This window comes from Loxodonta africana, unplaced genomic scaffold (genome assembly GCF_030014295.1).
Source record: "Loxodonta africana isolate mLoxAfr1 unplaced genomic scaffold, mLoxAfr1.hap2 scaffold_35, whole genome shotgun sequence".
Lineage (NCBI taxonomy): Eukaryota > Metazoa > Chordata > Mammalia > Proboscidea > Elephantidae > Loxodonta > Loxodonta africana.
The window spans coordinates 2,413,204-2,701,561 of NW_026975065.1; positions in this window are offsets into that span (position 1 = coordinate 2,413,204).

Genomic DNA, 288,358 nt, shown 5'->3' on the forward strand with positions numbered 1-288,358 from the left:
ATCGAACCCCATTTAAGATTGATCCAAAAGAAAAACACCAAGACATATTATCATCAAACTTGCCAAAACCAAAGACAAACCAAAAATTTTAAAAGCAGCCAGGGAGAAAAGAAAGGTTTCCTTCAAGGGAGAATCAATAAGAATAAGTTCAGACTACTCAGCAGAAACCATGCAGGCAAGAAGGGAATGGGATGACGTATACAGAGCACTGAACGAGAAAAACTGCCAACCAAGGATCATATATCCAGCAAAACTCTCTCTGAAATATGAAGGAGAAATTAAGATATTTACAGATAAACACAAGTGTAGAGAATTTGCAAAAACTAAACTAAGACTGCAAGAAATGCTAAAAGAGATTGTTTGGCCTGATGACCAATAATATCAGGTACCAGCACAATACAAGGTCGCAAAACGGAACGTCCGGATATCAACGCAACTCACATAGGGAAATCACAAAAACAAACAAATTAAGATTAATTCTAAAAAATAAATAGATAAACAAAATAATTCACATAACAGGAAAACATGGAAATGAATAGATAAACGATCACAATAATCAAAAAGAGGGACTAAATATAGGAGGCATTGAACTGCCAGATGGAGAGTGATACAAGGCGATATAGAACTATACAAGTTAGGTTTTTACTTAGAGAATTAGGGGTAAATAATAAGGTAACCACAAAAAGGAATATCAATTTCATAACTTAAGAAAAAAGCCAAGAAAAACGTAACGACTCAACAAACATAAAGTTAAACATTATGAAAACGAGGATCTCACAAGCTACTAAGAAAAACGTCTCAGCACAAAAAGCATGTGGAAAAATGAAATGGCCAACAACACACATGAAAAGGCATCAAAATGACAGCACTAAAAACTTATTTATCTATAATTACGCTGAATGTAAATGGACTAAATGCACCAATAAAGAGACAGAGAGTCTCGGACTGGATAAAGAAACACGATCCATCTATATGCTGCCTCCAAGAGACACACCTTAGACTTAGAGACACAAACAAACTAAAACTCAAAGGATGGAAAAAATATATCAAGCAAATAAGCAAAAAAGAAGAGGAGTAGCAATATTAATTTCTGACAAAATAGACTTTAGACTTAAATCCGCCACAAAGGATAAAGAAGGACACTACATAATGATAAAAGGGACAATTGATCAGGAAGACATAACCATATTAAATATTTACGCACCCAATGACAAGGCGGCAAGATACATAAATCAAATTTTAACAGAATTGAAAAGTGAGATAGACACCTCCACATTTATAGTAGGAGACTTCAACACACCACTTTCGGAGAAGGACAGGACATCCAGTAAGAAGCTCAATAGAGACACGGAAGACCTACTTACTGTAACAATCAACCAACTTGACCTCATTGACTTATACAGAACTCTCCACCCAACTGCTGCAAAATATACTTTTTTTTTTCTAGTGCACATGGAACATTCTCTAGAGTAGACCACATATTAGGTCATAAAACAAATCTTTGCAGAATCCAAAACATCGAAATATTACAAAGCATCTTCTCAGACCACAAGGCAATGAAGCTAGAAATCAATAACAGAAAAACTAGGGAAAAGAAATCAAATACTTGGAAAATGAACAATACCCTCCTGAAAAAAGAATGGGTTATAGAAGACATCAAGGAGGGAATAAGGAAATTCTTAGAAAGCAACGAGAATGAAAATACTTCCTATCAAAACCTCTGGGACACAGCAAAAGCAGTGCTCAGAGGCCAATTTATATCGATAAATGCACACATACAAAAAGAAGAAAGAGCCAAAATCAGAAAACTGTCCTGACAACTTGAACAAATAGAAAGTGAGCAACAAAAGAACCCATCAGGCACCAGAAGAAAACAAATAATAAAAATTAGAGCTGAACTAAATGAATTAGAGAACAGAAAAACAATTGAAAGAATTAACAAAGCCAAAAGCTGGTTCTTTGAAAAAATTAACAAAATTGATAAACCATTGGCTAGACTGACTAAAGAAAAACAGGAAAGGAAACAAATAACCCGAATAAGAAACGAGAAGGACCACATCACAACAGAGCCAAATGAAATTAAAAGAATCATTTCAGATTACTACGTAAAATTGTACTCTAACAAATTTGAAAACCTAGAAGAAATGGACAAATTCTTGGAAAAATACTACCTACCTAAACTAACACATTCAGAAGTAGAACAACTAAATAGACCCATAACAAAAAAAGAGATTGAAACGGTAATCAAAAAACTTCCAACAAAAAAAGTCCTGGCCCAGACGGCTTCACTGCAGAGTTCTACCAAACTTTCAGAGAAGACTTAACACCACTACTACTGAAGGTATTTCAAAGCATAGAAAAAGACGGAATACTATCCAACTCATTCTATGAACCTACCATCTCCCTGATACCAAAACCAGGTAAAGACATTACAAAAAAAGAGCATTTTAGAGCTATATCCCTCATCAACATAGATGCAAAAATCCTCAACAAAATTTTAGCCAATAGAATCCAACAACACATCAAAAAAATAATTCACCCTGATCAAGTGGGATTTATACCAGGTATGCAAGGCTGGTTTAATATCAGAAAAACCATTAATGTAATCCATCACATAAATAAAACAAAAGATAAAAACCACATGATCTTATCAATAGATGCAGAAAAGGCATTTGACAAAGTTCAACACCCATTTATGATAAAAACTCTCACCAAAATAGGAATTGAAGGAAAATTCCTCAACATAATAAAGGGCATCTATGCAAAGCCAACAGCCAATATCACTCTAAATGGAGAGAACCTGAAAGCATTTCCCTTGAGAACGGGAACCAGACAAGGATGCCCTCTATCACCGCTCTTATTCAACATCGTACTTGAAGTCCTAGCCAGGGCAATTAGGCTAGACAAAGAAATAAAGGGCATCCAGATTGGCAAGGAGGAAGTAAAGCTATCACTATTTGCAGATGACATGATCGTATACATGGAAAACCCTAAGGAATCCTCCAGAAAACTACTGAAACTAATAGAAGAGTTTGGAAGAGTCTCAGGTTATAAAATAAACATACAAAAATCACTTGGATTCCTCTACATCAACAAAAAGAACACCGAAGAGGAAATAACCAAATCAATACCATTCACAGTAGCCCCCAAGAAGATAAAATACTTAGGAATAAATCTTACCAAGGATGTAAAAGACCTATACAAAGAAAACTATAAAACTACAAGAAATTCAAAAGGACATACTTAAGTGGAAAAACATACCCTGCTCATGGATAGGAAGACTTAACATAGTAAAAATGTCTATTCTACCAAAAGCCATCTATACATACAACGCACTTCCAATCCAAATACCAATGTCATATTTTAAGGGGATAGAGAAAAAAATCACTAATTTCATATGGAAGGGACAGAACCCCCGGATAAGCAAAGCATTACTGAAAAAGAAGAAAGTGGGAGGCCTCACTCTACCTGATTTCAGAACCTATTATACAGCTACAGTAGTCAAAACAGCCTGGTACTGGTACAACAACAGGCACATAGACCAATGGAACAGAATTGAGAACCCAGATATAAATCCATCCACGTATGAGCAGCTGATATTTGACAAAGGACCAGTGTCAGTCAATTGGGGAAAAGATAGTCTTTTTAACAAATGGTGCTGGCATAACTGGATATCCATTTGCAAAAGAATGAAACAGGGCCCATACCTCACACCATGCACAAAAACTAACTCCAAGTGGATCAAAGACCTAAACATAAAGACTAAAACGATAAAGATCATGGAAGAAAAAATAGGGACAACCCTAGGAGCCCTAATACAGGGCATAAACAGAATACAAAACATTACCAAAAATGACGAAGAGAAACCAGATAACTGGGAGCTCCTAAAAATCAAACACCTATGCTCATCTAAAGACTTCACCGAAAGAGGAAAAAGACCACCTACAGACTGGGAAAGAATTTTCAGCTATGACTTCTCCGACCAGCGCCTGATCTCTAAAATCTACATGATTCTGTCAAAACTCAACCACAAAAAGACAAACAACCCAATCAAGAAGTGGGCAAAGGATATGAACACACATTTCACTAAAGAAGATATTCAGGCAGCCAACAGATACATGAGAAAATGCTCCCGATCATTAGCCATTAGAGAAATGCAAATTAAAACTACGATGAGATTTCATCTCACACCAACTAGGCTGGCATTAATCCAAAAAACACAAAATAATAAATGTTGGAGAGGCTGCGGAGAGAATGGAACTCTCATACACTGCTGGTGGGATTGTAAAATGGTACAACCACTTTGGAAATCCATCTGGCGTTATCTTAAACAGTTAGAAATAGAACCACCATACAACCCAGAAATCCCACTCCTCGGAATATACCCTAGAGATACAAGAGCCTTCACACAAACAGATATATGCACACCCATGTTTATTGCAGCTCTGTTTACAATAGCAAAAAGCTGGAAGCAACCAAGGTGTCCGTCAACGGATGAATGGGTAAATAAATTGTGGTATATTCACACAATGGAGTACTACACATCGATAAAGAACAGTGACGAATCTCTGAAACATTTCATAACATGGAGGAATCTGGAAGGCATTATGCTGAGCGAAATGAGTCAGAGGCAAAAGGACAAATATTGTATAAGACCACTATTATAAGATCTTGAGAAATAGAAAAAATGGAGAAGAACACATACTTGTGTGGTTACAAAGGGGGGAGGGGGAGGGAGGGAGAGGGATTTTTATTGATCAATCAGTAGATAAGAACTGCTTTGGGTGAAGGGAAAGACAACACTCAATACAAGGAAGGTCAGCCTAATTGGACTGGACTAAAAGCAAAGAGGTTTCCGGGATAAAATGAAAGCTTCAAAGGTCCGCGGAGCAGGGGCTGGGGTCTGGGGAACTTGGTTTGAGGGGACTTCTAAGTCAATTGGCAAAATAATTCTATTATGAAAACATTCTGCATCCCACTTTGAATTGTGGCACCTGGGATCCTAAATGCCAACAAGCGGCCATCTAAGATACATCAATTGGTCTCAACCCACCTGGAGCAAAGGCAAAGGAAGAACACCAAGGTCACACGACAACTAAGAACTCAAGAGACAGAAAGGGCCACATGAACCAGAGACCTACATTATCCTGAGACCAAAAGACCTAGTTGGTACCCGGCCACAATTGATGTCTGCCCTCTCAGGGAGCACAACAGACAACTCCTGAGGGAGCAGGAGACCAATGGGATACAGACCCCAAATTCTCATAAAAAGACCATACCTAATGGTCTGACTGCGACTAGAGGAATCCCAGAGACAATGCTCCCCAGAACTTCTGATGGCACAGGACAGGAACTATCCCCGAAGACAACTCATCAGGCATGAAAAGGACTGGTCACTGGGGGGGGAGAGAGATGCTGATGAAGAGTGAGCTAATTAAATCAGGTGGACACTGGAGAGTGTGTAGGCAACTCTTGACTGGAGGGGGATGGGAAGATAGAGAGAGAGAGAAGATGGCAAAATTGGCACGAAACGAGAGACTGAAAGGGCTGACTCAATGGGGGAGAGCAAGTGGGAGAAGGGAGTAAGATGTTTGTAAACCTACATGTGACAGACTGATTGGAATGGTAAATGTTCACTTGAAGGTTAATAAAAATTAGTTAAAAAGAAGACAATGCAAGGAAAGGAATAAAGGCTAAAAAGCAAAGCAAAATGCAAAAAGGCAATGAAAAATGCTAAAAGGAAAAGAGGTAAGGCAAAATTAAAAATGGAAAAAAGTCAACGAAAGAAGGCAAAAAGCAAAAAGACAAGGTAAAAAGGCAAAAAGGCACAACAAAAAGGCAAGGCAAGATAAAATGGCAAAAAAGCAAAAAGTCTAAGAAAAAAGCAGAAAGGAAAAAAGGCAAGGGAAAAAGGAATAAAGGCAAGGCAAAGAGGCAAGACAAAAAGGCAAAGAGGCAAGGCAATATGGTAAAAAGGCAAAAAGGGAAGGCAAACCAGTAAAAAGGCAAAGAGGCAAATCTTAAAGACAAAAAGGCAACGGAAAAGGCAAGAGAAAAAGGGAAAAAGTCAAGGCAAAAGGGCAAGACAAAAGGCAAAAAGGAAAGGGAAAAAGGCAAAGAGACAAGGGAAAAAGGCAAAAAGACCAGGAAAAAGGATAAAAGACAAGGGAAAAAGGCAAGGCAAGATAAAAGGCAAAAAACCAAAAAGCAAAACAAAAAGACAAAAAGGAAAAAAGCAAGGTAAAAAGAAAAAAGACCAAAAGGCAAGGCAATAAGGAATAAAGGCAAGAAAAAATGCAAAAAGGCAAGGGAAAAGGGCAAAAAGATAAGGCAAAAACACAAAGAAGGAAAAAGTCAAAAAGACAAGGCAAAAAGCTAAAACGAAAAGGGAAAAAGAGAAGGCAAAAAGGTAAAGCAAAAAGGCAAGGTAAAAAGGCAAGGCAAAAAGGCAAGGTAAAAGGACAAAAGGCAAAAAGATAAGGCAGACGGAAAAAAGGCAAAGAGGCAAAATGTCAAACGACAAGGCAAAAAGGTAAAATGCAAGGCAAAAAGGAAAAAGACAAAAAGGCAAGACAAGCCAAAAAGGCAAGGCAATACAGTAAAAAGGCAAAAAGGAAAAGCAATCCGGTAAAAAGACAAAAAGGCAAGCCATAAAGGGAAAAAGGCAATGAAAAAGACAAGGTTAAAAGGGAAAAAGTCAAGGTGAAAAGGCAATACAAAAGGCAAAAGGAAAGGGAAAACAGCAAAAACACAAGGGAAAAAGGCCAAAAAAAGAGACAAAAAGTCAAAAGGCAAGTCAAGGCAAAAACACAAGGCCAGACAAGGAAAAAATGCAAAGCAAAGCAAGGCAAGGAAAAAGGCAAAAAGGCAATGGAAGGAAAGGAATAAAGGCTAAAAGACAAAGCCAATGCGAAAAAGCAAAAAAGAAGAGATAAGGCAAAAGTTAAAATGGAAAAAAGCTAGGAAAAAAGCCAAAGAGCCCAGAAGACAAGAGAAAAGGGCAAAAAGGGAAAAAGGCAAGGCAAAAAGGCAAGGAAGGTAAAAAGGCAAAAAGGAAAAAGGCAAGGCAAAAAGGAATAAAGGAAAGGAAAAACGCAAAAAGATAAGACAAAAAAGGAAAAAGGCAAAGAGGGGAAAAAGTCAAAAAGAGAAGGCAAAAAGCTAAAACGGAAAGCAAAAAGGGAAAAAGGCAAGGCAAAAGGCAAAAAGGTAAGGGAAAAAGATAAAAAGGTGAAAAGATAAGGTAGACGGAAAAAAGGCAAAGACGCAAATAGTCAAAAGACAAGGCGAAAGGTACAATGCAAGGCAAAAAGGGGAAAGGCAAAAAGACAAGAGAAAAAGACAAAAAAGCAAGGAAATATGGTAAACAGGCGAAAAATCAAGTCATAAAGACAAAAAGACAATGAAAAAGACAACGTTAAAAGAGAAAAAGTCAAGGCAAAAAGGCAACACAAAAGGCCAAAGGGAAAGGGAAAAAGGCAAAAAGACAACGGAAAAGGACAAAAAAAAAAAAACAAGGAAAAAAGCAAGACAAAAAAGCAAAAATGCAAAGCAAGGTATGTCGGGGGACCGTAGGCGTGTGCCCTTTGCCACGTCTTCTGCGTGGGCATCCCCCCTGTGCGCCGCGGGGTGCCATGGCGCCTTGCATCGGCGCAGCGTGGCGTGCCTGCTGTGCCCGTGGGCGGCGCGGGCACGCTGTGCGTCCACGTCCGTCTTAGCGTGCGACCGTGGCATGGCAACTTCGGGACGTCGCGCGTGCACGTGGCGCGGGAGGCGCCCGTACGTTCGCGTCTTCTGCCCGTGTTTTGGTTGCGCAGTCTGTCCACGTGTGTTGCCGGGTGTGTGTCCGAGTCCGCGTGACGCCTGCCCGTGGGTGCCGCGTGTACGGGGCAGCGTCCGTGTCCGTGTCCCGGAGCGTCCCGTGCAGCACATTTACATGTGGACCGTGCCCGCGTGCTTCGTGTATCGTGTGCGTGGGGGTGACGCGTGTCCAAATTTCCCATGTGTTCCGCCTGCCCGTGTCTACCTCTGAATCTCCTGAGCATTCCATTCGTGCGTCTGCTGTGCACGTGCGTCTCCGTGTTTCCGCGTGCTCCGGGCGTGCGTCCCTGTCTCCAGAGGGTAGTCCTTGCTGCTGCTCCTGCGGCTGCTGCTGCTGCTCCTGCTGCTGCTGTTGCTGCTGCTGCGCGTGCGTACGTGTCCGCGTGGCTGCGCATGTGGACTCTCGGGTGCACGCACGTGCACCCCCGTGCGCCGCGTGTACCTTGCGTGTGGTGGTGCATGCGTGTGTCACGCACCCCGTCTGTCCGAGTGTGGCGCGCCTGCTTCGGAATGCCACACAGGTGCATGGTCGGCCGGCGCGCGAGTCATGCGGTCGAGCATATGTACTTCGTGCGTTTGCCCCATCTCACGTGTGACGCGTGTATCGTGTCGTGCATGTGGGGAGACGTCGTGTCCGAAGTGCTGCGGCGTGGCCGTCTGCCCCATTGCGACCCTCTGTGCAGGCGCACGTCCCGCTTCGGGGGGGGGGGGCGGCAGGCGGGCGTGTGGGGCGGGTCCAAGGGTGTGTGCCTGTGTGGCATATCTTCCCGTGTTTCGGCTGTGCCGTCTGTCCGTGTGAGTCGCTGTGCGTCTGGTACTGCGTGTGCACGCGGACCGTGCCCGTGGGTGCAGTGTGTCCACGTTCCCGCGTGTTCTGCCTGCCTGCACCTACCTCTGTGTCTCCTGAGCATCCCGGGCTTGTGTCTGCTGTGTGTGCACGCGCGCTTGTCCATTTCCAGGTTTCCATGTGCTCCGTGTGTGCATCCGTGTCTTTGGAGGGCACTCTGTGGTGCGTGCGTGTGCGCACGCATGGGCGGACGGGTTTCCATCCTTCCGTCCATCCGTCCGTCCGTCCTCCTCCTCCTCCTCCTCCGCCCCCCACACTCCACCGCCCCCCACCACCCCCACTGCCTCCACCATCTCCAAACCTCTTCCCCACCTGGTGGGTGCCACCTGGTGGCCACATTCGGCTGGATCCAGATATCGCCAGCGTGGGGCCGACAGAATGGGCGCAGGCTGGGTGGGGTTGGGGGTGCGGGTGGGCGGTGGGGGCGGGTGGCGCCAGCGGTCCTCGTTGGAGGCAGGGCTAGAGCCAATGGCACGTGCCCCTCCGGTTTCTGTCGGGACTGCCTCCGTGACATCGAAGAGAGTTTCTGCATCCATCCGAGGGTGCGGGGGTTCGACGGACCGAGGGTGCCGTCGTCCCTCGACGACCGCCTTTGGGTCGCGCGCACACACTCGGAGACGTCCCGTCTCAACTGAGTCAGCAGAGTAGAAACCGCGGCCCTGGAGGCAGCTACCTAACGCTGGTGCGTGCGACGTGGAGCTCTCTACAACCTACGGAAGGAAAACTCCTGTGACCGGAGTTCTCGACTCCTGCCTTTCAGTGCACCCTCTCGTCACCTCGCTCCATTTCCTAAGGCTCTCGTGACTCCTCCCGTTCTATCTCAGCAAGGTAAAGCTGAAGGGCTATTCGCTCTGCCCATCCGTGAATGCCACGCCCCAAGTTCTGAAAGTTGGTGTTTCCCTTCGAAGGTAGCCGGAAAGGAGTGGTGGGGGTGGGCGGCGCGTGAGCCAAAGGATCTTAAAAACATGGCGGCGGCGGCACCGCTTTCAGCTCTGACGGATCCCACGCAGAGGCAGGGGCACTCAGGAGCGCATGCAGGTGCCCATGTGAAGGTGCAGGCTCGTGCACGCGTGGACGCGCGTGCTCTCGGGCATGTACGTACAAGCGCGCACACGCACGTGCACACCCCTACACGTACGCACGCGCACGGAAGCGCCCACGGGGGCGTGTACAGGCGCAGGCGCGCCCGTACCTGCATACACGCCTACGCGCGTGTTCCTGTGCGTGTACGCAGGGCAGGAACACGTGTACGAGTACGCACGTGCGGACGCACACACCCGCACACAGGCGCGTGTACACCCCTGCGTGTCCGTATCTGCAGCCATGGGTGTGCGCACGTACACGCCTACCACCCTTTTCTAGCTATCCCTGTCACCAGGGTGGCTCGGCATTGAGGTACGCCTCTCCCTCTCCCTCTTCCTTTCCCTCTCCCTCTTTCTCTCTTCTTCCTTTTCTGAAACCGGGTTTTCCTCTCCGAGAGCCGTTCCGCTTCTCGGGCGAAACCAACTCACCGAGTACTGGAGAGCAAATGCAAAGACGGAGCCCTGGCGGCGCGGCGGCTAGGAGCTCAGCTGCCAACTGAAAAGTCGGCGGTTCGAATCCACCGGCTGCTCCTCCGGAAGCCCGTGGGGTGGATCAACTCTTTCCTCTAGGGTCGCTCCGAGTCCCGACCCGCTCGATGGCAAGCGATGGCAGCAGCACAGAGAGTTATCTAAACAGAAATGAGAATGATGACGAACGTGAGTCTTCACTGCCACGCCCTACTCCCCACGCGAGCACTGTTCAAACTCCGGTGTTTCTCTCCATGTGGGGTTCACCCACGACTGAGAAAAAATAAACCGCCCCCAAGGACGGCCTGCATTTAGAGCCCCTTCGTAGTAGCGCGTCTTCACGGGACGACGGCACACCCGCCTGTCACCCGCTTTCAGGAAAGATCCCCCCGTAGAGAGTCGCAAACACGGGCGAAGACGGAGGAGTCCGCGTACCCGTCGCCTAAGTTCAGCCATCGTCTGATTTGAAACCGGTTCCTTCCCGGTCCTGTCTTCCCATCGATCAACGCCTCCCGGGGATGGGATGTCTTCCAGCCGAACCAGCCTACCGTACCCTTCCCCTTCTACATATCTCAGGAGGTCCCTCGGACAGGGAGGACAGGGAGGGATCCGTCAGATGTCCAGTTCACCGAGAGCTTTCAACAACGGCGGTAGGTCGTCCCGGAAAACCCCGGTAGGGTCCACGTGCAGCACGAGCTTCACACACCTGCTCCTCCAGCTTCCCAGGAGACGTTCGCGGCACGGTAACGCGAGCAACGCGGGAACGGCGACGCTGCCCTTGGCCTTACCGTTCCCCCCAAGCTGAATATGGCCCTGGCCCTCACCGCGGGCTGAGTTGGGGGAGTGGGGGTCGGGCGGGGGGTGATAGGTGGCAGCCGCCCTCGCCGGCAGGCGGCGCTAGATGCACAGACGCATACGCTCAGACACGCACTCACGCACAGACGCGCACTCGTGCCTGTACAGACGCACACACTCACACGGGCATGCACGCTGACACGCATGCACAAACACGCAGATGCGCACACGCAGGCACACACATGTCCAGACGCGCGTGTGCACATGCACACACACAGACGCGCACACACAGACACGCATACAGACCCGCGCGCGCGCACACACACATGCGGAGCCACGCACACACACAGACGCGTGCGCACACACAGGCACAAGCACACACACAGACGCGAGCACAGACACACACACCCGCGCACACGCGCGCGCACCAGGGCACCCGGAACGTTTGCCAACTCCCCGCCCCCCTCAGCACCCCACCCCCCAGCCCCAACGCACGTGGTCCCCCACCACCCCCACCCTCCGACCCCCCCACCACCCCACACTCGGCCCCCCATCCCCAACCCCTCTCTGGCACTCCACCCCCCATGACTCACGCACGCCCGCCCGCCCGCGCTGGGGAGCCGCCGGAGATCTCTCGAGACGCCGACTCACCCCGCTCCCTCCCCCCCGCCCCGGAGACGCCACCTTCCCGAGTCCGCCCGCCAGCCTGGAGACCACTCACTCAGGCCAAACCGCCTGAGGGCCTCTGGGTGGGCGTTCGCGGCCGTCCTGCCGCGCCTCGCTGGACCTCACTAAGTCCGGCCTCTCTCCAGAGAGCCTCAAGGGCCTCCCTCGGTGAGATGTTCTCCCAGTCCGACCGGGGGGCCCAGAGCCGGTCCGTACCGGCTTTGGAAAGGTGTTCCTGGCCGCACCCCCCCGTTTGCCCTCCCGCGTCGCGGGAGGATGAAAAGCAATGAGGAAGAACGCTCTCGGTGGCGGCCGTGGTTTTCTTTTGCGACGCGGATGCCGGCAAACACACGGCTCCCTCCCTTCCTCCCTCCGGACGCAATTTGCCCGTTCAACCCGCCTCACGCGTACCGTTGGCTCGGCGACAGGGACGACGGCGGAAAACGTCTCCCGGTCTGCCTGCTGCGCCACGCAGGCACTCAAAGAACGAGGAGGAAAACTTCGGGGGCTGGTGGTCTCATTCTGTTCCGTTTGTCGCGTCCGTCCAAATGATACGGATCGGAGAACACCTGCCCGTCCGACACTTGGGACGTGCTCCCTTCTCCCTCCCACCCCTGGTGGACGCTCATCCCCTCGGGAGCCTACCCGTTCTGCCCTTTTGGGGGCGCGCGCGCCCCATGACGCTCACGAGAGATTTCCCCGGCGGCCCAGGGCAGTCTGTCCCCTAGCCCACCCCCAAGCCCCGGCAGGGGCCCAGGTGAACCCTGTTCCGCCCCGCCGCCCTTCTCTCCGGTTGTCAGCCGTCGCCTGGCGGCCGCTTCGATACCGTTCCCCTCCGGAGCTCTGGGGCGCCAACGAAATGGGAAGCGATCCCGACGGGCGCGCGCTGGCCACGACGGCCCGGGGCCTCCCCTCCGTTTCCCCGAGTCCGGCCTGGCTCCCGGGATCCTCCGTCCCAGGGGTCCCCGCCCCCGAGTGGTTTCCAAGTCTGCCCAGGAGGCCCGGAGACGATCCGTACCTGCTTGGGGAGGGCGGGCGTCCCTGGCCGGCTGGCCTCTGTGGGTTTGCCCGCCCGCCAGCCGACGAGATGGGATCCCCATGCGGCCGCGCCGGCTGGCCAGCACCGCTCTCCGGGACGCCGGCGGCGTCGGCGGGATCGTCCCGGCAGACCCGACCCTGTGCTGTGGCGGCCGGCCCCACCATCTTCCTGCCGCCCCGCGCCGAGAAACGTTTTCGGCGGCGATGCCGGGGGGTGGGGAAGGGGCGGGAGGGTGGAGCCGGGATGGAGCCGGGATGGGGCCGGGCGTCCGGCCGCCCGGCGATGCCCCCTCACCGGCCGCCGATCCGGATCCGTCCCGCTGCCCTCCGCGCCGGTTGTCGGCCGCCACTTGGCGGCCGCTTTGATATCGTCTTCCTCCGGAGCTCCGGCGCCGGCGACACGCACGGGAGGCGATGTGGCCGCGCTGGCCGAGGCGACGTTCCCGGACGCCGGCGGCGGCGTCGGCGGGATCGTCCCTGCCGAGGCAGGAAAGGGCCCGGCCCGGTGGATCCCCTTGGCCCAACCGACCCCGCTCCGTGGCGGGCCCCAAGGCCTTCCAGCCGCCCCGCGCCGAGAAACGTGTTTGGCGGCGGCGAGGGGTAAACGCCCCGCGACGCTCCCGAGAGGTTTCCCCGGCGGCCCAGGGAGTCTGTCCCCTCTCCCACCCTCAAGAGCTGACCGGGGCCCAGGTTGACCCGGTTCTGCCCTCCGCCCTTCTCTCCGGTTGTCAGCCATCACCTTGCGGCCGCTTCGATATAGTTCTCCTCCGGAGCTCTGCGGCTCCAACGAGATGGGAAGCGATCCCGGAGGGCGGACGCGCGCTGGCCACGGCGGCCCAGGGCCTCCGCTCCATTTCCCTGAGTCCAGCCTGTCTCCCAGGGTCCTCCCTCCTAGGGCCACCCCGAGTGGTTTGTCCGCCCACCCGTCTGCTCGCCTGCCTGCCTCCCAACGAGAGGGGATCCCTATCCGGACACGCTGGCTGGCCGGCATGGTGTAGACAGGAGCTACCTGGCTAAGGGGTGAAATGGCCTGGCTGGGCGGACCCCCTCCGGTTGGGACTTTGGGAGGTGGAGCCGAGGCGGTGGAATAGACTGACGCTTCTGGCTAGCCCTCTTGACAACAAAGACCTGAAACACACAAGTGAGCGAGTGTATCTGTGACAAGCCGGGAGTCCTGATCCTCAAAGGCGAGCTTAGATTAGACAACGCACTGAGGGGCAGCGAGAGGAAGAGACCTTTCGGAAGCAGAGACGGTTTACCGGACTTGTATCGCGGGGAGCCCTCAGGCACCGTTCCCAGAGCGGCTGCTGCGGTGGGCTGGTACTGTCGTTCCACTGCTGTTCCCTCAGGGGGAACAGCCAGTCACACAGCCTGCTCACACCTCCAGAACCTGAGGAGAATGGAACTCTCAGCAAAAGCTAAGTACTTGTGTGTATTTTACCGCGCCCCTCCACCCGCAAGCCAGCTTCAACGGCTGAATCTCTGGGCCTGATATTGCCCTGTTGAGCAGCTAGAGCCATCCTTCTGGCCTTGGGGAGAGAAAAAATGTGCAATGGGTGAAAAGATAATTTGCTAGTCCGTTAACCAGGGGAGCTCAGGACAGAAGCGGCTGCTATCCAGGCATAAACCGTACGTGGTCCTTGAGCACTTTCCCTTCTGCATGGACCTGTGTGGGCCTATTTCAGGAGAATAGGCCCTTGTTGGCAAACTGCAACCATTTCAGCTGTGCAGTGGAGAGATGGGTGTTTGACATTTGACATTGCTTTGCCTATTAAACAAGGTGTCCTCACCTATTCACAGCAGGTACCTAAGGACTGGTAGTTCCACTCAGGCCACCCAGCCACCCACGACAGGGGTCCAGAGATAACTGGTACCTCCTAGTCCTTACAACCAAAAACTTTGGGTGCCCACGGATCGTCTGCAGAACCCACCCACCAGAATGCTCTAGTTAATATGGACACGTTTTCCTCAGAGTAAATCGGGGGTCAGTGCTCAGCCCCCTGCCTTGTTCAGAGCATGACCCCCTGCTGCAATCAGATACCGGTATATACACCAATCACCCCTGCCCCCGTAAGACTGTAAGACAGAGCCTGTACCACACACTTGATATCAGCTACCTGGAAACCTGAGCTGAATTCATACAAGAAAAGTGAATGGACTCCTAGACTGATATACCTGATAACAGCTCTAGCGAGCTGGGGACAGGACCCCAGAGCTCCAAAGGTGAACATAATCAAGGTAGCTCACTCAAGCAACCCATGGGGTATACCAAAACAAAACAAAGCAAGCAGCTACGACACAGTAAGGAAGCATAAACTAATACAATAACTTATAGATGGCTCAGAGACAACAGCCAATATCAAGTCACATAAAGAAGCAGACCATGATCACCTCAACAGCCTCTCGAAACAAAGAATCCAGGGATCTTCTAGATAAAAGTGCATTCCTGGAATTACCAGAGGCAGAATACAAAATTTAATATACAGAACCCTTCAAGTCATCAGGAAGGAGTCAATACGCAGAACAAGCCAAGGAACACACAGAGAAAGCAATTGAAGAAAATAGAAAGATTATTCAGGAACATAATGAAAAGCTTAATAAGCTGGAAAAATCCATAGACAGGCAGCAATCAGAAATTCAGAAGAGTAACAATAAATTTAAAGAATTAGACAACTCAATAGAAAGTCAGAGGAGCAGAATTGAGCAAGTAGAAGCTAGAATTTCTGAACTTGCAGAAAAATCACTTAGCACTAATATATTTGAAGAAAAAATCAGATGAAAGAATTAAAAGAAATCAAGAAACCTTAAGAATCATGTGGGACTCTATCAAAAGAAATAACCTACAAGTGATTGGAGTAGCAGACAGGAACGGACAACAGAAAATTGTTGAAGGTTTGGCAGAATACTTCCTGGATATTGTGAAATATGAGAAGATATCTATCCAAGATGCTCATCAAACTCCACATAAGCTAGATCTTAAAAGAAAGTCATCAAGATATAATCAAGCTTGCCAAAACCAAAGATAAAGAGACAATTATAAGAGCAACAAGGCATAAAAGAAAAGTCACCTACAAGGGAGAGCCAATAAGAATAAGCTCGGACTACTCGGCAGAAACCACGCAGGCAAAAAAAACAATGGGATGACATATTTAAAAAATTGAAGGAAAAAAATTGCCTGCCAAGAATCATATATCCAGCAAAACTGTCTCTTAATATGAAAGTGAAATTAAGATATTTCCAGAAAAACAGAAGTTCGGGGAATTTGTAAAAACTAAACCAAAACTACAATAAATACTAAAGGGAGTTCTTTGGCTAGAAAATCAATAATATCACCTGTCAACCCAAGACTAGAACACTGGGCAGAGCAACCAGAAGTCAACCCAGACAGGGAAATCCAAAAAAACAAAGTAAGTTTAAAATAAAAGCCCAAAACAGAGTAACAGCGATGTTATTATATAAAAGAAGACAACATTAAAATAATAAAGAGGGACTAAGAAATGTATTTATACAGTTTCCATACGGAGAGGAAGATACGGTGATACAAAGAAATAGTTTAAAATTAAAAAAAATAGGTGTAAATAGTAAGGTAACCACAAAAGACAAACTATCCTTCTCATCAAAATAAAATACAAGGGAAAAATAGAGACTAGGAACAAAATCAACGAATATGAGGAAAGGACAATATATAAAGAAAATCTACTTGGCATGTAAAATTAAGTGGGAGAAAGAAACGTGTTCGGCGGCGGCGGCGGCGGCGGCGGCGGCGGCGGCGCGGGGGCGGGGGCGGGGGCGGGGGCGGGGGCGGGGGCGGGGGGAGCCCAGACGAGACCGGACCTCCGGGCGTCCTGCGGTGCGCCCTCGCCGCCCGCCTATCCGGATCCGTCCCGCTGTCGCCCGCGCCGGTTGTCGGCCGCCACCTGGCGGCCGCTTTGATATCGTTTTCCTTCGGAACTCCAGCGCCGACCACATGGGAGGCGAGGTGGCTGCGCTGGCCGAGGTGACGTTCCAGGACGCCGTGGGCGTCGGCAGGATCGTCCCGGTCACGGTGGGGCGCCGGCGCCAGAGCCACGTCCCGGAATTGGGCCTGCAGCTGTAACTGGCTGGGGTGGCTTTCGCTGCCGTAGCCGCTGCGTTAATGGGTGAGAGGATTTTGGCCGCTCGCCCAGGTCGACCAGTCCATTCCGATTCCCCCACCTCCCTGTGTCCGTGTACATCGAACTGTGCCGGACCGAGATGGTTCAGGCTGAAGAGTAGGAGAAGGCATGCTCCAGGCTTTCACGTGTCTTCCTTCGCGTGGACGTCTCGTCACCGGTCCTTGTGGTGTAGGTATGTTGTGGCCCATGTACGCGCCCCGTGTTCACCTGCGTGGGTCCCGGACCGTCGGAAGAACTAAACCGCCCGAGATTTTTTTTTCAAGTCCTGCTCCGTGGGTCCCCGGGGCAACACCATCTCCCCACTGCTGGCACTGTAGGTTGCTGCTCGCTGCCCGGACCCCCAGCATGTGTCTTCGAGCGTGGCTCGTACGTTTGGAGCGGTCAAACCTTCCAAAGTTTTTCTAATTTTTTTTCTGGAGGTTCCTTCAACCGTTCACTGTTGGTGCATTCTTCCCGTGGTGCGCACAGGCAATCGCTCCAGCTCTTGCCCGGTCCCGGCCGGCTCCATCACACTGTCTCGTGCATAGACTAGAGTACCCCTGGAGCTCCGGGGCTGCGAGAGATGGGGTTGTGTTACCCCGCGATTTATGTGAAGCAGTTCCTTTAGATCGCTGTGACGCGGGTGCGTCTCTTACCCTGAGTCGCTGTTTCTTAAGCTATAAATACACGTTTTGGTTCACCAAGTAGCTTCCTATATGCCCTATTTGTATGGTGATTCCTGTGAAATAAGTTGGGGTCCTGTGTTTTTTGCGTTTATGGGCTACCGATTCCCACATGTTTATCTGCTCCCTACTTGAAATCGTACCTGGTGCATTTGTGCCATCTTTTGTGCTTCTAGGTATTCAATGGTTGTCTTCCCTGGGTTCCTGGGGCCCATGGCGTCGTTGTGCCGGCGTTGTGAATCTTCTAACCGGCGTGCCCCCTCCTGAAGGCAACCTGGGGTTTCCGCGATGTTCATACCATCTTGCGTCATTTTTCTTCCTTGCTCTGTTCCTCTCATGTCAGGTATTCACCAACTGGGGCTTTCCTGACCGCTTTTACACAGCACGTGATTGGATGGCGGGGAAGAACGTGATCCTCCCTCCAACGGTCTTCTCACCCATTCCTAGCCATGCTCATTTTGCGTGATTTTTGCTGCGCCTCTCTTCATCATTGTTGCACGCTGTCCCTGTCGCGTTTGAATCTGCACCCAAAGAGGCACATAACATTGTTTTCACAAAGGGTACAAATGCCCCGTGCCCGCGAAACAGTGTGTTTTCTCGACGCTGGCTCCATGGAGATGAGAAAAAAATGCCTTTTTTGGACCCGATGCTGCTGCAGTGATTTGTCCTTACCCGCAAAAGTGGTGGGTGGAGATGGGCATGTGCTGTTTGTTGACAAAACCTGGTGAGCATGAAACAGCAGTTTCTCTTCCTAGCTGTGAACAATTGAGCTTATTTTCCTTTCTGGTACCGCTATGGCACAGACCTCTGCATTCCTCTGGGCGTCGCTGAGTGCTTTGCATGGTCCGACGTGGTGGCCGATCTGTGGGGAGGATCTCTCTTTAGTAAAGCTTTATGTCTTTGACGGTGTGTTTTACTGGCTCTTCAAGCCATTGCCAATCCCCTTACACATTGTGTTCGTGGCTCATAGGCAGGGCTCCTCTACTTGCCAGGAGAGGTCTGCTGACTCAGTGTTGGTGACGCAGGGCACCCTCTGCCTATTGTTACCACTACACAGTGGTGGAGGGTCTTGCCAGTCACCCAGCTGGCATCATATAGTGGGCATATCAGTGTGCCTGTGTAGTTGTCCCATCACGGCGTTCCAGGCTGAAAGCGGTGGGCCCACCATGGAAACCGCTATAATGACTTCCAGTTTTCTGCCTTCACCCATCTGGTGCCCATCGTGCTGGAGGTGCAAAGGTGCGAGCTGCTTAGTTAGGGTGTACACTTAGTGACGTGACCCTGGGCTAGTTGAATAGATGTGTGAAGCTGCCCCAGAGTGCCTCTTGATGCCGTCGTTCATCTCTTGTCCAGTGGGTAGTGCATGCATGCTTCCCGGCTTGGTAGAAAAAACGCCCTCACCATGTTGGTGTAGTCAAGGGAGACAGGACTTGTCCCCCCGTGATGTACTCCTGGACCTGGCCCGGGCCCATGTGTGATGGGCTGTTTGGGGGTATGTGGCCACTGAATGCACAAGGGTCACTCAAGATGGGATAGAACTGTCTGTGGCCTTCAGTTACTGTGAGTAGTCGTTGGATTCTGGCTCCCCTATGTGCCTCTGCCATTCCTGTGCCTGCACCTCCACCACCCACCGTAGTCTTCTGTCTGGGCCTCTTTGAACACGTCATTGACGAGCAAGGCAATGAGATTTTTTCTCACAGGGGATTCAGAAAATCAGATAGTTCACGTTCAGGTCCCATCTGCCCAAGCAAAGTTTCAGCTTCCACGCATTTTTAAGTCGGCTGTTACGGATCTCTCCTTTGTGTCAAGTTGTATCGTTTGCCTTGTGTCATGTCCTCCGGTGTCACGCCATGTCGGACTGTGCCACGTTGTGGTGTATGGAATATCCATATGATGGAGTACTATTAAGTGGTAAAAGAATGCCATGAAGGGTTAGGGTTTTAGGGTTCAGGGTTTGGGTTAGGGTTAGGGAGGTTGGGGTTACGATCAGGGGAGTAGGGTTTGGGGGTTGGGCTTAGAGTTTGGGGGTTTGGGCATAGGGTTAGAGGGGTTGGGGTTAGGGGTGTTGGGGTTGGGATTAGGTTTGGGTTAGGAGGTTTGGGATTATGGTAAGGTGGTTTGGGGTGGTTAGGATTGGAGGCTTGTGGTGCTGCTTAGGGTTGGGGGTGGGGTGGTTAGAGTTTAGGGTCAGGGTTTAGGGTTAGTTTTAGAAGTTAGGGCTAGGTTTTGAGTTTAGGGTTTAGGGTTAGGACTTAGGGCTAGGACTTGGGTTAGGGCTTGGGGTTAGGTTCCAGGGTTAGGATTAGGATCAGAGTTTAGGGTCCGAGTTTCGGGTCCGGGTTGTGGCCAGGGTCAGGGATCAGTGTCAGTTTTCAGGGTCAGGGTCATGGGTCAGGGGTCTGGGTAAGGTGGGTTAGGGCTTAGGGTTAAGGGTTAGAGTTTTCGGGTCAGGGTTAGGGTTAGGTAATGGGTTGGAGGGAAGATGAGGGTTAGTGTTGAGGTTAGAGGGTTTGGGTTACATAGGGCTAGAGGGTTAAGGGTAGGGTTTGAGGGTTCGGGTTAGAAGGATCAGGTTAGGGTCAGGTTAGAGGGATCGGGTTGGGGTTAGTGTTAGAGTTAGAGGGTTCATGTTCGGGTTAGGGGTAGAGGGTTCGGGTTTGGGTTATAGTTAGGGTTAGAGGGTTAGGGTTAGGTTTAGATGGTTCGGGTTTGGGTTCAGGTTGGTGTTAGGGTTAGAGGGTTTGGGTTCTGGTTAGGGTTAAGTTTAGAGGGTTCACGTTCAGGTGTTAGAGGGTTCGGGTAAGGGTTAGGGTTAGAGAGTCCCGGTTAGGGAAAGTGTTAGAGGATTCGGGTTACGGTTACTGTTAGAGGGCTCGGGATAGGGTTACGGTTAGGGTTAGAGGGTTTGGGTTAGGCTTAGGGTTTCGGTTAGGGTTAGGGATAGAGGGTTCGGTTTCGGGTTAGGGTTAGATGGTGCTGCTTCGCTTTAGAGTTAGGGTTAGAGGGTTCGGGTTAGGGTTTAGTGTTAGGGTTTAGGGTTAGGGTTTCGGGTTGGGGTTGGCATTGGGTTAGGGTTTTATGGTTAGGTTTAGGGTTATGGTTAAGGGTTACGTTTAGGGTCAGGGATCGGGGTCAGGGTTAGGGTTGGGTTCGGTTAGGGTCAGAGTTTAGGGTTAGGGCTTCAGGTCGGGTGAGGGTTATGCTTAAGGGTTAAGGGTTCGGTTTAGATTCAGGGTCAGGGGTCGGTTCAGTGTCGGGTTAGGGTTAGGGATTGGGGTCAAGTTTAGGGTTAGGGTTAGGTTTTCGGGTTGTGTTTGGAGTTGGGTTAGGGTTTTAGAGTTAGGGTTTGGGTTAGGGTCAGGGTTTTATGGTTAGGGTTGGGCTTTATGGTTAGGTTTGGGGTTAGGGGTTTGGGTTTAGGGTTCGGGTTGGGGTTGGCGTTGCGGTTGGGGTTAGGGGTTCATGTTCGGGTTGAGGGTTCTGGTTCGGGATTAGGGTTAGGATAAGGATTAGGGTTAGGGATTAGGGTTAGGGATTAGGGTTAGGGTTTAAGGTTAAAGTTAGGATTAAAATCTCACAATACGGTGGCGTCTCGAAATTTCGTGTCACCCAGTACAGCAACTGAGGGCATCACCCACGCAGTCCACCGCCTCTCATACCGCACCGTACAGAGTATTCAGCGTTGGTTTTTGTCCTGTTAATGTTAAATCGTAATTCCCGCACAACGCTTCTTTCACCTTGAATTACTACTTCATTCTCCAAAAAAATAACTATAAAAAATATACATGCATATCTATAGATACATAGCTGACCCCGGCTCACAAATACTAATTCCCACAATATCGTACCTAAAACAGCAGAAACTTTGACCAAATCAGCGACTACAAAAAGCCCAGCGGCAAAGAAAACATGACACAGACCGCGGAACCACGCGTTTCCAAGCGTCCTTGTAATCGGGTGATCGCCACATCTCTCCCCACAGTGCCTTATCAGGTTGCGAAGGGAGGCTCGCATAGCTTCTTTAACCTTCTAGTTGCATCGACACACGTAAGCACGGCTTGCAAAAAATGTTTCTGTAGTTATGTGTAACTCCAGGGATATCGTTTGAAAAATAACCTACATCTGCTGGAACGCATCGGCGACGTTTCTGGACAGTCGTTCTGGTGTGCCCTTCTGACAGTGTCACCCGGTTGGGTCCGCTTCTCCACGACCCCCATCCTGTGACTTCACTGGGAAAAGCAGGTCAACCCCTTTAGGTAGTCACGTAGGCGCGCAGTCAGCCCGAGATAAATTTGCTCTCCTGGCCCCACTGAATTTGTCGCGGACTCATTCCCGGACTCACCTCCCTGACCCGCCTTCAGCTGCCGCCAAGACTCCGGGCCCGCCTCCTTGCCGCCCGCGGCCGCCAGAGGGCGCAGCCTCCCCTCCAAGCGCCGGGAGCTCCTGGGCTTCCCGCTCCAGCCTAGGGCCTTCGCCATCCGCCCTGACCTGGGGAGCAGGCCTCTGCGGAGGGCCTTGACACCGCGCGGACCTCGTCGCCTCCTCTAGCTCTCCCTGACTCGCTTCTGGACACACTGAACCCCGTCTGAGCTATCCGCCCTCCCCCTCCCCAGACCAGCCCCCCACCCCTCGGAGGGGCTAATTCACACTGAACCCGCCGCTCTCCGCCTGGGGCCTTTGAAGGGCCGCGAGGGCTCAGGGCCTCTGAACTGTGGCGTCATCTCATCTTCAATCCCGGACAGCCCGGGATCGCCAAAGCTCAGGCTCAGGAGGGTTTTGGTTAAGGTTAGGGTTAGGGCTACGGTTCAGGTTAGGGCTGGGGGGGTTAGGGCTAGGGCGAGGGTTAGGGTTAGTGTTAGGATGAGGGTGCGGTGCTAATTCACGCTGAACCCGCCGCTCTCCACCCGGGGCCTTTGAAGTGCCGCAAAGGCTTAGGGAGTCTAAGCTCCGGCGTCATCTCATCTTCATTCCGGACAGCCCAGGGTCGCCAAAGCTCAGGCTCAGGAGCCCGGCGGGACTGAAGCAAATAGTCTTCAGAGTCACACATTCCTTCTTTTCTTCACTTCCCTTCTTGGTTGCTCCTTCCTTTAACCCATTGGTTCCTTTAAGAAACCCTTCTGACCGACGACAATCAAGAGATTCAGTAAGGTGCAAAGGTGGCCACGCTGGGGACAAATCGGCCCCTTCATAAGTGGTCAGCAAGCAATGAGGAGGCACAAAGGGTCAGACAGGCAGTGGCGGGCTGGTGGGACCAAATGCCTAGACGCCAGCAAAGGAGGAAACCGCAGGAGGAAGAAGAGCGGGCAGTATGACCTCATTCCTACTGGGCAAGTGGGGGAGTGCGCAGCCGTCTGGGATAGGGGTAGGAGATTGGGGTCATAGGAATGGGGCAGAGGCCCTGGAGAGGCACTTGTCATTTCCCAATCCTTTGTGCTCTGGAGATTTTTTGTTTCGCATGCATGTTCTCTGTGTTTCAATAGTGGCATTTTCTTACGTTTTTTATGGTTTCAATTATCTACCTGTTCTACCAGTGAACTTCTTCATCCAGCTCGATAATCTCTATCACCTTTCCGAGGCTACCACCTCCAACGACGATGGGAGGAGTCTCAGTTGAGAGATGATAAGAAAGAGGCCTGGTGTTTATGTATAAAAACTTAATGATTAATAAGTTGGGCAAGTGTCTGGATAGATATGACCCGGAATATATATACATTACTCCAAACACGTGCGACAGCAATCGCATCGATACACTTTCTTCGGCGATGGAATGGTGTTGCTCTAAGGCCTTTCAGTCCATCTTCTGTGTGTTGAAAGTGGCCCAAGGGAGACTTCTGTTCACAGGGGTCGGTTGCTCTGGAACGTAAACTGTGCCATCATTCCTTCGGTGATAGCTGTGGAACAAACTGTCTTCCAGTTCCCAATTCCCACTCTCAACACCTAAGGGAAAAGAAACATGTTTAAAAAAAAAAAGAAAGAAAGAAACCGTCCTTTTTACAAAATCCCCTTATGAATAGAGAGGGCATCCCCTCTTTCTCTACACACCTACCCAATAATTTCCAATTTGAGGGCCCATCTTGCCAGAATGGAAAGAAGTTGAGATGTGTACAAGGTAGGCCTATTTCCGTCGCCGGGGTTCGCTTAGGATTCGTGGATTGCACAGATTGCCAAGGAGGCGATGATGGCAGGGAGGAGTTCCGATCAGTCGTGCGAAGGCTTTTGTTCATCTGGCTTTAGCCAATGGGTCCACTGCCTGGTGTCCCTGGTGCCTCCGGGGTCAAGACCGAGGAGCCTCCAAGGAATCAGACACCCCACGACTTGAGGATGCACAGTCAGCGCTGCGTCCATGTGCTAGGTCGAAGTTTCCCAGAGTCTTATCTTTCTTCCCGCGTTCCTTTTGCTCCAGAATACCGCGTCGTGGCTGTCCAGCATCTCTTTCAATCCTACGGATTCGTCCTCAAGGGATAGATGCCTGGATGTGGGTTCAGTCAGTCTTGCAGCGCGTCAAGCAGAGCCCGAAAGTCAATGTCGCCGAGGGAGAGTTTGAGTTGTGGAGGGTCCTCCTCCTGTGGATCCGCGTTCAGAAAGGTTTGGGACTTTCCCTGCAACTCTGGGGCGGAGAGGAGTTCATCTAAAAGGCTCTCGGTTTCCTGGCAGTCTTGGTCTGGTGGATGAGATGACCCTTGAGCCGATTGTGCCGGCTCTGGCCACAGGTGTACTTCGGAGTGTCCGGGGTGCTGGAGTGTGTCTTGGCTGGGTTCCCATCGGACAGTCACACCCTGGGCCACCTCACAGCCCCATTGTGTGAAGGGAGCTGTGACTTGCTGAGTCGGAGCCCGCCCTTGCGTCTTCGAATTGTCAGGCCGAGAAGGGTCTTGGGCGAGCCACCCTGCCGAGACAGCGTGTTGGTCGCGATCCTGGTAATTTCCTGTTATTGGGACTAGAAAGGAGCCTGAGGGTCTGAGAGCCTGTCTCCCACAGTGAGTCCTTTTGGCGATTGGTTCAGGTGTGTCCCCAGGGCATGAGAGGTCTCTGCTGTCTTCACAGTCAGGGCGGGCTGGTCCATCATGGCACCTGGTGCTTGGCCGGCACAGCCCTGGGTGGGTTCCGAGGGAAGAAACAGTGTACGGGACTCAGTGAGAACAGGTAGGATGGCTTGGTTGCTGCTGGAAGGATGGGAGGGTGGGCCGAGAGGGTAGGTGCTCTGTATAGAGGACAGGTCGCTTTGGTCAAGTGGAAGCGTGGCTGCATGAGTCGGGCTCTCTGCCGAGGACTTCGGCGGTGCACTCGCGCTCTGCACCGGCTTCCGAGCTCTTTGGTTCTGAAACCATACGTGAATTCGGGATCGCGGAAGGCCAGTTCATTGAGCCAGTTCTTCCTTGGCCTCGTTACCAGGGTACCGGTTCTTCTTGACGGCCTCGACTAGGAGACTCGTTTGCGATGTGGTGATGCGTGTGCGTTTTCGTCTGGCCGCTTTGGGGAAATTTTCCGGAGACCAAGGCTGAGGCCCTCCCTGTCCCTGGGACGGCTCTTCTTCGCAGGCCTGTCCAGAGGCCGAGCGGCTCTTCCTTAGGTGACCTGCTCTGCGGTTTCCAAACCAAGTCTGAATGCGATTCTCCGCGATGCCAGTTTCTCTGGCGAGTTCTTCTCTGGTAGTTATACCAGGGTAGGGGTTCTGTTCAAACGCTGCTTGCAGGGTCTCTCTTTGACTGGGCTTCAAAACCAACCTCTCTCGTCGGCCTCGTGGATTTTGAGAGCGACTCGAAGCGCCGGTCGGATCCATCGCGGCAAGTCAGCCGGACTGCACGGAGACTCGCGGCCAAGTGAACAGCTCCCAGAAACACAGGACTCAGCCACACCCGGAATGCTTTGCGCAGCAAAGGAAGGCCCCAAGGCCCATGTGGGAAATCACCTGACCCACGGGAGTCCTTCGTTAAGTACCTGAGGCCTTAGAGGAAAGCGTTGAAGGGCAGGATGACTCACTCCTAAGTGGAAGTAGAGATTTTATCAGGGGATTTGGCAACGGTCGTCCTATTAATGTGTTGCGTCAGAGGAATGCATTTCCAATGGAAGGATTTTTCAGCACCTTGTCAGGTCGATGGGGGCTGGGGGACCGGACTGTGATTCCCAGGCACCTTAGTTCGCTGGTGCCGCCCTAACGGAACTAGCACCAGTGCGTGGCTTTGACAGAAATGTATTCTTTCACAGTCGACCAGGCGACGAGTTCCAATTCAGGGCGCCAGCGCCTGGGGAAGGAGTTCCCTGTCTGTCAGCTCTGGGTGAAGGCCCTAGTCATCAGTCATCTTCTGGTCTACGAGCTGCTCAGTGCAGGGACCCGAGGTCCGAAGGACGTGGTCTGCCTCTGCCTCTTCTTCCTTGGCGCCCATTGGTCCCTCTCCTCTCTGCTAGCTTCTCTCTTTTCTGTCTTAAAAGGGACTGCCTGACCATACAACCTAATCCTGTACCTTGCCTCCTCCCTCATTGACATAACCGCCGCCTGTGCTCCTGCCTCATTAACATCATAAAAACCATCCTAGAGGGTAGAATTTACAACCCCTGGGGTAATTAGGACAGATCACAAATTCCAGAAGGACCAGACAAGTCTGGGAATCCTGGATTCCTTGGATTCTCAGGCTGCCAAGGGTCTTGACCCCGCAATCCTGCCAGACAGGGAGTTGATTGTGATCCTATCGATATCCCGCCTATTAAGGCCATTAGGGACTCTGAGTTTCTGATAGCCTCTTTCCCACAGACGGTTCTATTGGCGGCAGATCTGCGCCTCCCCCTAGGTGGTTGCCCCCACCCCGCCCATCGCCTTAGCAGGATGAGCTCCCTGCCCCCCTGGCTGGTGCGCCTACACATCACACCACTACTGGAGCTGGGCTGGGGCTTTGAGGGGAGGGCGGGACCGGCACGTACCCTTGCGAGTGCGGCTCACGCACCTCCATCCCGAGTCCTCTCTCCGTCACCTTCTCTCTCTTCTCCTCGCGGGTTGGCAATGCCTGGATAATTGGACAGAACGCACCATTGTACGGAAGTTTAGTCAGGATTATTTTGACACAATCAATGTCCCATTCCACGGTTTGTTCCAAAGAGAACGCCGGTGGTGTCCTCCTGGGGAAGCGATGCAGACCCACTCTCTTTCGGAAAATCCCTTGGCACCGCCAGGTGCAGCTGGCTGATCTGCTTGCCCGGGAGACGTTCTGCCTTCCGGGCAATAAATAAATGAAGGAATGAATAAGTAAATACGTAACCGGGTTACTCATTTGAAACAAAACAAAAGGAAATGAGATTAAAATCTCAAAATATGCTTGCGTCTCGAGGCTTCGACTTGGCCCTCTGCTGGTCCACAGCTTCCGCTGGCGCACTGCATGTGCATCACTTCTCCGAAGACAAAGCCGAAATCCGGGCATCTATGGCCCCAGCAGTCCACAGTCTACGGATGGCGGCATATGGATCACCTCTTTGCACATACGGGAGGGAAGCCTGGGCCCTAGACTGGCTCCGCTAGAGCTCCACGACCTCAGCTATTTTCCCTGACCTTTGGCCCGTGCCCTCGTGAGTGTGTGATCTCTAGTAACACTTCTCCTCCGACCACTCTGAATCCTCCACCTGTGGGTACCTGAGTGTGGAAATCAACATCTATCAATGGCTGAATTGTCACAGGTGTCTAGGCTCAGGCTGACCTTGGCTGTGTTCTGCCCAGGCAAGAAGCCTAATCTTTCAATGGAAATGAGGACACGTGGTCACTAGCCGACATCCCTTCTTTCATTAACACAACGGTCTCGATGAGGGTAAAGAGACCATTTAGGCCAGGTGAAGCCTGAGTGCGAGGCCTAAGGCTTCTTTCCCAATCATCATGGGGACAGCCACCGGAAGGCTGGGTGGAACTTCTGACAGGTACAGGTCACAAACTTTGAGCCAATAGGAGAGGTCCAGCGTAACCGGCCAGTTCCGCAGAACCCTCCATTTTACCCATGGATACACAACGGCCTCTTCGGTCTTTAGCCACAAAGTCGAGGGCACCTAGGGAATAACTTCACAGTAGGCAACGCCTGATGCGTACAAGTTAGAAACACTGGGTTAGGAGGCAGGTACCTCTTTTCCGCTTATGCTAGGGTATCAGTAGGCAAGGTACCCTTCCTCTGCATCTATGGCCCCTTTGTGTAAGTGTTCATTCATAGAAATCTCTTCGTTCTACCCCTGAGACACATCACAACTATGAGGGGCCTGAGAGAGAGCCTGGAGATGAAACAGGGGAGGCTTCTGCCTCTACAGCTTCCCCGTGGGTAGAGAATAGCAGGTAGTCTCTGTGGAAGGTCTTAGCTTCTGTTGATTGACATGGGCAATACTGTAGGGGCGGACCCCGGCCAGGTAGAACCTGTGGGCAGATGCAACCTCTCCGGAGACTAACAATTCTGCTGCTGCCTTGTACGGTGAAAACCTATAACTGCCAAGTGGGATGGGTAGAGAACATTGTCCCACACCTGTCAGGGGCCTTTCCTGGGACTAAAGATCCCAACCTGGTCTCAACGTTGTCACCCTCTCAGTACATGCCTTTCCTGCACATATAATCCTGCCTTTCTCCGTCAGTGCCTTATCCTACTAGGAAAAAAAGCATGCCGCTCAAAAAGGACAACGCCAGGGAAATCGAGGGGAAACTGCCATTTTCCAAATTTTTCCTATCTACATGTCACCGCATCCAGTGCAAAGCTGCCTATGTGGCCGGGCTCTGAAGGCAAATTTGAAATCCTGGCTGCCTGGGCCCCAGCAGTCCAATGGTTTATGGACGTGGGGACACGGATGACCTGTTTGCCACATACAGGAGGGATCCTTGGCCCCTTCATGGGCTCGCCATTCAGCTCCACCACGTCCACTACTGGCCCTGGCCTTTGCTTTGGCTGCTGCCCCATTGAACATGTGCTCCAGAGCGATGTTTCTCCACCCATCACTGTCATTCTGCCACCAGGTGATATGTGAGTGTGGGAGTCACCATGAGTCACTGACAGCAGTGTCACAAGTCACTAGACTTCCAGGTACTAGCTGACCTAGGCTGCCTTCTGCCCCAGCCAAGGTCCTGAATCCATTATCCCAGATGCTGACACCTGGGCACTGGCGAAAATTAAGTTTTATCAACACAGAGGTCTGAGTGAGGGTCAGAGGGCCAGGTAGGTGAAGTGAAGGCCAGGTGGGCGGGACTAAGGTTTCTTTGCCACCACCATGGAGAAATTCCCCCCACCTGAAGAGTGGGTGGAGCTTATGATGGCCTGGTGACAAGACTGATCCAATGGCAGAGATCCGACCCGCCAGAAAGTTGACACAGGGCCCTCCATTGTGACCTAGGACACCTAGTAGCCACAGGATTTGAGCACACCCTGGGAAATTCTACGCAGGCACAAGGGAGCTCCTGGTGCAGACTGGTTCAGGGCATTGGCAGAGCAGGCCAGGTCCCTCTTTCCCACTTTCCTGGGGATATCAGTATGCAAGGCAACCCCTCTCAGAATCTTGCCTCTCTCTGTCTCTCTCCGGATGTGTTCATTCTCGGAAATCTCTTCCTTCTCCCCCTTGTCACTTCACAGCTTGGAGTGCCTGACAGAGTGCCTAGAGACGAAAGAGCAAAGGGGCAAGGCCTCTGGCTGTACTGCTTGCCCATGGGCAGAGAAGATCTGGTAGTGTATCTGGAAGCTCTAGAGAGTAGTGCTTGATTGGGGAGCTGCATCACAGGTGGACCCTGGCCAAGTGAAGCTTGCTGACATGTGGCATCCTCTCCAGAGACTCCTAATTCCGCTCATAACATTGTATGCCAATATCCGGCTGAGTGCCATGGGCAGAAAAGATTGACACATACCTGCCAGAGGCCTATCCTGGGTCTGAAGAGTCCACCCTGGTCTCCAGCGACTCATCATCTCAGCACACACTTTGCCTGCACACATGGAATCCTCCTCTCTGCACGAACGCCTTCTCCTGCTAGGAAATACGGGATGTGACTCAGCCAAAGGAGAGCACAGGCAGTCAAGTGAAGCCCCCATTTTCAAGATTTTGCCCTCTGCTGGGCCACAGCCTCCGCTAGCACACTACATGTGTGTCACTTCTCCGAAGACACGGCCAAAATCCGGGCATCCAATACCCCAGCTGTCCAGAGGCTGCCGAGGACGGCGTATGGATTACTTTTTTGCCATGTACAGGAGGGAGGCCTGGGCTCTGGACTGGCTCCGCTAGAGCTCCACGACTACAGCTATTTTCCCTGACCTTTGGCCTGTGCCCTTGTGAGTGTGTGATCTCTAGTTACACTTCTCCTGACCACTGTGAATCCACCACCTGTGGATACCTGAGTGTGGAAATCAACATCACTGGCTGCAGTGTCACAGGTCACTAGGTGTCTAAGCTCAGGCTGATCTTGGCTGTCTTCTGCCCAGGCAAGGAGCCTAATCCTTCAAAGGAAATGAGGACATGGGGTCACTGGCCGACATCCTTTCTTTCATCCACACAGCGGTCTGTATGAGGGTAAAGAGGCCAGGTAGGCCAGGTGAAGGCTGAGTGTGGGGCCTAAGGCTTCTTTCCCAATCGCCATGGTGACAGCCACCGGAAGGCTGGGCGGAACTTCTGACCGGGACTTGTCACAAACTCTGAGCTAATAGGAGAGGTCCAGCATAACCGGCCAGTTCCTCAGAGCCCTCCATTTTACCCATGGGCACACAACGGACCCTTCTGTTTTAGGCCACAAAATCGAGGGCATCCAGGGAATAACTTCAGAGTAGGCAAACCCTGATGTGAACAGGTTTGACACACTGGGACAGCAGGCAGGTACCTCTTTTCCACTTAGGCTAGGATATCAGTAGGCAAGGCGCCCTTCTTCAGCATCTGTAGCCCCTCTCTGTATGTGTTCATTCAGAGAAATCTCTTCATTCTCTCCCTGAGACACATCACAAGTATGAGGGGCCTGAGAGAGAGCCTGGAGATGAAACGGGGGAGGCTCCTGGCTCTACCACTTCCCCGTGGGTAGAGAATAGTAGGTAGTCTCTCTGGAATGTCTTAGCTTCTGTTGATTGACATAGGCAATACGGTAGGAGCGGACCCTGGCCAGGTGGAGCTTGTGGGCAGGTGCAACCTCTCCGGCAACGAATAATTCCACTGCTGCTTTGTATGGTGAAAACCTCCCCCCGCCAAGTGGGATGGGTAGAGAACATTGACCCACACCCGCCAGGGGCCTTTCCTGGGACTAAAGATCCCAATCTGGCCTCAACGTCGTCACCCTCTCAGCACACACCTTTCCTGCACACATAATCCTGCCTTCCTCCATCAGTGCCTTATCCTACTAGGAAACAAAGCATGCCGCTCAAAAAGGCAGATGCGAGGGAAATCAAGGAGACACTGCCATTTTCCAAATTTTTGCTGTCTACATATCCCCGCCTGCGGTGGAATGCTGCGTATGTGTCCGGGGCCCGAAGGTAGGGCCAAAATCCTGGCAGCCTGGGCCCCAGCAGTCCAATAGTTCATGGACATGGGGACACGGATGACCTGTTTGCCACATACAGGAGGAATACTTGGCCCTTCACTGGCTCACCATTCAACTCCATGATGTCCACTACCTGCCCTGCTCTTTGCTTTGGCCGGTGCCCCATTGAAAGTGTGCTCTGCAGCAATGTTTCTCCACCCATCACTATCATTCTGCCACCAGGGGATATGTGAGTGTGGGAGTCACCATTTGTCACTGGCAGCAGTGTCACAAGTCACTAGACTTCCAAGTATCCGCTGACCTTGGCTGCCTTCTGCCCCAGGCAAGGTCCCGAATCCTTTATCCCAGATGCTGACACCTACAGACTACAGAACATAGAAGAGAGAACATAGATGTAAATAGAGTATTGACAAATATGGAATATAGGGAATAGGATATACATTATTGAAGAATATAGAATAGAGAAAGTCGAAGAATATAGATAACATAATATAGAAGAATATAGAATGTAGAATAGAGAGTATTAGATTATAGAAAATGGAGATAAGAAGGTAGAATATACAGTAAAAAGTATAGAATACAGAAAAGACAGAATTCAGAAAAATTTAGCATACAAAATGTAGAACATAGAAGAAAATGGAATATAGATTTTAGAACATAGAATATGGAATAGAGAATGAAGAATATTGAAAAATTTAGAATGTAGAATATTGAATATAGAATTTAGAATGTAAAATATAGAATATAGAAGATAGAAGAATATAGATTATAATAGATTATAGAATGTAGAATAAGAATGTAGAAGATTATGAAATGCAGAACATAGAAGAATATAAAATATAAAATGCAGAGTGTAGGATATGTAATATAGAATGTAGAATTCAGAAGAATATAGTATACAAAAAATATAGAATATAGAACATCAAATATTTAATATGGAATACAGAGTATGGAATGCAGAACATAGAAAATTATAGAATAGAGTATGTACAAAGTAGAATACAGAACATAAAATATAGAATAAAGACCATAGAATATAGACGATTATAGAATAGAGAAGATTCTGGAATATAAAATGTAGAATTAAATATAGAATAAAGAAGATGGAATATAAGAGAATATAAAATGTAGAATATAGTATACAGAATATGGAATATAGAACACAGAAAATTATAATAATATAGAATATAGAAAACAACATTGAATATAGAATACAGACAATGGAATATTGAAAAATATAGACTTTGGAATATAGAATGTAGAATACAGAATATAGAATCAAAAATACATAATATAGAGAATATACATTATAGAATAAAGAAGATTATGGAATATAGAATGTAGAATGTAATATACAGAATATACAATATAGAAGAATATATGAGACAGACTGCAGAAGAATAAAGAGTATAAAATGTGGAATATAGACTACAGAAAATTAAACAGGAAAAGAACATTGAATATAGAACACAGATTATGGAATATAAAATATAGAATATATAGTGTACAGAAGAATATAGAACATAGAATATAGAATGTGGAATACAAAATATAGAATATAAAATAAAGTATAAAGAACACAGAACATAGAATATAGAAGAAAATGGAATATAGAATGTAAAATACAGAATATACAATATAGAAGACTATAGAATACAAGATAGAAGAATATAGAAGGAAGAATGTAGAATATGGAATATAGAATACAGAAAAATATAGAATATAGAAGAATATGGAAGAACATAGAATATAGAATGTAGAATATAGAATACAGAACATTGAATATGGAAGAATTTAAAATATAGAATGCAGAATGTAGAATATAGAATATGGAATACGAAATACGCAATATAGAATATAGAAGAATATTGTATGTAGAAAAATATACAATATAGAACATCTAATATAGAATACAGAGTATGGAATATAGAATATACAAAAATATAGACTATAGAAGAACATAGAACATAGATTATAGAATATAGAGAATTTAAAATAAAGAATATAGAATATGGAACATAGAACAATGAAGATAGAAGATATAATACAGAATATAAATGAACTCTGAAAATAGAAGAATATAGTGTATAGAGGATTTGGAATAAGGAAGAATATAGAATATACATTATAGAAGATTATAGCATAAAGAATACAGAATACAGAAGAAAATAGAATATAAATTTAGAATATAGAATACAGGAGAATATAAAATGTAGAACGTAGAATACACAATAGAGAATGCAAAATATAGAATGAAGAATTTAAGAGAATATAGATTGTAGAATATAGAAGATTATAAATTATACAATATAAAATATTATGGAATGTAGAATGTAAAATATAGAATATAGGAGAGTATAGAATATGGAATATAGTAGAATATAGAATTTTGAATACAGTATAAAGCATATGGAATATAGAATACACAAATATATAGCGTGGTAAAAATATAGAAAATAGAAGATTGAATATAGAACATAGAATATAGAAAAATCTAGAATCTAGAATCTAGAATATAGAAGATTTTAGAATATAGAATGTACAATATACAATATGGAGTATAGAATACAGAAGAATATAGTATAGAGAAAAATATAGAATAAAGAACATAGAACATAGAATATAGAATGGAGAGTATGGAATATAGGATATAGGAAAATATAAAATATAGAAGACCATAGAATTTAGAATGTGGAATATAGAATACAGAAGAAAATAGAACATAGAACACATAAAACAGAAGATGGAATACTAAATATAAAAGAACATAGAATATACAAGAATATATAGAGTATAGAAGAATATAGATTATAGAATATACATTACAGAAGAATATAGAATAATATAGAACACAGAATGTAGAAGAATAAAGAATATAAATATAGAATATAGAAGAATATAGAATACAGAATATGGAAAAATAGAGAATATATAAGAATATCAATACAGTATACAGAAGAATGTAGAATACACATTATAGAAGAATATAGACAATAGGAAACTATACAATACAGAATATAGAAGAATATAGCATATAGAAGAACATAGAATATAGAATTTGTTATATAGAATGTAGAATATAAAATATAGAATAAAGACTACAGAATATAGAAGAATACAGATTATGGAATACAGAAGATCATGGAATATAGATTGTAGAATGTAAAATACAGACTAGAGAATGTAGAATATAGCATATAGAATATGGAATATGGAACATAGAATATACCATACAGAAAAATATAGAATATAGAACATAGAACTTTGAATATACGATATAGAATACAGAGAATGAAATATAGAACTTTGAATATGGAAAAATATAGAAATAGAATATAAAGGAATATGTAATATAGAAGAATATAGAATTAAGAATGTAGAATATAGAATATAGAAGAATTCAGAATGTAGAATATGGAATAAGGCGTATAAAATATAATGGCATATAGTATATAGAAGAGCATAGAATATACAATACAGTACAGAATATAAAAGAAAAGAGAAGATAGAATACAGAGTAAAGAAGAATATGGAATATAGGAGAATATAGAATATACATTATGGAGTACAGAATATTGAAGAATATAGAACACAGAATATAGGAGAATATAAAAAATTTTATATAGAAAATAGAATATAGATTATAGAATATTGAAGAATATGGTATACAGAATATAGAAGAATATAGAATGTAGACTATAGAATATGGAATACAGAATATAGAAGTATATAATATATAGTAGAATATAAAATATAGAACATAGAATATCAATATAGAATACAGAGTATGGAATATAGAATATAGAAGAGTATAGAATATAGATGAACATAGGATATAGAATTTAGAATGTAGAATATAGAAGAATTTAGAATATAGAGTGTTGCATGTAGAATATGGAATATGTAATAAATAATATAGAATATAGAAAAAAAAAGAATACGATATATAGAAGAATATACAACGTAGAAGATAGAATACAGAATATAAAAGAATATAGATTATAGGAGAAGGTAGAACATAGAATACAGAAGAATGTATAATATCAAAGAATATAGAATGTAGAACATAGAATATATGCCAGAATATAGAATACACAAGACAGAAGATAGAACATAGAAGAATATAGAATATTGATGAATACAGTATATTGAATATAGAATACAGGATATAAAAAAAACAGGATATAGAACATACAATATAGAAGAATATAGGATATAGAAGGTAGAATATAGATTAAAGAATGTAGAATGTAGAGTGTAGAGCATAGAATATGGAATATAGAATATAGAAGAATATAGAATATACAAGAATACAGAATATAAAGTTTAGAATGTATAGTTCAGAATATAGAATATACAATTCAGAATAGAGAATAGAGAAAAATATAGAGTATAGAAAAATTTAGAATATAGAAAGTAGAATATAGAATAATACAGAATATAGAATGTAGAACACAGAACACAGAATATAAACAAGAGAAGAATAAAGAATATAGAAGAATTTAGAATATAGAATGCAGACTATAGACTATACAATACAGAATACAGAATGTAGTATATGGAATAAAGAATATAAAATAAAGAAGAATATAGTATATAGAAAATATAGACTATTGACAAATATGGAATATAGAATATAATATGTAAAATGTGAAACAGAAGAACATAGAATATAGAATACAGAATATGGAATGTAGAGGTATATAGATTATACAATACAGAACATAGCAGAGAGAATATAGAATTCCAAAGAATATAGATTATAGAATATAGAAGTATATAGAATATACAAAATTTAGAATATAGAATGTAGAGTGAGAATATAGAATATAGAAAACATTAGAATATAGAATGAAGAATGTAGAATATAGCATATAGAAGAATAAAGATTATAGAATATAAAATATAGAATGACAAAGCAGAATATGGAGTACAGAATATAGAAAATAAAATGTAGAATATAGAATATAGAACATAGATGAATATAGAATTAGAACATAGAATTTAAATTTAAATTTAGAATGTAGAACAAAGAATATAGAATATAGAAGAATATAAAATATACAAGAATGCAGAATGTAGAATACAGAATATAGAAGAATGTAGATTATAGAATGTAGAATATAAAATATAGAATATGCAATACAGAATATAGAAGAATACAGAATGTAGAATATAGAATTTGGAAGATACGATATAGATTATAGAAGAATATAGTATAGAGAAGGATATAGAATATGGACGAATAGAGAATAGAGAATAGAGAATGTACATTATAAAAGAATATAGAATACAGAAGAATACAGAATATAGAAGATAATAGAATGTAGAATATAGAATAAAGATGACAGAACATGGAAGATAGATTATAGAAGAATATAGAACAGTGATGAATATGGTATATATAATATAGGATATGGAATACACTATACAGAATAAAGAATATAGAATGTAGAATACAGATTATAGAATACAGAAGAATATAGAAAATAGAATGTAGTATGGAGAATGTAGAACATAGAAGAAAATAGAATATAGAGTTTAGAATGTAGAATATAAAATAAAGAATATAGAATTCAGAATACAGAATATAGAGGAATATAGAATACAGAAAAATTTAGAATATAGAATGTAGAATATGAATATACAATATAGAAGAATACAGAATATAATATGTACAACATAGAAAATAGAATACGGTATTTAGAATATAGAATATGGAATATAGAAGGATATAGATTATAGAACATAGAAGAATATAGAATGTAGAAAGTAGAATATAGAAGAATATAGAATACAGAATATGGATTAAGGAATATAGAATATTGAACAAAGTACATAGAAGAATATAGAATACAGAATATTGATGAATATTGAATATAGAAGAATATAGATTTTAGAACACAGAAGAATATACAGTAGAGAGAACAGAATATAGAATGTAGAATTTAGAACACAGAAGATGGAGTATAGAAGAATATAGAATATTGACAAAAATGGAATATAGACTATGGAATACAGATTGCAGAAGAATGTCTTATATACAAAAATATACAATATCAATAAAAATGGAATATAGATTATAATATGTAAAATGTACAACATAGAAGAATGTAGAATGTTGTATATACTATATACAACACAGAACATAGACTGTAGAAGTACATAGATTATAGCATATAGAAGTATATAGAAAATAGAATTTAGAATGTAGAATATAGAACATAGAATAGAGAATAGAGAAGAATACAGATTTTAGAATATAGAAGAATAAAGAATGTAGAATGTAAAATATAGGATACAGAATATAGATTATAGAAGAATATAGAATATAGAAAAATTTAGAATACAGAATGTAGAGTGGAGAATATAGAATATAGAAGAATCTAAAATATAGAATGTAGAATATAGAAAACAGAAAAATTTAGAATGTAAAATGTAGTATATAGGATATACAATATAAAATAAAGAATACAGAACAGAATGTGGATTATAGAATATAGAGTACAGAACATAGAATACAGATCACAGAAGAAAGAAAACAAAAAATATAGAATATAGAACATTGATGAAAATAGAATATACAATATACAAGAATATAGAACATAGAGTTTAGAAGTATATAGATTATAGAGTATCAAGGAATATAGAATATTGAATGCACAATGAAGAATATAGAAAAATATAGATTATAGAATACAGAAGGATATAGAATGTAGAATATACAATATAGAAGAATATAGAATACAGAATGAAGAATGTAGAATATAGGATATAGAATACAGAGTATGGAACATACAACATAGACTATAGAAGAATATGGAATATAAGATATAAAATATTGAAAATAGAAGAATACAGAATATAGAATGTAGAAGAATATAGCTTCTAGAATATAGAATGTAGAACGTAGAGTATACAATGTAGAATACAGAATATAGAAGAATATAGATCATAGAAGAATATAGAATATACAATTAGAAGATAGAATATAGAAGAACATAGAATATAGAATGTGGAATATAGAACATAGAATATAGAAGAGTATAGATTATAGACTACAGAAGAATATAGAATATAGACGATAATATAGAAGAATAGAGAATATAGTATATAGAATAGAGAAAAATAAAGAAAATAGAAGAATATAGAATGCAGACTGTTGAATATAAAATATAGTATATAGAATATTTAATATAGAATACAGAATCATACAGATTATACAATATAGAATCATGGAATATAGAGAACAGAACATAGAATATAGATTATAGAATATAGAACACAAAAGATAAAAGATAGAATATAGAAGAACATAGAATATTGGATATTCACGAAAATGGAATATACAATATAAGATATAAAATAATCAATATACAAGAATATAAAATATACAATGTAGAAGTAGATTATAAAATATAGAATGTAGAATATAGAACATAGAATATAGAAGAATATAGATTGAGGAATGTAGAATATAGAATAGAGAAGAATATAGATTACAGAATATAGAAGTATATAGAATGTAGAGTATAGAATACAGTTTATGGAATATGAACTATAGAATGTAGAAGAATATAGTATACAGAAGAATACAGAATACGGAATTATGACATATATGGAATACAGAATAACATATATAAAATGTACAATATAGAATACAGAACACAGAATACAGAATGCAGAAGTACATAGATTATAGAATATAGAAGAATTTAGTATATGGAATGTAGAATAGATAATACAGAAGAATACACATTATAGAATATAAGAGAATACGGAATATACAGTATAGAATGTAGAACGTAGAACACAGAATATAGCATATAGAAGAATATAGAATATAGAAAAATTTTGAAAATATAATGTTGAGTGTAGAATATAGAGTATAGAATACAGAATATAGAATGCATAATGTGGAATATACAATATAGAATAATATAGTGTAGAAAAGAGAATATAGAATGTAGAATATAGAATATCAAAGAATATAGAATATACAATGTAGCATATACAAGAATATAGATTAAATAATATCAAAAAATATAGAATGTAAAATATAGAAGAATATAGAATACAGAATATGGGATATAGAATGTTGAAGAATATAGAATATAGAACAGAACACAGAAGATAGAATACAGAATATGAAAGAAAATAAAATATAGAATAATGTAGAAAATGAAATCTAGAATATAGAAGGATATAGAATATAGAGAAATATAGAATACAGAAGAATATAGTGTATATAATATAGAAAAATATAGAATATAGAAGAATACAAAATATAGAATAGAGAAAATAGAAGAATATAAAATATAGAAGAATATGGAATATAGAATATACATTATACAAGATTATAGTATACAGAATATAGAAGAATGTAGAATGTGGAATATAGAACCCAGAAAACAGAAGAATATAGAATGTAGGATCAAGAATCTAGAAACTAGAATATAGAATATAGCATATAGTTGAATATAGAACATAGAATATAGAATATAGAAGAGTATAAAATATAGAATTTACAAAGTAGAATGTGGACTATAGAATACAAAATATAGAAGAAAATACAGAAGAAATTAGAATATAGAATGTACAATATACAAATTAGAGAAATATTAGATTATAGAATATGGAAGAATATAAAATATAGAACACAGATTATAGAAAAATATAGAATACAGAATGTAGAATATAGAATACAGAAAATATATAGAAGAAAATAGAATATAGAATATAAAAGAATATAGATATTGAATATAGAAGAATATAGAATTATATAGAATATGGAATATAGAGTATAGAATGTAGAAGAATATAGAATACTGAATATACAGGAATATACAATATAGAAAATTATAGAATATAAAAGAATATAGAATATACATTATAGAAGAATTTAGAATACAGAAGAATATACAATACAGAATGTAGAAGAATATAGCCTATAAAATATAGAATATAGAATGTGGAATATAGCATATACAGGAATATGGAATACAGACTGCAGAATGTAGAAGATAGAATATGGTATATAGAATATATGATATAGAAGAATATAGATTATAAGATTATTGAAGAATATACAATGTAGATTATAGCCTATAAAAGAATATAGATTATAGAACACAGAATATAGAGTTTACAATGTAGAATATAGATTAAAGAATATAGAATACAGAATGTAGAATATGGAATATAGAAGAACATAGACTAGAATGTAGAATGTGGAACACAGAACATAGAATACAGAATAGAGAAGAATAAAGAATATAGAAGAATTTAGAATATATAATACAGACTGTAGAATATAGATTATAGAATATAAAAGAGCATAGAATATGGAGCACAGAACACACAATATAGAATACAGAACATAGAAGTTAGAAGATAGAATATAAAAGAATATAAGATATTCACGAAAATGGAATATAGAACACAGAATATAAGTCATAAAATATACAATATAGAGGAATATAAAGAATAAAGAATATAGAATGTAGAATATAGAATATACATTATAGAACACAGAACATAGAATTTAAAAGTATATAGATTATAGAATACAGAAGAATGTAGAATATAGAGCATAGAATATAGAAGAATACAGATAATAGAAAAGAGAATATAGAATATTAAATATGGTAGACTATAGAATATGGAATATACAATATAGTATATAGAAGAATATGGAATATTGACAAATATAGAATTTAAGATATAAAATATACAATTTAGAAGAATAAAAAATAAAATACAGAATACAGACTGTAGAAGTATATAGATCACAGAATATAGAAGAGTATAGAGTATACAACGTAGAATGTAGAATAAGGAATATAGAATAAAGAACAGAGAATATAGAATATAGAAGAATATGGAATATAGATTATGGAATACAGAATATACAAGAATATAGTATATAAAAGAATATAGAACACAGGACATAAAACATAGAATATTGATTATAAAGTTTAGAATGTAGAATATAGAAGAATAAAAAATACAGAAGAATATAGAATAGAGTATAGAAGAAAATAGAATATAGAAGGATATACAAAATAGATGTAGAATGTGGAATATAGAAGTACATAGAATATAGTAGAATATGGAATATAGAAGAACATAGAATAGAGGAGAATATAGAATACAATAGAATACAGGACACAAAAGAATATAGAAAACAGAAGAAAATATAATATCAAATATAGAAGAATATAGAAGACAATAGAAGATAATAGATAGAAGACAGAAGATGATACTAGATAGAAGATTGAACAAAGAACACAGCACAAAGAATATCAAATATAGAGTACAGAAGAATATAGACTAGACAGCACAGAATATAGAATATAGAAGAATATTAAATACAGAATTTAGAATGTAGAATATAGAAGAATATAGAGTACAGAATATAGAAGATAGAATATAGAAGAATATAGAATATTGAAGAATATGGAATAAATAATATAGAATGTAGGATACAGAATATAGAAGAATATATAATAATATAGAATATAGAGCGTAGAATACAGAACGTAGAATGTAGAATATGAATAAAGAATACAGTATATAGAATAATATAGAATAAAGGAGAACACAGAACATAAAATATAGAATATAGAAGAATATAGATTATAGCATACAGAAGAATATAGAATGTAGAAAGTGGAATACAGAATATACATACAGAATATAGAATATATAAAATAGAATGTAGAATATAGAACATAGAATGTAGATTTTAGTATATAGAAGAATACAGAATAAAGAATGTAGAATATAGAGAGTATAGAATATAGAAGAATATAGAATACAGAAGAATACAGAATATGGAATAAATAATATGGAATATAGATACAGAAGAATATAATACATAGAAGAATACAGAACGTACAACATAGAATATTGAATATAGAATATGGAATGTGGGATATAGAATATAGAAGAATAAAGAATATAGAGGTATATAGAATATAGAAGAATATAGGATATAGATATAGAAGAATATAGAATATAGGAGGATACAGATTAAACAAGAATACGGAATATAGAATAATATAGGATATACGATATAGAATAAGGCAGATTTATAGAATATAGAAGAAGAATGTAGAATATTGAAGAATATAGAATGTAGAATATAGACTATAGTATTTAGAATGTAGAATATAGAAGAATACAGAATGTGAAATGAAGAATATAGAATGTAGAATATAGAAGAATATAGATTATAGCATATAGAGGAATATAGAATATGGCATGTAGAGTGTGGAATATAGTATACACAATGTGGTAGAAGATAAAATATTAAAAAAATAGAAGTGTATAGAATAGAGAATGTACAATATTGAATATAGAATACAGAATATAGAATATATAAAATAGAACAGTATAGTTTATAAAAAATGGAATATAGAGTACAGAATATAGAATAAAGAATACAGAGAATAGAAGATAGAACACAGAAGAGTACAGAATATAGAATATTGATGAATATAGAATATAAGACATAAAATGTACAATATAGAAGAATATAGAATACAAAATATAGAATATAGAAGTATAAATATTATAGAATATAGATATAGAATGTAGATTATAGAATATAAAATATAGAATGTAGAAAATAGAGTATGGAGTATAGAATACGGAACATAGAAGAACATAGTATTTAGAAGACTATAGAATATTGATGGATATGGCAAAAAGAATATAAGAAATAAAGTATACAATATAGAAGAATATAGAATACACACTGTACAAGTATATAGATTATAGAAAATAGAATATAGAATGCAGAATGTAGAATATAGAATACAGTACATAGAATAGAGAATGTAGCAGAATATAGATTATAGAATATAGAAAGTAAATGTAGAATATAGAATATAGAAGACCATAGAAAATAGAAGAATGCAGAATATAGAATAGAGAAGAATATGGTATACAGAAGAATATGGAATATAGAACAGCAAACATAGAATATTGAATATAGAATATAGAAGAATTAAGAATAGAGAAGAATATAGAATAAAGAATATAGCATGTCGAATGTAGGATATAGAATGTAGAATACAGAGTATAGAATATAAAGGTTAGTATATACAATATAGAAATAGAAGAATATAGAATGTAAAACGTAGAATATAGAATATGGAAAAACATAGAAAAAAGAATATAGAATGTAGAATACAGAATATGGAATACAGAACATAGAACATAGAAGCATACAGTATTTGGAAGAATATAGAATACAGAATATAGGACATAGAATATAGAGTACGAAATATAGAATATAGCATATAGAAGAACATAGAATACAGAATATAGAATGTAGAATATAGAAGAATATAGAGTAGAGAATATAGACTATAGAAGACAAAATATAGAAGATAGAATATAGAATAAGGACTATTGAAGAATATTGAATACAGAATATAGGATTTGGAATATAGAGTATAGAATATAGAAGAATATAGAATCTAGACTAGAGAATATATAAGATAGAATACAGAAGAATAAAGAATATTGACAATTATGGTATATACAATATAGAATAAAGGATATAGGATATACAATATAGAATATCGATTATAGATTATTGAGGAATGTAGAATATAGAATATAGAGTTTACAGTGTAGAATATAGAACAAAGAATATAAAATACAGAATATAGAATAAAGAAAAATTTAGATTATAGAATGTAGAATATAGAGCCATATACAATATAGAACGTAGAATATACAGAATATAGAATAGAGAAGAATAAAGAATATCAAAGTATTTAGAATACAGAATGTAGACAGTAGAATACAGAATACAGAATATGAAATAGAGTATAGAATATAGAATATAGAAGAATATGAAATATAGAGAACAGAATATAGCACATAAAATAAAGAATATAGAACATAGAAGATAGACTGTAGAAGGATATAGAATACAGAATACAGGATATTGACAAAAATGGAAAATATAGAATATAAGATATAAAGTATACAATATAGAAGATTATAGAATGTAGAAATATATAGATTATAGAATATAGAAGATAAAGGATGTGGAATATAATGTATAGAAGAATATAGAATACAGAATAAGAAGAATATAGAATGTAGAATATAGAACATGGAATATAGAATATAGAAGAATATAGAATATTGATGAATATGGAATGTAGACTATGATATATAAAATGTACAATATAGAAGAATATAGAATATACAAAACAGAATATAGAATGTAGAAGAATATAGATTATAGAATATAGAAGAATATTGAATATAGAATTTAGAATGCAGAATATAGAATATGGAACATAGAATAGTGAATATAGATTATAGAATGTAGAATATAGAATATAGAAGAATATGGACTATAGGAAAATTTAGAATATAGAATGTAGAGTGGAGAACATAGGATATAGAATACAGAACATACAAGAAAATAGAATATAGAATGTAGAATATAGAATACAGAATATAAAAGAGAGAAGTTAAAGGATATAGAAATATTTAGAATACAGAATGTAGACTGTAGAATATAGAAGAATATAGATTATAGAATATAGAAGAGTATAGAATATAGAGAAGAGAAGGTAGAATATAGAACATAGAGGATGGAACATAGAATATAGAAGAATATAGAATAGAGGATATTAAGGAAAATGGAATATAGACTATAAGACATAAAATGTACAATACAGAAGAATATAGAATAAAGAACATAGAATGTAGAATATAGATAATACAATACACAACATAGAATAGAGAATATAGAATGTAAAAGTATATAGATTACAGAATATAGAAGAATATAGAATACAGAATGTAGAATATAGATTATAGAACATAGAATATAGAATACAGAAGACTATAGAATATAGAAAGTAGAATACAGAAGTATATAGAACATAGTAGAATATAGAATGCTGAATATAGAATATAAAAGAATATAGTTTATAAAAGAATACAGTATAAAAAAGAATATAGAAAATAGAATATTGATGAATATAGACTATAAGACATAAAATATACAATGTAGAAGAATATAAGACATAAAACATACAATGTAGAAGAATGTAGAAAACAACATAGAAGTATATAGATTATAGAATATAGAAGAATATGGAATATATACTGTACAATGTAGAAGATACAATATAAAACACAGAATATAGAACATAGAATATAGAATATTGAAGAATATAGATTATAGAACATAGAAGAATATAGAATGTAGAAAAATATAGACTGTAGAATATAGATTACAGCATGTAATATAGAATACAGCATGTAGAAGAATACAGAATATAGAACACAGAAGATAGAATACTGAATATAGAAAATAGAATGTAGATTATAAAATATAGAAAAGTATAGAAGATTATAGGATATAGAGTATAGAATGTAGAAGAATATAGAAGAGTATAGAATATGGAAAGTAGAATATAGAATGTAGAATATGGAATACAGAAGAATATAGAATATAGAAGATAATAGAATATAGGACACAAAAGAATATAGAAAATAAAAGAAAATATAATATAGAGCATAGAATATACAATACAGAAGAAAACTGACAATAGAAGATAGATTGAAGATAGTAGATAGAAGAAAGCAGATGATAGAAGATAGAAGATTGAACATAGAACACAGGACATAGAATATCAAACATAGAATATAGAGTATAGAGTACAGAATATAGAATGTAGAATATAGAAGATAGAACACAGAATATAGAACATAGAATATTGGAGAATAAGGAATATAGAATATACAAGAATATAGAATACAAAAGAATATAGAATATAGAAGAATATAGAGTGTAGAATGTAGAATATAGAGTACAGAATATAGAAGATAGAATATAGAAGATAAAATACAGAATATAGAACATAGAATATAGAAGAAAATACAATACAGAAGAATAGAGTGTAGAATGTAGAATATAGAAGAATATGAAATATAGAAAATAGAATTTAGAATATACAATATAGATAAATATAGAAGAATACAGAATAAAAATAATATAGAATATTGTTCTTAGGTGCTGTCGAATCGGTTCCTACTCATAGAGACCCTATGCACAACAGAACAAAACACAGCCCGGCCCCGTGCCATCCTTATAACCGGTGTTGTGCTTGAGCACATTGTTGCAGCCACTGTGTCAATCCACCTCTTTGAGGGTCTTCCTCTTTTCCGCTGACCCTGTACTCTGCCAAGCATGACATCCTTCTCCAGGGACTCATCCCTCCTGACATGTCCAAAGTGTGTAAGACGCAGTCTCACCATCCTTGCCTCTAAGGAGCATTCTGGCTGCACTTCTTCCAAGACAGATGTGTTCGTTCTTTTGGCAGTCCATGGTATATTCAATATTCTTCGCCAACACCACAATTCAAAGGCGTCAACTCTTCTTCTGTCTTCCTTATTCATTGTCCAGCTTTCACATTCACATGATGTGATTGAAAATACCATGGCTTGGGTCAGGCGCACCTTAGTCTTCAGGGTGACATCTTTGCTCTTCAACACTTTGAAGAGGTCCTTTGCAGCAGATTTGCCCAGTGCTATGTGTCTTTTAATTTCTTGACTGCTGCTTCCGTGGCTGTTGATTGTGGATCCAAGTAAAATGAAATCCTTGACAACTTCAATCTTTTCTCCGTTTATCATGACGTTGCTCATTGGTCCAGTTGTGAGGACTTTTGTTTTCTTTATGTTGACATGCAGTCCATACTGAAGGCTGTGGTCTTTGATCTTCAAATATAGATTATAGCATATAGAAGAATATAGAATGTAGAATATAGAATATAGCATATAGAAGGTAGAATATAGAAAACAGATTACAGAATACAGAAGACTATAGAATATAGAAAATAGAAGAATATAGAATATATAATGTAGAATGTAGAATATAAAATATATAATAAAGACTAGAGAATATTGATTATAGAATATAGAAGAATACAGGATGTAGAATTTGAAAAATACAGTATAGAATAAAGATGAATATAGAATATAGAAAATTATTGAATGTAGAATATATAATATGGAATATAGAATTTAAAAAAAAATGAAAGATAGGAAATAGAATATAATATATAGAATATAGAACATAGAATATTGAACATAGAATGTAGAATATAGAAGAATATAGAAGTATATAGAATAAAGAGGAATATAGAACACAGAATATAGAACAGTATAGAATATAGAAGAATATAGAATACAGAAGAACATAGAAAATAGAATATAGTATGTATAATGTAGAATACGGAATAGAGAATACAGAATATAGAAGAATATAGAATATAGAGTACAAAATATAGAAGATAAAAGATAGAATATAGAAGAATATGGAATATAGGATATAGAATATAGAAGAATACAGAAGGATATAGAATATAGAAGGATATAAAATATAGAAGAATATAGGGAGAATGAAGGGAGAAGCAGAGAGAGATTTCATAAAGACACAAGCGGAGATGACAATGTGACCACAGAGGCAGAGATTGGATGATGCAGCCACAGCCATGGAATAGAGACAGCCACCAGAAGCTGGAAGAGGCAATGAACAGATTCTCCCCTGGAGCCTCTGAAGAGTGTGTGGTGTGGTTCTGCCGTGACAGCTTGACTAAGGCTCAGGTATTTTGGCTCTGACTTTGGATTTCTGGCCTCCTGAGCTGTGGAAGAATAAATTTCTGTTGTTTTAAGTCACTCAGTTTGTGGCAATTTGTTATAACAGACACAGAAATTGAATTAACTGACCAATAAAAGATGTGGTAATCTATGCATTATTATAGTATTGTAACCTGATGACGGTGGGTCCTGCCCGGTGCGACCACTTGAGTCAATTGAGAGACACCAGGCCTTTGAAAAAGAGAAAACAGATTTTATTGCAAGCTGGTCAAGCAAGGAGCTCAGAGATTAAGTGTCAAATCAAGCTCCCTGAGGTTGGGGATTCTAGTGCAGTTGCAGGGTTTGTGATAGGGAACTTATGCATAATTCATGAAGTTTCTAAGAACTGGCAGACAATTTCAGGAAATGAACACATACAGGGGTGCAGTAGGGGGTGCAATATGGTGGCTGGGGGCATGTGGTTTTTAGGGTGGTATGAAACATGAAGTTTATCTAAGGACAGCTTTGTGGCTTATTGCTCATGTCCAAATGGAGTGGGGGGAAGGTTGGTGGGTAGCGAAGCAAACTTGAGCAGAGAAACAGTAAGATGGCCTTGAGCTGCTACACAGAATTTCTTATCAAAAGCGTGTGATGTGGCTCAGGTGTGATGGGAGGAAGGGGAACTGTTTAACCCTGTTGTTTATGGTATCAATAATATATTTTTTAAATAATTTTTATCGTGCTTTAAGTGAAAGTTTACAAATCAAGTCAGTCTCTCACATATAAACTTATATACACCTTACTACATACTCCCATTTACTCTCCCCCTAATGAACCAGCCCGCTCCCTCCTTCCAGTCTCTCCTTTCATGACCGTTTTGCCAGTGTCTAACCCTCTCTACCCTTCCATCTCTCCTCTAGACAGGAGATGCCAACACAGTCTCAAGTGTCTACCTGATACAAGTAGCTCACTCCACATCAGCATCTCTCTCCAACCCATTGTCCAGTCCAATCCATGTCTGAGGAGTTGGTTCCTGTCCTGGGCCAACAGAAGGTTTGGGGACCACGACTGCTGGGATTCTTCTAGTCTCAGGCAGACCATTAAGCTTGGTCTTTTTATGAGAATTTGGGGTCTGCATCCCACTGTGCTCCTGCTCCCTCGGGGTTCTCTGTTGTGCTCCCTGTCAGGGCAGTCATCAGTTGTGGCCGGGCACCATCTAGTTAATAATATTTTTAAAAAAATATCCAGACTTAAAAACTTAAGGAAGGAGAAGGGTCTTTCACTTCTTACAATACGGCAGATGCTATGGGTTGAATTGTGTCCACCAAAAATGTGTGTCAACTTGGCTAGACCATGATTCCCAGTATTGTCTGATGGTCCACCATTTTGTCAAGTGATGTGATTTTCCTACACACTGTAAACCCTACCTCTATGGTGTTAGTGAGGTAGGATTAGTGGCAGTTATGTTAATGAGGGAGGACTCAATCTACAAGACTGGGTTGTATCTTAAGTCAATCTCTTTTGAGACAGAAAAGCGAGAAGCAAGCAGAGAGACAGGGGGACATCATACAACCAAGAAACAAGAGCCTGGAGAATAGAGTGTCCTTTTGATTGGGGGTCCCTGTCCTTAGGATCTCTTGACTGGGAAATATTGATGACAAGGACTTTTCCCCAGAGTCAACAGAGGGAGAAGGCCTTCTCCTGGAGCTAGCACCCTGAATTCGGAATTCTAGCCTGCTATGCTGTGAGAGAAAAAATTCTCTATGTTAAAGCCATCCATCCACTTGTGGTACTTCTGTTATAGCAGCACTAGCTAGCTGAGACAGCAGGTATATTGAAAAATATATCTCTGGCACAAAAAGCCTCAAATTGCTGAAAGAAATTAAAAATATACTTGTATTTTTGTATATTTGTGTGTGTGTGTGTGTGTATGAGCTCTGGTGGGTTTATATATATATATACACACCTATATGTGAGCTCTGGTGGCACAGTGGTTAAGTGCTCTGATGCTAATCAAAAGGTAAGCAATTTGAACTCACCAGCCTATTCCACAGGAGAAAGGTGTGGCAGCCAGCTTCCATAAAGATTTAGAGCCTTAGAAACCCTATGGGGCAATTCAACTCAGTTCTATAAGGTCACTATGGGTTGGAATTGACTCGGGGCAACTGGTTTGATCTGGTTTTATATGTATATATATATGGTGTAAGATGAATGATTGAGCTACTGGAAAAGTAAGAGGCATCTGCACTATCTAGAAAGATATTGTGAATGAGTCCTGAAAAAGATCAATACAGGTTACAGACATGAAAAAGGCGTTGATATAGGTATTGGACTTGACTAGGACTCATACAATGGGGAAAGGAAGCCAAATTAAGTCCCATGCACAGTGGTTAGTTATTGCACATGCAGAGATATCAAGCTGGGACCAGGAAAATTATTTTCTTAAAAAACCCAGTAAGAAAAAGCTACATCAAAAATAAATGAGGACCATGACTTCCCTTAACCATAGATGTCTGTGGAAGGGAAATAAAAAAAGCTTTTCTTAAAATTTCTATTCTCATCCCCACACTTAGATATATTTGGAAGTAAATTGCACACCACCATGTAACTTAAATATCACCATCTCAAAATTGAGTTAACATGGAGTCCGAGTGATGAGCAGCCAGAATACACAGTTACTGAGCAACTGTGAAGGACAATTCTCTTAGTATTCAAATACAGACATAGAAAAATTTCTAAACAATATGATCTCAGAATGAAATATCCCATATTATATGTTTAACAGCATTGCTCTGGGCAAATCTGCTACAAAAGACCTCCTTAAAGTGTTAAGAAGCAAAGATGTCACTTTGAAGACCAAGGTGTGCCTGACCGAAGCTATGGTATTTTCGATGACCTCATATGAATGTGAAAGCTGGACAATGAATTAGGTGTTGGTGAAGAATATTGAATATGCCAGTGACTGCCAGAAGAATGAACAAATCTATCTTGGAAGAAGTACAGCCAGAATACTTTTTTGAAGCAAGGGTGCAGAGACTTTCTTTCACGTGCTTTGGATATGTTATCAGGAGGGATCAGTCCTGGTGAAGGACATTATGCTTGATAAAGTAAAGGGTCAGTGAAAAAGAGGAAGACCCTCAAAGACATGGATTGACACAGTGACTACAACAATGAGCTCAAACATGGCAATGATTGTGAGGATGGCACAGGACCGGGCAGCTTCTCGCCCTCTTGTACATGGTGTCACTATTAAAAAACAACAACAACCATTGCCATTGAGACAATTTTGACTCATAGTTACGATGGCAACTAACAACAACATATTTTTTTCTCAAGTATTGGGATGGGAAACAACGAAGGTAACAGAATCTTAATATATTGCCTAATGGAGACAAAAGTTCCTTTTCGAGTTAAACATCTGACCAGTAAAATTACTTAACAGCCCCATGGGAGCTGAGAGTAGATTGCATACCACCACGTAACTTGAATATCGCCATCTCAAAATGTATTTAACATAGGGTTCGAGTTATGAGCAGCCAGTTACTGAGCAACTGTGAAGGACAATTCTCTTATTACAATTGAGATATAGACATAGATAAATTTCTAAACAATTTATGACCCCATAGGAGTGGAATAGCAGAATACTGTTGACATCTTATACAGAGTTTAAATCATTTCTGGTTATCTTTTGGGAGAACGTCCCCTCAGTTTTGTACTTAAAGGAATTGACAATTCTCTCTCTCTTTTTTTTTTGTACATAATTGGTAGACAGGAACACCAGTCTCCACAGGAGATTTTTCTTTTTTCCTTTTATTTCATTTAATCCCCTTGAGTCTTTTATGAGCAAACTTTTTGCTATTGTGAAAAATGCTGCAATGAACATGGGTATGCATTTGTCTATTCATGTGACAGCTCTTATTTCTCCAAGATATATTCCTAGGAGTGGGATTGCTGGATCTTATGGTATTCTCTTTCTAGCTTTCTAAAGAAGTGCCATATCGTTTTCCAAAATGGTCGTACCGTTTTGCATTCCCACCAGTAGTGCATAAGAGTTCCAGACTCCCCACAAATTCTTCAACATGTGTTATTTTTTTTGTTTTTTGTTTTATTTATGCCAGTAATGTTGGGGTGAGATGCTATCTCATTGTACTATCAATTTCCAATTCTCTATTGGCTGGTGATCACGGTCATTTCCTCATGTGTCTGTTAGTCACTTGAGTGCCTTCTTTGGTGAAGTGTCTGTTAATTTCCTTTGTCCATTTTTTAATTGGATTATTTGTCTTTTTGTTGTAGAGGTATTGGATTTTCCTGGAGATTTTAGAGATTAGACTTCTGTTGAATTTGTCGTAGGCAGAGATTTTTCCAAGTCTAAGTTCTTTTTTTACTCTTTTGGTGAAGTCTTTTGATGAGCATGAGTGTTTAATTTTTAGAAGATTCCAGTAATCTAACTTATATTCTAGAGTTTGTGTCTTGTTAGTTATGGTTTGTATCCTGTTAATGACATGTATTAGGGCCTCTAGCATTGATCCTATCTTTTCTCCTATGACCTTTATGGTTTTTGATTTCATATTTAGGTGTTTGATCCATTTTTAATTAGTTTTTGTGTATGGTGTGAGGTATGGGCCCTGTTTCATTTTTTTGCAGAGGGACATCCAGTTTTGCCAGCAGAATTTGTTAAAAAGACTGTCTTTTCCACATTTGATGGACTTTGGGCCCTTTTCCAAGATCAGGTGATTGTAGGTGGATGGATTTACACCTGGGTTCTCAATTCTGTTCCACCGGTCAATGTAGCTGTCATTGTACCAGTACCAGGCTGTTTTGACTACCGTAGCCGTACAGTAGATTCTGAGGCCAGGTAGTGCGAGTCTTCCCAGTGAATTCTTCTTCTTCAATAATACTTTACTTATGTGGGACCTCTTTCATTTCCGTATAACGTTAATGATTAGTTTTTCCATCTCTTTAAAGAATGCTGTTGGTATTTGGATGAGAATTGCTTTGTATTTGTGGATTGCTTTCGGTAGAATTGATATTTTCACAATGTTGAGTCTACCTATCCATAAGCATGTCCCTCACTTTTGTCATTTTGAGATACTCGTTATTTGTTGTTTGTTTCTTTAACAATCTGACACTTTCTCTTCTCCTTCAGGACATTCACATGTGTTCTTCTGTCTGCTAGAGGTGGTTTCTCTGGTACCTCAATTCATTTGTACTTTAATTGTACTCTCTTGGAGAAGTCTTCTTGGATTCTCTCAAACTCTTACATGTTTCCAGAATGTCCTGTGTTTCATCTTTAAAGCAGTAATATTATTTGAATTTGAACTAATAACCAAGTATCAGCCTTGCTCAGGAGTAAGTTACTTTTGCGGTTATTTAAATTTAAATATGAACGAAATAAAATAGCAGTTCAGTTCCTTAGTCACACTAGCCGTATCTGAAATGATCAGTAGCCACATGTGTCTAGTGGCTAATGTATCAGGCAGCACAGATTATAGAACATTTCCATTATTGTAGAAAATTATTTTGGACAAGTGCTGGGAGATCAGTTATTTCTCCTTTTTGTTGTTCTTAAACTAACCCTGTGCAACCCAGAACCTAGGCCCTGTGCAACATTTGTGCTAACATCATCAAATCTTTCATTTACTCCTGTAAACACTAGGCATTTTCAGACGTGCACACATACACACAAATACACACACATATACACCCATACTTTTCTTTAAGGTTTGGTCTAAATTTAATAAAATCCTTGAAATCTACCCTTTGTGTAAAGCCAGGATTAGGTGCTGTCTCTTCTTTGCTCTCCCAAAACTTTGTCCTCTTAGCTTACTCTACTGAAATTATTTGTACATAAACCTGTTTGTATTAAATTACTACCTAACCTGGAAGAGACAGGCCTTGGTTGTTTTATATTTATATCTCTAGTCCCTGGTAAAGATGACATAATTTATACTCAATAAATACATTTTAATCAAAGATTAGAAACTCATACTGTCCTCTCATTAGTGAACGTTTTGGTTTCACAAAAAATATATATATAGTTATTAAGTCAAATATTTATATATATATCTACATCAATATTAACACCTACATCTATATACAGGCAACAGTGGATCTACAATTAGTTTTCATTTACTAGAATTTCATATGAATAAAATCATATAATATGTACTCTCTTTTTTTGTTTGTTTTGTGCCATTTTACTCTTCTTTTTGTTGTTTCCAAAGGTAGAACATTTGTTTATTGATTTCAGACCTGTCTTCCTTTTTAACATAGGCACTTGGAGCTATTAATTTCTCTATAAACGATTCTAAGGTTGCAATCCATATGTTTTAACATGCTGTTTTTCAGTTCCTTTTACCTAAAAATATTATTTTTAAGCTCTCCTTGTGATTTATTCTTTGGCTTATTTGTTATTTAGGAGTGCACTGTTTAATTTACATATATTTGTGATTTTCTTGTATTTTCTTCTATTGTTGATTTCTAATTTAATTGTATTTTGGTCAAAGAACATATTTTGTATTATTTCAATTATTTTGTATTTATTTAGGTTTGTTTTATAGTCTGGTATATGGTCACTCTGGAGAATGTCCCATGTACACTGCCCAGTTTTATATCCATTATTGAAAATGAGTTATTGAAGTCTCTATTATTGTGGAATGTGAGGTGAATATATGTTTATAATTGTTTGTTCTGCCCAATAGATTGACACTTTATAATTATAAAATATTATTTGTATCCTGTAACTTTTTTGTCTTAAAGTCTAATACATCAAATATTATCATAGGCAACCCAGCTCTTTTTTTTTTGGCTAGTGCTCGCGTGGTATGTTAGATTCCTAGTGCTGCCATGACAAAATACTACAAAGTAAATGGCTTTGAAGAACAGAATTTATTGTCTCAGTTCTGAAGACTAGAGGCCCAGATTCATTAATGGGTCTATGAGCTCTCTCTCTGTTTGTTCTACAGAAAGGTCCTTCCTGTCTCAGCTTCTTGCAGTCAAAAAAAAAAAAAAACTGTTGCAGTTGAGTCAATTCCAACTCACAGCAACCCTATGGGATAGAGCGGAACTTTCTCATTGGGTTTTCAAAGAGTGGCTGGTGGATTCCAACTGCTGACATTTCAGTTAGGAGCTGAGCTATTAGCTACTGCACCGTCAGGGCTCCTTGTAGCTTCTTGTAGCCCTTTGCAATTCTTGGCATGCTTATGGATGCTTATAGATGTGTCTGCCTCCACCATCACCTGGCATCTGTCTTACTCTGTGTGTTTCTTTCCAGCTCCCTCTCCGTTATCTCCTTTTAAGGTACCACTCAGAATGGAATAGGGCTTATCCTACTCTGGTATGGCTTTAGTGACAATATCATCAGCTGCTCTTTGGAAACCCTATGGGGTGGTTCTACTCTGTCCTATATGGTCACTATGAGTTATAATCAACAGGATGGTGAAGGTTTTTCTTTTATCTTCAAAGAATAGTGCTATTTTCCCAAACAAGGTCACAACTTCCAGGTACAATTTTTAGCACTTCAACATATATATTTCGGAGACACTTTCAATCCGGAATACATGGCCTATCTTTTAAATCCTATTTTCAATCTATTTGTGTCTTTTAATCTAAAGAGTGCCTATAATAGACAGACATATATTTGGGTTATGTTCTCTTTTTAGACTATGTTTCCAATCTCTGCCTTTCAATTGGGTTGTTTCACTGTTTAAATTTAATTACTGATAAAGTAAGACTTATGTCTTCCTTTTTTTAATATGCTTATGTCTTTTATTAGTCTACTTCTGGGTTGCTGGCTTCTTTTGTGTTAAATTGGTATGTCCTAGTGTACCTTTAAATTTATTTATTGTATCTTTTACAGCATACGTTTCAAGTTATTTTCTTAATGATTTCTTCGGAATTACAATTAGCATCTTAATGTAAAACCAACTAATTCAGATGAATAATGTCTTAATTTCAATAATGTTCAGTGTATCTTGATCCTGCTCATCCTTTCTACACAGCAAAGGCAGTGCTCAGAGGTCAGTAGTGATAGATGCACACATCAAAAATGAAGAAAGGGACAAAATCAAGACACTAGCTATGCAACTTGGACAGACTGAAACAGAAGAGCAGAAGAAGTCCACAGCCATGGAAAGAAAGGAAATAATAAAAATCAGAGAGAAGTGAATGAAATAGAAAATAGAAAGGAGCAACAAAACCAAAAGTTGGTTCTATCAAAGGATCAACAAAATCAACAAACCATTGGTCAAATTGACAAAGGAAAAACAGGTGAAGACAAAAATAACCCAAATAAGACATAAAACGGGCGACACTACAACAGAGTTAACTGAAATAAAAAGGTTCATAACAGAGTACTATGAAATCTATACTCCAACAAATTTGAAAACCTAGAGGAAATGGACGAATTTCTAGAAACACACTATCTTCCTAAACTAACATAAACTGAGGTCTAAAATCTGGACACATCCATAACGAGAAGAGATTAAAAAGGCAATTTTAAAAAACTTCCAATAAAAAACAGCCTTGGCTCAGATGGCTTCACTGGAGAATTCTACCAAACATTCAAAGAAGAATTCACAGTAGTACTACTAAAACTATTTCAGAATATACAAAAAGGAAGGGATACTTCCTAACTGATTCTATGAAGACAGCATAACCCTGATACCAAAATCAGGCAAAGACACCACAAAAAAAGGAAAATTACAGACCAGTATCTCTCATGAATATAGATACAAAAAAATCTCCACAAAATTTTAGCCAATAGAATTCAGCATCATATTAAAAAAAAAAAACACCATGACCAAGTGGAATTCATACCAGGTATGCAACAATGATTCAACATTGGAGAAACAGTCAATGTCATCCACCACATAAATAAAACAGAAGAATCACAATAGACTCAGAAGAGTCATTTGATAAAGTATAACACCCATACCTGATAAAAACTCTCAATAAAATAGGTATAAAAAGGAAATTTCTCGACATAATAAAGGGCATCTAAACAAAACCAACAGCCAATATCATTCTCCACAGACAGTGGCTGAAAACATTCCCCCTGAGAACAGGAACAAAACAAGGATGCCCTTTATCACTACTGCTATTAAACATTGTGCTAGAAGACCTACAGCAATAAGAAAAAGAAATAAAGGACATTCAAATAGGCAAGGAAGAAGTAAAACTATCTCTATTTGAGGATGATACTATACTGTACATAAACATCCTCAAAGATACACAAGAAAACTACTGGAACTAATAGAAAGATTCTGCAGTAGAGCGGGATACAAGATAAACATAGAAAAAACTGTGGGATTCTTATACACCAATAAAAAGAACATGGAAAAGGAAACGAGTAAAGCAATACAATTTAAGATAAGTCCTAAAAAAATAAAATACTTAGGCATAAATCTAACCAGGATGTAAAGGATATATAAAAAAAAAAAAAACTACAAAATCCTACTGCAAGAAATCAAAAGAGACCTACATAAATGGAAAAACATACCATGCACATGGATAGGTAGACTCAACATTGTGAAAATGTCAATTCTACCCAAAGCAATCTGCAAGTACAATGCAATGCCGGCCCAACAGCATTCTATAACAAGATGGAAAAACTAATCATTAAATTTATATGGAAAGGTAGAGGCCACAGATAAGTAAATCACTATTGAAGAAGAAGAATAAAGCAGGAGGCCTCATACTATTTGACCTCAGAAACTGCTCTACAGCTACAATAGTCAAAACAGCCTGGTATTGGTACAATGACAGACACAGTAATCAATGGCATTGAATCAAGTAGGCAGATGTGAATCCACCCACTTATGGTCAACTGATCTTCAACAAAGGCCCAAAGTCCACTAAATGGGGAAAAGACAGTCTTTCTAACAATTGGTGCTGGCAAAACTAGATGTCCATGTGTAAAAAATGAAACAGGACCCATACTTCACACCGTACACAAAAACTAATTCAAAATAAGTCAAAGACCTAAATATGAAATAAAAAACTATAAAGATCATAGAAGAAAAAACAAGGTCAACACAAGAGTCCCTAATACATGGCATAAATGGCATACAAACCATAACCAACAATACACAAACACCAGAAGATAAGCTAGTAACTGGAATCTTCTAAAAATTAAACACTTATGCTCATCAAAAGATTTCACCAACCCAGCAAAATGAGAACCTATAGATTGGGAAAAAAATTTAGCTATGACAAGTCCAACAAAGTTGCAATCTCTAAAATCTGTAGGAAAATCCAGCACCTCTACAACAAAAAGACAAATAAACCAATTAAACTATGGACAAAGTATATGAACAGATACTTCTCTAAAGAAGACATTCACATGGCTAATAGACACATGAGAAAATATTTCCGATCGCTAGCCATTAGAGAAACATAAACGAAAACTACAGTGAGACACCATCTCACCCCAATATTACTGGCACTGATAAAAAAAAAAAACAGAAATTAACAAATATTGGAGAGGTTGTAGGGAGATTAGAACTCTTACGCACTGCTGGTGGGAACGCAAAATGGTACAACCATTTAGGAAAAAGATATGGTGGCTTCCTTAAAAAGCTAGAAATGGAAATACTACATGAGCCAGCTATCCCACTTCTAGGAATATATCCTAGAGAAATAAGAGCCATCATACAAACAGACATATGTGCACCCATGTTCATTGCGACATTATTAACAATAGGAAAAAGATGGACACAACCTAAGTGCCCATCAACAGAAGAATGGATAAAGAAACCATGGTACATACACAAATGAAATACTATGCAATAATAAAGAACAATGATGAATCTGTGAAACATCTTACAACATGGACGAATCCGGAGGACATTATGCTGAGTGAAATTCAATCATGAAAGGACAAATACTGCATGAGATCACTGTTAGAAAAACTCATGGAAAGGTTTACACACAGAAAAAACAATCTGTGATGGTTACGAGGGAGGAGAAAAGTGGGGAGAGAAAATCACTAAACAATAGGTAAGTGGTAAATTTGGTGAAGGGTCAGATACTACACAGTGCTAGGAAAGTCAGCACAACTTGACCAAGGCAAGGTCATGGAAGCTTCATAGACACATTCAAACTCCCAGAGGAACGGAATTACTGGGCTAAGGGCTGGGGACCATAGTCTCAGGGGACATCTAGCTCAATTGGCATAACATGATTTATAAAGAAAATGTTCTACATTCTACTTTGGTGAGCAACCTCTTGGGTCTTAGAAACATGTGAGCGGGTATCTAAGATACTTCTCTGGTCCCACGCCATCTGGAGCAAGAGAGAATGAAGAGAACGAAAGACACAAGGGAAAGATTTGTCCAAAGGACTAATGGACCACAAGTACCACGACCTCCACCAGACTGAGTCCAACACAACTAGATGGTGCTCAGCTACCTCGACCAACTGCTCTGATAGGGATCACAGTAGAGGGTCCTTGGACAGAGCCGGAGAAAAATGTAGAACAAAATTCTAACTCACTAAAAAAGAGCAGACTTACTGGTCTGACAGAGAGGAATGGAAATAGAGAACTCAAGATTGAGAAGTGGACAGTGTTGACATGTCGTGGGGTTGGCAATCAATGTCACAAAACAATATGTGTATTAGTTGTTTAATGAGAAGCTAATTTGCTCTGTAAACCTATAGCACAATAATAAAAAGAACTGTATCTATAATGACAACAGCAACTCAAAAGATTTGATAGGAATCTTAGGGAACAGTGAGTTTATGTTGATGGGGGAGAAAGAACCCAGAAAATGAGGGTGAGAATGGTTGCACAACTTGAAGACTGTAATCAATGTCACTGAATTGTACATGTAGAAACTGTTGAATTGGTGTATGTTTTGCTAGGTATATTCCCAATGACAACAACAACAAAATGATTAAAACAAAAAAGAAGGAAAAAAAAAAGAGCTTGGCTGCTAACGAAAAAGTTGGCAGTTCAAATCCAAAGCAGCTCCTTGGATACCCTATGGGGCAGTTCTACTCTGTCTAGGGTCGCTGTGAGTCAGAATCGACTCAAAGGTAACAGATTTTTTTTTTTTTTTTGGTTTATCACTTCAAAAATTGCCTCTCCTTTTTTTTTGCTTTCTCTTTCTGGAACCCCATTAATCCATCTGGTAGAAGTTCTCACCTTATTCTCTTTGTCTCTTACCCTCTTCTCTAGTTTTCCTTTAGTATTTCTCAAATATTCACTCTTCTGAGTTCTGTTCCAGTACACTAGCTCTTTCTTTGGCTATGTTAATCTGCTCTTAAACTCCTCCATTGAGTTATTAAGGAGAGCTTTAAATATCAGATTTTTTTCCTCAGTAATTCTAAGAACTTGAATCAAAATTACAATTCTTACTGTGATCTTTTGAATATATTAAGCATAGCTAATTTAACATTCGTGCCTTTTGAGTCTATTTTCTATAGCCACTCTTCCTCTGTTTTTATTGTTAGCTTTGTTTGATTTTATTTATATTGCTTTATCTGCTCATGTGCCAGGGTATTGTTTCTGATAGATAGGAGTTGTGTGACAAAGTTATAGAAATATAGTGGTGTTTAGGGCAATGATATCTTCCTACAGAGATTTTATGCTTTTCTTCTAGCAGATGATTAGGGACACTGATATTCAAAGGCATGTTAATCTAAATCCATGAATTGATGTAATTTGAAGCTTTTCTTTAGGGTAAAGGCTATCTTGTCCCCACTCTTATTTCTATGGCTTAACCTTTTAAATAAACTTTGAAAGTATAAAAGTTTTCTAGCTTCACAAACTTGGCAAGTCCTACACTACAGTTTTTGTTCTTTTTTTTTTAACCTGTTAGGAAGATTTCCTGATTTATCTGTTCAGCTACCTCTTCCATTACGGGCAGGGAAAAGTGACCTCCTTTGCTGGGATTATCATTCTGAATTCTTTAATATATTGTATTTTAATCCTAAAATACTTTGCTTTTTTTTTTTACTTTCCAATATCTTCAATAAAATTTATTATTATTTTTGCTTTCCTATTGTTTCTGTGCAAGGATTGTCCTGAACTAACTGAAAGTGAATACACTTGTTATCTATATTTTCAGATCTACCCTGAGCATAAACAACTGAGCCAATGCATCTGAGGCTGAGCGAGTTTAACAAACAGTTCTAGATGTCTTTTAAATTAATCAACGAGATGATATACCATTCTTTTGCCTATGTACTGTCATAAACCATAATTCTCATGAGAAAATTCACTTATGTGTATTTCCTCATTCATCTGAACTTGGAAGCTGGTTCCTCTACTGTATTAATTTACAAAGATATGAAAAATGGAAATAGTGCCAAGCTGTTTTCATGTCTTTGTAAGAGGATGCTAAGAAAATTTTCTTCTGGGTTGGCATTGTGGTTGACTTTCCAAAGCTATAAAAATCAAATGCTTAACCCTCGTGTCTTAATTATCTTGTCCTGCTATAACAGAAATACAATAAGTGGGTGACATTAACAAACACATTTATTTTCTCACATTTTAGGAGACTAGACAGAAGTTTGAATTCAGGGCACCAGCTCCGGAGGAAGGTGTTCTATCTGTGTCTCTTCGAGGGGTAGGTCCTTGTCTCTTTTCAGCTTCTGCTCCTTGGTTCCTTGGTGATCTTCAAGTGGCATGGTATCTACCTTCTCCCAACTATGCTTGCTGTCCCTGGCTTAATCAGCTCTTTTATATCTCAAAAAAGATTGATTTAAGACACATCCTACATTATTGGAAAACTTGGTGGTGCAGAGGTTAAGAGTTCTATTGCTAACCAAAAAGTTGCCAGTTTGAATCCACCAGCCACTCCTTGGAAACCACGTGAAGCAGTTCTACTTTTTCAAATAGGGTTGCTGTGAGTCAGAATAGACTGAATGGCAATGTTTATTTGTTTGTTTTTGCTACATTATTAACACAACGAAAAAACACATTCCCATATGGAATTATAACCACGGGTAGAGGGGTTAGGACTTGCAACAGATATTTTGGGGTAGACACAATTCAATTTATAACGCCCTACAGTCAAGATAATTTTGGGGTCAAGCAACCATTACAGAGCTAAATAACTGGCAGCTGGACAGATACTGCTCCCAGAAACCATTATCTAGAATCTCTCAATTTTTGATATACAGTGAAGTTTGCTAAAAGAGAAAGATTAACAGAACCATGTCATCATCAGCTTAGAAATGATTTTCCCTCCATTTTCTGTGAATGTTGCAACCTGACAATGACTCTCAAGGTCAAGTATAAAAGGTCTTAGAGAACCAGAGACATGAATATGCAGTGCTTCTGAGAATGACAGGCTTCTCTTTACAATGATTTGGTATATCACACTGTATTTGCTGCTCTGCCCTCTCAATGTGTTAGAAGAGAAAGAGAATTTCAGAGAGACATTTGGGCACAGAGAGTGAGCAGAAGTGAAGTAATCATTACAATCATTACTTGTTAAACCAAGAATATACAGGTTTCCCTTAGATCAATTAAACGTCAGAAAAGATAATCACACTTTAGGCATTTTGCAAGAACCCTTTCAAGTTTAGCTGCTTCCAGATTAAGGAACACTAATGCAATTTTCTATGTTGTGTACCTCAGAGTTAAATACTGGTGAGGGATTGGTTGTAGCACCGCAATTTGTGTGAAGTCCATTGAATTTACTCATATGCACCATATAGGAGTATCTGCATTTAGACACCCTCCCACAAAGATCCAATGTTAATCAAAAGAGATTTAAAGGAGCACCAGATAAATAAAAGGTGTTTGTCCTTTTCCATCTGTCTTCTGCCTTTGTCCCAATCACGAACTATCTCTGAGTAGAGAAGAGGCAATGAAAGGAGCCCAAGACTCCATCTAAATTTCAATGCCTGGCCGAAGCTAGTCGAATATGAAGCTGATATTTTTAAATTGACCAGACTAAACTCAATGTGACTAGCAAGTAATGGCTTTATAAGATATGAAATTAAGAACTGGGAAAGAAATTTCACCTGTGCACAATAGATTGGAGTGCCTAAAATATATATATATATATACATATGTGTGTATATATATATATATATATATTTAAATATATATATATATATTATTTCACATATAAACAGGGAAAGTCATAGATTTGGAGCAAAACCTAAGCCCTTCATACTGTTGGATTCTTAAACACTAGTGTTACATTTAAATAAGGTTTCTTACTTTAAAAAAAAAAAATCTATGTATATCTTTTATAGTTTTATCTCATGGTAAGCATAAAATAAAACAAACCCAGAGCTGTCGAGTCAATTCTGACTCATAGAGATTCTGTAGGACCGAGAAGAACTGCTCCCTAGAGTTTCCAAGGAGCACCTGGGGGATTCGAACTGCCAACCCTTTGGTTTGCAGCTGTAGCACTTAAGCACTACGGCACCAGGGTTTCCAAGGTAAGCACATGGCATAAAAACTAAATTATTTTCATCTTTATTTTTAAAAAATGAGGACACTGAAGTTGGAAAAGCTAAGGTGCCTAATTTTCTTATGTTTTTATTGATGGTAAGTTGAAAGTTAGGTATCATAACTCAGTGCTTCAATAACACTCATTATTTATTTAACCAGAAAAAAGTACCTTATTGCTTATAATGTATTAAATAATTAAGAATACAGCAAATTTAATTCAATTTCAGATGGAACCCCAAATCTACATACATGGATAAGTATTTTTCTTTTTGTCTGTAGTTGCAAAGACTGTCGTTTACTTAGTTTGCTCAGAATGACAGCTATTATTCCAGCATGCCAGATGCCAATCAAGTTTAAAAACATAAAGTGTAGTCACGCAGAATGATTACTACATATGTCGTTAAAAAAAAATAAAAAGAACTGTTGCTGTCCAGTCAATGGCAACCTCATGTGCCTAAAAATCGAAATGTGCTTCATAGGGTTTTCAATGGCTTATGTTTTGGAAGTAGATTTCCAAGCCTTTCTTCTGAAGCAGTTTTGGCTGGACTCGAATCTCCAACCTTTTGTTTAGCAGTTGAGTGCAGCATTAACAGTTTGTACCACCCAAGGAACCCACTATGAAAGAGGGGTGTGTAAAAATAATTAAGCTTTTATACTTGGTCGTGTGTGTAATATTTTTAAGTATTAACTAAATGTTAGTTATTAATGGAATGTCTACTTATGCAAGGCTTTGCAATGTAACAAATTTTTCTCTTTATCTGCTGTCTCTATCATGACTGTAATCTTAATATAATACATAAAAGTAACAATGATTCTGCCTTCCTTACTGCTGTAACGTTTTTAACAAATTCTGAATAATGTGGGCAAGCCTCTTATATTTATAACCTTAATATTTTTATGTGCCTGTACAGTGTATTCTTCATAGAGATATTATGGAATTTATATACAATTGGATTATAATCATCAATTTACTTTTTTTCCTTACACTGGATATGAACAAGCACAAAAGCCATTCTTTTCCATCACTGAATCATTTCCTACGTAGATACTGAAATTTGGGAATAAAGAGATGAATAAATACATGAATAAAAGGGATACGTAAAAGATCTCTGAGACTATTTAAATCACAGACAAGTGTAAGGTATCATCAAGACTTTCAGGTTTTAAATTCCTCAGAGAGAAGTCACCATGTTCCTTTCTCATATTGGAACGCATTGTGTTCCAGATCTTAAAAGCATATAGATACATATAAAGACCAAAACTTATTTGAATTATACTAAAAATCTGCATAACAACACTTTTCATGATTTGACAAGTATTTCAAGTTTTTTTAAATTTTCTTATACTTCACTTTGTAAGTAGTCTACAATTTAACAATGAAGTCTGTTAAACAAAATTTTCTAGTCAACATAATTTGGGAGAACAAGAAAAGAAAATTTGAAATTGTAATTCTTCTAAAATATAGCCTTTAATTAATGTTTTATATTTTAAGCCACATGAATCATTGTCACCACACTGTTCATATAACTTGTGGGGTTCATATAATTAAAATAATCATAAAACCAAAACCCACTGGCTTCGATTCCGACTCCTAGCGACCCTGTAGGACAGAGTAGAACTGCCCCATAAAGTTTCCAAGGAGTGCCTGGCAGATTCGAATTGCTGACCTCTCGGTTAGCAGCCTTAGCACTTAACCAGTACCCCACCAGGCTTTCCAAAATAATCATAGTGTAGCCTAAATTTATTTTTGTAGTTTGCAACGCGGAACTTTCATAATTTACAGAAAAATAGAAGTGAAATGTGTTTTAGTTTTAGTGCATTTACTTTGCATGTTTTAGAAAAACTATGAATATCTCCTAAGAAGTCTTGAAAACATGAAAATTTTATAAAAATTACTTAATATCATGATCAATATTTATCCAGAAAATATACATTAAATTTCACAAAGTATAAAGCTCTGTATTCAAAGTGCAACACAATAGTATGTATTGAACTGAATTTAATGAACAATGACACAGAGCGTGGAAATTCTATAAACATTACTGAAAACGCTGTCAATATGCATCTTGAAAATACACAAGAAATTACATACATTAGAAACACTACATTTGAAGTACAAAGCAATAATAACTGTCTTTTAAGAGCTGAGAAAATAAACAGAATTAAAATAACTTTACTCCATCTTAACTACAGTGTGCCTTCAAGGAAAATGTAAGGTTTTCAGAAAATTCAGTAGGAGAAATAAGCTTTAAAAAAATTAAAAAAAAAAAGCTTTACCATATTTTAAAATATCTTAATAGACACTTCACTGGAGAAACTCAGGCACAGAAGTTAAAGTGAGGGATTTGCAAAATATCAGATCAAATGATGTGACAGGTAAAGAGACTCTAAAAGAACAAGCATACCTGTACAAACAACTATGAATTTCAGGTTTATATTTAATTGCTCTTTATACGCCCCCCCCCCAAAAAAAACCGTTAGTGTGGAGTCGATTCCAACTCACGTCAACCACATGTATCTATATTTTTGCTAAAAAAAAAAAACCTCCCAATTTAGAAAACACTATGTTCTGGAGGAACTTTTTGAAGACTTGTTTTACTTCCTGGTTCCTCAGGGAATAAATGAAGGGGTTCTGCACGGGGGCAACAGAGGTGTTGACAATAGCAACTCCTTTGGTCAATGATGCTTTTCTTTTGTACAGGGATTGGCATACATGAAGATGCAGCTTCCATAAGAGGTGGAAATGACAGTCATGTGGGAGGAACAAGTGGAGAAAGTTTTTTTTCTCTTACTGGAAGATCGGATTCTCAGAATAGTCCTGATGACACACATGTAGGACAAAATCATTAATGCCAATGTGAATAGCAAAGTAACCAAAGCCAAGTAAAAACCAATTACTTCTAGGAGCCATGTATTTGAACAAGATAGTTCTAAGAGGGGAAAATAGTCGCATGCAAAGTGATCGATGACTTTGGAAGCACAGTAATCCGGGGGTGGGGAGAAGAAGCATAAGGGGTGGGAATATGGTCAGAAACCCTCTCAGCCACACACATGACACAAGCAGGGAGCAGAGTTTCCTGTTCGTGCTGCGTGTGTAATGCAGCGGCTTGCAGATGGCCACAAAGGAGTCATAGGACATGGCCGTCAGAATGTAAAATTCTGTCACCCTCATGAAAATAAAGAAGAGTTGAGCTGCACAGTTGTTATAGGAAATGGTCTTATCCCTGGTGATAACTGCACCCAGACATCTGGGAATGCATACAGTTGTAAAGGAGATTTCTAGGAAGGAGACGTTGTGGAGGAAGAAATACATAGGTGTCTGTAGATGGGAGTTCACCGAGGTTAGGGTGGTGAGAGTCAGGTTTCCAGTGAAGCTTAATACATATGTGATAAATAGAAAGAGGAAGGTCACAATCTGAAAGTCAGGATCATCAGAAAGGCCTAGGAGGACAAGCTCTGTGACCACTGTGTAGTTGTTCATTTCTCTCTCTCTCTTCAATTTTTCTTCTTTTAATCCCATTTAGACAAAAATAGTATTAAGGGGAAGAGGTGAAACATATAATTCATCATGATCAGCATCATCATCTCCAATATTCTAAAATATCCTGTATAATCCATGCAATTTTTTTTCTTATTTTTAAGGTCTTGTTGGCATTCTTTTAATACACATTTATTAGTTCTTTTATATTAAAATACAGTAGTAGATAGGAAATCTTCACACAACAAAGCACAATTTGGGAGACAATGAGTAAAATAATTGTCATTTTATGTCCTATTTATGCAAACTCTGATTACAATTTTGTTGAAACAGTCATAAGAATTACATAGCCCTTTCTTTTCACTTAGATAATTTATTAGACAATCTATCTCCTAGAAACAGAAATGGGTTACTTTAACTTACCAAAAAGTAAAAGTCAAACTTAGAAGCCTGAAGTAACAACTCATTATTTTTTTTAGGATGTAAGAAATCAGTTGCCTTATTACAAGTAATATATTTAAATTTTTAACCTTAAGATTTATGGGTCTAATTGCCAAGACCATATGAGTACACTAAATACAATTGCTACAAGAGAGAATAAGTAACCCAATTATTTAAAAAATAGGAAAATTTCAATTACTCACTGGTTTGTCTTCTTATTCCATCACGATCTTTAATGTTCCACATTCTGTATGGCTTCCTAAAAATGTACATGTATGTATTTAAATATAAACATTTTTATTATTGAACTGAAAGAGGCATAATGTATTTATTTTTCATTTTGACTGAAGCACAAATTGAAAAGTGACTGCTAGCCTTATATCAACTCTGTCACTGGATTACAGCTCATTGCATTTTCCATGAAATTATCTTCCTGAGTGTCTTAGTCTAATGCTGCTGTAACAGAAATAACACAAGTGGATGGGCTTTAACAAAGAGAAATTTATTTCTTCACAGTGAAGTAGGGTAAAAGTCCAAATTCAGGGCATCAATCTTCCCCCAGATTAGGAGCTTCTCCATGGATGGACCCCAAGTCCAAAGGACTCGCTCTGCTCCTGGTACTGTTATCTTGGTGGTATGAGGTCCCACATTTTCTGCTTGTTTCCCTTCCTTTCATCTCCTGTAAGATAAAAGGTGGTGTAGGCCATACCCCAGGGAAACTCTCTTTACATTGGATCAGGGATGTGACCTGGGTAAGGGTGTTACAATCGTACCCTAATAGTTTTTAACATAAAATTACAATCACCAGATGAAGAACAACCACACAATACTGGGAATCATGGTCTAATCAATTTGACACGTATTATTAGGGTACACAATTCAATCCATGACACTGAGTTATTAAGCTTTTTGGAAAAAAAAATGTTTCATTCCCTTGTAATTCTATCTCACAGTTATCTTCTCCATAAGTCCACTTATCCAAATGGATATCCAGAAAATTTAAGAAAAACTTCTTCCATTTTGCTAAGCTACTCTGTTAGTTCTCACCTATTCAAATGCTATTTTGAATGTAGTAATAGTTTATCAATTCTTAGAATGTACATGTATGTATTTAAATATAAACATTTAAATTTAAATTAAAATCTTGACAGCTATCTCCTTTTGATTTTAGAGAGTAAAATTTCTGTTGTGAAGAATAAAATGTAAAATCATTGCATACCTTCCAACAACTAGCAACATTCACGCTAATCATATTTTATTTTATAATGGCTTAAAGGCAGTTTTTCAGGACATAAAAAGTAGAACGTCAGAAACCTTCAAAAGATGTGGAACTATTTTTAACCTCAGCAAAGACTGTGTACTGATCTCCTGGAAACCAGACAAAGTCAGGCCACATCTCTGCTATATTATAGACCATAAGGGAAATCTGGAAGGGGCCCTTGCATTTCTCAGTAACCTGCTCAATCCTCTCCCTAGCAGATCTCTCTTGAGAAGAGTTATGTTCATCCTTGCATCCCACAGAGGACCTGAGATGGTGACTTCTATGCAATATTTATATCCATTAATAAGTTGCTTAATATTCATCCTTTCTTCATATTTTATGAGTAATAAAAAAAGAAACCCACTCTCTTATCAAAGGTGAAATTTTGATCGAACTTGTAAAGAATCGTCTTCATTAGAAATGTGAAAGTTTTGAACATACGCCTTTCAATTAGCAGCTGAGAGTGTTAACCATTTGCAATAACCAGAGACTCCCATTATTAAAATACACTTCTTTATTTGTCTAAACCTAGTAAATATATACAATTTCAGAACTGTTAAACCATATACCTATAATTTTACCACTGCAAGCTCAGTATTTGTGATCTATTTCTCTTGGTTTTAGAGCATCCAAAAGATTTTGTTCACCCTGGCTGGGCTAAGATGGTAGAATATACAGATACCTCTGGCGAACCCTCTATACAACAAAGACACAAAAAACCAAGTGAAACAAGTATATTTATGACAAGCTAGAAGCCTTGAGCATCGAAGGCAAGCTTAGAAAAAGAACAGAGGGGAAGGGGGAAGAAGAGACAGTACAGGAGCAGAGAGGAGTTACTGGGCCTGAATCTCGGAAAGCCCTCAGGCATCATTCCGGAGTGGCGGTAGTGTGTTGGTACTAGCATTTTGCCACAGTTTCCTTAGGGAGAAGCAGTCAGCCACACAGCCTACTCATACCTTTGGAACAGGAGAAGAGTGGCGCTCTCAGCAAAAGCTAAGTACTTCTGTATATTTTACCACACCCCCCACTCACAAGCCAGCTTCAGCAGCTGAATTCCTTGGGCCTGAGATAGGCACTGTTGAGTGCCTAGAGGCATCCTCCCAGCCATGGAGAAGGAAAAAAATTGCAATTGGAGGGAAAGATAATTTGCCAGCTCCACTAACCAGGGGAGCTCAGCACAGAAGCCGCTCCTGTCCAGACATAAACGGTCCATGGACTTTGAGCACCTTTCCCCTCTGCATGGACCTGTGTGGGCCTATTTCAGGAGACTAGACCCTTGTTGGCAGACTCTAACCATTTCAGCTGTGTGGTGGAGAGGTGGGTGATGTTTGGCATTGCTTTGCCCATTAAACAGGGTCCTCACCTACCCACATGATGGGCCTAAGAACTGATACCTCCACTCAGGTCACCCAGCCACCCACTACAGGGTTCCAAGGATAACTAGTACCTCCCAGTCTTTACAACCAAAAATATTAGGAGTCCATGGTCCGTCTGAAGAACCAACCCACCTGCGCACTCTAGGGAACAGGGATGCACTTTCCTCAGAGACACTCGGGGGTCAGTTCTCAGCCCCATGCCTTGTTCAGAGCGTGACCCCCGCTACAATCAGATATTGGTATATACACCAATCACCACTGCCCCTCTAAGACTGTAGGACAGAGCCTGTACCACACACTTCATGATCAGCTACCTGGACACCTGAGCTGAATTCATACAAGAAAAGTGAATGGACTCCTAGAATCATATAACTGATAACAGCTCTTTCCATCTGGGGACAGGACGTCAGAGTTCCAAAGGTAAAAATAATCAAGCTAGATCACTCAAACAACCCATTTGGGCATATCAAAACAAAACAAAGCAAGAGGCTACGGCACAGTAAGCAGGAATAAACTATTATAATAACTTATAGATGGCTCAGAGACAACAGTCAATATCAAGTCACATAAAGAAACAGACCATGATCAACTCAATAAGCTCTCAAAACGAAGAATCCAGGGATCTTCTAGATAAAAGTGCATTCCTGGAATTACCAGAGGCAAAATAAAAAGATTAATATACAGAACTCTTCAGGACATCAGGAAGGAAATGAGACAATACACAGAACATGCCAAGAAACACACAAATAAAGCAATTGATTAAATTAAAAAGATTATTCAGAAACATAATGAAAAATTTAATAAGCTGGAAAAATCCATAGACAGACAGCAATCAGAAATTCAGAAGATTAACAATAAAATTACAGAATTACATGACTCAACAGAAAATCAGAGAAGCAGAATTGAGCAAGTAGGAGCCATAATTTCTCAACTTGAACATAAATCACTTGGCAGTAACATATTTGAAGAAATATCTGATAAAAGAATTTTAAAAAATGAAGAAACTTCAAGAATCATGTGGGACTCTATCAAGAGAAATAACCTGCGAGGGACTGGAGAACAGGGAGGGATAACAGAAAATACGGAGAGAATTGTTGATTTGTTGGCAGAAAACTTTCCTGATATTATGAAAGATGAGAAGATATCTATCTAAGATGCTTATTGAACTCCACATAAGGTAGATGTTAAAAGATAGTCACCAAGATATATTATAATCAAACCTGCCAAAACCAAAGATAGAGTATTTTAATAAACAAAAAGTCACCTACAAAGGAGAGTCAATAAGAATAAGCTCAGATTTTACTATGCAGAAACCATGCAGGCAAGAAGGCAATGGGATGAGTTATTTTAAAATATTGAAGGAAAAAAATTGCCAACCAAGAATCATATATCCAGCAAAACTGTCTCTTAAATACAAAGGTGAAATTAGGACATATCCAGATAAACAGAAGTTTAGGGAATTCATAAAAACCAACCAAAACTACAAGAAATACTAAAGGAAGTTCTTTTGTTAGAAAATCAATAACATCAGACATCAACCCAAGACTAGAACACTGGGCAGAACGACCAGAAGTCAACCCAGGCAGGGAAAAAAAAAAGCAAGAAAAAAAACTCAACATTTAAACAGTAAGAGGGACTAAGAAATGTAATCATAGATCTTCCATACGGACAGGAAGATATGGCGATAGAAAGAAGTGAAAGTAAGGTTTAAATTTAGAAAACTAGGGGTAAATTTAATCTGTATGCTGAACAAATAATCCGAGAAGCTGGACTATATGAAGAAGAACGGGGCATCAGGATTTGAGGAAGACTCATTAACAACCTGTGTTATGCAGATGATACAACCTTGCTTGCTGAAAGTGAAAAGGACTTGAAGCACTTACTAATGAAGATCAAAGCCCACAGACTTCAGTATGGATTACACCTCAACACAAAGAAAACAAAAATCCTCACAACTGGACCAATGAGCAACATCAAGATAAATGGAGAAAAGATTGAAGTTGTCAAGGATTTCATTTTACTTGCATCCACAATCAACAGCCACGGAAGCAGCAGTCAAGAAATCAAAACACGCATTGTATTGCACAAATCTGCTGCAAAGGACCTCTTCAAAGTGTTGAAGAGCAAAGATGTCACCCTGAAGACTAAGGTGCGCCTGACCCAAGCCATGGTATTTTTAATCGCATCATATGCATGTGAAAGCTGGACAATGAATAAGGAAGACCGAAGAAGAGTTGACGCCTTTGAATTGTGGTGTTGGCGAAGAATATTGAATATACCATGGACTGCCAAAAGAACGAACACATCTGTCTTGGAAGAAGTGCAGCCAGAATGCTCCTTAGAGGCAAGGATGGCGAGACTGCGTCTTACATACTTTGGACATGTTGTCAGGAGGGATGAGTCCCAGGAGAAGGACGTCATGCTTGGCAGAGTACAGGGTCAGCGGAAAAGAGGAAGACCCTCAAAAAGGTGGATTGACACAGTGGCTGCAACAATGAGCTCAAGCATAACAACTACTGTAAGGATGGCGCAGGACCGGGTAGTGTTTTGTTCTGTTGTGCATAGGGTCGCTATGAGTCGGAACTGACTCGACGGCACCTAAAAACAACAACAACAGGGGTAAATAATAAGGTAACCAAAAGGACACAAAGTATTGTACCCATCAAAATAAAATACAAGAAAAAAATACTCAGCAGAAACAAAATCAAAAACAATGAATATGAGGAAAGGACTATATATAATCTACTCAGCACATAAAATTAAGTGGGAAAAAGAAACTGTTGACAACACACACAAAAAGACATCAAAATGATAACACTAAATTCATACTTATCCATAATGACGCTGAATGTAAAAGGACTAAATGTACCAATAAAGAGACAGAGAGTGGCAAAATGGATTAAAAAACACGATCTGTCTATATGCTGCCTACAAGAGACACCTTAGACTTCGAGACACAAACAAACTAAAACTCAAAGGATGGAAAAAGTATATCAAGCAAACAACAATCAAAAAAGAGCAGGAGTTGCAATATTAATTTCTGACAAACAGGCTTTAAAGTTAAGTCCATCATAAAGGATAAGGAACGACACTATCTAATGATTAAAGGAACAGTAATACCAAGAAGATATAACCATATTTAATGTTTATGCACCCAATGATAGGACTAAAAGATACATAAAACAAACTCTATCAGCATTGAAAAGTGAGATAGACAGCTCCACAATAATAGTAGGAGACTTCAACACATCACTTTCAGGAAAGGACAGGACATCCAGAACGAAGATCAATAAAGACGCAGAAGATCTAAATGCCACAATCAACCAACATGACCTCATAGACCTATAACAAACAGGTATACTTTCTTTTCTAGTGCACATGGAACATTCTCTAGAATAGACCACATATTAGGTCATAAAGCAAGCCTTAGCAGAATCCAAAACGTCGAAATATTACAAAGCATCTTCTCTGACCATAACGTTATAAAAGTGGAAATCAATAACAGAAAAAACAGGGAAAAGAAATCAAACTCTTGGAAACTGAACAATACCCTGCTCAAAAAAGATTGGATTATAGAAGACATTAAGGATGAAATAAAGGATTGCATAGAATTCAATGAGAATGAAAACACTTCCTATCAGAACCTTTTGGACACAGTGAAAACAGTGCTCAGAGGTGAATTTATATCAATAAATACACACATACAAAAAAGAAGAAGGGGCCAAAATCTAAGAATTATCCCTACAACTTTAATAAATACAAAGAAAACAACAAAAGAAACCCTCAAGCACCAGAAGAAAACATTTAATAAAAATTAGAGCTGAACTAAATGAAATAGAAAACAGAAAAACAATTGAAAGAATTAACAAGACCAAAAGGTGGTTCTTTGAAAAAATCAAAAAAATTCATAAACCATAGGCCAAACTCACAAAAGAAAAACAGGAGAGGAAACAAATAACCCGAATAAGAATTGAGATGGGTGATATTACAACAGACTCAACTGAAATTAAAAGAATCATATCAGATTACTATGAAAAATTGTACTCTAACGAATTGGAAATCCTGGAAGAAATGGATGAATTCCTAGAAACACACTATCTACCTAAACTAACACAAACACAGGTAGAAGAGCTAAATTGACAGATAACAAAAGAAGAGATTGCAAAGATAATCAAAAAACTCCCCCCAAAAAATCCTGGCTCTGACAGCTTCACTGCACGGTTCTACTAGACTTTCAGAGAAGAGGTAACTCCACTACTAGTAAAGGTATTTCAGATCATAGAAGAGGACGGAATACTCCCAAACTCATTCTATGAAGCCAGCATATCCCTGATACCAAAACGAGCTGAAGACACCACAAAAAAAGAAAATTACAGACCTATGTTCCACATGAACTGATACGCAACAATCCTCAACAAAATTCTAGCCAATAGAATTCAACAACATGTCAAAAAAACAATTCACCATGACCAAGTGGGATTCATACCAGGTATGCAGGGATGGTTCAACATTGGAAAAACAATTAATGTAATCCACTATGTAAATAAATAAAAGAGAAGAATCACATGAATTTATCAACTGATGCAGAAAAGGGATTTGACAAATTCAACATCCATTCAGGATAAAAACTCTCAGCAAAATAGGAATAGAAGGAAAATTCCTCAACATAATAAAGGGCATTTGTACAAAAAAAAAAAAAAATCAACAGCCAACATCATCCTAAATGGAGAGAGCCTGAAAGCATTCCCATTGAGATAGGGAACCAGACAAGGATACCCTTTATCACCACTGTTATTCAACATTTTGCTGGAGGTCCTAGCCAGAGCAATTAGGCTAGATAAAGAAACAAAGGGCATCCAGATTGGCAAGGAAGAAGAAAAATTATATCTATTTGTAGACAACATGATCTTATACACAGAAAACCCTAAGGAATCCTCCAGAAAACTGCTGAAACTAATAGAAGAGTTCGGCAGAGTATTGGGATACAAGATAAACATACAAAAAAACACTCTTTTGTGGTTACGAGAGGGGGGAGGGGGGAGGGGGAGAGAGGGGCATTCACTAATCAGATAGTGTATAAGAACTACTTTAGGTGAAGGGAAAGACAGCACACAATACAGGGGAGGTCAGCACAATTGGACTAAACCAAAAACAAAGAAGTTTCCTGAATAAACTGAATGTTTCGAAGGTCAGCGTAGCAGGGGCAGTGGTTTGGGGACCATGGTTTCAGGGGACATCTAAGCCAATTGGCATAATAAAATCTATTAAGAAAACATTCTGCATCCCACTTTGAAGAGTGGTGTCTGGGGTCTTAAATGCTAGCAAGCAGCCATCTAAGATGCATCAATTGGTCTCAACCCACCTGGATCAAAGGAGAATGAAGAATACCAAGGACACAAGGTAATTATGAGCCCAAGAGACAGAAAGGACCACATGAACCAGAGACTACATCAGCCTGAGATCAGAAGAACTAGATGGTGCCCAGCTACGACTGATGACTGCCCCCTGACAGGGAACACAACAGAGAACCCCTGAGGGAGCAGGAGAACAGTCGGATGCAGACCCCAAATTCTCATAAGATCAGACTTAATGGTCTGACTGAGACTGGAAGGACCGCAGTGGTCATGATCCCCAGACCTTCTTTTGCCCCAGGACAGGAACCATTCCTGAAGCCAGCTCTTCAGACACGGATTGGACTGGACAATGAGTTGGAGAGGGATGCTGGTGAGGAGTAAGCTTCTTGGAACAGGTGGACACTTGAGACCGTGTTAGCATCTCCTGCCTGGAGGGGAGATGAGAGTGTGGAGGGTGTTAGAAGCTGGTGAAAAGCACATGAAAAGAGAGAGTGGAGGGAGAGAGTGGGCTGTCTCATTAGGGGGAGAGTAATTGGGAGTGTGTAGCAAGGTGTATATGGGTTTCTGTGTGAAAGACTGGCTTGATTTGTAAACTTTCACTTAAAGCACAATAAAAATTATTTTCGAAAAAAAGCTAGAAATAGAACTACCATAAGATTCAGCAATCCCACTCCTTGGAATATATCCTAGAGAAATAAGAGCCTTTACATGAACAGATATATGCACACCCATGTTCATTGCAGCACTATTTACAATAGCAAAAAGACGGAAGCAACCAAGTTGCCCACCAATGGATGAAAGGATAAATAAATTATGGTATTCCACACAATGGAATACTACACATCGATACAGAACAGTGATGAATCTGTGAAACCTTTCATAACACGGAGGAATCTGGACAGCATTATGCTGAGTGAAATTAGTCAGTTGCAAAAGGGCAAATATTTTATAAGATCACTATTATAAGAACTCAAGAAATAGTTTAAACACAGAAGAATATATTCTTTGATGGTTTAGAGAGGGGGAGGTAGGGAGGGTGGGAGAGAGGTATTCCCTAATTAGATAGTACAAAAGACCTACTTTAGGTGATGGGAAAGATAACACAATACAGGCAAGGTCAGCACAACTGGACTAAAAGAAAAGCAGAGACGTTTCCAGAATAAACTGAATGCTGTGAAGGTCAGCGTAGCAGGCGCAGGGGTTTGGGGACCATGGTTTCAGGGGACAACTAAGCCAATTGGCATAATAAAATCTACTAAGAAAACATTCTACTTCCCATCTTGGAGAGAGGTGTCTGGGGTCTTAAACGCTAGAAGCGGCCGTCTAAGATGGATCAATTGGTCTCAACCCACCTGGATCAAAGGAGAATGAATAACACCAAGGACACAAGGTAATTACAAGCCCAAGAGACAGAAAGGGCCACTTAAAGCAGAGACTACATCAGCCTGAGACCAGAAGAGCTAGATTGTGCCCAGCTACAATCGATGAGTGTCCTGACAGGGAACACAACAGAGAAGCCCTGAGGGAGCAGGAGAGCAGTGGGATAGAGACCCCAAATTCTCATAAAAAGACCAGACTTAATGTTCTGACTGAGACTAGAAGGACCCTGGTGGTCATGGACCCCAGACCTTCTGTTGGCCCAGGATAGGAACCATTTCCAAAGCCAACTCTTCAAACAGGGATTGGGCTGGACAATGGATTGGAGAGGGATGCTGGCGAGGTGTGAGCTTCTTAGATCAGGTGGACACTTGAGACTATGTTGGCATCTCCTCCCAGGAGGGGAAATGAGAGGGTAGAGGGAGTTAGATGCTTGTGAAATGTACATGAAAAGAGAGAGGGGAAGGAGTGAGCTGGCTGTCCCATTAGGGGGAGAGCAATTGGGAGTATGTAGCAAGGTGAATATAAGTTTTTGTGTGAGAGACTGACTTGATTTGCAAACTTTCACTTAAAGCACAATAAAATTTTTTTTTTTAATTTTGTTTATCAAAACTATTCAGGATAGTGATTTTCTTACTTGCCTTCTCATTTGTTAGAAAAAAAAAACCCAGTGCCATCTCATTTGTTAAATATCTCATTAATTCACAAAAAAATAATTTCAATCTGCACTGCATTTTGAGTTCACCAACATCCTGGTAATTATTTTTAACTCACAGTCTATAAAAATAGTGCTTTGCTGTTATGTGGATGTTGAAAAATGCTTGGAGTCATGCATCCACGTGCATCATCTCACAGTTTTTATGTTATACTTATTTAGTTAACCTTTTTTTCCTGTCACGACTCCTGCCAAACTCTGTTTTGTTATCAATCCCTATATTTTTGTCTCTCTAGAAACCCATACAAATAGGGTCATACAATATAAAGCCTTGAGTCTGGCTTCCTTCACTTAGAAAAACAAACTTGTGTTTCAGCCATGTTGATTTGTGAATCAAGAATTTATTCCTTTATAATTTTGGATTAGTTTTCCATTATATGGATATTTCACAGTTTGTTCATCCATTCACCTACCAAAGCACATTAGAATGGTCTCCAGTTTTTGGTGATTATAAATAAAGATGTTACATGCGCTATCGTAGATATATTTTTGTAAATATAAGTTCTCAGTTCAATTGGGCAAAACACGTAGGAGTGGGATTGCTGAGTTCCATGGTAAGTGTATGTTGAACATAATAAGAAACTGTCAAACTTTTCCAAAAAGTCACGCTGCCATTTTGCATTCCACCAGAAGTGTGTGAGAGTTCCTGTTTCTCCACGTTCTCTGCAACATTTTGAGGTTTTTTTTGACTCTAGTTGTTCTAAGAGGTAAATGAAACTGTCACATTGTGGTTTTAAGCTTTATATTTTCCTTCTGTACAATGGTGCTGAGTGTTTTTTTCTGTGCTTGTTGGTATCAATAAACTGATTTTGATGAGATTTCTCTTTCCATTTTTTTATACATATATTTTTCCTTTATTTTGAGCTTGAGCATTCTTTGTATGTTCTACATATACATCCTTTATCAGAGAAGTGATTTGGGAATGCCCAATTTAATTCTTTGACTTGCTATTTTATTCTCTTAACAGTGTCTTTCACAGAGGAAAGGTTTATAATTTTGATAAAATCCATTATCAATTTTGGTTACCCATCATGTTCTTGATGTTATATCTAAAACTTGTTGCTTAATTCAAAGTTACACAATTTTCTCCTAGTTTCTCTTCTTGAATCATTCTATTTTTACATATCATTTTGCTTGCAAAATCTGGACAACGAATAAGGAAGACCAAAGAGGAATTGATACCTTTGAATTATGATGTTGGCAAGAAAGACAAACAAATCTGTCTTGGAAGAAATATAGACAGAGGGCTCCTTTGAAGTGAGGATGGTGAGACTTGTCACATACTTTGGATGTGTTATCAGGAGTGACCAGTCTCTGGAAAATGACATGATGCTTGCTAAAGGAGAAGGTCAGTGTGCTAGGCCGTGTTCTCTAGAGAAGCAAAACCAGTAAATTGTATAAATAAATATATATAGAGAGAGAGATTTATATCAAAGAAACAGCTCATACAATTGCAGAAGCCAGAATATTCCAAGTCCATGGATCAGAATAGAGGATTCTCCTGATTCACGTAGCTTCAGGGGCTGGCAAACCCGAGATCGGTAGGTTGGAGAGCAGGGCTCTCGTTCACAGGCTGTGAAGATCAATGAATCTCAAGGTCGAAATGTAAGCTGCTAGCTCAAGTCCCGGGAACTGGGAGTCAGAGGAACAGGAGACAGCTGCAGGATTCTGAGCAGGCAAAGGCCAGAACATCCGCTTGTATTCAGATGCAGACCACACACCTAAAGAAACTCCCTTTCAACTGATTGGCTACTCATAGAAGATCCCATCATGGGGTGATCACATATAAACACTGAGAATCATGGCCTAACCAAGTTGACACATAATCTTATCCATCACAGTCAGTAAAAAGAGGAAGACCTTCAGCGAGATAGATTGACAGAGTGGCTACAACAATAGGCTCAAACGTAACAATTGTGAGGATGATGCAGGACGAGTCAGTGATTCGTTCTGTTGTATGTAGGGTCACTGTGAGTTGGAACTGACAGGATAGCACCTAATAACACATATCATTTAGATATGTTTTCCATTTAGAGTAGTTTTACGTATAAAGTGCAAACTGTGAGTTCATATTAATTTTTTCATTCATTCTGATTTCTCCCTTTTTTTCCTATAAGAATGACAAATTGCCTAACATCTTTAACAACAAGAATTGTGAGGATGGCACAGGACTGGGCAGTGTTTCCTTCTGTTCTACGTAGGATCACTATGAGTTGAAACCAACTTGATGGCACCTAGCAACAAAAACATTTTGGGGGGCACAGTCATCATTGTGAATGCAGAGAATATAGGTGTGACAAGAAATAATATCCTTACCTTCATTAATGTTTTACACTGGCAGACATATGATGTTTACATTTTTAAACTCCTGATGCATACAGCATTGTCATTTCATACATTATTTTATTTTAATTTTTATTGTGCTTTAAGTGAAAGTTTACAAATCAAATCAGTCTCTCATACAAAAATTTATATACACCTTCCTAGTTGCTCTCCCCCAAATGAGACAGCACAATCCTTCCCTCTAATCTCTATTTTTCATGTCTCTTTGGCCAGGTTCTGACCCCCTCTGCCATCTCATCTCCTGCCAGACAGGAGCTGCCCACGTAGTCTCATATGTCTATTTGATCCAAGAAGTTCAACCTTTACCAGCATCGTTTTCTATCCCATAGTCCAGTCCAGTACCTGTCTGAAGAGTTAGCTTTGGGAATGGTTCCTGTGTTGGGTTAACAGAAGGTCTGGGGACCTTCTAGTCTCAGTCAGGCCATTAAGTCTGGTCTATTTATGAGAACTTGACATCTGCATCCCACTGCTCTCATGCTGCCTCAGGAGATCTCTGTTGTGTTCCCTGTCAGGGCAGTCATCAGTTGTAGCTGGGGACCATCTAGTTCTTCTGGTCTCAAGCTGGTATAGTCTCTGGTTTATGTGGCCCTGTCTGTCTCTTGGGCTTGTAATTACCTTGTGTCTTTGGAGTTCTTCATCCTCCTTTGATCCAGGTGGGTTGAGACCAATTGATGCATCTTAGATGCTCGCTTGCTAGCGCTTAAGACCCCAGATGCCACTCTCCAAAGTGGGATGCAGAATGTTTTCTTAATAGATTTTATTATGCCAATTGACTTAGATGTCCCCTGAAACCATGGTCCCCATAATCCTGCCCCTGCTACGCTGACCTTCGAAACATTCAGTTTATTCAGGAAACTGCTTTGCTTTTGGTTTATTCCAGTTGGTCTGACCTCTCCTGTGGAGTGTGTTGTCTTTCCCTTCACCTAAAATTGTTCTTATCTACTATCTACTTAGTGAATACAGCTCTTCCTCCCTCCCTCCCCCCTCTCTAAACCATCAAGGAATGTTTTCTCCTCTGTTTAAATTATTTTTAGAGTTCTTATAATAGTGGTCTCATACAATACTTGTCCTTTTGCAACTAATTTCTCTCAGCATAATGCCTTCCTTATTCCTCCATGTTATGAAATGTTTCATGGATTCATCATTGTTCTTTATTGATGCATAGTATTCCATTGTATGAATATACCATAATTTATTTATCCATTCATCTGTTGATGGGCACCTTGGTCGCTTCCATCTTTTTGCTATTGTAAACAGTGCTGCAATAAACATGGGTGTGCCTATATCTGTTCATGTAAAGGCTCTTATTTCTGTAGGATATAGTCCAAGGAGTGGGATTGCTGGATGGTATGGTGTTTCTATTTCTAGTTTTTTAAGTAAGTGCCAAATCGACTTCCAAAGTGGTTGTACCGTTTTACATTTTCACCAGCAGTGTAGAAGTGTTCCAGTCTCTGCACAACCTCTCTAACATTTATTGTTTTGTGTTTTTTGGATTAATGTCAGCCTTGTTGGAATGAAATGGAATCCCAATGTAGTTTGGATTTGCATTTCTCTAATGGCTAATGATCATGAGCATTTCCTCATGTGTCTGTTAGCTATCTGAATGTCTTCTTTAGTGAAGTACCTGCTGATATCTTTTGTCCATTTTTAACTGGGTTATTTGTCTTTTTGTAGTTGAGTTTTGCAGTATCATGTAGATTTTAGAGATCAGACGCTGATCAGATAGATACGTCATAGCTAAAAACTTTTTCCCAGTCTGTAGGTAAACTTTTTACTCTTTTGGTGAAGTCTTTGGATGAGCATAGGTGTTTGATTTTTGGGAACTCGCAGTTATCCAGTTTCTCTTCTACATTGTTAGTAATGTTTACCGTTTATACCATGCATTAGGGCTCGTAGCATTGTCCCTATTTTTTCTCCCATCATCTTTATCATTTTTGACTTGATATTTAGGACTTTGAGGCATTTTGAGTTAGTTTCTGTGGATGGTGTGAGATACGGGTCTTGTTTCTTTCTTTTTTTTGCAGATGGATATCCAGTTATGCCAGCACCATTGTCTAAATGGAGTGTCTTTTCTCCATTTAACTGAGTTTGGGTCTTTGTTAAATATCAGCTGCTCACATGTGGATGTATTTATGTTGGGATTCTCAATTCTGTTCCATTGGTCTATGTATCTGTTTTTGTACAAGTACCAGGCTGTTTTTACTGTCATCAGGTAGAGTGAGGCCTCCCACTTTGTCCTTTCTCCATCTCATTAAAAAATGTTGTTGGAATTTGGATCAGAATTGCATTGTATCTATAGATAGCTTTTGGAGAACAGACATTTTTACAATGTTAAGTCTTCCCATCCATGAGCAAGGTATGTTTTTCCACTTATGAAAGTCTTTTTGGGTTTCTTGCAGTAGTGTCTTGTAGTTTTCTTTGTATAGGTCTTTTACGTCTCTGGTTGGATTTATTCCTAAGTATTTTATCTTGTCGGGGGCTACTGTAAATGGTTTGATTTGGTGATTTCTTCTCTGATGTTCTTTTTGTTGGTGTAGAGGAATTCAATTGATTTTTGTATGTTTACCTTGTATCCCAATACTCTGCTTGACTCTTCTATCAGTTTCAGTAGTTTTCTTGAGTATTTTTTTAGGTTTCTCTGTGTATAAGATCATGTCATTTGCAAATAGAGTTACTTTTACTTCTTCTTTTCCAATCTGGATGCCCTTCATTTTCTTTTTGTAGCCTAATTGCTCTGGCTAGGACTTCCAGCCCAATGTTGAATAAGACTGGTGATAAGGCTCATCCTTGTCTGGTTTCTGTTCTCTAGGGAATTATCCTCAGGCTCACTCCATTTAGGATGATGGTGGCTGTTGACTTTGTATAAATGCCCTTTATTATGTTGAGGAATTTTCCTTCTATTCCTATTTTGCTGAGAGTTTTTATCCTGAATGGGTGTTGAACTTTGTCAAATGCCTTTTATGCATCAATTGATAAAATCATGTGATTCTTGTCTTTTTTTATTTATGTGGTGGATTACATTAAGTGTTTTTCTGATGTTGAACCATCCCTGCATACCTGGAATGAATCCCACTTGGTCATGGTGAATTATTTTTTTGACATGTTGTTGAATTCTATTGGCTAGAATTTTTTGAGAATTATTGCATATCAGTTCATGAGGGATATAGTTCTGTAATTTTCTTTTTTGTGGTGTCTTCAGCTTGTTTTGGTATCAGGGATATGCTGGCTTCATAGATGGAGTTTGGGAGTATTTCGTCCTCTTCTATGGTCTGAAATACCTTTAGTAGTAGTGGAGTTACCTCTTCTCTGAAAGTCTGGTGGAACCGCGCAGTGAAGCTGTCAGAGTCAGGACTTTTTTTGTTGGGAGTTTTTTGATTATCTTTTCAATCTCTTCTTTTCTTATCTGTCAGTTTAGCTGTTCTACCTGTGTTTGTGTTAGTTTAGGTAGACAGTGTGTTTCTAGGAATTCATCCATTTCTTCTAGGTTTTCCAATTTGTTAGAGTACAATTTTTCATAGTAATCTGATATGATTCTTTTAATTTCATCTGGGTCTGTTGTAATATCACCCATCTCATTTCTCATTTGGGTTATTTCCTGTTTTTCTTTTGTCAGTCTAGCCAATGGTTTACCAATTTTGTTAATATTTTCAAATACCCAGCTTTTTGTTTGTTAATTCTTTCAATTGTTTTCTGTTCTCTAATTCATTTAATGCAGCTCTAATTTTTATTATTTGTTTTCTTCTGGTTCCTGAGGGTTTCTTTTTTTACTCTCTTTCTTTGTGTCCAAGTTGTAGGGACAGTTCTTTGATTTTGGCCCTTTCTTCTTTTTGTATGTTTGCATTTATTGACATCAATTGACCCCTGAGCACTGTTTTTGCTGTATCCCAAAGGTTCTGATGGGAAGTGTTTTCATTCTCATTGGATTCTATGAGTTTGTTTATTCCCTCCTTAATGTCTTCTATAATCCAGTCTTTTTGGAGCAAGGTATTGTTCCATTTCCAAGTATTTGATTTCTTTTCCCTGGTTTTTCTGTTTTTGTCTTCTACTTTTATCGCCTTATGGTCTGAGAAGATGCTTTGTAATATTTCGATGTTTCGGATTCTGCTAAGGCTTGCTTTGTGACCTAATATGTGGTCTGTTCTAGAGAATATTTCATGTGCACTAGAAAAGAAAGTATACTTTGCAGCTGTTGGGTGGAGTTTTCTGTATGTCTATGAGGTCAAGTTCGTTGATTGTGGCATTTAGATCTTCTGTGTCTTTACTGAGCTTCTTACTGGATGTCCTATCCTTCACCAAATGTGGTGTGTTGAAGTCTCCTACTATAATTGCAGAGCTGTCTATCTCACTTTTCAATGCGGTTAGAGTTTGTTTTATGTATCTTGCAGCCCTGTCATTGGGTGCATATGTATTTAATATGGTTATATCTGCCTAGTAAATTGTCCCTTTAATCATTAGATAGTGTCTTTCCTTATCCTTTGTGGTGGATTTAACTTTAAAGTCTATTTTGTCAGAAATTAATATTGCCACTCCTGCTCGTTTTTGATTGTTGTTTGCTGGATGTATTTTTTCCATCCTTTGAGTTTTAGTTTGTGTCTCTAAGTCTAAGATGTGTCTCTTGTAGACAGCATATAGCTGGGTTATGTTTTTTTAATCGAATCTGTGACTCTCTGTCTCTTTATTGGTGCGTTTAGTCCATTTACATTCAGTGTAATTATAGATAGGTATGAATGTAGTGTTGTCATTTTGATGCATTTCTCTGTATTGTTGACACTTTCATTTTCCACTTACTTTTTTGTGCTGAGAACTTTCTCTTTGTAAGTTGTGTGTTTGTCTTCTTCGTTGTAGATGAATTTGTTTTTGCTGAGTCTTTATGTTTATCTTGATTTTTTATTTTGAAGTTTGGGATTGTTAGTCTTATTTGTGGTTACCTTAAAAAAATTTTTTTAAATATTTACCCCTGTTTTTCTAAGTATGAACCTACTTTGTATCCCCCTATATTGCTTTGATTTCCTCTCCATGTGGAAGGTTTATACCTGCTGTATTTCATCCCTCTTTATTGATTTTTATCATCTTTTACATAATGATGTCAGTGATTCCATGTTTTGAGCATTTTTTAAGATCTTATTTCATTTTTCTGATTCCCCTATCTTAGTTGATATCAGGATGCTCTGTTCTGTGGCCTTGTGTTGTGTTGATATCAGACATTATTGACCTTCTATCCAGAGAATTCTCTTAAGTATTTCTTGTAGTTTTGGTTTTTGCAAATTCTCTAAGCTTGTGTTTATTTCTAAATGACTTAATTTCCCCTTCTTATTTGAGAAAGGTTTGTTGGATATATGACTCTTGGCTAGCAATTTTTCTCCTTCAGTGCTGTGTGTATGTCATCCCATTGCCTTCTTGCCTGCATGTTTTCTGCCAAGTAGTCGGAACTTATTCGTATTCATTCTGCTTTGTAGGTAACTTTCATTTATCCCTGGCTGCTCTTAAAATTTTCTCTTTATCTTTGGTTTTGCAATTTTGATAATAATATGTCTTGATGATTTTCTTTTGGGATCTGCCTTTTACGTGGTTCGATGAGCATCTTGGATAGATATCCTATCATTTCCCGCCATGTCAGGGAAGTTTTCTGCCAACAAATCTTCAATAATTCTCTCTGTATTTTCTGTTATCCCTTCTTCTTCTGGAATTCTAATCACACACAAGTTGTTCTTGATAGAGTCCTACTTGATTCTTAGTGTTTCTTCATTTTTGTAAATTCTTTTATCTGATTTTTCTTCAACTACATTGGTGCCAAGTGCCTTATCTGCCATCTCCACAATTCTGCATTTCAATTCCTCAATTCTGCTTCTCTGACTTCCTATTGATTTGTCTAATTCTGTCATTTTATTGTTAATCTTTTGGGTTTCTGAATGCTGTCTCTCTATGGATTCTTATGGATTCTTGCAGCTTATTAAATTTTTCATTATGTTCTTGAATAATCTTTTTAATTTCTTCAACTCCTTTATCTGTGTGTTCCTTGGCTTTTTTTGTACATTGCCTGATTTCATTCCTGATGTTGTCCCTGAAGTCTTGAAGTGTTCTGTGTGCTTATCTTCTGTATTCTACATCTGGCAATTCCAGGATACATCTTCCTCTGGGAGAGACCTTGCTTCTCTGTTTTGGGAATTTGTAGAAGCAAACATGGTCTGCTTCTTTATGTGATTTGATATCGACTGCTGTCTCTGAGCCATCTGTAAGTTATTGTAATAATTTATTTTATGTTTGCTCACAGTGTCCTTTTTGTTTCATTTCGGTATACTCAGATAGGCTACTAGAGTACGCTAACTTGGTCTTTGGAGCCCTTGAAGCACTAATATCCTGTTACCAGATGGTTAGAACTGTTACCGGGTATATAAGCCTATGAGTCCATTCACTGTTCTTTAATAGAATCAGCTCAGGTGTCCTGACAGTCAGTCACCTACTGTGTGGTTTAAGCTCTCACCTACTATCTTAGAGGAGTAGTGGTGATGGTTGTATACACTGGTTTCTGGTAGCGGCATGGGGTAGCACCCTGAGGAGGGTAGGGTGCTGGCAGCTTTCCCCCAAGTGTCAGTGAGGATGTAGTGTCTCTGTTCTCTACAGTGCTCTGTTGGGTGGGCTCTGCAGCTGTGCCTTAGGCACCCAATGCTTATATCCTTAAAGACTGGTAGGCACCATTATCCTCAGACCCCTTTCACGTGGTGCTAGGTGGCATGGATTAAGCCTCAGCCCTCCCGTCTGTACTGTGGGTAGGTGAAGGCTCTGTTTAATAGGTAGAGCAGTATCAGACCTCCAAATCCTGCCTCTCCATCACACCTGAAACAATTACAGTCAGACCTCTAACATATTTGCCTTTGCATTATAATAGCCACCTGATAGGGAACATAATTTTGAGGTTAATGAATAGCTTGAACATGATGAATGCATTCTAACAAATATATCTCATCAGTTAAAACTGTATATTGAGGTGTTTATGACATTTTACTTCTTTTGTTGTAGGTTACCCTGAGTCATCAGATTATAAACCACCTGATAAATCCACTAGAATCCTTCCTACCTACTTAAGGTGGTCTAGTGAATCCCGGGTTTCTGATAAATACACTCATTTTAATACAATGAGCTCAGTGTAAAATCATGTGTTTCCTTCCCTGACTTTTGTTGTGAGAATCCATTTCAAAATAATTTTTCATATTTATGATCAAATTAATGAGCAAAATGTTGTAAAACTTTTAATATCTATGCTTTCCTTCTAAGTAAGAATTTTTCATCCCAAGGATAATGGCAGGCCTGATACATGTTATACACTTAAAGACAGTCTAGGAGTGGTAAATACACTCATAAGAAGAATTTTAAAGGCAACTACTTCAGGTGAGGTAATCAGTGGGTTCTAAATAATGCATGACCAATCTCATGAGGTAGAGGAAGAGGGATGCTTCTGTTGGCAAAGGAGTTTGGGTGGAACTTTTAGATTCAGGTACGCAGAGTCATTGAAACTCACAGAGACAGTGTCATCTCAATTCAAAATTCTTCCATCCATTTGTTGATTCATTTAACAAACATTTTACTGACTGAGTGATCTACATCAAGCCATTTGGCAGGCACTTCTGAGCAAAATGTTCTCTTTGCTCACAAAATGCTCATAATTTATCAAAAGAAAAGCTCAAGAGAAAAGATGTTTCAGTACGTTGTAAAAATTGCTATCATATTGATAATCGTACCACTAGGCTTGTCGTTCTACTAGGTTTGTGTCATCCTAAATAACCACTTGTGAAAAAAAAATTAGACAGTGAAAAACTTATGAATAGCAGCTGAACATTGTCTCATATAATGCTGGAAGATTGCAAGCACCTCAGGTTGGAAGGCACTCAGAGTGTGACTGGGGAAAAGCTGCCTCCTCAAGGTACACTCGACCTTAATGACGTAGATGGAGTCAAGCTTTCAGAACCTTCATTTGCTGATATGGCATGACTCAGAATTGGAAGAACCAGCTGCGAACATCCACTAATAATCAGTATGGAATTTATGAAGTATGAATCTGGGGAAACTGAAAGTCAACAAAAATTATATGAAATGTATAACGATCAATATCCTAGGCATTAGATAGCTGAAAAGAACTAGTAGTTGCTGTTTGGGTTAAGGCAATCGTATGGTCTACTATGCCAGGAATGACAAATTAAAGAGGAACAGCATCACATTCATCTTCAAAAAGAATATTTCAAGATCTATCCTGAAGTACAATGCTGTCAGTAATAGAAAAATATCGACGTGCCTACAAGAAAGACCAGCTAATACGACTATTATTTGAAATTAAGAATCAACCACTAAGGCCAAAGATGAGGAAATTGAAGATTTTTACCGATTTCCAAAACTAAAATTGATCAAACATACTGGTAATTACTGGTGATTGAAATGCGAAAGTCGGAAACAAAGAAGAAGGATTGAACAATAGTTGGAATATGTGGCTTTGGTGATAGAAATGACACCAGAGATCCTGTGATAGAGTCTTGCAAGACCAACAACAACTTCACAGCAATTATCTTTTTTTAATAACATAAATTGTAACTATACACATGGATCTCACCAGACAGATTGCACAGGAATCAAATTGACTCCATCTGTAGAAAGAGGCAATGGAAAAGCTCAATATCATCAGTCAGAACAAGGCCAGGGGATGACTTCAGAACAGATCATCAACTGTTCATATATAAGTTCACGTTGAAGCTGAAGAAAATTAGAGCAAATCCACAAGAGCCAAAATACCACCTTGAGTATCTCACCTGAATTTAGACACCATTCCAAGAATAGATTTGATGCACTGAACACTAATGACTGAAGACCAGACAAGTTGTGGAATGACATTAAGGACATCAGACACGAAGAATACAAAAGGTCATTAAAAAGGGAAGACCACTCCAACAAAGCTGGTATTAATCCAAAAAACACAAAATAATAAAGTTGGGGAGGCTGCGGAGAGATTGGAACTCTTATACACTGCTGGTGGGAATGTAAAATGATACAACCACTTTGGAAATCCATCTGGCATTATCTTAAACAGTTAGAAATAGAACTACCATACAACCCAGAAATCCCACTCCTCCGAATATACCCTAGAGAAATAAGAGCCTTCACAGGAACAGATATATGCACACCCATGTTTATTGCAGCTCTGTTTACAATAGCAAAAAGCTGGAAGCAACCAAGGTGTCCATCAAAGGATGAATGGGTAAATGAATTGTGGTATATTCACACAATGGAATACTATGCATCGATAAAGAACAGTGACGTATCTCTGAAACATTTCATAACATTGAGGAACCTGGAAGGCATTATGCTGACCGAAATTAGAGGCAAAAGGACAAATATTGTATAAGGCCACTATTATAAGATCTTGAGAAATAGTATAAACTGAGAAGAACACATACTTTTGTGGTTACGAGAGGCGGGAGGGAGGGAGGGTGGGAGAGGGTTTTTTACCGATTAATTAGTAGATAAGAACTACTTTAGGTGAAGGGAAGGACAATACTCAATACAGGGAAGGTCAGCTCAGCTGGACTGGATCAAAAGCAAAGAAGTTTCCAGGATAAACTGAATGCTTCAAAGGTCAGCAGAGCAAGGGCGGGGGTTTGGGGACCATGGTTTAAGGGGACTTCTAAGTCAATTGGCAAAATAATTCTATTATGAAAACATTCTGCAACCCACTTTGAAATGTGGCATCTGGGGTCTTAAATGCTTACAAGTGGCCATCTAAGATGCATCAATTGGTCTCAACCCACCTGGATCAAAGGAGAATGAAGAACACCAAGATCACACGATGACTAAGAGCCCAAGAGACAGAAAGGGCTACATGAACCAGAGACCTACATCATCCTGAGACCAGAAGAACTAGTTGGTGCCCGGCCACAACCGATGACTGCCCTGACAGGGAGCACAATAGAGAACCCCTGAGGGAGCAGGAGATCAGTGGGATGCAGACCCCAAATTCTCACACAAAGACCATACTTAATGGTCTGACTGAGACTAGAGGAACCCGAACGGTCATGGTCCCCAAACCTTCTGTTGGCCCAGGACAGGAACCATTCCCGAAGACAACTTATCAGACATGAAAGGGACTGGACAATAGGTAAGAGAGAGATGCTGATGAAGAGTGAGCTATTTATATCAGGTGCACACTTGAGACTGTGTTGGCATCTCCTGTCTGGAGGGGGGATGGGAGGATAGAGAGAGTTGGAAGCTGGCAAAATTGTCATGAAAGGAGAGACTGGAAGGGCTGACTCATTAGGGAGAGAGCAAGTGGGAGTACGGCATAAGGTGTATATAAACTTATATGTGACAGTCTGACTTGATTTTTAAACGTTCATTTGAAGCTCAATAAAAGTTCGTAAAAAAAAAAGGAAAGATCAAAATGGATGTCAGAAGAGACTCTGAAACTTGCTCTTGAATTTTGAGTAGCTAAAGCGAATGGAAGGAATGATGAAGTAAAATAGTTGAACAGAAGATTTCAAAGGGTGGCTTGAGAAGACATAGTAAAGTATTATAGGGAAATGTACAAAGACATGGTATTAGAAACCAAATGGAAAGAACACACTCAGCATTTCTCAAGCTGAAAGAACTGAAGAATAAATTCAAGCCTTGAGTTGCAATATTGAAGGATTCTGCTGGGAAAATACTGAACAATGGAGGAAGCATCAAAAGAAGATGGAAGGAATACACAGAGCCACTGTATCAAAAAGAATTGGTCAATGGTCAACCATTTTAGGAGGCAGGATATGGCCAAGAACCAATGGTAGTGAAGGAAGAAGTCCAAGCTGCACTGAAGGCATTAAGAAAAAAAGGGTCCAGGAATTAAGGACTACCAATTGAGTTGTTTCAACAAATGGATGCAGTACTAGAGGTGTTCACCTGTCTATACCAAGAAATTTGGAAGACAGCTACCTGGCCAAACAAAAGTGCCCATTCCAATGAACGGTGATCCCACAGAAAGTGGAAATTATCAAACAATATCATTAATATCACACACAAGTAAAATTTTGCTGAAGATTATTCAAAAGCAGTGGCGACAGTACATTATGGGAACTGCCAGAAATTCAAACTGGACTAAGAAGAGGACATAAAACAAGGGTTATCGTTGCTGTGTAGATCATAACAAATTATGGATAACACTACAAAGAATGGGAATTCCAGAACACTGAATTGTGCTTGTAAGGAAACTGTACGTGGACCAAGAGGCAGTTGTTCAAACAGAACAAGGGGGTTCAGCAACGTTTAAAGTCAGAAAAGTGTATATCAGGGTCATATCCTTTCACCATATTTATTGAATCTGTATGCTGAGCAAATAATCCAAGAAGATGGAGTATATTAAGAATAATGTGACATCTGGATTGGAGGAAGAATCATTAACAACCTGTGATATGCAGAGGACATGACCTTGCTTGCTGAAAGCCAAGAGGACTTCAAGCACTAACTGATGAATATCGAAGACTAGAGCCTTCAGTATGGTTTACACCTCAAAATAAACAACAACAACAACAAAAAAACCAAATCCAAAAATCTTCACAAGTGGACCAATTAGAGTATCGCGATAAATGGAGAAAAGATTGAAGTTGTCAAGGATTTCATTTTACTTAGATTCACAATAATGCCCACAGAAGCAGCAGTCAACAAATCAAAGGATGCATTGCACTGGGAAAATCTGCTGCAAAAGACCTCTTTAAAGTGTCCAAAAGCAAAGATGTTACTTTAGGGACCAAGATGTGTCTGACCCAAGCCATAGTATTTTAACTCACCTCATATGCAGACGAAAGCGGGACGATGAATAAGGAAGGTCAAAGAAGATCTGATGACTTTGAATTATGGTGTTGGCAAAGAATACCACGGACTGACAGAAGAATGAACAAATCCTTCTTGGAAGAAGTTCAGCCAGAATGCCCCTTAGAAGCAAGCATGGTGACACATTATCGCACGTGTTTTGGCCATGTTATCAGGTGGGACCAGTACCTTGAGAAGGACATCATGCTTGGAAAAGTAGAGGGTCAGAGAAAAAGAAGATTCTCAACTAGATGGATTGACACAGCAGCTGCAAAAATGGGCTCAAACATAGTGGTGATTTTGTGAATGGAGAAAGATAGGCTGTGTTTCTTTCTGTTGTACGTGATGTCGCTATGAGTCGCAACCAACTGATGGTAACTAACAAGAACACAAATATTTGTTCTCAAGTACTTGGTTGGGCAACAATCTAGCTAACGGAATCTTAATATATTGCATAACGGAGTCCAGAAAATGTTTCCTGTTTGAGATAAAACCTCTGATAAGAAGAATTATTCATAAAGATTCAGAGTAGTGAAGCATCAGAATCTTGTTGACGTGTCATATAGTGTTTAAATCATTTCTAGTTGTCTGTTGGAGTAATGTCCCCTCAGATTTGTATTTAAAGCAATTTACAATTTTTAGCTTATTATTATTATATGTAATTGGTAGGTCCTCAACACCAGTCTCCATAAGAGATTACTTTTTCTTCCTTCCTTTTATTTTAATTAACTCCCTTGAATCTCTTATGAACAAACTGATAAAACTGTAGCAAGTGTGCAATTTTGTGCACAATTGCAAACATAGTCATTCTTTGTTATGAAAAGTGGGTTCCTTTAATCTGAGAGCGTTCCTAAAATATCCTTCTCTTAGAAAAGCATATTTTCGTTTCAGTTTAAATAATTAAGGGAAAAAAATCCAGAAAAATTCTATCTGGCAATTAGAAAGCATATTCTAATTGAGTTATCGATAGTATCCTGGTCCTGTGATTTTTGTAGAGTATGTGAAATTGGGAAATATTAACAGATGGGTATACTTTCCCAATTGCCCCTTTGATTTAAATCCTTCTCAAGAAAAACACTGGAATTAAAGTTCTTATTCAAATAATTGAATGTTTTCTAATATTATAAAAGGAATAATATCCATCATTTATTGTTTGACTTTTGTTTATGCCATATGCCCTTAGGGGAAAAAGAGTATCAACACTCCCTGCATACGGCAAGTCACTTGTAATTTGGAATAAATGTGTAGATAATAAAATTAGACAACTCTACACATACAATGGTAATTACCATTGACATCTCAGGCATCACATATTTTCTATATGTAGATGCAGTACTCAAAGCTGCCTGAATATGCAGGGATACATATAAACTGTAGCATGATAGATTTTTTAAAAATAATTTTTATTGTGCTTTAAGTGAAAGTTTACAAATCAAGTCAGTCACATATAAGCTTACATACACCTTACTACATACTCCCATTTACTCTCCCCCTAATGAGCCAGCCCGCTCCCTCCTGCCAGTCTCTCCTTTCCTGACCATTTTTCCAGTTTCTAACCCTCTCGACCCTCCCATCTCCACTCCAGACAGGAGATGCCAACACACTCTCGCTTTCACCTGATACAAGTAGCTCACTCTTCATCAGCATCTCTCTCCAACCCATTGTCCAGTCCCTTCCATGTCTGATGAGCTGTCTTCGGGAATGGTTCCTGCCCTGGGGCAAGAGAAGGTTTGGGGACCAAGACCACCGGGATTCTTCTAGTCTCAGTCAGACCATTAAGTCTGGTCTTTTTATGAGAATTTGGGGTCTGCATCCCACTGTTCTCCTGCTCCCTCAGGGGTTCTCTGTTGTGCTCCCTGTCAGGGCAGTCATCGGTTGTGGCCAGGCACCATCTAGTTCTTCTGGTCTCAGGATGATGTAAGTCTCTAGTTCATGTAGCCATTTCTGTCTCTTGGGCTCATAGTTATCGTGTGACCTTGGTGTTCTTCATTCTCCTTTGATCCAGGAGAGTTGAGATCAATTGATGCATCTTAGATGGCCACTTGTTAGCATTTAAGACCCCAGATGCCACACTTCAAAGTGGGATGCAGAATGTTTTCATAATAGAATTTATTTTGCCAATTGATTTAGAAGTCCCCTTAAGCAATAGTCCCCAAATCCCCGTCCTTGCTCTGCTGACCTTTGAAGCATTCAGTTTATCCCGGAAACTTCTTTGCTGTTGGTCCAGTCCAGTTGAGCTGAACTTCCCTGTATTGAGTATTGTCCTTCCCTTCACCTAAAGTAGTTCTTATCTACTAATTAATCAGTAAAAAACCCTCTCCCACCCTCCCTCCCTCCCCTCTCTCGTAACCACAAAAGTATGTGTTCTTCTCAGTTTATACTATTTCTCAAGATCTTATAATAGTGGTGTTATACAATATTTGTCCTTTTGCATCTAAGTTCACTCAGTGTAATGCCTTCCAGGTTCCTCCATGTTCTAAAATGTTTCACAGATTCTTCACTGTTCTTTATCGATGCATAGTATTCCATTGTGTGAATATACCATAATTTATTTAACCACTTGGTTGCTTCCAGCTTTTTGCTATTGCAAACAGAGCTGCAATAAACATGGGTGTGCATGTATCTCTTCGTGTGAAGGTTCTTATTTCTCTAGGGTATATTCCGAGGAGTGGGATTTCTGGGTTGTATATGGTTTTTATGGTAGTTCTCTTTCTAACTTTTTAAGAAAATGCCAGATAGATTTCCAAAGTGCTTGTACCACTTTACATTTCCACCAGCAGTGTATAAGAGTTCTAATCTCTCTGCAGCCTCTCCAACATTTATTATTTTGTGTTTTTTGGATTAATGCCAGCCTTGTTGGAGTGAGATGGAATCTCTTCATAGTTTTAATTTGCATTTCTCTAATGGCTAATGATCGAGAGCATTTTCTCATGTACCTCTTAGCTGCCTAAATACCTCCTTTAGTGAAGTGCACGTTCATATCCTTTGCCCACTTTTTGACTGGGTTGTTTGTCTTTTTGTGGTTGAGCTTTAACAGAATCATATAGATTTTAGAGATCAGGCGCTGGTCAGAGATGTCTTAGCTGGAAATTTTTTCCCAATCTGTAGGTGGTCTTTTTCCTCTTTTGGTGAAGTCTTTAGATGAGCATAGGTGTTTGATTTTTAGGAGCTCCCAGTTATCTGGTTTCTCTTCGTCATTTTTGGTAATGTTTTGTATTCTGTTTATGCCTTGTATCAGGGCTTCTAACGTTGTCCCTATTTTTTCTTCCATGATCTTTATCGTTTTAGACTTCAGGTTTAGTTTTTTGATCCATTTGGAGTTAGTTTTTGTGCATGGTGTGAGGTATGGGTTCTGTTTCATTTTTTTGCAAATGGATATCCAGTTATGCCAGCACCGTTTGTTAAAAAGACTATCTTTTCCCCAATTAACTGACACTGGGCCTTTGTCAAATATCAGCTGCTCCTACGTGGATGGATTTCTATCTGGATTCTCAATTCTGTTCCATTGGTCTATGTGTCTGTTGTTGTATCAGTACCAGGCTGTTTTGACTACTGTGGCTGTATAATATGTTCTAAAGTCAGGTAGAGTGAGGTCTCCCACTTTCTTCTTCTTTTTCAGTCATGCTTTACTTATCTGGGGCTTCTTCCCCTTCCATATGAAGTTGGTGATTTGTTTCTCCACCACCTTAAGAAATGTCATTGGAATTTGGATCGGAAGTGCATTGTATGTATAGATGGCTTTTGGTAGAATAGACATTTTTACTCTGTTAAGTCTTCCTATCCCTGAGCAAGGTATGTTTTTCCACTTATGTAGGTCCCTTTTAGTTTCTTGCAGTAGTACCTTGTAGTTTTCTTTGTATAGGTCTTTTACATCTTTGGTAAGATTTATTCCTAAGTATTTTATCTTCTTGGGGGCTACTGTAAATGGCATTGATTTGGTGATTTCCTCTTTGATGTACTTTTTGTTGGTATAAAGAAATCCAGCTGATTTTTGTATGTTTATCTTGTATCCCGATACTCTGCTGAATGCTTCTATTAGTTTCAGTAGTTTTCTGGAGGATTCCTTAGGGTTTTCTGTGTATAAGGTCATGTCATCTGCAAATAGAGATAATTTTACTTCTTCCTTGCCAATCCAGATGCCCTTTATTTCTTTGTCTAGCCTAATTGCTCTGGCTAGAACCTCTAGCACAATGTTGAATAAGAGCGGTGATAAAGGGCATCCTTGTCTGGTTCCCGTTCTCAAGGGAAATGCCTTCAGGCTCTCTCCATTTTGAATGATGTTGGCTGTTGGCTTTGTATAGATGCCCTTTATTATGTTGAGGAATTTTCCTTCAATTCCTATTTTGCTGAGAGTTTTTATCATGAATGGGTGTTGGACTTTGTCAAATGCCTTTTCTGCATCAATTGATAAGATCATGTGGTTTTTTTGCTTTTGTTTTATTTATATGGTGGATTACATTAACGGTTTTTCTAATATTAAACCAGCCTTGCATACCTGGTATAAATCCCACTTGGTCGTGGTGGATTATTTTTTTGATATGTTTTTGAATTCTATTGGCTAGAATTTTGTTGAGGAGTTTTGCATTTGTGTTCATGAGGGATATAGGTCTGTAATTTTCTTTTTTTGTCATGTCTGTACTTGGTTTTGGTATCAGGGATATGGTGGCTTCATAGAATGAGTTAGGTAGTATTCCAATATTTTCTATGCTTTGAAATGCCTTTAGTAGTAGTGGTGTTAACTCTTCTCTGAAAGTTTTGTGGAACTCTGCAGTGAAGCCGTCCGGGCCAGGGCTTTTTTTTTGTTGGGAGTTTTTTGATTACCTTTTCAATCTCTTTTTTTGTTATGGGTCTATTTAGTTGTTCTAATTCTGATTGTGTTAGTTTAGGTAGGTAGTGTTTTTCTAGGAATTCATCCATTTCTTGTAGGTTTGCAAATTTGTTAGAGTACAATTTTTCATAATAATCTCATACGATTCTTTTAATTTCAGTTGGGTCTGTTTTGATATGGCCCATCTCGCTTCTTATTCCGGTTATTTGTTTCCTTTCCTGTATTTCTTTACTCAGTCTGGTCAACGGTTTATCAATTTTGTTAATTTTTTCAAAGAACCAGCTTTTGACTTTGTTAATTCTTTCAATTGTTTTTCCGTTCTCTATTAATTCATTTAGTTCAGCTCTAATTTTTATTATTTGTCTTCTTCTGGTGCCTGATGGATGCTTGTGTTGTTCGCTTTCTATTTGTTCAAGTTGTAGGGACAGTTCTCTGATTTTGGCTCTTTCTTCTTTATGTATGTTTGCATTTATCGATATAAATTGACCTCTGAGCACTGCTTTCGCTTTGTCCCAGAGGTTTTGATACGAAGTGTTTTCATTCTCGTTGCGTTCTATGAATTTCTTTATTCCCTCCTTAATGTCTTCTATAACCCAGTCTTTTTTGAGCAGGGTATTGTTCAGTTTCCAAGTATTTCATTTCTTTTCCCTTATTTTTCTGTTATTGATTTCCACCTTTATGGCCTTATGGTCTGAGAAGGTGCTTTGTAATATTTCTGTGTTTTGGATTCTGCAAAGGTTTGTTTTATGACCTAATATGTGATCTATTCTAGAGAATGTTCCATGGGCATTAGAAAAAAAAGTATACATTGCAGCTCTTGTGTGGAGTGTTCTGTATAAGTCTATGAGGTCAAGTTGGTTGATTGTAGCAATTAGGTGTTCCGTGTCTCTATTGAGGGAAGTCCTATCCTTCTCCAAAAGTGGTGTGTTGAAGTCTCCTGCTATAATTGTGGAGGTGTCTATCTCACTTTTCAGTTCTGTTAAAGTTTGTTTTATGTATTTTGCAGGCCCGTCTTTGGGTGCATAAATATTTAATATGGTTATATCTTCCTGGTCAGTTGTCCCTTTTATCATTATGTAGTGTCCTTCTTTATCCTTTGTGGTGGATTTAACTTTAAAGTCTATTTTGTCAGAAATTAATATTGCTACTCCTTCTCTTTTTTGCTTATTGTTTTCTTGGTATATATTTTTTCCATCCTTTGAGTTTTTGTTTGTTTGTGTCTCTAAGTCTAAGGTGTGTCTCTTGTAGGCAGCATATAGACGGATCTTGTTTCTTTATCCAGTCTGAAACTCTCTGTCTCTTTATTGGTGCATTTAATACATTTACATTCAGCATAATTATAGATAAGTATGTGTTTAGTGCTGTCATTTTGATGCCTTTTTGTGTGTGTTGACAATTTCCTTTTTCCACTTGCTTTTTTGTGCTGAGACGTTGTTCTTTGTAAATTGTGTGTTCCTCATTTTCCTAGTAGTCGAATTTATGTTTGCTGAGTCGTTATGTTTTTCTTGGTTTTTATTTTGAGTTATGGAATTGTTATACCTCTTTGTGGTTACCTTAAAATTTACCCCTATTTTTCTAAGTAAAAACCTAACTTGTATTCTCCTATATCGCCTTGTTTCCCTCACCATATGTCAGCTCTGTGCTTCCTGTATTTAGTCCCTCTTTTTGAGTATTGTGATCTTTTGCATAATGACTTCAATGATTCCCCGTTTTGAGCATTTTCTTCTTTTCAAAATTAATCTTAATTTGTTTTTGTGATTTCCCTATTTGAGTTGATATGAGGATGTTCTGTTCTGTGACCTTGTGTTGTGCTGGTATCGGACATTATTGATTTTCTGACCAAACTATTTCCTTTAGTATTTCTTGTAGCTTTGGTTTGGTTTTTGCAAATTCTCTAAGCTTGTGTTTATCTGTAAATCTTTTAATCTCACCTTCTTATTTGAGAGAGAGTTTTGCGGATATATGATCCTTGGCTGGTATTTTTCTCCTTCAGTGCTCTATATATGTCATCCCAATGCCTTCTTGACTGCATGGTTTCTGCTGAGTAGTCTGAACTTACTCTTATTGATTCTCTTTTGTAGGAGACCTTTCTTTTATCCCTGGCTGCTTTTAAAATTTTCTCCTTATCTTTGGTTTTGGCAAGTATGATGATAATATATCTTGGTGATTTTCTTTTTGGATCAATCTTCTATGGGGTTCGATGAGCATCTTGGATAGATATCCTTTCATGATGTCATCATGGTATCTTTTATGATGTCAGGGAAGTTTTCTGCCAACAGATCTTCAACTATTCTCTCTGTATTTTATGTTATTCCTCCCCGTTCTGGAACTCCAATCGCACGCAAGTTATTCTTCCTGATAGAGTCCCACATGATTCTTAGAGTTTCTTCCTTTTTTTTTTTTTGATTCTTTTTTCAGATTTTTCTTCAACTATATTGGTGTCAATTGCCTTATCCACCAACTCCCCCACTCTGCATTCCAATTGCTCGATTCTGCTCCTCTGACTTCCTATTGAGTTGTCTAATTCTGTAATTTTACTGTTAATCTTTTGCGTTTCTGAATGCTGTCTCTCTATGGATTCTTTCAGCTTATTAATTTTTCCACTATGTTCTTGAATAATCTTTTTGATTTCTTCAACTGCTTTATCAGTGTGTTCCTTGGCCTTTTGTGTAGATTGCCTTATTTCATTTATGAGGTCATCCCTGATGTCTTGAAGCATTCTGTATATTAGTTTTTTTTATATTCTGCATCTGGCAATTCCAGGATTGTATCTTCATTTGGGAAAGATTTTCATTCTTTAATTTGGGGAGTTGTAGAAGAATCATGATCTGCTTCTTTATGTGGTTTGATATCGACTACTGTCTCCGAGCCATCTATAAGACATTGTAATGATTTATTGTATATTTGCTCACTGAGTCTTATCTTGTTTTGTTTTCTTTCAATATATGCAGATGGGCTACTAGATTGTGCTGTCTTGATTGTTGTAGCCTTTGAATCACTTATGTCCTATTACCAGGTGGTTTGGGCTGTTACCAGATATATAAGCCTAAGAGTCCATTTACCATTCTTGAGTAGAATCTGATTTGGGGTCACCAAGTGTGTGGGGTAGACTGTCACCTATTAACTGAGAGGAGTAGTGGTGATAGTTGTGTGAACCAGATTCTAGTAGCAGCAGGGGGTCACACTCCAGGGGGACAGGATGCTGACAGGCTTCCCCCAAGTGCCCGTGAAGTAGATGTGTCTCTATTCCTAAAGCACTTTGGTGGGTGGACATATAGGACATAGTAGAACTGCCTTATAGGATTTCCAAGGAGTGACTTGTGGATTCACCATAGCCCTTAATCACTGTGCCACCAGGGCAATTTGAATCTGTATACCTGCCTATCATCTATCTATGTATCTGTCTGTCTGTCTTTCTGTCTGTCGGTCTGTCTGTTGGTTGGTCAGTCTGTCTATCAATCATCTATCTATCATCTATTAATCTATCATCTATCTATCTATCTGTCTATCTAATCATCTATCATCTCTCTATCATCTAACCTATTTTTCAAAGCCAAAAAGAAACTCAAATATAAATATAAAATATTGGGGAAAAATACTTGAAAATAGGGACATGGTAGATTATTATTGCTATAAATTGCTATAAAACCATTGTCGTTGAGTTGGTTCCAACTCACAGCGACCCTATAGGACAAAGTAGAGCTGCCCCATAGGGTTTCCAAGGAGTGTCTGGTGGATTCGAACTGCTGACCTTTTTGGTTAAGAGCCATAGCTCTTAAACAGCATGCCACCAGTGTTTCCTATAGCACCTCAGATTGTCAATAGCTGTCATTCAAAACCAAAACAAAAATTTTATAAGAAAATACACATTTTTGCTACATTAAGTAGAGTGAGAAAAAATGAAATTAGGGAAAACACATCCTTCTATGCAAGGGTCAAACATTTTTATTCAAGTGAGATGCATATATTAATAACCTAGTGGAATGATTTTTAAAATGAATAAGGTAATTGATTTAGAGATAGAAAAATACCCAATTTAAATACCCAATGGGACCTGTATATTAACTCTGAAATTAAAGACATGAATGTTCAGATAGCACTTCAACATCTTCATTAAAATAAAGAGAAAATATCTCTTTTCCACCATGGATATACATACAAGACAGTAGTCTACTGAACATAAAGTATACGATTAACTATGTAGCAAACAACGGGCCTATTCATCTATAGAGAAATTTTTTACTTATGTATTTAAAAAAAGTGAAGTTGATGTCAGAAATAATATAATTAGGATCACAAGTGACTACTGACTCTCACTTCTATACTAGTCCTAGACTAACAAAAAGATTTAAAGAAACTCCTTATTCCTAGTAATTAATATTACCCTCATCATTAGACTAAGAAGACAAAATTATTTACTGTAGTCTGCACAAACAGGAAAAAAGTAATATTTAAGACTTTATAGATTGAATCCAAGACAAAGATAAAGAAAATAATTGATTGTGCTTGTTTTTCCTACAGCTACATTTCTTTCCTTACTTTATTTAGACTTTTGAAATTACTAACTGTATCTTGAAGATATTTCAAAATGATGAGTTCAAATGCAACAGATTATGAGAAGACTGATGATTTGGAATCAGAAAAAATAATCATTGAAGAAAATAAGTCAAAGGAACAATGGAGCAGTACTGCATCAAAGCTAAAATTAATGGCGTATACTGGAGAATTTTGATCATACGGAAAATATATTACTCCTAATAATTCTATATGTTTGATAAATTTAAAGTCTTTTCATAAAGTAAAAGATGTTGAACATGCGTAGTAAATTGACACTGGCAAAGTTGGCAAAATTTTATAAAAACTTATTGCAATAATTTATTAAACGTACACAGAAAACACATCTGAAATAATATTTATCCTCTCTCTATTTAGAACATTTAAGCAGAATTCAGATTATTTGGAAATGATTAGCCAATATTTAAATCACTTTTCAAGTCCAAAGGAGAAAGAGAAGAAAGAACTTCGTATTGTAATAAGTAAAACTTTAATGTATACGGTACAGTGAATTAGAAGATGTTTAGGCTGATCTGTACTATAATTTTAGGGATCACCTGCCTTGTCAAACTGTGACAAATATTTACACTTGTTTACATTTCTGGTTATCAAGTTTTTTCTGATAGCAGCTTTAAAAAAGATCCTGTTATTTCTGCTTTTGTGTTTTTTTTCCCAATGTCGATTTAATAGGATTCATAAGTGAAATGAAGAACCAGTCAAAGGAGATAGAGTTCATTCTCTTGGGACTGACAGATGACCCAGAGTTGCAAATTGTGATTTTTATATTTCTCTTTCTCAATTACATTTTGAGTGTGATGGGGAACTTAGCTATCATCCCCCTCACGCTGTTGGATCTTCGCCTCAAGACGCCAATGTATTTTTTTTCTCTGAAATTTCTCCCACTTGGAAATCTTATTGACAACAATATCTATTCCTAGATTTCTGACAAGCATTGTGACTAAAAACAAAATCATTTCCTGCAATGGTTGTGCATCTCAATTGTTCTTTTTCCTCTTAATATGTGTTACAGAGTTTCACCTTCTGCCTGTCATGCCTTATGACTCTTATGCAGCCATCTGCAAATAGTTGCATTATCCCATCATTATGAGAAGCCAAGTGTGCTACCAACTGGTACTCAGTTCATGGACAGCTGGCTTTCTGATTACCTTTCCACCGTTGGTCATAGGGCTGAAACTAGAACTCTGTGCTTCCAAAGTAATGGATCATTTCATGTGTGACACTTCTATTTTACAGATGTCTTGCATAGACACTCACTTCCTAGAATTAATTTCATTTGTTTTTATCAGCTATAATACTTGTGGTCACATTGCTGTTAGTGATTTTTTCCTATACATATATAATCAAGACCATTCTAAAAATCCTTCCTGCTCAGAAAAGAACGCTTTTTCCACTTGTTCTTCCCACATGATTGTAGTTTCCCTTACTTATGGTAGCTGTATCTTCATTTACATGAAGCCATCAGCAAAAGAAAGGGTGACTTTATCCAAAGGTATAGCTGTTATCTATGCTTCATTTGCTCCTTTATTAAATCTCTTCATTTATAGTCTAAGGAACCAGCAAGTGAAACAAGTTTTCAAGGATACTTTCAAAAAGATTGTCACTGTTTTCAAAAAATGAGGAAAAATTTTTAAAATTTTGATGTAAACATTAAATAAAGATTATTGCTCCTATGTTCCTGTTTACTTAATCTGTTCTTTCAATTAATTGACTTTCTTATAGCATTTTAAACAAATTCAGTGTGATTCACTCTTCCCTACTTCTCTTTATGATTAATATTTCCTGCAGTGTTATAGAATTCTCCCTTTTAGATTTCACCACAAATTTATTATTATTATTACCTCCCAAGATATGGAACTCTTTTTCCCTTAAAAAAAAACTGAGAAAAAATCCAATTATAATTATTTATTAATATACCGTGTACAGAAGTCCTGATGGTGTAGATGTTAATTGCTATGGCTGCTAACCAAAAGGTTGGCAGTTCAAATCCACCAGGTCCTCTGTGGAAACCCTATGGGGCAATTCTATTCTATCCTATAGGGTCGCCAGGAATCAGAATCAACTCACCGTCATCGGGTTTGGTTTTTCATTTTATACCCTGTACAAATGGTTGGATGAGTATAATTGATTAACATCCATTTAGTATAGTACGCTTATCCTAGGTTCTACACTCGTCAAAATTTTGGTCCTTATTAGGATGAAAAAGCTTACTGTGGAGGAAACAAAGAAACCAACAAATATCATAGATAGTAATTTCTCTTATAATGGAGCAATATACAGAATTATGTGTTCATAGTAATGAATGCTTACTTATTTTAGTGAATCAGGAATGCAGTTCGAAAAGAGGTGATTCTTGTGACACTTGCAATATACATGAAAGAAAGTGTAAAGGAATGTTATAGACGTGTGTAAGAGCATGCACACTATTTGGGGGGCACAGTAGTTTAAATATTGCTAGCTAGTATCACTAACCCGAAAATGAGTAGCATAGTGTTTTGTGTCAGCTAGCCAGGTTGTAACTCCAGATTTACATGTCAGCCTGGTTAAGTTTCCAAACTCTCTATTGATAAGTTTCCCCATTCATGAAATATAAATTACTATTGTTCTTACTTGAAAAGGTTATTTTCAGAATGAAATGAAGTATGTATAAAACAATTCACGGTCAGCACGTGGCCTACAATGAGCTCTCAATAAGTGTTAGCTGCCCTTTGGGAGGAAAAATTGTGTCAGTTGGGGTAGATTGTAACAATGCAAGAAAAAGAGGAAGGCTTTAAATCATAAAAATTTGTTATTTTTGTTGTTAAACAATGCAGTCAAATCAGTTTGACTCATAGCGACCCCATGTACAAAGGACAGAAACATTGGTGCTGCGCCATCCTCACAATTATTGCTATGTTTGAGCCCATTGTGGTAGGCACTGTGTCAATTCATCTTGTTGAGGACCCTCCCAATTTTTGCAGATCTTCTGCTTTAGCAAGCATGATATCCCTCTCAAGGTACTTGTCTCTTATAATAACATACCTAAAGTACTTGATGTCTCACGATCCTCATTTCTAAGGAGCACTCAGAAAAAAGTACTTCTGTACTTTTTTGAAGACAGATTTTTTCACCCTCCTGGCAGTCCATGGTATAGTCAATACCCTTTGCCAATGCCATAATTCAAATGCAAAAATTTTTCTTCAGTAATTTTTATTCCTTGTCCTGCTTTTGCATGCATATGTGGCAATTAAAAATATCATGGCTTGGGTGGGGTGCACCTTAGTCCTAAAAGTGAGGTCTTTGTTTTTAACACTTTAAAGAGGTCTTTTGCAACAGATTTGTCCAATGCAATGTGTTGTATGATTTCTTTTTTCATTTGACCTTTTTCTTTTTTTGTATTGTCATTTAGATGAAGGTTTACAGAGCAGATTTGTTGCTCATTAAACAATTAATACACATATTGTTTCGTGACATTGGTTACCAACCCCATAACATATCACCGCTCTGCCTTCTCAACCTTGGGTTCCCTATTACCAGATTTCCTGTCCCCTCCTTCCATCTCATCCTTGCCCCTGGGTTTTTGTGACCATTTACTCTCATTTTGTTTTATGAGCCTGTCTGATCTTTGGCTGAAGGGTGAACCTCAGGAATGACTTCAGTACTGAATTTAAAGTGTGTCCAGGGGGCATACTCTGGGTGTTTCTCCAGGCTCTGTCAGACCAGTAAGTCTAGTCTTTTTTTGTGAGTTAGAATTTTGTTGTACATTTTTCTCTAGCTCTGTCCAGGACCCTGTATTGTGATCCCTGTCAGAGCAGTACGTGGTGGTAGCCAGGCAACACGTAGTTGTGCTAGACTCAGTCTGGTGGAGGCTGTGGTAGTTGTGGTCCATTAGTCCTTTGGACTAATCTTTCCCTTGTGTCTTTGGTTTTCTTCATTTTCCCTTGCTCCAGATGGGGTGGGACCAGTGGAGTATCTTAGATGGCCACTCACAAGCTTTTAAAATGCCAGAAGCTACTCACCAAAGTAGGATGTAGAACATTTTCTTTATAAACTATGTTATGTCGATTGAGATAGATGTCCCCCGAGGCTGTGGTCGCCAGCCCACAGCCCAGTAATTCAGTCCCTCAGAGAGTTTGGATCTGTCTATGAAGCTTCCATGTCCTTGCCTTGGTCAAGTTGTGCTGCATTCCCCAGAATTGTGTATTGTCTTACTGTTCACCAAATTTACCACTTATCTATTGTCTAGTTGGCATTTTTCCTTCCCCAACCCTCCCCTTCCTAGGATTGTTTCTTGCTGTGTGTAAGCCTTTTTATGAGTTTTTATAATAGTGGTCTCATGCAGTATTTGTCCTTTTGTGATTAATTTATTACACTCAGCGTAATGCCCTCCAGATTCATCCATGTTGTGAGATGTTTTACAGATTCATCATTGTTCTTTGTTGTTGCATAGTATTCCATTGTGTGTTTGTACTATAGTGGTTTATCCATTCAACTGTTGATGGCACTTAAGTTTTTTCCATCTTTTTGCTATTGTGAATAATGCTGCAATGAACATAGGTGTGCATATGTCTGTTTGTGGGATGGCTCTGATTTCTCTAGGATATATTCCTAGGAGTAGGATAGCTGTGTCATACGGTATTTCTATTTCTAGATTTTTAAGGAAGCTGCAGTATCGTTTTCCAAAATGGTTGCACTATTTTACTTTCCCACCAGCAGTGCATAAGAGATCCAGTCTCTCTGCGGCCTCTCCAACATTTGTTATTTTCAGTTTTTTGGATTTGTGCCAGTAATGTCACGGTGAGACGGTATCTCATTGTAGTTTTGATTTGCGTTTTTCTAATGGTTAGTCATCTCGAGCATTTCCTCATATGTCTGTTAGCTGCCGGAATGTCTTCGTTAGTAAAGTGTCAATTTATATCCTTTGCCCATTTTTTTAAATTGGATTGTTTTTTTGTTGTAGAGGTGTTGGGTTTTCCTATAGATTTTAGAGATTAGACCTTTGTCAGATTTGCTATAGACAGTTTTTTTCCCAGTGTGTAGGTTGTCTTTTTACCCTTTTGGTGAAGTCTTTTGATGAGCATAAGTGTTTAATTTTTAGAAGATCCCAGTTATCTAGCTTATCTTCTGTTGTTTTTGTATTGTTAGTTATGGTTTGTATACTATTTATGCCATGTATTTGGGCCTCTAGTGTTGACCCTGGTTTTTCTTCTATGATCTTTATAGTTTGGGGTTTTATATTCAGGTCTTTGATCCATTTGAATTAATTTTTGTGTATGGTGTGACATTTGGGTCTTATTTCATTTTTTTACAGGTGGACATCCAGTTTTGCAGGCACCACTTATTAAAAAGACTGTCTTTTCTCCATTTAACAGGGTTTGGACCTTTGTCAAAGATATAGTGACCAGATGGGTGGACTTCCGTCTGGGCTCTCAGTTCTGTTCCACTGGTCAAAGTGTCTGCTGTTGTACCAGTACCAGTTTTTGTTGACTACCATAGCTGTATAGTAGGCTCTGAGGTCAAGTAGTAGGAGTCCTCCTACTTTGTTCTTTTACTTCAATAGTGCTTTACTTATCTGGGGCCTCTTTCCTTTCCACATAAACTTAATGATTACTTTTTCCATCTCTGAAGAATGCTATTGGTATTTGGATCAGGATTGCATTGCATTCGTAGATTGCCTTGGGTAGAATTAACATTTTCACAATGTTGAGTCTACCTATCCATGAGCATGGTAGGTTCTCCACTTATGTAGGTCTATTTGGTCTCTCGACGTAGTGTTTTGAATTTTTCTTTGTATAGGTCCTTTATGTCCCTGGTTAGATTTATTCCTAAGTATCTTGTTTTGTTTGTTTGTTTGTCTTCAGTTGCTATGATAAATGGTGTTGCTTTCCTGATTTCCTTTTTGTTTTTCTCTTTATGATGTATAGGAATCTGACTGATTTTTCTATGTTTATCTTTTATCGACTCGAAGGCAGTGGTTGGTGGGTGGATCTTTTATCCTACTACTCTGCTGAATCTTTCTGTTACTTCCAGCAGTTTTCTTGTGTAGGCATTTGGGTTCTTCATGTATAGTAATTTTACTTCTTCCTTACCAATTTGGATGTCCTTTATTTCTTTTTCTTGCCTTATTGCTCTAGCTAAGACTTCCAGCACAATGTTAAATAAGATTGGTCTTCTTGTTTTTGGGGGGGATGTTTTCCTCCTCCCTCTGTTAAGAATGATGTTGGCTGTTGGATTTGTATGAATGCCCTTTATTACATCAAGGAATGTCCCTCTATTCCTGTTTTGCTTGGTTGGTATCTGGCGGAGGCTGTCTTAAGTGCTAGATTCAGGTTGTTGTCCAATATTGTTTGTTTTCTAACTGAAGGACTCCCTTTAATAATTCTTGTAAGTTTGGTCTGGTTTTTCCATATTCCTTTCATTGCTGTTTATCTGGAAATATCCTAATTTTGCCATCACAGTTGAGTGAGAGTTTTGCAGGATACATTATTCTTGGTTTGGAGTTTTTTGCATCACTTGATTTCCTGACTGCTGTTTTCATGGGTGTTGGTTGTGAATCCAATTAAAATGAAATCATCGGCAACTTTAACATTTTCTCCTTTTATCATGATATTGCTTGATTGTCCAGTTTTAGGATTTTTGTTTTCTCTATGTTGAGGTTCAAGCCACAAAAAAGTTTATATGCACTGAAAATGCACTGGCACCTGGTCTGGTAGGTCTGAACCAAAACCAAACTCACTGCCGTCTAGTCGATTCCGACTCATAGCGACCCTCCAGGGCAGAGTAGAATTGCCCGATAGAGTTTCCAAGGAGCACTTGGCAGATTCGAACTGCCGACCTCTTGATTACCAGCCATAGTACTTAACCACAAAAATTTAGTGTGATTAGATTATTGAGGTAAAAATTCTATGTGTGTCATACCTAAAATAACTTTTCAAATCACATTGAATAGTTTAGAAACACAAACTATAGGTGATTCTGAGGCAGATGTTTCATATAGGATTTTCTTTTTTTAGTATAAGAATTTATGTGATCAGATATTTACTTCATAAAGATTTCTCTGCCAAATGTCCTGAGGTTAGATTTTGAGATGTTCGTGTTTAGAAAGACAAGTTGGAGGGCCAATGCTTTAAGCTCAATGAGGTATTGCAAATGTTTAAAACACAATAGTGGCAGTGAATCGAAATCTCAGGGAGTGAACTCAAGAGATGTTTAGGAGAACAAACTGAGGGAAACTATTGAACATTTGCATATCTGGAATAAGTGAAAGAAAGTTATAAAATGTTTGTTCTTGGGCCTAACCTACTTTCTCCTTCTGCACATAAACACTCAAGTATTTAATGTCTTTTAAAAGAGACAGTTTTATTAATATACTGTCAGATTTTTAAAAAATCACCTGCAAAACATATGAGGTTCCAAACTGGATATAATTTGGCATAACAGACACATAAGTGAAGAATTCACTAGACGTTTGATGGTGCAACTATTATATATATGGACCTGAATGGATATCATTTAAGTTCAGATTTGTGTTGAAATTTGTTTTACAAACTTTCAAAGGAAGCATTGTGGGTCATCTACTTTTCCTTGGCAGAGAGAAGAGTGTGAGGTTATGTGATTATATTCAAGGCCCTGAGAACCTCCATGCACACTGAGTTTGTTTCCTCAATTAGTTCCTTAAAAAAACAGACCTTTTAACTTCTTGCACAAAAATCTTTCCAATAAGCAGAGAAAAGAAAATCCTTGCTTTTAACATATAAAGAAATAATTTGTGTGACAATATTTTTACAAAGAATAAGTGGGACAGAGACTTATTAAATATTATTGAAAGTAAGGTATTGTTAATTTGAATTTGTTCTAAGATGCTAAGTATAATCTTCACAGACTTTTTGAGAAAATAATATAAAATATATATTGGAAAATATACAACAGGAAATTTTAAAATTACACTAGAAATTATTGATTTAACACAATAGAGGCCTGGAATCAAGAAACAGACCAACTAAAAATGACATAAGACCTATAGAAAATAAATTGCAAGAAGGAAAACAGAAGTCATCTATTTAAATTAAATTTAAATAGTGAAACAACTCAATTGAAAGGCAGAAGTTGGAAAAATGCATGAAAAAGGAAACATGATACAAATATACACCAGTCTACAACAGATACACTTAAGATTTGAAGACACAAATCGGGTGAAAATAAAGAACGGTAAAACATAAGCCATTTGTTAAGACTTGAAAGTGTCACTGCAAGTGATGAAGTCTTATCCCTTATGCCTGTCAGTGTAACCTTGTTTGGGGAAATAGGGTTATTCTTTTAAGATAATATCAGAGTAAGGTAGGTTCTGATCCTAATAACTTCTGACGGAAGTGTTATAAAAGGAGAGAACAGACAGGGAAATGTAGAGAGTCACATAGGCAACAGAGACACCATGTGAAGATAGAGGCCAATGAGCCTACATGTATCCAAGGACTGTCAAAAAAAGCCAGGGGCTACAAGAAGCCAGAAGAGAGAGGAGGATATTCCCCCAGAACAAAAAGAGAAAGATAATAGCCCTGCCAGTACCCTAAATTTGGACCTCTAACCTCCAAAATTGTGAGAGAATATATTAATGTGTTATGGAAGCCCTAGGAAACTAAGACACCAAGCGAGCAGTATCAAAATAAAGCTGAATTAGCTATACTAATATCTGACATATTAGACTTTGAGTAAAAAAAGTTACCAGACAAGAAGAACATTTAAAAATTATAAAAGTGTTAATCCATTGGGAAGATCAAGTAATTAGGAAAATATACATTGGAGTGGAAGCCAAGATGGAAGACTAGTCAGATGCACATCAATCCTGGATCCCTGAACCTTAAATGAAGGGTTAAAGTATTAGATGGAAGTTACTGAGAACAAGAAACTGATATAAAACGGAGCAGGAATAGAGATACAGAGTGGAGATTCTCTTGCCAAACGGCATGACTCAGCGTGGCCATCTTGGAATAAAACCAACAACCCCGCATACAGAAAGGCACCTCCACAGGATTCCCAATAAGAGATAGAGGCACAACACAGGCATACCCAGGGCTAAGTAAGATCACATTGCTGCCTGCAACTCAAGGAGGAGACCAAAATCTTTCCAGTGGAAACTACAGGGGAACAATCCTACACTCCCCGCCCCTCTGGGGAACAGCAGCTATAACCACCCCATCCTGGCAACCCCAAATGCCAGGAACCACAGTACCAACCCACCCTGTTGCCCTCCTCCATTTGGCATCCTCTGCCCCTGCCTTTGCCCCCCACCTCTTCCACCTTCTGGCTGTGGCCCCAGTGGGACCTGGCCCAAACCCTGGCCCTTTCCTGTAGGCTCCAGATGACTCCTGCCACCCACTGTGGCCCCAAGGGGACTAGACATGAACCTCAGGCCCTTCCCTGACAGCTCCAGACATCTACTGCCGCCTCCAGACATCTACTGCCACCAGCCTCACCCCAGAGGGTACACAAGCAGGATTCCAGACTCTTCCTCATTGGCTCTGGGCCCCTTGTGCTGTCCACCACGGCCCCAAGGAGACCCGGTTAGGAGCCCAGGCCCCTCCCTGCCTGCAACAGAAACCACAACACCACCCATCTGGTGAAAGAGATCAAGGAAAATGCAGACAAAACTAACCAATATATAGCCAAAGTCAAAGAAAACACAGACAAATCAATAAGAGAGTTCAGAAAAAATAATACAGAATAAAATTTCAAAATTAATAATTAGAAATCTTACAAAAACAGCAATTACAAATCAAAATGATAATCAACAAGATTTCAGAAATGACAGTATCATAAAAGGTTTGAGGAGCAGGTTTGAAACAATGGAAGACAGGATCAGAGAAACTGAAAACAAATCTTTGGATGCCAATTTGAGAAAAGTCAGAGAAAAGAATGAAGAAAAATGAAGAAACCATGAGAACGATGTGGGATACAATCAAGAGCAAAATTTTGTGAGTGATTGGAATTCCAGAATAGGGGGAGAAAATGGAAAACACAGAAGATCATTCAAGATTTGCTGACTGAAAACTTTCTTAGTATGAAAGATGAAATCTAACTATCTGAGAAGTTCAACAAACCCCATATAGGATTGTTGTTGTTTGGTGCTGATGAGTCAGTTCTGACTCATAGTGAGCCTATGTACCACAGAAAAAAAACACTGCCTAGTCCTGTACCATCCTTATAATCATTGTTATGCTTGAGGCCCTTGTTGCAGCCACTGTGGCAATAGATCTCATTAAGAGTCTTCCTCTTTTCCACTGACCCTGTACTTTACCAAGCATGATGTCCTCCAGGGACTGATCCCTCCTGACATGTCCAAAGTATGTAAAATGCAGTCTTGACATCGTTGCTTCTAAGGAGCATTCTGGTTGTACTTCTTCCAAGACAAATTTGTTCATTGTTTTGACAGTCCATGGTATATTCAATATTCTTTGCCAACACAATTCAAAGGCATCAATTCTGTTTCACTCTTCTAATTCGCTGTCCAGCTTTCAAACACATAAGAAGTGGCTGAAAATACCATGGCTTAGGTCAGGTGCACCTTAGTCTTCAAGGTGACATCTTTGCTTTTCAACACTTTAAAGAGGTCATTTGCAGCAGATCTGCCCAATGCAATGCAGCTTTTGATTCTTTGACTACTGTTTCCATGGGTGTTGATTGTGTATCCAAGTAAAATGAAATCCTTGACAACTTCAACCCTTTCTTCATATTTCAGAGTGTGGTTTATTGGTCCAGTTGCAAGGATTTTCTGTCTCCTTTATTTTGAGGTGTAATCCATCTTGAAGGTCTTTGATCTTCATCAGTAAGTTCTTCAGTTCCTCTTTACTTTCAGCAAGCAAGGTTGTGTCATCTGCGTAATTCAGGGTGTTAAGGAGTCATCTTCTAATCGTGATGCCCCGTTCTTCTTCATATAGTCCAGCTTCTCAGCATACAGATTGAAAAGGTATGGTGAAAGGATGCAAACCTGACGCACACCTTCCTGACTTTAAACCATTCAGTATCCCCTTGTTCTGTCCAAACAACTGTCTCTTGGTCTATGTACAGGTTCCTCATGAGCACGCTTAAGTGTTCTGGAATTCCTATTCTTCATGATGTTATCCATAATTTGTTATGATCCACACAGTTGAATGCCTTCTCATAGTCCATAAAACACAGGTAAACGTCTTTCTGATATTCTTTGGTTTCAGCCAGGATCCATCTGACATCAGCAATGATATCCCTGGTTCCACGTCCTCTTCTGAATCTGGCCTGAATTTCTGGCAGTTCTGTGTCAATATATTGCTTCAGCCACTTTTGAATGATCTTCAGCACAATTTTGCTTACATGTGATATTAATGGTATTGTTTGATAATTTCCTCATTAGGTTGGATCCCCTTTCTTGGGAATAGGCATAAATATGGATCTCTTCCAGTCAGTTGGCCAGGAAACTCTCTTCCAAATTTCTTGGCATAGATGAGTGAGCACTTCCAGTGCTGCATCCATTTGCTGAAACATCTCAATTGATAGTCCGTCTATTCCTGAAGCCTTGTTTTTCCTCAGTGACTTCAGTACAGCTTGGATATCTTCCTTCAGTACTATCGGTTCCCGATCATTTGCTACCTCTTGAAATGGTTGCCCCCCGACTAATTCTTTTTGGTGTAATGACTCTGTGTATTCCTTCCATCTTCTTTTGATGCTTCCTGCATTGCTTAATATTTTCCCCATAGAATCCTTCACTACTGCAACACGAAGCTTGACTTTTTTCTTCAGTTCTTTCAGCTGGAGTAATGCTGAGCGTGTCCATCCCTTTTAGCTTTCTATCTCCAGCTCTTTCTACAAGCCGCCCTTTGAAGTCTTCTGTTCAGTTCTTTTACTTTGTCATTTCTTCCTTTTGCTTTAGCTGCTCGATGTTTGAGCGCAAGTTTCAGAGTCTCCTCTGACATCCATCTTGGTCTTTTCTTTCTTGCCTGTCTTTTCAATGACCTCTTGCTTTCTTCACATATGATATCCTTCATGTGATTCCACAACTCATCTGTCCTTTGGTCGTTAGTGTTCATCGCATCAAATCTATTCTTCAGGTGGTCTGTAAATTCGGGTGGGATATACTCAAGGTCATATTTTGGCTCTTGTGGATTTGCTCTGATTTTCTTCAGTTTCAACTTGAACTTGCTTAAGAGCAATTGATGGTCCGTTCCAGACTCAGCCCCTGGCCTTGTTCTGACTGATGATATCAAGCTTTTTCATCATCTTTTTCCACAGATGTAGTCAATTTGATTCCTGTGTATTCCATCTGGTGAAGTCCATGTGTATAGTCACTGTTCATGTTGGTAAATATCCTCTTTGTTTACTATCCTTTTTGTTAGGCAGAGATAAATCTACTGTGGTGTATTCAAGAGAGAATCAGAAAATCTGTTTAAAAAATACTGTTATTGATTCTGTGTAAATAGCTTAATTACTAGGCTGTTAGGATGAACACATTTGAAGAGACGTCAGAAAAATATCTCTGTAAAAGCCCCCTGTGTGCTGATTAGAAAGAGAAAGAGATCCAACAAGGCTTACATTTGTTATTAAATGTTCCTGGATTTTAATGTGAGCAAGGTCTCCAATGACATTGAGAAAGCAAAGAAAAATTATGGGTTTGGAAGATACAAGTATTTTATTGCAAAATTCATTCCTATTACCTTTTAGGTTAATGATACAGAAGAAACAATTCACAATGTGTCTGTAAACAAAACTCTTGTGGAATTCATAGACAGTAATTATTTTTAGTATTCTATTGTTTTGTGTACAAAGAATTAGTACAGAATCCATTACATCATGAGTGCTAGACCATAGTATTAAACCAATTAAATTCAGAATTACAGCAAAAGAAAATGTTCATGTGGGTCATGATAAAGTTTCAATGAACATATCTGAAAGAGCATTTGCATTTGTCTAATAGAATGGCTCCGTGAACAAAAATTAACAATAATTTTCATTAAAAATTCCACTGGCACACATTTATGCATTAATAAAGGCTTGGGTACATTATTGGTGCCCTGATGGCACAGTGGTTAAGAGCTCAGCTGCTAACCAAAAGGTCAGTGGTTCAAATCCACCAACTGCTCCTAGGAAGCCACATGAGGCAGTTCTACTGACACGATTCGGCTCAATTTGGTTTGATTTGGGTCTATTCGGCTCGGTTTGGCTGTATTTGGTCCTATTTGGCGCTATTCAGCTCTATTCAACTCTTTTCTACTCTGTTCATCTCTGTTCGACTCCATTCGACTCGATTCCACACCATTCTACTCCATTCTACACTATACTATCCTGCAGAACCCTACCCCACCCTTCCCTATCCTAATCTAGTCTGTTCTTTTCTATTCTGTTCTATTCTATTCTCGTTTTCTATTTTCTCTATTCCATCCTATGCTAGTCTACCATACCCTACACTAAACTGACCTATGCTGTTCTATTCTATTTTCTTCTATTTCCTCTGTTCCACCGTATGCTACCCTACCCTATGCTACCCCACTGTACCGTACCCTACTACTTAGGGGTACTCAATAAGGGTACTAATTAGGGTACTAGCTTGGACGAGGGGACTACTTAAGGCAAGGGTACTAGTTCAGGCTACTAGTTAAGTTAAGACCAGGGTACTACTTAAGAGTACTAGTTATGTAAGTGTATTATTTAAGGGTACTAGTTAAGGCCAGGATACTACTTCAGGGTACTAGTTCAGGCATGGGTACTTGTTGAGGGTACTGGTTAAGGCAGGGGTACTAGTTGACATTACTAGTTAAGAGTACTAGTTAATGCTAGGGAACTAGTTAAGGCAAGGGTACTAGTTAAGACTACTAGTTAAGGCAAGGGTACTAATTCATTCTACTAGTTAAGGTAAGGGTACTAGTTTGGATTACTGATTTAGGGTACTTGTCAAAGCAATGGTACTACTCAAGGCTAGTTGTCTAGGCTACTGATTTATGCCACTAGTCTAGCTGACTGGCCCAGCTTACTAGTCTAGGCTACTACTCTAGCCTTGTGTACTCTACTGTAGTCTACTTTCGTCTACCCTATCATAAACTACCCTACCCTAACCTATTCTATTCCAATTGATTCGATTCAAAGCATTTTGATGTGATTGGTCGTGATTATGTTTGAATCGGCTCGATTCAGCAACATCAGCTCGATTCAGCTTGATTTGGTTCGAATTGCTTCGATTCTGCTCGTTTCAACTCGATTTGGCTCGGTTCAGCCTTATTCAGCCCCATTTGGCTCGATTCGACTCTTTTCTACTCTATTTGTCTCTTTTTGACTCCATTCTACACTATTCTACTCTATTCTGTTCTACCCTACTCTAATCTAATCTATGCTAATCGATTCGATTGGACACGATTCAAAGCAATTCGACGCGATTCATCTCGTTTTGTTTCCATTTGGCTCGATTCGGCTAGAATTGGCTCTATTCGGCTATATCCTGCACTATTTGACTCTCTTCTTCTCAATTCTACTCTACTCTTCTCTACTTTGCTCTTTTTACCCTACTGTACTATATTCTATTCTTTCAATTCTGTACTGTTCTGTTCTATTCTAGTCTACCCTCCCTGCCCCTAGCCTACCCTTCTCTAGTCTATTTGATTAGATTCGATTTGACGCATTTCCACGCGATTCAACGCGATTAGGCTTGAATCAGCTCGATTCGGTTCGAATCGGCTCCATTCGGCTCGATTTGGCTTGAATTGCATCGATTCTACTGGATTCTGCTCGATAAGGCCAAATTTGACACTATTTGGCCCTATTCTGCTCTATTCGACTCTTTTCTACTCTATTCATCTCCATCTGTCTCTACTGGACTCCATTCAACTCCATTCCACACCATTCTACACTATTCTCTATTCTATTCTACCCTTCCCTATCCTAATCTATTCTAATCCATTCGATTTGATTTGAGCCAGTTAGAAGCGATTCGATGCAATTCGTCTTCTTTTGTCTCCATTCGGCTCAATTTGGCTATATTCTGCACTATTTGACTCTTTTCTACTCTATTCTATTCTGTTGTATTCTTCTATTCTGTCTCTCCTATGCTGTTGTACTCTCTTCTATTCTACCCTACCCAAACCTACTGCACCCCACCCAAATCTACCCTGCTTTAATCTATTTGATTCAATTCGATTCAATTCGACGTGATTTGAGAGGATTCGACTCGATTCGATGAGATCCGAAGGCATTTGAAGGGATTTGAACAGATTTGACGAGATTCCATGCGATTCAATGTGATTCAGTAGGATTCTATGAGATTTGATGCAATTCGAAGTTATTCGACCTGATAAAATGGGATTCAACACGAAATGAAGCAATCTGACCTTGTTTGATGCAAAACTATGTGACTTGACTCGATTTGATGTGATTCGATGTGATTAGACACTATTCGGTGACAGTCAGTGCGATTCTGCTTGATTCAGCTCAGTTAGGTGCGATTCAGCACTATATGGCTCTTTTTGGCTGTATTCTGATCCCTTCAGCTCTATTCGTCTCTATTCGGCCTATTCAGCTCTATTCGACTCTACTCTTTTCCCCTCTATTCTATTCCTTCTGTTCTAATCTCTTCTATCTTACTCTACTCTGTTCTATTCTACCCTCCCAACACCTACTCTAATCTATACTTTTCGATTGGACTTGACCTATTTAACGCGATTCGACGTGATTAAGCTTGAATCGGCTCGATTCGCATGGATTTGGCTCTATTCGGCTCATTTAGGATCCATTCACCTCGTTTTGGCTTGAATCGCCTTGATTCTGCTCGATTCGGCCTTATTCAGCCCTATTCTGCTCTATTCGATTCTTTTCTACTCTATTCATCTCTATTCGACTCCATTCTATTCCATTCCACACCATTCTACACTATTCTCCTCTATTCTATTCTACCCATCCCTATCCCAATCTATTCTAATTGATTCAATTTCATTTGACCCGATTTGAAGGGATTCAATGCGATTCGTCTTGTTTTGTCTCCATTCGGCTCAATTCGGCTAGGTTCTGCACTATTTGACTCTTTTCTACTCTATTCTATTCTGTTGTATTCTTTCTTTCTGTTCTGTTCAGTTCTCTCCTATTCTGTTGTACTCTATTCTATTCAACCCTACCCAACCCTACTTCACCCCACCCAAACCTACCCTACTTTATTTGATTCAATTCGATTCAGTTCGACGCGATTTGAGAGGATTCGACGGGATTTGACGAGGTCCGAAGCATTCCACGGGATTCAAAAAGATTTGACGAGATTCCATATGATTCGACGTGATTCAGCAGAATTCTATGAGATTTGATGCAATTCGAATTTATGTCACATGATACAACGCGATTTGCAGTGATTCGATGACATTCGATGCAATTCGACACAATATGAAATGATTCGACACGGTTTGACACAAAATGATGTGATTTGACGCTATTCCGTGAGTCGGTGCGATTCTGCTTGATTCAGCTCAATTAGGTGCGATTCGGCACTATACGGCTCTTTTCAGCTGTATTCAGCTCCATTCAGCTCTATTTTCTCTATTTGTCTCTATTCGGCCTATTCGGCTCTATTCAACTCTATTCGAGTCTATTCAACCCTACTCTTTTCCACTCTTTCTATTCTGTTCTAATCTCTTCTCTTCTACTCTACTCTATTCTATTCTACCCTCCCCTTCCCTCCCCTTCTCTAATCTATACGTTTCGATTGGATTCGACGTGATTAAGCTTGAATCAGCTCGATTCAAATCGATTTGGCTCTATTCGGCTCAATTAGGCTCCATTCGGCTCAGTTAGGCTCCTTTCAGCTCGTTTTGGCTTAAATTGCTTCAATTCTGCTCGATTTGGCCTTTTTCGGCCCTATTCTGCTTTATTCGACTCTTTTCTACTCTATTCGTGTCTATTTGACTCCATTCTACTCCATTCTATTCATTCTACACCATTCTACACTATTCTGCTCTACCCTACCCTACACCACTCTAATTTAATCGAGTCAACGTGATTCCTCTCATTTCTTCTCCATTCGGCTCTGTTCGACTCTATTATACTCTAGTCTACTCTATTGTACTCTAGTCTACTCTTTATTCTATTGTAATATTTCTATTCTGTTCTGTTCTATTCTACTCTATTCTACCCTACCCTATTCTACACAACTCTAATCTATTCTAATCCATTTGATTGGAGTTGAATCAACCCATTCCGTAGCGATTCTGCTCGATTTTGCTCTAATCAAATCTCTTCTACTCTATTCCCCTCTACTCTACTCTAGCCTACTCTTTGCTGTATTCATTCTGTATTCTATTCTGCTCTGTTCTATTCTATTCTACTCTATTGTACCCTACCGTACCCTACCCTATTCGAACCTCCCCTACTCTAATCTATTCAATTCAATTCGATAAATTTTGACGTGATTTGGGTCGAATCAGTTCCTTTCATGTCCATTCGGCTCCATTTCTCTCGAACAGTGTCGATTCGGCTTGATTAGGCTCGATTCGGCTCCATTAGGCTCGATTCGCTGGATTCGGCTCGATTTGGCTCAATTCAGCTCGATTGGGCCCTCCTCGGCCCTATTCAGCACTATTCAGCTCTATTCAGCTCTTTTCTACTCTATTTGACTCCATTCGCTTCCATTGCTCATGATTCTACTCCATTCTACTCTACCCTACTCTAATTTACTGTAATTGATTCGATGGGATTCAACATGATTTGTCTCGTTTCATCTCCATTTGGCTGAATTCGACTGTATTCAACTCTGTTCTACTCTACACTATTCTGCTCTGCTCTACCCTTTTCTACTCTATTCTATTGCACTCTTTGTATTCTCTTCTACTGTGTTCAATTTTATTTTACTCTATTCTATCCTACCCTACTCTAATCTATTCTACTGGATTCGATTCCATGCATTTCGATGCGATTCGGCTCAAATCGGCTCCATTGCACTCCATTCATCCCCCTTCAGCTCAAACCGGTCCGATTCAGCTCTAATCGGCTCCATTCGGCTCTAATAGGCTCTATTCAACTCTATTCGGCTCTATTAGATTCTACTGAACTCTATTATCTCTTTTCGACTGCAATACACCATTCTGCTCCATCCTTCTCTATTCAATTGTATTGTACTCTAATCTACTCTAGCCTATTCTAATCGATTGGATGTGATTTGACTTGAATCGATGGAGTTCAATGTAATTCGATGGGATCTGACGCGATATGGCACGATTTCGTAGGCTTCGGTGTGATTCATCTTGATTTCTATCATTTCGGCTCTTTTTGGCTCTGTTTAGCTGTATTTGGCTCTATTCGGCAATATTCAACTCTATTCTACTCTACTCTTCTATACTCTACAGCACTTGACCCTATTGTATTCTTTCAGTTCTGTTCTGTTCTGCTGAATTCTATTCTACCCTACCGTACACTAACCTTACCTGCCCTACACTAATCTGTTTGATTCGATTCGACACACTTTAATGTGATTCGACAAGATTTGTCTCGATTTAATTCGAATTTGGTCAATTCGGCTGCATTCAGCTCTGTTTGGCTCTATTCAACTCTATTTGACTCTTCTCTACTGTACTTGTCTCTACTTAATTCTATTCTATTCTTTCTATTGTGTTGTGTTCTGTTCTGTTCTATTCTAACCCCTCCTACCCTACACTCCTGTACTCTAATCTATTTGATTCGATTCAATGCATTTCACCCCGATTCCATGTGATTAGGCTTGAATCAGCTCTATTTTTCTTGAATCAGGTCAATTCGGCTCGATTCTGCTCAGTTCAGCATAATTATTCTCAATCCAAACTTATTCGGCCCTGTTCAGCTCTATTCAACTCTTTTCTACTTTATTCATCTCTATTTGGCTCCATTCAACTCCATTCCACACCATTCTACTCTGTTCGACTCCATTCTACACTATTCTACTCTATTCTATTCTGTTCTACCCTACCCTACTCTAATCTATTCTAATCCATTCGATTCATCACGATTTGCCTCTTTCCCTCTCCATTCGACTCAATTCAGCTCGAATTGGATCTATTCATCTATATTCTGCACTACTCAACTCTGACTATTCTACTCAACTCTACTCCATTCTACTCTTTGTATTCTCTTCTATTCTACTCTTTTCTATGCTTCTGTGCACTACCCTACCGAATCCCAGCCTAACCTACACTACTTTTATCTGTTCAATTTATTCAATTCCATTCAATTCGACCCCATTTGACACAATTTGACGGAATTTGGTGAGATTCCATGAGATTCGACGGGTTTTGGTGGGATTGGATGGAATTCAATGAGATTCGATGCAATAGGATGCGATTAGGTGCAATTTGGCTTGATTTAGCTCGGCTCATTTTGTTTGTCTCTATTTGGCTTGTTCCAGCTCCATTCGCCTACATTCAGCTCAAATCTGGTCGATTTGACTCCATTTGGCCCGATTCGGTCCTATTTGGCCGTATTCGGCGCTATTCGGCTCTCCAGTTCTTTTCTACTCTATTCATCTCTGTTCCCCTCCATATGAATCCATTCCACACCATTCTATCCTATTCTATTCTACAGAACTCTAAACCACCCTACTCTATACTAATCTAGTCTGTTCTTTTCTATTCTGTTGTATTCTATTCTCGTTTTCTATTTTCTCTATTCCATCCTATGCTACTCTACCATACCCTACACTAAACTAACCTATGCTGAACCTAATGCTGTTCTATTCTATTTTATTCTATTATCTCTGTTCCACCATATGCTACCCTACCCTATGCTCCCCCACCGCACCATACCCTACTACATAGGGGTACTCAATTAGGGTACTAATTAATGATACTAGGTTGGGCAAGGGTACTAGTTCAGGCTATTGTACTAGATAAGATTACTAGTTAAGGCAAGTGTACTAGTTAAGACTACTAGTTAAGGAAAGGGTACTAGTTAAGGCTACTAGTTAAGGCAAGTATACTAGTTAAAGGTACTAGTAAGGCAAGGGTACTGGTTAACACAACTAGTTAAGGAAGGGTACTAGTTAAGGTCAGGGTACTACTTGAGGCTACTGGTTAAGGCAAGGCTACCAGTTAAGGGTACTAGTTCATGCAATGCTACTAGTTAAGGGTACTAGTTAAGGCAAGGGTACTAGTTCAGATTACTTATTTAGGGTACTTGTCAAGGCAAGGGTACTGATCAAGGCTAGTTGTCTAGGCTACTGATCTATGCCACTACTCTAGCTGACTAGTCCAGCTGACTAGTCTAGGCTACTACTATAGCCTTCTCTTGTCTACTCTGCTGCAGTCTACTTTTGTCTACCCTAGTCTACCCTATCATAAACTACCCTACCCTAACCTGTTCTAATCTATTCGATTTGATTCATTGCAAAGCATTTCGATGCGATTGGACTCGATTATGCTAGAATCGGCTCGATATGGCTCGATTCGGCACCATAAGCTCGATTCAGCTCGATTTGGCTCAAATCGCTTCGATTCAGCTCTTTTTGACTGGATTTGACTCGGTTCAGCCTTATTCGGCCCTATTTGGCTCGATTCTACTCTTTTCTACTCTATTTGTCTCTATGCGACTCCATTTTACTCCAGTCTACGCTATTCTGTTCTACCCTACCCAACCCTACTCTAATCTATTCTAATGGATTCGATTCGATGTGATTCGAAGCAATTAGACGCGATTCATCTCGTTTTGTTTCCATTTGGCTCGATTCGGCTAGAATTACCTCTATTCAGCTATATCCTGTACTATTTGACTCTATTCGATTCTATTCTACTCTGTTCTCTCCTTTGCTCTACCCTACTGTCCTATATTCTGTTCTTTCTAGTCTGTATTGTTCTATTCTATTCTACCCTCCCCGCCCCTCCCCTCCCCTTCTCTAATCTATTTGATTTGATTTGATTCGACGCATTTCCATGAGATTCGACGCCATTAGGCTTAAATCAGATTGATTCGCTTCAAATCGGCTCGATTTGGCTCCATTTCACTCCATTCAGCTTAATTTGGCTCGAATCACATTGATTCTCCTGGATTCTGCTCGATTAGGCCTTCTTTGGCCCTTTTCGGCCCTATTCTGATCTATTCGACTCTTTTCTACTCTATTCACCTCTATCCGTTTCTATTTGACTGCATTCTAATCCATTTCACACCATTCTACACTATTCTCCTCTATTCTATTCTGTATTGTTCTGTTCTATTCTACCCCTCCTTAACCTAATCTATTCTAATTGAGTTGATTTGATTTGACCCGATTCGAGGCGATTCAAAGCGATTCGTCTTGTTTTGTCTCCATTCGGCTCAATTCGGCTAGGTTCTGCACTATTTGACTCTTTTCTACTCTATTCTATTCTGTTGTATTCTTTCTATTCTGTTCTGTTCTCTCCTATTCTGTCGTACTCTATTCTATTCTACCCTACCCAACCCTACTACACCCCACCCAAACCTACGCTACTTTAATCTATTTGATTCAATTCGATTCAGTTCAACGCGATTTGACAGGATTCGAAGGGATTTGACGAGGTCTGAAGGCATTCGACAGGATTCAAAGAGATTTGATGAGATTCCATGCGATTTGACGTGATTCAGCAGAATTCTATGAGATTTCACGCAGTTCGAAGTTATTCCACGTGATACGAAGCGATTCGCCGTGATTCGATGACATTCGATGCAATTCAACTCTGTATGAAGCGATTCGACATGGTTTGACACAAAACGATGTGATTCGACATTATTCAGGGACGGTCGGTGCGATTCTGCTTGATTCAGCTCGATTAGGTGTGATTCAGCACTATACGGCTCTTTTCGGCTCTATTCAGCTACATTCAGCTCTATTTCCTCTATTCGTCTCTATTCAGCCTATTCAGCTCTATTTGACTCTATTCGAGTCTATTCGACCCTAATCTTTTCCACTCTATTCTATTTTATTCCTTCTATTCTGTTCTAATCTCTTCTATTCTACTCTATTCTATTCTAACCTTCCCTCCCCTTCTCTAATCTATACGTTTCAATTGGATTTGATGCATTGAATGCGATTCGACGTGATTAAGCTCAAATCGGCTCAATTCAAATCGATTTGGTTCTATTCAGCTCAGTTAGGCTCCATTCAGCTCAATTAGGCTCCACTTGGCTCGTTTTGGCTTGAATTGCTTTGATTCTGCTCGATTCAGCCTTTTTCGGCCCTATTCTGCTCTAATCGACTCTTTTCTACTCTATTCGTCTCTATTTGACTCCATTCAATTCATTCCACACCATTCTACACTATTCTGCTCTACCCTACCGTAACCACTCTAATTTACTCTAATCTATTCGACGCGATTCCTCTCATTTCGTCTGCATTCGGCTGTATTCAACTCTACTCTATTATACTCCAGTCTACTCTAGTCTACTCTTCTCTATTCTATTGTGTTGTTTCTATTCTGTTCTGTTCTATTCTACTCTATTCTACCCTACCCTATGCTACACAACTCTAATCTATTCTAATCCATTTGATTGGATTTGATTCAACACATTTCAACATGATTTGGCTCAATTTGGCTCTGTTCAAATCTCTTCTACTCTATTCCCCTCTACTCTACTCTAGCCTACTCTCTTCTGTATTTGTTCTGTATTGTTCTATTCTGTTCTGTTCTATTCTATTCTGTTTTATTCTATTCTACTCTACTCTATTCTACCCTACTCTACCCTACCATACCCGAACCTCCCCTACTCTCATCTATTCAATTCGATTCGACGAATTTTGACACGATTCGGTTCAAATCAGTTCCATTCGTGTCCATTCAGCTCCGTATGGCTCAAAGAGTGTCGATTTGGCTTGATTAGGCTCGATTCGGCTCCATTAGGCTCAATTCACTGAATTCGGCTCCATTTGGCTCAACTCAGGTCGATTCGGCCCTCCTCGGCCCTATTCAGCACTATTCGGCTCTATTCAGCTCTTTTCTACTCTATTCAACTCCATTCGCTTCCATTGCACATGATTCTACTCCATTCTACTCTACCCTACTCTAATTTACTGTAATTGATTCGATGGGCTTCAACATGGTTTGTCTCATTTTGTCTCCATTTGGCTCGGTTTGACTCTGTTCTACTCTACACTATTCTGCTCTGCTCTACCCTTTTCTACTCTATTCTATTGTATTCTTTCAATTCTCTTCTACTGTGTTCAATTCTATTTTACTCTTTTCTATCCTACCCTACTCTAATCTATTCTACTGGATTCGATTCCATGCATTTCGATGCGATTCGGCTCAAATCGGCTCCATTGCACTCCATTCATCCCCCTTCAGCTCAAACCGGTCCGATTCAGCTCTAATCGGCTCCATTCGGCTCTAGTCAGCTCTATTCAGCTCTAATAGGCTCTATTCAGCTGTATTAGACTCTACTTAACTCTATTACCTCTTTTCAACTCCATTAGACTCCATTAACTCCATTCTATACCATTCTATTCCATCCTTCTCTATTCTATTGTATTGTACTCTAATCTACTCTAGTCTATTCCAATCGATTGGATGTGATTTGACTTGAATCGATGGGATTCAATGTAATTCAATGGGATCCGACGTGATACGGCACGATTCCGCAGGATTCGGCGCGATTCGTCTTGATTTCTATCACTTCGGCTCTTTTTGGCTTTATTTGGCTGTATTTGGCTCTATTCGGCACTATTCAACTCTATGCTACTCTACTCTTCTGTACTCTACAGTACTTGACCCTATTCTATTCTTTCAGTCCTGTTCTGTTCTATCCTGTTCTGTTCTACTGCATTCTATTCTACCCTACCCTACCCTAACTTACCCTGCTGTAATCTGTTCTATTCTATTCGACACACTTGAACGGGATTCTACCTGACTCGGGTCCTATCGGCTCGATTCAGCTCCTTTCTGCACCATTAAACTTGATTCGGTTCTACTCGGCTCTTTTCCGCTCTATTCGGCTTTTTGGCAGTATTTGACTCTATTTGACTCTACTCTATTCTTTCTATTCTGTTCTATTCTACTCTATTTTATTCTACCCTACTGTACCCTAACCTTACCTGCCCTACACTAAACTATTTGATTCTATTCGACTCATTTCAACGAGACTCGACATGATTCGTCTTGATTCACCTCGAATTTGGTGGATTCAGCTGCATTCAGCTCTGTTAGGCTCTATTCAACTCTATTTGACTCTATTCTACTGTATTTGCCTCTACTTAATTCTACCCCATTCTATCCGTTGTGTTCTGTTCTGTTCTGTCCTATTCTAACCCCTCCTACCCTACCCTCCTCTACTCTAATCTATTTGATTTGATTCAATGCATTTCAAAGTGATTCCATGTGATTAAGCTTGAATCGGCTTGACTTAGCTCTATTTGGCTTGAATCAGGTCAATTCGGCTCGATTCTGCTCAATTCAGCATAATTAGGCTCGATCGAACCTTATTCGGCCCTGTTGGGCTCTATTCAACTCTTTTCTACTTTATTCGTCTCTATTTGGCTCCATTCAACTCCATTCCACACCATTCTACTCTGTTCTACTCCATTCTACACTATTCTACTCTGTTCTACCCTACCCTACTCTAATCTATTCTAATCCATTTGATTCATCACGATTTGCCTCTTTTCCTCTCCATTCGACTCAATTCAGCTCGAATTGGATCTATTCATCTATATTCAGCACTATTCGACTCTCACTATTGTACTCAACTCTACTCCATTCTACTTTTTGTATTCTCTTCTGTTCTACTCTATGCTACTCTATTCTATTCTTCTGTGCCCTACCCTACCGAATCCCAGCCTATCCTACACTACTCTAATCTGTTCAGTTTAATTTGATTCCATTCAATTCGCCCTCATTTGACACAATTGGACTGGATTCAGTGAGATTCCACTAGATTCGACAGGTTTTGGTGGGGTTTGATGGAATTTGACAAGATTCGATGTGGTAGGATGCATTTAGGTGCGATTTGGCTCGATTTAGCTCGGGTCATTTTGTTTGTCTCTATTTGACTCTTTTTAGCTCCATTTGGCTCCATTGAGCTCGAATCTGGTCGATTCGACTCGATTCGGCTCGATTTGGCTTGATTCAGCTCTATTCGGCCCTATTTGACCCTATTCAGTGCTATTCGGCTCTATTCAACTCTTTTCTACTTTATTCATCTCTATTCAACTCCATTAGACTCCATTCCATTCCATTCTATTCTACAGGGGTACTCAATAAGGGTGCTAATTAAGGGTAGTAGTTCGGGTAAGGGTACTACTTAAGGCAAGGGTACTAGTTCAGGCTACCAGTTAAGCCCACTGTAGTAGTTATGGTACTAGTTAAGGCAAGGGTACTAGTTAAGTGTGCTAGTTAAGGCAAGGGCAGTATTTAAGGTTACTTGTTCAGGCAACAGTACTAGTTAAGGCTACTAGTTAATTCAAGGGTACTAGTGAAGACTACTGGTTAAGGTAAGGGTACTAGTTAAGGTCAGGTTGGTAGGTAAGGCTACTAGTTAAGGGTACCAGTAAGGCAACGGTACTAGTTAAGGCTACTAGTTAAGGCTACTAGTTAAGGCAAGGGTACTAGTTCAGGGTACTAGTAGGCAAGGGTACTAGTTAAGACTACTTGTTTAGGCAAGGGTACCTGTTCATATGACTAATTTAGGGTACTTGTCAAGGCAAGGATACTATTCAAGGCTAGTTGTCTAGGCTACTGATCTATGCCACTAGTCTAGCTGACTAGTCCAGCTGACTAGTCTAGGATACTACTCTAGCCTTCTCTTGTCTACTCTACAGTAGTCTACTTTCGTCTACCCTAGTCTACCGTATCATAATCTACCCTATCCTAACCTATTCTAATCGATTTGATTCAATTCAAAGCATTTCGATGAGATTAGACGCGATTATTCTTGAATTGGCTCGATTCGGCACCATCAGCTCGATTCAGCTCAAATCGCTTCGCTTCAGCTCGTTTCGACTCGATTTGGCTCAATTCAGCCTTATTAGGCCCTATTCGGCTTAACTCGACTCTTTTCTATTTGTCTCTATTTGGCTCCATTTGAATCCATTCTACTCTATTCTGTTCTACCCTACCCTGCTCTAATCTATTCTAATGGATTTGACTCGGCACGATTCAAAGCATTTCGACGCGATTCATCTCGTTTTGTTTCCATTTGGCTCGATTCGGCTAGAATTGGCTCTATTCAGCTATGTCCTGCACTATTTGACTCTATTCGACTCAATCCTACTCTACTCTTCTCTACTTTACTCCTCTACTCTACCTTACTGTACTATATTCTATTCTTTCTGTTCTGTACTGTTCTGTTCTATTCTATTCTACCCTCCCTGTCCCTACCCTACCCTTATCTCATCTATGATTCGATTCGACGCATTTCCACGCGATTCGACGCCATTAGGCTTGAATCAGCTCGCTTCAGTTCGAATCGGCTCGATTTGGCTCCATTTCACTCCATTTGGCTTGATTTGGCTTGAATTGCATCGATTCTGCTGGAATCTGCTTGATTAGGCCTTCTTTGGCCCTATTCGGCCCTATTCTGCTCTATTCGACTCTTTTCTACTCCATTCGTCTCTATCCATCTCTATTTGACTCCATTCTATTCCATTCTACATCATTCTACACTATTCTCCTCTATTTTATTCTACCCTTCCCTACCCTAATCTATTCTAATTGATTCGATATGATTTGAAACGAATCAAAGCGATTCAATGCGTTTTGTCTCCATTAGGCTCAATTCAGCTATGTTCTGCAATATTTGACTCTTTCTATATTCTGCTGTATTCTTTCTATTCTGTTCTGTTCTCTCCTATTCTGTTGTACTCTATTCTATTCTACCCTACCCAACCCTACTGCACCCCACCCAAACCTACCCTACTTTAATCTATTTGATTCAATTTGATTCAGTTCGACGAGATTTGACAGGATTCGATGGTATTTGATGAGATCCGAAGGCATTCGATGGGATTCAAAGAGTTTTAATGAGATTCCATGCGTTTCAACTAGATTCAGCAGAATTCTATGAGATTTGACGCCATTCGAAGTTATTCGACGTGATGCAACGCGATTCGCCTTGATTCGATGACATTCGATGCAATTTGACGCAATATGAAGCGATTCGACCCGGTTTGATGCAAAATGATATCATTGGATGTGACTCAACATGATTTGATGCGATTCGACGCTATTCGGCGACAGTCGGTGCGATTCTGCTTGATTCAGATCGATTAGGTGCGATTCGGCACTATACGGCTCTTTTTCGGCTGTATTCAGCTCCATTCACCTCTATTCGTCTCTATTCGGCCTGTTAAGCTCTATTCGAACCTACTCTTTTCCAATCTATTCTATTCCTTCTAATCTGTTCTAATCTCTTCTATTCTATTCTACCCTCCCCTCCCCTACTCTAATCCATACGTTTCGATTGGATTTGACACATTTAATGTGATTCAACACGATTAAGCTTGAATCTGCTCAATTCAGACCTATTTGGATCTATTGGCTCAATTAGGCTTCATTTGGCTCGTTTTGGCCTCAATTGCTTCGATTCTGCTCGATTTGGCCTTATTTGGCCCTATTCTGCTCTATTCGACTCTTCTACTCTATTCGTCTCTATTTGACTCCATTCTACTCCATTCCTTTCATTCCCCACAATTCTACACTATTCTGCTCTACCCTACCCTACCCCTCTCTAATGTACTCTAATGGATTTGATGCGATTCCTCTCATTTCATCTCCATTCGGCTCTATATTTTTTTTCTATTATACTCTATTCTACTCCTCTCTATTCTATTGTTTCTATTCTGTTCTGTTCTATTCTACTCTATTCTACCCTACCCTATACTACCCAACTCTAATCTATTCTAATCCATTTGATTGGATTTGACTCAACCCATTTTGACATGATTCGGCTTGATTCGGCTCTATTTGGCTCTGTTCAAATCTATTCTACTCTACTCTATTCCCCTCTACTCTACTCTAGCCTACTCTTTTCTGTATTCGTTCTGTATTGTTCTGTTCTATTCTATTCTATTCTGTTTTATTCTATGCTACTCTAGCCTATTCCACCCTACCCTATCATACCTGAACCTCCCCTACTCTAATCTACTCAATTCGATTCAACAAATTGTGACGCGATTTGGGTCAAATAGGTTCGATTCGTGTCCATTCAGTTCCATTTCGCTCGAATAGTGTCGATTCAGCTTGATTAGGCTCGACTCGGCTCCATTAGGATCGATTTGCTGGATTCGGCTCGATTTGGCTCAATTCAGCTCAATTCAGCTCTCTTTGGCCCTATTCGTCTCTATTCGGCTCTTTCCTACTCTATTTGACCCCATTCAATTCCATTGCACACCATTCTACTCCATTCTTCACTATTCTACTCCACCCTACTCTACTGTAATTTATTTGATGGGATTCGACGCTATTTGTCTCATTTCGTCTCCGTTTGGCTCAATTCGACTCTATTTGACTCTGTTCTACTCTACTCTACACTATTCTGCTCTGCTCTACCTTTTTCTACTCTATTCTGTTGTATTCTTTCTATTCTCTTCCTCTATGTTCAATTCTATTCTACTCTTTTTTATCCTACCTTACTCTAATCTATTCTACTGGTTTTGACTCCACGTACTTTGATGGGATTCGGCTCAAATTGGCTCCATTGCACTCCATGCATCCCCCTTCAGCTCAAATCAGTTCGATTCATCTCTAGTCGGCTCCATTCGGCTCTAGTCAGCTCTATTCAGCTCTAATATGCTCTGTTCAGCTCTATTCGGCTCTATTAGACTACTCAACTCTATTATCTCTTTTCGGCTCCATTACACACCATGCTTCTCCATCCGACCCTATTCTTCTGTATTCTATTGTCTTGTACTCTACCCTTTTCTAGTCTATTCTAATCGATTGGATTTGATTTGACTTGAGTCGATAGGATTCAATGCAATTCGACGGGATTTGATGCGATATGGCACGATTCCACAGGATTCAGTGCGATTCTTCTTGATTTCTATCGCTTTTGCTTTTTTTGGTTCTATTTGGCTGTATTTGGCTCTATTAGGCAATAGTCAACTCTATTCTATACTCTACACTACTTGACCCTATTCTATTCTTTGTTCTGTTCTATTCTATCCTGTTCTGTTCTACTGCATTCTATTCTACCCTACCCTACCCTAAGTTACCCTACTGTAATCTGTTCTATTCTATTCAACACACTTGAATGGGATTCAACCTGATTCAGGTCATATCAGCTCGATTCAGCTCCTTTTTGTGCCATTAAACTCGATTCGGTTCTATTTGGCCCTTTTCCTCTCTATTCGGCTCTTTTCAGCAGTATTCGACTCTATTTGACTCTAGTCTAGTCTATTCTTCTCTATTCTTTCTGTTCTGTTCTATTCTACTCTATTCTATTCTACCCTACCCTACCCTAACCTTACCTGTCCTACACTCATATATTTGATTCGATTCGACACAATTCAATGCAATTTGACACGATTCGTCTCGATTCACCTCGAATTTGGTTGATTCAGCTGCATTCAGCTCTGTACGCCTTTTTCTGGTTCTATTCAATTCTATTTGACTCTATCTTATTATGCTCGACTCTATTTAATTCTATTCTATTCTATCTATTGTGCTTTGTTTTGTTCTATTCTAACCTCTCCTACCCTACCCTCCTCTACTCTATTCAATTAGATTCAATGCATTTTGACCAGGCCAGGGTAGTAGTTAAGGATACTAGTAAAGGCAAGGTTACTAGTTAAAGGTACTAGTAAGGCAAGGCTACTAGTTAAGCCTACTAGTCAAGGCAAGGCTACTAGTTAGTTCAAGGGTACTAGTTAAGTCAGCTAGTTAAGGCAGGAGTACTAGTTAAGGCTATTAGTTAAGGCGAGGGTACTCGTTAAGGCAAGTGTACTAGTTAAGTCTACTGGTTAAGGCAAGAGTACTAGTTAAGGCTAGTTGTTAAGGCAAGGCTACTACTTAAGGGTACTAGTTAAGACAAGGGTACTAGTTCATGCTACTTGTAAAGGCCACTAGTTAAGGGTACTAGTAATGTAAGGGTACTAGTTAAGATTACTGGTTAAGGCAAGGGTACTAGTTCAGGTTACTAATTTAGGGTACCTTTCAAGGCAAGGGTACTATTCAAGGCTAGTTGTCTAGGCTACTGATCTATGCCACTAGTCTAGCTGACTAGTCCAGGTTACTAGTCTAGGCTATTACTTCAGCCTTCTCTTGTCTACTCTACTGCAGTCTACTTTTGTCTACCCTAGTCTACCCTATCATAAACTACCCTTCCCTAACCTCTTCTATTCTAATCGATTTGATTCTATTCAAAGCATTTCTATACGATTAGACGCAATTATACTTGAATCGGCTCGATTCAGCGTCATCAGCTCGATTCAGCTCGATTTGGCTAGAATCGCTTTGATTCAGCTCGTTTCGAATCGATTTGGCTCTGTTCATCCTTATTTGGCCCTATTCGGCTCGATTTGACTCTTTTCTAATCTATTTGTCTCTATTCGACTCCATTTGACTCCATTCTGCTCTATTCTGTTCTACCCTACCCTACTCTAATCTATTCTAGTGGATTCGATTCGACACAATTCGAAGCAATTTGACACGATTCGTCTCGTTTTGTTTTCATATGGCTCAATTCAGGTAGAACTGGCTCTATTCAGCTATGTCCTGCAGTATTTCACTCTATTCGACTCTATTCGACTTAATCCTATTCTACTCTTCTCTACTCCTCTGCTCTACCCTACTGTACTATACTTATTCTTTCTATTCTGTACTGTTTTATTAGATTCTATTCTACCCTCCCCGCCCCTCCCCTACCCTTATCTCATCTATTTGATTCAATTCAATTTGATGCATCTCCACAAGATTCGACGCGATTAAGCCTGAATCAGCTCGATTTGGTTCAATTCGGCTAGATTTGGCTCCATTTCACTCCATTCGGCTTGATTTGGCTTGAATTGCATCGATTCTGCTGGATTCTGCTCGATTAGGCCTTCTTTGGCCCTATTCTGTTCTATTCGGCTCTTTTCTACTCTATTCGTCTCTATCCGTCTCTATTTGACTCCATTCTATTCCATTCCACACCATTCTACACTATTCTCCTCTATTCTATTCTACCCTTCCCTACCCTAATCTATTCTAATTGATTTGATTTGATTTGAAACGAATCAAAGCAATTCAATGCGTTTTGTCTCCATTCAGCTCAATTCAGCTATGTTCTGCACCATTTGACTCTTTTCTACTGTATTCTATTTTGTTGTATTCTTTCTATTCTGTTCTGTTCTCTCCTATTCTGTTGTACTCTATTCCATTCTACCCTACCCAATCCTACTGCACCCCACCCAAACCTACCCTACTTTAATCTATTTGATTCAATTTGATTCAGTTCCACACGATTTGACGGGAATCGACGGGATTCAACGAGATTGGAAGGTATTTGATGGGATTCGAGGAGTTTTAATGAGATTCCATGCGATTTGACGTGATTCAGCAGAATTTTATGAGATTTGACACAATTCGAAGTTATTCGACGTGATACGATGCGATTTGCCGTGATTCGATGACATTCGTTGCAATTCGACACAATATGATGCAATTCGACCAGGTTTGACTCAAAATGATATGACTGTACGTGATTCGATGTGATTCGACGCTATTCAGTGACAATCGGTGCGATTCTCCTTGATTCAGATCGATTAGGTGCGATTCGGCACAATACGGCTTTTTTCGGCTGTATTCAGCTCCATTCAGCTGTATTCGTCTCTATTCGACTCTATTTGACGTCTACTCTTTTCCACTCTATTCTATTCTATTCCTTCTATTCTGTTCTAATCTCTTCTATTCTACTCTATTCTATTCTACCCTCCCCTTCTCTAATCTATACGTTTCGATTGGATTTGACGCATTTAACGCGATTCAACGTGATTAAGCTTGAATCGGCTCGATTCGGATAGATTTGGCTCTATTCGGCTCAATTATGCTCCATTTGGCTCGTGTTGGCTTCAATTGCTTCGATTCTGCTCAATTCGGCCTTATTTGGCCCTATTCTGCTCTATTCGACTCTTTTCTACTCTATTCGCCTCTATATGACTCCATTCTACTCCATTGTATTCATTCCACACCATAATACACTATTCGACTCTATTCTGCTCTACCCAACCCTACACCACTCTAAGTTAGTATAATCGATTTGACACGATCCCTGTCATTTCATCTCGATTTGGCTCTATTCAGCTCTGTTCAACTCTACTCTATTATACTCTAGTCTACTCTTCGCTATTCTATTGTACTGTTTCTATTCTGTTGTGTTCTACTCTACTCTACCCTACCCTACCTGAATCTCCCCTACTCTAATCTATTCAATTCGATTCAACGAATTTTGATGAGATTCGGGTCGAATCCATTTGATTCGTGTCCATTCAGCTCCATTTGGCTCGAGTAGTGTCGATTCAGCTTGATTAGGCTTGATTTGGCTGCATTAGGCTTGATTCACTGGATTCGGCTGCTTTTGGCTCATTTCAGCTCGATTCGACCTTCCTCGGCCCTGTTCGGCTCTATTCAGCTCTTTTCTATGCTATTCGACTCCATTCGATTCCATTGCACACCATTCTACACTATTCTAATCTACCCTACTCTAATTTACTGTAATCGATTCGATGGGATTCGATGTCATTTGTCTCATTTCCTCTCCATTTGGCTCAATTCGACTCTGTTCTACTCTACTCTACACTATTCTGCTCTGCTCTACCCTTTTCTACTCTATTTTATTGTATTCTTTCTATTCTCTTCTACTGTGTTCAATTTTATTCTACTCTATTCTACTGGATTCGATTCCATGCATTTCAATGGGATTCGGCTCAAATCGGCTCCATTGCATTCTAGTCGGCTCTGTTCATCTCTAATAGGCTCTATTCAGCTCTATTTGGCTCTATTAGACTCTACTCAAATCTATTATCTCTTATCGACTCTGTTCAACTCCATTCTACACCATTCTAATCCATCCTACTCTATGCTTCTCTATTCTATTTTATTGTACTTTACCCTACTCTAAAAAAAAATCTAGTCTATTCTAATTGATTGGATTTGATTTGACTTGAATCGATGTGATTCAATGCAATTCAACGGGATTTGACGCGATATGGCATGATTCCGTGGGATTCGGCCTGATTCATCTTGATTTCTATTGCTTCAGCTCTTTTTGGCTCTATTTGGCTGTATTCGGCAATATTCGAACTGTTCTACTCTACTCTTCTATATTCTACTCGACCATATTCTATTCTTTCTGTTCTGTTCTATCCTGTTCTGTTCTACTGCATTCTATTCTACCCTACCCTAACTTACCCTACTGTAATCTATTCTTTTCTATTCAAAACAATCAAACGGGATTTGACCTGATTCGTGCCGTATCTGCTCGATTCAGATCCTTTTTGGCCATTAAACTCGATTCGGTTCTACTCAGCCCTTTTCCACTCTATTCGGCTCTTTTCGGCAGTATTCAACTCTATTTGACTGTAGTCTACCCTACTCTATTCTTTCTGTTCTGTTCTAGTCTCCTCTATTCTATTCTACCCTACCCTACCCTAACCTTACCTGCCCTACACTAATCTCTTTGATACGATTCGACACAATTATATGCGATTTGTCATAATTCGTCTCGATTCACCTCGAATTTGCTCGATTCGGCTGTATTCAGCTCTGTTCAGCTCTTTTCAGCTCTATTCATCTTGATTTGACTCTATTCTACTGTACTTGGCTCTACTTAATTCTATTCTATTTCTATTGTGTTCTGTTTTGTTGTGTTCTGACCTCTCCTACCCTACCCTCCTCTTCTCTAATCTATTCAATTTGATTCAAGGCATTTTGACGCGATTCCATGTGATTAGGCATGAATCGGCTTGATTTAGCTCTATGTGGCTTCAATCAGGTCAATTCAGCTCGATTCAGCATAATTAGGCTTGATTCAACCTTATTCGGCTCTGTTCAGCTCTATTCAACTCTTCTACTTTATTCATCTCTATTTGGCTCCATTCGACTCCATTCCACACCATTCTACTCTGTTTGACTCCATTCTACACTATTCTATTGTATCCTATTCTGTTCTACCCTACCCTACTCTAATCTATTCTAAACGACTCGCTTCAATGTGATTTGTCTCGTTTCCTCTCCATTCGACTCGATTCAGCTCGAATTGGATCTATTCATCTCTATTCTGCACTACTCGGCTCTGACTATTCTTCTCTACTCAACTCTACTCCATTCTACTCTTTGTATTCTCTTCTCTTCTACTCTATGCTACTCTATTCTATTCTTCTGTGCACTACCCTACCAAATCCCAGCCTAACCTACACTATTCTAATGGGTTCAATTTAATTCGATTCCATTCAATTTCGACCTGATTTGACACAATTCGACGGGATTTGGTGAGATTCGACGGGTTTTGGTGGGATTTGATGGAATTCGACAAGATTCGATGCTATAGGATGCGATTAGGTGAGACTTGGCTCGATTTATTTCTGTTCATTTTGTTTGTCTCTATTTGGCTCGTCCCAGCTCCCTTCGGCTACATTCAGCTCGAATGTGGTCAATTCGACTCGATTCGGCTCGATTCGGGTCTATTTGGCTCTATGCAACTCTTTTCTAATCTATTCATCTCTGTTCGACTCCATTAGACTCCATTCCACACCATTCTACTCCATTCTACACTAGTCTATTCTATAGAACCCTACTCCACCCTTCCCTATCCTAATCTGTTCTTTTCTACTGTTGTATTCTATTCTCGCTTTCTATTTCCTCTATTCCATCCTATGCTACTCTACCATACCCTACACTAAACTAACCTACCCTGGCCAATGCTGTTCTAGTCTATTTTCTCTGTTCCAGCGTATACTACCCTACCCTACGTGACCCCACCACACCATACCCTACTACTTAGGGGTACTCAATAAGGACACTAATTAAGGGTACTAGTTGGGGCAAGGGTACTACTTAAGGCAAGGTTGGTAGTTTGGGCTACTAGTTAAGGCTAGGGTACTAGTTAAGGTTACTAGTAAAATCAATTGTACTAGTTAAGACATCTAGTTAAGGCAAGGCTATTAGTTAAGGTAAGAGGACTAGTTATGGCTACTAGTTAAGGCAAGGGCAGTAGTCAAGGCTACTAATTAAGGCAAGGGTACTAATTAAGGAAGGGTACTAGTTAAGACTGCTAGTTAAGGTAAGGTTACTAGTTGAGGCCAGGTTACTAGTTGAGAATATTAGTTAAGGGAAGGCTATTAGCTAAAGGTACTAGTAAGGCAAGGGTACTAGTTAAGACTACTAGCGAAGGCAAGAGTACTAGTTAATACAAGGGTACTAATTAAGGCTACTAGTTAAGCAACGGTAGTAGTACAGATTACTAACTTAGGGTACTTGTCAAGCCAAGGGTAGTATTCAAGGCTAGTAATCTAGGCTACTGGTCTTTGCCACTAGTCTAGCTGACTAGTCCAGCTTACTACTCTATGCTACTTCTCTAGCCTTCTCTTGCTGACTCTACTGTAGTCTACTTTCATCTACTCTTGCCTACCCTATCATAAACTACCCTACCCTAAGCTCTATTGTAATATATTCGATTCAATTTGATTCAAAGTATTTCAATGACATTGGACGCAATTATGCTTGAATCAGCCCTATTCGGCTCGATTCAACTCTTTTCTACTCTATTTGTCTCTATTCGACTGCATTTGACTCCATTCTACCCTATTCTATTCTACCGTACCCTACACTACTCTAATCTATTCTAATGGATTCGATTCGACGAAATTCGAAGCAATTCGACACGATTCGTCTCGTTTTGTTTCCATTTGGCTCGATTCGGCTAGAATTGGCTCTATTCAGCTATATCCTGCACTATTTAACCCTATTCAACTCTATTTGACTCAACTCTGCTCTACTCTTCTCTGCTCTACCTTACTGTACTATATTCTATACTTTCTATTCTGTCCTGTTCTATTCTATTCTACCCTCCTCTCCCCTCCTCTCACCTATTTGATTCGATTTCATTCTACGCATTTCCACGCGATTCGAGGCGATTAGGCTTGAGTCAGCTCGATTTGCTTTGAGTCGGCTCGATTTGGCTCCATTTCACTCCATTCGGCTCGATTTGGCTCTAATTGGGTCGATTCTGCTGGATTCTGCTCGATTAGGCCTTCTTTGGCCCTATTCGGCCCTATTCTGCTCTATTCGACTCTTTTCTACTCTATTCATCTCTATCCGTCTCTATTCTGCTCCATTCTATTCCATTCCACACCATTCTACACTATTCTCTATTCTATTCTACCCTTTCCTACTCTATTCTAATTGATTTTATTTGATTTGACCTGATTCAACACAATTCGTCTCGTTTTGTCTCCATTCGGCTCAATTCGGCTCTGTTCTGCACTATTTGACTCTATCCTTCTCTACTCTATTCTATCCTGTTGTATTCTTTCTATTCTGTTCCGTTCTGTTCTCTCCTATTCTGTTGTACTCTATTCTATTCTACCCTACCCAACCCTACTGCACCCCACCCAAACCTACCCTACTCTAATCTATTTGATTCAATTCAATTCAGTTCGACGCGATTTGACAGGATTTGACGGGATTCGACGAGTTCCGAAGGCATTCGACGGGATTCGAAGAGATTTGACCAGATTCTATGCTTGATTCAGCTCGATTAGGTGCGTTTTGGCACTATAGTGCTCTTTTCGGCTGTATTCAGGTCTATTCGTCTCTATTCGGCCTATTCGGCTCTATTCGACCCTACTCTTTTCCACTCTATTCTATTCCTTCTATTCTGTTCTAATCTCTTCTATTCTACTCTATCCTCGTCTACCCGTCTCTAATCTATATGTTTCGATTGGATTTGATGCATTTAACACGATTCGATGCGATTAAGCTTGAATCGGCTCGAATCGGATCGACTTGGCTCTATTTGGCTCAATTAGGCTCCATTCAGCTCGTTTTGGCTTGAATCGCTTCGATTCTGCTCGATTCGGCCTTATTCGGTCCTATTCTGCTCTATTTGACTCTTTGCTACTCTATTCACCTCTATTTGACTCCATTCTATTCATTTTACACCATTCTACACTATTCTACTCTATTCTGCTCTACCTTACCCTACACGACTCTAATTTAATCAATTTGACATGATCCCTCTCATTTCATCTCGATTCAGCTCTATTCAGCTGTATTCGACTCTATTATACTCTAGTCTACTCTTCTCTATTCTGTTGTTTCTATTATGTTCTGTTCTATTCTACTCCATTCTACCCTACCCTATAATAGCTACCCAACTCTAATCTATTCAAATCCATTTGATTGGATTTGATTGAACCCATTTTGACGCGATTCGGCTCGATTTGGCTCTATTGGAATCTATTCTATTCTACTCTAGTCCCCACTGCTCTACTCTAGCCTACTCTTTCCTGTATTCGTTCTGTATTGTTCTGTTCTACTCTATTCTGTTTTATTCTATTCTACTTGACCCTATTCTACCCTACCCTACCATACCCGAAACTCCCCTGCTCTAATCTATTTGATTCAATTCCACGAATTTTGACCCGATTCAGGTCGAATCGGTTCGATTCGTGTCCATTTGGCTCCATTTGGCTCGAATGGTGTCGATTCAGCTTGATTAGGCTCGATTCAGCTCCATTAGCCTCGATTCACTGGATTCGGCTCGATTTGGCTCAATTGAGCTCAATTCGGCCCTCTTCGGCACTATTCGACTCTATTCGGCTCCATTTGATTCCATTGCACAGTATTCTACTCCATTCTACACTATTTTACTCTACCCTACTCTAATTTGCTGTAATTGATTCGATGGGATTCTACACAATTTGTCTCGTTTCATCTCCATTTGGCTTGATTCAACTCTTTTTGACTCTGTTCTATTCTACTGTACGCTATTCTGTTCTGCTCTACCCTTTTCTACTCTATTCTATTGTATTCTTTCTATTCTCTTCTACTGTGTTCAATTCTATTCTACTCTATTCTATCCTACCCTACTCCAATCCATTCTACTGGATTCGATTCCACGCATTTCAATGGGATCCAGCTCAAAATGGCTCCATTGCACTCCATTCATCCCCCTTCAGCTCAAATCGGTTCGATTCAGCTCTAATCAGCTCCATTCCACTCTAGTCGGCTCTATTCGGCTCTAATACACTCTATTCAGCTCTTTTTGGCTGTATTAGACTCTTCAACTCTATTATCTCTTTTTGACTGGATTCAACTCCACTCAAGTCCGTTCTACACCATTCTACTCCATCCTACTCTATTCTTCTCTATTCTATTGTATTGTACTCTACCCTACTCTAGTCTATTCTAATCGATTGGGTTTGATTTGACTTGAATCAATGGGATTCAATGCAATTCTATGGGATTTGATGCAATATGGCAGGATTCCACGGGATTCAGAGTGATTCGTCTGGATTTCTATTGCTTTGGCTGATTTGGGCTCTATTTGGCTGTATTTGGCAATACTTGAGTCTATTGTACTCTACTCTTCTATACTCTACTCAACCTTATTCTGTTCTTTCAGTTCAGTTCTATGCTGTTCTGTTCTACTGCATTCTATTCTACCCTAACCTACCTTAACTTACCCTACTGTAATCTGTTCAATTCTACTGGACACACTTGAACGCGATTCGACCTGATTCCGGCCATAACAGCTCGATTCAGCTCCTTTCTGCTCCATTAGACTCAATTCGGCTCTACTCAGCTCTTTTCCGCTCTATTCGGCAGTATTCAACTCTATTTGACTGTAGTCTACTCTACTTTGTTCTTTCTATTCTGTTCTATTCTACTCTATTCTATTCTACCTTACCCTACCCTAACCTAGTTTGCCCTACACTAATCTATTTGGTTCGATTCGACACATTTCAACGCAATTCGAAATGATTCTTCAGCGTTCACCTCGAATTTGATCGATTTGGCTGTACTCAGCTCTGTTCGGCTCTTTTCAGCTCTATTCAACTCTATTTGACTCTATTCTACTGTATTCGACTCTACTTAATTCTATTCTATTCTTTCTGTTGTGTTCTGTTGTATTCTAACCTCTCCTACCCTACCCTCATCTACTCTAATCTATTCGATTCGATTCAATACGTTTTGAACCGATTCCATGTGATTAGGCTTCAATCAGCTTGATTTAGCTCTATTTGGCTTGAATCAGGTCAATTCGGCTCGATTCTGCTCGATTCAGCATAATTAGACTCGATTCCACCTTATTCGGCCCTGTTCGGCTCTATTCAACTCTTTTCTACTTTATTCTTCTCTATTTGGCTCCATTTGACTCCATTCCATACCACTCTACTCTGTTCTACTCCATTCTACACTATTCTACTCTATCCTTTTCTGTTTTACCCTACCGTAATCTAATATATTCTAATCGATTCAATGCATCGCGATTTGTCTCGTTTCCACTCCATTAGCCTTGATTCAGCTCAAATTGGATCTATTCACCTATATTCTGCACTACTTGACTCTGACTATTCTACTGTATTCAACTTTACTCTATTCTACTCTGTATTCTCTTCTGTTCTACCCTATGCTCCTCTATTCTATTCTTCTGTGCACTACGCTACCGAATCCCAGCCTAACCTAACCTACACTACTCTAATCTGTTCAATTTAATTCAATTCTATTTAATTCGACCCAATTTGACACAATTCGATAGGATTTGGTGAGATTCTATGAGATTCAACGGGTTTTGGTGGGATTTGATGGAATTCGTCGAGATTCGATGCAATAGGATGCAATTAAGTGCGATTTGGCTCGATTTAACTCGGCTCATTTTGTTTGTCTCTATTTGGCTCGTTTCAGCTCCAGTAAGCTACATTCAGCTCGAATCTGGTTGATTCGACTTGATTCGGCTCGGTTTGTCTCCATTCGGCTCGATTCAGCTTGATTCTGCCCTATTTGGCCCTATTCTGTGCTATTTGGCTCTATTCAACTCTTTTCTACTCTATTCATATCTGTTTGACTTCATTAGACTCCATTCCACACCATTCTACTCCATTCTACACTATTCTATTCTACAGAACCCTACCCCATCCTACCCTATCCTAATCTAGTCTGTTCTTTTCTATTCTGTTGTATTCTATTCTCCTTTTTTATTTTCTCTATTCCATCCTATGCTACTCTACCATACCCTACACTAAACTAACCTACCCTGACCTATGCTATTCTACTCTATTTTATTCTATTTTCTCTGTTCCACCATATGCTACCCTACACTACGCTACCCCACCGTACCATACTCTACTCCTTAAAAAAAAAAAAAAACTTAGGGGTACTCAATAAAGGTACTAATTAAGGGTACTCAATAAAGGTACTAATTAAGGGTACTCGTTTGGGCTAGGGTACTACTTAAGGCAGGGGTACTAGTTCAGACTACTAGTTAAGGCAGGGGTACTAGTTAAGGCTACTAGTTAAGGCAAGATTACTAGTTAAGGCTACTATTTAAGGCAATGGTACTAGTTAAGGCCAGGGTGCTGATTAAGGCTACCAGTTAAGGCAAGGCTACTAGTTAAGGCTACGAGTTAAGGGTACTAGTTAAGGTGAGGGTACTAGTTAAAAGTACTAGTAAGGCAAGGGTACTAGGTAAGGCAAGAGTACTAGTTCAGAATACTAATTTAGGGTACTTGTCAAGGCAAGGGTTGTATTCAAGGCTAGTTGTCTAGGCTACTGTTCTATGCCACTAGTCTAGCTGACTAATCCACCTTACTAGTCTAGGCTACTACTCTAGCCTTCTCTGGGCTACTCTACTGTAGTCTACTTTCGTCTACCCTTGTCTAGCCTATGTTAAACTATCCTACCCTAACCTCTTCTGATCTATTCGATTTGATTCGATTCAAAGCATTTCAATGCGATTGGACGCGATTATGCTTCAATCAGCCCTATTAGGCTCGACTCGACTGTTTTCTACTCTGTCTCTATTCGACTCCATTCTACTCCATTCTGTTCTACCCTACCCTACTCTAATGGATTCGATTCGACGTGATTTCAAGCAATTCGACGCGATTCATCTCGTTTTGTTTCCATTGGGCTCGATTTGGCTAGAATTGGCTCTATTCTGATATATCCTGCACTATTTGACTCTATTTCAGCTCAATCCCACTCTACTCTCCTCTGCTCTACCTACTGTACTATATTCTATCCCTTCTATTCTGTCCTGTTCTATTCTAGTCTACCCTCCCCACCCCTTCTCTAATCTATTTGATTCGATTCAATTCGATGCATTTCCACGCGATTCGACGCGATTAGGCTTAAATCAACTCGATTCGGTTCGATTTGGCTCCATTTCACTCCATTCGGCTGTAGTTCGGTTGAATTGCATCAATTCTGCTGGATTCTCCTCGATTAGGCCTTCTTTGGCCCTATTCAGCCCTATTCTGCTCTGTTCAACTCTTTTCTACTCTATTCATCTCTATCCGTCTTTATTCGACTCCATTCTATTCCATTCCACACCATTCTACACTATTCGCCTCTATTCTATTCTACCCTTCCCTACCCTAATCTATTCTAATTGATTCGATTTGATTTCACCCGATTCGAAGTGATTCAACGTGATTCGTCTTGGTTTGTCTCCATCGGCTCTGTTCTGCACTATTTGAATCTATTCTATTCTGTTGTATTCTTTCTATTCTGTTCTGTTCTCTCCTATTCTGTTCTACTCTATTCTATTCTACCCTACCCAACCCTATTGCACCCCACCCAAACCTACCCTACTTTAATCCATTTGATTCAATTCGATTCAGTTTGTGGTGATTTGACAGTATTCAATGAGATCCAAAGGCATTTGACGAGATTTGAAGAGATTCCATGCAATTCGACGTGATTCAGTAGAATTCTATAAGATTTGATGCAATTCGAAGTTATTCAATGTGATATGACGCTATTCAGTGACGGTGCGATTCTGCTTGATTCAGCTCGATTAGGTGAGTTTCGGCACTGTACGGCTATTTTCGGCTCTATTCAGCTCCATTCAACTCTATTTGTCTCTATTCAGCCTATTTGGCTCTATTCGACCCCACTCTTTTTCACTCTATTCCTTCTATTCTGTTCTAACCTCTTCTTCTCTACTCTATTCTATTCTACCCTACCCTTCTCTAATTTTATGTTTCAATTGAATTTGATGTATTTAACGTGATTCGATGCAATTAAGCTTGAATCGGCTCGATTCGGATCAATTTGGCTCAGTTAGGCTCCATTCGGCTCGTTCTGGCTTGATTGCTTCAATTCTGCTCGATTCGGCCTTATTTGGCCCTATTCTGCTCTATTCGACTCTTTTCTACTCTATTCGTCTCTATTTGACTCCATTCTATTCATTCCACACCATTCCAGTCTACACTCTTCTGCTCTACCCTACCCTACACTACTCTAATTTACTCTAATCGATTAGACGCAATTCCTCCCATTTCGTCTCCATTTGGCTCTATTCAGCTCTATTATACTCCAGTCTACTCTATTGTACTCTTCTCTATGCTATTGTATTGTTTCTATTCTGTTCTGTTCTCTTCTACTCTATTCTACCCTACCCTATGCTACCCAACTCTATTCTAACCCATTTAATTGGATTTGATTCAACCCATTTTGAAACACTTCGGCTTCATTTGGCTCTGTTCGAATCTATTCTACTCTACTCTATTCCCCTCTACTCTACTCTAGCCTACTCTTTTCTGTATTTGATCTGTATTGTTCTGTTCTCTTCTATTCCATGCTATTCTATTCTACTCTATTCTACCCTACCCTACCCTACCTGAACCTCCCCTACTCTAATCTATTCAATTCGATTGGACGAATTTTGACGCGATTCGGGTAGAATCAGTTCCATTCGTGTCCATTCGGCTTCATTTGGCTCGAATAGTGTTGATTCAGCTTGATTAGGCTCGATTCGGCTCCATTAGTCTTGATTCACTGGATTCAGCTCGATTTGGCTCAATTCAGCTCGATTCGGCCCTCTTCGGCCCTATTTGACTCTCTTCGGCTCTTTTCTACTCTATTTGACTCCATTCGATTCCATTGCACACCATTGTACTCCATTCTACACTATTCTAATCTACCCTACTCAAATTTACTGTAATTGATTTGATGGGATTTGACGCAATTTGTCTCGTTTTGTCTCCATTTTGGCTCAATTCAACTCTATTCGACTCTGTTCTACTCTAGTCTACACTATTCTGCTCTGCTCTACCCTTTTGTACTCTATTCTTTCTATTCTCTTGTGCTGTGTTCAATTCTATTCTACGCTATCGTATCCTACCCTACTCTAATCTATTCTACTGGATTTGATTCCTCACATTTCGATGCAATTCGGCTCAAATCGGCTCCATTGCACTCCATTCATTCCCCTTTGGCTCAGATCAGTTCGATTCAGCCTCTATCAGCTACATTCAGCTCTAGTCGGTTCTATTCGGCTCTAATAGGCTCTGTTCAGCTCTGTTCAGTTCTATTAGACTCTAGTCAACTCTATTATCTGTTTTGACTCCATTCGACTCCATTCAACTCCATTCTACACCATTCTACTCCATCCTACTCTATTCTTCTCTATTGTATTGTACTCTAGTCTATTCTAATTTATTGGATTTGATTTGACTTGCAACGATGGGATTCAATGCAATTCGACATGATTTGGCACGATTCCACGGTATTCAGAGCCATTCGTCTTGATTTCTATCACTTCAGCTCTTTTTGGCTCTATTCGGCAATATTCAACTCTATTCTACTCTACTCTATTCTATTCTTTCAGTTCTGTTTTGTTCTATCCTGTTCTGTTCTACTGCATTCTATCCTACCCTACCCTAACTGACCCTACTGTAATCTGTTCGATTCTATTGGACACGCTTGAACACGATCCGAACTGATTCGGGTCGTATCGGCTCAACTCAGCTCCTTTCTGCTCCATTAGACTCGATTCGGTTCTACTCGGCCCTTTTCCACTCTATTCAGCTCTTTTGAGCAGTATTTGATTCTAGTCTACTCTACTCTTTCTGTTCTATTCTACTCTATTCTATTCTACCCTACCCTACCCTAACCTTACCTGCCCTACACTAATCTATTTGATTCAATTCGACACAATTCAACTCGATTCAACATGATTCACCTCGAATTTGGCCAATTCGGCTGTATTCAGCTGTTTGGCTCTATTCAACTCGATTTGACTCTGTTCTACTGTACTCGACTCTACTTAATTCTATTCTATTCTTTCTATTGTGTTCTGTTCTGTTGTGTTCTAGTCTAACCTCTCCTACCCTACCCTCCTCTACTCTAATCTATTTGATTCGATTCAATGCATTTTGACGCGATTCCATGTGATTAGGCTTGAATCGGTTTGACTTAGCTCTATTTGGCTTGAATCGTGTCAATTCGGCTCTATTCTGCTCCATTCAGCATAATTAGGCTTGATCCAAACTTATTCGGCCCTGTTCGGCTCTATTCAACTCTTTTCTACTTTATTCGTCTCTGTTTGGCTCCATTCCACTCTGTTCGACTCCATTCTACACTATTCTATTATGTTCTACCCTACCCTACTCTAATTTATTCAATCGTATTCTTCTGTGCCCTACCCTACCGAATCCCAGCAAAACCTTCACTACTCTAATCTGTTCAATTTAATTTGATTCCATTCAATTCGACCCGATTTGACACAACTCGATGGGATTCGGTGAGAAAAACACAAGATCCGACGGGTTTCGGTGGGATTTGATGGAATTCGACGTGATTCAATCCAATAGGATGCGAGTAGGTGCGATTTGGCTCGATTTAGCTAGGCTCATTTTGTTTGTCTCTATTTGGCTCGTTTCAGCTCCATTCAGCTAGAATCTGGTCGATTTGACTCGATTTGGCTCGATTCGGCTCTATTCAGCTCGATTCAGCCCTATTTGGCCCTAACCGGCACTATTCGCCTCTGTTCAACTCTTCTAATCTATTCATCTCTGTTCAACTCCATTAGACTTCATTCCACACCATTCTACTCCATTCTATTCTATAGAACCCAACCCCACCCTACCCTATCCTAATCTAGTCTGTTCTTTTCTATTCTGTTGTATTCTATTCTCATTTTCTATTTTCTCAATTCCATCCTATGCTACTCTACCATACCTCACACTAAACTAACCTACCCTGACCTATGCTGTTCTATTCTATATTCTCTGTTCTACCGTATGCTACCCTACCCTATGCTACCCCACTATACCGTACCCTACTACTTAGGGGTACTCAATAAGGGTACCAATTAAGGTTACTAGTTCAAGTAAGGGTACTACTTAAGGCAAGAGTATTAATTCATGTTACTAGTTCAGGCCAGGGTACTAGATAAGGGTACTAGTTAAGGCAAGGAAACTAGTTAAGGCTACTAGTTAAGGCAAGGGTAGTAGTTGAGACTACTAGTTAATGCAAGGGTACTAGATAAGACCAGGGTACTAGTTAAGGATACTAGGTAAGGCAAGGGTAATAATTAAGTGCACTAGTAAGGCAAGGTCACTTGTTAAGACTACTAGTTAAGGCAAGGGTACTAGTTAAGTGTGCTAGTAACTCAAGGGTACTACTTAAGACTACTAGTTAAGGCAAGGGTACTAATTAAGTCTACTAGTTAAGGCAAGATACTAGCTCAGGGTACTAGTCAAGGCAAGGGTACTAGTTAAAGCAAGGGTACTAGCTAAGACTACTAGTTAAGGCAAGGGTTCTAGTTCAGATTACTAATTTAAGGTACTTGTCAAGGTTAGTTGTCTAGGCTACTGATCCATGCCACTGGTCTAGCTGACTAGTCCAGCTTACTAGTCTAGGCTACTACTCTAGCCTTCTCTTGTCTACTCTAGTCTAGTTTCGTCTACTCTAGTCTACCCTATCATAAACTACCCTACCCTAACCTGTTCTAATCTATTCGCTTTGATTCTATTCAAAGCATTTCGATGCGATTGGACGCGATTATGCTTGAATCGGCTCGATTCGGCTCGATTCGGCACCATCAGCTCGATTCAGCTTGATTTGGATCGAATATCTTCGATTCAGCTTGTTTCGACTCGATTCGGCTCAATTCAGCCTTATTAGGCCCTATTGGCTCGATTCGACTCTTTTCTACTCTATTTTTCTCTATTCAACTCCATTTGACTCCATTCTACTGCATTTTACTCTATTCTGTTCTACCCTACCCAACTCTAATCGATGCTAATGGATTTGATTCGACGCGATTCAAAGCAATTCGACTCGATTCGTCTTGTTTCGTTTCTATTTGGCTCTATTTGGCTAGAATTGGCTCTATTCAGCTATATCCTGCACTGTTTGACTCTATTCGACTCATTTCTACTTTACCGCTCTCTGCTCTACCCTACTGTACTATATTCTATTCCTTCTATTCTGTCCTGTTCTATTCTAGTCTACCCTCCCCGCCCAACCCCTACCCTTCTCTAATCTATTTGATTCGATTCGATTCGACGCATTTCCACGCGATTCGACGCGATTAGGCTTGAATCAGCTCGATTCGCTTCGAATCAGCTCGATTTGGCTCCATTTCACTCCATTCGGCTCGATTTGGCTCGAATTGCATCGATTCTGCTGGGTTAGGCCTTCTTTGGCCCTATTCGGCCCTATTCTGCTCTATTTGACGCTTTTCTACTCTATTCATCTCTATCCGTCTCTTTTCGACTCCATTCTATTCCTTTCCACACCATTCTACACTATTCTCCTCTATTTTATTCTACCCTTCCCTACCCTAATCTATTCTAATTGATTCGATTGGATTTGACCTGATTCGAAGTAATTCAAAGCAATTCGTCTCATTTTGTCTCCATTCGCCTATGTTCTGCACTATTTAACTCTATTCTACTCTACACTATTCTGTTGTATTCTTTCTATTCTGTTCTGTTCTCTCCTATTCTGTTGTACTCTATTCTATTCTACCTTACCCAACCCTACTGCACCCCACCCAAGCCTACCCTACTTTAACCTATTTGATTCAATTCGATTCAGTTCAACGAGATTTGACAGGATTCGACGAGGTCTGAAGGCATTCGAAGGGATTCAAAGAGATTTGACGAGATTCCATGTGATTCAACGTGATTTAGCAGAATTCTATGAGATTTGATGTAATTTGAACTTATTCGACGTGATATGATGCAATTCGCCATGATTCGACGACGTTCAACACATTTTGACGCGATACGAAGCGATTCGACCTGGTTTGATGCAAAACAAGGTGATTCGGTGCGATTCGACATGATTCGACTCTATTTGGGGATGGTCAGTGAGAGTCTCCTTGATTCAGCTTGATTAGGTGCGATTTTTCGACTGTACGCTGCTCCATTCAGCTCTATTCATCTCTATTTTCTCTATTCTGCTCTATTCGACTCTATTTGACCCTACTTTTTTCCACTCTATTCTGTTCTAATCTCTTGTATTCTACTCTACTCAATTCTACCCTCCTCTAATCTATACGTTTGGATTGGATTTGACACATTTAATGCGATTCGATGTGATTAAGCTTGAGTCGGCTCGATTCTGATCAATTTGACTCTATTCGGTTCAATTAGGCTCCATTCGGCTCGTTTTGGCTTGAATCACTTCAGTTCTACTCGATTCCACCTTATTCGGCCCTGTTCTGCTCTATTCGACTCTTTTCTACCCTTTTCATCTCTATTTGACTCCATTCTATTCATTCCACACCATTCTATTCTACTCTCTTCTGCTCTACCCTACCCTACACCACTCTAATTTACTCTAATCGATTTGACGCGATTCCTCTCATTTCGTCTCCATTCGGCTCTCATTTCGTCTCCATTCGGCTCTATTCAGCTCTATTCGACTCTATTATACTCCAGTCTACTCTATTGTACTCTAGTCTACTCTTCTCTATGCTATTGTATTTTTTCTATTCTGTTCTGTTCTATTCTACCCTACCCTATGCTACCCAACTCTAATCAATTCTAATCCACTTGATAGGATTTGATTGAACCCATTTCGACGCGATTTGGCTCGATTTTGCTCTATTTGACTCTGTTCGAATCTATTCTACTCTATTCTCCTCCACTTTACTCTAGCTTATGCTTTTCTGTATTCTTTCTGTATTGTTCTTTACTATTCTATTCTGTTCTACGCTATTCTACTCTACTCTATTCTACCCTACCCTACCATACCTGAACCTCCACTACTCTAATCTATTCAATTCAATTCAACGAATTTTGGTTCGATTCAGGTCGAATCGGTACGATTCGTGTCCATTCGACTCCATTTGCCTTGAATAGTGTCAATTCGGTTCCTTAGGCTCGATTCGGCTCCATTAAGCTCAATTCACTGGATTCGGCTCGATTTGGTTCAATTCAGCTAGATTTGGTCCTCCTCGGGCTTTTAGGCACTCTTCGGCTCTATTCTACTCTTTTCTACTCTATTTGACTCCATTCGATTCCATTGCACACCATTCTACTCAATTCTACACTATTCTACTCTACCCTACTCTAATTTACTGTAATTGATTCAATGGGATTCGACGCGATTTGTCTCGTTTCGTCTCCATTTGGCTCGATTCAACTCTGTTCTACTCTATTCTACTCTACACTATTCTGCTCTGCTCTACCATTTTCTACTCTATTCTATTGTATTCTTTCTATTCTCGTCTACTGTGATCAATTCTATTCTACTCTATTCTATCCTACCCTACTCTAAGCTATTCTGTTGGATTCCATTCCATGCATTTCGATGCGATTTAGTTCATATCAGCTCCATTGCACTCCATTCACTCCCCTTTGGCTCAAAAAGTTTCGATTCATCTCTAATCGGCTCCATTCGACTCTAGTCAGTTCTATTCGGCTCTAATAGGCTCTATTCAGTTCTATTAGACTCTACTCAACTCTATTATCTCTTTTCGACTCCATTCAACTCCATTCTACTCCATGCTACTCTACTGTTCCCTATTGTATTGTATTGTACTCTACCCTATTCTAGTCTATTCCAATCGATTGGATTTGATCTGAGTTGCATCGATGGGATTCGACGCGATACGGCACGATTCCACGGTACTCGGTGCCATTCGTCTTGATTTCTATCGCTTCGGCTCTTTTTGTCTCTATTTGGCTGTATTTGTCTCTATTCGGCAATATTCGACTCTATTCTACTCTACTCGTCTATACTCTACTTGACCGTGTTCTATTCTTTCGGTTCTGTTCTGTTCTATCCTGTTCTCTTCTACTGCATTCTATTCTACCCTACCCCTACCCTAACTTACTCTAATCTGTTCGATTCTATTGGACACACTTGAACACGATTTGGCCTGATTCAGGTCATATCGGCTCGATTCAGCTCCTTCCCACTCCATTAGCCTCGATTCGGTTCTACTCAGCTCTTTTCCTCTCTATTCGGCTCTTTTCGGCAGTATTTGACTCTATTTCACTCTAGTATACTTTATTCTTTCTGTTCTGTTCTAGTCTACTCTATTCTATTCTACCCTACCCTACCCTAACCTTACCTGCCCTACACTAATCTATTTGATTCTATTCGACACATTTCCTCGCGATTCGACATGATTCGTCTCGATTCACCTCGAATTTGGTCAATTCGGCTGTATTCAGCTCTTTTCAGCTCTATTCAACTCGATTTGAGTCTAATCTACTGTACTCGACTCTACTTAATTCTATTCTTTCTATTGTGTTCTGTTCTATTCTAACCTCTCCTACCCTACCCTCCTCTACTCTATTCGATTCGATTCAATGCATTTCGACACGATTCCATGTGATTAGGCTTGAATCGGCTTGATTTAGCTCTATTTGGCTTGAATCGGGTCAATTCGGCTCGATTCTGCTCCATTTAGCGTAATTAGGCTCGATCGAACCTTATTCAACCCTCTTTGGCTCTATTCAACTCTTTTCTACTTTATTCGTTTCTATTTGGCTCCATTCAACTCCATTTCACACCATTCTACTCTGTTCGACTCCATTCTACACTATTCTATTGTATCCTATTCTGTTCTACCCTACCCTAATCTGTTCTAATTGATTCGATTCATTGTGATTTGTCCCGTTTCCTCTCCATTCAACTCGATTCAGCTCAAATTGCATCTATTCATCTATATTCTGCACTACTCGACTCTGACTATTCTACTCTACTCAACTCTACTCCATTCTACTCCTTGTATTCTCTTCTCTTCTACTCTATTCTATTCTTCTGTGCCTTACCCTACCGAATCCCAGCCTAACCTACACTATTCTAATGGGTTCAATTTAATTCGATTCCATTCAATTCGACCTGATTTGACACAGTTCGACGGGATTCGGTGAGATTCCACGAGATTCGACGGGTTTTGGTAGAATTTTATGGAATTCGAAGAGATTTGATGCAGTAGGATGCGATTAGGTGTGATTTGGCTCGATTTAGCTCAGCTCATTTTGTTTGTCTCTATTTGGCTCGTTTCAGCTCCATTCAGCTCGAATGGGGTCGAATCGACTTGATTCGGCCCAATTCGTCTCCATTCGGCTTGATTTGGCCCTATTTGGCCCTATTCGGCGCTATTCAGCTCTATTCAACTCTTTTCTACTCTATTCATCTCTGTTCGACTCCATTAGACTCCATTCCACACCACTCTACACTATTCTATTCTACAGAACCCTACCCAACCCTACCCTGTCATATTGAGTCTGTTCTTTTCTATTCTGTTGTATTCTATTCTCGTTTTCTATTTTCTCTATTCCACCCTATGCTGCTCTACCTTTTCTATTCTGTTGTATTCTATTCTCGTTTTCTATTTTCTCTATTCCACCCTATGCTACTCTACCATACCCTACATCAAATTAACCTCCCCTGACCTATACCATTCTATTCTATTTTATTCTTTTTTGTCTGTTCCACCGTATGCTGCCCTACACTATGCTACCTCACCGTATCATACCCTACTATTTAGGGGTACTAAATAAGGGTACTAATTAAGGGTACTAGTTCGGCCAAGGGTACAACTTAAGGCAAGGGTACTAGTTCAGGCTACTAGTTAAGGTCAGGGTACTAGTTAAGGCAAATTTCTAGTTGACTACTAGTTAAGGCAAGGGTACTAGTTAAGGCAAGAGTACTAGTTAAGACTACTAGTTAAGGCGAGGCTATTAGTTAAGATTCAGCTTGATTTGGCTCAAATCGCTTTAATTCAGCTCTTTTTGACTCGATTCAGCTCAGTTCAGCCTCAGTCAGCCCCATTCGGCTTGATTCGGCTCTTTTCTACTCTATATTTCTCTATTCGACTGCATTTGACTCCATTTTACTCCTTTCTACTCTATTCTGTTCTACCCTATCCTACTGTAATCGATGCTAATGGATTCGATTCGACGCGATTCGAAGCAATTCAATGCGATTCATCTCGTTTTGTTTCCATTAGGCTCAATTCAGCTAGAATTGGCTCTATTCAGCTATATCCTGCACTATTTGACTCTATTCGACTCAATTCTACTCTACTCTTCTCTGCTCTACCCTACTGTACTATATTCTATTTTTCTATTCTGTACTGTTCTATTCTATTCTACCCTCCCTGCCCCCCACCCTTCTCTAATCTATTTGATTCATTCGATGAGACGCATTTCCACGCGATTCGACGCGATTAGACTTGAATCAGCTCGATTCGCTTCAAATCGGCTCTATTTGGCTCCATTTCACTCCATTCGGCTATATTTGGCTCGAACTGCATCGATTCTGCTGGATTCTGCTCTATTAGGCCTTATTTGGCCCTATTCTGCCTATTCAACTCTTTCCTACTCTATTCATCTCTATCCGTTTCTATTCGACTGCATTCTATTCCATTCCACACTATTCTCCTCTATTCTATCCTACCCTTCCCTATCATAATCTATTCTAATTGATTCCATTTGATTTGGCCCGATTCGAAGCGATTCAATGTGATTCATCTCGTTTTGTCTCCATTCGGCTCAATTCGGCTATGTTCTGCACTATTTGACTCTATTCTACTCTACTGTATCCTATTCTGTTGTATTCTTTCTATTCTGTTCTGTTCTCTCCTTTTCTGTTGTACTCTATTCTATTCTACCCTATCCAACCCTACTGCACCTCACCCAAACCTACCCTACTTTCATCTATTTGACTCAATTCGATTCAGTTCAATGTGATTTGACAGAATTTGACGGGATTCCGAGAGATCCGAAGGCATTCGAAGGGATTCGAAGAGATTTGACCAGATTCTATGCAATTCGATATGATTCAGCAAAATTCTATGAGACTTGACGCAATTCAAAGTTATTTGACATGATACGATGCGATTCGCTGTGATTCAACAACATTCGATGCGATATGAAGCGATTCGGCCTGGTTTGATGCAAAACGATGTGATTCGATGGTATTCGGCGACTGTGCGATTCTGCTTGATTCAGCTCGATTAGTTGCGATTCAGCACTATGCGGCTCTTTTCAGCTGTATTCAGCTCTATTCGTCTCTATTCGGCTTATTTGGCTTTATTCGACTGTATTCGACCCTACTCTTTTCCACTCTATTCTATTCTATTCCTTCTATTCTGTTCTAATCTCTTTTATTCTACTCTATTCTACCCTCCCCTCCCCTTCTCTAATCTATACATTTCTACTGGATTTGATGCTTTTAAAGCGATTCGACGCAATTAAGCTTGAATCGGCTCGATTTGGATCGGTTTGGCTCTATTCGGCTCAATTAGGCTCCATTCAGCTCGTTTTGGCTTGAATCGCTTCGATTCTGCTCGATTCGGCCTTATTTGGGCCTATTCTGCTCTATTCAACTCTTTTCTACTCTATTCGTCTCTACTTGACTCCATTCTACTCCATTCTATTCATTCCACACCATTGTATGCTATGCTACTCTATTCTGCTCTACCTTAACCTACACCACTCTAATTTACTCTAATCGATTCGACGCAATTCCTCTCATTTCGGCTCTATTATACTCTAGTCTACTCTATTGTACTGTAGTCTACTCTTCTCTATTCTATTGCATGATTTCTATTCTGTTCTATTTCTATTCTGCCTTGCCGTGCTGTGCTGTTCCCTGCCATGCCGTGCCCTGCCGTCCCGTCCCCTCCGCTCCCCTCCCCTGCTCTGCCCTGCCCTGATTTTCAGCGCGAATTGGCATGAATCAATGCAATTTTACCCAATTTGATGCCATTTGGCGCGATTCGACTTGATTCAACTAGATTCTATTCTATTTTTCTAATCTCTCTGTTCCACCGTTTGCTACCCTACCCTACCCTGCCCTAGTCTTTTCTTTTCTATTCTATTCTCTGTATTCCACCCTATGCTACCCCACCATATGCTACCCTAGCATGTGCTACACCTACCCTACCCTATCCTACCCTACCATACCCTACCCAATGAGTCAAGTCAAGTCTACTAGTCAGGGCTAATTTCACTCAGCATAATGTTTTCCAGATTTGTCCATGTTATGAAATGTTTCACAGATTCATCACTGTTCATTATCAATGCATAATGTCCCATTGCATGACTATGCCATAATTTATTCATCCCTTCATCTGTTGATGGGTACCTTAGTTGCTTCCATCTGTTTGCTATTGTAAACAGAGTTTCAGTGAACATGGGTATGCATATATCTGTTCGCGTAAAGGCTCTTATTTCTCTAGGATATATTCCAAGAAGTGGGATTGCTGGATCATATGGTATTTCTATTTCTAGCGTTTTTAAGGAAGTGCCAAATCAATTTCCAAAGTGGTTGTACCATTTTACTTTCCCACCAGAAGTGTATAAGTGTTCCAATATCTCCACAGCCTCTCCAACATTTACTGTTTTGTGTCTTTTGGATTAAACCACTATTGTTGGAGTGAGATGAAATCTCATTGTAGTTTTGATTTGCATTTCTCTAGTGACTAATGATCTTGAGCATTTCCTCATGTATCTGTTAGTTACCCTTCTTTAGTGAAGTTTCTGTTCATATCTTTTACCCATTTTTTAAATTAGGTTATTTGTCTTTTTGTAGTTGAGTTTCTGCAGTATCACGTAGATTTTAGAGATCAGGCACTGATCAGAAATTTCATAGCTAAAAACTTTTTCCCAGTCTGTAGGTAATCTTTTTACTCTTTTGATGACGTCTTTGAATGAGCATAGGTGTTTGATTTTTAGGAGCTCCCAGTTATCTAGTTTTTCATCTGCATTTTTAGTAATGTTTTGTATACTGTTTATGCCATGTATTAGGGGTCTTAACGTTGTCCTTTTTTTTCTTCCAGTGGGATGCAGACCCCAAATTCTCATAAGAAGATCAGATGTAACAGTCTGACTGAGACTAAAAGGACTCCAGTGGTCATGGCCCCCAGATCTTCTCTTGGCCCAGGACAGGAACCATTCCCAAAGCCAACTCTTCAGACAGGGATTGCACTGGACAATGGGATGGAGAGGGATGCTGGAGAGGAGTGAGCTTCTTGGATCTGGTGGACATCGGAGACTATGTTGGCATCTCCTGCCTGGAGGGGAGATGAGAGGGTGGAGAGGGTTAGAAGCTGGAGAAATAGACACAAAAAGAGAGAGTGGATGGAGGGAACACGCTGTCTCATTAGCAGGAGACAAATTGGCAGTAGGTAGCAAGGTGTATATAAGTTTTTGTATGAGAGACTGACTTGATTTGTAAACTTTCACTTAAAGAACAATAAAAATTAAAAAAAAAGATTGAAAAAAAGTCTGTGAGTCATCATCAAGATACTCCATTCATCTCACCCTTTCAGGAGCAAGGAAGAATGAAGAAAACTAAAAATACAAGGGAAAGATTAGTCCAAAGAACTAATGGACCACATCTACCATGGCCTCCACCAGACTTAGTGCAGTAAAAATACTTGGTGCCTGGCTACCACCACTGGCTGCTCTGATAGGGATCACAATAGAGAGTTTTGGACACTCCTGAAGAAAAATGTAGAAAAATATTCTAACTCACAAAAAATACCAGACTTACTGGCCTGGCAGATTGCAGAAACCCCGAGTGTATGGCCCCCAGGCACCCATTTAGCTCAGTAAAGAAGTCACTCCTGAGGTTCACCCTTCACCCAAAGATTAGACAGACCCACGAAACAAAATGAGACTAAAGGGGCACAACAGCCAAGGGGCAAGGACTGGAAGGCAGGAGGCTGCAGGAAAGGCAGCAATAGGGATGAGATGGGACAGTGTTGACATGTTGTGGTGTTGGTAACCAATGTCATAAAACAATATATGTATTAGCTGTTTAATGAGAAGCTAGATTGTTCTGTAAGCCTTCATCTAAAGTACAATAAAAAACAAAGGTGGAAACAATCCAAGTGTCTATCAAAAGATATTGAATATGCAATATGTGACATAAAGATACGTGTGATATGTTGCAGCCATAAAGAGCGACGATGTTCTATTATTTGTAATAAATTGATGGACCTTGAATAGATTCTTCTGAGTGAAATAACTGAAATCCCAAGAACAATTACTGCATGATCCCACTTATATGAAAATCTACAGTAAGCAAAATACACTGTAGATTAAAGGCTAGGACGGTTGGAGGCAAAAAAGCATGGGGAGTAATTGTTAAAAACAAAATAACAGCAACAAAATGAATACTCCTAACCAAATGAAAAGGAACCTACGAAATATTGTATTTAAACTAGGTGATATTTTACTATACAAAGGCAAGCCAACCACCATTCTGCCAACAAAAGAGCACATAAAAACTATAAAACGGAGTCGTCATGTTGGAAATAACATACACAGCAGGCTGGTTAGGCTACAAGTAATCCATCTGTACTACAGAGAAGCAGTCACTGGATCATTCCAGAAAGAGGTGGCAGTATATTTTTGGGCAGTAGAATCCACTAAAAGGAAGGAGACTCAACATAAGGTGCAGCAATCCTTGGGTGGGTACAAGTGAGGTAGGAGGCCTGTGTGGAGTCAACTGGGGTCCATAATGGTCACCTGATACCCTATGGTGTGTTTGTAGCTGCACATTAAAAAAATAATCATGGGGGAAAATAAAGAAGGTCAGGTCACCCTATCAGAAAAACAGAACGCTAACATGAGCTTCCCAGTGCCAGCAGCATCCTAATGGCTTCAGAAAAGAAAGGAGTCAGGAAAGTAAGAGTCATTTCTATTCACGGGTGGGCTTCCCCATGCTCTCTAGATCCACCCTCCCCACCCTCTCTCGGGGCCAGTGCTTCCCCCTGCCCTCCCTTGTCACTTATCTGACCCTAACCCTTGCTTTACTTCTTCCACTCCCACTGAACTGGCACCAAGCCTACCAGAGAAAGTGGAGATCAGCACCAAGAGATGAGACACACCACAGAAAGTGAATACATTCTCTCCTTGGGGTACTAAGGCCTCCTGTGACAGAAGAGACAAGGGGTGTGGCTGGGAAGCCCTACTACAAGAGGGATCTGGCATATTCTTCCAGATTGTTCAAGGAACACACACCCAGTTCCTCATGTCCCTTACCTGTCAGTTCCCCTGAGCCACCAGAGTGAGGCCCAGCCCCACATACCTGCTCAGATTTCACTGAGACCTTCACCTGGATCTCAGGTCTCCCAGCACAGGAGCACATCAGAAGGTTCACACTGCCCACAGCCACGGTTGGAGAAATTCTGGCTGTGAAGGTCTGTATCTGGCTGTTTTTCAGCCAACTGAGGTCCCCTCAACTCAGGGTTCTTGGGGCCCTCTCTTCCCAGGCCCAGGTACTAACATTACATTTTCCTACCTCCTGGTTACTGGTGCTCTCTGACTCTAGAAAGGCTCCCCAGCTCTGAGGGGCAGCCTTTTGGTGGGACTCCCAAGCCAGGCTTGCCACAGGTGCACCTTTCTTACCAAAGTGACCTCTTTCATTTTTACAACTTTAAGGGGGTCTTTTGCAGCAGATCTGCCCAACACAACACGTCCTTTGATGTCCTGATTGCTGCTTCCTTGGTTACTGAATGTTGATTAAAGGGTCACGAAATCCTTGACAACTTCAAATATGTCTCTATTTCCTTTGTTAGTCCAGCGTGACAATTTTCATTTTCTTTATGTACAGGCGTGATTCACATTGAAGCTGTGATCTTTGAACTTCATCAGGTAGTTCTTAAAGTTTTCTTCATTTTCAGCATGCGAGTTTGTGTCGTCTTCATATCCCAGGTTGTAAATGACACTCCTGCAATCCTGATATCCCATTCTTCTTCATATACTCTGGTTTGTCAGATTATTTGTTAAACATAGAGATTGAAAAATTACGATGAAAGGAAACAATATTGCTACACCTTTTTTCCAGGAACACATGGAAGGGCCTACATCTCCCAAATGCCCCACTCACAATCTCTGATAAAGTACCCCAATGATGTCTAAGTGTTCTTGCATTCTAATGACACACAGGCACATACACAGATACACACACACTGACAAGTGTTGTAAATATTTATCAATTCACTCTCCACTGGGAATGCTGCAAGCCTTGATTTGTAAAGGATGGCAATTTACCTGATACAAATAATCCCACCACGGCCCATTTCAAGGTGCCAGCCTGATGTCATTTGTCCACAATTGGGCACATATATGTTCCATCTACTATCCCAAGTTAACAGGAACTGATTCCAGCATAACTGATCCACTTTCTTATGAGTATGTACACACTCCACCTGCACCATGAGAAGAACCCTTAACTCCCGCCCCTAATATGTAAACCAAATATCGCTATATACTTTCAGAACACACAACTCACAACTCCTGAACAAACACATACAAATACTACCCATACCCTGAATATATATATATAAAAAAATACATACCACCTTTTACTGCCTAGAGTTTTACTGAAAATCTATGGTGGATATTCACAGCCATTCCTACAACTATATATGTGCTCTCCACACTTGCTGAACAGGCACATGTACAACCGAGAGTACCCATATATACTCAGTGACCACTGTACACACAGTCAAACTATCTATCACCACCAAGGTCAAAATGCCACCCTAATACAGACCGACACAAAATTCCACATCTCTAAAACACGTATAATACACAATTCCCAAAATGCATGCACAATTTATATAAACCCTCTCAGTTTCCAAATATACATACTTAACCTCCTACATCCTCCAGAATAAACACCCTAGAAAACCAATGAAACCAAATACAAACACAGCCACATACAATCTATATTATAAAAAAAAAAAACTAGTAATAAATATATATAAATACACCACACAAACACAGAAAATGCACATACAAACGGTACCACCAAATTCTGCAAGAATTAGACCAGAATAGGCACAAAGAGGAACTCTGACTGCTTTCATACAGACAAAACCCACATACACTCACCCAAAACTCAACCATGGGTGTACGCCCCACACATTCAGAGAGGCAGATAAAACTCTAAAACACCACCAATCCTAGCACTCTAGCTATTATACACACACAACCTACACCCCTACATGCCCAGGTGTGTACAAATACCAGATGCCACACATATGCACACACACAGACACAAATATCCCTAATTCCTCAAAGTACACATGACCCAAAACACTATAGCACATCTCTAGAACATAGCCTCACCTTCCCAACATCCACATATGCCCAAACACACATAGACATACCCTAACATTCTCCAAAGAAATACAGGTAGAATACTCCAAGAATAATTCACGCATCCACTCATGACTTACACACACCAGTATATACTCCCCACGCACAATGAAATAGCTCTTACATATCCTATAGAAATACACTAAAACCCCATTCCAGGTCCCATATCCCACGTTTCTCAAAATCTCACACATAACCATATCAACATGCCTCTAGTATATGTAAATACAATTCCCCACTCTCTGTGCAAATACAGAACCCCATCTTTTCGTCATATACACCCATCCTCGTTTCCCAGAAAATACCATACTCCCTACTGAAAAATATTACACATAGCCCTAGAAAATAGTCATCTAAACTGCCATGTCCCTTCATGAAACACACAAACTCATTACATATACAGCTGTCCTCATACCCCAATTATAGCCTAAAGTATCCAGGATACTAAACCTATGCTAAAATATGACCCTGTATCTTCCAGTACTAATGTAACCTCACAATGCCTGCCTATACATAATCCAACAATTCAAAATACTCAAACAGAAATCAATCCCCAATTTTCCAGAATACAGAATCATAGAAACCCCAGAATAAACATGGAAGGATGCATGTGCAACTCCAGAAATGCACCCAAAGCAACACAACCATACGACATGCCCTGAGTACACACCAGTGACTCTCCCTCATTCCCCAAATATAGAAAAAGAACTGGTCCTACACCCAAACTAATATACACAGGTACACTCCCTCAAATGCCCCAAAGGAAAGCAGAGAAACCCATTCCAAACCTGCCATTATGTACACACAAAGACCCAAAATTCATGGCAGAAGAGCCAGACCTAAAGGGTTCCCCTGAGCCACAATTTGTAAACAGCTCACCTCCAAGTCTTCGAGTGCACATGCTTATATCTCATGTCTTGCACACACCCACAAAAACACACTCATATTGAACCCCAAATATTCATGTAGACACCACCAATCCACACACTTAATACAAATACAAACTTCCCGAGAACCCATTCAACATATACACAACCTCCAAACTGTGAATTCATATAAACACATTTCTAACAGCCCGTATATGGGAGTAAAGCATAGTAGCAAAATTACTAAGGATGAGTTTGAGTAGCCTTTACCTTTGTTTGTAAGAGAATTGACAGGAGAAAGTGGAAGAGCAGTACGCTGTTGTCTGCAGGGTCTGAGGTCTTGCCCTCGACAGCCCAGACCAGCCACTAGACCTACCCTTAGGGACCCTGCCATTTCCTGCTCATGCCTGCGTGTCTCCCTGAAGAGGACCTTCCGCAACTGTTGCCTGAGGCCTTTAGAGTGCAGAAGTTCCTGTCCCAGGAGAGGATGCGCAAGTGTGACCTCCTAAAGCAAGGCGGGAATGGGATCACCTGAGTCCTGCTGGTGCATTAGCTAAGTGCTAGGGCTGCTAACCAAAAGGTCACCAGTTTGAATCCACCAGCCATTACTTGGAAACCCTGTGGGGTCGTTCTACCCTGTCCTATAGGGTCGCTATGAGTTGCTATCGACTGTAAGGCAATTGGTTTATGGAGAGCAGTGCAGGAGCAGAATACAGAGCATCTGGGGCTCATTCTGAGGCTTCTTGGAAAGCAGGCTACACCTCCTCACCCGGAAGCTCCACGTTAGCCCTTCCGCCAAAGGAGGATGTTTGAAGCCACCACTCATGCTTTGTAAAAATTGTGGTCATTGCTGTTTTGTGCCATGGAGTCGATCCCCCCTCACAGAGACCCTATAGGGCAGAGTAGAACTGCCGATTGGGGTTTCCTAGGCTGTAATCTTTATGGGAGCAGATTCCCTGCTCTTTCTTCTCTAAAGCCAGAGCCTCAGTTGCTGGGTATTTGGTTAGCAGCCCAGCGCTTAACCTTGCACCATCAGGGCTCCTTACCTAAAGCATACCCTTTGCCATGTAGTCCATTCCGAGTTACAGCAATCCTATAGGACAGAGTAGAACTGACCCATAGGGTTTCCAAGGAGTGGACAATGGATTTGAACTGCCAAATTTGGGTTAGTAGTCAGGCTCTTAATCACTTGGCACTGCTTAAAATACAGTATCCTCGAATTGGGAATAGTGCTCTTACACATTTAGATACACTTTGGACCACATTTGTCTCTTCTTCTGAATGGACTTTCAAAAAATACTGTTTCTTTTTCCTATTCACTTTGAAAGTTCTTTTACACAACGGCACGGCCAAAGAATTTTAGACCTGGGAAACACTGTAAGATATGCTTTCTTCTGACTCCATTCTTAGGTTTTTCGTACTGTATTTATTGTCACACAGTATTTTTCATGCTGCATTTATTTAATACATAGACATTTCACAATAAATATTGATGTACCAAGGTTTTGTCTGAAATGTACTTGTTACCTTGACTAAGACAGTTGAGGGGCAGGTCCCAGAAAGTAGCCCCTGGCCTCGCCTAGGTCCTTGCTCCTCACAAGCTGAATGGCTTAAGATGCATCCCTAGCATATACAAGTCGGATAATAAAATTTATGGAACTTCTATTCTAAAATAAATATTTATGGAGTGAAAACAACTCCATTTACAATAGCATCTAAGAGAATAAAATATATAGGAATAAACGTACCCCGAGATGTAAAAGGCTTCTACAGTGAAATTATAAAATACAGCTGAAAGATACTAAAAAGGCCTAAATAGATGGAAAGACATTCTGTGCTCATGGATTGGAAGACTTAATATAATCAAGATGTCAGTACTACACGAAGTGATCTACAGAGAGAACAAAACCCTAATCAAAATTCCTACACCATTCGTTACAGAAATGGAAAAAAAATCCTCATTTTTCTATTTAAAGACAGGAGACCCCGGATGGTGAAAGCAATTTTGAAAAAGAATGAAGTAGCAGACCTCACATTTCCTGACTTCCAAACATATTACAAAACTACAGTGGATCAAAGCAGCCTGGTACTGGTTAAATGACAGACACACAGACCAAGGCAACAGAATTGAAAACCCAGAAATAAATCCAAACCTCTATGGTCAACTGATTTTCAGCAAGTGAGCCAAATCCATTTAAAGGAAAAAGAGTAGTCTCTTCAACAAATGGTGCTGGCTAAACTGGATTTCCCCAAGCAGATAAATAAAACAAGAACCATACCTCACACCATACACAAAAATTAAATCAATATGGATCAAAGACCTCGATTTAAGCCTAAAACCATACAGTTCTTGGAAGAAAATATAGGAGTAAACCTTTTTGGACCAAACTAATTTTCAATGATAGATTAGCAAACACAATAATGAATGCACAAGCATCAGATAATATGTAAGTGGGACCTCATAAAAAGTTAAATACTTATGCTCATCAAAAGACAATAAAAATAGAGAAGAGACAGCCTACAGGCTGGGAAAAATTATTTGGGAAGGATATAAGTGACTGGAGTCTAATATCTAAAATATATAGCAAACTTCTACAACTTAATAACAAAAAGACAAATAACCATATAAAAACTGGCCGAAGAACATGAAAAGACATTTCACCAAAGGGAATATTCAAATGGCCAACAGACACATGAGAAGATGCTCAACTTCATTAGCCATCAGGGAAATGCAAATCAAAACCACAATGAGATACCATTTCACTCCCACTAGGATGACTAAGATAAAAAATAATAATAATAAAAAAAATGGAAGATAACAAGTGTTGGAGGTGTCATGGGGAAATCTGAACCCCTCGTCCATTGCTGGTGAAAATGCAAAATGATACAGCCATTTTGCAAAACAGCCTACTGGTTCCTCAAAAAACTGGAAGTGGAGCTGCTATATGACCTAGCAATTCCACTGCAGGTATATGCCCTAGGAATCTGGTAGAAGTGACACAGACAGACATAAGGATACCTTTTTCATCGCAGCACTATTCACAGTAGCAAAACGATGGAAGAACCTAAGTGCCCATCGATCGATTAATGGATAAGTAAACTGTCATACATTCGTACAAGGAAATACTACTCAGTAATCCAGGAGTTCCCGAAACACCTTGGAACATGAAGGAACGTGGAGGACATTACCTTGAGTGAAATAAGTCAGTCACAAAAAACAAATATTGTATGTTATTACTTTTTTGAAATGATATGAACAAATAAAAATATATAGAAAATAATGTTCATTAGTGTTACCAGAGATGGGGTGGGGGAAAATGAAAATTCACTCACTAGATAGTAAACACTTGTTATTTCTGGTGATGGAAAAAGTAACACCAAATGAGAGTGAAATGTATACAGCTTGATGAAGGCAAACCATGTCAGTAAAATGTACACAAGGAAAAAGAACTTGTTGGTGATAGCATGTAACACACAATTTTGAAAGATAAGCAAAAACAACCAAAAAATATATATGTGAGTATATATATATGCACATAGGCATATATGTGTATAAGTATATATAAGTATACATAAGTGTGTATATAGGTGTAAACATGCACGCATATTAATATATATAATAAATCACATAGAGGAAATAGTAATAAATATTTCTTAGATATAATCAAACACCTCACGGAATTGTTTTTCTGGATTTGAAGTGTTAGGACCAGGGTCTTGCGAAACATCTTCGTCCACTGGCATGACATAGTTCGTAAAGTTATATTTTACCTCTTAGTTTGCTGAATAGTGTCTGGGATTTCAAAAGCTTGATAGCGGCCTTCTAAGTTACAACTATTGGTCTCTACTACTTGTCTGCAGCAAAACAGAATGTAGGAAGCCAAAGACTTAAAGAAACTTGTCTACAAGACAAATAGTCTACAGAAACCACGGCCTCATCTGCCCTGAGACCAGAAAAACTAGCTAGTGCCCAGCTATCACTACCATTCCTTGTGATTAGGGCCACAATAGATGGATTATGACAGAATGGGAGAAAAATGTGAAACAAAATCTCAAATTCATTAAAAAAAAAAAAAAAACAAGTTTACTGGACTGGTTCAGATTTGAGGACTCCCCAAAATCACTGCCCCGAAATACTCTTCAAATTTTGAACTGAATCAAACCCCTGAGGTCACCTTGTACCTGAATAACAGACTGGCTTCCAAAATAATGAACATCACCTGTAAACACTGTGCTCCTTAAAAATCACCTATATGGGACCAGACGGTCAACAATTTAAACAAAGATGAGAATGTCAGAGTCAGGGAAACGAGATTATAGGAAACAGAAAAACCAGAATGTAAATAAGGACAATGTTCAAGAATTGCAAAGAATGTAACCAATGTCACCGAACAAATTGTGGAGAAATTGTTGAATGGGAACCTAAAACACAGTAAAATATTATTTTTTAAAAAGTAACACGCGAGGCGGAGCCAAGATGGCGGACTAGGCAGACGCTACCTGGGATCCCTCTTACAACAAAGACACGGAAAAACAAGTGAATCGATCACATACATAACAATCTACGAACCCTGAACAACAAACACAGATTTAGAGACGGAGAACGAACTAATACAGGAAAGCAGCGATTGTTTCCAGAGCCTGGAGCCAGCGTACCAGTCAGGTACGGCACAAGCACAGAGAGCGGCTCCACCCCCCTGAACTAACCCCGGGAGGGGGACCAGCCGGTTCCACGGGCGGCGTGGGACGCAGCCGGTAGGAGAAGTCCCCGGGAGGCAGTGACTGGTGTTGGAGCAGAAAGAGCAGCGTCCGAGCCGGGGAACCGTCCCGCAGGGATTTGGACTGGGTGCAAGTATGGCATAAACACGGAGAGTTGCTCCACCCCCCTGAACTAACCCCGGGAAGGGGACCAGCCGGGTCGCGCGGGCGGCGTGGAACGCAGCCGGAAGGAGAAGTCCCTGGGAGGCAGCAACTGGTATTGGAGCGGGGAGAACAGCGTCCCAGCCGGAACACTCGGTCACGGCACAAGCACGGGGACCTGCTCCACCCATCTGAACTAACCCCGGGAGGAGGCCCAACTGGTTCTCGGAGGTGGCACGACCACGTGGCTGGAGGGACGAGAAGTCCCCGGGAGGCAGCGACTGATTTTGGAGTCGAGAGTGCACCGTCCCAGTAGGGGAGCCTTGACGCTGGGCGTGGGGCTGGAAGCGGAGGATCTGACCGTGACTCCAGCGGGCCAGACCCCCCCCCGGGCAATCTCCACACAGCCAGCACACATAGGCGACGTGCCCCGCGGGAGTCTCAGATATAATAGTCATTCCAAGCAAGACAAGCAACTCTGGCTATATTCTGAGGTGCTACTCTCCTATCTCTCTGTTCCCTCCCCCACCCTCCCCAGGCGGCTTCATTAACATCTGAATAGCCTGAGCCAGAGGGAGAACTCTGATAGGGATCTGACTGCATTTTTTTTTTAGCGGATTTTCTGGAAAAACTAGTTTCCCAGTGATGGCTCGGAGACAACAATCCATATCAAACCACTTAAAGAAGCAGACCATGACAGCTTCTCCAACCCCCCAAACAAAAGAATCAAAATCTTTCCCAAATGAAGACACAATCTTGGAATTATCAGATACAGAATATAAAAAACTAATTTACAGAATGCTTAATGATATCACAAATGAAATTAGGATAACTGCAGAAAAAGCCAAGGAACACACTGATAAAACTATTGAAGAACTCAAAAAGATTATTCAAGAACATAGTGGAAAAATTAATAAGTTGCAAGAATCCATAGAGAGACAACATGTAGAAATCCAAAAGATTAACAATAAAATAACAGAATTAGACAACGCACTAGGAACTCAGAGGAGCAGACTCGAGCAATTAGAATGCAGACTGGGACATCTGGAGGACCAGGGAATCGACACCAACATAGCTGAAAAAAAATCAGATAAAAGAATTAAAAAAAATGAAGAAACCCTAAGAATTATGTGGGACTCTATCAAGAAGGATAACCTGCGGGTGATTGGAGTCCCAGAACAGGGAGGGGGGACAGAAAACACAGAGAAAATAGTTGAAGAACTCCTGACAGAAAACTTCCCTGACATTATGAAAGACGAAAGGATATCTATCCAAGATGCTCATCGAACCCCATTTAAGATTGATCCAAAAAGAAAAACACCAAGACATATTATCATCAAACTCACCAAAACCAAAGATAAACAGAAAATTTTAAAAGCAGCCAGGGAGAAAAGAAAGGTTTCCTTCAAGGGAGAATCAGTAAGAATATGTTCTGACTACTCAGCAGAAACCATGCAGGCAAGAAGGGAATGGGACCACATATACAGAACACTGAAGGAGAAAAACTGCCAGCCAAGGATCATATATCCAGCAAAACTCTCTCTGAAATATGAAGGCGAAATTAAGATATTTACAGAAAAACACAAGTTTAGAGAATTTGCAAAAACCAAACCAAAGCTACAAGAAATACTAAAGGATATTGTTTGGTCAGAGAACCAATAATATCAGATATCAGCACAATGCAAGGTCACAAAACAGAACGTCCTGATATCAACTCAAATAGGGAAATCACAAAAACAAATTAAGATTAATTAAAAAAAATACACATAACAGGGAATCATGGAAGTCAATAAGTAAAAGATCACAATAATCAAAAAGAGGGACTAAATACAGGAGGCATTGAACTGCCATATGGAGAGTGATACAAGGCGATATAGAACAATACAAGTTAGGTTTTTACTTAGAAAAATAGGGGTAAATAATAAGGTAACCACAAAAAGGTATAACAACTGTATAACTTAAGATAAAAACCAAGAAAAACGTAACGACTCAACATAAAGTCAAGCACTATGAAAATGAGGATCTCACAATTTACTAAGAAAAACGCCTCAGCACAAAAAAGTATGTGGAAAAATGAAATTGTCAACAACACACATAAAAAGGCATCAAAATGACAGCACTAAAAACTTATTTATCTATAATTACCCTGAATGTAAATGGACTAAATGCACCAATAAAGAGACAGAGAGTCACAGACTGGATAAAGAAACACGATCCATCTATATGCTGCCTACAAGAGACACACCTTAGACTTAGAGACACAAACAAACTAAAACTCATAGGATGGAAAAAAGTATATTAAGCAAACAATAAGCAAAAAAGAAGAGGAGTAGCAATATGAATTTCTGACAAAATAGACTTTAGACTTAAATCCACCACAAAGGATAAAGAAGGACACTATATAATGATAAAAGGGACAATTAATCAGGAAGACATAACCATATTAAATATTTATGCACCCAATGACAGGGCTGCAAGATACATAAATCAAATTTTAACAGAATTGAAAAGCGAGATAGATACCTCCACAATTATAGTAGGAGACTTCAACACACCACTTTCAGAGAAGGACAGGACATCCAGTAAGAAGCTCAACAGAGACACGGAAGATCTAATTACAACAATCAACCAACTTGACCTCATTGACTTATACAGAACTCTCCACCCAACTGCTGCAAAATATACTTTTTTTTCTAGCGCACATGGAACATTCTCTAGAATAGACCACATATTAGGTCATAAAACAAACCTTTGCAGAGTCCAAAACATCGAAATATTACAAAGCATCTTCTCAGACCACAAGGCAATAAAACTAGAGATCAATAACAGAAAAACTAGGGAAAACAAATCAAATACTTGGAAAATGAACAACACCCTTCTGAAAAAAGACTGGGTTATAGAAGACATTAAGGAGGGAATAAGGAAATTCATAGAAAGCAACGAGAATGAAAATACTTCCTATCAAAACCTCTGGGACACAGCAAAAGCAGTGCTCAGAGGCCAATTTATATCAATAAATGCACACATACAAAAAGAAGAAAGAGCCAAAATCAGAGAACTGTCCCTACAACTTGAACAAATAGAAAGTGAGCAACAAAAGAATCCATCAGGCACCAGAAGAAAACAACTAATAAAAATTAGAGCTGAACTAAATGAATTAGAGAACAGAAAAACAATTGAAAGAATTAACAAAGCCAAAAGATGGTTCTTTGAAAAAATTAACAAAATTGATAAACCATTGGCTAGACTGACTAAAGAAATACAGGAAAGGAAACAAATAACCCGAATAAGAAATGAGAAGGACCACATCACAACAGAACCAAATGAAATTAAAAGAATCATTTCAGATTATTATGAAAAATTGTACTCTAACAAATTTGAAAACCTAGAAGAAATGGATGAATTCCTGGAAAAACACTACCTACCTAAACTAACACATTCACAAGTAGAACAACTAAATAGACCCATAACAAAAAAAGAGATTGAAACGGTAATCAAAAAACTCCCAACAAAAAAAAAGCCCTGGCCCGGACGGCTTCACTGCAGAGTTCTACCAAACTTTCAGAGAAGAGTTAACACCACTACTACTAAAGATATTCCAAAGCATAGAAAATGACGGAGTACTACCCAACTCATTCTATGAAGCCACCATCTCCCTGATACCAAAACCAGGTAAAGACATTACAAAAAAAGAAAATTATAGACCTATATCCCTCATGAACATTGATGCAAAAATCCTCAACAAAATTCTAGCCAATAGAATCCAACAACACATCAAAAAAATAATTCACCCTGATCAAGTGGGATTTATACCAGGTATTGCAAGGCTGGTTTAATATCAGAAAAACCATTAATGTAATCCATCACATAAATAAAACAAAAGACAAAAACCACATGATCTTATCAATTGATGCAGAAAAGGCATTTGACAAAGTCCAACACCCATTTATGATAAAAACTCTTACCAAAATAGGAATTGAAGGAAAATTCCTCAACATAATAAAGGGCATCTATGCAAAGCCAACAGCCAATATCACTCTAAATGGAGAGAACCTGAAAGCATTTCCCTTGAGAACGGGAACCAGACAAGGATGCCCTTTATCACCGCTCTTATTCAACATCGTGCTAGAAGTCCTAGCCAGGGCAATTAGGCTAGACAAAGAAATAAAAGGTATCCGGATTGGCAAGGAAGAAGTAAAGTTATCACTATTTGCAGATGACATGATTATATACACAGAAAACCCTAAGGAATCCTCCAGAAAACTACTGAAACTAATAGAAGAGTTTGGCAGAGTCTCAGGTTATAAAATAAACATACAAAAATCACTTGGATTCCTCTACATCAACAAAAAGAACACCGAAGAGGAAATAACCAAATCAATACCATTCACAGTAGCCCCCAAGAAGATAAGATACTTAGGAATAAATCTTACCAAGGATGTAAAAGACCTATATAAAGAAAACTACAAAGCTCTACTACAAGAAATTCAAAAGGACATACTTAAGTGGAAAAACATACCCTGCTCATGGATAGGAAGACTTAACATAGTAAAAATGTCTATTCTACCAAAAGCCATCTATACATTTAACGCACTTCCTATCCAAATTCCAATGTCATATTTTAAGGGGATAGAGAAACAAATCACCAATTTCATATGGAAGGGAAAGAAGCCTCGGATAAACAAAGCACTACTGAAAAATAAGAAGAAAGTGGGAGGCCTCACCTTACCTGACTTCAGAACCTATTATACAGCCACAGTAGTCAAAACAGCCTGGTATTGGTACAACAACAGACACATAGACCAATGGAACAGAATTGAGAACCCAGACATAGATCCATCCACGTATGAGCAGCTGATATTTGACAAAGGACCAGTGTCAATTAACTGGGGAAAAGATAGCCTTTTTAACAAATGGTGCTGGCATAACTGGATATCCCTTTGCAAAAAAATGAAACAGGACCCATACCTCACACCATGTACAAAAACTAACTCCAAGTGGATCAAAGAACTAAACATAAAGACTAAAACGATAAAGATCATGGAAGAAAAAATTGGGACAACCCTAGGAGCCCTAATACAAGGTATAAACAGAATACAAAACATTACCAAAAATGATGAAGAGAAACCCGATAACTGGGAGCTCCTAAAAATCAAACACCTATGCTCATCTAAAGACTTCTCCAAAAGAGTAAAAAGACCACCTACAGACTGGGAAAGAATTTTCAGCTATGACATCTCCGACCAGCGCCTGATCTCTAAAATCTACATGATTCTGTCAAAACTCAACCACAAAAAGACAAACAACCCAATCAAGAAGTGGGCAAAGGATATGAACACACATTTCACTAAAGAAGATATTCAGGCAGCCAACAGATACATGAGAAAATGCTCTCGATCATTAGCCATTAGAGAAATGCAAATTAAAACTACGATGAGATTCCATCTCACACCAGCAAGGCTGGCATTAATCCAAAAAACACAAAATAATAAATGTTGGAGAGGCTGCGGAGAGATTGGAACTCTCATATACTGCTGGTGGGAATGTGAAATGGTACAACCACTTTGGAAATCTATCTGGCGTTATCTTAAACAGTTAGAAATAGAACTACCATACAACCCAGAAATCCCACTCCTAGGAATATACCCTAGAGATACAAGAGCCTTCATACAAACAGATACATGCACACCCATGTTTATTGCAGCTCTGTTTACAATAGCAAAAAGTTGGAAGCAACCAAGGTGTCCATCAACGGATGAATGGGTAAATAAATTGTGGTATATTCACACAATGGAATACTACGCATCGATAAAGAACAGTGACGAATCTGTGAAACATTTCATAACATGGAGGAACCTGGAAGGCATTATGCTGAGCGAAATGAGTCAGAGGCAAAAGGACAAATATTGTATAAGACCACTATTATAAGATCTTGAGAAACAGTAAACCTGAGAAGAACACATACTTTTGTGGTTACGAGGGGGGGAGGGAGGGAGGGTGGGAGAGGGTTTTTTATTGATTAATCAGTAGATAAGAACTGCTTTAGGTGAAGGGAAAGACAATACTCAATACATGGAAGGTCAGCTCAATTGGACTGGACCAAAAGCAAAGAAGTTTCCGGGATAAAATGAATGCTTCAAAGGTCAGCGGAGCAAGCGCGGGGGTCTGGGGAACATGGTTTGAGGGGACTTCTAAGTCAATTGGCAAAATAATTCTATTATGAAATCATTCTGCATCCCACTTTGAAATGTGGCGTCTGGGGTCTTAAATGCTAACAAGCGGCCATCTAAGATGCAGCAATTGGTCTCAACCCACCTGGAGCAAAGGAAAATGAAGAACACCAAGGCCACACGACAACTAAGAGCCCAAGAGACAGAAAGGGCCACATGAACCAGAGACCTACATCATCCTGAGACCAGAAGAACTAGTTGGTGCCCGGCCACAATCGATTACTTCCCTGACAGGGAGCACAGCAGAGGACCCCTGAGGGAGCAGGAGATCAGTGGGATACAGACCCCAAATTCTCATAAAAAGACCAAACTTAATGGTCTGACTGAGACTGGAGGAATCCCGGCGGCCATGCTCCCCAGACCTTCAGTTGACACAGGACAGGAACCATCCCCGAAGACAACTCATCAGAAATGAAAGGGACTGGTCAGCGGGTGGGAGAGAGACGCTGATGAAGAGTGAGCTAATTATATCAGGTGGACACTTGAGATTGTGTTGGCAACTCTTGTCTGGAGGGCGGATGGGAGGATAGAGAGAGAGGGAAGCCGGCAAAATTGTCAAGAAAGGAGAGACTGAAAGGACTGACTCAAGAGGGGGAGAGCAAGTGGGAGTAGGGAGTGAGATGTATGTAAACTTATATGTGACAGACTGATTGGATTTGTAAACGTTCACTTGAAGCTTAATAAAAGTTATTTAAAAAAAAAAAGTAACACGCTTAGAACAGACGGCGGTGGTGCTTGCACAACATGATGAACACAGTGTCACTGAATTGTGCATGTGAAGAAGGTGGGAATCACACGTGTGTTGTTACATATATATTGACCACAATAAAAAGAAAATTTAAAATATTTATGGAATCAAATAAAGCTCCAGGATTCGTTATACTTTCTGATATATAAGACCTAAGCAAATACACTCCCATTTAAGAAATGCACGTAGTCCAAATCCAAAGATTGCTGCTTAAGAGGCCGTTCCTAAAATGAGAAATAAACTCGATTGACATGTGAACCCTCTCAAGCTTGCTCTTTGTAAAACCCCTGATTCCAGACTTAACCTCCCAGCCTTCCTACCAGACAGGGCAGACAGCTGTGCTGCCTCTAAAAAGGAAGAAATCCGTCACCCAAGGGTCAGTTTTGCCTCAGGCAGCCCTGCTGTTCATTCAAACATCCCAGGCTGCCTTGCAATAAGAAATGTTTGATTTTCACATCACCTGCCTTTGGCACTTCCTACTACATTGTATTTGCATTTTTACATGCACTATATCATTCTCTCAGTGTCCCCTGGCTCTACAAATCTTCTAGGAATGAATGTAAGAGATCTCCTAAGGAAAAGGTCCTCAATATATGTACTTCAGTTTACTTTTTCTTCTGTGTTGTGATTAGGAATACATGGCAGCCCGTGTTATTTCCTTAATGCCTACACACTAGGTAATGTGAAAACAACATTTGGTTGCCAAGACAAAGGTGCCGGGAGAAGAGCTGTCACTGAAGAAGCTATTTGGAACTGTCTGACTTTTGAAATAATTATGTACAATTATTGAATTACATTCATTGTCAGAAATACAAACTTAAACACAAATATAAAATAAAATAACCTGAGAAGCAACAAGAACCTACTTTTGGTCATGGAACTAGAGGCTGCTGGCCTTCCTTTGAGGCCGTGGAGCTTATCCGGAAAGAGGATCATGAGTAAGGCTGGTCATGCTGGAGCTCCCAGAGCTTTCAGTAGTGGACAGGAATTTTGGGACACAAGGACTGCTTCCTAAACAATGATGCATACTGTTGTAGGTGAAAACATCACAAAGTTTAGTGAGAGCAAAAAGAAAGTTTTTTTTTCGGCATACATTCAAAGAGGCAAAAGTTGAAAAGCAGCCAAGCATGCTGGCAGAGCCATGTCTGCCCAAGTCCAAGGAAATACTACAGAATAAGCAAGAATGGGAAAATGGACAAGCATGCTGCCACAGCCATGCCTATCTGAGTCCAAAGAACATTACGAAGTCGTCTGTATATATTAACACTACCACATGGGCAAAACCATTGAAAGCTTCACCTGTTCACAGGTTGGCTAGAAATTGTGATCCTACATTGCGAACTGTCCCTCTCAACAATCATTGGCACAGGTTTCAGTATTGACAGTCAGGCAGGTCTTCAATGGTCCAACAAATTTCTATCCACTAAATGTTAATAGAAAAAGATAAGAGTGGAAAGTCTTTTCTGTTCTGGCTTTTCCAAAAGGCTCCCTAAAAGATATTTTCCAAGATTATCTTAGCTAATGTCTTCATGCCTCGGGGCACAGTTGATGTGTCCCTGCGAGTCCTTGCAAGCCCTTGTGAGCCCAGCTTCAGCTGGGTCACCTTTTCTGTACTCAAGGAGAGGGAATAATGACTCCAATATTATTTCCTAAATCAATACATGCACTGTGTGCATACACACTCGAAACACAATGGAACTTCTGAGACAATCCTAATTTCAAACACTGAGTTTCCTTGTTGTCATATGTACCCCAGCCTTCATTAGACAACGTTTCCCAAATTTTGTTCATGAAGTATTGGTGCCCTTGTAATAATGCAAGAACCTACCACCTTGAGTAAGGAGCAGGGTGAGTTTAGGGGCACAAAAGTAGATACGTTGATAAGAAGTCTAGAGTACAGCCTTTGTGCTGTCGATAAGAGAAAGAACCCACAAATGGCCCTAAGAGGTTCATACCAGTTGTGTTGGCAATGTAATTTGAAGGAAACAGACGGTAGTGTTTTGTTTTGTTTTGTTTTGTTTTGTTTTTTGTAGCATTTTGCCTGTCAGGTCCCCTTCAGGAATGTCTCCTCATCCCAACATGCCCTCCGCCCCTCCCCCACCGTAGAATGTCTTGAGTCCTACATTCTACTCCTGTCTAGATTGAAACTTCTCCCTCCTTTCCTTGGATCTCTGAACATCTGTTGGAGCCAGATCATACTGAGTCCAGGACGTGGCGACTTCACATGCTGAAGCTTGCCAGACAGCTGTGGTCAGTGACCAAGCCTGTGGAGATGACTTCAGCAGGAGGTAAGTTGGTGGGGAGGTGGTGTGTTGTGTTATCAGACCCCTGCCACCCCCTCAACCTCTGGAAATTCAAATTTGAAACTTCCCTTGGGGACAAGCTCTCTGAGCAGAAGTAAGGAGTAAACTCTTGATATCACCAAGGACATCCCACCAGGGGAGAATGAAGAGGCAGATGGGAAAAATGAAACAGGATGTTGGCAAAAAAGGAAAGGGGTTTTATACCGTGCATCATGAAAAGAAACACTAGGTAGCAGATGGGGAAACCACTCTTTTGAAGGCTCAGTCCTTCAAGAAAGTCTGGAGGATGTCTTTCACTTTAGAAGGTCCGTTCCCTGCTATTGAGCTTGCTGGGGGCATTTCAGACAGAGTGGATGTCAACCCTGTTCCATGTGTTGGAAAGAGCATATGAGGATGGCAGGGTGTCTGTCAGGAATTCCTGAGACAGGCTCTGAGAGTCAGTGACACCTTGGGTCTCTTACTTCTGGGTACTCAGAGGCCTGGGGGTCTGGTTGAACTGCTCACAAGTTCTCTACTGGGAAACTTCTCAACTGGAGGGAAGGAACATAAAATTCACTGCAGGGACTTTTCCAATATTTACCATTTCCTCGTTCCATACTGCCACTCATCACTTGAGATTCATTGCGCTGATTCCCAGTGACCAGGCAGGGAATTCGGATGACCTAACACCTGGTTGCCTTTCCTCCACCTCCATTTGCACTTTTCCTTTGTCACAACAGCAACTCCAGTGCTGGAACCGAATATGACCATGAATCCTGGTGCCTCCACGTCTCCTTTCACTGCACTGCCCTTTCCCCAGCCCACTCTTGCACCCCCACACCAAACACCCTGGGAGCAGGACCCACTAACCATTACGACTTTATCATGCTCTCACCCTGCACTGCATGTCACTGTTCCAGTGTTCCTATTCCCTGTTGACTGTGCTTTTCTAAAGGCAGAAAGAGTGGCCTTGTCTTCACTTGGACTAGGACATTAACACAAAACAACAATAATATTTGTATCTGCTATCATTTGCTGAATATTTCATGCGAGATTTTTCTCAGTGATTGTTAAAGATACAGTTAAATGTCAAAATTATCTCATGATTTAGAGACCATTCCCGTTGTACATATGGGGAACAACTCATCCAAGGTCACGAGTCAGTAAGAGGAACCCAGGTTGGTTCCAAAAGAAAAAAAAGCCAGTGTTGTTAGGTTAATTCTGACTCATGGTGATCCCAAGCATTTCACAACAGTGTTCCATGGGGTATTTAGTGATTGAGTTTCTTAAGGAGATCACCAGGCATTTGTTTCAGGAAGCCTCTGTGTAGGCTCAAACTACCAACCTTTCAATCACTAGCCGGATCCTTATTCCTTTGTGCCGGGGACTTCCCATGGTTTCAAATTGTATAGTCTTTTACTGTTACAAATAAGGCATTGATGCAGTTAAAAAAAAAAAAAGAATTCTTTCCGTTACAATTAATCTCCTCTGAAGTGTAATTTGCATGCAATGGAACTTGCCCATTTCAATTTATAATTTAAATACCATCGTGTAACCATCATCCAACCAACATTTAGAGCATGGATTCTGCATCACCTCACTGTTGTCTTTCAGGTACTTAGTGAGGAATAGCTTTAGGCTCTGCTGATTTTGGCAGTCACCATTCGGAGGCCACAAGGTAGAGCTGGTGAGAAGCCCCTGAGGACTTCTTATATTTTTGAACAGGAAGAGGATTGTCATCTGTCTCTGTGATGAGACCTCTTTACCCATGGTCTCATTAAATGGCTGTGTGGGGAGTTCTTATTATAAAAAGACACTTCCACACTATTGATGAGCACTGTGATGTTGGGAAAGTAGCTTCATTCAGAGAACATGCTGGCCCTGCCCATCTCCCAAAACTGTGATGCTATGGACTCTGCTACCTTGACCCTCCTTGTGCCCTTGATGGCAGCCAGGGCACAGCCAAGCATGCTTCACTTTTCTCCATCATAGGAGGACTTGATTCTTCAGGGTACATTCTCTCTCCAACCCATGACATAGATCTCACAAAAATGAGCCCCAGATCTCCCAGCTGTGTTCATCACCAGCCCTTCTGGCAATCTCCTTTATGCAATCCTGATGTGGAATTTTCAGTCCTGGGTCAAGATGCTGAGAATCTCCTATTACTCTCTCCTAATTCCCAGAATTCATGTCTTACCACTTACAAATTCAGTAAAACAGAGAAAAACAAACACGCAAGAACTCAAGAATATCTACCAAGTCTGTATAACATAAATATTGCAAACACACAGGGCTCTGAATATACAAAACAATTTTAGAAAAGAAGAAGAAAGTATGGGGCTCACACTTCAAGATTTAAAGTATCACTACAAACACACAGTAAACAAAACAGTTTTGTACTGGCATTAGGATAGACATAGAGACTAAAGGAATAGGGTGCCCAGAAATGAATTCATACATCTTTGCCGAATTTGTTTCAACAATGATGCAAGCCCATTCCATGGGAAAAGAATAGTCCCTTCAACAAATGATGCTGGGACAACTGGATCTCCACATGGAAAAGTATGAAGTTGGACACATACTCTACATCAAATACAAAAATTAGCTCTAAAAGGATCAATGACCTGAATATGAGAGCTAAAACCATAAAACCCTTAGAAGTATAACCCAGGGTTATATTTTAGGATTTTTTTCCCACATCTTCGTAGATATGACACAGGAAACAATAGATAAATTTCTCTTGGTGAATATTTAAATCTTTTGTGCATCAATGAGCATTATCGAGAAAGTGGAAAGTGAAGACAACTACTGATTGTGAGAATGTACTCGGAATCTCTACTCTGCTTAAGGGTTTCATATCCTGATATATAGACTGCCTAGAGCTAAATACAAAAACACCAACAACCCATCTTAAAAAATGGACAAAAGACTTTAAGGCATTATTCCAAAGAAAATATACAAATCGTCAGTAAGCACATGAAAAGATGTTCAATATTATCAGTCAGTGGGGAAATGCAAATCAAAATGACAGAGAGGTATCATTCCTTATCACATCGATGGATGTTGCCAGAATAAAAACGAACAAACAAGGAAAAAAAAAAAAAGACTTGGTGAGGATGTGGACAAACGGGGAGTGCATTGCTACTGGGGATATGATGTGCTGCAGCCACTGTAAAATACACTTTGGTGGCTCCTCAAATAATTTAACACAGAATTACCGTATGCCTTGTAATTCCACTCCTAGGCATGTACACAAATGAACTGAAAGTAAGAAAACAGGTACTTGGACACTCACGTTCATTGTAGCACTATTCACTGAATGAAAAAGGTGGAAACAACCCAAGTGTCCATCAAAAGATGATTGGATAAGCAAAACATGACAAATACATACATGCAATATTATGCAGCCACAAGAGCAGTGGAGTTCTGTTACTTGCAATAAATGGATGAACCTTGAAAACATTGTTATGCATGAAGTAACTGAAATCCCAAGAACAATTATTGCGTGATCCTACTTACATGAAAATCTACAACACGCAAAGATAGAGAGCAGATTAATGGTTAGGAGAACTGAAGGCACAAAGCATAGGGAGTCATTGCTGAAAACAAAGCAACAAGAAAAAGAATATTCAAAACCAAAGGAAAAGAAACCTATGAAACCTAGCATGAATTATTAAATATTGTATTTAATATAAAATTTGTTTCAACAATGATGCAAGCCCATTCCATGGGCAAAGAATAGTCCCTTCAACAAATGATGCTGGGACAACTGGATCTCCACATTTTATATTGTAAAATATGTGGTATTTTACAATATAAAAGAAGGCCGACCACCACTCTGCCAAAAAAAGAGTACATAATTACTACAAAGTACGGTCATCATGTTGGGAATAATGCTACACTGAACATATAAAGCAGACTGGCCAGGCTACAAGGGATCCATTTGTAGTACAGAGAAGAAGTTACTTGATCATTCCAGAAAGAGGTGTCAGTACACTTTTACGCAGTAGAATCCACCAAAAGGAAAGAGAGTCGCCATAAGGTGCAGAAGTCCTTGAGTGGGTACAAGTGAGGTAGGAGGCCTATGTGCAGTCAACTGGGGTCCATCATGTTCACATGACACCCTCTGGTGTTGTTTGATGTTGCACACGACATGGGGGAAAATAAAGAAGGTCAGATCACCCTATCAGAGGAGGAGGACGCTGAGATGAAACCTGCAGGATTGGTTTTCTGGATTTTAAGTTATTAGGACCAGAGTCTCATAGAACATCTTGGCATGATATAGTTCATACAGTTATGTTTTATATCCTCATTTGCTGAGTAGTGTTTGTGGTTTTAAAAGCTTGTGAGTGGCCTTCCATGATACAACTGTTGTTCTCTATTCATCTGCAGCAAAAGGCAATGTAGAAAACCAAAGACTCAAAGGAGAAACTTGCCTACAAGACAAAGTCTAAACAAACCTCGAGCTAATCTACCCTGAGGCCAGAAGAACTAGATGGTGCCAGATACCACTACCATCCCTTGTGATCAGGGCCACAATAGATGGATTCTGACAGCATGGGAGATAAATGTGGCACAGAATTTCAACTCATTTAAAAAAATTGGCGGGGTACCAAGATGGCTGACTGCGCGGAAGCTCCAGCTGACCCCTCTTGCAACAAAGATTCAGAAAAACAAGTGAAGCAATTACATACATGGCAATCTAGGAACGCTGACCATCAAACTGAGAACTAGGGAATTGACCTGAGTAATAGGGAAGTGAGAATCCGCGTACCGAAGGAGGGTGCAGTCCCGGAGTCAGGTGAGCTGCTCCCCAGCCCCGAGGCCTCAGGGGAATGAGAAACCGCTCGCTGAAGAAGCGACCAGTTCCAGAGCCAGGCAAGCCACGTCCCAGACCTGAACCCTTGCGGAGTCTTGGAAGCAGAGCTATGGAGATGATCGTGGCTTCCTGAGACAAGGCAAACAGGGATGCAGTGCTAACCCCCTGGGCAATCTCCACAGGGACCTAGCCCATGCACACGGGCTACACACTCCTCCGGAATCTCAGATAAAACAGTCCTCACCAAACAAGAGAAGTGAGTTTATCTAATTTACTACCTCCGATCTATCTGATCCCTCCCCTCCCTGCCCCAGCCGGCTTCATTAACATTGGAATTCCCTGGGCCAGAGATTGAAGTGCTTTGCAGGTTTTTTTTTTTCTTTTCTAACCCATTCTCCTGGCCTGGAAAAGCAGCAACTAACAATCAGATGAAAAATCCTTTCCTAATTTCTCTAAACTGGAATTGCATTACAGAACAAGCGCCATTCAGGCATAAGAGATCCACAGTCTTTGGCTTTCACCCCTACCTGGAACCAGGTGGCTATTTTAATGCAAAGGCAATTCTTTTAGAGATCAGCTGTAATTGTTGTAGCTGAGCAGTGGGAAGGCAAGTTTTGGACCACTCTACCTATTAAACAGAGACCTCACTGATCTGTAGCATGGAACTGAGGGCTGAGGCTCCATCCACACCACCTAACCACCTGCTAAAGGGGTCAGAGGATAGCAATGCCTACCAATTTTTAGAGGTACAAGCATTGGGTGCCTAAGGTACAGCTGCAGAGCCCACCCACCAGACCACTCTAGAGAACATAGATGCTCTTTCCTCACTGGCACTTGGGGGAAGGCTGTCCACACCCTGCCCTTCTCAGAGTGTGACCCCCTGCTGTTACAAGAAACCAGTACATACACCCATGACCACTACTCCTCTAAGTTAGTAGCAGAGAGCCTACACCACACACTAGCTGACCCACTATCAGAACACCTGAGCTGATTCTATTCAAGCATAGTGAATGGACACATCGGCTCATATACTGGGTAACAGCTCAAACCAGCTGGTAACAGGAATAAGCAATTCAAAAGCTCCAACAATTAAGTTAGCTCATTCTAGTAGTCCATCTGGGTGTATTGAAACAAAACAAAAGAAAACAAGAAGATAAGACTCAGCAAGCAAATATAAAATAAATCATTACAATAACTCATAGATGGCTTGGAGACAGCAGTCGATATCAAATCACATAAAGAAGCAGACCATGATTGCTTCTACAAACCCCCAAATCAAAGAATCAAAATCTTTCCCAAATGAAGATACATTCCTGGAGTTGCCAGATATAGAATATAAGAAACGAATGTACAGAATGCTTCAAGACATCAGGGATGACCTCAGAAATGAAATAAGGCAATCTACAGAAAAAGTCAAGGAACACACAGATAAAGCAGTTGAAGAAATTGAAAAGATTATTCAAGAACATAGTGAAAAATTAATAAGCTGCAAGAATACACAGAGAGACAGCATTCAGAAATCCCAAAGATTAACAATAAAATTACAGAATTGGACAACTCAATAGGAAGTCAGAGGAGAAGAATCAAGGAATTAGAATGGAGAGTGGGAGAGTTGGAGCATAAGTCAATTGACACCAATGTAATTGAAGAAAAATCAGATAAAAGAATTTAAAAAATGAAGAACCCCTAAGAATCATGTGGGACTCTATCAAGAAGAATAACTTGCATGTGACTGGAGTTCCAGAAAAGGGAGGAATAACAGAAAATACAGAGAGAATAGTTGAAGATCTGTTGGCAGAAAACTTCCCTGGCATTGTGAAAGATGAAAGGATATATATCCAAATGTTCATCGAACCCCACACAAGACAGATCCCAAAAGGAAATCACCAAAATACATTATCAAATGTGCCAAAACCAAAGATAAAGAGAAAATTTTAAAAGTAGCCAGGGATAAACAAAAAGTCACCTACAAAGGGGAATCAATAAGAATAAGTTCAGACTACTCGGCAGAAACCATGCAGGCAAGAAGGCAATGGGATGACATATATAGAGCTCTGAAGGAGAAAAACTGCCAGCCAAGAATCATATACCCAGCAAAACTCTCTCTCAAATGGAAAGGTGAAATTAAGACATTTACAGATAAACACAAGCTTAGAGAAGTTGCAAAAACCAAACCAAAGCTATAAGAATTACTAAAGAAAATTATTTGGTCAGAAAATCAATAATATCAGATACCAACACAACACAAGGTCACAAAACAGAACATCCTGATATCAACTCAGATAGGGAAATCACAAAAACAAAATAAGATTAATTAAAAAAAAATGATCAAAACAGGGAATCATTGATGTCTTTATGTAAAAGATGACAATAATCAAAAAAGAGGGACTAAATACAGGAGGCATAGATCTTCCATACAGAGAGGAAACCAAGGCAATATAGGATGATACAAGTTAGGTTTTTACTTAGAGACATAGGGATAAATATTAAGGTAATCACAAAGAGGTCTAACAATTCCATACTTCAAAAAAAAAAAAAAAACCCAAGATAAACATAACGACTCAGCAAAAACAAATTCAACTACTATGAAAATGAGGAACACACAATTTACAAAGAAAAACTTCTCAGCACAAAAAAAGGAAAGGGAAAAATGAAATTGTCAACAACACACAGAAAAAGGCATCAAAATGACAGCACTAAACTCACACTTATCTATAATTACGCTGAATGTAAATGGTTTAAGTGCACCAATAAAGAGACAGAGTGCCACAGACTGGATAAAACAACATGATGCGTCTATATGCTGCCTACGAGAGACATGCCTTAGACTTAGAGACACAAATAAACTAAAACTCAAAGGATGGAAAAAATATATCAAGCAAACAACAATCAAAAAAGAGCAGGAGTGGCAATATCAATTCCTGACCAAATAGACTTTAAAGTTAAATCCACCACAAACGATAAAAAAGGACACTACATAATGATTAAAGGGACAACTTACCAGGAAGATATAACCATATTAAATATTTACGTACCCAATGACAAGGCTGCAAGATATATAAAACAAACTCTAACAGAATTGACAAGTGAGATTAGACAACTCCACAATTATAGTAGGAGACTTCAAAACACCACATTCAGTGAAGGACAGGACATCCAGTAAGAAGCTGAACAAAAACACCGAAGACCTAATTGCTACAGTCAACCAACTTGACCTCATAGACTTATACAGAACACTCCACCCAACAGCTGCAAAGTATATTTTTTTTCTAGTGCACATGGAACATTCTCTATAATAGACCACATATTAGGTCATAAAGCAAACCTGTACAGAATCCAGAACATTGAAATATTACAAAGCATCTTCTCAGACCATAAGGCCATAAAAGTAGAAATCAATAACAGAAAAACTAGGGAAAACAAATCAAATACTTGGAAACTGAACAATACCCTGCTCAGAAAAGACTGGGTTATACAATACATTAAGGAGGGACTAAAGAAATTCATAGGATGCAATGCGACTTAAAACACTTCCTATCAAAACCTTTTGGACACAGCTAAAGCAGTGCTCATAGGTCAATTTATATCAATTAATGCACACATATAAAGAGAAGAAAGAGCCAAATCAAAGAACTGTCCCTACAACTTGAACAAATAGAAAGAGAGCAACAAAAGAAACCTTCAGGGACCAGAAGAAAACAAATAATAAAAATTAGAGCATAATTGAAAAACAATTGAAAGAGTTAACAAGCCCAAAAGCTGCTTCTTTGAAAAAATCAACAAAATTGATAAACCATTGGCCAGGCTGACTAAAGAAATACAGGAAAGGAAATAAATACATAGAGAGATAGTATTGGTGGGCCATATCACAACAGACACAACTGAAATTAAAAGAATCCTATCAGATTACTATGAAAAATTGTACTCTAACAAATTTGAAAATCTAGAAGAAATGGATGAATTCCTAGAAACAGACTACCTACCTAAACTAACACAAACAGAAGTAGAACAACTAAATAGATGCATAACAAAAAAGAGTTGGCTTCACTGCAGAGTTCTACCAAACTTTCAGAGAAGACTTAACTCCACTACTACTAAAGGTATTTCAAAGCATAGAAAAGGATGGAATACTCCCTAACTTATTCTATGAAGCCAGCATATCCCTGATACCAAAACCAGCTAAAGACAAAACAAAAAAGAAAATTACAGACCTATATCCTTCATGAACATAGATGCAAAATCCTCAACAAAATTCTAGCCAATAGAATTCAACAACATATCTAAAAAATAATCCACCTCAACCAAGTGGGATTTATACCAGGTAAATAAGGATGGTTCAATATTAGAAAAACAATTAGTGTAATCCACCATATAAATAAAACAAAATACAAGAACCACTTGATTTTATGAATTGATGCAGAAAAGGCATTTGTCAAAGTCCAGCACCCATTCTTGATACAAACTTTCAACAAAATAGAAATAGAAGGAAAACTCCTCAACATAATAAAGGGCATTTACACAAAACCAACAGCTAACATCATCCTTAATGGAGACATTCTAAAAACATCCCCCTTAAGAACGGGAACCAGACAAGGATGCCCCTTATCACCACTCTTATTCAACATTGTGCTGGAGGTCCTAGCCAGAGCAATTAGGCTGGATAAAGAAATGAAGGGCATCCAGATTGATAAGGAAGAAGTAAAAATATCTGTTTGCAGGTGACATGATCTTATACACAGAAAACCCTAAAGAATCCTCAAGAAAACTACTGAAACTAATAGTTCAGCAAAGTATCAGGTTACAAGATAAACATAAAAAAATTATTTGGATTCCTCTACACCAACGGAAAGAAGATTGAAGAGGAAATCATCAAATCAATTCCATTCACAGTAGTCCCAAAGAAGATAAAATACTTAGGAATAAATCTAACCAGAAACGTAAAAGACCTATACAAAGAAAACTATGAGGTACTACTACAAGAAACCAAAAGGGACATACCTAAGTGGAAAAACATACCTTGCTCATGGATAGGAAGGCTTAACATTGTAAAAATGTCTATTCTACTAAAACCCATCTATATATGCAATGCAATTCTGATCCAAATTCCAGCAGCATTTTTGAATGAGATGGAGAAACAAATCACCAACTTCATATGGAAAGGAAAAAAACCCCGGATAAGTAAAGCATTGCTGGAAAAGAAGAACAAAGTGAGAGGCCTCACTCTTCCTGATTTTAGAACCTATTATATTACCACAGTAGATAAAAAAGACTGGTACAACAACAGACACATAGACCAATGGAACAGAATTGAGAATCCAGATATAAATCCATCCACATATGAGCAGCTGATATTTGACAAAGGCCCAGTGTCAGTTAATTGGGGAAAAGACAGTCTTTTAACAAATGATGCTGGCATAACTGGATATCAATGTGCAAAGAAATGAAACAGGACCTGTACCTCACATCATGCACAAAAACTAACTCCAAATGGATCAAAGACCTAAACATAAAGTCTAAAACGGTAAAGATCATGGAAGAAAAAATAGAGACAACGTTAGGAGCCCTAATACATGGCATAAACTGAATACAAAACATTACTAAAAATGCTGAAGAGAAACCAGATAACTGGGAGCTAATAATAATCAAACACCTATGCTCATCTAAAGACTTCAACAAAAGAGTAAAAAGACCACCTAGAGATTGGGAAAAAATTTTCAGCTATGACATCTCCGACCAGAACGTGATCTCTAAAGTCTACATGATTCTGCTAAGACTCAACCACAAAAAGACAAACAACGCAATTAAAAATGGGAAAACAATATGAACAGACACTTCACTAAAGACGACATTCAGGCAGCTAACAGATACATGAGGAAGTGCTCTCGATCATTAGCCATTAGAGAAATGCAAATCAAAACTACAATAAGATTCCATCTCACTCCAACAAGGCTGGCATTAATCCAAAAACACAAAATAATAAATGTTGGAGAGGCTGTGGAGAGATTTCAACACTTATACACTGATGGTGGGAATGTGAAATGGTACAACCACTTTGGAAATCTATTTGGCGCTTCCTCAAAAAGCTAGAAATAGAACTATCATAGGACCCAGGGATCCCACTCCTCGGAATATATCCTAGAGAAATAAGAGCCTTTACACTAACAGGTATATGCACACCCATGTTTATTGGAGCACTATTTACAATAGCAAAAAGATGGAAGCAACCAAGGTACCCATCAAAGGATGAATGGATAAATAAATTATGGTATATTCACACAATGGAATAGTACACATCGGTAAAGAACAGTGATGAATCTGTGAAACATTTCATAACATGGAGGAACCTGGAAGACATTATGCTGAGTGAAATTAGTCAGTTGCAAAAGGACAAATATTGTATAAGACCACTATTATAAGATTTTGAGAAATAGTTTAAACTGAGAAGAATGCATTGTTCTGTGGTTATGAGAGGGGGGAGGGAGGGAGGGTAGGAGAGGGATATTTACTAATTAGATAGTAGATAAGAACTACTTTAGGTGAAGGGAAGGACAACAGTCAATACAGCAGAGGTCAGCACAACTGGACTAAACCAAAAGCAGTTTCCTGAATAAACTGAGTGCTTCAAAGGTTAGCGAAGCAGGGGCAGGGGTTATGGGACCATGGTTTCAGGGGACATCTAAGTCCATTGGCATAATAAAATCCATTAAGAAAACATTCTGCATCTCACTTTGAAGAGTGGCGTCTGGGATCTTAAATGCTAGCAAGCAGCCATCTAAGATACATCAATGAGTCTCAACCCACCTGGATCAAAGGAGAATGAAGAACACAAGGACACAAGGTAATTACAAGCCCAAGAGACAGAAAGGGCTACATGAACCAGAGACTACATTGTCCTGAGACCAGAAGATCTAGATGGTGCCTGGGCACAACCGATGACTGCCCTGACAGGGAACACAGTGGATGACCCCTGAGGGAGAGGGGAACAGTGGGATGCAGACCCCAAATTCTCATAAAAAGACCAGACTTTATGGTCTGACTGAGACTAGAAGGACCTGGTGGTCATGGTCCCCAGACCTTCTGTTGGCCCAGGACAGGAACCATTCCTGCAGCCAGCTCGTCGGACATGCATTGGACTGGACAATGGGTAGTAGAGGGATGCTGGTGAGGAGTGAGCTACTTGGATCAGGTGGACACTTGAGACTATGTTGGCACCTCCTGACTGGAGGGGAGATGGGAGGGTAGAGGGGCTTAGAAGCTTGCGAAATGGACACGGAAAAAGAGAGTGGAAGGAGGGAGCAGACTGTCTCATTAGGGGGGAGAGTAATTGTGGGTATGTAGTAAGGTTTTTTTTAGCAAGGTGTATAGGAAACCCTGGTGGAGTAGTGGTTAAGTGCTACAGCTGCTAACCAAAAGGTCAGTGGGTTGAATCCACCTAGGTGCTCCTTGGAAGCTCTACGGAATCAACTCAACGGCAGTGGGTTTGGTTTTGGTAGCAAGGTGTATATAAGTTTTTATGAGAGAGACTGGCTTGATTTGTAAACTTTCACTTAAAGCAAAATAAAAAATATATATTTCTCATCAAATACAGAAAAAGAGGGGGGCTTACTGGACTGGTTCACACTTGAGGACTCCCTGAAATCACTGCTTTGAGATACTCTTCAAACTTTGAACTGAAACTAATCCCAGTAGCGAAATAACAGATTGGCTCACAAAATAATGAATACCTCTCATAAGTAACGTGCCGCTTTAAAAAAATCATCTATATGAGAGCAAATGGTAAACAATTACTTTAAAACAAAGATGAGGAATGTAAGAGTCAGGGGAAGTAGATTATTGGAACGTTGCAATTGCCTATCTAGGATAAAACTATTGGTCTCTACTCCTCCAGAATAAAAGAAAGAAAGAAACCAAAGGCTCAAAGAAGAAACTAGTCTACAGGACAAATAGTCTACATGAGCCATGACCTCTTCTACCTTGAAACCAAAAAAAAAAAAACTAGATGGTGCCCGGCTACCACCTCCGACCATTCTTATCAGGGCCACAGTAGATGGACCCTGATAGTATGGGAGAAAAATGTGGAATAGAACCTCAAATTCATAAAAAACTAAACAAAAACCAGACTGGTTGAGACTGGAGGACTACTGTCCTGAGATACTCTTTAAACCTTGAACTGAAACTAGACCTGAGGTTATCTTTTAGCTAAATAATAGATAGGCTCCTAAAATAAAGAATACCACCCATGACGACTGTGATCCTATAAAAAATCATCTTTATGGGACCAAATAGTCAACAATTACTTTAAAACCAAGGTAAGAATGCAAGGAGGCAGGGCAACTAGATTAATGAAAGTGGAACAACCATAACAGAAATATTGAGAATGTTCACGAATCATGAAGAATGTACCCAATGTCACTGAACAATCTGTGCAGAAATTGTTGAATGAGAACCTAAACTGCTATATAAGCCTTCACTAGAAACATATTATTATACTAAAAAGAGTATTTTCTAATTTCCTTTGTGATTTCTTCTTTGAACCAAGAATTATTTAGAAGTACACTGTTTAATTTTCTACTATTTGGAAAATTTATGGATATTTTATTGTTATTGGTTTCTAATTTCATAGCATTGTGGTCAGGTAACATACTCTATGACGCCGATCCTCCTGAATGTATTGAAAGCTGTTTTAGGGCAGTGGCATAGTGGTTAAGGGATGTGGCTGCTAACCAAAAGGTCAGCAGTTTGAATTCACCAGTGGCTCCATGGAAACTTCATGGAGCAGTTCTACTGTCTGATGGAGTCACTATGAATCAGAATCGACTCAACAGCATAAGGTACTTAAGATCCCCTGGTGGTACAATGGTTAAGCACTCGGCCGCTCACCGAAGGCTTAGAGGTTCAAATGCACCAGCCACTTTGTAGGAGAAAGATGTGGCAGCCTTCTTCCATAAGACTACAGCCTTGGAAACCCTATGAGGCACTTATAGCCAGTACTAGGGTCGCTATGAGTCAAAACTGACTCAATAGCAATGGGTATCTAAAGTCCTCAGGTGGCACAAGTGGTTTGCTTTTGTCTATTAACCTAAAGGTTGGTGGTTCAAACCTACTCAGTGGCACCACAGAAGAAAGGCCTGGCAATCTGCTTCCATAAAGATTAGGGCCAAGAAAACCCTATGAAACAGTTCTACCATAACACATGGGGTCACCACGAGTTAGAATTTGGGTTATACGGTCTAGTTTGATGAATGCTGCATGTATACTTGCAAAGAATTAGACTCTGCAATGGTTAAGTGTATTATTTCTGTAAATGGCAATTAGGTTAATCTGGTTGATAATGCTATTCAAATCTTTTATATCCTTACTGATTTGTCTATGTGTTCTAACAATTAATAAGGAAGAGGTGTTACTATCTCTTTTTGTTTGACTTTCTGCAATTTGAATATGATATGCCTGGGTGCAGATTTTTTCGTATATATCTTGCTTTGTCGCTATGAGTAGGAATCGGTCCGACAGCAACGGGGTTTGGTTTTGAATTTATCTTGCTTAGTGTTTTCTGGGTCTACTGGATTTGTAGTTTGGTGTCTGTCAACAATTTTGGAAAATTCTCAGTCCTTGCTGCTTCAAGTCTTTCTTCTGTTCCTTTCTCTCTTCTCCTCTTAGTATTCCCGTTATGCGTATGTTACATGTTTTGTGATTGCCCCACAGTTCTTGGATAGTCCTTTTTTTTTTCCTCCAATCTTTTTTTCTCTTTGACTTCCAGTTTGAGAAGTTGCTACTGAAATATCTTCAAGCTCACTGATTCTTCCCTCAGCTATTTCCAACCTACTAGTAGGGGCATCAAATGCCTTATTCATTTCTGCTGCAAATTTTGATTTCTCACATTTCCTTATTGTTCACAATTTTTTTGGTTAGACTACTCATCTATTCTTGCCTGTTGTCCACTTTTTCCATCAGAGCCCTTAACATATTAATCATAGTCATTTGAAATCCCCAGTCTGATAATTCTAACACCTCTGGCATTATCTGAGTCTGCTTGTGATACCTAGCCTTTCTCTTCAGATTGTTTTTTGCTTTATAGTATGCCTTGTAATTTTCTGTTGAAAGCCAACATGATGTATAGGTAAAAGGAACTTATTCTTTTGGATTTAAAGTTTTGTAATGTTCATGCAGAGGTAAAGTGTGGGGAAAGGGAATGCTTGTATGGAACATAAGTCATATTATGTCACTCTTCTACTTAAACTTTGCCTTTTCTCTCAAAGGAAAAGTCAAAGTCCTCTAAGTGGCTAACAAGTCCTACATGATCTGGCTTCCATTACTACTTTGGTCTCACCTCCTACTGCATTCCCCCCTTGCTCCATTACAGCCTTTCTGGTTTCCTTACTGTTTCTCTAACACATCAGGCATGCTCTTGCCTCAGGACCTTTGTACTTGTGTCCTCTCCTGAAATGGTCTTTCTTTAGCCATTCCCACGGCTTGTGCTCGACTCAAATGTCACCTTATCATAGACACCTTCCTTTCTACCCTACATTAAAAGCAATCCTCCTTCCCGCATCTACCTTCTCACCCTCTCCTAGAATTCCCTTTCCTCTTATGCAGCTTCATGCTTTTCTCCAAAGCACATTTCACCATCTTATTTGTCTGTTTATTTATTATCTATCTTCCTGACTATAGGATGTATGTTCCATGAGGGCAGAGTCTTGCCATTTTTCATTCACTGCTGGATACCCCCTGCCTAGAACAGTGCCCAGTACATAGCAGCACTCAATAAACATTTGTTGGATAGAATACTAAAGAATAGACTAATCAATGGAAAGATGCAATTATTGGGCAGCACTGAGAACTGGAAAACCTGCTTTAAAGCCTTGATTCTGACTCCATAAAAAGTTTCCCAATGACTTCCCCTTTCTGCTTCCCTAGACCTCCTTGCTCCAGCCCCATCTCTTTCATAGCCTTTCCAGCTTTCCACCCAATGCTGGAAGCGGCAGTGCCTGAAGCAGACGGTCCACCGGGCACGGGTAGGACACAAAGTGATGGTGCAAGGGCAGGGAAGGCAGCTGTGATAGCTTATCCATATCCATACCTTAGCTTTGGTTGCCTGTGCTGAAAAAGATCCACGTAAATCCTGTAGGATGCCACTAGACAACATAATAGAGAATTTGTCGTAAAATAAGGAAGAGTTCACTGACTCAGCTGATAAGACATTGAGACTCTTCATCTTGGAGTTGTCCACTCATCCAGGCTCTGGGCACAATCTTTAGTTCACAAAGAAGCCATGGTATAAAAGATCTAACTGTGAAAACAGATTGTTTGGGCTCAGATCCTGACTCTGTCACTTACCAACTATGGTATCTTGGAAAATTTGTGTCATTAAACTGGGTCAGTTAAAAGGATATAATAATATCAATCACATACAGATTTTGGAAGGATTAAATAAGTGTGAAGTGGTAACTACAGAAACGGGCACAAAGGGAGGGCTCTATGAGAGGTATTGTTACAATTATTAAATATTACCATCACCACCCCAGTACATACAAAATGAACTTCAGTATTTTCAAGGGTGGGAAAATTAATATACAGAAAAAAAAATTATTTTTAATGCTCTTTTAACACAGATATCATCTAAGCCTTCGTAATTACACCATGTGATGCAAAAAGACCAAAACCGTCTATAAACATTTGATGAAGAAAATCATCGTAATTTCAAAAAGAATGAAATATCTTACTGTAAAGTTTTCACCCATCTTGTTCTTCCCAACACCTATGAGAAGTCCTAATAGCACACAAAGATAAAAGAGCAAAATAGGATGAAAATCCCAATGAATTAATGTCGGAAAATTGTATGATGTTCTTTAACATTAAAAATAAATAAATCTGACTTTAAACTAAAGTATTACACACTACTAAAAACTTGATCATGACATGTAATAGAGAGTTTAACGTACATTTTCACCCATATGAATTAAAAAATTTTTTTAAATAATTTTTATTGAGCTTTAAGTGAACATTTACAAATCAAGTCAGTCCGTCACATATAAGCCTATATACACCTTACTCCATACTCCCACTTACTCTCCCACTAATGAGTCAGCCCTTCCAGTCTCTCCTTTCGTGGCAATTTTGCCAGTTTCTAACCCTCTCTACCCTCCCATCTCCCCTCCAGACAGGAGATGCCAACACACTCTCGCGTTCACCTGATACAAGTAGCTCACTCTTCATCAGCATCTCTCTCCTACCCATTGTCCAGTCCCTTCCATGGCTGATGAGTTGTCTTCGGGAATGGTTCCTGTCCTGGGCCAACAGAAGGTTTGGGGACCATGAACGCCAGGATTCCTCTAGTCTCAGTCAGATCATTAAGTCTGGTTTTTTATGAGAATTTGGGGTCTGAATCCCACTGATCTCCAGCTCCCTCAGGGGTTCTCTGTTGTGCTCCCTGTCAGGGCAGTCATCGGTTGTGGCCGGGCACCAACTAGTTCTTCTGGTCTCAGGATGATGTAAGTCTCTGGTTCATGTGGCCCTTTATATCTCTTGAGCTCATAGTTGTCGTGTGACCTTGGTGTTCTTCATTCTCCTTTGCTCCAGGTGGGTTGAGACCAATTGATGCATCTTAGATGGCTGCTTGTTAGCATTTAAGACCCCAGACGCTACATTTCAAAGTGGGATGCAGAATGTCTTCATAATAGTATTATTTTGCCAATTGACTTAGAAGTCCCCTCAAACCATGTTCCCCAGACCCCCGCCCCTGCTCCGCTGACCTTTGAAGCATTCATTTTATCCCGGAAACTTCTTTGCTTTTGGTCCAGTCCAGTTGAGCTGACCTTCCGTGTATTGAGTGTTGTCCTTCTCTTCACCTAAAGTAGTTCTTATCTACTAACTAATCAGTAAACAACCCTCTTCCACCCTCCCTCCCTCCCCCCCTCGTAACCACAAAAGTATGTGTTCTTCTCAGTTTATACTATTTCTCAAATCTTATAATAGTGATCTTATACAATATTTGTCCTTTTGCCTCTAATTTCACTCAGCATAATGCCTTCCAGGTTCCTCCATGTTATGAAATATTTCACAGATTCGTCACTGTTCTTTATCGATGCGTAGTATTCCATTGTGTGAATACACCACAATTTATTTAACCATTCATCCGTTGATGGACACCTTGGTTGCTTCCAGCTTTTTGCTATTGTAAACAGAGCTGCAATAAACATGGATGTGCATGTATCTGTTTCTGTGAAGGCTCTTATTTCTCTAGGGTATATTCCGAGGAGTGGGATTTCTGGGTTGTATGGTAGTTCTATTTCTAACTGTTTAAGATAACGCCAGATAGATTTCCAAAGCGGTTGTACCATTTTACTTTCCCACCAGCAGTGTATAAGAGTTCCAATCTCTCTCCGCAGCCTCTCCAACATTTATTATTTTGTGTTTTTTGGATTAATGCCAGCCTTGTTGGAGTGAGATGGAATCTCATCGTAGTTTGAATTTGCATTTCTCTAATGGCTAATGATCAAGAGCATTTTCTCATGTATCTGTTAGTTACCTGAATATCTTCTTTGGTGAAGTGCGTGTTCATATCCTTTGCCCACTTCTTGATTGGGTTGTTTGTCTTTTTGTGGTTGAGTTTTAACAGAATCATATAGATTTTAGAGATCAGGCGCTGGTCGGAGATGTCATAGCTGAAAATTCTTTCCCACTCTATAGGAGGTCTTTTTACTCTTTTGGTGAAGTCTTTAGATGAGCATAGGTGTTTGATTTTTAGGAGCTCCCAGTTATCTGGTTTCTCTTCGTCATTTTTGGTAATGTTTTGTATTCTGTTTATGCCTTGTATCAGGGCTCCTAAGGTTGTCCCTATTTTTTCCTCCATGATCTTTATCATTTTAGTCTTTATGTTTAGGTCTTTGATCCACTTGGAGTTAGTTTTTGTGCATGGTGTGAGGTATGGGTCCTGTTTCATTTTCTTGCAAATGGATATCCAGTTATGCAGCACCATTTGTTAAAAAGACTATCTTTTCCCCACTTAACTGACACTGGGCCTTTGTCAAGTATCAGCTGCTCATATGTGGATGGATTTATATCTGGGTTCTCAATTCTGTTCCATTGGTCTATGTGTCTGTTGTTGTACCAGTACCAGGCTGTTTTGACTACTGTGGCTGTATAATAGGTTCTGAAATCAGGTAGAGTGAGGCCTCCCACTTTCTTCTTTTTCAGTAATGCTTTGCTTATCCGAGGCTTCTTTCCCTTCCATATGAAGTTGGTGATTTGTTTCTCTATCACATTAAAAAATGACATTGGAATTTGGATCGGAAGTGCATTGTATGTATAGATGGCTTTTGGTAGAATAGACATTTTTACTATGTTAATTCTTCCTATCCATGAGCAAGGTATGTTTTTCCACTTAAGTAGGTCCTTTTTAGTTTCTTGTAGTAGTACTTTGTAGTTTTCTTTGTATAGGTCTTTTACATCTTTGGTAAGATTTATTCCTAAATATTTTATCTTCTTGGTGGCTACTGTGAATGGTATTGATTTGGTATTTCCTCTTCGATGTTCTTTTTGTTAATGTAGAGGAATCCAAGTGATTTTTGTATGTTTATCTTATAACCTGAGACTCTGCCAAACTCTTCTATTAGTTTCAGTAGTTTTCTGGAGGATTCCTTAGGGTTTTCTGTGTATAAGATCATGTCATCTGCAAACAGAGATAACTTTACTTCCTCCTTGCAATGCCGATGCCCTTTATTTCTTTGTCTAGCCTAATTGCTCTGGCTAGGACCTCTAGCACAATGTTGAATAAGAGCGGTGATAAAGGGCATCCCTGTCTGGTTCCCGTTCTCAAGGGAAATGCTTTCAGGCTCTCTCCATTTAGAGTGATGTTGGCTGTTGGCTTTGTATAGATGCCCTTCATTATGTCGAGGAATTTTCCTTCAATTCCTATTTTGCTGAGAGTTTTTATCATAAATGGTTTTTGGACTTTGTCAAATGCCTTTTCTGCATCAATTGATAAGATCATGTGGTTTTTGTCTTTTGTTTTATTTATATGGTGGGTTACATTAATGGTTTTTCTAATATTAAACCAGCCTTGCATACCTGGTATAAATCCCACTTGGTCACGATGGATTAATTTTTTGATATGTTTTTGAATTCTATTGGCTAGAATTTTGTTGAGGTTTTTGCATCTATGTTTTTGTGATGTCTTTATCTGGTTTTGGTATCAGGGAGATGGTGGCTTCATGGAATGAGTTAGGTAGTATTCCGTCATTTTCTATGCTTTGAAATACCTTTAATAGTAGCGGTGTTAACTCTTCTCTGAAAGTTTGGTAGAACTCTGCAGTAAAGCCATCCAGGCCAGGGCTTTTTTTTTTGTTGGGAGTTTTTTGATTACCGTTTCAATCTCTTTTTTTGTTATGGGTCTATTTAGTTGTTCTACTTCTGATTGTGTTAGGTAGGTAGTGTTTTTCCAGGAATTCATCCATTTCTTCTAGGTTTGCAAATTCGTTAGAGTACAATTTTTCGTAATAATCTGATACGATTCTTTTAATTTCTGTTGGGTCTGTTGTGATGTGGCCCATCTCGTTTCTTATTCAGGTTATTTGTTTCCTTTCCTGTATTTCTTTACTCAGTCTGGCCAATGGTTTATCAATTTCTTTAATTTTTTCAAAGAACCAGCTTTTGGCTTTGTTAATTCTTTCAATTGTTTTCCTGTTCTGTAATTCATTTAGTTCAGCTCTAATTTTCATTATTTGTTTTCTTCTGGTGCTGATGGATTCTTTTGTTGCTCACTTTCTATTTGTTCAAGTTGTAGGGACAGTTCTCTGCTTTTGGCTCTTTCTTCTTTTTGTATTTGTGCATTTATCGATATAAATTGACCTCTGAGCACTGCTTTTGCTGTGTCCCAGAGGTTTTGATAGGAAGTGTTTTCGTTGCGTTCTATGAATTTCTTTATTCCCTCCTTAATGTCTTCTATAACCCAGTGTTTTTTCAGGAGGGTATTGTTCAGTTTCCAAGTATCTGATTTCTTTTCCCTAATTTTTCTGTTATTGATTTCCACTTTTATGGCCTTATGGTCTGAGAAGATGCTTTGTAATATTTCGATGTTTTGGATTCTGCAAAAGTTTTTGTTATGACCTAATATGTGGTCTATTCTGGAGAATGTTCCATGTGCGCTAGAAAAAAAGTATACTTTGCAGCAGTTGGGTGGAGTGTTCTGTATAAGTCAATGAGGTCAAGTTGGTTGACTGTAGCAATTAGATGTTCCGTGTGTCTGTTGAGCTTCTTACTGGATGTCCTGTCCTTCTCCGAAAGTGGTGTGTTGAAGTCTCCTACTATAATTGTGGAGATGTCTATCTCATTTTTCAGTTCTGTTAAAGTTTGTTTTATGTATCTTGCAGCCCTGTCATTGGGTGCATAAATATTTAATATGGTTATATCTTCCTGGTCAATTGTCCCTTTAATCATTATGTAGTGTCCTTCTTTATCCTTTGTGGTGGATTTAACTTTAAAGTCTATTTTGTCAGAAATTAATATTGCTACTCCTGCTCTTTTTTGCTTATTGTTTGCTTCATATATTTTTTTCCATCCTTTGAGTTTTAGTTCGTTTGTGTCTCTAAGTCTAAGGTGTGTCTCTTGTAGGCAGCATATAGACAGATCATGTTTCTTTATCCAGTCTGAGACTCCCTGTCTCTTTATTGGTGCATTTAGTCCATTTACATTCAGCGTAATTATAGATAAATTTTTTTTTATGTGTTTAGCGCTGTCATTTTGATGCTGTTTTATGTGTGTTGTTGACAATTTCATTTTTCCACTTACTTTTTTGTGCTGAGACGGTTTTCTTTGTAGATTGTGTGTTCCTCATTTTCATAGCATTTGACTTTGTGTTTGCTGAGTCGTTATGTTTTTCTTGGTTTTTATTTTGAGTTATGGAGTTGTTATACCTCTTGGTAGTTACCTTAATATTTACCCCTATTTTTCTAAGTAAAAACCTAACTTGTATTGTCCTATATCGCCTTGTATCTCTCTCCATATGGCAGTTCTATGCCACCTGTATTTAGTCCCTCTTTTTGATTATTGTGATCTTTTACATATTGACTTCAACGATTCCCTGTTTTGAGCATTTTTTTTTTAATTAATCTTAATTTGTTTTTGTGATTTCCCTATTTGAGTTGATATCAGGATGTTTTGTGACCTTGTGTTGTTTTGGTATCTGATATTATTGGTTTTCTGACCAAACGATTTCCTTTAGTATTTCTTGTAGCTTTGGTTTGGTTGTTGCAAATTCTCTAAGCTTGTGTTTATCTGTAAATATCTTAATTTCACCTTCATATTTCAGAGAGAGTTTTTCTGGGTATATGATCCTTGGCTGGCAGTTTTTCTCCTTCAGTGCTCTGTATATGTCATCCCACTGCCTTCTTGCCTGCATGGTTTCTGCTGAGTAAAAGTCTGAACTTATTCTTATTGATTCTCCCTCGTAGGAGACCTTTCATTTATCCCTGGCTGCTTTTAAAATTTTATCTTTGGTTTTGGCAAGTTTGATGATAATATGTCTTGGTGATTTTCTTTTTGGATCAATCTTAAATGGGGTTCGATGAGCATCTTGGATAGATATCCTTTTGTCTTTCATGATGTCAGGGAAGTTTTCTGTCAGCAGATCTTCAATTATTCTCTCTGTGTTTTCCTTCCTCCCTCCCTGTTCTGGGACTCCAATCACACGCAAGTTATCCTTCTTGATAGAGTCCCACATGAGTCTTAGGGTTTCTTCATTTTTTAAAATTCTTTTATCTGATTGTTTTTTCAGCTATGTTGGTGTTAATTCCCTGGTCCTCCAGATCTCCGACTCTGCATTCTAATTGCTCGAGTCTGCTCCTCTGACTTCATATTGCGTTGTCTAATTCTGTAATTTTATTGTTAATCTTTTGGATTTCTGAATGCTGTCTCTCTATGGATTCGTGCAACTTATTAATTTTTCCACTATGTTCTTGAATAATCTTTTTGAGTTCTTCAACTGTTTTATCAGTGTATTCCTTGGCTTTTTCTGCAGATTGCCTTATTTCATTTCTGAGGTCATCCCTGATGTCTTGAAGCATTCTGTAAATTAGTTTTTTATATTCTGTATCTGATAATTCCAAGATTGTATCTTCATTTGGGAAAGATTTTGATTCATTTGGGGGGTTGTAGAAGCAGTCATGGTCTGCTTCTTTATGTGCTTTGATATCGACTGCTGTCTCCGAGCCAACACTAAGATATTGTAGTGATTTATTCTATATTTGCTCACTGAGTCTTATCTTGTTTTGTTTTCTTTCAATATACATGGATGGGCTACTAGATTGTGCTGTCTTGATTGTTGTAGCCCTTGACTTACTTATGACCTATTACCAGCTGGTTTGGGTTGTTACCAGATATATATGCCTGAGTCCATTCACTATTCTTGAGTAGAGTCTGATTTTGGGTCAAGTGTGTGATGCAGCCTATCACCTATCCACCTTGAGAAGTAGTGGGGATAGCTGTGTGCCCCAGATTCTAGTAGCAGCTGAGGTTCACACTCTGGGGGGGGGGCAGGATGCTGACAGGCTTCCCCCATATGTCAGTGAGGTAGGTGTGTCTCTATTCCCAAAGCACTTTGGTGGGTGGGCTCTGCAGCTGTACCTTAGGCCCCCAATGCAAGTACCTCTACAGATTGGTAGGTGTCACCCTCCTTAGACCCCTAAAGCAGGAGGCTAGGTGGTGTGGGGGGAGCTTCAGCCCTCAGTTCCGTGTTGTGGGTCAGTGAGGGCTCTGTTCAGTACGCAGAGATAGCAGACCTGGGAAACTTGTCTTTCCAGTAAATCCGCTAAAAAAATGCAGTCAGATCCCTATCAGAAATGCCTTTGCATTATAATAGCCACCTTGTTCCCTGTAGGGATGAAAGCTGGAGACTGGATCACATATGCTTGGCTGGAGCTGGTTCTGTGTTTTTAGTCCAATTAGGGAAGGATTTTTGGTTCCTGGGTTTTTTGTGGTTGCTTTTCTCAGGCCGGAAGAATGGGTTAGAAAAAGACCAAAAAAAAAAAAGGGGGGGAGGGGAAGAAAAACTGTGGAGCAGTTCTCCCTCTGGCTCAGGAAATTCCAATGTTAATGAAGCCGCCTGGGAAGGGGAGGAGAGGGTTCATAAAAACAGGAGAGAGTAGCACCTCGGAATATAGACAAAGTTACTTATCTTGCTTGGGATGACTTTTATCTGAGATTCCCGAGGGGCGTGTTGCCTATGTGCGCTGGCTGGGTAAAGATTGCCCCCAAGGGTCTGGCCCGCAGACCCCGCGGTGAGTTCCTCCACTGCCACTCCAAAGCCCAGCATCAAGGTTCCCTGGCTGAGACGCTGCACTCCCAGCTCCAAAACCAGACGCTGCCTCCCAGGGACTTCTCCTCCCATCAGCCGCATCACTGCGCCGCCCGCGCTGACTGGCTGGCCCCCCTCCCGAGGTCAGTTCAGGGGGGTAGGGCTGCGCTCCGTGTTTGCACCTTCACAGGATGTCCTGCTCAGCTCCCCTGCACCCAGTCCAAAGCCCTGAGTCAAGGTTCCTCGGCTGGGACGCTGCACTCCCGGCTCCAATACCAGTCGCTGCCTCCCGGGGACTTCTCCCGCCAGCCGCATCCCCGCGCCGCCCGCGCAGACCAGCTGGGCCCCCTCCCAGTGTCAGTTCAGGGGGGTAGGGCTGTGCCCCGTGTTTGCACCATCACAGGATGTTGTGTTCAGCTCCCCTGCATCCATTCCTAAGCCCGGCGCCAAGGTTACCTGACTGAGATGGTGGCTCCAGGCTCCGAAAACAGTCCCTACTTCCCCGTAGTTGTTCATTCTCCGTCTCTGTCACTCAGATCAACTCTTTAAATCTGTGTTTGTTGCTCAGGGTTTGTAGATTGTCATGTATGTGATCGATTCACTTGTTTTTCTGAGTCTTTGTTGCAAGAGGGATCCGAGGTAGCGTCTACCTAGTCAGCCATCTTGGCTGGAAGCCCTTGTTGGGAGTTTTTGATTAACTTTTCAATCGCTTCTTTTGTTATGGGTCTATTTAGTTGTTCTACTTCTGATCGTGTTAGTTTAGGTAGGTAGTATGTTTCTAGGAATTCATCCGTTTCTTCTAAGTTTTCAATTTGTTAGAGTACAATTTTTGTAGTAATCTGATATGATTCTTTTAATTTCTGTTGGGTCTGTTGTGATATGGCCCATCTCATTTCTCATCTGGGTTATTTGTTTCCTTTCCTGTATTTCTTTAGTCAGTCTGGCCAATGGTTTATCAATTTTTTATATTTTTTCAAAGAACCCTCTTCTGGCTTTGTTAATTCCTTCAGTTGTTTTTCTGTCCTCTAATTCATTTAATTCTGCTGTTATTTTTATTATTTTTCTTCTGGTGCCTGATGGATTCTTTTGTTGCTCGCTTTCTATTTGTTCAAGTTGTAGGGACAGTTCTCTAATTTTAGCTCTTTCTTCTTTATGTATGTGCGCATTTATCAATATAAATTGACCTCTGAGCACTGTTTTCGCTGTGTCCCAGAGGTTTGATAGGAAGTGTTTCAGTCTCGTTGCACTCTATGAATTTCTTTATTCCCTCCTTAATGTCTTCTATAACCCAGTCTTTTTTGAGCAGGGTATAGTTCAGTTTCGAAGTATTTGATTTCTTTTCCCTGATTTTTCTGTTATTGATTTCTACTTTTATGGCCTTATGGTCTGAGAAGATGCTTTGTAATATTTCAACGTTTTGGATTCTGCAAAGGATTGTTTTATGACCTAATATGTGATCTATTTTAGAGAATGTTCCATGTGCACTAGAAAAAAAGTATACTTTGCAGCAGTTGGGTGGAGTGTTCTGTATAAGTCTATGAGGTCAAGTTGGTTGACTGTAGCAATTAGATGTTCCGTGTGTCTGTTGAGCTTCTTACTGGATGTCCTGTCCTTCTCCGAAAGTGGTGTGTTGAAGTCTCCTACTATAATTGTGGAGGCGTCTATCTCACTTCAATTCTGTTAAAGTTTGTTTTATGTATTGTACAACCCTGTCATTGGGTGCATAAATATTTAATATGGTTATATCTTCCTGGTCAATTGTCCCTTTAATCATTATGTAGTGTCCTTCTTTATCCTTTGTGGTGGATTTAACTTCAGAGTCTATTTTGTCAGAAATTAATATTGCCACTCCTGCTGTTTTTTGATTGTTGTTTGCATGATGTATTTTTTCCATCCTTTGAATTTTAGTGTGTGTCTCTAAGTCTAAGGTGTGTCTCTTGTAGGCAGCATATAGAAACATCGTGTTTTTTTATCCAGTCTGCAACTCTCTATTGGTGCATTTAGTCCATTTACATTTAGCGTAATAATAGATAAGTATGAATTTAGTGCTGCCATTTTGATGCCTTTTTCTGTGTGTTGTTGACAATGTCATTTTTCCACTTACTTTTTTTGTGCTGAGAAGTTTTTCTATGTAAATTGTGTGCTCCTCATTTTCATAGTAGTTGAATTTATTTTTGCTGAGTCGTTATGTTTATCTTGGTTTTCATTTTGAAGTACAGACTTGTTAGACCTCTTTTTGTTACCTTAATATTTACTCCTATTTTTCTAAGTAAAAGCCTAATTTGTATCATCCTTTTTTTTTGTATCTCCATGTTTTCCTCTCCATATGGAAGATCTATGCCTCCTGTATTTAGTCCCTCTTTTTTGATTATTGTAATCTTTTACATAATGACTTCAACTATCCCCTGTTTTGAGCATTTTTTCTTTTTTAAATAAATCATATTTTTGTGTGTGATTTCCCTATTTGAGTTTATATCAGGATGTTTTGTTCCGTGACCTTGTTTTGTATTTGTATCTGATATTATTGATTTTCTGACCAAAGAATTTCCTTTAGTAATTCTTGTAGCTTTGGTTTGGTTTTTGCAAATTATCTAAGCTTGCGTTTATCTGTAAATGTCTTAATTTCACCTTCATTTTTGAGAGAGAGTTTTGCTGGATATATGATCCTTGGCTGGCAGTTTTTCTCCTTCAGTGCTCTACATATGTCATCCCATTGCCTTCTTGACTGCATAGTTTCTGCCGAGTAGTCAGAACTTATTCTTATTGATTCTCTTTGTAGGTGACTTTTCGTTTATCCCTGGCTGCTTTTCAGATTTTCTCTTTATCTTTGGTTTTGGCCAGTTTGATGATAATATGCTTTGGTGATTTTCTTTTGGGATCTATCTTGTATGGTGTTCGATGAGCATCTTGTATAGATATCCTTTCATCTTTCACAATGCCAGGGTAGTTTTCTGCCAACAGATCTTCAACTATTCTCTCTGTATTTTCTGTTTTCCCTCCCTGTTCTGGAACTCCAAACACATGCAAGTTATTCTTCTTGATAAGAGTCCCACATGATTTTTGGGTTTCTTCCTTTTTTTAAATTCTTTTATCTGATTTTTCTTTTTTTTTATATTGGTGTCAATTGCCTTATCCTCTAACTCCCTCACTCTGCATTCCAGTTCCTCAATTCTGCTCCTCTGACTTCCTGTGGAGTTGTCTAATTCTATAATTTTATTATTAATCCTTTGGATTTCTGAATGCTGTCTCTCTATGGATTCTTGCAGCTCATTAATTTTTTCACTATGTTCTTGAATAATCTTTTTGGTTTCTTCAACTGCTTTATCAGTGTGTTCCTTGGCTTTTTCTGCAGATTTCCTTATTTCATTTCTGAGATCATCTCTGACGTCTTGAAGCGTTCTGTGTATTGGTTTTTTATATTCTACATCTGGCAATTCCAGGAATGTATCTTCGTTTGGTAAAGATTTTGATTCTTTAATTTGGGGATTTGTAGAAGCAATCATGGTCTGCTTCTTTATGTGATTTGATATCGACTGCTGTCTTCGAGCCATCTATAATATATTGTAATGATTTATTTTATATTTGCTCACTGAGGTTTATCTTCTTGTTTTGGTTTGTTTCAATATACCCACATGGGCTACTAGATTGTGCTATCTTGATTACTGTAGTCTTTGAATCAGTTATGTCCTATTACCAGCTGGTTTGAGCTGTTACCAAATATATGAGCCTATGAGTCCATTCACTATTCTTGAACAGAATCAGCTTAGGTGTGCTGATTATGGGTCACCTAGTGTGTGGTGTAGGCTGTCACCTCTTTACTTAGAGGAGTAGTGGTTGTATGCACCAGATTCTAGTTGCAGCATGGGGTCACACTCCGAGGAGGGCAGGATGCTGACAGCCTTCCCCCATGTGCCAGTGAGGTAGGAGTTTCTCTATTCCTAGAGCACTTTGGTGGGTGTGCTCTGCTTCTGTACCTTAGGCACCCAATGCTTGTACCTCTAAAGAGTGGTAGGCCTCACTATCCTCAGACCCCTTTAGCAGATGGTTAGGTGGTGTGGGTGGAGCTTTAGCCCTCAGTTCCCTGCTGTGGATCAGCGAGGGCTCTGTTTAATAGGTAGAGAGGTATCAGACCTCCAAAACTTGTCTTTCCACTGCTTTGCTAAAACTATTACAGTCAGATCTCTATTAGAATTGCCTTTGCATTATAATAGCCACCTGGTTCCCTGTACGGATGAAAGCCAGAGTCTGTGGATCTCTTTTGCTTGGCTGGAGCTGGTTCTGTATGATTCCAGTTAAGGAAAGTCAGTGAAGGATTTTTCTCTCCCAGATTGTTAATTGCTGCTTCTCTCAGGCCAGGAGAATGGGTTAGAAAAAAAAAAAAAAAACCCGCAGAGCACTTCACTCCCTGGCCCAGGAAATTCCAATGTTAATGAAGCCATCTGGGGCAGGGAGGGGAGGGATCAGATAGATAGGAAAGAGTAGCACAATATAGACAAAGTTACTTATCTTGTTTGGTGAAGACTTTTATCTGAGATTCCAGAAAGGCGTGTAGCCTGTGTGTGCTGGCTGGGTTGAGATTGCCCCCGAGGGTCAGGCCTGCATCCTGTGCTTGCGCTGTCTCAGGAAGCCGTGATCAGCTCCTTCGCTCCTAGTCCAAAGCCCATTGCCAAGGTTTTCTGGCTGGGAAGCTGCACTCCAGGCACCAAAGCCAGTTGCTCCTTCCCCGTGATTTCTCCTACTTCTGTTAGCTGCGTCAGCATGTAGCCTGCATGCGCTGGCTGGGTTTCCCACTGAGGTTTCTCCAAGGGGTTAGGGCTTTTTCCCGTGCTTTTGCCACCTCAGAAAGCTGTGATCTGCTCCTCTGTACTTAGACCAAAGGCCAGGGCCAATGTTTTCTGACTGGGACACTGGCTCCAGGTTCTGAAAACAGTCTCTGCTTCCCCGTGGGTTCTCGTTCTCCTGTCAGCCGCGTCAGTGTGCAGCCTGCTTGCACTGGCTGAGTCTCTGCCGAGGTTACTCCAGGGGGTTAGGGGTTAGGGGTTAGGGCTACGTCCTGTGTTTGCCCCATCTCAGTAAGCTGTGATCAGCCCAACCACTCTGGCACCAGGGAAGTGCAAGGGCTCAAGGGCTGTGGCGGAGGACGCCAGTTCCAGAAGCAGTCGTTGCTTCACCATGCGGCTTTTCTCTCCCTTGTCACTCAGGTCAACTCCTTAGTTCCGTGTTTGATGGCCAGGTTCATAGATTGTCATGTATGTGATCGATTCACTTGTTTTTCAGAGTCTTTTTTGCAAAAGGGATCTGTGGTAGCTTCTACCTAGTCAGCCATCTTGGCCCTGCCTCCAGCAAATGGAGTTTCTTAAAAGGAAGTGTAACTATAATTCTCCACCAGAAAAGGAAGAAGAAGGGAGGAAAGGAGGCATTCCTAACAAAACAAGAAAACGTGTGCTCTGCTGCTGTTGTCTTTCTTTTTATCCAATGATATTTCTGCCTACAATTTTCTCTGACCAACATCAAGTCAAATAAGCACAAAATATTGATCCCTATCTGCCATTCTGCTTAAGCAGTGATAATGGGATGAACTTGAAAACCTGGATTACACAGATATTTCTTTAAGAGGAATGAAAATTGGTGCAACAGTACATGTAATTCAAAAGTTAATAGGACTCCTATTTATTCTACTTGCCTTCTTTAAAATTAGCTTAATTTTCATATCTCAGTGTCAATCAAGCAAAAAAAAAAATACTACCATAAAGAATTAATAGTGGACTGACTGGTATTAGTTTTGTTTTTTTTTTCCTCTCTTCCAGAATGTTCTGAAATCAGATGGTGGTGATGGTTGCACAATACAGTGAATAGAGTAAAAGCAACAGAATTGGACACTCCAAAATATTGAATTTTATGTTATATGAAGTATATCTAAACTTAAGTAAAGAATTAACAGCAGTCTTTATCGGCAATAAGACATTCATCCTTGATCAGAAGCAAAGAGCCCTTTACGTGGTATTAAGGACAAAAAACAGTGAAAATTCTAAGACAGTATCTGGAGTTCTTTTTTCTCTTGGTTTTCCCCTTTCCCCAAACCATCACTATTCTTTTTGCCCTGTCTTCTTCTAGTTTTACCCAACATTGCTAAATAGGGAAGACATTTTATATCATTACAAAGCATCCTAAATCAGCCAAGGGTTTTTCTCCTTCACCAAGCTTGGACTAACTGGAAACCTCTCATGGGTGTGAAAGCTCCTGGCCTTGAAGCTTTCTTCTTTCAGTTCCCCCAAATCAAGGGGGTTTTGTTTCAAAATCAAAATACAGCTGAATGAGCTTTTCAAAATGGACTTGACGGCAGGGCTCTGACCACACTAATTTAAGGAAAGTATTAAAAGCTGAGTACAGTTTCAAACAACAAAAGTGGGTCGACTCTCAGAGATTCTGCAGTAATCTAGCCCCTATCTCTTTCTCCAGCCTCATGTGGCACGACATCCTTGCCTTATACCCTTGGCTCCAGAGACTCTATCTGATATCCTGTTTCCCATTTTCCCTGCCATGCACAGGGCCTTTACACGTGCTATTCCCTCTACCCAGGGCACACTCTCCTCCCGTCTTTGCCTAGTTTATTCCCACTCATCTTTCAGATCTTTCTGAACCAAGTCAAAATATTGGAAGGAGTCTTCCAAACACTGGCCTTGCCTTCTGAAGACACATTTCTTAGATGTTGAGAAATGAAGGATGGTGGAAAATTAAATCTCTGCAGAATAGGTTTGAGGGCACCCTAGAGGCAACTTTATCTTAAAGAATTTTCGTGCAGATCTTGGGAAAGCTAGTGGAGGGACTGAAGGCTGACCACAGGCTCCCTCCGGATTCACCTGGTGCTAAAGGGAAGGTTCAGCGGCACAGAGAGAGTGCCGGAACCAGGGCAAGAGGAGACTTGAAGGGTCCGGATAGGGATGCTGGGTCACAGGAGGACTGTTTGCTTCATTCCCTCCCAGGCTCTCTGCTTGCCCATTCCTTCTGAAGGAACAGCCTCAGTGAGCTTCCCCTTCCCCACTGGGACCCCAGGCACCACCCCAGGCCCTGCACCTCCCAGCCACTCACCATCCACTGGCACTGAGGGACACGGCAGACCAAGCTGGAGCAGCGCTGCTGCCCAGCGTCCTGGTAGGCAGCTGGGCAGTGGGCCACGGGGGGCTGGCTCGCTCTTCAGCCATGCCATGGTCTGGGCATTCACGGGGTGACACACTCTGGTGTGGGCTCTTCGGTAGGTGGCTTAGTTACCTAGTGCTGCTATAACAGAAATACCACAAGTAGATGGCTTAACAAAGGCAAATTTATTCTCTTACAGTCTAGGAGGCTAGAAGTCTGAATTCAAGGTGCCAGTTACAGGGGAAGGCTTTCTCTCTCTGTTGGCTCTAGAGGAAGGTCCTTGTCATCAATTCTGCCCTGGTCTAGGGGCTTCTCAGCACAGGGACCCTGCATCCCAAGGATACATTCTGCTCCTGGCACTACTTTCTTGGTGGTATGAGGTCCCCCTGTCTCTCTGTTCTTTTTTCTCTTTTATACCTCAAAAGAGATTGACTTAATACAAAACCTAATCTTATAGATTGAGTCCTGTCTCATTAACATACCTGCCGATAATCCCACCTCATTGACATCATAGAGGTAGGGTTTACAGTGCATAGGAAAATCACATCAGATCACAAAATCTTGGACAGCACACAATACTGCGAATCATTGCATAGCCAGGGTGATACACAATTTTAGGGGTAGGATTCAATCCATGACAGTAGGAAATAGTAATGTCTTAGAGAAAGTATAGCCAGAATTCTCATTTGAAGTGAGGATGGTGAGATTTTGTCTCACATCTTTGGACATGTTATCAGGAGGGACCAGTCTCTGGAAAAGGACATCTTGCTTAGTAAATTAGGGGGTCAGCAAAAAAGAAAAAAAAAAATTCCCTCAACTAGATAAATTAACACAGTGGCTACAACAATAGATTCAAATATAGAAATGATTGTGAGGATGGTGGGTGCAGGACCAAGCAGTGTTTTATTCTGTTGTACCTACAGCTGCTATGAGTTGGAATGAACTCAACCGTGTCTCACAACAAAAACAACAGTAATAGCAATATGTAATAATATGGAGGCATTCTCATTTCCATCTTTTGGGTTTTAGACCATTGCATACTGTCTATAAGGGAAATGACACCGTACATTTGTTGCTGGTATAAGACACATACTGTATGCTGAAGGAGTGCCCAACCTCACAGGGTATTGTCTCCCAGATGGTGTCCTGTGACTTCACATTTCAATCAAGCCACCTGCTTCTGGGTGATGGGGCATATAGTAAAACTCATGGCATAAGCCCATAGCCCCAGTGCCTTTTCTGTAAGACCATCTTCTTGGTTATAGATGGTGTTATGTGTGATTCTGTGGTATAGATGAGGCATTTATGAGTCCACATATGGTGGTGCTACTAGAAGCAAAAATCAAACGACCGTGCGTTGCGAAAATCTGCTGCAAAGGACCTCTTTAAAGTGTTATAAAGCAAAGATGTCATTTTAAGGAATAAGGTGCGCCTGACCCTAGCCATGGTGTTTTCATTCACTTCATATGCATGTGAAAGCTGGACAATGAAGGAAGACCAAAAAAGAATTGACAGCTTTCTGTTACAGTGTTGGCAAAGAATGTTGAGTGTACCACAGACTGCCAAAAGAATGAACATATCTGCCTTGGAAGAAGTACAGCCAGAATGCTCCTTAGAAATGAGGATGGTGAGACTTCATTTCACATACTTTGGACATGTTATCAGGAGGGACCAGTCACTGGGGAAGGACACCAGGCTTGGTAAAGTCGAGGGTCAGTGAAAAAGAGGAAGACCAAAAATGAGGTGAATTGACACAGTGGCTGCAACAATGGACTCAAGCATAACAATGATCATGAGAGCAGTGTAGGACTGGGCAGTGTTTCATTCTGTTGTACATAGTGTTACCATGAGCTGGAGCTGACTAGATGGCACCTAACAATAACAAAGTAGAAGCAAGGCTAGCAAGGAAAGAAAAATCGTATGTAGAATAAGGATCTATTCCAATGTTGGTAAGTAACTGTAACTTCCATGATAAAAGGGCTCCAATGTACGCAATCTGTCCCCATAGCCAACATCAGGGGCCAACTTGGGAATGATGCTTATGGAGGTTCTTATTCTGCTTTTGTCAAGTTGAACACTCAGCAGTGATGATAACCAGATCGATAGCCCCTCGTAAGCATTAATCTGTCTCTATGCATTTTGCCTAATTTCAGTATTTCATAGAAATGAAATCATACAATATTGGTCCCTTTGTGTCTAGCTTATTTCACTTAGCATAATGTTTTCAATGTTCGTACATGTTGTAGCATAAATCAGAAATTCATTTCTCTTTATGGCTGAATAATATTTGTATGGATATATGACATTTTGTTTATCCAATAGTTCATTGATAGACATTGGGTTGTTTCTACCTTTTGGCTATTGTTCATAATTCTGCTATGAGTTGTCACGTACAAATTTCTGTCTGGACATATGTTTTCATTTCTCTTGGGTGTATATCTACTAGGATGGAATTGCTGGGTCATACGGTAACACCGTGTTTAATCGTTTGAGAGCTGCCAGACTGATTTCCAGCTGCACAATTTTACATCTCTACCAGCAGTGTATCAGCGTTCCTAATTCTCCACATCCTCGTCAGCACTTGATGTTATCTGACTTTTTGATTCTAGTCATCTTAATGGGTGTGGAGTGTTATCTCATTGTGGTTTTTATTTACATGTCTTGGCATGAAAAGATGCCAAATATCTTCTCATGTGCTTATTAGCTGTATGTATACATACTTTGGAGAAACATGTATTCAGGTCCTTTGCATATTTTTTAGTTGGATTGTTTGTCTCTTTATTCTTGGGTTGTGAGAGTTCCTTATTCTAGATATAAGTACCTTACCAGATACATGATTTGCAAAAAATTTCCCATATTTTGTGGGTCGTCTTTTCATTTCCTTGTTTCTTGAAATGCTGATTTATGGTTCCAATTACCTCTTTTCTGATAGAGGCAGCTAAGGTCTCATACTCACATGGTGTCTTGCGATCAAGAGGTCAGTATTTACCACTGCCCAATACTTAGGTACTACTAGACTACCAGTTCCATTGACTTGACTCTGACTCATGGGCACCCTATGCATGTCAGAGTAGAACTGTGCTCCATAGGGTTTTCAATGGCAGGTTTTTCAGAAGTAGATTTGCAGGCCTTTTTTCCGACATGCCTCTGGGAGGGCTTAAACCGTCAAACTTCCAGTTATCATTCAAGAATATAAACTATTTATACCACCCAGGGAAAATAGCCAGGTAGGAACTGCCTATCAAATGGAGAATAGTTGACAGTACTCTAAAAACGCTAAGGGTCTCAACTGCAATTCTACTCTTTGATTTTTCCAAGGCTTTATAAGGCATCCCTATGGAGAACCTGGTGGTGTAGTGGTTAAGAGTTTGGCTGCCAATCAAAAGGTCAGCAGTTCGAATCCACCAGGCAGTCCCTGGAAACCCTATGGGGCAGTTCTACTCGGTACTACAGGGTTTCTGTGAGTTAGAATCTACTCAAAGGCAAGGGGATCTACCATAGAAAAAAGAAAGAATACCCATTGCTGTCGAGTTGCTTTTGACTCAGTGACCCTGCAGGACAGAGTAGAACTGCCTTATAGGGTTTCCAAGGATGTAATCTTTACGAAAGCAGACTCCCATATCTTTCCCCCACAGAGCACCTGGTGGGTTCGAACTGCCAACCTTTCAGTTAGCAGCTAAGTGCTTTAATTACTGCACCACCAGGGCTCCTTTTCTATCTGCCATAGACATTTAAATTAGCATTGCATTTCTTGTGGCATGAGGCCAAAGTGGTAAGACAGCTTGCACTGCAGTCTGGATCTGCTCCAGAGCGCTCTCTTGCTGTGAACTGCCTTTAGAGCTGTAAGCCTTATGGGTTACCACATAGTAAGTGGTCCCAAAAACACTGTGTCCTTTATTCATGGTGGTAGTACATGAAAGTTCCCTGGGTTCTAAATATAGTCATAGATCAATCGTCTGTAGACATAGTCCTGAGAAAGTGTGCTGCTGTCCTTGCCAGGTGAAGGCAAACTGCTTCTGATTATTTTTGCTGATAGAATACAACTTAAACCATTTACTGAATCAAAAGCTACATAAGAGTTTCCAGTAGTGACAATGGATCTGGAACACAGCTGCAATTGGCATCAACAATTAAGTTGAGGATTAACCACCAATATTCTCCAACTCGTCTGGTTTTTGCTCTGGCAAATCAGACAAGTAACACTGAATGATTAAATATCCTGATTTAACTGTCTTGTTTACACCTCTTGTCTTACCACCCCATGCAATTTAATATTTGACCAAGGTTTTTCATTTTTTAAAGAAATGTCATTAGTAGAACTAACATAAGCTGAAAGTAGAGACCTCAGTTTTGCACTTCCATCTCTTGCATGTTCCCATCTAGTACCGTAATATGTGAGATACACATGCAGCTCTCAGCTGAAAATGTTATTAAACATGGACAATAACCAGTGTCCCAACTCTTTTTTCCTGATCCTGTCCTGGTGCAATATAACTAACTTCTATCATCCAAGGACAGTATACAGAATGATCAATAATAAAAATCATGCATCTCTAGATAATTCATTATGGCCTCTGGTCCTGGTAGGAGAAGTATTAAAGCTTCTGCCAGCTACTTCATTTAGCAGGTAGTTTTTCAGTGGCTTGTGCTATGGCCTGTAAGATGCATAAAGTCACCAGGCTGCCAGTCAGATGGTCAGTGAATGTGGGACATTATATATTAGGTTTATGTGAAATATAGGCAAAACATAGGGACTGAGAGAAATCCTGTCATAGAGCACTTAGCGTGTAGTTTGAATGCTCTTGCTTCATAGAACGAGCATTTTTGTCTGGTGTAAATCTACAATGATTTAGTTATTTTTTGTTTAGTAACACTTTTTATTTTGCAAAAAATACTTTTAGTAGCAATTGGTTTAAGAACTGAAGTGCATGTCTAGTAAAATATTAAGTACTATATTTTCATGTCTCAGGATAGTTGATGATGAACATGTAAGTTCCCAAAATGTCTGTTGACATTTTCCGTCCATCATGGAGCTCAGGGATATCACTGACAATCTGAAAATCTAAATGCACATATCTGCTGAAGAAACATCAGCAACCACTTCAAAAGTTCCTGGTTATTTTAAGAACATTGCTCAAAGACAGTATTTTTTAAAGACATTTTGACATATACAGCACAGGTCTATTACATATCACTCTATGAAACATGACTTTTCAATTAGATCAAATGGCTGGCCTTCTAAATTAATTTTGTTCATTTTTTCAAGTTTTCTTGTGCACATATGTTGGTTCTATTAATGGGTAAATGATGCCAGTTCTATAGTGGTACCAACAGATACTTTAAATAGAAAATCAGTTAACCCCATTCATGGTTCAATTTTTTTTTTTTTTTTGTCTAATACATGACATCCAAATAATTGTTTTCAAAACTCCTTCTGTTAAAGAAAAACATTTGACACTATATAAAGGCTGTTGTAAATTTAATCCCCCCCCCAGTGATTATATAAATTCGGTTGGTAAAATAATACAATTAATAAACTTCTCGATGTTTCTTGAATAAATTTTGATGCCGTAATTCATAATTCCAGGAAGCTATGATATTCTTTAGTTACTGAAAAATTTTTGAAGTATTTGATGTTTTCTTCCCCCACTGAAACTCCTTCTTCTCTCTCTCCCCCCACCCCCCCATTTGATTCCCTATTTTTAACAAGTTGGATCGCCTAGTTTTCTAATTTTCTACCTTTTTGCCTTTCTGCTATACCTTCTGAGAGATTTTTTTCAACTTTATCTTCTAATCCAGCTATTGAGTTGTCACTTTTGATACATCTTAATTTCCCAGAACTATATATATTTTTGTACACTGAATAGTCCCCCCCCCTTTTTTTGTTTTTATAACACCCTGTTCTACATTCCTGATAAAGAATAATGACAAATCTGTGAAGCATCTCCTAACAGGGATGAATCTGGAGGACATTATGCTGAGTGAAATGTCAGTTACAAAAGGACAAACATTGAGTGAGACCACTACTGTAAACACTCACGAAAAGGTTTAAGTACAAAAAGGAACAATCTTTGATAGTTATGAGGGCACGGAGAGGGGTGGGGATGGAAAAAGATTTAATAGACAATAGATAAGTAGAAGCTTTGATGAAGGATAAGATAGTACACAATACCGAGAAAGCCAGCACAACCTGAATGAGACATGGTCATGGTAGCTCCATAGACACACCCAGACTCCCTGAGGGCCTGAATTGCTGGGCTGAGAGCTGTGGGGAACATGATCTCAGGGAATATCTAGCTCGATTGGCATAACATAGTTTATAAAGAATATGTTCTACATTCTACTTTGGTGAGTAGCATCTGGGGACTTAAAAGCCCATGAGCAGCCATCTAGGATACTCCACTGGTCTCAGCCCTTCGGGAGCAAGGAATAATGAAGAAAACTGAAGATACAAGGGAGAGATTAGTCCAAAGGACTAATGGACCATGTCTACCATTGCCTCTACCAGACTGAGTCCGGAACAACAACATGGTGCCTGGCTACCAATATTGACTCCTGTGACATGGATCACAATTTAGGGTCCCAGACAGAGCTGTAGAAAAATGTAGAACAAAATTCCAACTCAAAAAGAAAGATCAGGCTTGCTGGCCTGACAGAGATTGGAGAAACCCTGAGAGTATGGCCCCCAGGCAAACTTTCAGGTTGCTCCTGAGGTTCACCCTTTAGCCAAAAATTGAACAGGTCCATGGAACAAAGCAAGACTGAAGGGGAACACCAGCCCTGGGGCAGGGACTGGAAGGTAGGGGGTAACAGGAAATCTGGTAATGGGGAAACCAGGGTTGAGAGTGGAGAGTGTTGACATGTCATGGGGTTGTTAACCAATGTCATAAAACAATGTGTGTACTGACTCTCTGATGAGAAACTAGTTTGTTCTGTAAACCTTCATCTAAAGTACAATAAAATGAAAAATAAAAAAGGAGAAAAAAATGGGCAAAGGAAATTAACAGATACTTCACCAAAGAAAATATTCAAGAGACCAACAGACACATGCAGAAATGCTCACAATTCACTAGCTATTCCCCACCAGAGAAATGTAATTCAAATCACAATGAGCTACCATCTCACCCCAACATTACCGGCCCAAATCACTAAAACAGGAAATAGCAAATGTTGGAGAGGCTGCAGAGAGATCGGAACCCTTATGCATTGCTGGTGGGAATGCAAAATGATACAACCATTTTGGAAAACAATATGGCACTTCCTTAGGAAGCTAGAAATAGAAATACCATATGATCCAGCAATCCCACTCCTAGGAATATATCCTAGAGAAATAGGAGTCATCACAGGAATAGACATAAGAACACCCATGTTCATTACAGTATCGTTCACAATAGCAAAAAGATGGAAACAACCTAGATGCTCATTAACGGATGAATGGATAAGCAAACTGTGGTACATACACACAATGGAGTATTAAACAATGATAAAGAACAACGATGAATCCGTGAAGCGTATCATAACGTGGATGAACCTGAATCTGGAGTGCATTATGCTGAGTGAAATAAGTTAATCACAAAAGGACAAATATTGTATGAGACCACTATTGTACTGAAGAGGTTTATACAGAAAAAGAAACAATCTTTGATGGTTACAAGGCAAGGGAGGGGGACTGGAGAAACACTAAATAGACAATTCATAAGTGGTATCTTTGGTGAAGGGTAAGGCAGTAAACAATATTGGGGAAGCCAGCACAATTTGTAGAAGGCAAGGCCAGGGAAGCTCCACTGACATATCCAAACTCCCTGAGGGACCAAATTACTGGGCTGAGGGCTGTGGGGACCATGGTCTCGGGTAATGTCTAGCTCAATTGGCATCACATAGTTTATAAAGAAAATGTTCTACATTCTACTTTGGGGAGTAGCGTCTGGAGTCGTAAAGTCTGTAAGTGGCCATCTAGGATACTCCACTGGTATCACCCCTTCAGGAGCAAGGAAGAATGAAGAAAACTAAAGACATAAGAGAAAGATTATTCCAAAGGAGTAATGGACCACATCTATGATGGCCTCCACCAGTTTGAGTCCAGTACAACTAGATGGTGCCTGGCTACCACCACTGCGTGCTCTGACAGGGATCACAATAGAGAGTCATGGACAGAGCTGGAGAAAAACGAAGAACAAAATTCTAACTTAAAAAGGAAGACAGGAGAGGCGGGGCCAAGACGGCTGACTAGGTAGAAGCTACCTCGGATCCCTCTTGTGACAAAGACTCAGAAAAACAAGTGAATCGATCACATACATGACAATCTACGAACGCTGACCATCAAACACAGATCTAAAGAGTTGACCTGAGAGACTGAGAACAAACAACCACGGGGAAGCAGCGACTATTTTCAGAGCCTGGAGCCTGCGTCCCAGTCAGGAAACCTTGGTGCCAGGCTTTGGACTGGGCGCAGGGGATCTGAGCATGGCATCCTGAGAGGGCACAAATATGGGGCGCAGCCCTAGCCCCCTGAACTGACCTGAGGGGAAGCCCAGCCAGTGCATGCAGGCAGCACAGTGACACGGCTGACAGGAGGAGAAGTCACTGGGAGGCAGCGACTGGTTTTGGAGCCAGAAGTGCGGCATCCCAGCCGGGGAACCTTGGCACTGGGCTGTGGACTGGGAGCGGAGGAACTAACTGTGGCTTCTGAGACAGCACAAGCACGGGTCACGGGCCTGACCCTCGGGGGCAATCTCTACCCAGCCAGCACACATAGGAGAGACGCCCCTCGGGAATCTCAGATAAAATAGTCATCCCAAGCAAGATAAGTAACTTTTGTCTATATTTTGGGGTGTTACTCTCTCCTGTTTTTCTGAACCCTCCCCTCCCCTTCCCAGGCGGCTTCATTAACTTTGGAATTTCCTGAGCCAGAGGGAGAACTGCTCACGGTTTTTCTTTCCCCTTTTTTTTTTTTGGTCTTTTCCTAACCCATTCTTCTGGCCTGAGAGAAGCAACCACAAAAAACCCAGGGACCAAAAATCCTTCCCTAATTGGACTGAAAGCACAGAACCAGCTCTAGCCAAGCATATGTGATCCACAGTCTGGAGCTTTCATCCCTACAGGGAACAAGGTGGCTATTATAATGCAAAGGCATTTCTGATAGGGATCTGACTGCATTTTTTTTTTAGCGGATTTACTGGAAAGACAAGTTTCCCAGGTCTGATACCTCTGCATATTCAACAGAGCCCTCACTGACCCACCACAGGGAACTGAGGGCTGAAGCTCCCCCCAGACCACCTAGCCTCCTGCCTAGGGGCCTAAGGGGGGTGACACCTACCAATCTGTAGAGGTACTTGCATTGGGTGCCTAAGGTACAGCTGCAGAGCCCACCCACCAAAGTGCTTTAGGAATAGAGAAGCGCCTACCTCACTGGCACTTGGCAGAAGCCTATCAGCATCCTGCCCCCCCGGAGTGTGAACCCTTGCTGCTACTAGAATCTGGTGCACACAACTATCACCACTACTTCTCTAGGTGGATAGGTGAAAGTCTACACCACACACTTGATGACCCAAAATCAGATTCTACTCAAGAATAGTGAATGGACTCTTAGGCTTATATATCTGGTAACAGCCCAGACCAGCTGGTAATAGGACATAACTGACTCAAGGGCTACAACAATCAAGACAGCGCAATCTAGTAGCCCATCTACGTATATTGAAAGAAAACAAAACAAGATAAGACTCAGTGAGCAAATATAAAACAAATCACTACAATATCTTAGTGATGGCTCGAAGACAGCAGTCAGTATCAAACCACATAAAGAAGCAGACCATAATTGCTTCTACAACTCCCCAAACTAAAGTATCAAAATCTTTCCCAAATGAAGATACAATCCTGGAATTGCCAGATGCAGAATATAAAAAAACTAATTTACAGAATGCTTCAAGACGTCAGGGATGACTTCAGAAATGAAATAAGGCAATCTACAGAAAAAGCCAAGGAACACACAAATAAAGCAGTTGAAGAACTCAAAAAGATTATTCAAGAACATAGTGGAAAAATTAGTAAGTTGCAAGAATCCACAGAGAGACAGCATTCAGAAACCCAAAAGATTAACAATAAAATTACACAATTAGACAATGCAATAGAAAGTCAGAGGAGCAGACTCGAGCAATTGGAATGCAGAGTGGGAAATCTGGAGGACCAGGGAATTAACACCAATATAGCTGGAAAAAAATCAGATAAAACAATTTTTGAAAATGAAGAAACCCTAAGAATCATGTGGGACTCTATCAAGAAGAATAACTTGCGTGTGATTGGAGTCCCAGAACAGGGAGAGATAACAGAAAACACAGAGAGAATAGTTGAAGATCTGTTGGCAGAAAACTTCCCTGACATCATGAAAAACAAAAGGATATCCATCCAAGATGCTCATCGAACCCTATTTAAGATTGATCCAGAAACAAAATCACCAAGACATATAATCATCAAACTTGCCAAAACCAAAGATAAAGAGAAAATTTTAAAAGCAGCCAGGGATAAAAGAAAGGTCTCCTACAAAGGAGAATCAATAAGAATAAGTTCAGACTACTCAGCAGAAACCATGCAGTCAAGAAGGGAATGGGATGACATATATAGAGCACTGAAGGAGAAAAACTGCCAACCAAGGATCATATTTCCAGTAAAACTCTCTCGAAAATATGAAGGCGAAATTAAAACCTTTACAGATAGACACAAGCTTAGAGAATTTGCAAAAACCAAACCAAAGCTACAAGAAATACTAAAGGAAATTCATCAGAAAACCAATAATATCAGACACAAGCACAACACAAGGTCACAGAACAGAACATCCTGATACCAACTCAAATAGGGAAATCACAAAAACAAATTAAGATTAATTTTAAAAAGAAAAAAATGCTCAAAACGGAATCATTGAAGTCAAAATGTAAAATCTCACAATAATCAAAAAGAGGGACTAAATACAGGTGGCATAGAACTGCCATATGGAGAGAGATACAAGGCGATATAGGACAATACAAGTTAGGTTTTTACTTAGAAAAATAGGGGTAAATATTAAGGTAACTACCAAGAGGTATAACAACTCCATAACTCAAAATAAAAACCAAGAAAAACATAACGACTCAGCAAACACAAAGTCAAATGCTATGAAAATGAGGAACACACAATCTACAAAGAAAACCGTCTCAGCACAAAAAAGTAAGTGGAAAAATGAAATTGTCAACAACACACATAAAAAAGCATCAAAATGACACCACTAAACACATACTTATCTATAATTACACTGAATGTAAATGGACTAAATGCACCAATATAGAGACAGAGAGTCTCAGACTGGATAAAGAAACACGATCCGTCTATATGCTGCCTACAAGAGACACACCTTAGACTTAGAGACACAAACAAACTAAAACTCAAAGGATGGAAAAAAAATATCAAGCAAACAATAAGCAAAACAGAGCAGGAGTAGCAATATTAATTTCTGACAAAATAGACTTTAAAGTTAAATCCACCACAAAGGATAAAGAAGGACACTACAAAATGATTAAAGGGACAATTGACCAGAAAGATATAACCATATTAAATATTTATGCACCCAATGACAGGGCTGCAAGATACATAAAACAAACTTTAACAGAACTGAAAAGTGAGATAAACACCTCCACAATTATAGTAGGAGACTTCAACACACCACTTTCAGAGGGGGACAGGACTTCCAGTAAGAAGCTCAAAAGAGACACAGAAGACCTAATTGCTACAATCAACAAACTTGACCTCATAGACTTATACAGAACACTCCACCCAACTGCTGCAAAGTATACTTTTTTTTTCTAGCGCACATGGAACATTCTCTAGAATAGACCACATATTAGGTCATAAAACAAACCTTTGCAAAATCCAAGACATTGAAATATTACAAAGCATCTTCTCAGATCACAAGACCATAAAAGTGGAAATCTAACAGAAAAATTAGGGAAAAGAAATCAAATACTTGGAAACTGAACAATACCCTGCTCAAAAAAGGTTGGGTTATAGAAGGTATTAAGGAGGGAATAAAGAAATTCATACAATGCAACGAGAATGAAAACACTTTCTATCAAAACCTCTGGGACACAGCAAAAGCAGTGCTCAGAGGTCAATTTATACCGATAAATGCACACATACAAAAAGAAGAAAGAGCCAAAATCAGAGAACTGTCCCTACAACTTGAACAAATAGAAAGCAAACAACAAAAGAATTCATCAGGCACCAGAAGACAAATAATAAAAATTAGAGCTGAACTAAATGAATTACAGAACAGGAAAACAATTGAAAGAATTAACAAAGCCAAAAGCTGGTTCTTTGAAAAAATTAACGAAATTGATAAATCATTGGCCAGACTGAGTAAAGAAATACAGGAAAGGAAACAAATAACCCGAATAAGAAATGAAATGGGCCACATCACAACAGACCCAACTGAAATTAATAGAATCACATCAGATTATTATGAAAAATTGTACTCTAACAAATTTGCAAACCTTGAAGAGATGGATGAATTCCTAGAAAAACACTACCTACCTAAACTAACACAATCAGAAGTAGAACAACTAAATAGACCCATAACAAAAAAAGAGATTGAAACGGTAATCAAAAAACTCCCAACAAAAAAAGCCCTGGCCCAGATGGCTTTACTGCAGAGTTCTACCAAACTTTCAGAGGAGAGTTAACACCACTACTACTAAAGGTATTTCAAAGCATAGAAAATGACGGAATACTACCTAACTCATTCTATGAAGCCACCGTATCCCTGATACCAAAACCAGGTAAAGACATTACAAAAAAAGAAAATTACAGACCTATATCCCTCATGAACATAGATGCAAAAATCCTCAACAAAATTCTAGCCAATAGAATTCAACAAAATATCAAAAAAAAAAAAAAAAATCCAGCACGACCAAGTGGGATTTATACCAGGTATGCAAGGCTGGTTTAATATTAGAAAAACCATTAATGTAATCCACCACATAAATAAAACAAAAGACAAAACCCACATGATCTTATCAATTGATGCAGAAAAGGCATTTGACAAAGTCCAACGCCCATTCATGATAAAAACCCTCAGTAAAACAGGAACTGAAGGAAAATTCCTCAACATAATAAAGGACATTTTTTTTATACAAAGCCAACAGCCAACATCACTCTAAATGGAGAGAGCCTGAAAGCATTTCCCTTGAGAACGGGAACCAAACAAGGATGCCCTTTATTACCGCTCCTATTCAACATTGTGCTAGAGGTCCTAGCCAGAGCAATTAGGCTAGACAAAGAAATAAAGGGCATCCGAATTGGCATAGAGGAAGTAAAACTATCTCTATTTGTAGATGACATGATCTTATACACAGAAAACCCTAAGGAATCCTCCAGAAAACTACTGAAACTAATAGAAGAGTTCAGCAGAGTTTCAGGTTATAAGATAAACATACAAAAATCACTTGGATTCCTCTACACCAACAAAAACAACATCAAAGAGGAAATCACCAAATCAATACCATTCACAGTAGCCCCCAAGAAGATAAAATACTTAGGAATAAATCTTACCAAAGATGTAAAAGACCTATACAAAGAAAACTACAAAGTACTAGTGCAAGAAACTAAAAAGGACCTACTTAAGTGGAAAAACATACCTTGCTCATGGATAGGAAGACTTAACATAGTAAAAATGTCTATTCTACCAAAAGCCATCTATACATACAATGCACTTCCGATCCAAATTCCAATGACATTTTTTAATGTGATGGAGAAACAAATCACCAGCTTCATATGGAAGGGAAAGAAACCTCGGATAAGTAAAGCATTACTGAAAAAGAAGAAGAAAGTGGGAGGCCTCACTCTACCTGATTTCAGAACCTATTATACAGCCACAGCAGTCAAAACAGTCTGGTACTGGTACAACAACAGGCAAATAGACCAGTGGAATAGAATTGAGAATCCAGACAGAAATCCATCCACATATGAGCAGCTGATATTTGACAAAGGCCCAGTGTCAGTTAATTGGGGAAAAGATAGTCTTTTTAACAAATGATGCTGGCATAACTGGATACCCATTTGCAGAAAAATGAAACAGAACCGAAACCTCACACCATGCACAAAAACTAACTCCAAGTGGATCAAAGACCTAAACATAAAGACTAAAATGATAAAAATCACGGAAGAAAAAATAGGGACAACTTTAGGAGCCCTAATTCAAGGCATAAACAGAATACAAAATTTTACAAAAATGATGAAGAGAAACCAGATAACTGGGAGCTCCTAAAAATCAAACACCTATGCTCATCTAAAGACTTCACCAAAAGAGTAAAAAGACCACCTACAGATTGGGAAAGAATGTTCAGTTATGACATCTTCGACCAGCGCCTGATCTCTAAAATCTATATGATTCTGTTAAAACTCAACCACAAAAAGACAAACAACCCAATCAAGAAGTGGGCAAAGGATATGAACACGCACTTCACTAAAGATGATATTCAGGCAGCTAACAGATACATGAGAAAATGCTCTCGCTCATTAGCCATTAGAGAAATGCAAATTAAAACTACGATGAGATTCCATCTCACTCCAACAAAGCTGGCATTAATCCAAAAAACACAAAATAATAAATGTTGGAGAGGCTGCGGAGAGATTGGAACTCTTATACACTGCTGGTGGGAATGTAAAATGGTACAACCACTTTGGAAATCTATCTTGCGTTTTCTTAAAAAGTTAGAAATAGAACTACCATGGGACTCAGAAATCCCACTCCCTGGAATATACCGTAGAGAAATAAGAGCCTTCACGAAGAGATATATGCACACCCATGTTTATTGCAGCTCTGTTTACAATAGCAAAAAGCTGGAAGCAACCAAGGTGTCCATCAACGGATGAATGGTTAAATAAATTGTGGTATATTCACACAATGGAATACTACGCATCGATAAAGAACAGTGACGAATCTCTGAAACATTTCATAACATGGAGGAACCTGGAAGGCATTATGCTGAGTGAAATTAGTCAGAAGCCAAAGGACAAATATTGTATAAGGCCACTATTATAAGATCTTGAGAAATAGTATAAACTGAGAAGAACACATACTTTTGTGGTTACGAGGGGGGAGGGGGGAGGGAGGGAGAGGGTTATATACTGATTAGGTAGTAGATAAGAACTACTTGAGGTGAAGGGAAGGACAATACTCAATACACGGAAGGTCAGCTCAAATGGACTGGACCAAAAGCAAAGAAGTTTCCAGGATAAACTGAATGCTTCAAAGGTCAGCGAAGTAAGGGTGGGGGTTTGGGGACTAAGGCTTAAGGGGACTTCTAAGTCAATTGGCAAAATAATACTATTATGAAAACTTTCTACATCCCACTTTGAAATGTGGCATCTGGGGTCTTAAATGCTAAGAAGCGGCCATCTAAGATGCATCAATGGGTCTCAACCCACCTGGAGCAAAGGAGAATGAGGAACACCAAGGTCACACGACAACTATCAGCCCAAGAGACAGAAAGGGCCACGTGAAGCAGAGACTTACATCATCCTGAGACCAGAAGAACTAGATGGTGCCCGGCCACAACCGATGACTGCCCTGACAGGGAGCACAACAGAGAACCCCTGAGGGAGCTGGAGATCAGTGGGATGCAGACCCCAAATTCTCATAAAAGACCAGACTTAATGGTCTGACTGAGACTAGAGGAATCCTGGCGGTCATGGTCCCCAAACCTTCTGTTGGCCCAGGACAGGAACCATTCCCGAAGACAGCTCATCAGCCATGGAAGGGACTGGACAATGGGTTAGAGAGAGATGCTGATGAAGAGTGAGCTACTTGTATCAGGTGGACACTTGAGACTGTGATGGCATCTCCTGTCTGGAGGGGAGATAGGAGGGTAGAGAGGGTTAGAAACTGGCAAAATTATCAGAAAGGAGAGACTGGAAGGGCTGACTCATTAGTGGGAGAGTAAGTGGGAGTATGGAGTAAGGTGTATATAAGCTTATATGTGACAGACTGACTTGATTTGTAAACGTTCACTTAAAGCTCAATAAAAATTATTTTTTAAAAAAAGAATATACAAACTTAGAAATGAGATGAGGGGATAACCTGAAGGGGGAAAAAAAAAGGTTGAGTGCAGGGAACTTAAACCTCCCTTTCCACAGTGTATGAAGTGCTAACTTGGTTGACAAAATATGATGCTGAAACTACTATCCAACATGCCAACTCCAGTCTTTTTTCTCAAACTGTAGGCTTCAATGCCCTATATTTTGGGAACAACATACATTATATCATCTTTTTTCCAATTTGTATATTCTCTGCAGTGCACCATTGTCTTATTTTCCTTTTATTAGGTTATTACAAATCATCTCTGAAAAGAGACATACTGAAAGCTTTCTGAGAAGCTGTAGATCAAAACTAAGTACACTAGTTTGATAAGAATGGTTATGGTATTTTAGGAGTACTCCTGATACTTTCAACATATGTATTGGTTGGTCACTTAGCAGTTTTAGAGCGATCTCAATATACGAAACACCCTGAGTATTATTTACAGGGATTGGACCTCTTCTAGGACATCTTTTTATAGTTATACATTAAATATATTTTAATTATTACTGTTCTTTGTAATAAAACATTTTCTTAGAAGAACATGCTTAGTTTGGAAAAACTGGAATTAAAAATATCATATATGAGAAAAGGGCTTAAAAATACATTTAGTTCTGTAGAATGAGATAGGCATTCTTACTCCTCTTTCATGAAAATATGCGGTTCTACTTCAATGATGGAAACCCTGGTGGTATAGTGGTTAAGTGCTATGACTGTTAACCAAAAGATCAGCAATTTGAATCCACCAGGCTCTCCTTGGAAACTCTATGGGGCAGTTCTACTCTGTCCTATAGGGTCACTACGAGTTGGAATTGACTTGACGGCAATGGGTTTGGGCTTTATTTCAAAGACACATCAGGGAAAAAGTTACAGATTCAAATCCAAGACATTTTACAGCATATTACTTAAATCTTTTGTTCTTCCTTGTGTGGGTCAAGAGATACGCAAATTACTGAGATTTTATGTCAGTTCTCATGGTAAGGGATTTAAGATAATTGTTTTATTTCATTACTACAAAAATGCTGAAATATGAGTTAAATAATTTCCTTTAAAGAGATAAAAATTTAAGAAATGTATAGACATAAGATTCAAACCCAATTTATTTGACTTTAAAGAGCTTATATCTAACCATTACTCTTGCCTCCCTAAGAACTTAATTGTTAATTAGTAGTGAAAAATCTCAGGCTTTTTATGTACAGAAAATTACGTTTTGTGTACTTGCTGTTTTTTAGGGGGGTGGAGGGAGTTGAAAAATAAAAGTCAATGAAGGTACAAACACAATCCAGTTAAGGAATCCTAAAAAAAAAAGTATTATTTAAAATAAAAATAACAAGTGTCACAAGAAATTTGGTTTATGTGGTTAACCTTATGGAGGATATAAAAGCAGGGCTTTAACTGCTACCATACACAAAAATTAATTGCGGATGGATTAAGAACTTGAATGTTAACTTTAAAAAATAAATAAAGGACTACAAAGACAAACGAACAACAAAAAACAAGACAGGACTTGATAGCCAGACAGAGATGGGAGAAACCCTGAAAGTATGACCCCTGGACACCATTTCAGCTCAGTAATGAAGTCACTCCTGAGGTTCACCCTTCAGGCAAAGATTGGACAGGCCTATCAAATAAGACTTAAAAGTTGAGAAAAGGAGGAAAACTCTGGGTATTTTAAATAATATACTATGGTTATGAAAAAGCAGGTTCTCTCCTGTAATTAGGGTTTTTTTTTTTTTTTTTTTTTTTAATTGTTGAGGGCCAATCATCCATTTACTTAGTGACATTTCCAAATTATTTCTGCAAAGCTTGTATTCCTTGTCATGTCTGGCCACGGAAGTTTCTGTTCTGTTATCTCAATGAGTGAGTTCATGATCTCACAGTGATTTCTTTAAATGCTTGTACCCAAAAAGAAAAAATAATACTCTCCCAGTCTTTGCAGATTGGCTCCAAACTGGGACATCCTTTCAATGCTAACACAGACTGCCTAAAACTCTGCCTTGGCATTCGCTTCCTGTTTGCATGGAGCCCAAAGATCAGCCAGAGGTGCAAGCCTAAGGCCTTGTCAGTATTTTTTTTTTTTTTTTATGAGCATGTCTCCATCCTTAGGCATGCACATTACACTTCAGATTCCTCAGTATGTATGGTAGCCCTTCACAGTCCTTATTCCACCAACAATCTTCCTCCCAGACTTCTTTTTTTCCAAGGTTTTGGATCTCTGTTTTCTCTGTCCTCCATCCTTTGACCCAGAAGGGAGGACCATTTCTTGGAGCTTTGTACTCCTCAATTTCCATCATACATTTGTTGTTGTGTGCTGTTGAGTCAATTCCAACTCATAACTGACCCTACAGGACAGAGTAGAACTTTGGTCTGTGCCACCTTGAATGTGTGCTCTCTAGGTACATTTTTCCTCCAACCACTCTGAATCTGCTACCAGCGGATATGTGAGTGAGGAAATCAAATTCTATCTCTGGCGGCAGTGTCACAGGTCACTATGTAGGCTCAGGCTAACCTTGACTGTCTTTTGCCCCAGGCAAGGGCCTTCATCCTTCAAAAGAAATGATGACATGTGGGCACTGGCAGACATTATATTTTGAATCAACACAGGGGTCTGGCTGAGGGTCAATAGGCCAGGTGGCTAGGTAAAGGCCGAGTGGGTGGGGCTAAGGTTTCTTTCCCAATCACCATGGAGACAGCCACAGGAAGGCTGGGTGGAACTTCTGATGGGACATGTCACAAACACTGAGCCAAGAGGAGAGGTCCGGTCTAACTGGCCAGTTCAGCAGAGTCCTCCATTTTGTCCATGGACACTCAATGGCCTCTTCTGGTTTGGCCACAGGAATTGAGCACATCAGGGAATATCTTCACAGGTGGAAACCCCTGATGTGGACAGGTTCAAGACACTGGGAGAGCAGGCCAGGTACCTGCACTCTACTTACTTGATATCAGTAGACATGGTGACCTCGATTAGCATCTATGGTCTCTCTCTGGATGTGTTCATTTGGAGAAATCTCTTCATTCTACCCCTGAGAAACATCATGAGTGCCTGAGAGAGAGAATGGAGATGAAAGGGGGAAGTCTTTTGGCTGTACCGGTTCCCCATGGCCAGAGAATATGAGGTAGTCTATCGGGATGGTCTTAGATACTGATGATTGACATGGGAAATACACCACGGGTAGACCCTGGCCAGGTGGAGCTTGTGGGCAGATGCAAGCCCCTCTGGCGACTACTAATTCTGCTGATACGTTGTACGGTGGAAAACCCCGCCAAGTGGAAAGGGTAGATAAGATTGACCGATACCAGCCAGGGGCCTCTCCTGAGACTAAAGATCCCAACCTGGTCTCAACCTCATCACTTCAGCACACACTATGTCTGCACATATAATTCTGCCTTTATCTCTGAATGTTTTATGCTACTAGGAAAAAAAGCATGCCACTCAGCCAAAGGTAGTTCCGAGAAAATGAAGTGAACCTGCCATTTTCAAATGTTTGCTCTGTACGTGTCCCCTGCCTCTGGTGGAACAGGGTGTAGCTGGCCTCCGAAGACAAGGCCAAAACCCTGGCAGCCAGGGCCCCAGCAGTCCAGAGGCTTCTGGACGTGGGGATGTGGATGACCTGTTTGCCACATACAGGAGGGAGTCTTGGGCCCTAGACTGGCTCACCATTCAATTCTACGTAGTCCAGTAAGGTCACTGGCCCTTGGCTGGTGCCTCATTGAATGTGTGCTCTCTAGCGATATTTCTCCTCCTGTCATGATCATTCTGCCACCAGGGGATATGTGAATGTCAAAGTCACCGTCTATCACTGGCAGCAGTGTCACAAGTCACTAGAGATCGAGGCACAAGCTGACCTTAGCTGTCTCTGTCCCAGGAAAGGGCCCGAACCCTTTATTCCAGACGGTGACACCTCTGCCCTGGTGGACATTAATTCTGACAACACAGAGCACGGGGTGAGGGTCAGCAGGCGATGCAGGCTAAGTGAACATCGGGTGGGCGAAGCTAAGGCTTGTTTGCTATCACCAAGGAGACAAGCCTCAGAAGAGTGGGAGGAGCTTCTGATGGGCTAGCTGACAACTACTGAGCCAACGGTAGAGATCTGGCCCACCTGGCGGATGATACAGGGCCCTCCATTGTCACCTGTGACACAGTGGCCACCTCTGGCTGTGGCCAAAGGATTTCACCACACCCTGGGAAAGGCAATTCAGGCAGATGGGAGCCCCTGATGTGGACAGGTTCAGGGCATTGGCAGAGCATACCAGGTACCTGTTTTCCACTTTTCTGAGAGTATCAGTAGGCAAGGCATCCCCACTCAGCTTCTCTTACCTCTCTCTGTCTCTCTCTGGATGTGTTAATTCTGGGAACTCTCTTTATTCTACCCCTGAGACACATCACAGCTTGGAGTGCCTGAAAGAGTGCCTAGAGACAAAAGACCAAAGGGGGAAGGCCTCTGGCTGTACTGGTTGCTCATGGGCAGAGAAAGGCAGATAGTCTCTCTGGAAAGTCTAAATAGTAGTGATTGATGAGGGAGCTACACCACGGGCGGACCCTGGCCAGGTGAAGCTTGCTCACAGGTGGAAGCCTCTCCGGAGACTACTTATTCCAATGACAGCTTGTATGGAAACACCCAGGCAAGTGGAAGGGGCAGAAAACATTAATACATACCTTCCAGACACCTATCCTGGGTCAGAAGATCCCACCCTGACCTCCATCTTGTCATCTTCTCAGCACACACCTCCATGCACACATCAAATCCGCCTTTCGCCATGAACACCTTCACCTGCTAGGAAACACTTCAGCCACTCAGTCAAAGGAGATTACAGGCAAAATCATGCAAAACGAGCATTTTCAACATTGTGCCATCTGCTCGTCCACAGCCTCCGGTGGCACACTGCATATGCATCAGGTTTGCCAGGACAATGCCGAAATCCTGGCAGCCAGGGTCCCAGTAGTCCAGAGTCTATGGATGTGGGGATGTGGATGGCATGTTTGCAACCTACAACAGGGAGCCCTGGGCCCTAGAGAGGCTGAAACTTGAGCTCCACAATGTGTACTATATTTCTTTGCCTTTGGCCCGTGTCGCCTCGAATGTGTGCTCTCTAGGTACATTTCTTCTTCAACCACTCTGAATCTGCTGCCAGTGGATATGTGAGTGTGGAAATCAGTATCACTAGCAGCAGTGTCACAGGTCACTAGGTATCTAGGCTCAGGCTGACCTTGGCTGTCTTCTGCCCCAGGAAAGATCCCTAATCGTTCAAACTAAATGAAGACACATGGGCACTGGCTGTCATCATTTTTTTCATCAACACAGGGGCTGGGTGAGGGTCAACAGGCCAGGTGACCAGGTGAAGGCCGAGTGGGTGGGGCTACAGTTTGTTTCCAATCACCATGGAGACAGCCACAGAAAGTCTGGGTGGAACTTCTGATAGGACGCCACACGAACACTGAGCCAGTAAGAGAGGTGCGGCCTAACTGGCCAGTTCAGAAGAGTCCTATGTTTTGTCCATGGACGCTCAACGGCCTCTCCTGGCTTTGGCCACAGGAATTGAACATACCCAGGGAATATCTTCACAGGTGCCACCCCTGGATGTGAACAGGTTGAACATACTGGGAGAGCAGGCTAGGTCCCTGTGTTCCACCTACTTGAGGATATCAGTAGGCAAGGTGACCTCACTCAGCATTTATGGTCCCTCTCTGGATGTGTTCATTCATAGATATCTCTTTATTCTAACCCTGAGAAACATCACAAGTGCCTAAGGGAGAATCTGGAGATGAAAGGGTGAAGACTTCTGGCTGTACCAGTTCCCCATAAGCAGAGAATATCAGATAGACTATCTGGATGGTCTTAGAAACTTTTTATTGACATGGGAAACCATCAGAGATACGTGAGTGTTGAAATCAACATCTATCACTGGCGACAGTGTCACAGGGAACCAGGTATTTAGGCTCAGGCTGACCTTGGCTGTCTTCTGTCCCAGGAAGGGACATTTCAAAGGAAATGATGACACTTGGGCACTGGCGGACATTACTTTTTTCAATCAACACAGGGGTCACCGTGAGGGTCAGCAGGCCAGGTGAAGGTCAAGTAAAAATAAAATAATATTTTAGGTGGGGCTAAAACTTCTTTCCCAATCACCATGGAGACAGCCACGGCAGACTGGGCGGAACTTCTGTTGGGACTGGTCACAAACACCGAGCCAATAAGAGAGGTCCACCTTAACTGGCCAGTTCCTTAGAGTCCTCCATTTTGTCCATCAATACTCCATGGCCTCTTCTGGCTTTGGCCACAGGAATTGAGTACACCCAGGGAATATCTTTACTTCTGGCAACCCCTGATGTGGACATTTTCAAGACACTGAGAGAGCAGGCAAAGTACCTCTTTTACACTTAGTTGAGGATATAGGGTCGCTATGAGTCAGAATTGACTCGACGGCACTGGGTTTTTTTTTTTTTTTCAGGATATCAGTAGGCAAGGTGGCCTTATTTAGCATCTATGGTCCCTCTCTGTACGTGGTCCCTTGGAGAGTTCTCTTCATTCTACCCTTGAGACACATCACAAGTATGAGGGGCCTGAGAGCCTGGAGATGATAGGGGGAAGGCTTCTGGATGTACTGGTTCCCCATGGGCAGAGAATAGCAGTTAGCCTATCTGGATGGTTTCATATACTGTTGACTTACATGGGAAAGTCACCACTGGTGGACCTGGCCAGGTGGAGCTTGTGGGCAGATGCAACCTCTCTGGCGACTAATAATTCCGCTGATCCTTTGTATGGTGAAAAACCCCCTGCCAAGTGGGATGGGCAGAGAACATTGACCCACACCTGCCAGGAGCCTCTCCTGGAACTAAAGGTCCCAACCTGGTCTCAACCTTGTCACCCTCTCAGCACACACCTTGCATGCACACATAATTCTGCCTTTCTCCATCAGTGCCTTATCCTACTAGGAAAAACAGCATGCCACTCAGTCAAAGGCAGTACAGCCCAAATGAAGTGAAAATGCCATTTTCCAATTTTTGCTCCCGACAGGTCCACTGCCTCTGGTGGAACACTGTGTATGTGGCCTTCCTCCAAAGACAAGGCCGAAATCCTGGTAGCCAGGGCCCTAGCAGTCCAGCGGTTTGCCACATAAAGGAGGGATCCTTGGCCCTTGACTGGGTCGTCATTCATCTCCACGATGTCCACTAGTGGCCCTGGCCTTTGGTCGATGCGTCATTGAACATGTGCTCCCTAGCGATATTTCTCTACCCGTCACTATCATTCTGCCACCAGGGGATATGTAATTGTGGAAGTCACCATCTATCACTGGCAGCAGTGTCACAAGTCACTATAGATCTAGGCACAAGCTGACCTTAGCTGTCTTCTGCCCCAAGCAAGGGCCTGAATCCTTTATCCCAGATGGTGACACCTGGGCCATGGCGGACACTAATCTTTATCAAAACAGAGGGCTGGGTGATGGTCGGCAGGCCAAGTGAAGGCCGGGTTGGCGTGGCTAAGGCTTGTTCACCATCACCATGCAGACAGCAACTGGAAGAGCGGGCGCAGCTTCTGAGGGGCTGGGTAACATGTACTGAGCCAATGGGAGAGATCTGGCCCACCTGGCCAATGACATACGGCCCTCCTTTGTGAGCTATGACACTTAGTGGCTACCTCTGGCTGTGGCCACACGATTTCAGCACAACCTGGTAAAGGTTATGCAGGCAGATGGGAGCCTCTTGTGCAGAGAGGTTCAGGGCATTGGGAGAGTAGGCCAGGTATCTGTTTTCCACTTTCCTGAGGATATCAGTAGGCAAGGTATCCCCACTCAGCATCTCTTGCCTCTCTCTGTCTCTGTATGTGTTCATCCTCCAAAATCTCTTCATTCTACCTCAGAGACACATCACAACTTGGAGTGTCTGAGAGACTAGAGATGAAAGGGTGGAGGCCTCTGGCTATATTGCTTGCCTATGGGCAGAGAAGAGCAGGTAGTCTGTGTAGAAGGTCTTGATTACTGAGAGGAGCTACACCACAGGCAGACCCTGGCCTGGTGAAGCTTGCAGGCAGATGGAAGCTTTTGTGGAGAGTACTAAATTTGGCTGACACATGGTATGGAAAAACTCGGCCAAGGGGAATGGGCAGAAAACATTGACACATACCTGCCAGAGGCCTAGCTTGGGTCTGTAGATCCCACTCTGGTCTCCACCTTGTCTGTACACATCAAATCCTCCTTTCTCCATGAATGCCTTCTCCTGCTAGGAAACACAGCATGGCAAACTCCACCAAGGAGAGTACAGGAAAAGACAACTGAAACTACCATTTTCCACATTTTGCCGTCTGCTGGTCTACAGCCTCCAGTAACACACTGCACATGTGTCAGGTCTCCTAAGACAAGGCCGAAATCCTGGCAGCCAGGGCACCGGTATTCCAGTGTGTGTGGATGTGGGGATATGGATGACCTGGTTGCCATGTACAGGAGGGTGCCCTGGGCCCTAGACGGGCTCCCACTTGAGCTCCATGATGTCTGCTATTTTTCATGACCTTTGGCCCTTGCCCCCGTGACTATGTGCTCTCTAGCTCCATTTCTCCTCCAACCACTCTGAATCTGCCACCAGGGGATATGTGAACATGGAAATCAACACCTATCAGTGGCGGCAGTGTCACAGGTCACTAGGTATCTAGACTCAGGGTGACCTTGGCTGTCTTCTGCCCCAGGAAAGGGCCCTAAGCCTTCAAAGGAAATGATGACACTTGGGCACTAGCGGACATTATTTTTTTCATTAACACAGGGGTCTTTGTGAGGGTCAACAAGCCAGGTATTCCAGGTCAAGGACAAGTGGGCGGGGCTAAGGCTTCTTTCCCTATCCCCATGGAGACAGCCACTGGAAGACAGGGTGGAACTTCTGATGAGATGGGTCACAAACACTGAGCCAATAGGAGATGTCCACCCTAACTGGCCAATTCCTCAGAGTCCTCCATTTTGTCCACTGACACTCAACTGTCTCTTCTGGCATTCACCTCGGAAATTGAGCACACCCAGGGAATATCCTTACATGTGACAAACCCTGATGTGGACAGGTTCAAGACACTGGGAAGGTAGGCCAAGTGCCTTTTTTCCACTTACTTGAGGATATCAGTGGGCAAGGTGTCCTTATTCAGCATCTATGGTCCCTCTCTGTATGCATTCCTTCAGAGAGTTCTCTTCATTCCACCCCTGAGAAACATCACAAGTACCAGTGCTTCACAGAGAGCCTGGAGACGATAGGGGGAAGGCTTCTGGCTGTACTGGTTCCCCGTGGGCAGAGAATAGCAGGTAGTCTATCTGTATGGTCTTAGATACTATTGACTTACATAGGAAATTCACCACGGGCGAACCCTGGCCAGGTGGAGCTTGTGGGCAGATGCAAGCCTCTTCGGCGACTAGTAATTCCGCTGATCCTTTGTATGGCAAAAAAAAAACCCTGCCAAGTGGAATGGGCAGATAACATTGACCTATACCTGCCAGGAATATCTCCTGGGACTAAAGATGCCAACCTGGTCTCATCCTCATCGCCTTACAAGCACACACCTTGCCTGCACATATAATTCTGCCTTTCTCCGTGAATGCCTTATCCTGCTAGGAAAAATAACATGCCACTCAGTTAAAGGCAGTACCGCCCAAATGAAGTGACACTGCCATTTTCCGATTTTTGTTCCCGACAGGACCACTGCCTCCGGTGGAACACTGCTTATGTGGCTGCCCTCTGAAGACAAGGCTGAAATCCTGGCAGCCAGGGAGCCAACAGTCCAGTGGTTTCTGGATATGGGGAAATGGATGACCTGTTTGCCACATACAGGAGGGAGCCTTGGGCACTAGACTGGCTCGCCATTCAGCTCCACGACGTCCACTACTGGCCCTGGACTCTGTCTGGTGCCTCCGTGAATGTGTGCTCTCTAGCCATATTTCCCATCCCGTCACTATCATTCTGCCACCAGGGGATATGTGATCGTGGAAATCACCATTTATCACTGGTAGCAGTGTCACAAGTCACTAGAGTTCTAGGCACAAACTGACCTTGGCTGTCTTCTGCCCCAGGCAAGGGCGTGAATCCTTTATCCCAGATGGTGACACCTGGGCCGTGGTGGACATTAATTTTTATCAACACTGAGGTCTGGGCCAGGTCAGCATGCCAGGTGAAGGATGGGTGTGCGGGAATAAAGCTTGTTCACCATCACCATGTTTCCAGCCCCCGGAAGAGTGGGTACAGCTTCTGAGGTGCCAGGTCAGAAGTACCAAGCCAATGGGAGAGATCTGGCCCACCTGACCTATGACATAGGGCCCTCCATTGTGACCTATGACACTTAGTGGCCACCTCTGGCTGTGGCCACATGATTTTAGTACAACCTGGGAAAAGCTAAGCAGGCAGATGGGAGCCCCTGGTGCAGAGAGGTTCAGGGAACTGGGGGAGCACGCCAGGTACCCGTTTTCCACTTTCCTGAGCATATCAGTAGGCAAGGCATCCCCACTCACCATCTCTTGCCTCTCTCTCTCTCTCTCTGAGTTCATTGTACAAAAGCTCTTCATTCTACCCCTGAGACACATCACAACTTGGAGTGCCTGAGAGACTAGAGATGAAAGGATGGAGGCCTCTGGCTGTACTGCTTGCCCACGGGCCGAGAAGAGCAGGTAGTCTGTGTAGAAGGTCTTGATAGTAGTGATTGTTGAGGGGAGCTACACCACAGGCAGACCCTGGCCTGGTGAAGCTTGCAGGCAGATGGAAGCCTTTGCGGAGAATACTAATTTGGCTGAGACATGGTATGGGAAAACCAGGCCTAGAGGAATGGACAGAAAACACTGAAACATACCTGCCAGAAGCCTAGCCTGGGTATGAAAATCCCATCCTAGTCTCTACGCTGTCATCGTCTCAGCACATACCTTGCCTGCACACATCAGATCTGCCTTTCTCCATGAATGCCTTCTCCTGCTAGGAAAAACAGCACGTCACTCAACCAAAGGAGAGCACAGGCAAAGTCAACTGAAGCCCCCATTTTCAAGATTTTACCCTCTGCTGGTCCAAAGCCGCTGGTGGCACACTGCATGTGCGTCACTTCTCCGAAGAGAAGGCCGAAATCCAGGCATCCAGGGCCTCAGCAGTCCAGAGTCTGTGGATGTGGGCATATGGATCACCTGCTTGCCACGTACAGGAGGGAGGTCTGGGCCCTAGACCGGCTCTGCTTGAGCTCCACAACGTCAGATATTTTTCCTGAACTTTTGCCCATGCCCCCGTGAGTGTGTGATCTCTAGCTACACTTCTCCTCCGACCACTCTGAATCTGCCACCTGCAGATAGGTGAGCATGGAAATCAACATCTATCACTGGTGGCAGTGTCACAGGTCACAAGGTGTCTAGGCTCCGGCTGACTTTGGCTGTCTTCTGCCCCAGGCAAGGGCTCTGATCCTTCCAAGGAAATGAGGACACGTGGTCACTGGTCGACATCCTTTCTTTCATCCACACAGCATTCTGGGTGAGGGTCAAGAGGCCAGGTAGGCCAGGCGAAGGTCCACTGCAGGAGCTAAGGTTTGTTTCCCAATCACCGTGGTGGCAGCTACCGGAAGACTGGGTGGAACTTCTGATGGGACAGGTCACAAACACTGAGCCAATAGGAGAATTCTGGTCTAACTGGCCAGTTCTGCAGAGTCCTCCATTTTGTCCATGGACACTCAACCGCCTTTTTCTGGCTTTGGCCACAGGAATTAAGCACACCCAGGGAATATCTTTAAGACAGGTAGCAAAGGCCCTGAGATCGGAGGGTGACTCTTTGAGAAATAGCAAAGAGGCTACTGTGGTTATAAGACAGGGATCAAAGGCCTGAGAATAGAGGGTACCTGTTTGAGAAATAAAGAAGAGACTAGTGTAGTTAGAGGAGAAGCAAGTAAAAGAGAAATAGACTGTATTATAAGAGAGAAAATAGGGGGATGAGTGTGGAACCTAGAGACTTCGTAAGAGAAGGAGCAGAGGGCCCCCTTCTGACTTTCAGAAGCAGCTGGAGAAAACCAGACCCAGGGACATGCGCAGAATATACACGTGTGACCTCCCACCAGGGGCAGTGAGGGGCTACAGCCCCAGCCAGGGAATCGAACCCAGAGAGCGAGAGACTGCACAGGTGTGACACCCCATAATAAGTCCTGCTACGCATCCCAGAGGCCTCCAGGACAGGAGCCATCTTGGAAAGCTGCTGCGGCTGCACCTTAGTTAACATACCCCTGTCCTGAGCCTATGAATAAACATGGATCTTTTCCTGCCCAAGAACTTTGAAAAACTCGGGCCTGTCCTTTGTTCTGTGAGATGAGGGTAAGCCTTGCTCTAGGCTCTCCTTGTCTCCGCTTGCGAGACTCTTCAAAAATGCTTTGCTCTTGTGGAAAACTACGTGCCTTACCTGCTCATTCTTGACCAGTCAGGGGCAAGAACCTTATTCCAGCAACAATTTTGGTGAGCCAGGAGGCACAAAGGGATCCTTTGCGTCCCGTTCTTGGACCCAAGGCAGTGGAGAGGAGAATTGCCTGACCCTGGCGGTGAATGAAGCAGCTGCTGAGACTGATTTATTCTCGTGTTTCTCCGCCGGGTAAGGACTTCTCCCCTTTACTCCTCATGGCCCGACCTTAGTTTCATTTTCCTCCCAAGCAAACTTCCTGTTGTTGCGTCTGTTTTTCCTTGGAAATGTGAAGTACAATGATGAGGGCTCAAAAGCAATCCAAGTGGCAGATGAGTCGTCACCCGGGTAAGGCCACCCGGGAGTCCTCCATGGACGGGTGTCTCATACTATGGGGGCTGGAGGCACTAGTGAAGGGTGAAGCATCCCCAGAGTGACGGGCCTAAACTGACCCTAGGGACCAAGGGACACCTTCTAAAGGGTCTCCAGTGCGACAGGTCATTTGACCCTAGGGACTAAGAGATACCTTAAACCTTAGGGACTGGGGATCTCCCCATCAGAAATTACTACAGAAAGGTCTCAGCATTGTCCCCAGTGACATGGGTCATTTGACCCTAGGGACCAAGGGACACATTCCACGGAGCATCCCCAGAGCGATGGGCTCTCAAGCCCTAGGGACCAAGGGACACCTTCTGTTTGACCCCAGGGAGTAAGGAATTTCTGACCTGTTGGTAGTGCATTCTTGGCAGGAACTGCAGCCTGCCCCTTTTCCTCTCTTTGCTCTCCTCTCAAGCTGGCCTTTTGCCCAGCCACTTGTTCCAGTCGTCTTTTTTTGCGTCTGGATATTGTCTGCCTCTATTTTAGATGGTACACCGTGTTTCTGGGGGAATGGATGTAGAGGTCTCTATTTAGATGGAGAGATTGAAGCCCCTTTCTTCTGTATTGGGGTTAAGAGGTATCCGGAAAATCAAAGTGGAGATTCAGATATGCCTAGTAATGTGTTAGGCCTCACTAAGCCATTTCTGACTTGTCTAGTCCGAGCTTTCTCTGTTTGTCTTATATGTGACCAGGGCTCTATGGGAGATTGAGGCTGTGAGGTTGTCTCAGTCGCCTCTGTGTCTTATGTGTAATGTGTGTGTTGTATAGAAACTAATTGGTGAAGAGAAATTCAGGTTGAATTGGAGCATGCTTGTAGAGATTTCTGAGAATTTGCTGATTGGGCTGTTTACTGAGCAATTGGTCATCTTTTGCTGTAGGTGGTTTGAAGAAAAAAGGTAATTTTGTCTTAAAGGAAAAGTAGCTTCAGAACAGCAAAAGAGAAAGAAATTGTTGTCTTTTGCCTTTCAAAATGTCTGGAATTGGGATTACTCCCTCCAGCTTCTAGTCTCCCTAGCTACCAATTGGATTCCTTTACAAAATTGCTAAAGGGCTTTGGTATTTACTGGGTAGATAGCCTTTCAAAATGCCTCTGTATGTAAATGAATCCGAATGGGCTCATCTTGTCTTCTACCTTGAGTTAAAAGGTATGTAGGGTGGGGCAATATCAGACCTCCTTAGCCCCCAGCCCTCAGCTGCCAAGGCCACAATGGAACATGTCTGAAATGGCCTGGAGAAATGTTAATTGGTCAGTTGTGCAGGAACCTTGTGGTTTCCAAAGCCACTTGATAAAATTAAATTGGAAAATATGAGAAATAGTAAAGGTCGAATGAAAATTTGGAATATTTAAAGAAACTTTATTTCAATTAGTTATGTTTTATCTTTCAGGTAATTTATTGATGTTAAATTGAATCTGCTTCTAAGACAAAGGTTCAGTCTGTCATTAGAATAAGATTCCTGAGTCAGAAACCAAGCCATATGGCTTTAAGAAAAACTAAGGTTTTTAAAGATCTTTGGGTTAAATAACTATTGTTTCCTGGTAACTTACGATAAACTCCTGACAAGTTTGAAAGCCACAAAAATTTTCATAAATAAAAAGTCCTAAAAAGGTTTATTTAATATGATATAAATTACATGGAACATGTTTTTAAAGTCGTAAGAAGTGCCTGATTCTTTCTTTTTGGGTTGTTGCTAACTTCGTTGATTTATCTTTGGAGTCTAACCCCATTAAAAGCCAATGGTTTGACTGCAGAATTCACATCATTTACCTATGAAGTGATTTTTGTTGCTGTTCAGGTATTTAGAGCCCTAATGGTCTTGGTATATTCTTGATATATCCTGACTGCATGGTGTTGTGTCTCAATATTATGTGTTACATCTGAAGTTCTTTAAAAATATGGTTAATGGTTCGTAACTGATTTCTGTCAGGTCTTTCATTATCAAGGATTATGTGTTACCAATTAGTCATGCCTATATTAAGTTTTTGTCAGCTACAGATAAGTTTTTACTTTACTGATTTTCTGAAAACACTTGACCAAAATATCTAAACTAAAGGGCACTATGGGTTTTATGTGAGAATACTCCTGATGCTTTAAGGTCCGACTTTCTGGAGATAAGAAACCATATTCCTCTTTTCTCCTAAATTATCTAACTAGTGGGTTTAAATATTGTAACTCTTGAATTAAAAGTTCTTGTTGACAAACTTAACAAAGTTATGGATATCATGACCAGAAAGGTGTCTGAAATTTGCCCCATGAGTTTACAAATTAGAATAGCAATCTTAGGCTTGGCAGAATGCTGAGGCACATGAAAAACAGTTACTGATGCTGCTCATGCGTGAACAAACACCTCAGGAAATTTGTTTCCTTGGTTCAAAGGCCTTAGAGTCATGGTTTTGAAACAGGCTGCTCAGCCATATTTTGAACCGTACCTGAGCCATTTTTTCTCTTCTTCCTTCTTTCTCTTCTTTCCCTCCGCCAGCCCATCCTTGCCTCCAAGTAAGATCCTGATGTTAGCTCCCCAAATGGTTAAGTGTTAACCAATGTTTCCTCTAAGACTGTGGAAAACAAGTGATATTGATCTAAGCCTGTCAAATAAGACAAAGGATGGCGCCAGCTACGCCCTGAGCTGATGGGATAATGGCAGGAAAAGATCAACACGTTTGAGAAAGGACCATCAAAACCAAACAAGAAAAAGAGCGCACATTCCACAAGTCCCTAAAACTTATCGCCCCTTTTCCCTTAAAAACCCGAACCCATCGGTAGTCTGGTGAGACAGACGACTTTAGGAGGAGATCATTCCCCTCTGTCTCCATATACCGGTATATCTAATAAAGCTCTTGCTACCCACCTCACCCCGTCTCAAGAATTGGCTCTCTGCGGCAGGCTGCTCTAACTCGTGAACTTGCGGTAACAGCTTCAGTGGTGAATTCAGACAATTAGCCTAATGTTAGTGTTTCTGTTCTACCCCCTGATTTGCTGTAAGGTGCCTGAGATCTTAAAAAGAGATAGTATTGAATATTTTTAATCGAAGATTCTATAACAAGATCATGCCATGAAAGACTTGTACGTAATTCTCTTAGAATCCAGATTTCTGACTTTCATAGAAGTTGGGGCAACCCACACAGGCCATAGCCTTTGGGTATCCTTTTATAAACAATTGCCCAGATAAACTAGCAAGATGATTTTGCTCTGGGCAATGTGCTTTTTTTGAAGAATTCAGTCTGTTTTGAAAAACTGACTCCAAAGATTAGACTGAGTTATGTTTAGGGTAAATATGCAGAAAATTATGTATCTTAAACCAGATTCTCAGAGATCAACCTCATGGCACAGACTTCATCTTGTCTTAGATTCCAGTTCTGCTTCTGAATAAGTGATCCATGACTGTTAATAGGTAAACCAAAGAGGGACAGCTTGCCCTCAGTGAGAATGCTTAGTATGTTTTAGATGGATTAACTGAAGGCCTCCAACAAGAAAAGCCAGTGGTGAAAACTTAGTTGTCACATGTAAGTTTTTGTATATTTTCTGTTTTCTCTGGACAAACTTTGTGTGTTAAAGGTAATGTTAAGTTTATCATCCTTTGTAAAACAAGAGTCAGAAGGAAGCCCATTGGTCCAACACTCAGGGTATGGTTGGTAACTTTAATTCCTATTTATGGTATATTTAAATTGGAGAAATCTTTAAGAAATTTATGCAAAAAAAAAAAAATTAGAGAGTGTGTAGAAGACCCTGAGAGATTTAAGGATGAGTTCGTGAAATGCAGCTTGAATTTTAATCTGACCTAGAGAGATGTGATGGTCATTTTAACTCACTGTTGTAGTACGGATGAAGACACTAAGATCCTGACTAAGGCTAGAGGACAGACAGACGGTGGTAACTGGCTACAACCAACACATGTTATTTTCAGACTGGGAGGAAAAACAGTCCCCAATGCGGAGCCAAATTGGGATTACAATAGAGATGGTACAAAAAAAAAAAGAAAAAAAAAGCCAACTCTTTAGTTCCATGTGTAATAGGCAAGATTTAGAAGCGTATAGCCAAGCCTGTTAATTATAATAGAGTAAAAGAAATTACCCAGACAGAAGAGAACTCAGCAGGCTGATTGAGGCTTTTAAGAAATAGTCTGACCCTGAGTGTCCAAAAGAAAAGACTTTGCTAACTATTATTAAAAAGAAACTGCAAAAGATAGAGGCAGGACCCCAGATGCCACTCTCATGACTGGTTGAGGAAAACTTTAAGGTCTTTAAGAGCAGGGAACTGGAAGCAGAAGAGAAGATGAAGAAAAAGTCCTGATTGTTGGCAGTAGCACATCAGGACCCACCTCGAGGTAACCCAACGGGATCTTAAAGACGAAGGCCTCCACAAGAATTTCTTCATCGGCTGGTGAGTATCAAGCCAGACCAATGTGGGTATTGAAAAAAGGAGAGGCCATTAAGGTGGATTGCCCTGAGTGTTCTATAACAGGGTGCCCAGTTGACTTCCACCAGAAGCCAGTACAGGCAGGCCCACAGTGCCTGATGTCCCTCTTGGAAGAGAAGGAAGAGTAGCCCTATCGACAAGGCCCAGAAGTCCACTCACCTCCGGCCAGAAGACCATCACTATTTCCGCAACGGAGCCTTGGGTTACTCTTGACATGGGAGGTAAGGAGACTGAATTTTTGCTAGACACGAAAGCTACCTTCCCTGTTTTAACCCAAAATCCAGTCATGACTGTATAGTCATTGGGGTTGACAGAAAGCTTAAGGTAAACAACTTTACTTTTCCCCTTTCCTGTGGTGGGCCAAAGAATGTAAAAAACAAAAGAGGGGGAGGTCAAGATACTTGGTGGGCAGTGCAGAAAACATTCCCCTCTATTACTCCGTTTCTACCCTTTTGGGGCCCACCTCCTAGGTACCCCAGAGTTAAACTTAAAAGTGTGCCAAACCTTGAACCCTGCCACCCTTTTATACAATTATCAGCCAGACTGGTATTATTGAGACAAGAGCTTTACCACCAGAAACGTCAGCCCAAAAAGCTAACTGCCCTGGTGCGTGCCCTAAGAGAAAAGAAGGTTTTTTTCTTAGAATGAGACAGGATGGATGAAGAATGATGAGAGAATATATGTTCCCGAGTACTTATTATGGAAAATAGTAAAAGCGTTCCATGATGCCACACACTATGGCAGGGATGCCCTCCTAAGACTATTGTCTAAATGTATAAAAAGAAAAGGGCTATTAAAACAAATAGTTCCCTGATTTAGACCACTAAGGTCTTTCCGTGACAGAAGCCACGGTAGTGTCTACAGCCTTAACGGGAGGAATAATATTATTCACGTTCGGCCCCTGCCTGTTTAAGCTTTTAGTCAGGCCAAGCTCCTGGTCATGCAAGGCTACCAACTGATTCCCTAAGATGGGATACTGATAGTAACTTAGATCAGGTAGTGAAAGACTTCTGCTCCATTAGGAAAAACAATGCCCCAGTCCAGCAAGAGGAAGTTACAGAAGCAGAGACCTTCATCCACATTCCCATAAAGATTCATGGGGTTGAATCTCTCGGGGGAGTAAGACAAGTGAGCAAAGGCCTGAGATTAGAGGGTGCCTGTTTGAGAAATAGTGAAGAGACTGGTGTGCTTAGAGGAAAAGAAAGTAAAAGAGAAATACACTACATTATAAGAGAGGTAATAGGGGGATGAGTGTGGAACCCAGAGACTTTGTAAGACAAAGAACAGAGGGACCCACAAATCTGCAAAGTAACAAGAAATAGGCCAGGGTGCAAAAACAAAGCCATTCCCCAGAGGAACGGAGCAGGCAGGGTATCTAAAAACAGCTCACAAACTTCTTTAAAGTTGCATTTCAGAAAAAGCTGGAGAAAACCAGGCCCAAGGACATGCACAAAACATCCACCTGTGACCGCTGTGAGACCTTCCACCAGCGGCAATGAGGGGCTACAGACCCAGCCAGGGAATAGACCCCGGAGAGCAGGAAAATGCCCAGGCGTGACATCCCATAATACGTCCTGCTACGAATCCCAGCAGCATCCAGTACAGAAGCCATCTTGGAAAGCTACTACCCAAGCACCTTAGTTAACATATCTCCACCTACACCTATAAGTACACACAAACCTAATCCTGCCAAAGAACATTTAAAAACTCAGGCCGTTCTTTTATTCTGAGAGATCAGGGTAGGCATTGCTCTAGACTCTCCTCATCTCCAATTACAAGCATCTCTGATAAAACTACATGCCTTATATACTCATTCCTGACCAGCGAGAGGCAAGAACCTTATTCCAGTAACATCCTCATGGGTGGAAACCCCTGCTGTGGACAGGTTTGACACACCTGGAGAGCAGGCAGGCACCTCTTTTCCACTTAGGTTAGGATATCAGTAGGCAAGGCGCCCTTCCCCACCATGTATGGCTGCTCTCTGTATGTGTTCATTCAGGAAATCTCTTCATTCTACCCCTGACAACATCACAAGTATGAGGGGCTTGACAGAGAGCCTGGAGATTAAACAGGGGAGGCTTCTGGCTGTACCGCTTTCCAAAGGACACAGAATAGCAGGTAGACTCTCTGGACGGTATTAGCTTCTGTTAATTGGCGTGGGCAATACACTACGGGCAAACCCTAGCCAGGTGGACCTTGTGGGCAGATGCAACCTCTCAGGAGACTAATATTTCCGCTGATCCTTAGTGTGCTGAAAACCGCCCAGGGCCAAGTGGGATGGGTAGAGAACATTGACCCACACCTCCCCGGGGCCTTTTCTGGGACTAAAGATCCGACCTGGTCTGAACATCATCACCCTCTCACCACACATCTTTCCTGCACACATAATCCGGCCTTTCTCCATCAGTACCTCATCCTACTAAAAAAAAAAGCATGCCGCTAAAAAAGGCCAATGCCAGGTGAATCGAGGAGGCACTGCCATTTACCAAATTTTTGCTGTCTACACGTCCCCGCTTCCGGTGCAAGGCTCCGTATGTGGCCGGGCTCCGAAGGCAAGGCCAAAATCCTGGCAGCCTGGGCCCCAGCACTCCAAAGCTTTATGGACGTGGGGACACGGATGACTTGTTTGCCACATACAGGACAATCCTTGGGCCCTTCACTGGCTCGCCATTCAGCTCCACGACGTCCACTTCTGCCCCTGGCCTTTGGCCGGTGCCCCATTAAACGTGTGCTCCGCAGCGATCTTTCTACACTCATCACTATCATTCTGCCACCAGGGGATAAGTGAGTGTGCGAGTCACCATTTGTCACTGGCAGCAGTGTCACAGGTCACTAGACTTCCAGATACCAGCTGACCTAGGCTGCCTTCTGCCCCAGGCAATGTCCGGAATACATTATTCCAGATGGTGACACCTGGGCACTGGCAGAAATTAATTTTCATCAACACAGAGGTCTGAGTAAGGGTCAACAGGCCAGGTAGGTGAAGTGAAGGCCAGGTGCGCGGGGCTAAGGCTTATTTGCCATCACCATGGAGACAGTCCCCCACAGGAAGAGTGGGCGGAGCTTATGAGGAGCCTGGTGACAAAAATCAGCAAATGGCAGAGATCTGGCCCAACAGGAAGACGACACAGGGCCCTCCATTATGACCTATGACACCCAGTGGCCACAGGATTTGAGCACACCCTGGGAAAGGCTCCACAGGCACAAGGGAGAACCTGGTGCGGACTGCTTCAGGGCATTGGCAGAGCAGGCCAGGGTCCAATTTTCCCACTTCCCCGAGGATATCAGTAGGCAAGGCATCCCCACTCAGCATCTCTTGCCTCTCTCTGTCTCTCTCTGCTTGTGTTCCTTCTCTGAAATCTCTTCCTTCTCCCCCTTGTCACTTCACACCTTGGAGTGCCTGACACAGGGCCTACAGACCAAAGAGCAAAGGGGGAAGGCCTCTGGCTCTACTGCTTGCCCATGGGGAGAGAAGTTCTGGTAGTCTATCTGGAAGGTCTAAAGAGTAGTGATTGATCGGGGAGCTACATCACGGGCGGACCTGGCCAGGGGAAGCTCGCTGACAAGTGGCAACCTCTCCGGAGACTACTAATTCCGCTGATAACATTCTATGCAAATAACCGGCTGAGTGCCATGGGCAGAAAACATTGACACATACCTGCCAGAGCCCTATTCTGGGTCTGAAGAGTCCACCCTGGTCTCTAGCAACTCATCATCTCAGCATACACTTTGCCTGGACGCATTGAAACCGCCTCTCTCCACGAATGTCTTCACCTGCTAGGAAACACACGATGTCACTCAGCCAAAGGAGAGCACAGGCAAAGTCAACTGAAGCCCCCATTTTCAAGATTTTGCCCTCTGCTGCTCCACAGCCTCCGGTGGCACACTGCATGTGCGTCACTTCTTGGTAGACAAGGCCGAAATCCGGGCATCCAGGGCCCAGCCGTCCAGAGTCTGCGGATGGCGGCATATGGATCACCTCTTTGCCTCGTACAGCAGGGAGGCCTGGGCCCTAGACTGGCTCCATTAGAGCTCCACGACCTCAGCTATTTTCCCTGACCTTTGGCCCGTGCCCTCGTGAGTGTGTCATCTCTACTTCCACTTCTCTTCCCACCACACTGAATCCGCCACCTGCGGATACCTGAGCGTGGACATCAACATCTATCACTGTCTGCAGTGTCACAGGTCACTAGGTGTCTAGGCTCAGGCTGACCTTGGCTGTCTTCTGCCCAGGCAAGGCGCCTAATCCTTCCAAGGAAATGAGGACACCTGCTCACTGGCCGACAACCTTTCTTTCATGCACACAGCGGTCTAGATGAGGGGAAAGAGGTCAGGTAGGCCAGGTGAAGGCTGAGTGCGGGGCCTAAGGCTTTTTTCCCAATCACCATGGTGACAGCCACCGGAAGGCTGGGCGGAACTTCTGACGGGGACGAGCCACAAACACTGAGCCAATAGGAGAGGTCCAGCCTAACCGGCCAGTTTCGCAGAGCCCTCCATTTTACCCATGGACAGACAACGGCCCCTTGCGTCTTTGGCCACAAAATCCAGGGCACCCAGGGAATAACTTCACAGTAGGCAACCCCTGATGTCAACACGTTCGACACACTGGGACAGCAGGCAGGTACCTCTTTTCCACTTACACTAGGATATCACTAGGCAAGGCGCCCTTCCTCAGCATCTGTGGCCTCTCTGTATGTGTTCCCTCAGAGGAATCTCTTCATTCTACCCGAGACACATCACAAGTATGAGGGGCCTGAGAGAGAGCCTAGAGATGGAACGGGGGAGGCTTCTGGCTGTACTGCTTTCCCGTGGGTAGAGAATAGCAGGTAGCCTCTCTGGAAGGTCTTAGCTTCTGTTGACTGACACGCGCAATACAGTAGGGGCGGAGCGTGGCCAGGTGGAGCTTGTGGGCAGATGCAACCTCTCCGGCAACGAATAATTGCGCTGCTGCTTTGTATGGTGAATACCTCCCCCCGCCAAGGGGGATGAGTACAGAACATTGAACCACACCCGCCAGGGGCCTTTCCTGGGACTAAAGATCCCAACACGGTCTCAATGTCGTCACCCTCTCAACACACACCTTTCCTGCACACGTAATCCTGCCTTTCTCCGTCAGGGCCCTATCCTACCAGGAAAAAAAGCAAGCCGCTCAAAAAGGCCGATGCCAGGGAAATCGAGGAAACACTGCCAGTTTCCAAATTTTTCCTGTCTACACATCCCCGCCTCCGGTGCAAGGCTGCCTATGTGGCCGGGCTCCCAAGGCAAGGCCGAAATCCTGGCAGCCTGGGCCCCAGCAGTGCAATGGTTGATGGACGTGGGGACACGGATGACCTGTTCGCCACATACAGGAGGGATCCTTGGGCCCTTCACTGGCTCGTCATTCAGCTCCACGACGTCCACTACTGGCCCTGGCCTTTGCTTTGGCTGGTGCCCCATTAAACGTGTGCTCCGGAGCTATGTTTCTCCACCCATCACTATCATTCTGCCACCAGGGGATATGTGAGTGTGTAGTCACCATTTGTCACTGGCAGCAGTGTCACAAGTCACTAGACTTCCAGCTACCCGCTGACCTAGGCTGCCTTCTGCCCCAGGCAAGGTCCCGAATCCTTTATCCCAGATGCTGACACCTGGGCACTGGCGGACATTGATTTTTATCAACACAGAGGTCTGAGTGAGGGTCAGAGGGCCAGGTAGGTGAAGTCAAGGCCAGGTGGGCGGGGCTAAGGCTTCTTTGCCATCACCATAGAGACAGTGCCCCCACCGCAAGAGTGGGCGGAGCCTGTCATGGGCCTGGTGAAAAGACTGAGCCCATGGCAGAGATCCGGCCCGCCACGCAGAAGACACAGGGCCCTCCATTGTGACCTATGACACCTAGTGGCCACAGGATTTGAGCACACCCCGGGAAAGGCTACCCAGGCACAAGGGAGCCCCTGGTGTGGACTGCTTCAGGGCATTGGCAGAGCACGCCAGGTACCTCTTTCCCACTTTCCTGAGGATATCAGTAGGCAAGGCATCCCCACTCAGCATCTCTTGCCTCTCTCTGTCTCTCTCTGCTTGTGTTCCTTCTCTGAAATCTCTTTCTTCTCCCCCTTGTCACTTCACACCTTGGAGTGCCTGACAGAGGGCCTAGAGACCAAAGAGCAAAGGGGGAAGGCCTCTGGCTCTACTGCTTGCCCGTGGGGAGAGAAGTTCTGGTAGTCTATCTGGAAGGTCTAGAGAGTAGTGATTGATTGGGGAGCTACATCACGGGCGGACCTGGCCAGGTGAAGCTTGCTGACAAGTGGCAGCCTCTCCGGAGACTACTAATTCTGCTGATAACATTCTATGCAAATAACCGGCTGAGTGCCATGGGCAGAAAACATTGACACATACCTGCCAGAGGCCTATTCTGGGTCTGAAGAGTCCACCCTGGTCTCCAGCAACTCATCATCTCAGCACACACTCTGCCTGCACGCATGGAAACCGCCTCTCTCCACGAATGTCTTCACCTGCTAGGAAACACACGATGTCACTCAGCCAAAGGAGAGCACAGGCAAAGTCAACTGAAGCCCCCATTTTCAAGATTTTGCCCTCTGCTGCTCCACAGCCTCCGGTGGCACACCGCATGTGCGTCACTTCTCGGTAGACAAGGCCGAAATCCGGGCATCCAGGGCCCAGCCGTCCAGACTCTACGGATGGCGGCATATGGATCACCTCTTTGCCTCGTACAGCAGGGAGGCCTGGGCCCAAGACTGGCTCCGCTAGAGCTCCACGACCTCAGCTATCTTCCCTGACCTTTGGCCCGTGCCCTCGTGAGTGTGTCATCTCTACTTCCACTTCTCTTCCCACCATGCTGAATCCGCCACCTGCGGATACCTGAGCGTGGACATCAACATCTATCACTGGCTGCAGTGTCACAGGTCACTAGGTGTCTAGGCTCAGGCTGACCTTGGCTGTCTTCTGCCCAGGCAAGGAGCCTAATCCTTTCAAGGAAATCAGGACACGTGCTTACTGGCCGACATCCTTTCTTTCATCCACACAGCAGTCTAGATGAGGGGAAAGAGGCCAGGTAGGCCAGGTGAAGGCTGAGTGCGGGGCCTAAGGCTTCTTTCCCAATCACCATGGACACAGCCACCGGAAGGCTGGGCGGAACTTCTGACGGGGACGAGTCACAAACACTGAGCCAATAGGAGAGGTCCAGCCTATCCAGCCAGTTCCGCATAGCCCTGCATTTTACCCATGGACATACAACAGCCCTTCGTGTCTTTGGCCACAAAATCGAGGGCACCCAGGGAATAACTTCACAGTAGGCAACTGCTGATGTGGACACGTTCGACACACTGGGACAGCAGGCAGGTACCTCTTTTTCACTTACACTAGGTTATCAGTAAGCAAAGCACCCTTCCTCAGCATCTATGGCCCCTCTCTGTATGTGGTCATTCAGAGAAATCTCTTCATTCTACCCCTGAGACACATCACAAGTATGAGGGGCCTGAGAGAGAGCCTGGAGATGAAACGGGGGAGGCTTCTGGATGTACCACTTCCCCTTGGATAGAGAATAGCAAGTAGTCTCTCTGGAAGGTCTTAGCTTCTGTTGATTGACATGGGCAATACCGTGGGGGTGGACACTGGCCAGGTGGAACTTGTGGGCACATGCAACCTCTCCAGCGACGAATAATTCTGCCGCTGCTTTGTGTGGTGAAAACCTCCCCCCGCAAACTGGGATGGGCAGAGAACATTGACCCACAGCTTCCAGTGGCCTCTCCTGGGACTAAAGATCCCAACCTGGTCTCAGCGTCGTCACCCTCTAAGCACACACCTTTCCTCCATACATAAGCCTGCCTTTCTCTGTCAGTGCATTATCCTACTAGGAAAAAAAGCATGTCAGTCAGAAATGGCGATGCCAGGGAAATCGAGGAGACACTGCCATTTTCCAAATTTTTGCTGTCTCCATGTCCCTGCCTCTGGTGGAAGGCTTCGTATGTGGCCGGGCTCCGAAGGCAAGGCCTAAATCCTGGCAGCCTGGGCCCCAGCATTCCAGTGGCTTATGGATGTGGGGACACCGATGACCCGTTTGCCGCATTTAGAAAATCAACATTCAGTATAGAAGATAGAGTATGGAATAGAGAATGTAGAAAATATAGACTATAGAAGAATATAGAATATTGAACATAGAATATAGAATGTAGAATACAAAACACACATTATGAAATAAAGTATAAATTACACAGAACATAGAATATATATTATAGAATATAGAAGAAAATAGAATATAGAATGTAAAATAGAGAATACACAATATAGAAGAATATGGAACAAATGGAGAATATGGAGTATAGAATATAGAAAAATATAGTATGTAAAAAGATAGAATATGGAAGAACATAGACTATAGAATACAGAATATAGAGGAATTTAAAATATAGAATGTAGAATATAAAATACGCAATATAGAATATGGAAGAATATTGTATGAAGACAAATATGGAATATAGAACATCGAATATAGAATACAGAGTATGGAATAGAGAATATACAAAAATAGAGAAGGTAGAAAAACATCGAAGAACACAGATCACAGAATATAGAGACTTTAAAATATAGAATATGATACAGAGAACACTGAAGATACAATACAGAATATAAACGAACTTTGAAAATAGAAGAATATAGTGTATAGAAGATTTGGAATAAAGAAGTGTATAGAATATATGTTATAGAAGAACACAGCATAAAGAATACATAATATAGAAGAAAATAGAATATAAATTCAGAATATAGAATACAGAAGAATATAATATGTACAATGTAGAATAGCGACTATAGAATGCAAACTATAGAATGAAGAATATAGGAGAATATAAATTACAGAATACAGAAGATAATAAATTATACAATATACATGATTATGGAAAATACAATGTAGAATGTAAAATGTAGAATATAGGAGAAAATGGAATACAGAATATACAAGAATATGGAATGTTGAATATAGTATCAAGAATATGGAATATAAAATACACAAAAATATAGTATATGTAAAATATAGAAAAAAGAAGATTGAGTATAGAACATAGAATACAGAAAAATCTAGAATATAGAATCTAGAAGAATATAGACTGTAGAATTTAGAATACAGAATGTAGAATATGGAAGATTTTAGAATATAGAATGTAGAATATACAGTATAGAATACAGAATATGGAATATACAACCTAGACTATGGAAAAACATAGAAATAGAATATAAAAGAATACAGAACATAGAAGAATATAGAATATAAAATACAGAATATAGAGTATAGAAGAATTTAGAACATAGAATATAGAATATGGACTATAGAATACAGAGGAATATAGTATATAGAATATAGAACATAGAAGATACAATACAGAATATAAAAGAATATAGATTATAGAAGAATATAGAATATGGAAAATATGAGAATGTAGAATATAATTATAGAAGAATATAGAATGTTGAAAAATATAGAATACAGAATATAGGAAAACAAAGAGCATAAATTTAGAATATAGAAGATACAGATGTATGAATGCAGAATATAGAAGAATAAAGAATATAGATTACAGAATATAGAAGATAGAACGCAGAAGAAAATAGAATATTGACAAATATAGGGTATAGGATATACACTACTGAAGAATACAGAATACAGAAAGTAGAAGAATATAGATTACAAACTATAGAAGAATATAGAAGGTAGAATAGAGAATACGGAATAGACTGTAAAAAAGAATATTAGATTACAGAAGAATATAGAGATTAGAATGCAGAATATACAATAAAAATATAGAAGATAGAAGAATACAGAATTCAGAAAAATTTAGAACATAAAATGTAGAATATAGAAAAAAATAGAATATAAAATGTAGAATGGAGAACATGGAATATGGAATAGGGTACAGAGAAGAATAAAGAATATTGAAAAATTTAAAATATAGAATGTAGACTGCAGAATATTGAATATAGAATTTAGAATGTACAATATAGAATACAGCAGATAGAAGAATATAGATTATAAGTGAAGAATATAGAATAAGAATGTAGAAGAGTATAGAATGCAGAACATAGAAGAATATAGAATGCAGAATGTAGAATACAGAATAAGGAATATAGAATGTAGAATACAGAAGAATATAGTATATAAAAATATAGAATATAGAACATTGACTATGGAATATAGAATACAGAGTATGAAATAGAGAATATAGAAAAAATATAGAATAGAGATAAATATAGACTATAGAATAGAATATGTACAAAGTAGAATTTAGAATATAGAATATAGAACATAGAATACAGAGGAATATAGATTATAGAATATAGAAGATTCTGGAATATAGAATGTAGAATTAAATACAGAATATAGGAGATGGAATATAAGAGAATATAGAATGCAGAATATAGTATACAGAATATGCAATATGGAATATAGAATACAGAAAATTATAAAATATATACACTATAGAAAAAAATTGAATATAGAATACAGACAATGGAACATAGAAAAATACAGAAAATGTAGAATGTAAAATATAGAATATACAATATAGAAGAATATACGATACAGACTATGGAAGAATATAGAGTATAGAATGTAGAATACAGAATACAGAAAATTATATAGAAAAGTATATAATATAGAAAAAGAACACTGAATATGCAACACAGAGTATGGAATATAGAATATAGAAGAACATAGAATATAGAATACAAAATATAGAATATGAAATAAAGCATAAAGAACACAGAATATAGAACAATATAGATTAAAGAATATAGAAGATAATGGAATATAGAATATAAAATGCAGAATATACAATATAGAAGAATATAGAATACAGAATATAGACGAATATAGAATATAGAAGGAAGAATGAAGAATATGGAATATAGAATACAGAAAAATATAGTATGTAGAAAAATATAGAAGAATATGGAAGAAAAAAGAATACAGAACATAGAATATGGAAGAATTTAAAATATACAATGCAGAAAGTAGAATATGAAATGTGCAATATAGAATATAGAGGAATATTGTATGTAGAAAAATATAGAATATAGAACATCGAATATAGACTAGAGTATGGAATATAGAACATACAAAAATATAGAATACAGAGGAACATCGATTATAGAATGTAAAGAATTTCAAATATAGAATATGGAACATAGAACACTGAAGATAGAATACAGAATATAAAAGAACTTTGAAAATAGAAGAATATAGTGTATAGAGGATTTGGAATAAATAAGCATATAGAATATACATTATAGAAGAATATAGCATAGATAACAGAATATAGAAGAACATAGAATATATGTTTAGAATATAGAATACAGAAGAATATAAAATGTACAATGTGAAATACAGATTACAGAATGCAAAATATAAAATGAAGAATATAGGAGAATATAGATTATAGAATATTATAAATTATACAATACAGAAGATTATGGAATATAGAATGTAGAATGTAAAATATAGAATGTAGGAGAATATGGAATACGGAATATAGAAGAACATAGAATGTTGAATATAGTATCAAGAATATGGAATATAGAATACACAAAAATATAGTATATGTAAAAATATAGAAAATGGAAGATTGAATATAGAACATAGCATACAGAAGAATATAGAATACAGAATGTAGAATATAGAAGATTTTAGAATATAGAATGTAGAATATACTTTATGGAATATAGAATACAGAAGAATATAGTATAGAGAAAAATATAGAATATGCAACATAGAACATCGAATATAGAATGGAGAGTATGGAATATAAAAAAAGGAAAATATAGAATATAGAAGAACATAAAATTTAGAATGTGGAATATAGAATACAGAGGAATTTGGAATATAGTATACAATACAGGGTATTAATAGAGAATATAGAAAAGTATAGAATAGAGATAAATATAGAATATAGAATAGAGTATGTACAAAGTACAATACAGAATATAGAGTATAAAATATAGAATAAAGAACATAGAATATAGAAGAATATACATTACAGAATATAGAAGATTCTGGAATATAGAATATAGAAGATGGAATATAAGAGAATATAGAATGTAGAATATAGTTTATAGAATATGCAATATGGAACATAGAATACTGAAATTATAAAAAATATAGACTATAGGAAAAAACATTGAATATAGAATACAGACAATGGAATATAGAAAAATATAGAATGTAGAATACAGAATAGAAAATATAGAATAGAAAATACATAATATAGAGAATATACATTATAGAATATAGAAGATTATGGAATATAGAATGTACAATGTAAAATACAGAATATACAATATAGAACAATATATAGTACAGACTATAGAAGAATATAGAATGTAGAATATAGAATACGGAAAATTATACAGAAAAATATAGAATATAGAAAAAGAACATTGAATATAGAACACAGAGTATGGAATATAGAATATAGAAAAAATAGAATATAGAAGAACATACAATGGAGAATACAAAATATAGAATATGAAATAAAGCATAAAGAACACAGAATATAGAAGAATATAGATTATAGAATATAGAAATAATGGAATATAGAATATAGAATGTAAAATACAGAATCTACAACATAGAAGAATATAGAATTCAGAATATAGAATAATATAAAATATAGAAGGAAGAATGTAGAATATGGAATGTAGAATACAGAAAATTATAGTATATAGAAAAATACAGAATATGGAAGAACATAGAATAAAGAATTTAGAATGTAGAATACAGAACATAGAATATGGGAGAATTTAAAATATACAATGTAGAATATAGAATATGGAATACAGAAGAATACTGTATGTAGAAAAATATAGAATATAGAATACAGAGTATGGGATATAGGATATACAAAAATATAGAATATAGAAGAACATAGATTATAGAATATAGAGAATTTAAAATATAGAATATGGAACACAGAACACTGAAGATAGAATACAGAATACAAAAGAACTTTGAAAATAGAAGAATGTAGTGTATTCTATATTTTACATTCTACATTCCATAATTTTCTATATTCTATAATCTGTATTCTACAGTCTTTATTCTATATTTTATATTCTATTTCTGTATTCTACATTCTACTTTCTATATTCTAAATTCTGTATTACATGTTCTTGTCTAATCTATATTCTGTATTGTATAGTCTTCTACTGTGTATATTCTTCTATAATGTATATTCTATATTCTTCTGTATTCTATATTCTAATTCTTCTATTCTTCCATATTGTGTATTCTACATTCTACTATATTCTTTTTCTTGTATTTTCTATAGCCTTCTCTATATTCTTCTATATTCTAAATTTATATTCAATATTCTTCTATATTCTGTATTCTATATTCTTCTGTAATGTATATTCTATAATCCATATTCTTGTTTATATTCTTCTGTATTCCATATTCTTGTATATTCTATATTCTACTATTTTCTATATTCCTTTACATTCTGTATTCTATCTTCTGTGTTCTGTGTTCTATGTTCAGTTTTCTTCTACGTACTATTTCCTTCTATATTCCATATTCTATATTCTAAATTCTTCTATATTCTATATTCCACATTCTAAATTCTATGTTCTATAGTCTATATTTTCCTATATCCTATAAACCATAGTCTCTATTCTATATTCGATGTTCTATGTTCTATATTTTTCTCTATGCTATATTCTTCTGTATTCTATATTCCATATTGTATAGGCTACATTTTAAAATCTTCTATATTCTACATTATATACTAAACATTTGCAATTTTTCTATATTCTATATTTTTCTATATTCAATCTTCTATTTTCTATATATTTACATATACTATATTTTTGTGTATTCTATATTCCATATTCTTTGTACTGTATTCAACATTCTATATTCTTGCCTGCGGGACTCTGTTCCGGCCTGTTCTCGCCTGCAGGCCTCTCTGTTAGGGCCTATTATTGCCTGCGGGGCTCCTCTATTCGGGCCTATTCTTGCGAGAATCTCCGTTCGGGCCTATTCTGGCCTGGGAGACTCTCCAGGTGGGCCTATTCTTGCCTGCGGGACTCTGGGCCTATCCTGGCCTGCGGGACTCTCCGTTCGGGCCTATTCTCGCCTGCGGGGCTCCTCTATTCGGGCCTATTCTTGCCTGCGGGACTCTGGGCCTATCCTGGCCTGCGGGACTCTCCGTTCGGGCCTATTCTCGCCTGCGGGGCTCCTCTATTTGGGCCTATTCTTGCATTCGGGAATCTCCGTTCGGGCCTATCCTGGCCTGCGGGACTCTCCGTTCGGGCCTATTCTCGCCTGCAGGACCTTCCGTTCCGGCCCATTCATGCCTGTGGGACACTCTGTTCGGTCCTATTCTTGCCTGTGGGATCATTCATTCGGGCCTATTCTTGCCTCCAGGACTCTCCTTTAGGGCCTATTCTTGCCTGCGGGACTTTCCGTTCGGGACTATTCTTACCTGCCAAACTCTCTCTTCGGGCCTAATCTTGCCTACGGGAGCGTCTTTTCGTTCCTCCTCTTGCCTGCGGTTGTTCTTCTATTTGGGCCTGTTCGTGCCTACGGAGCTCTGTTATTCAGGCCTGTTTGAGCCTGCAGGCCTCCGTTATTTAGGCCTGTTTGAACCTGCGGGCCTCCGTTATTCAGGCCTGTACATGCGTGCGGGGCTCCGCTATTTGGTGTGTCCGTGAGTGCGGGGCTCCGCTCTTCGGGCCTGCTCGTGCCTGTGGAGCTCCGGTGTTCGTGCATGGCAGGTTCCGCTATTCCCCGTGTTCGTACGTGCGGGGCTCTGCTATTCGGGCATGTTCTTGCCTGTGGGGCTCCTCTATTAGGGGATATTCTTGCCTGCGGGACTCTCAGTTTGGGCCTATTCTTGCCTGCCGGACTCTCCATTCGGGCCTATACTTGCTTGCAGAACTCTCCGTTCAGGCCTGTTCTTCCCTGTGGGACTCTCTGTTCCGGCCTATTCATGCCTGCGGGGCTCTCCTTTCGAGACTATTCTTGTCTGCGGGACTCTCCGTTGGGGCCTGCGGGACTCTCCTTTCGGGCTTCTCCTCACCTGCGGGGCTCCGCTATTCGGGCCTGCTCGTGCGTGCGGGCTACCCTATAGGACTATAAAAAATACGATACAGGGTATAGATTATAGAAGAACATAGAATACAGAATTTGGAATATAGAAAATAGAATGTAGAATAAAAGAAAAGAATGTAGAATACAAAATATAAAATGAAGAGTATTGATTATGGATTATAAAAAAATAGAATATAGAAAATTATGAAATGTAGAATGTAAAATACAGAAGAATATAGAATGCATACTATAGAAGAACACAGAATGTAGAATATAGAATATGGAACATAGGATATACCATACAGAAAAACAGTATATAGAAAGATAAAGAATATTGAATATAGAACTTTAAATATACAATATAAAATACAGAGAATGGAATATACAACCTAGATTATGGAAGAATATAGAAATAGAATATAAAAGAATATAGAATTTAGAATGTAGAGTATAGAATATAAAATATAGAATATAGAAGAATTTAGAACGTAGAATATAGAATATGGACTATAGAATTTAGAGGAATATAGTATATAGAAGAACATAGAAGATGCAATACAGAATATAAAAGAAAAAAGAATACAGAAAAATATAGAGTATAGAAGAATAAGGAATATGGAAAATAGGAGAATGTAGAATATAATTATAGAAGAATGTAGAATATTGAAAAATATAGAATACAGAATATAGGAAAACATAGAGCATAAATTTAGAAGATATAGGATATAGAATGCAGAATATAGAAGAATAAAGAATATAGATGACAGACTACAGAATATAGAAGATAGAATGTAGAAGAAAATAGAATATTGACAAACGGAATATAGGGTATAAGATATACAATATTGAAGAATAGAGAATAAAGTAGAAAAATACAGATGACAAAATATAGAAGAATAGAGAATATAAGAGAATAGATTACAGAGGAATATAGAATATAGAGATTAGAAGGTAGAATATACATAAAAATATAGAATATAGAATTCAGAAAAAATTTAGAATATAAAATGCAGAATATAGAATATAGAAGAAAATGGAATGGAGAATGGAGAACATAGAATATGGAATAGATAAGAATAAAGAATATTGAAAAATTTAGAATATAGAATGTAGACTAGAATATTGAATATAGAATTTAGAATGTACAATATGGAATATAGCAGGTAGAAGAATATAGATTACAACAGAAGAATATAGAATGTAGAATAAGAATGTAGAAGAGTATAGAATACAGAACATAGAGGAATATAAAATGCAGAATGTAGAATATAGCGTATGGAATATAGAATGTAGAATACAGAAGAATATAGGATATAAAAAATATAGAACATCGAATATGGAACATAGAATACAGAGTATGGAATAGAGAATATAGAAAAATATAGAATAGACTTAAATAAAGAATGTAGAATAGAGTATGTACAAAGTAGAATAAAGAACAATACAGAAGGATATAGATTATAGAATATAGAATTAAATATAGAATGTAGAAGATGGAATATAAGAAAATATAGAATGTAGAATATACTTTACAGAATATGCAATATGGAATATAGAGTACAGAAAATTATAAAAAATATAGAATATAGAAAACAACATTGAATATAGAATACAGACAATGGAATATAGAAAAATAAAGAATTTAGAATACAGAATGGAGAATACAGAATATAGAATATAAAATATAGAACAAAAATACATAATATAGAGAATATACATTATACAATATAGAAGATTATGGAATATAGAATGTAGAATGTAAAATACACAATTTACAATATAGAAAAATATATGATACAGACTATAGAAAAATATAAAGAATGAAAAATATAAAGAATGAAGAATATAGAATACAGAAAATTGTATAGAAAAATATAGAATATAGAAAAAGAACATTGAATACAGAACACAGAGTATGGAATATGTAATATAGAAAATATAGAATATAGAATGTAGAATACAAAATATAGAATATAAAATAAAAGGTAAAGAACACAGAATATAGATTATAGAATATAGAAGATAATGGAATATAGAATATAGAATTTAAAATACAGACTACAATATAGAAGAATATAGAATACAGAATATAGTAGAATATAGAATATAGGAGGAAGAATATGGAAGAGAATACAGAAAAATATAGTATATAGAAAAATATAGACTAGAAGTATATGGAAGAATATAGAATTAAGAAAGTAGAATATAGAATACAGAGCATAGAATATGGAAGAATTTAAGATATACAATGTGGAATGTAGAATATGGAATATGAAATATAGAAGAATAGTGTATGTGGAAAAACGTAGAATATAGAACATCAAACATAGAATACAGAGTATGGAATATAGAATATACAAAAATATAGAATATAGAAGAACATAGATTATAGAATATAGAGAATTTAAAATATAGAATATGGAACATAGAACACAGAAGATAGAATACAGAATATAAAAGAACTTTGTAAACAGAACAATATAGTGTATAGAGGATTTGGAATAAAGAAGAATATAGAATATACATTACAAAAGAATATAGCATAAAGAATACAGGATATAGAAGAAAATAGAATATAAATTTAGAATATAGAATGCAGAAGAATATAAAATGTACAATGTAGAATACAGATTACACAATGCAAAGTATACAGTGAAGAATACAGGAAAGTATAGAATATAGAAGATTATAAATCATACAATATAGAAAATAATGGAATATAGAATGTACAATGTAAAATATAGAATATAGGAGAACATAGAATACGGAATATAGAAGAATATAGAATATACAAGGGTATGGAAAATACAAGAAAAAGAATATAGTAGAATGTAGAATACAGAATATTGAAGAATACAGAATATGGAATAGAGAATATAGAAGAATTAGGATATAGAATACAGAAGAATACAGAATATACATTATAGAAGAATGTACACAGTAGAAAACTATACAAGAAAGAATATAGATTACTGAAGAACATAGAATACAGAATTTAGAATATAGAATGTAGACTACAGAATATAAAATATAGAATAAAGACTATAGAATACAAAGAATTATGGAATGTAGAATGTAAAATATAAAAGAATACAGAATTTAAAAGAATACAGAATGTAGTCTATAGAATATGGAACATAGAATATACCACACAGAAAAATACAGTATATATAAAAATAAAGAATATAGAACATAGAACTTTGAATATACAATATAGAATACAGAGTATGGGAATATAGAACCTAGAATATGTAAAAATATAGAAAGAGAATATAAAAGAATATAGAACATAGGAGAATATAGAGTTTAGAATGTAGAATATAAAGTACAGAATATAGAATATAGAAGAATTTAGAACGTAGAACATAGAATATAGAGGAATATAGTATATAGAAGAACATAGGACATAGAAAATACAATGCAGAATATAAAAGAAAAAAGAATATAGAGTATAGAAGAATATGGAATATGGACAATAGGAGAATGTAGAGTATAATTACAGAAGAATATAGAAAATTGACAAACAGAATACAGAATATAGGAAAATATAGAGCAAAAGTTTAGAATATAGAAGATATAGGATACAGAATGCAGAATATAGAAGAATACAGAATATAGATGACAGACTACAGAAAATAGAAGATAGAACGTAGAAGAAAATAGAATATGGACAAATGGAATATAAGGTATAGGATATATACTATTGAACAATATAGAATAAAGAAAGTAGAAGAATATAGATTACAGACTATAGAAGAATATAGAATGTAGAATAGAGAATACAAGAGAATGTTAGATTACAGAAGAATATAGACTATAGAGATTGAAGGTAGAATAAACACTAAAAAATATAGAATATAGAAGAATATAGAATTCAGAAAAATTTAGAATAGAAAATGTAGAATATAGAAGAAAATGGAATATAGAATGTAGAATAGAGAATATAGAATGTGGAATAGAGTATAGAGAAGAAAAAGAATATTACAAAATTTAGAATATAGAATGTAGACTGTAGAATATTTAATATACAATTCAGAATGTACAATACAGAATATAGCAGATAGAAGAATATAGATTATAAGAGAAGAATATAGAATGTAGAATAAGAATGTAGAAGAGTATAGAATACAGAACATAGAAGACTATAGAATATAGAATGCAGAATGTAGAATATGGAATATATAATATAGAATACAGAAGAATATAGTATATAAAAAATATTGACTATATATTTTTTTATAGAACATAGAATATAGAACACAGAATATAGAATATGTGATATAGAATACAGGGTATGGAATAGAGAATATAGACAAATATAAAATAGAGATAAATATAGAATAGCGTATGTACAAAGTAGAATACAAAATATAGAATAAAGAACATAGAATATAGAAGAATATAGATTATAGAATATTGAAGATTCTGGAATATAGAATGTAGAATTAAATATAGAAGATAGGATATAAGAATATAGAATGTAGACTAGAGTATACAGAATATGCAATATGGAATATAGAATACAGAAAATTATTAAAAAATATAGACTATAGAAAAAATGAATATAGAATACAATCAATGGAATATAGAAAATATAGAATTTAGAAAATAGAATGTAGAATACAGAATATAAAATATAGAATAAAAATACATAATATAGAGAATATACATTATACAATATAGAAGATTATGGAATATAGAATGTAGAATGCAAAATACAGAATATACAATATAGAACAATATATGATACAGACTACAGAAGAATATAGAATGTAGAATACAGAAAATTATAGAATATAGAAAAAGAACATTGAATACAGAACACAGGATGGAATATAGAATATAGAAGAATATAGAATGTAGAATACAAAATTAGAATATAAATAAAGCATAAAGAACACAGAATATAGAATATAGATTATAGAATATAGAAGATAATGGAATAAGAATATAGAATGTAAAACAAAATATACACTACAGAAGAGTATAGAATACAGAAGATAGAAGAATGTAGAATATAGAAGGAAGAATGTAGACTATGGAATATAGAATACAGAAAAATATAGTACATAGAATATAGAAGAATATGGAAGAACATAGAATACAGAATTTAGAACGTAGAATACAGAATATAGAGCATAGAATATGGAAGAATTTAAAATATACAATGTAGAATATGGAATATGAAATATAGAATATAGAAGAATATTGTATGTAGAAAAATATAGAATATAGAACATTGAATATAGAATGCAGAGTATGGAATATAGAATATACAAAAATATAGAATATAGAAGAACATAGATTATAGAAAATAGAGAATTTGAAATATAGAATATGGAACATAGAACACTGAAGATAGAATACAGAATGTAAAAGAACTTTGAAAATAGAATATAGTGTATTCTTCTATATTTTACATTCTACATTTCATAATTTTCTGTATTTTATAATCTGTATTCTATAGTCTTTATTCTACATTTTATATTGTGTATTCTACATTCTACTTTCTATATTCTAAATTCTGTATTATATGCTCTTGTATAATCTATATTCTGTATTGTATAGTCTACTGTGTATATTCTTCTATAATGTATATTGTATATTCTTCTGTATTCTATATTCTAATTCTAAACATCCCCACATAACCCTGCTCACCTGGAACCATTGATGAGAGTTTCCAGACAACTCATCTGGGGACCAACAACCCAGATATCCCAAACCCAACCACCCTGCAATCAGCAGAGCACACACACAGCACCCAACCCCAAAACTAGGAAGATCACCCACTGCACCCACAGCCAGGGTCCAGCTGGACAGACAAACACACCACCTCAACAGAAACACCACCTATATCCTCAACAGCCCCACGAGAGACCCACACTCACACATGCAGTCATTCCTCCACCAACCCTGAGAAAGGTAGTGAGAGCATCAAAATGGCAAAATTAGAGACCAGAGCAAAACACAGGCCCAGCCTACTTGGATATATCAAAACAAAACAAAATTTCAGGGTTCAACAAACACACAGTAAATAAATAGATATAATAATTTCTTGATGCTTCGGAAACAACAGACAATATCAAATCACAAAAAGAAGCAGGACAGGATGGAGTCAGCAAGTGACTGAAATAAAGAACAAAAAAACTGCCGGGGGTAAGAAACAGCCTGTGAAAACACAGGCAAAACCAAGAAAAATAGAGACAAAATCGAGGAAGGCACTGACAAAATGAAAGAAAGCAACAAACAAACAAAAAACCCATTGTTGTCAAGTTGGTTACAACTCATAAAAGCGATAAAGAATTCAGGAAAACAATATAAAAATGAAACAACTAGAAACCATACAAAAACATCAACTAGAAAGCCAAAAGATTAAGAATAAAATTTCAGAAACAGACAACTCAAAAGAAGGATATAGGACCAGAATTGAAGCAATGGAAGGCAGATTAGTGAAATTAAAGAAAAATCCCTTGATACCAATTTGTTTGAGGAAAAATCAGAAAAAAGAATGAAGAAATCCTAATAATTATGTGGGACACTATCAAGAGGAAAAACTTGCATATGATAAGAGATCCAGTGGGCGGGGGGTGGGGGTGCAATGCAAAACACAGAGACAATTGTCAAAGTAATCCTGGCAGAAAACTTCGCTTTCTATCATCAGGAAAGACAAGAAGATACCCATCCAAGAAGCGCAATGAACCCCATACAGGATAGAGCCCAAAGAAAGTCACCAAGACTTATAAACAGATGTGCAAATAAAAAGGACCAAAGACAAACAAAGAATCCTGAGATCAGCTAAGGAAAAATAAAGTCACCTATCTAAAAAGGGGAACCAATAAAACTAATCTCCAACTATGTAGCTAAAACCATGTAGGTAAGAAGACAGTGGGAAGACCTATATAAAAGGTCGAAAGCAAAAAAAAAAAAAAACAAAAAAAACCCAGTCAGCAATTCTATATTCAGTAAAACTGTCTCTCATATACAATGGCAACATTAGAATATTTCCAGATAAGCAGAAATTAAGGGAATTTGTAAAAACCAGACCAAACTTGCAAGAAATATTAAAGAGAGTCCTTCGAATAGAGAACCAAAAACATTAAACAATAATCTGATATTTGGACGCAGGACAGACCACCCAGATACCAACGCAAATAAAGAATTTTAAAAATAAAACAAAGCTAAAAGGCTAAAAACAGGGAACCAAAGACATCAATACGTAAACGATGACATCAAAACAAAAAAGAGGGAATAAATGGTGTAGTTATAGAACTTTCATATGGAGAGGAAGCCAAAGCGATAACAATAAATAAAAGACTGTTTTAAACTTAGGAAGATAACGGTAAATTTCAAGGTAATGACATAGAGGAGGTCTGGTGGTGCATTGGTTAAGTGCTCGGCTGCTAACCAAAATGTCATTGCACTGAAAGTCTTAACTAAAGAAATCTAGTAAGAGAAAGAAATAAAGGACATCCAAATTGGAAAGAAGAAGCAAAATTTTCCCTATACACAGATGAAATGAACCTATACATAGAAAACTCCAAGGATTCCACAAAAAAACTACTGGAACTAATAGAAGGAGTCAGCAAAGTAGCAGGGTACAATATCATATTAGTTGGATTCCTCTACATCAACAAAGAGAACTTCAAAAAGTAAATCACAAAAAGAATGCCATTTATAATAGCCCCCCAAATGATAAAATACTTGGGAATAAATCTAACCAGGGATATAAAAGACCTATACAAAGAAAACTACAAAATGCTACTGCAAGAAACCAAGAGACCTATATAATTGGAAGAAAAAAAAAATGCTCACGGATAGGAAGAGTCAACATCATGAAAATGTCAATACTACCTGAAGTGATCTACAAATATAATGCAAGACCGATCCAAATTGCAACAGCATTCTTTAATGAGATGGAAACACTAATCACCAATCCAATGTGAAAAGGAAAGAGGCCAAAGAAGGCCTCACACTACTGAATCTTAGAACCTACTATACAGGCATGGCAATCAAAACAGACTGGTATTTGTACAATGACAAACACATAGACCAATGGAACAGAATTTAGAACACAGATGTAAATCAGTCCAGCTATGGGCAGCTGATTTTTGACAAAGGGCCAAATTTTGTTAAATTGGGAAAAGACAGTCTCTAACAAATGGCACTGGCAAAACTGAATGTCCGTCTGTAGAAAAAATGAATCAGGACCCATACTTCACATCATAAACAAAAACTAACTCAAAATGGATCAAGGACCTAAATGTAAAACCTAAAACAATAAGGGTTTCATTTTACTTGTTTCAGCAATCAGCATCCATGGAAGCAGCAGTGGGCAAATCTGCTACAAAAGACCTCCTTAAAGTGTTAAAAAGCAAGGACGTCACCTTGAAGACTAAGGTGCCCCTGACCCAAGCAATGAAAGCTGGATGATGAGTAAGGAAGACTGAAGAAAAATTGGCATCTGTTGGTGAAGAATATTGAATATATCATGATGTGCCAAAATAAGGAACAGATCTGCCTTGGAAGAAGTACAGCTAGAATGCTCCTTAGAAGTAAGGATGGTGAGACTTCATCTCATATACTTTGGGCATGTTGTCAGGAAGGATCAGTCTCTGGAGAAGGACATCATCCTTGGGAAAGAATAGGGTCAGTGAAAAAGAGGAAGGCCCTCAACAAGATGAACTGACATGGTGGCTGCAACAATGGGCCCAAGCATAACAATGATCGTGAGGATGGCACGGGATCGGGCAGTGTTTCCTTTTGTTGTGCATAGGGTGGCTATGAGTCAGAAATGACTCGAGCGCACCTAGAAAAACAACAACAACAATAACAATAAGGAGATAGAAATTATAACAAAGTACCGAATACAAATTAACATTAATCCTTCTCAAACTCTTGCAAAAGAAAATAGTAGGGAACACTTTGTAACTGGTTCTATGATGACATAATCGCCCTGACACCAAAGCCAAAAAAACCCACAATATCCCTTATGAATATGAATGCAAATCTTCAACAGAGTACTAACAAACCAAATCCAGCAGCAAAATACTAGCAAACCAAACAGCAGCATATTGAAAAGACTATAAACCACGTCCCAGTGGAACTTATCCCAGAAATGCAAGAGTTGTTAAGCATAAATATCAATTAATTAAGAAAATGAAGGAAAAATGATTTGATTAATGAATGCAGAAACATCATTTGACAAAATCCAAGACCCTTTCATAATAAAACCATTCAACAAACTAGAAATGTAAGGAAACTACATGTATCTGATTAAGGACACTTATGAAATACCCATAGCTATTTTTTTTTTTAATATCACACGCATTGGTGAAAGACTACAAGTTTTCCCCTAACATCAGGAACGAGACAAGGATGCCTGATTTCATAACTCTTATTCTACATTTTTCTGGAAATACTAGACAGAAAAGTTAGGCTAAAATTTTTTTTAAAGGCATTTGAATTTGGAAAGAAGTAAAATTTTTCCTATTCAAGATGACAAGATCTTATACATAGAATATCCTAAGGAATTCTCTCTCTTTCTCTCTCTCTCTCCCTCACATACACACACCCACAAATATACAATACAAATAAAAAACAAAAAGAAACTATGAGATTTAATATACAAATTCAACAGAATGGCAGGATATCAGATCAACACACAAAAATACAGTTCTGGAAAGCCAAACTTGTTATTATTTGTCTGTTTATTTATCTATTTATCCATCTATTTATTGATTTGTTGATATAGCTATCTCTTTATCTACTTATTCATCTATTCATTCATTCATATGTCTGTCTTTCTATATGCCTGTCCATCCATCCATCCATCCATCCATCCATCCATCCATCCATCCATCCATCCATCCATCCATCCATCCATCCATCCATCCATGCATGTGTTCATTCATTTATTTATCTCTCTCTATTTGTTTACTTATTACGCTTTTGAGCTTCACATTTCTTCAACACCAAACTTCAAATTGACCTGGATTTTAAGGGAAAAAAGATGTCAATGACTTCTTAATTATGCCTACGGGAAAAATTGATTCACTTGATTGGTTTTCTTCGTGACACGTTTGCTTTAAATCTACTTTAAATTACTTCTCATTAAGCTTGATCCAAAAAAATTGGATGATCTTTTTTTTTTTTTTTTTTTCCTTATTTGTATGAGTTTAAAGAGCTTAAATTTGGAGGAAAAGAGACTTAATGATTCTCTCGTGGTTCACTATTTGGGCCCAAGCACCCATGTGTATAGACTCAGTGCTTCTCAGGTGGTGGCAAAAACATTCATTTGCCCTGTGTTGGCTATTAGGTAGGAAGGTTGCCCCTGGCTGGAAGGAGGTCAAACCTCAACAGTGATCATGTCGTTGGGAGAGTCTTTGAACCTGAGCAGAGAGAGCAACTATATTTATAGAGTTTATTTAAGTAATTCTCAGTGCAGAGAGTTTGTTCTATTTTTGTTTGTTGAGTTTTTAGTAGAACCATGTAACACAGGGGTGTAGAAAGCTGTTAAAAGGATTTGTGTCTGTGTTTGAGAAAAGCAGTGCAGGCAATGCTTCCATCCCTGAATCTTAGTTTATGTGAAATAATAATCAAAAAAGCAGTAAAAACAGCAGCATCAATAATAATCATCATTAAAGCTGTTTGTTGAGTGTTTGCAGCATGCTGGACAATGTTGTAAGTTGTTTGCATGTGTTAACTAATTTACTTTTTAATAAACAATATTAGTGGTAGATGCTATTACCAGTAACACTTGAAAGTTAATAATTAATATCTGAATCAAGAGAGCAAATACCTTCTTACCTGTCCAGGACCCTTCCAAGATCATATTGATTTTATATTTTCATTTTTGTTTTCTGGTTCTAAAATCAAGTGCCAAAAACTGTACAAGTTTCACATTATTCAAAATTTATAAATGTCACCTTGATATTGTAGGTATATTTCCAGCAGTGAACAAAAGTGAGGCAAGTGTTGACCATTCCTAGGACTCAATTCTTCAGTTAAACTCCGAGATTGGTTTCCAGAATGCTTATGTTTTATCCTATGACTGACTCAATGGTTGTTTGACGACTGGAGTTTCTTTGTAAGGTGTTTTAGAGAATAAGATAAAATATTTCAAATTAAGGAATAATTATGTTATAATTATAAATTATAATTTATAAATTATAAAATAATATAATTGAGGAAAAATGAAGATAAGAGCTTACTGATGTGACTTCCATCTCTGTCTGTGTGTGATAGAGTTAACCTATGTATTTTCTCTCTAAACTCTGACCTACATCACCTTTCTTCTTAAGTTATTGCACATTTCTTTTTCCTACTTGAGCACAGCAGCTGTCTTATGTCATCCCATGGAATTAGGTAAGAGAATTGGCTGGTTAAAATCCCACTTCGCTTTAATTTTTCCAGATTAAATGTATCTCATTCAAATAGAACAAATTTAAGTGGGCATCATGCCAAAATCTAAATTCCTGTCTATGAACTTGGAGACATTTAAACCTTAGGGGCTGAAACATTTATATTGGATCTGTGGACTTCCAGAAAGCTGAGTCTCTTACTTCTATGGTCAAGCCAACTTGTTTATTTTGAGAATAAAATTATTGCAGTATTTAACATAATATCTCCTACATTATATAATTCTCAGTATTGCATGCATATTTTGTACAGAAAAAAATCAAAGTAAATATTAGTTGATTACTAATTACATGGAGTGTAAATCTACACGCATATTTTTAAGGTAAAATAGAGTTAACTGGTTTTTCTTTTTTTAACATTCAGTTAAGATCAGTTATTTGATTTGTTTTTCACTTGAACAAATATATTTTGAGCCTTGACCCTTTGTTCTTTTTTTTTTCTCCCAGGAGTGTAGACACCAGGCCTCATAAAATATCACCTACAATTTCTACAATGTGCTTAATTGTGGGCTAGAGACCTAGTTTCCCCAGAAGGCCTCTGAGAAACAAAATATGAATTCCACCATGATTAGGCAGTCAGTCCGTTTCTATCAAGAGGTTGAAAGCCTCATATAAGGATGAGAAAATGAGTTTGAACATTTCTTTTTTTATTAAAATTTTTCATGGTAAATGAAGGCTTATTGTCTGAAGCAAAAAAAAAAACACAAAGGCAATCTTGCATACTCGTAGTGTGGTAACAGTTCCTGAAATGTGTTTCAGATTAGAGGTTTCTACAGTTTTGGGTTCCTTTTCAAATCTATTTCTCCGCCACCCCGTAGAGGTGCCAAATAAAGTAGCTTAATTATTCATAATATATGCAGTTTGTCTCTGTGACTCTTTGATATATATAACCAACAAACAATATAATTTAACTTAAAACTTTGTGAAAGACGGACTTGCTGTGAGTATGTAACACTATCCCCAAGTGGGGTGACAGGGAAATCTATTTAATTTTGCAGACCCCTTCCCCAGCTTCTGACCTAATGTTTTATTTCAAATAAAATTTCCTGGGAAAATGAAACATATCTCTATATGAGACACTATATATCTCAACTGAAATAAGTTTTAAAATTAATTACTTTATATCTGGAAAAGAATGTGGATGTCTACACATCTAATGAAGAAGAATGTGTTTTTCAATGCAGTAGCTTGTTCTTCAGTTTTAAAAACATGACCCGCTGGACGTGAGCAGTCTCCTTCATAACAACAACCATTCAAATCTCAAATAGCTGTTTTAGGCCACTAATTACTCTGAATTTAACCTAAAATATTACAATACCTTGGAGACTTTACTACAATTCATATCAAAAAGATCAATATACAACTAATCTCAGGGACACTATTTAAAGGAATGTGTTTTATTTGATAAATTATGTAGAGTGGATTGTATTGTTTTTTTTTTGCACATTCATTTCCTTGATTTGCGTGATATCTGGACAGCCCAAATTATTCAGATTACATTTGAATGATTTCTGCAAAAATGAGTATCAAGGTAAGTTATGTGAGATTGATTTGACCATACATTGAATTGAAATTTTCTTGGGGCAGCAATCACAAAGGAGCAAGGTGAGAGACATTTCTTGGTAAGGTGAGATAAGGATTAGGGTTTGAAGGTCCAATGCAACCCCTACTGGGCAGCAAGGCCCTGCAGCTATCACTCATAGTCTTGATTGGGGTAGTAAAAACATTTCTTTCTTATTTTTGCCTTACCACTTTGCATTATGCTTAGGACATAGTCATGTTCAGGAATAGTATTAGAAACGTGAAAGGTTGTAAACTATGTAAAGTATTTCAAGCAATACAAACACCTGTTGAGAAACTTATGCAGTGGTATTAAAATATTTTGTAAATTGTTTTATTTTTAGTGCAATATATATGCTTATATGCATATGTATATATGTGTGTATATAATGTGTAACTGTCTAGTTTTCATAACCGATTTTGAATCCATGCACATTATTTCAACAAGTTGATGTTTTTAGTTCCTTTCTCCATTTTCATCATGTGCCCTTCATTTCAAATTTCTCCTGTATGTTTAGTGTATTTCTATAAATTACACAAGAAAAATTCCTAATATGAATCTGTTAGTTAAAAAAAAAAAGCGGTTTCCATCAAGTCTATTCTGACTCAAAGCCACCCTGTAGGACAGAGCAGAACTGCCCAGGATGGTTTCCAAGGAGCCGCTGGTGGAATCGAGCTGCAAACCTTTTGGTAAGCGGCCCTAACTCAACGACTGCGACAGGTATGAAAATGATCAAAGGTCGTGAGAAATGATTAGCAAGTTTTGAAAAGATCTACCGTGTTTTACCAAAACTATGCTACTGCATATCTGATAACGTTGCTCACAACATTTTTGGCCTAATAATTTAATAAAGTTGTTCTGTTTAACTAGGTTTTAATATTTTTGGATTATTTCTTTATTTTAAGCCTTCTATTTCATTTTCGATGTATCACTTATTTGTATATTTTTTTCTGCTTAGTCGGCTCTTTTCATTTTTATTATTAATTTTTGGTAAATTGGATTTTATTTGTGATATTAAAATTTTTCATTTGTTCTAAGAAATCAATTTGGGTTCTTGTTTAGATTTATAATACTTTACATGAAATTTTTGGGGGTAAAAACTACAAAATCAAAATAACGACCCCCACCTGGTGAAATGAGCATTCCAATAGATTGGAAATTGTTGCCAGTGTTCCCATTTTCTTTTTTTTAAATAAATTTTTCCTTCCATATATATGTTTATATTACTTTGTCATTCAAAAATTTATACACAATTTTTTTCATGGCATTGGCTGCAATCCCTATTGTGTCAGCACTCTCCCCCTTTCCACCCCACATTCCCACATTCCATTTGTCCAGTTTTCCTGTCCCTTCCTGCCTTCTCTTCTCTGTTTTTTGGCAGGTGTAGCCCATTTGATGTCATATACTGTTCCTTTTATAGGCCTGTCTTACTTTGGCTGAAAGGTAAACTTCAGGGGTGGCTTCAGTTCTGAGTTAGAAGGATCTCCAGGGGCCATAGTCTCCAGGGTTCTGCTCTGACTGGGATTACAACAGAGAGTCCTGGACAGAGTGGGAGAAAATGTAGAACAGACGATCAAATTCACAAAAAGAACAGACTTCCCTACATATTTTATTGAAGGAGCCCTGGCTGTACAGTGGTTAAGCACTGGGTTTTAACCCAAAGGTCAGGGGTTGGAACCTACCTACCAGGAACTTCAAGGGAGAAAGATGTGGCAGTCTGTTTCCATAAAGATTAACCCACTGCCATCCAGTAGATTCCAACTCATAGTGACCGTATAGGACAAAGTAGGTTTCAAAGGCAGTAAATCTTTACAGGAGCAGACTGCCACATCTTTCTCCCTCAAAGCACCTAGTAGGATCACACCACCAACTCTTCTGTTATCAGCCAAACACATAACCACAGCACAAACAGGGCTCCTTCTGTACTGATTGTAGCTTTAGAAATCCTATGGTGCAGTTCTGTTCTGCCCAAGGGGTCACTATGAATTGGAATTGACTCCAAGGCAATGGGCAGAGTATATAATTTATTGATGATATATAGTCATATAATAATTACATAACTTCTATAAACCCACTGCCATGGAGTCAATTGCAACTCATAGTGACCTTATAGTACAGAGTAGAACTGCCCCACAGGGTTCCCAAGGCTGTAAATCTTTACAGGAGCAGACTGGCACATCTTTCTCCTCCTGTTCAGCAGCTGGTGGGTTCCAACTACCGCCTGCCTTTCAGTTACCAGCTCAGTGCTATAATCACTACACAGAATCAAGACTCCTTATAACTTCTACAGCTATTGTATTCTTACTTTCCTGTTTTTCTATCACGCCCAATTATCATGCTATTTTATCACGTTTATATCCATAAATTTTTACATGTTGTATTTCCTCCTCTTCATTCTCTTATCGACATTTTTTTTAATTTTTATTTTTAACTTGATCATTTTCTTTCAGATTTTTATTAAAAAATTGCATCATGGTCTGAAATATATAACCTATCTTGAAATTTAGATTGTATTTACATCAATTGGTTTACAGTGAACTAGCTTGCAATGACATTTATTTTGTCCTTTCAGTTACGTGTGTTTGCATTTGATATTTTTAAAACATAAACCAGTTTTTTCGATAACCATATTTAAATAATATCTTATTGTCATTGAGTATTGTTATTACTAAGGTGAAAAATTTTAAGAATATTAAAAATATAATGTATTAGAATGTTGTTAACTATAAATTATAATTTATACAATTTATCAAACACTTTTAGCAAGCTAAGTGTTTTTCATTCATTAGGTTTTCAAAAACAGTAAAGCTTTTAAATAGAAAAAATTTTTTTCTTTTTTGTGTTGTTATTTTTGTCATATTCTATTTCATGGGTTAGAACATTCAAAAAAATCATAACGTTGTTAGAATAAGTCTTTGTTTTTTTCTGAATTATACAAACATCCATCATTATTTTATATCACTGTGTTTGCTGTTTTGGAGAAAAGCACTCTTCTTTGAGAAAGGCCTATAGTGAAGAATGACGGTTCAATAGAATCAAAGCTTTTTAGAATATATGAAATGTGTGTAGTATCTTTCCTATATAACTTAGTGATATGATTATTTATAGTCAAATGTGCCTCAGTTTATACCAACTTGGCTGACTATAGATAATGTTAAAAACAAAATTTCTACAAGATTAGATTTATATATGAACCCATAAGTTTAACTTGCAATTTATGAATGGGAAGTTTCAGACAAGAGCTTTCTAATTCATGAATAGCAACTACAGGTTATGAGTTCTTATACAAATTTAATTTTGTAAAAATTTTGTTTTTAACAGTTCTGGTGATGGGGATAGGATTAATGGAACGTTTTGAACTAGGTTAAGCTCAGCAGGCAAGTCTTAATTGGTTAACTCACATTTTGGCTTCTGGGAAGGTCAGGCATTTGTAGGAACTAGACTTAGGTTTGGTTTGCTGATGTGGGGCTTAGCATAGGTGACTGCACCTTGGACCAAGTATAGTCAGGTCAACAATAAATATAACTTTATGACAGATCATTGAATTCTATATGCTAGAATTGTATTTATATTTGCATGTATGTGTAATCAACAGTTGGTATTGTCAATTAATTTTCTTATTTGTCACACTTTATATTAAAGCTGACTAGTTTTTACTGAAAATAATTTTAATTTCTCAACTTTGTTGAGCAATATTTATAATAACAATTATCTAAAACTTTCAAATTTTAATGGGGCATCAATACCTTTTGACTCCATATCTCAACTGAGGAGCAAGTAATAACATTTTACTAACTGACATTTCGTCCAAGTGCAGTTTAAATGTAAATTTCCCCTATTAATATAAAAGGACCAAATCAAATTCAAAATGCTATTCTTGACATGTTCCTTGAGTTAAACTTAGATTAATAATTGCTAACATAACATTTTAGTGTTTCTTTCTCCAGCCCTTCTTAAAGGTCTTGCATATTTGTTTTTTGCCTGGGCAACAAATTTCCACATACAATTACAGATATTTTAAAAATAACTGCCAATTCTTTTATAAGAGTTGTAGTATTCCTGACATACAAATGGTAATATAACATTTATTACAACCTATAGCCAATATAATTTCAAAATGGAGAAAGAAATTCTTTTTGTAAGAATATTATACCATATTTGAACATCACTGTCCTGTTTAATTATTTAAATGAATGAAGTGAAAGATTTTTTTTTCTCATACCAAGTAAGCACATCTCCAATCTCTCATCTTGAAGATATTTAAAAGGGGAGAAAAAACTCATGTTGGCAAATCATCTAAATGTTTATTTCCAGATAATATTTTTATTCTGTAAGAAGTAAAAAAAAAAAAAAATTATCATTTTTTTTTTTTTTCAAATTGGCCATTGCTCAACAGACACAGATACAGTGTATAGAGACAGGGGGAGAAATAGTCACCTAAAGTGATTCAAGGAAATTCTACTGCATTTAATGATCATTTTCTTTTCTTCTGAAGGACATTCAATGTTGTTTACATTGAATTTTCAGATATTGTCTGCTTTATTTTTATCTAAGCCATGAAGACAGAAAATCAAACTTTTGGAGCAGAATTTATACTTCTTGGCTTTTTCCAATATGGCCAAATGAACACCGTCCTCTTTGTTACCATTGCGGGCCTCTTCTCAGTGACTTTGATGGGGAATATCATACTGATCCACCTCATCCGACTGGACACTCCGCTCCACACTCCCATGTACTTCCTCCTCAGTCAGCTCTCCTTCATTGACATGATGTACATCTCCACCACGGTACCCAAGATGGCAGCAAACTTCCTGTCAAATGATAAGACTGTTACTTCTTTAGACTGTAAGATTCAAACCTTTGTGGTTTTGACCCTTGGTGGAACTGAAGCTCTTCTTCTTGGTTTCATGTCTTATGATAGATATGTAGCGATCTGTCACCCTTTACATTATCCTGTGCTCATGAGCAAGACGATCTGTTTGTCCATGGTCACATGTGCATGGGCCAGTAGTTCTATCAATGCTTTAATACATACACTGTATGTATTTCAACTTCCATTCTGTACATCTCGGATCATTAACCACTTTTTCTGTGAAGTTCCATCTCTAATGCCTTTGGTGTGTCAGGACACCTCCCAGTATGAGTATACTGTCCTCTTTAGTGTCCTTATCGTTCTGCTACTACCATTCATGGCCATTCTGGCTTCCTATGCCTGAGTGCTTATTGTGGTGTACCAGATGAGCTCAGGTAAAGGGCAGACAAAAGCCATCTCCACGTGTTCCTCTCATCTGATTGTGGCAAGCCTATTCTATGGGGCTACTCTCTCCACCTATACAAGACCACACACCTTGCATTACCCTGAGGAAGATAAAGTGGTGGCAGTATTTTACAGTATCATTACACCTCTTCTGAATCCATTTATCTACAGTCTGAGGAATAAGGAGGTCATGGGGGCTAGGAAAGGAGTTTTGGGAAAATAGACATTTGTACAGAAAATATGACTTTAGGAACCCTTTATAGTTTGAGACTGAACAACATGATTTGATTAGCCTACTGTCTAGAGAGATGTAAGCTCAAAGAAATGTTTACAAAATAAATAATTAGACAAATGCCTTCATTTCTCCTCTTTTCAGAAATAACTAAATCATTACTATTGGAACTGGATTGATTTACAATGTATAAGCAAGAGAATGGTTGCCATTATCTATGTCGTTTATCTTCTAAAGCAGTAGATTTAGGACCCATAAACACAATACTCCTATGTCACAGCAAATATTTTTTCTTCTTTAATTTGCTGAAATAAAATGCATAAAAAATATAATTTATTTCAAAATGCATAATATCTAGATAATATATATGATGAGCAAACTGTAGTATAGAGCAGATTTCATATATCCACTCATTCTTTCATTCATTGAACAAAAGTTTTAATGCTTTAACTTTGTATGTGATGCAATTATAGGCACTGGTGATATGGGATTGAGCAATATAAAACTGACATAAATGTCTGCTCTCTTAAAGTTTACATTTCATTGTGAGGAGAAAGACAATATATAAAATTAATGCATAAATTGTACAGTATATCAAAAAGTATTAATTGCCATGAAGAAAAACTAGGTGGAATAGGGAAACTAAAGGATGTTTGCAATTATAAGTAAAATAGAGAAGGGAGAAACAAGAATGTGACAATTTATCAGACTAAAAGGAGTAAGGAAGAGAATCAAGTGGACATCTGAGGAAGAGTGTTCTGGGAAGAGCAAAGAGCAAGTGAGAACTTCCTGTGATGGGAACATGTCCTTCATAGTCACAAAAGATCAAGGAGTAAATTGGTGAGACTTAGTCAATAGGTAGATTTAATGGGGCCAGAACATGTAGTATAAATTAGATCAGTATGAGGATTCTGGATTTTAACCCAAAATGCTGGGCAACCATTGCTGAGTTGTGAGTATAGAATTGATGTGAACACAAGGAGGCCATTGCAGTAGCCCAGGTGTGACAAAATATGGCCTTGGATTGAAGTGATATTAGTGGAGGAGCAAAAGCTGGCCAGATTCAGGAGACTGGGAGAAAGCAGATATTTGAGTTTTGTGGACACATTGGAATATGAAACGCTTCAGAATTGGGCTAAGACTTGGACTAAATAATTGGAAGTATGGCGTTGTCATGATTACAGTTTGGGGGAAGCCACAGGTGGAGCGTTTTCATCATTCAGCATCTCTTGTGCTACTTTTACGTTGACCTCTTGGCCCCACAAACGCAGTCATTATTCTGACTTCTATCACCATTAAATAGAAGCTCTTATTTCTCATCACCATTGGGTAGAAACTTTGGCATCAGAAAAAAAAAAGTTCTCTTTGATATCTGGCTTCTTTTAGTCAACATATTTAAAAGATTTAACCATATTTTTGTAACTCCATCGTTTATATTACAAAGCTACATTCCATTATATGGCTCCTGAGCAATTGTTTCCATTCTGATGCAGGAAATGTTTGGCTATCATGAATAAAACTGCCATAAAACTTCCTGTACAAATGCTTTTTGAGAACATATTAACTGAATTATCTTGTATATACATCAAAGATTGAAATCGCTTGGTCATATTTTAAGTACATGTACAGCTATGAATGTGTTATTGCAATGTGGGTTTAATCATTTGTATTCCATTCAGCAATACAAGAGAAATTCTTAGAGTCTAAGATTGTTGATAATAAATAATGCAGTGACTTGCTAAACTACCTGGCACTAAATATAAAATTGGATATAAGCCATGACGATAAAATCCAACCAGTGCTAAAACAGTGCATGAATAATGGTATTGGAAGAAAGTATACATTTTCTGTGAAGTATTTAAGATAATCACTGACATGATTGTTTTTAATCCATTGTCAATAATTTTAATAATTATGGTTTGTAATTCACAATGTTCAGTTTTCCACAACAGCAACAACAAAATATTAGGCATGCAAATAAACAGGAGCACATGGCTCATTCACAGGAAAAAATAAATAAATTTGAAACAATCCCTGAGTCAACTCAGATACTGAATTACTAGAGAAATAATATAAATAAACTGTATTAAATATGTTCAAGGTGCTAATGGATACCATGTACAAAGGACTAAAGGTAACCAGTGAAATAATGTCTTAACAAATAGAGACTGCCAGTAAGGAGATAGAAATTATAAAAAGATACCAGATAGAAATTAACAATAATCTTTCTCAAACTCTTCCAAAAAATAGAAGGCAACTCATTCTAGAATGACAATATCACCCTGATACCAAAGCAAAAAAAAATTAATAAATCACAATATACCTTATGAATATGGAAGCAAATCTTCTATAAAATACTAACAAACCAAATTCAGCAGCAAATTGCAACAAAATACTAGCAAACCAAATAGGGCAGCATATTGGAAGGACTATACACCACGACCCAGCGAAACTTATCCCACAAATGCAGGAGTGGTTAAACATAAATATCAATTAAGAAAATGAACAAAAATGATTATATTAATTGATGCAGAAAAATCATTTGACACACTCCAATACCCTTTCATAATAAAATCACCCAACAAACTAGAAATGTAAGGAAACTGCTTGTATCTGATTAAGGACAGTTATGAAATGCCCACGGCTCACATCACTCACATTGGTGAAAAACTGAAAGTTTTTCCTTAACATCAGGAACAAAACAAGGATGCTTGACTTCACAACTCTTATTCCATATTATTACATAAATACTAGCCAGAAAAGTTAGGAAAAAAAAAATAGGAAATGGAATTCAAATTTGAAAAGAAGTAAATTTGTTCCTATTCAAATGACATGATCTTATATACAGAATATCCTAAGAAATACTCTGGGCTCAAGCATAACAATGATTGTGGGGATGACACAGGACAGAGCAGTGTTTCCTTCTGGTGTACACAGGAGTCGCTATGAGTCAGAACAAACTTGGCACCACCTAACAACAACAACAGAGAATACACACACATACAACAAACCAACAAAAACAAAAATAAACTATTAGATTTAATATACAAATCCAACAAAATTGTAGGATGTCAGGGGAACACACAAAAATCAGGTTTTGACTAGAGCTCTGGAGAACCAAACTTGATATCTCTGCTTATTTGTTTATTCATTCATTCATTTATCTCTCTCTGTTTATTTACTGATTACTCTCTTACACTTCAGATTTCTTCAATACCAAACTTTAGGTCTTTGAACCTTATCAGAGAGAGTGACTGTATGTACAGGGCTTATTTTAAGTAATTCTCCCTGTAGATAGTTTGTTCTAGTTTTGTTTCTTTTTCTCTTGAAACTTTAGTAGAACCATGTCACACTGGGATGGGGAAAGCTTTTAGAAGGATTTGTGTCCACATTTGAGCAAAGCAGTGGAGGAGATGCTTCCATCCTTGAATCTATCTTAGTTTATGTAAAATAATAATCCAAAAAGGCAGTAAAAACATCATCATCATTAATAATCATCATTAAGCTAATATTTATTAAGGGCTTGCAGCATGCTGGACAACATTGTAAGTTGTTTGCATGTGTTAACTAATTTAATTTTTAATAAACAATATTAGCGGTAGATGCTATTATTAGATAATCTATGAATCAAGAGAGCAAGTAATACATTCCTACTTCTGCAATTCAGACAGAGTGAGTCACCCCCATCCTACCTTCCACCATCACGCTCCACTTTTACTCCCTGATTTAATATATGGGCCCCTGAGAGATATTTCTCTTTTTATGCCACAGGAAGAGTTCTAGGTTTTCATGTTCTCATACCCATCCAAAGTAGCTGACAACTGTCTGTGTATAATACACAAATATTTTTCTCATGCAATATCAGGTGATAATAATAATAAAACAATAACAACAAGCACCACTTAAAGGTGCAATATCAGGTGATAATAATAATAAAACAATAACAACAAGCACCACTTAAAGGTATCAAACCTAACTTCAGAGGTAGGTTTTCATTGAAACATAAGAAACTTGAACTGCAGATCCTCTCACCTGTGCAGGCCTCTTCCACAGTCATATCAATTTTATATTTGTATTTTTGCTCTCTTGTTCTTAAAGAAAATGCCAGCAACTGTACAAGTTTCACAGTATTCAAAACTTACAAATATCACTTCAATATTCTAGAAATCCTTCCACAAGTGACTGAATGTGAGGCAAATGTTGACTATTCATAGGACTCAATCATTCAGTAAAAATCTGAGATTAGGGTTCCTAAACACCTGTGTTTCATCCTAAAACTGACTCAGTGATTGTTTGGCCCCTGGAGTTTTCTCTGGAAGGTGATTTAGAGAATAATGAGACAAAATATTTCAAATTAAGGAATAATTATTATACATAATAATTTATGAATTATAAAATAACATATATATTATAATTGGAGAAAAATGAAGATAAGATCTACGATGTGACTTACATCCCTGTCTGTACATGAGAGAATAAACCTGTGTATTTTCTTCCCAAAATCTAACCCACATCGAGTTTCTTCTTAAGTTATTGCACTTTTCTTTTCCCATTCTTGAGCACAGCAGCTATTTCATGTCATCCCATAGAATCAGGTAAGGGAATTGACTGGGCAAAATTTCAGCTCACTTCAATTTTTCCAGATTAAATACATCTCATCGAAATAGAACAACATTATTGAGCACCATGCCAAAATCTAAATTCTACTCTACACGTGGGCACTTTAACCAGGGATCACAGCATTTGTATTTGATCTGTGGACTTTCAGAAATCGGAGTCCCTTACTTCCATGGCCAAGCCAACCTTCCTATTTTGGGAATAAAATTATTGCAAAATTTAGCACATTAATAATATCACCTATATTAGATAACTCCTCAGTATTTCATGCATATTTTGTACAGAAAAAAAAATCAAACTATATATTAGCTGATTACTAACTATACGGAGTCAAAATCTACGTACATATTTTAAAGGTAAAATAGTTAACTTTTAAAAAAATTTTTTTAAAGCAATCAGCTAATATCAATTATTTGATTTTTTTTTCACTTGAACAAATATATTTTGAGGCTTGACCCTTTGTTCATTTCCCTCTCTCCCCCCAGGAATGCAGACACCAGGACTAATAAAATATCACTTGTAATTTGTACAATGTGCTTAATCATGGACTAGAGGTCTAGTTTTCCCAGAAGGTCTCTGAGAAACCAAGTATGAATTCCACCCTGATCAGGCAGCCAGCCTGTGTCCACCGAGAGGTTTAAAGTCTTATATAAGGACGAGAAAATGAGTTTGAACATTTGATTCTTTTTTCCACTAAATTTTTTCATGGTAAATGATTGAAGACTTATTTGCTGAGGCAAAAAAAAAAAAAAAAAAAGCAATCCTGCAAGTTCATAGAATGGTAACACTTCCTAAAATGTGTTTCAAATTAGGGATTTCACAGTTTTGGATTTCTTTGTGAATTTATTTTTCTGCCACCCTGTACAAGTGTCAAGTAGCTTGATTTTCCTAATACATGCAGTTTTGTCTGTGACTTTTTAATATATATGACAAACAAATAATATAATTTAACTTAAAAATTTTTGAAAGAGAGACTTGCTGTGCCTCTCTAATGCTGTGCCCAAGTGGGGTGACAGGAAAATCGTCTATGTAATTTTGCAGATCCATTTCCCAACTCCCTGTTTAATGATTTATTTCAAAAAATCTTCTAGGAGATTGAAACATTATCTCTATAAAAGACAATATATCTCAATTAAAAAATTTTTTTCAACTATTTTTATATATGTAAAATAATCTATATGTCTAAATACCTAATGAAAAAGAATATGCTTTTCAACACAGTGGCTTGTTTTTCAGTTTTAAAAACGTGGTCTGCTGGAGGTAAAGCAGTCTTGTTCATAATAACAACCATTCAGATTTCAAATAGCTCTTTTGGGCCATTAATGACTCTGAATTTAACCTAAAATATTATAATACCTTGAATACTTCGCTACAATTCGTGTCAAAAAGATCAATATATGACTAATCTCAGGGACACTGTTTAAAGGAATGTGTTTTATTTGATAAATTATGTAGAGTGAATAGTATTTTTCTTGGATGCCCATTTCCTTTGATTTGGGCGATTTCTGGGCTGGCTAGATTATCCACATTACATTTGGATGATTACTGCAAAAATTGAATATCCAGATATGTTATCTGAGATTAATTTGGCCATATATTGATTTTAAATTTTCTTAGGACAGCAATCACAAAAGAGCAAGGTGAGAGATGTGTCTTTGTAAAGCGAGAAAAGGGTAGGGTTTGAAGGTCCAGTGCAACCCCTACTGGGCAGCATGGTCCTGGAGGCATCACTTGTAGTCTTGACTGGGGTAGAAAAAAATGTTTCTTATTTTTGCCTTGCCACTTTGTATTATGCTCAAGGCGTAGTCATATTCAACAATATTACTGGAATGGTGAAAGGCTGTAAACTGTTTCAAGCAATACAAATTCGTGGTGAGAGTCTTTGCAGTTGAATTAAAATATTTCGTAAATTGTTTTATTTCAAGTGAAATATATATGCATACATGCATATGCATATATTTTTCTATATATAATGTGTAACTGTCTAGTTTTCATAACTGATTTTGAATACATGCACATTATCTCACCAAGCTGATTTTTTTAGTTCCCTTATCTGTTTTTATCATGTACTCATCATTCTAAAATGCTTCCGTAAAGCATATTACATTTATTATACTTCTACAAATTATTTACACAATGAAAATTCCTAATATAATATTGTTAGTTAAAAAAAAACAAAGTATGCCTCAGTTCATACGAACTTGGTTGACTATAGATAATGTAAAAAATAAAATTTCTACTAGAGTAAATTTGCATATGAATTTATAAGCTTTATTTGCAATTCATGAATAGGAAGTTTCAGACAATAGCTTCCCAATTCATGAATAGCAGATATAGTTCATGAGCTCATATACTAACTGGTTCATTCACATTTAGGCTTCTGAGGTCAGGCATTTACAGAACAAAGACTTACATTTTGGTTTGCTCATGTGACTGCATCTTGTTAATAGTAAATACAACTGATGATGAGTCATTGAATTTTTTTTTTATTAACTTTTATTGAGCTTCAAGTGAATGTTTACAAATCAAGTCAGTCTGTCACATATAAGTTTATGTACATCTTACTCCGTACTGCCACTTCCTCTCCCCCTAATGAGTCAGCCCTTCCAGTCTCTCCTTTCTGACAATTTTGCCAGCTTCCAACTCTCTCTATCCTCCCATTCCCCCTCCAGACAGGAGATGCCTACACAGTCTCAAGTGTCCACCTGATATAATTAGCTCACTCTTCATCAGCATCTCTCTCCTACCCACTGTCCAGTCCGTTTCATGTCTGATGAGTTGTCTTCGGGGACGGTTTCTGTCCTGTGCCAACAGAAGGTTTGGGGACCATGACCGCCGGGATTCCTCTAGTCTCAGTCAGACCATTAAGTATGGTCTTTTTAGAGTCATTGAATTTTATATGCCAGAATTGTATTAGTATTTGCACGTGTATAATCAACAATTGTTATTGTCAGTTAATTTTGTGCTTTGCTGCTAACCACAGGGTTGGCAGTTCGAGCCTACCAGCCACTCCTTGGAAACCCTATGGAGCAATTTTACTCTGTCCTATAGGGTCTTTGTGAATCGGAATCAACTCAACAACAGGGGTTTTATATTAAAGTTGGCTAGTTTTTAATTGAAAATATTTTCTATTTCTTAAAGTTGTTCTGCAATAAGAATTATCCAGAACTTTTGAATTTTAAAAAAGCCATCAGTAGTCTTTTGATTTCATATCCCAATTGAGGAACAAGTGATAAACTTTTACTAATTGCCACTTCTTCCAAGTGCAGTTTAAATGTAAATTTCCCCAATTAATATAACAGGACTAAGTAAAATTAAAAATGCCATTCTTGACATGCTTCTTGAGTTAAATTTAGATGAATAATTGTTAACTTCTATTTTAATGATTCATTCTCCAACCATCCCTTAGGTCTGGCATATAGATAGATAGATAGACAGTTAGATAGATAGATGATAGATGCTGCTGATGATAGGTAGATAGACAGATGATAGATAGATAGATAGATAGATGATAGACAGATAGACAGATAGATAGACAGACAGATAGATGATAGATAGATAGATAATAGATAGATAGGTTTTAGGTAGGTAGATAGATAGATAGATGATAGATAGATAGACGATAGATAGACAGATGATAGATAGATAGATGAAAGAAAGACAGATAGATGATAGATAGAAAGACAGGTAGGTAGATAGATAGATGATAGATAGATAGGTAGGTAGGTAGGTGGGTAGGTAGGTGGGTAGACAGGTAGGTAGATAGGTAGGTAGATGATAGGTAGGTAGGTAGGTAGGTAGATCGATCGATCTTTTTTTTTTGGAGGGCTTTGTCAATGAATTCCTATTTACACTTACAGATGTTATCTACATAACCACCAATTCATTTAGAAGAGCTAAAATATTCCTGACCCACAAATGTTAATATAATTTTTATTACAATGTATGGCCAATACAAATTCAAAATTGAAAAATGGAGTCGAGAAGTTTTTTTTAAAGAATATTATACCAAGTTTAACCAACAGTGCAATTCTAAACTATATATATGAAGGAATTGAGTGAAAGATTTTTCACAACATGTGAACATGTCTCTAGTCTATCATCATGAAGATATTTACAAGGGGAGTAATAACTCACGTTGGCAAATCATCTAAATGTTTTATCCCCATATTATATTTTTATTCTGTGATCAATTTTAAAGAAACGTTATTTTTATTTTATTTTTCAAAATGCCCATTGCTCAACAGACACAGATTCAGTGCATAAAAACCCAAAACCAAACCCATTGCTGTTGAATTGATTCTGACTCATAGTACCCTATAGGACAGGGAAGAACTGCCCCATAGAGTTTCCACGGAGTGCCTGGAGGATTCAAACTGCTGACCTTTTGGTTAGCAGCCATAGCACTTAACTACTACACTACCAGGGTTTGCTATATAAAAACAGGGAGAGACATAGTCACCTAAGCTGATTAAAGGGAATCCTACTGCATTTAATAATCATTTTGTTTTCTCTCAAAGGTCAATCAATGTTGTTAATGGAATTTTCAGATATGGTCTGCTTTGTTTTGATTTAAGCCGTGAAGACAGAAAATCAAACTTTTGGAGCAGAGTTTATACTTCTTGGCCTTTTCCAATATGGCCAAATGAACAAGATACTCTTTGTTGCCATTACTGTCATCTTCTCAGTGGCTTTGATGGGAAATATCATACTGATCCACCTCATCCGATTGGACACTCTGCTCCACACTCCCATGTACTTCCTCCTCAGTCAGCTCTCCTTCATTGACATGATGTACATCTCCACCACGGTACCCAAGATGGCAGCAAACTTCCTGTCAAATAGTAAGACCATTACTTTTTTCGGTTGTGAGATTCAAACCTTTCTGTTTTTGACTCTTGGTGGAACTGAAGCTCTTCTTGGTTTCATGTCTTATGATAGACACGTAGCGATCTGTCACCCTTCACATTATCCTGTGCTCACGAGCAAGACAATCTGTTTGTCCATGGTCACATGTGCATGGGCCAGTAGTTCTATCAATGCTTTAATACATACACTGTATGTATTTCAACTTCCATTCTGTACATCTCGGATCATTAACCACTTTTTCTGTGAAGTTCCATCTCTAATGTCTTTGGTGTGTCAGGACACCTCCCAGTATGAGTATACTGTCCTCTTTAGTGGCCTTGTCATTCTGTTACTACCGTTCATGGCCATTCTGGCTTCCTATGCCCAGGTGCTTATTGCGGTGTACCAGATGAGCTCAGGTAAGGGGCAGACAAAAGCCATCTCCACGTGTTCCTCTCATCTGATTGTGGCAAGCCTATTCTATGGGGCTACTCTCTCCACCTATACAAGGCCACATTCCTTGCATTACCCTGAGGAAGATAAAGTGGTGGCGGTGTTTTACAGTATCATTACACCTCTTCTGAACCCATTTATCTACAGTCTGAGGAATAAGGAGGTCATGGGGGCCATGAGAAGAGTGCTGGGAAAATAGACATTTGTACAGAAAATATGACTTTAGGAACCCTTTATAGTTTGAGACTGAACAACATGATTTGATTAGCCTACTGTCTAGAAAGAAGTAAGCTCAAAGAAATGTTTACAAAATAAATAAATGTAACAATGCCTTGGTTTCTACACTTCTCAGAAATAACTAAAGCTTTGTTATTGGAACTGGGCGGATTTGCCGTGTAAAAGGAAGAGAATGGTTGCCATTTTCAACTTTATCTTCTAAAGCAATAGATTTAATCCCTGTCAACACAATGCTCCCATGTCATAACAAATTTTTAGTACCTTTTTAATATTCTGAAATAAAATGCACATGAAATATAATTTACCATATAATACATAATATCAGGAAAATACATATGATGACCAAACTATAATATAGAGCAAAACGCATACATCCACTTATTTATTTATTTATTCATTCATTGAACAAGGGCTTTAATGCTTTAACTCTGTATGTGACACTGTTATAGGCACTGGTGAAATGGGATTAAACAAGAAAAAACTGACAAAAGTCTCTGCTCTCATGAAGTTTACGTTTTATCGTGGGGAGAAAGACAGTATATAAAATTAACTGGTAAAGCGACCTTATATGAGTCGGATTCAACTCGACAGCACTGGGTTTGGGTAAATTTCAGAGTATACCAAAAAGTATTAATCACCATGAAGAAGAACTAAGTGGAAAATTGGAATCAGGAAAACAGAGGATATTTGCAATATTAAGTCAAATAGTCAGAGAAGGGAGAATCAAGAATATGACTTTTGTCAAAAACTAAAAGGAGTCGAGGAAGAGAGACAAGTGGATATTTGTGGATAAATGTTCTGGGAAGAGCAAAGAACAAGTGAGAACTCCCTGAGGTGGGGACATGCCCAGCGTAGTCACAAAAGATCAAGGAGTAAATTGGTGAGACACAGGAAATAGGTATATGTTTTGGGGCCGGGTCTTACAGTGTAAATTAGATCAACGTGAGGATTGTGGCTTTGAACCTAAAACAATGGGCTACCTTTGCAGAATTGTGGTAGAGAACTGATGTGGGCAGGAGAAAGCCATTGCAGTAGTCCAGCTGTGACAAGATATTACCTTGGACCAAGCTGATATTAGTGGAGAGGCAAAGACTGGGCAGAATCAGGAGACTGGGAGAAAGCAGACATTTGAGTTTTGTGGACACATGGGATGGGAAATACTATGAAATAAGAAGCTTTCAGAATTGAGCTAAAACTTGAAATTAACAACTGGAAGTGTGGAACTGTCATCATTACAGCTTGAGGGAAATCACAGGTGGAGCATTTCATCATTCGTCATCTCTTATGCTACTTTCATGTTAATGCCTTAGGCCCACAGTTACAATCATTATTCTGGCTTCTATCGCCATTAAATAGAAGCTCTTATTTCTCATCACCATTGAGTCGAAACTTTTAAATCAGAAAATAAGTTCTCTTTGATGTCTGGCTTCTTTTCCTAAACATGTTTAAAAGGTTCAACCATATTTTTGAGTGTCTCCATCATTTTTATTACAAAGCTGAATTCCATCATATGGCTTAGAATAATTATTTCCATTCTGATGTCAGAAATGTTTGACTATAATGAATAAAACTACCATAAAGCTTCCTGTACAAGTGTTTTTTGAGAACACGTGAACTCAATTCTCTTGTACATATACCTAAATTGAAATTGCTTAGTCATAAATTAGGCACATGTTTAGCTCTAATAAAAAAAAAAAAAAATTTTTTTTTTAGCGTTATCCAAAGTGGATTTAATCATTTATTTTCCAATCAGTAGTATATAAAAACTTCTTAGAGTCTGAGTGTTGATAATAAATAATGCAGTGGGTTGCTAAACTACTTGCTGCTAAATATAAAGTGGAATATAAACCATGAGAGCAAAATACAACCAGTGTGCCATCAGTGCATGAACAATGGTATTGGAAGAAAGTGTATATTTCTGTGAAATATTTTAGAGATTCACTGACAAGATTTTTTTGGATCCATTGTCAATAATTTTAATAATAATTATATGTAATGGCCTTTAGGAATGCTCATTTCTGGTTCAAGACAAAATGTGTTTATTGGTCTATGAATGCCTTACTTCGGTCAGTTTGTTTATAATATAATGTATACCTGTAAGTTCACCACCCAACCCAACAACTAAAATAGTAAATTTATCTTTAGTGCTCCTCCAACTCTTGGCGACCCCATGTGTGTCAGAGTAGAACTGTTCTTGGTAGGGTTTTCAACGGCTTATTTTTCTAATGTGGATCACCAATCCGTTCTCCTGAGGTGCCTCTGGGTAGACTCGAACCACCAGACTTTCAGTTAGCAGTGACTATGTTAACTGTTCGCACCATCCAGGGACTCTTCATATCCTCCTATACCTCTGGGTAGACTCGAACCACCAAGGTTTCATTTAGCAGTGACTATGTTAACTGTTCGCACCATCCAGGGACTCCTCACATCCTCCTATACCTCCACCATCATTCTGAATTTTTGGTTTTTTAATTCTCTTGCTATAATTATAATATAGAATTCATAGGGTATTAGAAAATATTTTTAGATGCTGTAGAACTTAATAAAGGGGCCTTAAGTTGTAGATAATCTTTTTGAAAATTGTTTTTTCAGTTGACATTACTAACGCTCCAGGTTGAATGAAATGACAGCCCATTCTATTTTATTATTGAATGGCATTCTATTTTAAGACTATACTACACATTTATCCATTTTTTGTTGTTGGTGTTGTTGCTGATAGATGCTTGTTTTATTTCTAGTTGTCTACTATTATATACAATGCACTTATAAACATTGTTGCATTTGTCTCCTGTTTCCCATAAACAAGAGTTTGTATTTTGTATATATCTACGAATGAAATTGGTCTTGAAATTACTTAAGTGTGTAAACCATTTGTGTTTTACATAAAGTTTGAAATTCTAATTTATACTTACTATCAAAAACAAAAATAATAAATCCATATTTTAATAAATGTACATTCAAATTTAATGAATTTTAACATATTTAAATATTTTTCACACAGATTGCATGAAAGTTCACATCTGCAGACCACATCAGTCAGTGAAGTATATGGTTGTATGTCCAGTTGCTAGCTTCTTGATCTTGGCCTTAGAGTTTTATACATCCTTGATCTTTTATTATTGTAATTAATTTTTGTAGTATTTTTGACCATTTTCATGCTTTTGAGTTCCAATAGAGCCTAAACCTGACTAAACACGATGCCTAAACTTCAATAGCTATAGCTGACAAACTTTTTTTAAGTAAATAGCAATTTGAAGGATGATTTGTGTCAGTTATACAGAATAAAGAAATCCATATACAGTACATTCACAACTAATCAGATAGATTATCGCAAATTGAACAAACCTATATGAAAGTAATAACATATTATTAGCACTTGAGAAGATTCCTCATGCCTCCCCCTAGCTGCTACCCATACTTACTTGTAATGAAACAATTATATTTAAGTGCATTATCCATGAATTATACTGAACAATGAAAAAATAAATCATTTCAATTATTATATAAATTCAATATAATCCCCATTAGAATCCCATCAGTGTGTGCATGTGTGTGTGTTTAATTTACAAGTTGGCTATAGAATTTATATAAAATGATGCAAAAAACAGTAATAGCTCAAAGGGAATTTTAAAAATAATAAAATGAGATGCATCATTCTATGTGATATCAAAAATTTGTATTGATATAATTATAGACCAATGGAAGAGAATACATAATTCAGATGCACACATATGTGTACAATGATGAGTCACATATGTCAGGTGCTTGTATGGGGAGTGATAAAAGGATACACATTTCAGTGAAAGTTGTTGGATCAATTGTATATCCGTGTATATTTTTAAAAAATGAGATGTGGATAATGTCAGTGAAAATGACCAAGTTGATAGCCTCAGATAGCTTCTGTGGAGGGCCTGTTCCTGCACAGAAACAACGACAAAGCAAAAAGTGTTAAAATCAACTTTTTTAGAAATTTAGAAAGTTTTAAAATATTTACAGCAACCAAGCAAATACTGAAATAAGAGAAAACCAGAAAACCAAACCCACTCCCGTCAAGTCGATTGCGACTCATAGCGACCCTATAGGACAGAGTAGAGCTGCACTATAGAGTTTCCGAGGAGCGTCTGGTGGATTCGAACTGCTGACCTCTTGGTTAGCAGCCATAGCACTTAACCACTATGCCACCAGTGTTTCTGAAATAAGAGAAAGGCCACTTAAAAACATCAGGAGAGGGGATGTTACAGAAAACAGTGTGTTAAGAAGGTATAGGATTCGTTCCCTCCACTGAAGCAATGAAAAAAACCAAAAACCAAACCCAATGCCATCGAGTCGACTCCCACTCATAGCGACCCTATAGAACAGAGTAGAACTGCCCCATAGAGTTTCCAAGAAGCGCCTGGAGGCTTCGAACTGCCGACCCTTTGGTTAGCGCCTGGAGGCTTTGAACTGCCGACCCTTTGGTTAGCAGCCGTAGCACTTAACCACTAGGCCACCAGGGTTTCCCTGAAGCAATGAATAAGTGGGAAAAAAACCTGACAGAATAAACATTAAGTGCTTCATGAGAAAAGATGCTGTTGAATTTTGATGAAAAATGGTGGCATTTTTGTTTATTCACCTACTATCCCCCATTCTCCACTTGGCAGCTGCCATGAAGACAGCAGCCCACATTCCTGGTGTGGCTTGCTGGTGCCAGGGTGTGGACAAGACAGATCTTTTTTCTAAAAATGTTGTTGTTGTTTATTTTGACCAATCTGGTAGTTCCAGAGATACTTGCTCTGAGATAGGCCTTGGCTTTATTCCTCTCAGACATGAGTGGCTACCAGGTGGTATCTGTCTGTGAAAAGCCTTAAAGACATATAATGCCATAACCAGCTTAGGTAAGGAATGGAGAACAGGGAAGGAAGCAGACAAACCTGATAGCCTGGAAAAGAAGAGGCTGACGAGGCAGATGCATGGGAGAATAAATTGTAGAGATACTGAATGTACTGAAGGATCAGAGATCCAATGTACATACCCAGGTTGAATGCATGCTCAGACAAGACCTGAGAGGACCCTAGGTTTGAGCCTCTGGCAGATCTTTGGGCTCTGCACAAATGGAGGTGTAGACTAAGGCCCAGTTGTAGGTGGCCTGGCTAAGCATTGAAAGAGTACCTAATTCAGAGTCAATCTTCAATGACCAGGAAAGTGTTTTTAGTTTTCTTTTTCTTCTCTTTTTGACTCCAAAAAAGGTCTCTATCAGGTTACTGGTTGACCACTAAAATAACTGAAGATAGACTTCAGTGACCACACATGGCAAAGAAAACAGTCTATGAAAAATAATAAATACATACAAACAAATAAATAGTTTGGAAATGTCACTAAACAGATGAGCACTAGGTAGGCTGGAGAATCTGCTTTTCAGAGTTAACACATAAAATTCACAAAGCCCAGTGTTTGGTAAAAATACTAGGCATGCCAAGAAACAGGAAGTACAACCAATTCACAGGAAAAAAAAAAATCGGTGAAAGCAGTCCCTGAAGAACCAATGACATAGAATTGCTAGGCAAATCGTTTAAATCTACTGTGTTAAACGTGGTCAAAGACCTAAAGGAAAACAGGAGAATGTCTCAACGAATAGAGAATATCAATAATGACAAAGAAATTATAAAGAAGGCATCAAATAGAAATTAACATCAATCTTTCTCAAACTTTTCCAAAAACTAAAAAGAAGGAATAATTTGTAACTCAATCCATGATGCTATCAGCATCCTGATATTTAGCCAGACAAAGCCATCAGAAAAAAATATTGCATAGAAATATCTATGGAAATCCTCAACAAAATAGTAAAACTCCAATCCAGCAGCATATTAAAAGGACCATATGCCATAACCCTGTGTGCTTTGTCCCACAAGTGCAGCATATATAAAAGTCAATCAGTGTAATGCAACACATTAATAGAACGTAGGGAGAGGGGGATGATCTATCAACTGATGCAGAAAAAAGCGTTTAACAAAAAAACACTCAAAAATCAGGAATAAAAGCGAACTTCCTATTGTGTGAGAGTCAAAAATGGCCTCTGTGTATTAGCCCCAAGTTATTTACTTCTTCAAGTAAGCCGAGGCGTATTATATGGAAAAAAAAAAA